General features: G+C 41.7%; 17 protein-coding genes and 2 long non-coding RNA genes across 45 annotated transcripts; 11 read left to right on the top strand and 8 right to left on the bottom strand.

Annotated features, from left to right (window-relative positions):
* Positions 1-6405: 6405 nt before the first annotated feature.
* LOC112556145 lies at positions 6406-109212 on the top strand. The gene is given in 13 exon segments (XM_025224859.1): positions 6406-7642; positions 86193-86270; positions 95373-95426; positions 98344-98406; positions 98631-98769; positions 101173-101336; positions 102018-102062; positions 104057-104258; positions 104261-104285; positions 105380-105449; positions 105946-106053; positions 107255-107366; positions 108478-109212. Coding segments are annotated over 12 exon segments (1056 nt in total). The 5' UTR covers positions 6406-7603; the 3' UTR covers positions 107324-107366; positions 108478-109212.
* Positions 109213-118002: 8790 nt separating this feature from the next.
* LOC112557357 lies at positions 118003-133405 on the bottom strand. 7 transcript variants are annotated; one of them, XM_025227159.1, is made up of 16 exons: positions 133069-133404; positions 132396-132597; positions 130740-130896; positions 130006-130163; positions 128556-129302; positions 128076-128281; positions 127308-127775; positions 126662-127016; positions 125930-126366; positions 125247-125428; positions 124153-124601; positions 122062-122289; positions 121112-121225; positions 120766-120929; positions 118922-119657; positions 118003-118165 (listed from the first exon to the last, which is right to left on the bottom strand). In XM_025227159.1, the coding sequence occupies exons 2-8, from the start codon at positions 132453-132455 to the stop codon at positions 126728-126730; spliced, it is 2085 nt and encodes a 694-aa protein (XP_025082944.1). In that variant the 5' UTR covers positions 132456-132597; positions 133069-133404; the 3' UTR covers positions 118003-118165; positions 118922-119657; positions 120766-120929; positions 121112-121225; positions 122062-122289; positions 124153-124601; positions 125247-125428; positions 125930-126366; positions 126662-126727. The 7 variants fall into 7 exon arrangements, with proteins under 7 accessions (XP_025082944.1, XP_025082947.1, XP_025082942.1 ...); XM_025227162.1 differs by having other exon boundaries at positions 124153-125428; positions 130740-130893; positions 133069-133405; XM_025227157.1 differs by having other exon boundaries at positions 124153-125428.
* Positions 133406-133875: 470 nt separating this feature from the next.
* LOC112558104 lies at positions 133876-138158 on the bottom strand. Its single transcript, XR_003098070.1, has 4 exons — positions 138038-138158; positions 137335-137517; positions 135343-135480; positions 133876-134631 (listed from the first exon to the last, which is right to left on the bottom strand). It is a non-coding gene; the product is annotated as an uncharacterized LOC112558104 (long non-coding RNA).
* A 3961-nt stretch (positions 138159-142119) lies between these two features.
* Positions 142120-153610, bottom strand: LOC112555422 (galactocerebrosidase-like). The gene is made up of 19 exons (XM_025223816.1): positions 153596-153610; positions 152508-152591; positions 152074-152142; positions 151729-151792; positions 151437-151525; positions 150462-150626; positions 150121-150159; positions 149507-149637; positions 148800-148917; positions 148217-148254; positions 146994-147118; positions 146371-146510; positions 145920-146009; positions 145638-145727; positions 144789-144930; positions 144167-144344; positions 143755-143930; positions 143006-143082; positions 142120-142852 (listed from the first exon to the last, which is right to left on the bottom strand). The coding sequence occupies exons 1-19, from the start codon at positions 153608-153610 to the stop codon at positions 142646-142648; spliced, it is 2037 nt and encodes a 678-aa protein (XP_025079601.1). The 3' UTR covers positions 142120-142645.
* A 194-nt stretch (positions 153611-153804) lies between these two features.
* On the bottom strand, positions 153805-155457 carry LOC112557334. The gene has a single exon (XM_025227130.1). The coding sequence runs from the start codon at positions 155041-155043 to the stop codon at positions 154174-154176; it is 870 nt and encodes a 289-aa protein (XP_025082915.1). The 5' UTR covers positions 155044-155457; the 3' UTR covers positions 153805-154173.
* A 3599-nt stretch (positions 155458-159056) lies between these two features.
* On the top strand, positions 159057-163900 carry LOC112554269 (G patch domain-containing protein 4-like). 2 transcript variants are annotated; one of them, XM_025221979.1, is made up of 7 exons: positions 159058-159215; positions 159516-159589; positions 159710-159802; positions 161169-161255; positions 161855-161949; positions 162390-162443; positions 162794-163900. In XM_025221979.1, exons 1-7 carry the CDS (start codon positions 159083-159085, stop codon positions 163026-163028), a joined length of 771 nt encoding a protein of 256 aa, XP_025077764.1. In that variant the 5' UTR covers positions 159058-159082; the 3' UTR covers positions 163029-163900. The 2 variants fall into 2 exon arrangements, with proteins under 2 accessions (XP_025077773.1, XP_025077764.1); XM_025221988.1 differs by lacking the exon at positions 159710-159802 and having other exon boundaries at positions 159057-159215.
* A 296-nt stretch (positions 163901-164196) lies between these two features.
* Positions 164197-166595, bottom strand: LOC112554302 (histidine triad nucleotide-binding protein 1-like). Its single transcript, XM_025222034.1, has 4 exons — positions 166531-166595; positions 166262-166389; positions 165883-165987; positions 164197-165303 (listed from the first exon to the last, which is right to left on the bottom strand). Exons 2-4 carry the CDS (start codon positions 166370-166372, stop codon positions 165139-165141), a joined length of 381 nt encoding a protein of 126 aa, XP_025077819.1. The 5' UTR covers positions 166373-166389; positions 166531-166595; the 3' UTR covers positions 164197-165138.
* A 28-nt stretch (positions 166596-166623) lies between these two features.
* Positions 166624-179800, top strand: LOC112554282 (ras-related protein Rab-31-like). Of its 4 annotated transcripts, none has more exons than XR_003097229.1 (8): positions 166624-166781; positions 172426-172522; positions 173930-173999; positions 174263-174356; positions 174648-174677; positions 175019-175144; positions 175267-175513; positions 177169-179800. XR_003097229.1 is itself a non-coding variant. In XM_025222013.1 (8 exons), the coding sequence occupies exons 1-7, from the start codon at positions 166655-166657 to the stop codon at positions 175458-175460; spliced, it is 738 nt and encodes a 245-aa protein (XP_025077798.1). In that variant the 5' UTR covers positions 166624-166654; the 3' UTR covers positions 175461-175509; positions 177169-179800. The 4 variants fall into 4 exon arrangements, 3 of the variants coding, with proteins under 3 accessions (XP_025077798.1, XP_025077785.1, XP_025077806.1); XM_025222013.1 differs by having other exon boundaries at positions 175267-175509; XM_025222000.1 differs by having other exon boundaries at positions 175267-179800.
* Positions 179801-180435: 635 nt separating this feature from the next.
* LOC112554253 (CBP80/20-dependent translation initiation factor-like) lies at positions 180436-188367 on the bottom strand. 3 transcript variants are annotated; one of them, XR_003097226.1, is made up of 6 exons: positions 185466-185579; positions 184693-185017; positions 184248-184444; positions 183332-183423; positions 182231-183191; positions 180436-182036 (listed from the first exon to the last, which is right to left on the bottom strand). XR_003097226.1 is itself a non-coding variant. In XM_025221957.1 (6 exons), exons 2-6 carry the CDS (start codon positions 185550-185552, stop codon positions 183056-183058), a joined length of 837 nt encoding a protein of 278 aa, XP_025077742.1. In that variant the 5' UTR covers positions 185553-185581; positions 188245-188367; the 3' UTR covers positions 180436-183055. The 3 variants fall into 3 exon arrangements, 2 of the variants coding, with proteins under 2 accessions (XP_025077742.1, XP_025077752.1); XM_025221957.1 differs by adding an exon at positions 188245-188367 and having other exon boundaries at positions 180436-183191; positions 185466-185581; XM_025221967.1 differs by lacking the exon at positions 185466-185579 and adding an exon at positions 188245-188367 and having other exon boundaries at positions 180436-183191.
* Positions 185635-193637, top strand: LOC112554218 (tripartite motif-containing protein 2-like). Of its 7 annotated transcripts, XM_025221928.1 has the most exons (4): positions 185721-185767; positions 186193-186279; positions 190249-190812; positions 191662-193637. In XM_025221928.1, exons 3-4 carry the CDS (start codon positions 190282-190284, stop codon positions 192841-192843), a joined length of 1713 nt encoding a protein of 570 aa, XP_025077713.1. In that variant the 5' UTR covers positions 185721-185767; positions 186193-186279; positions 190249-190281; the 3' UTR covers positions 192844-193637. The 7 variants fall into 7 exon arrangements, with proteins under 7 accessions (XP_025077703.1, XP_025077713.1, XP_025077686.1 ...); XM_025221918.1 differs by lacking the exon at positions 186193-186279 and having other exon boundaries at positions 185635-185767; XM_025221901.1 differs by lacking the exons at positions 185721-185767; positions 186193-186279 and adding an exon at positions 187217-187778.
* Positions 193638-199727: 6090 nt separating this feature from the next.
* Positions 199728-205615, bottom strand: LOC112556183 (E3 ubiquitin-protein ligase TRIM39-like). 2 transcript variants are annotated; one of them, XM_025224951.1, is made up of 3 exons: positions 205590-205615; positions 201730-202291; positions 199728-201312 (listed from the first exon to the last, which is right to left on the bottom strand). In XM_025224951.1, exons 2-3 carry the CDS (start codon positions 202240-202242, stop codon positions 200104-200106), a joined length of 1722 nt encoding a protein of 573 aa, XP_025080736.1. In that variant the 5' UTR covers positions 202243-202291; positions 205590-205615; the 3' UTR covers positions 199728-200103. The 2 variants fall into 2 exon arrangements, with proteins under 2 accessions (XP_025080736.1, XP_025080735.1); XM_025224950.1 differs by lacking the exon at positions 205590-205615 and adding an exon at positions 204239-204428.
* A 222-nt stretch (positions 205616-205837) lies between these two features.
* LOC112555415 (tripartite motif-containing protein 2-like) lies at positions 205838-208918 on the top strand. The gene is made up of 4 exons (XM_025223803.1): positions 205838-205967; positions 206565-207168; positions 207735-208496; positions 208787-208918. The coding sequence occupies exons 2-4, from the start codon at positions 206653-206655 to the stop codon at positions 208916-208918; spliced, it is 1410 nt and encodes a 469-aa protein (XP_025079588.1). The 5' UTR covers positions 205838-205967; positions 206565-206652.
* A 1821-nt stretch (positions 208919-210739) lies between these two features.
* Positions 210740-216372, top strand: LOC112556186. Its single transcript, XR_003097635.1, has 2 exons — positions 210740-212751; positions 213011-216372. It is a non-coding gene; the product is annotated as an uncharacterized LOC112556186 (long non-coding RNA).
* A 288-nt stretch (positions 216373-216660) lies between these two features.
* On the top strand, positions 216661-223628 carry LOC112556182. Its single transcript, XM_025224949.1, has 3 exons — positions 216661-216753; positions 219952-220537; positions 221070-223628. Exons 2-3 carry the CDS (start codon positions 220022-220024, stop codon positions 222273-222275), a joined length of 1722 nt encoding a protein of 573 aa, XP_025080734.1. The 5' UTR covers positions 216661-216753; positions 219952-220021; the 3' UTR covers positions 222276-223628.
* A 7627-nt stretch (positions 223629-231255) lies between these two features.
* Positions 231256-240241, top strand: LOC112556178 (E3 ubiquitin/ISG15 ligase TRIM25-like). Of its 5 annotated transcripts, XM_025224941.1 has the most exons (5): positions 231256-231325; positions 231476-231549; positions 231972-232032; positions 233683-234270; positions 234829-240241. In XM_025224941.1, the coding sequence occupies exons 4-5, from the start codon at positions 233755-233757 to the stop codon at positions 236053-236055; spliced, it is 1743 nt and encodes a 580-aa protein (XP_025080726.1). In that variant the 5' UTR covers positions 231256-231325; positions 231476-231549; positions 231972-232032; positions 233683-233754; the 3' UTR covers positions 236056-240241. The 5 variants fall into 5 exon arrangements, with proteins under 5 accessions (XP_025080726.1, XP_025080724.1, XP_025080725.1 ...); XM_025224939.1 differs by lacking the exon at positions 231972-232032; XM_025224940.1 differs by lacking the exon at positions 231972-232032 and having other exon boundaries at positions 231276-231370.
* A 1067-nt stretch (positions 240242-241308) lies between these two features.
* Positions 241309-250200, top strand: LOC112556179. The gene is made up of 3 exons (XM_025224944.1): positions 241309-241434; positions 246878-247461; positions 248007-250200. The coding sequence occupies exons 2-3, from the start codon at positions 246946-246948 to the stop codon at positions 249228-249230; spliced, it is 1740 nt and encodes a 579-aa protein (XP_025080729.1). The 5' UTR covers positions 241309-241434; positions 246878-246945; the 3' UTR covers positions 249231-250200.
* A 1462-nt stretch (positions 250201-251662) lies between these two features.
* LOC112556180 (RING finger protein nhl-1-like) lies at positions 251663-266597 on the top strand. 2 transcript variants are annotated; one of them, XM_025224947.1, is made up of 3 exons: positions 251663-252001; positions 254261-254844; positions 255386-256941. In XM_025224947.1, exons 2-3 carry the CDS (start codon positions 254329-254331, stop codon positions 256391-256393), a joined length of 1524 nt encoding a protein of 507 aa, XP_025080732.1. In that variant the 5' UTR covers positions 251663-252001; positions 254261-254328; the 3' UTR covers positions 256394-256941. The 2 variants fall into 2 exon arrangements, with proteins under 2 accessions (XP_025080732.1, XP_025080731.1); XM_025224946.1 differs by lacking the exons at positions 251663-252001; positions 254261-254844; positions 255386-256941 and adding exons at positions 258560-258772; positions 260883-261466; positions 262025-266597.
* A 3411-nt stretch (positions 266598-270008) lies between these two features.
* Positions 270009-271617, bottom strand: LOC112556185. 3 transcript variants are annotated; one of them, XM_025224957.1, is made up of 2 exons: positions 271242-271617; positions 270009-270556 (listed from the first exon to the last, which is right to left on the bottom strand). In XM_025224957.1, the coding sequence occupies exons 1-2, from the start codon at positions 271335-271337 to the stop codon at positions 270134-270136; spliced, it is 519 nt and encodes a 172-aa protein (XP_025080742.1). In that variant the 5' UTR covers positions 271338-271617; the 3' UTR covers positions 270009-270133. The 3 variants fall into 3 exon arrangements, with proteins under 3 accessions (XP_025080742.1, XP_025080740.1, XP_025080741.1); XM_025224955.1 differs by having other exon boundaries at positions 270009-270543; positions 271443-271617; XM_025224956.1 differs by having other exon boundaries at positions 270009-270546; positions 271446-271617.
* Positions 271618-276194: 4577 nt separating this feature from the next.
* Positions 276195-284519, top strand: LOC112556181. The gene is made up of 3 exons (XM_025224948.1): positions 276195-276486; positions 278573-279158; positions 279727-284519. The coding sequence occupies exons 2-3, from the start codon at positions 278643-278645 to the stop codon at positions 280930-280932; spliced, it is 1722 nt and encodes a 573-aa protein (XP_025080733.1). The 5' UTR covers positions 276195-276486; positions 278573-278642; the 3' UTR covers positions 280933-284519.
* Positions 284520-287271: the final 2752 nt, after the last annotated feature.

The following is a 287271-nucleotide window of genomic DNA, read 5'->3' as shown; positions in this document are numbered from 1 at the left end:
CAGAACCGGGTTTGCTTTGAAAAGAACACGAAAATGAAACACGAGTACTCCGACAGGGCTATAACTGATGGCAATCCAGAATTTGTGGATATTGTTCCTGTTTATGTCCGAAGAATGGACTGCATCACCAGACCCAGTCAGCTCGACATGTTGCTGCTGCGCTCGCACCCCACATGTAATCTGTTTGTGCTTCCTGCCGGAATTTATTTCTTCCTGGTTTTAAAATTTAAAAAAAAAGTTTGCATAGACGAACGTTTTGTCCTGCGGAACTACCATCTCTGTTTATATTGAACATTTTAGAGCAGCACGGCTATCATTAACGAGGTTTAATACGATGTTGAGATGTAGATGTTCTTCTTTATACTTTTGTATCTATTAATACTGCAGGTTTTGTATGTTTCATGTGTAGTTTTGATACTTTATATGTGGTATGACGTACATACCTTATGTAACTGTTTTATTTTAGAGATTTTACTTTCAAAAGCGCCATGTTGGTGTCCAAATAAATTCTGTCTCGTCTGTCGAGGGTAGGGCTGTGGTCCTGCTGTGTGGTCATATAATTAGTCTGCACACGACTAGCGGTTTGTCCCTCATTAGCACAAACGCCCAGTTTATCAGCGTCTGTCATCTGCAGCACGAGCCGCTGGCGTAGTCCACCGTATTGTGCTGCCCTCTAGAGGCCGCCCTGTGAACTTCCCGACACCCATCCACCCCAGCACGCGCAGAAACACAGGCATGCAAGCAAGCGCGCGCACACACACACACACGCCGATACCATACACTCCCTTCTGTCAACTGAAAACTGTGGAGGAGAATTTGGCGGCCACCCGGCCCTGGAGAGTGTGAACAGCGGGAGGGGCTGAGTACCCCGCTGAAGAAGGAACTTTTAGGTTAAGATCTGTGTTCGACCCAAAGTGTATGTACTTTCACAACCACACAATTTATTATCTTCGGGTCTGGTGGTACTGTTAGGAGGCCAGAGAACAGGTAGATTAGTAGGGTAAGGGGTGAGTATACCCTTTGACTCAGGGTACTGACAGGCCCTCGGTATCATCGCTATGGTCTCGAGAGTAAGCCAATAGTAATGTACATGATAACAGCGGACAAGGGTTAAGTGCTCTCATCCCTCCTGCCTTGTTAAAAAAAAAAAGTTCGTGGTTTTATTTCAAGCAGCAGTGAATGGAGAGTTATTGTAGAAGCGAAGACGACGATGACGATGATGAATCGTTAAGGTACAAAAGCTTTTCGATGAGGATACGGGAAATAGCTTGACAACTTATCAAGAGAGAAATAATTCACAAAAATCCACTTCTCAACATGTACCCGGGTTATGCAGTATGAATACATTAAGCCTGTGTCTTTATATATATATATGAAATTTAAACATCATCATCTGCATCATCCTGTCTGCAGGAGAGTACACTACTGTTTTATACGGATCTCCATATCTACCCTTATCGTCCTTATCATGTTTTGCTTATCTGATATGTCTCACCTACTTACTGTCAGGTGCTTTTGTTTTCTTCCTCTGGCTTCAATGCGTTACACATTTTAATATTTCTATATTTTCGTGTAATAACAATTTTTATACGTGTTTTCAAAACTCCGAAGGTTGAGCTCACGAAGGATTACACAACAAAAATATTACACATTCTCTCTCTCCTTCCTCCTCTCCCACCTTCCGCAGCACACACACACACATCGAAGTGCTCGTGCACTTCTCCACACAACAGGTGGCCTTTATTCTCGTATGTCAGCAAAAGTTCGCAGAATATTTATTTGCTCTAAATGTACCTTGACACGGAGGAAAATATAAACTTCACACACAGCACCTCCTCCCTCATCCCCACCCGTGCCCATGGCAGCAGCTGGGAAGTGATCAAAGCAGACTCAACCGGTCATAGGAAGGAACAAATGGCAGACATTATTACTTGCACAAATTAATAACTGGTGTTAAATAACTTTTTCTATGCATGACTGTGAATGAATAATTACAGATACAGTAAGTATGGTGAGGTAGAAAATACACACTTTGTAAAACACTCGTTTGAATAAACAAACAAGAAAGTGTACAGTTGTATGATTTTTCACATACAGAGTCCAGTGTAGACAATTCAGAAAATAAAACACACTAAATATGTTTGGGAAGGGGTGTAATACCACTGAAACTCCTGACTACCCCCACCATTAGGGTCTGGTGGTGGCCACGTGTTTGTTTCCTCTCATCGGCGGACTGTATTGAACTAATTAACTCTTGCTATTCTCTGCACAACAGTCGGACAAGTCAGAACAATTGTTTTTTGTATTTTTTTTTTTTTTTTGAAGCTGGTGGAGCCTCGCGCCAGGCAGACATCCTGGGCTGTGGCGTATTGAGTTTCCGACAATTAATTTGATAGAAGACGCCCTGCAGACTGAAAGAAGCAGAGGTTCCACGAATGTTGAGGAAGGAGGGGGGGTTGGGTAGGGCACGTGGTCCTATCTAAATTAGTGTTAATTATAGATAGGGGTCGTTACTTTGTTTTCTCGCCATCTGTTGCACACAGGGACGAGTCCGTGTTCGTAGACTTGTACGCCGGCGTCTGTCCTGGAATCCAAGATGAGAGCATAGTTCCCAGGCCCTCGCCAGACCGGCTGAGCCTCGTTTTCAACACAAGCTTCAAAGCGCGTTTACGATCGTATAACATTAACACTCTTGTATCCTGCGTAAACAGGTGTTTATCTTGGTTAAACACAGGTAAACATGATTATACTTGAAAAGTATGTTTGTCATAGGTAAATCACTGCAAAATTTATCTTGAAATTTCTTCCAGTCATTGGAGCGGTTTTTTAAAATGCTGTTTGGATTATCTAGGTTTGTGGACAACAGTACATTTTTTATTGTAATGTATCTGGATCTGCTTTGTGATACTGATACACCATTGTTGCACATTGTTATTTTAAACTGGGATAGATGCGCAGAAAAGACCGATAGGGGTTGAAAAGGCTGGGGGCCAGTCCATGCTCTGTGAACTCTCTCATTTAGATTGCAACAAGATGTCGGCTGAGTCAACGTGCTGTGGGCACAAAGATGGCCGACACATGACAGACAAGAGCACAAAAGTGTGAAAAAAAGTGAATGGGGTAGAGACAGTCCTATTGCCCTCTCCGTCTTTCAAGCGATCTTGGCAGCACACTTTTCAATTTACTGGCCAAACATCGATCTCACGAACTATCGCTCCTTCCAACGTAAGCTCAACCTGATCTTGTCAGTCTCTAGACATAATATCGCTTTTTTCAGCAACCTGTAGTTTCCCTTTCGGGTTTGCATTGAGATGATAGATTAACTTTGATGGGAGTTTCTTTTTTTAGCAGTTGGTTTTGGCCAAGGGTTCTTTATTCGACAGACGTCATCGCCGTTGGATGTGGTTCTCTTCCCGTGCGCACTGCTAATTTCAGCCACGATCGCAGTTTTATCAACACATACACAAACCAGAATAGCAAGCTTTTAACCATTGCTCCTTTTGAACCCCTTAGCCGTTAAACAGACGGATTTTTATGCTCTGTCTTGTTTACTTGCTGATGAACTTCACTTGGCACGAGGATCTTACCTTGTTCATGTCCAAAGGTAATCTGCTGAGATACATTTTGCTCAGTGCCTTCTACATGATTTCCGTTTTATTCGTTACGTCCCATTGCATTGCTAACCTTACACTGCATTTATGAAGATAACCACCTCACTGTTGCCAGGACCACTGCAGGAAATCGTTTAAAAGACTCACATGGCAAGGAGTTCGTGGGCAGTGGACCAACACCATTTCAAGCCTGTGGGCACCGTACCAACAACTCTTCACAAAACACGATGCTTGGGTTTCAGAATGACAAATCTTCGAGATACACATTTTGTAGAAATTGTAAAGTATTAATATGCGAATTACATAGTAATAATATGGATTTAGTATAAGTAATTCTAATAATTTGGTGGAAAGATAAAAGCATCTACAATAAAAGTAATAATATTGGTCTGTCATTAGAAATAATAATCTTGATATGAGTCATAATACGCCTACGACTAGGTCCTACTTAGGTAAAAAGGTAATAGTCTTTTTATACTTTCTTTTTCAAAGGGCAAAAGTAACTTATTTTCTTTCTAATCTGCAAGTCTCTCTGGCCATGTCCGCCATTTCGTGGAAGGTCTAATGCTGGTTGATTTACTTTCCCCTACCTGATCGATCGTGGAGATAAATGATGGCAGAGTATGCGGAAAAACTAGCCTTGTAGTCTGTCTTGCCTTCTGCTTCTTCAAACTGCAGTTACTCTTTATAGTTTACATTAAAATGGATCCCTCAAAAGGCGGTGCCGTGAAAAGAAGGAAAGCAGGCTGATCTTGGCGCGTGGGTTTGACGAGGGCTGACTATTGTGTGTATACAGTCATGTTCCAGTGCATTGGGAGCAGGACCAAAGGACTTGTTTAGCACAGGTGTCTTTGTAAGGAACTGTTGTGGCTTGTCACACTCGTACACAGTCTGCCAGTCCTTGAAATCCGGCTGTTCCTTACTTCGTTCCCCCCATGAGCTGCTTGAAGTATTTACGTGTGTTTAAGATGTATTTTATAGAGAACTGTCACAAAAAATACTGGAATACTAATCTCGATGACTAGAACTCATACAAATGTACAATTTTTTTTGGCACGGTATCTTTTCCCGTAAACGCAAATAAAGAGACTAGTGAAGTCTGCCCTGTTAAAAATTAAGCTGGAACTTCCCTTTCTTTTCACTTGTCTGTCACTTTTTTGGTCGTTTAGTGACTTGGGATATGCATTAGGCTGTACGATTCCAGCTGGCACTCGTTCTGACAGACAGACCACGAGACAGTAACCTGCTGTCTGCAGTGTATGCCAAGTTATTGAGGGCTGCACTTGTTTATTCATGGCGCCGCATAGAACAGTTCGACTACTAGATAAAGTACTAGAAAATAAAAGACAACCAACCAACAGGTGTTATTGTGTTATTGTGTTAACCAAATGTGTTATTGTGAGTCACGTGCACCTGGTGCTGAAGGAAATGCGATTTTCAGGGTCGACATTGCCAGGCTGCTCGAGTGAGCGCATATTGAATCTCATTGTGTGCGCACGCGAGGTTGAGCGCACGTGCGTGCGTGCTTGTGTGCGAGCATACTCATGTGCGGGACTTGGAGTGGTTCATCAGCATTTGCCCATGCAGTGATCATAAGCAGGATGTGTCCTGCCCATAGGATGTACTGTGTCTAACCTGACCTGTGTAAGTGCGGCTTTCCTCGGCTTTCAGGCGCAAAGCCGATCAGACGGGCCCCGGAAATGTGAGATCGCGCCTGACTTGTGACAGGGAATATGGGGACAGAAGGGGAATTAATCTGCGGGAAGTATCACGACGTTCACTTACACTGTCGCTCTCTGAGTCTCCCTTGAGCAACATACAAGTCTGTATCACAGGGCTAACAAATGAGAGCAGTCACAAACGATGCCTAAGACTGTTCTTCATTCATTTCCTTCGAACTGGATGCCCAGTCTTATAATCGTTCCCACCCTCTCTCACTCCTTTCTACCTCTCATTCCACCACCTCCCCTCCATTGTGAATCACGTTTCTCTCTCAATCAATCAATAAAAAAGAATCAATCTCCACACCCCGCTGCCCTCCCCAGTGGTTCCCCATGTAAACAAACAGACTGCTTGTCGTGACACTGGACAGTAAGGACGGTGAAACAGTTTGCACAAACTGCATGAGCTGAAAGTGTTGGAAATCGGACCCCGGCTAACCCGTGCGGTGGTTGTTGTGCAAGCTCTAGCAATCCCCCCACAGTGCACCTAGTGACTCGTCTTGGCACAGTTCGCTCCGTGCGACACTCGGTCCTACACCTCACCTGTCATCTTTGATCTCCCCGCCAGCACGGCCTCGTGTAAACTGATCGTCATGAAGCTCCCCTGACTGCATACAGTTCAAACTTTATTAGGTACTACCTTTATTGTTCTGTTGAAACTAAAAAGTTAATATACTCAGGTTTTGGCAAGCATGCATCCTGCTTCAGAAGCTAGGGTACTTTCACGCGTTCTTGTCGAAAATATAAAACCCAGTCCCACCGGCGAAGCATAAGGGATTTTTTTTTCTCTTTCTCACACTCGTACGGGGATATTGTCACGCGGCTTGGCAAGAAGGCGTGTAATCCAGAAAATGGATAACTGCGTCACCTTGCTGTTCAGAAGAACTTTGAGTTATTAATGAAATTCCCAAGTTGCTTTAGAGTGTCCTTTCTTGTTGTTAGACAAAATGCTAGTGTCTGGACCTACGCCGCACACGCACGCGAAGCAGACTCTGGAACACAATTTTTTTTTCCAGTTGAAGACTGCCCACCCCGCACCACTCAAAATAAAGAAACCCTAGGTGTTGGAATAACAAAAAAATGAAAAGAAAAATGAAGCTACGGGCAATTGTGACAGTTTAAGAATTTTGACAGAAAAGAAACAAAAGATAGTACAGAATACTCAAAGGAGGAACAACAGCAGCAGTCACAGAAGAAGAAGGATGAGTTGAGTGCCGCAGTAACCTGCTAATGACTTGGGCACTAAAGGATGTCGATACAGGGGTAAATGCACTTATTACGAGCGGAAAATGCCAAGGGACATAACTCGAGCATATAACGACAGATCGCGTGCAGTTTTACGAGCTGAGCTGAGATAATGCACTGGATTGAAGTCGACTCCAGATATTAAAAGTTGACTAAACTGCTGAAACAAAAAAGCACATCGATCGAAAAAAAAATTTTCATTTAAGTGAGAATGTTTTGTGTGTCAAAACTGATGTTTGTGTTTCGATGGTATCACTGCAACCCGCAGCAAAACATGTTACATGCAAATGCACGGAGCAACACAAGAAAATAAACCGAGCCTGAAACAGCCAGCAGTTCGTGGCCATAATAATTTCGCTTTCTTGAGAGGACTCAGCTGTTCCGCTCGGTAATGATCAGTACAAAAGCTCAGATAATGTCTGTGTAACGTAGCTTTAGCTGCTTCCGTTCCATTTCCGGATGTGACAAAATTATCAGCTCTTCAGTCAGAATCAGCCTCAGAAGGGTACTTTCTCATCGAAACTCAGCACCGGAACGGAAGAGACACAGCCAGATTGAAACAGCTTTAAACACAAGCCAGAAGTTTGCACAGAGTTGTTAATTTGTCCTTGAATAGAACTGGAAATTTTTCGCAGTTGAGCCTCCGTGTCGACTGTTGTGGGCTCTTAGGTCGTCGTTGCTGTAGCAAGTTTAGCGGATGCTCCAGTCAGGTCTGTAAGGACGAGACAACAGGAAGACACTTAATAAGCAAGAGTGGGGAGATGCAAGTTTGCTGTCCTTAATTCCGAGGTCGGCAAGGTTTAAACAGCAACAGGCTTACTAGACAGTTGTTCGTCAGTGTCATGTGTGTTAGTCTTCTCCAACCGTACCAGGTAGTAGGACAAAAGAGGAAACCACATCGCCGACATCGCTCAACTCTCGAAAAATCTCACAAAAAGCGAGAATACCTCAAGAATAAAGCGGTTCCACCTAATGTCAGTTAGCCCTCACCTTTCATTTGTGTCATCGAATTAGAGACTTTCCAACATGGATGCCGATCAGACTCACGCCTTTGTCAAATTGCAGGTAAGTTTTCTCGTTAATGTACAAGTGCTCGGAACCCACAACTGTTAGTCAAAAGTTACTCCAACGATCGGTATGTCAGTGTTGAATTTTGTCTTCTTCTTTGTGGTTCTAGCAGTGGATCAATTCTTGTTCAAAATTAAGATATTGTTACGAATATTTGGAAAATTTCAAAAGATATTTCACTATGATTGCCTCCTCACAATGGTATCCTTTGATGCTACAACATTTTGTTAGTGTCTTCGAAGAGGACGTTAGTTCGTTTGTCAGCCCCAACGGTATATGTCTCTCTGGCTTTATTTATCTTCTCTCTCCTCTAAATTCCATTGTAATGCTTATCGACCAGTTTTCCATAATTTAACCAACACCTCCAGCCCCACAGATCATAAAGCGATTGAAAATAATTGTGGGTTTAAAATGCAGTTGTAGAAAGCTTTTTCCAAAACCACCAACTTCTCCAAACAAATCTTCGACATGGACCTCTTGAGGATACAAGAATATAAAAAGAACATGTGACATTTTTGAGTGAATTGTAAACAGATATCAACAAGTGTTTAGCTATTCGCTAGTTAATGTATTCGGTCACATGATACATATAGTTTCCGTCTTGAGTAAGCGGCACTCCGCTCCGGAGTCTGGTGCTCTCATAAATCTCTCGAATGACCTTTGATCTATCTTTTGCTCGAAGCCGATAACGGACTTTGACACTTAATAGTCTTTCACGAAGAAAATTCTTGTAAATTGTAGAACCTTTACTACAAGAAAGCTTAAAGGAAACGAATGTGATTGCCATCTTGTTTCAAGACGCTCTTGACAGGAAAGAGGTTGGAGCCATGACCGAGAGACAGCGTAGTCGCCCAGTCGCCCGGATGACGTCACAGCTGACATGCGCAATGCACGATGTTGTTGCCGTTGTCGTTTTCGCCCCTCCAACACACACACTCAGAGACGAGGTCTAGACAACACTTTCTGCTCACAGCTGTCTGCACTGCACCCTTATCTGCCCGTTGATTATGCTCGTGCGCGTCCCAACATGTGGAGGACGTTCGTGAGCGGACGTAACATCGGCCTACGTGGTGTGCACACGTGACACGTAGTGCGGCCTAGAACTCGTGAACAAGCTTGGGCCATCATCTCTCTTCTGGGCTTATCACTTGAACAGATAGGCCACAGTGGGGGGGGGGGGTGTGTGACCATCTTGTGACCCAAGGATGGCTTGGCAAGTCAATATCTACCACAACAATACCTTTTGTTTCAGTATCGCTCGTAGCTGAATCGCGAGTGGTAAGTTTGCGATGCCTGCGCATGGCCAGGGAGCACAGCCCTCGTTAAAATCGTGTCTTGAGGGAGTTTTGTCACGAACTCACGGTGGATAGCTACCCTACATTTGTCACTGCTGCAGACCCTGTTCCCTTTTTTTTTTTGTACATTGTATATCTTAAGACATCCTATAGCAGATCATCCGTTGCCCGTATGGCAGCTTGTAGTACTCCCAGATCTCATTTTCTCTCCCTACAAGGGTGCACAGCGCAACTGGGCGCTTGAAGCAGCCTTGACATCTCCTGTATTATGCAACGAATTTACCGTTTATAAACACATTACACAAGGGTGATGACTGTCAGTTGAAGCCGCTGTCACACTTACAAGAACAATGTTGGTCGTCATTGTCATCAAAGGTATCGGAGATGTGGGTTGAGCAGCTGATGGCGTCAGGTCCGTTTGAGATATTTTTAACCCTTTTGTTCCTAAGTCCAACAAAGCACAAAGAAGTCTGTAGTGTACAGGTTTGACGAGACTGCTTTTCACAAAGCGACTGATAGCATCTCGCAGCGAAAAGTTCATTTCAATCATCTGATACTATTGCAGTTAATTGTCTTCCTTCTTGTTCTGCTTTGTTACTCCCTGTCGGAATTTAAACCATCACTGGGCGAATAAAATACAGAATAAAAGAGCAAGACAACACAGTACAGTTAAACGAAAGTAAATTGCATCGACAATGGTCTGTCTGATGTGCCTTAAATTCGTAATTTAAAGTAGCAATAAGAACTTCGGTTAATTTACTTGTAACTCGGGTATCTAAACTGTGTCTCTTTATTAGGGCTTGTATGAGTTGGTCCAGTAGGTGGTTGAACTTTATTGTGATGAGGTCACTGGGATGCACGACAATAAAAGGACAGACAACTCATAAACGACGCCAAAGACAAGCAATCTTTATGTTTAATACATGCCACAGTTTGGACTTCTGGGTGAGCCCTGTTCAGCCCCTACACTGGTCGAAAAAGTTTCGGGAAGTGATCTGTTTTATGAACCTTCTTACGTAAGAGGAATGGTGGTAACGGGTGGAGTGTATTTCTTTTTGCACATTGCAAACTTGTCTCTTGATGTTTATACCTACCAAGGCAAGACTGGGCAGTCATACGAAAGAAGTCAATCCGAAAAACCTTCCAGAGACCCTTTTGATGTGAATTAAGGTGTCAAGTGCCAAGTATGCCTTCTGTCTAAGCCATTGTAGTGCATGAATGAGTGACAAGATGAATAGATGAATATAGAGCTAGGAGGGGCGGACACGTTGACTAATAATACTAGATGGCTTGCGAGAGAAATGAGATTGCAGAAAGGGAAGAAATAAAAGGTATATTTTAGTTCCAACGGCCTTGTCGTTGCCGGATCCCAAACGTTTGGTGACTTTTATTAATCGAAAAAAAAAAAACAGATTCAAAAACATTTGACAGGATTCCCTCCTTACCCACCTGTGTTAAAACACTTTTTAACGTTTCTTCTCCTCTAGTTCTTATTCTTGGGTGCAACTTCGTGGTTATATATAAAAAAAATCAGTTTGGTCGAAGGTTTTCAAAGAAGCATTCACATTCACCATTCCTTTAGATGGACAAAGAAACTCTTCTGCCATGATGTAAGGCTGTGAACAGCGAGGACTATCATCACGTGACGCACCCTACAACGTCAGAGGTACCCCGACCTCGCGATGAGAGGGAAAGATGATCGGGTGGTGTAGAACAGACCAGACATTGTGTCGAGCGCCCATGGAACAGTATCATGACAATCTAGCTCTAGCGGAAGCTGAATCTCAGTGCTGCTTGCTTGCCCTAATGTGTCTGTTGATTTATGCATTTTTTTTTTAATCCCACCAACAACAAAACCTTGAAGTGACGGAAGAGGCATAGAGAGGCCTTGTATTTGATATCCACCCCGCTACTGCATAAGTGAAGACACGATGGAGGAGGCGATCTGACGTTCGGAGGAAACTAACATGTTGGGGTGAGAAAGAGAGAAAGAAAAGGGGGAAGGATGGAGAAATGGGAAAAGAATCTGGAGTACTGTTTTGTGGAGAGCAGCATGTGCATGTGAAGAGGTGAATTTGATAGAGGAAGCCATTGCGGGAGATCGTGGAGGGGTGGACAGAAAGGTAATCTCGTGTTGGTACATAAGTTGTGGTGGTGGCAGTTCTAAATGATGACGAATTTACTGCTATCCTAGACAAGCAGAATCTGGGATGGTGGGTGGCTCATCTGCACAACCCACTTGACTTTCTAACTCACGCTGTTCTTTCTGGGATGTGGCACCTGTTTATAGGGCTGGTTGTTTTCATCTAAGTTCATGACTCAGCAAAAAATATTTATTTTAAAAAAATTAGATAGTTACACTGCAAGACCCATCTGGATGTTGACTTTCTCAACAAACGTGTCCTTTCAAAACACTTTAACCTCCACCCTACCCTACCCCACACTCTACCCCCTACCCGAAGCGTCACAGCCACGCGAGCAAACTGCAAACTGCAGAGAGAAATGTAGAAACAGAAAATGGCGGTACACTGGGTATATTGGGAGATGTGCAGTGGGCGCCGAGCGTGCAGGGCCAAACCTCGGGAGGTCGAGACACGCCAGGCAGTGACGCAGGGAGGTAAAAAGTCGCTGGTGTGGGAACGACCAAGCATCAGCGCTCGCACCATGCAGGCTTGAGAAACGCGAGAGCGACCTGTTCGCCCAAGTTGGCCTCACCTTGAGAGCATTCAAGCAGTATACCATTCTTCATAGTTCGTGGTGGTTTCGTGTCTAGTGCAGTGTACCTGGATGGGGTGGAGAGGTGCGCGACAGGTGTCAAGATGAACCCTAGTTCGAACTATGGAGGCTTGGGTACTGTTTTGTGGACGACGCGGGGGGAAACTTCCTCGAGGCGGTGGTTGACATAGTGCAGCTGTCTCGACCGAGCAGCTTGTAGGCGTGGCTGGCACCCTTTTAAAGTGAATACAAGAAGTATAATAGGGGGACAAAAAGGTAGGTCTTGCAAGATATGACTTGAAGGTTCAGCAAGCTGAGCGACAAATCTACAACATAGACTGCTAAGTAATACGGGAATACACGCGTGCAGACACATAAACACGCGGAGGGAGAGATAGAGATCGAGGTTATTCGCTTAAGCGGTTCTTGTCGGGGTCTTTGATAGACAAAATCCGTCTGCGGCCTCTCCCACGTCAACAGTTCGCACAAGGGTACTATGTCCGCCATTTTTAAAAATCTTGCTCAATGCTTGCACTGTCCTCTCTCTCTCGGTCTCGGTGTGTCTCGCCGATTATGATCCCTACTGTACACTGGGGTGAGACGAGGAGGCAAAGTTTGCGTGCAGGAGCCTGATCTCGCGCCGCGAGGGCAGATAAGTAAAGCTAACACTGCGCGTCCTAACTAAAGCCATCAAGCGGCAAGGGAGGCCACCGCAAACTGTACTCCGCCTGCTTGCCCTTTCACACCGTGTCTCTAACATAAAACATGGTTTTGTGTGCGTGTGCGCGCCTGTGTGCGTGTGGGCAGTAGAGAACGATGACAATCACCTGCAGGGAGCCTCTCTACGATATGTTTCCAAGAATTGCAGCAGTTTTCTGCCCTTAGTAACAAGACTGGCATCAACTTCGCCGTGTGAGCAATTCCGGGTTGGGTGCAGGTGAAGGAAGTAAACAATCATTTTTAGCTATGTGGATAATAATGTTTGTGTTCAGTTTTGCTCTTAGCATGAAATGATTTTATGTTCTCACGGGATCGTACATTTTAGGTCCCGGCGATTCACGGTCATGGCTAAAGAAGTCAGGTAGTTGTTTTCCGTTTATGTCCCGACGATTCCCGGTCATGGCTGATGGCGTCTGATGGTTGTAGATCGTTTTCCGATTGGTGGAGATTCTCCCAGCCGCATCATGTTTAAATACCCGTTCTCAAAAAACGTCTCGCCTATAAATAGCCCTTATCAACTGCTGGCTTTTATTTTACGAGTGATATCATGCCATTATCAGTCTGTAACGGTAATTGTTGTTTATTGTTTGTAAAAGGATGAAGTGTCCTTTATGTAATTTATTCCTTCCGGATTTGCATCGACACCACCTTTGTCACCAACCCCGATCTTTTCCTCTTAGCTTATGTCTACATGCTGCAAAAAAAAAAAAAGAGCATTTTTTCACTATAAACTTAAGCCGCATAGTTGCCTCAAAAAAGTTGGTTAACGCCCAGTCCATTAGTGTGACATCCCGAGCGAGCCAGGTGGAGCCAGCCGTGGACTGGACGGAAGCTGGGGACTTGTAGGTTGTATGCCTACCGTCTAGGTCTGCTCTTATGTGTCCTTGGAGGATCTGTTGTTTACCTTGGACCTACAGCTGCCTCCAAGAAAACAGTTTCCCTGGTCCCATAGCCACATATCAGAACTGTCCCAGCTGATTAACTCTGTTGACGCGGCAGTAAGCGAGAGAAAGCCTATATTCCCCTATATTCCCCACTTTTGGAAACATTTGAGACATTATCGATCACTCCCGACGCAGCTTTTTTTTCTCTCATTTCTTTCCCTCACATTTTCTCTCACTCGCTTTTTAAAAATGTTGTGTCAATTAGCTGAATCTTTGAATCTTGTCGCAGTCATGCTATCTGCAAGAGGGTGCAGACCAAGACGAGTGTAGCACGGTAGTACATCATGTGTCGATGTTGACAATCTTGGCCACTAGGACACATCACGTGGGCCTGGCCACAGATAAACGCAAACTGTTGTCTCGGCGAACCCAGACAAGCAGGGCGGTGACCGACAGAATTGTCCAGTCTCAGCGAAAGACATTCTTCACCAGTCTTCCCGCTGTTCTGTCAAGGTATTTGTCGTCGGTCCTCCCTCACGGACCCCACCTTGGGCCGCACGGGGTCCCCTCGTCTTCCGGTCTCACGTGTTCGCCGATGATCGACTGTTGCGCCGCGCGCGGCAGGTGGCGGAAAAGCGTGAAGACTTGTAGTGAACTCACTCGCAGCTCGCTCTTCGGTCCTGAGTCGTGGGAAGCTCAATCAATAACAAAATGAGCAAGTCGTGCGAGTTTAAAACATCTTCCAAATCTCTCATTATTTCTCATTATAATCTCCTTTGAAATTACAAGTCGCAGGCGCTTGTTCGCTGCTGTAATTTTGTACCAATAAAAACACAAACTTTTTCTTTTTGAAGTGTGATTGGGCAGGTTCAAAATGCTAAAACTTATTTGGGTGTTTTAAAATTTTTTTGAAGACTGCAGGTATCCCCGACCCTACCACGTTCCCATCAAAAACACAGAGAGGATCATGAACACATTCACAGCACTACAAGCATCCGTGAAACGATAAATATGAGCAATGCACTTCACAAGGCTGTGCGGTTGTTTTCTCGCAGTGACCGCCCTGTACAAACACAGACATAACCCAGCAGGCAACGGGCATTGTCAAACAAGGGAACAAAGGCTTTCTGTCCTACTCCTCCCTCCCCCAGGTCGCTTGCAGCTGCAGCTTGAATGTACATAGTCTTCGATCTCAAATATACCTTTTATCCTAGCAACTATCTTCATACACATTCTGTTTTTAGTCCTGTTCAACAGCTTTGTCGGTGTAAATTCATTTATTCACTCTTTTTTCCCCGTTGCACTGCTTGCTGCTTTGTCTTCTGGTTATTTACTTCACCTGTGCACACAGACAAAAGAACATATATTTGCCTGACCAAATCAACTGATGCCCCAGATAAACAAAATACCTTACCAGACTAGCAAAACGCAGCTGCATTCACTGATGATAAATTGTTTTATTTATTTTATTCGTTTATTCCTTGAATTTAACCAGTTGGCGAACGGTTATGCCGGTCTGATGATACTGGTGTTGGTGGAATCAACTAGATAGACACGGTGGTTAACAAGGTTTGCCGGTTGGTCTGATCGTGAGCGGTGGTGAGCATGTCTTGCATTGAACGACTAGTCCACTCATTTATGTTTGCAACTAGTCTTTCCTCTGTCCATGTAGGGTTTGACCTCCTTTCAATACCCATGTAGGATGGTCTGAGAGTGTCATGCCGGGTCATGTGGTCGAACCAGGCCTCCTTGCGCCGCTTCACAGTTGCAACAAAGGGTTTCTGGTGTCCCCTAGGGTAGCGACCGTGATCAGTAAGCCATTGGTTTTGTGTTCCTTGCAGGAGATGCCGAGCTGCCTCCTCTGGCACTTCGTCTCAAATGACTATATTCACCTTTCTAAGTCAGCAAGCACTGTATTGAGGACTTGTCCAGTCCTTATATACTGATGTGAGACATGGCGGTTGGAAAACCTGATAGTGATGCTACACAAACCTGATAGTGCGGCTACACAATGTTCTGGCCGCTGCTGTTGTCGCTGTTGCAGACGTCTGCCGTAGAGCTGTCGTCTTTGGACAGGTTGGATATTTAGCACAACAGCCTTGCTACTGTTTTGTGTGACAGCAGTTGATATCAGTCGCACGAGCCTGTCTAGCGACAGTAAAGCTGCTGACATTTTTATTTTTCATCCAAAAATTAAGATATCCTGTCATCGGCTCAATTTATTTTTCTGTCTGAATGTTGCTTCTGTCGCGACTTAATGGCATCAACTCTGATATGTGGCATCCGTCTCACCTTCCATTATTGAGTTATGAAATCCCTAATAAATATTCAGTTTCTCTTTTCATATGTGTTGTCAACAACGACTAAATAAAACGATATAATTTTTATTTTATCTTTTACTCTTTCCAGTGGTGTGGCATTTAATACCGAGGGAAGAGAATCATGAAATGAACCATTTTCAGTCGCGAGTGAGGACCGACGAAGTGGTGGTTCAGGGTTCCATGTTCAGGGTTCTTTGATGAACCACTTACCTCTGTGTTGGACGTGGATCGATGTTGGCGGTGTAGTCGGCTGCAGACGTCACGAGGACTTTGTGTAGGAGTGCGGTAGACATCACCAAACTCTCTACTGGAGTGCGGTAGACATCCAGTCTTGTCTTCTTCTGTTTATGTGCTTCTAACAGAGGCAAACGGGAGAGCACCAGCTTCTTCCAATTCTTTCTGCTTCCCCTTCCCTGTCGTCTTCAGTTCCACTCTTGCCATTGGGCTATTGTGAACACCATGATGCTGGTCCCGCAGCGATTCTCTGACATAGTGTAACACTGCTGGTCAGTCTCAGGGTGGGAGCGTGTCCAACCGTCTGTCATCTCGGTCTGCTTATTCTGAGGAGTAGAGAGTATGTGAAGGAAAGACTTGAGGTACTAACAAGACTGTTCTTGGAGCTCGTACGAGGAAAGTAAAAGAAGAAGTAAGGAGAAATTGAAAAAAGAACATATTTAAGTATCCCTTAATGTCAGATATTAGCAAGGTGTGAAAAGAACTCCTTTCATTAGGCCCCACTACTGCTACAGTATTTCCCAAGTCCATGAACAGATAACTAGGTAACAGAGTGTCGCATTGACACGAATTGAAAGTATGTAGGTTTAAACCCATTGGTCTTTTGTAAAAATCACTGTCGGCTGTTCGTTAATTTTTTTTTTTAGCAATGCAGGAAGCGAAGAATGAGGTAGTGAACTCAACAAACGCGGAAAAGGCTGATTGCCTGCAGATGCAGTTCTTACAAAGTGTTTTAGTGACCTTTTTTCTCGTATTTTCGGACTTAGTAAACGTTTCGCACGTGGTTACGCCCTCTGGTGTTTGAAGTGTGTGACTTGACAGGAAACACGAGGACATCCTGCTTGGTGCAATGAGTGCAAGAACATGTGCAGTCCGCTTCGAAGCACGCGCCGCAATGTGTTATTCTGTTTCCTCAATATTTATCTACAGATAGAGTTGTCTGATGGAGTTGTCCGCCGTTCCCCTTTTATAGTTTGTCTAGACTGTTAAATGTAGTGCAAGCATTAACTCCGACCTGAAGGGACAAAGTCAAAACGAGGCGAAAAGAATCTCCGTCTTCATCGTTTTGACCGCTGTAACCTCAACATTGTCATCGTCTTTGTATGCACGTGTATATATAAATGTGCGTGTGTTCGCTTTGTGAGAGATCGACTGGTAAAGAAACTGTCAGGAGCGGGAGACAAGCTTTTCAGAAGCAATCTTTTCAGAGCGAGCCCCTAAGCTTCTTCCATTTCTTCAGGCGATCTCCCCGACAGACGAGAAAGCCCAGCACTGTTATTGCTACACCTACGATGGGAGGCATCTTCTGGCCACAATCCCCATCTGTCTTCAGGCTTACCTCTAACGACCTGCACTAATACAGTGTCTCAGTTCGCTTCTGCTTGCGGCATGACGATGGGTTGGCTCTGTTGATTGTTTACTGGTGTGGTCTTGTGAGTTCCACTCCCTCTCCCATCCGACTCCACTTTGTGGTGGCATTGATGGGGGTTGTACAGGTTTCAGTTTGCGCAGACATTAAATGAACAAGTATGAAAAGGTAATGCTTGGACTTCCAGGTTCCTGCGTTTGGCTTAGCATCTTCTAGTTCCTCTGCCCCAACTGGTCTCAGAGAAGTCTCACTCTCGTGTGTGTGTGTGTTCATGCGCACATGCATGCGTTAGCCCCAGTTCCTAGATATTCAGGGCTCGCATGACACATTTCTATAAGCGACTTCTGGCGGGAATAGGTTAGGGCCGGTAACTAGAGCTCTGTAGGATCAGCTTTATGGAACCTTTCTGAGGGTAAATGTCTCTGTCAAATCTTATAAATTCCGATTTATTTATCTTCCGTGAAGAAAATGACAAATACAGCTTGCTGAATTCCGAGTGCTGCCTATAGGATTGTCCGACCTAGTAGTGTAAAACCTCCACAGCATGACATAAACCCATCTATAAAACGAACTTGATCTATCACTTCCATTATCTTCAGGGCAGTGAAGGCCTAAACAAATTTCCCCTTGTGATATCTCCTACACACTGGTCTGTCGAGTGCGATGCAGCCGAAGTTTTACAAAGTGGCCATTATCAAGCATTACTGTCATTTTATTGAAAAAATCAGATACCAACGATGTCTGTCAGTATAGGTTGTTTTTTTAATTTCCTAATCTTTTATACTTGTGATGGTTTTATTTCTGTGCCTTACTAGTCTGCGTATTATCAGCTTGTATTGTGTAATATGGCAATAACTGGCATAGAAGACTAGCAGTGAAGGAAGGCTTTGTTTCTCCACCACCCGGCCTGTATGATTTGTGTTGTGTAAATTTGTGTGAGGGAGCGAGGTGGTGAGAGAGCAGATGGAATGGGAACTGATTGCTAAAGCGGTCACGCCCACTTGCCTGCTGATTGTCTTACCGTGTTGGCCACCAAACATCGGGCTATGCTGCTTAATTTCTCATTTCACACACTTCCCACCCTCGGGGCGGTAGTCATGAAGCTAGGGTAAGTCGTTTCCTCAGGGCGAAATGGGAAATTCAAGGTTAAGCATATTGTTTTCGTAGTTACAATGCGATGTTAAGATCCTGTGGACACTACTACTTCATGTTTTTTCACCACAGGGAATCTTTGCAACTACGACTACAAGAGTGTGGACACCGCCCTATATCTTCCGAAACAAACCACTTGTCCCCAGTCGCCCATGTTACCTCCGAGCAATGACTTACCCTTCCTTCGTCACTACGGCCCTGATCATTTTCGATTCAGTCCCGATCTTTGCACCACCCTTTCTTGCTTGTACAATCTCCATAATTTCGGACACACCCACTTGCCTGTTTTAAGAGAATTGTGACCTCGAAAGATCTTGTTCGCCAATTTCGTGGGCTTTTTTCTCTATTTTTGTGTGGGGTGGATCCTGTATATTTCCATACTTGATTATTTTCTCGTGTACAATATTTGATGATTTGGAAAGGCTACCATCTGAATATTTTATAAGCATATTTAGAGCTACTTCTATCTTACTTTACCAATTAGATATGGAGAACAATTTGTGTTCAGGCATTTACTTGAATTTAATTTCCGTCCTAAAAGGAAAAAAAACAGAGAATATCAAGCTGTCGGGAATCGATAATAATCGTAAATTGAGACAAATGTTTCTTACGATGAGATGTCATGGCCAAAGCTGTACAATATAAAGTATACTGTACATTTGTTCAGAAGGAAGTAAAAGAGATCAGCAATAACTTTTAGGACATGTCACTGTTTGGTTTTAACATTAGATACTCCATCCCTTAACAATAATAACTTAGTAGAGGTTGGAAAAGTGTGTATGGTAGTTATTTTACAGTACTAGTTTTTTGCAAAGGTAACGATTTTGAGATAACTAGATGAATTGTTTTCACTGAACTTCCACTTTAAAAAAAACAAATTTGACCGAGCGTGTACATTTATGCAGTGTTGTCTTTGGAGATAACATGAAACAGATAGTTTGGGGGCTAACGGCAGGATATTGGAACTTTGGACCCTTTCTCGGCTGTCCACATTTGTTTGCCATGCATTTTTAATGTATTTATTTATTCTGGGGGTGGTGGTGGCACTGTTCCGGATGCGCGCTATTCCGGAATACAACAGGGAATTAACTAAAGCTAGGCTAGGGATAAAGCTTAATCCTCGAAGTCAACATCGCGCCTCATTTAACTTGCGATATTCTGTCCACCATCACCCCACCCACACCCCACCCTCACTCAACCCCCCCACACACATATTACCTTCCCTCCACATCCCTACCCCTCTCTCTTTGCCCTCGCTCTACCTTCAAGCACAGCCTATAACCTCAAGATGAACTTTAACGGCATGGCTGTCACCCAGACTGACCAGCTCGCAATCGAAAGTTTTATCTACACTTGCATATCTTGAATTGGAGCGAGAGTGCTGCCCCCTCTCGGTGGCAAGAGAGAGGCGGACTGAGGGCAAGCCTGTGTCTTTATTCTTCATGTGGCAGGCAAATGTGTGCTAAGCGTACATGTCCGGGACATAGCGACCAGTCGATAGTCTGGTATGACGATGCCTGCTTAGGGATTGGGGCCAAAGTCTGCTTTTATATGAGGGCTGAGCTGCTGACTTCTGGCATCACGTGAACACATGCACGAATGCACAACACACACATTCACACTCGGGTACGCAGGCTGACAGACAAAGAAATCGAGAGTAACGATTCAGTAAAACTTTTTCTTTGTCAATCCCCAGCGTCCACTCCCTTTTCATCAGTCTGGATAGGTAAAGGCACATCATCTTAAACACACTACGCAAACACTACCGTCTATTTTATTACCAACATGGAGTTGTAATCTGAAAACTTTATGACCTATCTTTTGATATCAGCTTATATTGAAGTTCCACTGTTGTCAAACAGGTTCTCCCGAGCTTTCCAAGCCTACGACCACTGCGATGTCGTATCCCAGAATGCAATGGGTGTGGGGATGAAAGTGAGTGTCGCCTTTGATTTACTATTATAGAACAAAAGACAGAGAAAGTAAATCACAGGGACACACCGCCTCCCAGTCTGCATTTCGGTTCATCAGAGGTTCATACCTATCAACACCTGCCGCTTCGATCCTAGTCATCGGCCGTCAAACCGCACGCGCTTGCACGCGAACTGTCACCGGCAGGGGGTGTTATTTTCCATGTGTTTACCTGGCCAGGAACCAGTCGATAAGGGGGGCCTTAGGTGAGCATGGAGTAAAACTCGCTCTTCTAGTCCCACCCCCACTCTGGAACACGGTAAATATTGACTGTAAAAAGCCAGCTTAAGAGGTTATAGCAAGGCCGTCATGCTGAATCCACCCTGACACTTTCTCGTGTTCTCTCTCTCTCTGCCACGCATATCATAGCAGGTCTATTTTGGGAATATAAAGTCAACGAAGGCATCAGGGTGAAGTTCAAAATTCCCGAGGCACTCCAGACTGCAGAGTGGTTCACTTTATTATTAACCCGTTTGATTCCACGTGGTATGCCACTACACACATCGCATATTCTTCTTCTACGATCTTCCTCTAATTTACACGAATGTCTGGGATAGGTTTCATCTACACTCTGTCTCCTCATTTCCCTTCGTAATGCGCTTCCTTTGTCTTGCTTCGAGGGTTATCCTCCACCATCGTTTCTCTACTCACGGGCGAAGAAATTCCCTTCTTCCGAGACACCCTTCTTTTTTTTCCCGCTCCGTCTCTCAAGCCGCGATGTCCATCGGCAAGCCCCGCTGTAGTAGAGATAGTTTATCGCACGATATATTCTATCGGCAGAGAGACAGTTTATCGTGCGGGACAGTTTATCTAGGCAACAACAGACTGCAGCCGCCATTGATTAGACAGCGGGAACTGGGCCATCACTCCCGAGCCCGTGCACCGAGGGGGCGCGCTGTCCTGCGGTGATGGATCCGCATTATGTTGAGGGATCGGGTGTCACTGGTAAAAAGCGTCCTTGGTTTCAAGCTGAATGATACTAATTGTTTTCCTGTTTTGCTATGGTTTCTTTTATTTCAGGTCTGTTTTATCGCGGCGTCAGAGGAGAGAGAGATACAAAAACAGCCGAAAGAGATGTTCACGAGCAAGGGAGACAATATCGACTTTTCGAGTGTCCCTGAGACGGCCCTTGATTTTTGGGCAGAGAGAAAAGGGGCGGAGGAGTAGTAGTTCGGTACAAGCACTTGTAGAGCTGATTTGGTCATGGAACGTTACGTGACATAAGGAAGCTTGTCTCCCCCTCCCCATCCGCACTGTGCTGTCCTCCAGACAACGCCCGCAAACACGCGAACGAGAGAGAGAGGACGAGGGCAGAAATCAATATGCACCACATCGTCCTACGCTTACCCCGAGTTGTGTGCATGTGGTTCAGTCGAGGACATCGGGTCGTGAAGGGACAGTACATGTGGTTTTTGCCCCTATCTGTGTTAATAGTAGAATAGTTAATATTCAAGAGCCAGACCTGTCTGATTGTTGCGTTTTGGCTCCCCTCCAGGAGCCTCCGTAACTGCGGAGTACACGCGCCATGTTCTTTGGACGGGCCGCCGTTGCCAGAGGAGACTTGGGAGATGCGCCAGGAGTGGGGCGGAGCGAGGGGAGGGGAGGTAATGAGGAGAGCTGGAGGTGTTGCGGGCGTCAACAATTATATGCCGCGGAATACATTCACCGCTTTCTTGTTCTTCTTGTTGTTTTCTTTTTCCCCACAGCTAGATTTCAGACATTGCTATCAGCAGGACGGAAATTATAGTTTTATGGATAACAAAGATAATCATAGAAAAACACAATCGTGATCACACACAGGGATGCATGTTAATGGCGGAGGGAGTCTGCATCTCGTAATCTCATCTTTCATACACAGACACCCACCTGGACACAAATTCTCCTCCCTTGTCCGATGATTTCCGTTCGTTGTTATCGCGATAAACTTCACATAAATAGGCTGAAATCCTCCTTTGTAGAGGTCAGAGCAGACGACAAGGACCACACGCTAACCCATCGCCGGCGTTTTGTCCCTTGACAAACTCCAGTCGGCTTCTCAGCTTAGATATTCTCTCTCTCTCTCGACGAGCCTCTTTTTAGCCCTGCAATTTTCTGAAGGCGCTGTCATCGAAAACTTTACCTCGAGGCCTTCCCCATAGACAACTCCCCAATGTCGCCTCCCTCCAGACACTTCCAGGCACTTCCGCTCGCCCATCGTCGCCCAAGTTGCACGAGCTGCGCGTGCTGCTGAAAGAGCTTGTCGGTGCCGCCATTTGTCTGCGATCCCCTTGACGAACTACGACGTCTGACTGACTCCCACCTTAATTGACACAGGCGAGACTTGCTTGAACTTCACATCGTCATTTCCATCCAACAAAGTGTCCGCACGACACCTTCATTCACTGGACCTGCCAACTAGGTACATCTGGACTGATGGCTGGGTACTAGAGACGAAGAACTGGGTACCTTGTAGGTCATCATAGACGAGGGATGAGACACTTTGTACTTGCAAATAAAACTTTCAACAGCCGCTGACATACATGTGGACGAATCCAATAGTCTGGTTTGCGTATGATATATAGCTAGATTTCATGGACCGTAATCATGAACTGGAGGTATCCTCATTGGTCTATATATATATACAGGCAGGCCTACATCCTCATCGGTCGAGAGATAGCCAAGAGATTCACTTCTTCCTCCTTTCCATTACAAAGGATTTCACGGATCTCTCTGTCGACCTGTAGTCTTGGGTTCTGAAAAAAAATATCTCTTTACTTCGAGATCGTCCATTGACAATGACTGCTCAGGACTGACAGTCAATGTGTTACTCCTCCCCCACCCAGTTTCCACCCGACTACTAATTGTATGTGGGTTTTCTGCAGCCCAAGCGATTTTGGTCCGAGTTTTTGTCTCATAAATTTACTCTGCCTTCGTGCCGTTTTATCATCTCCACCATTTTTTATCTCTGTTTTTCTTTTCCTTCCTTAGATCATCCCCTCTCGTTTTTTGTCTCCTTTTTCTTCCTTGCTTCCTGCTTAACATACACCTCTTGAGATCACAAATTTCCGAAGAAAGCGCTTCAGTAAACTAATCAACGCTTGCACACAATCTTTCTTGGTGGTTTTACCCTCACAGAGTACTTGGCTCTTCCGTTCATTTTGTTTTTTGTTGTGTTTTTGGCAAAACTACACTATCAATCTTTGTAGCTCTCGTGTTCTTTGAACCTCTGATGTTCTTTTAGTGCTGCCACACGACTTTCCTGCTGTCGGCCCAGTCTGTGGGCTACGGTAAAACAGAAGCAGGCCAACCAGCTTAGACACATGCAGCGCAAAACGTTAATTGCCACCCCACCCACCCCTTTCTTGTCCTGCTCGCTCGCATTCTCTCTCTCCCCCTCCACCCGCCATCTCGCGGCAGAAAGTAATTGAGCGCTAAACATCAGGCGCTAGCTCGTGCACCTCCAGTGTCGACGCTCACGACCATGACGAGGTGCGAAACGGGGCTCACAACGGGACGTGGACAAATTGCGGGTATTTCTTGTTTTACACCCGACGTCAGAAGTAAGTGGATTCCGGGGATATATATATATAGCCGTTAGGGGAGTGTGTGTGCGCGGCGTGTGGGTTCGGGAAGGGGGAATATCGCCTTTCACTTTTTCTACATGTGCGCTTGCCGCATAGAGGGACAGTTGCCTGATAATAACATTGCTTAAAGTAATCCATCATCCGGAAAGAACGATTCTGAGCAGCCATGTTAATAATCACAAAAACTGGGAAGTAGTCATTGATAATTCTCGCTGTCATGACTGACGGAAGAGAATTATTGTCTCTAGTTAGAACCAGTTGTCAGGTCCTGTTTCTTATATTACTGATGACATGACTATAGGAGGAAGACAAAGAAACAGGTAAAAACGTTTTAAAACATGGACACACCTCGCTGAACAAAAAATGAGATTCTCATGATGCTGCAGTGTCTCGATGTATCGAGGGCCAGCCAGGCCAAGGTGCGGAGTGGGGAAGTGAGCATGTGGGAGGTGAGCATGGCATGAGAGTAGAGCGGGTGTGTCGTTTGGCAAACCGCACAGGGATTTCCTGGGGATCGCAGCCAAGGCAAAGACTGACTAGCTAATTCATCAAGGATGGTCCCACTCATCAAGGGATGGGGGACGATAGGGAATGATGTCAAGCGTATTAGAGAGAGTGTTTTTGTATGAGAGAGAGTGAGAGAACATGTTAAGTTTTGAACACAGTATAACATATTGTTTCCAACTACTTGATAAGATGACGAAACCAACTAATCTGATGTTTCTACTTGCTCGTGCTTGTTAACATCTCTGTTATCGAGCTTTATTTCCTTTATTGCTTATATGTTGCTATGTGAAAAAAAGTCATAGTGTTGGTCCGGTCCCCTTTCGGTAAGGGAGGTAATCCCTAAGCGAGCGCCCATGAGGGAGATAGATAAGGAGGAGAATAAGGATGAGGAAGGTGGAAGTTCTCTACTGTCATTTTTTTTTCTATGTGCGGTAAAACAATGTAGTAATTATCTCCCTTGGTAGGGAGTTCCACGGCTTGCTCGTCATTGCCCTCCTCCAGTCTCTCTCCTGCACCTCGGCCTTCCTTCTCCCTGTGCGCTTTCCCTCCCTTTCTAATCTTTCTATCTCTCACGCACAGGCATTCGCACACTTGGCACTCGGATTATAGTGATGTTCATGCTTATTTTTATTCTTACTGATTGTTATTGTGGCAATTCTAAAATGTTGCTGTGGGCAACATTCTCTGTGCGTTTTTCTTTCCATCGCCGTATCTTACTCTGCGACGCTCAAAAATGTATTATCGTTAATAATTATAAGGCGTTTATGAAGATTGTAAAATTATTCGGCTAAAGATTTCCAGAACATTGCTTTCATGCAGAGCCCGGTTCACCTGCAGGTCAGGAAAGGTTTTATTGTTGCCTTCGACAGCGAATAACTTTGATTAGCTGTGTTTATTCTCATTTCTTTTGTAGAAAAGGAGCCAAGGAACTGTTATGGAATGGAGCAACAATAATGAAATGAGAACGGGGGAATGTGATGTGAGCTTTGCCATTGAGTTCATGGCCCACAGTATAGTGACATTAGCATAGAACTATACTTTGTGTTTGTTGACAGTGCGGTGTCCTCCTGTTCCCCACATACACGCCCTCGCACTCCCATACACATTTGTCTCACGAGGAGAAAAATTAATATAGCTTTGGCCTGCTTTAGTAAGCATTTGGTAAGAAGCCTTAGAGGGTTAGTGCGACTAGTCCAGGCTTAGCTAAAATAAAACTGCATAAGCCAAGAAGGTAGGAAAGGATACAAAATGAAGAGTTTGTAAAAACATTGTTTGAGCTTTTCTTAAGATCTTGAAGAACTTCATTTAACTTTTTTTTTCCTTTGAAGTTTTAGCTGGTGCGAACAGGAAATCTCCCACTGATGCATTAATAAGAAACAGAGAAAGTTTAGGGTCTTAATTGCTGACAATATCGTCTTCACCGACGCTAACGGTTTAACGGAGAGCTCATTTTTTTCATCATGTTTGCGCATGAACACACGTGTATATCAGAAGAAGCTGGGAGGGGGTGTGTTCAGAGGGATGGGGAAGGGGCTTTGGAAAGAATCTTAGAGGAGTTCATTTTTAAACTTGCATTCATCTCGCAAAGCCACGTGTTGGTAGGAGGCTGGAGTTTTTTGAGTGTAGAGGAACATGGTCTGCCACTCGTCACCACCAGGCATGAAGGACAGCAAGATGTTCCTCGGCGTCTCTCCTCCCATGGGTGTTATAAATGTATGGAACGGAACTGGAGTCTTGTGCACAGTTCGATTCGTGGTTTTCTGTTTGTTTTCAGCAGCGTTCAGCTAGCTCGCCCTGTGTTATGGCCTGCTCTGTTGACCATGTTTACAGTGTTCAAAGAGGGATAATCATTCTTTGAATTAAAGTAATACTGGGCGAAAAACAAATGATGCAGTGGAGAAAATGTACGAAGAAGAGAGAGAGAAAAAGAAAATAAAAACAGACAAAATAAGACAGTTAAAGGGGTATAGAAAGGATGACACCCATCGTTATATTTTAATCAGGCTAAAATAGAGTGGCACAAGCAGAGCGGAAGAGACCTGAGACAAAAGTCAAGAAAAGAAATAAGAAAAGTTCAAATGTGAACCGATATATATACACTGTACACTCTTTTACTCTTCAATTGTGGGGTTGACATTTAGCTTAACAGTAGAAAAGTAAGATAGTATGAAATGAAATTATTGATTCCTCTTAAAATGAGATTTTAATACTTTTTTTTCTGACACATGGTAATGGAAAGTCTTTCAATACCCAGCGCCTTTTGACCACGTGTCCATGGTTCTCTTTTATAAAATATTTGCTGCAATACCAAGTAAATGTTTATTTACATCACTTTTTATACCTTTCACATTTTATTTCTGATTTTGGCACTAAACTCGTTGTTAGTCACATAGTATGTCACGATCTGCACTGCACAGAGTACACGTGCAAGGTACGAACATTGATTAAGCCGCACCCCTCAAGGTTTGCCTGTCGAGTGTGTTCAGCCTCCTCCCTTGTCCCAACAGATTTGTGTTCCGATCTGTGAACTAGCAAAGAGAAAATTGTCAGCGCAGACTACGCTAAGCTAGGGAAATATTTTTATAGTCTTGTGTGTGACACGCAGACCTCGCTATCTTATTCCTGCTCACACTCGGTCCTTTCTTTCTACCAGCTCTTGTTTCCAAAGGACGTTCGTGTCTTAAAAAAAAAATTAAAGTATTAAACTGGCAGACTTGTGAATTTGAAGTATGCTTCAAATGTTAGAGAGATAGTGATCACTTTTAAAGATTGTTTATTAATGAGCTTAATGAATATTTTTGTTTATTGTCATCTTGTAGACGTAGAACACACAGACCAAAAGGCGAAAAGACAGCATAACATCGAAAATACGAAAATTTCAACTGACAAACAATTTTTCTTGCATATTTTTCCTGCTTCGTTGTGAATTAGACGAGTTTGTTTTCTTGTTTTTAAATGGTACACACCACACTAGAAAGCCTCTTTGTTTCCTTCCTTAAGGGAAATGGCTTAAGAAACACCCAAGATCTTTTTCCCTCCCCCCTCACTAACCTTCCGGCGCCATCGCCCTTCTTCCCTCCCTTGCAGTGGCGCTAGTAGTCCCTCCTTTCAGTTTTCATTTTTCTTGTTTTCTTCTGCAATTCTGTCGTCAAGAAAAATGATTTCTCAGTAATTTAGAGATTGTAATGAATACTGCACGGAGCCGTCTCCCGGGAGATGCCACACTTCTGACAATACCGAAAGATGATTGGCGCTTACTTTGATGGCGCGAGATTGCAGGCTGCAGCGCAATACCGCGGTAAGTGATGGGAATCTTGTTTGGTTCACTTTCGTGTAAAAGTTCACTTAACAAGAGGGGAACCGTTTGAAAGCGGCTGCTCATTCTGAATGTGGAGGAGGTGGGGAGGGGATGAGGGGTGTGCTAGAGTTCGATGATACGTGAGGAGGAGATATAAAACAGACTGTGGAACCGGGGAGGGAAGGGAGACAATCGCTGTTCTTCTCGACGACTTGCTTTCATTCTTCAGAAAACCCAGTTGTACTGATCAATAAATAAATAATAAATAAGTATTTTTTTTTCTTTTTAAACATCTCCTACGATTGTTCAAAGAAGTTTAGCAGCGGGGAAAGGTACAAAGGGCGATGTCGGGCTCTTGTAGAAATGGTAGTCTGATGCACTGTACTGCAGACATGAAACAATTCCCTCATTGCAGAAATAATTAGGTCTCGAAAGGAGGGTTGGATGCAGTGTGTGTCTGCGCCACCCGGGTGCGTGTTTGTCTAATAGATCTGTGGTCACGGCCCTCAGGTGGCCTCGGCTGTTGACACAGTGTGGCTGCTGGTCTTAGAACCTCTCCTGCTCTCTAGTCCTTGGTCGCCCGTCTTCTGATTGGATGTTGCTATATGCAAATATCTTTGAGACCGGCGATTATTCGATACGGCGTGCAAATATGGCTAGGGTTGTGTTGTGGAGGGCAGCGCGTGCCACAACATACGCACGCACCCACAGGGAGTAAGCTGCACAAACAGTTATCACTTTCACACCATCCACCGACCTTTTGCTTGCAAGCGTCTGCCGATAAACTTACTGCCTTAAACAAATAATGAGCGGGAGAACTGTCTGTGGAACTATTATAAATATATATATAGTTACACAAAATGACACAAAAACTTGTCTGAAGTATCCATTTCTTCAAATAGAATTTGTGATTATTTTTAATGTTATGAGTAGTACTTACAAAATTTTTATGATCATTTAAATTAGAATAATTGATCATGTACCACTGATATTGCTTAAATAAGGTGTTGAAATAACAAAGTTATGGTTGGTTGTCATGACGACGTTTCTCTTATTTGTACTGGAAGTTCGACATTTGTCTCTGTGGTATCACGTGATATGAATAGTGTTTAGTGCATTTCCTTGTCGCGGAACGGTATTGAAGACAACAAAGTAGTTTTTTTTAATATAGAATGCTCGAAAATGTGTCAATAAGCCTGGCTATTGTTAAAGATTTTCACACCGCTGGCTCACGGACAATAAAGACACTTGTCTCTCATGTCTCTCCCTACTGAATCAGGACACTAGCTAGACAATGGCTATCCTCATTGTAGTCAGTGTCCTTTTGTTGAGTGAGATGATTTTTGTTGAAGCTGAAAGGTGTTATGCCTTCAAACTAAAAACTGTGACACAGTACCGCATGACTTGCCACCACAAAATCTGTTTTTGCTTATTTTTGTAATCACGTGTGTAAAATAGCGTGGACCTGAGGAATGTTGTCAAAATAAATATCTGATGTTGGAGATGAAAGAGAAAAATGAGTTCGGCTGACAGGTCATCAGGTGCTCGTACGGTCCCGACTGCGAAATGCTGGTTGACATTTATGTCAGCCAGACACTCGAAACCTAATCTTCTAACGGCTGCAGCGGCAATCACGTCAAGGAGGACACTTTGGTGAAGAACTTATACGACAGCGACGACACACGAACCCGGTAATACTAATTGTCTTCTGTGAGATGAAGAAACGCAAGCTGATGGTACTATTTATGTCTGTGCGTGTATGTATACGTGTGTACGCACACGTACACACGCACACACAGGTAGCGCTCAGACACAAACACGGACACATAGATAAACTGATTACCTACTCTGACACTTCACGGTTTGGAAATGATCACAGACGACCCCACGCCATGTTCTTAGAAGTCCGAGCTGGCCTGTAGGGGGTTAATGTGACTGTAAGCAAGTGGATGCCAGAAGACCGTTCTATCACGATGTCCATTTAAGGAAAAGCTGGCCCTGACAGGTTGATCCAGGCTGCTGTATTGTGCCCTCATCAAGGAGGTCAGTTCCTGTCGGCCTCCCTGTCTGAGAAAGCAGGAGACCACAAGAACCTTTAGGGAAGAGCCACGTCCGGCAATTCATCATGATAAGATTAACCCTCTCCGTGTCAAGAAAGCAGCAAGTTCCCTGTTGAAGGTGCCGGCCTGGCCAAATGGGAGTATCAACTCACACAAAGGGTTTTACCTCAGCTTAACTCTACTCCTTGTATTTTCAAGTTTTTATATAAACCAAAGAAAGAATGCAGTGCACTTAATATATGGCAATTCATAGATGCCAGATGTATTCACACATTTCTGTGGCATTTGATTGCTTTTTACCAGGTATATCCAGAATTATTATTAATGCCTCATATTTAAGTGCTGTCGTCAGCAAGACGTGTTCCTCCTGTAATGTCAACTGGCAAATAAATAAGTTTGTTACTTTTTCTTCTGCTTCTTTTCCAAGTTCAAAAGAGCCTATTGCCTTTAAGGTGCCAGGTTTCCAAGGATTTCAAGTCCCGTACACTTCCGGTTTATGAGAGTTTGGTATCCACTGCATTCTAAAGCCAGATCATTTGTGAACAGCTCTTGTCCTCCATATGGTGAACAACTTCTTTCAGTTTTTTGGATATTGCATTATAATCCTCAGACACTCATCCCCATTGCCCACACACAGCTTAACATCTGAAAGTTAGAAGCAAGTTTCACCTATCAGCAGCTGTCCTGCAGGTTAGATACAAGATAGAACATTGAAGAAAAATACTACTTATCGGTAATAAGCTGCTTCGTGCATGAGTGTCATGTCGAACCTTAGAGCGAGGAGGGGCAGAGTCAACCAGACTTTTAACGAGCGGGTATTTGGGTAACTACTGTATAGCAACACACTTTTGTTATGTCCATATTGTCCCACGATGAGCAGTCGGTACGACAGTTTAAGTCCATGACCAAATCATCATCGCCTTTTGAGGTACAGTCTTGTATGGTAGAGAACTCAGCAAGTCTGCTTGCTCTCTTTCTCCCTTTTTTTCCATCGTTCGCTTCTCGCTCCCATTCTTAATTTGACACGAGTGCCTCCAGGCGAAATCATGGCTGTTTAAGTGGAACACGTTTTTGGTGAAAAAAAAATTGGTCGACACCATAATAATTCATATACAAGGATATATATATATGGGGTAAAAATATTATAAAGTAGACACACACACATATATCACACAAATTTGCTGACATACACACACATATGCGTATTGTAGATATCAGTACACAACAATATCCACTCTTATATTTTCAGTGCATTCATACATGTATACAGAAATCCTCAACGCCCACTTTTCACTCTGTACAACTCCTTCCTATTCTTGTTGCAGTTGTTTCTTCTGCATTCTATCGATCTGCTGTTGTAATTGCGTCTCCTCCCTCCAATTTACCAATTTCGTTTTTTTAATTCAATCCAAAGAATATTTCGGCAACTTCAGTATTTGGGAGGGGGAAAGATGAGGCAAAAGAATGAGGAGAGATAACGAAGGAGAGGGAAAGACGAGGGTAGGAAAGGAGGTTTTGGGGTGGGTGGGAGCTAGAGTACGACAGTAAGGGTATGAGTGAACTCGGTAAGTTGAACTTAAGCAGCTTTCACTCGACACAAGCGGATTAAGATAAAGTCGATGTGCATGCGGACATGTTGAGATTTCAGGGTCTCTGTACACAGAGAACCCATCCACCCCGAGCAGCGCAGTGCAGCGCTGTGCAGCGTCCCGCACCTGTGTGCCAACAGAACATTCATCCTGTTGGCGTCAGCTCTGACCCGTCTAACCGGCATTTGACCTGCATAACATTGTCACATAAACGACCTGCTTCTATTTTTTGGCAAAAATTTTTTTGTATCTCCTTGGTTTAACCAGCGGTGATCTGCTTTTAAAAAAGTCGCCCCACCCACCCGCATAAAGCACATTAACACTGAGCTCACATGTTTGGATACGAGGTTAAGAGGTGCGAGCTTTTCATGGAGAAGTAGAGGTTGGTGAGCGATCGTCTGCTTCTCTTGTCGAATTACATTGCGAACACCTTTATGGACACAGAGACGGACATTTCCTGGAGTTTTTCAACCGAATACTTATCAATCTTATCATCTTGAGCCGGGAAGAAACTTTAGAACAGTTCAAAGCTTTGAAATTGTTATTGCTTTAAAAATGACGAATGTTTATTTTACTGCAAATAATACAGTTCAAAGAAAGTGTCGACTGACAGTGAATGCATCTTGTATGGGTAAACCAGGAAGATCTTAGTGAAAGATTACATTCAAACCAGGTGGGTGTGGAATACATTGGCATCAAAAGACCGGGCAACGACACTAGACATGACTGTGCACGACGATGAAACCACAAGGACTTAAAAGACGACGAAAATGCGAAAGTATGATGGGGGAAAAAAAAGGACACATGGGCCCGTCCAAGCTGCACGTGCACGATAGCGAGGCAGTCGCAGACAGCAGGGACAGGCTGGCAGCACGGACACAGAGAGCAACAAGGAGGCCGGCACAGCCCATTAAGGGGACAATGCGGCCGGTGGCGCTGAATCTTGCTGGAGTCTGCGAGATGGGGGCAACTTGAAGCTTCTTGAAACCGTAAGCGGTAATGTCGTGTCGCGCACGCCATTCAAGACAGTTCGACCCTCTACCTTTGATGTCTTTTTTTCCGGAAGCGGCATGTTTGAAGAGAGAATTGCAGCAGCGCGGGTCCTAGGAGAGGCCTTATCATTGGGAGCGCTGTACAACGGAGACACTCTGTCTTCAAGGTTTGCGTGTGTGTGCGCGTGCGTGCGTCTGTGCGTGTGTGTGTGTGTTTTTGGTCATTCACTGGGAGAACCGTTCGGACGGTTTGGGGTTAGTCCAGACGGCGGCAACAAGCACTCGGCATTATAGACGAGTATCCAAACTTGCGTGCGTTGACGCGCGTGCATACACGTTAGAGCATCGGATATGCGCGTGAGCGCGTGGAGACATTCACGTGTTTGTCCGTCCGTGCGTGCCTGAATGGAAAAGAAAAGTGAGAAGTGGGGGATGGAAGGGTTGAGAGAAGCAGTCCGGTATTTTTTTCTCTCGGTGCTTCATCGTGCACATTTTCCATTTAATCATCCCTAATTCCCTTAACTCAAAGACATAAAACCCTCATCCTCTGGCACCAAAGTAGCGGAGATATCGATCCTGCGTTTGCAAGAGAGAGAATTCACCCAAGTGGGACTGCCTCGTTGATGACCTGTCCGTAAGACTATGACGCTGTTGGGGGGACAGCGGTGTCACGAGGTGCACGCTACGGTGCGCACGTGCGTGACGACAGACTCCCTGTCACTATCCATTTGCCTTCACTGGGGAGCTATGGACTTCAGTCACGATGAGAGGCCAAGCAAGGACCAGATGTCACGTGGTGTTGGCTTTAGATTAGACGTAGACAACTGTGGCTGGGTGTGTGTTAAAGTATGGAGAATGTGACATCACATGGAAGCGTATGTTTATAAGCACAAAGGTACCGTCAAAGAAATTCACCAGCCGTCTCCATTTTCTGTTTGTTGTTGGTCTCTTGGGGAACGCCAGCGATACAAACGACTCCGGGTGGATAGCTGGGTGTGGGGGAATAGCATACCTACCCTCATCTTCCCCCTTCCTCTCGAAACCCTTCTATCAGACTCAGAGAGGCCGCGGCATCTGTAAGATCGGTGATGACTAAGTGGGGTTCACCCAACATTCCAGCGTGTAACCGTGATATGAAAATTCCGATGTGGTGTGTGTCGCTGAGTGGTTACCCCCGTCTTGCCTACTGTGGCTGACACAAAGAAATCCCACAAAGGCAGGTCAAGGTTGTGATGTACCCGTGTGAGGAGCTGGTCCCACCCAGTCTGTTGCTTGCTCAGCACTGCGCCTGAAGTCACTCAGCAAGATGTGTGCCTCTCCTCCTGCCCTACAAATGTCAGTTTGATTTGGCATGATGGTGTGGTGATGGTTGAACTGTCTCGGGCCTCTTCCGCTGTGTTTTGTATTTGCCTTTTCTGTCCTCACAGAAACCTATTTCTTTTGCAAGTCTGTCTGTCGCACGATGGTGTACAATACGCCAAATGAAGCGCTGCCGACCTGAAGGCTCCCTCCGAGAGTCCTTTGACCCCGTTATTCAGGTCCAGGAGCCCTGTACAGGAACACTCTTTGAAATGCCGAAACGATTGTCATAGATGTTCATCGATCCTTTTTTACTATCTCTTCTTATATATTGCTCTCATTGACACATGGAAGTCGCCGACATTGATGACTTCCGGATATGCGCAAACGGCTGAGGAGAGACAAGTCACATGACCACCAGCAGATTAACGACTGTTGTTCTTGTCATTAAACAATCACAAGTTTGCATTAGATCGTTTGTTCGTTTGGGTAGTCTGTATAAAACTACTAGAAAGATTCAGTGGGCGCTTTAATGAAAGTTGATGAAGCCAGCAGTCAACCATCTTCCTACTGATAGTGTCACTACATTCCGCAGAGATCAACAGATCGACCTTCTGAAATTTGAAATTATAAAACTAAGCAGTTCATGAAAACAAGGAAAAGATGCAATGTTGCCAGATCACAAAAAATTCGGAAAGACATAGTAGAGCATTTCAAACACTGAGAAGATAACATTACGAGTAGCAACATGGCGCTGTCGGCTTCAAGCAGTCACAGGGTTAATCTATTAGCTTCGGATAATTGTTCCATCCCAACATAAATACTAGGGAAGCACTTAGGACAGCTGCACCACATACAGCACGAAACAGGACAACTACAATACGACTTAAAAGCAGCATTGACAAGTAGAGTAAGGGCGCTGCACTCTCCGAACTCAGAAACACAGAAAGGAAGGATGAAATGAAGAAACAGCAACACGGCATCGTGCAGCGCTGAAAACATAACATGCTTTGTATTTCGCAAAGAACAGCAAGGAAAACATCAGCCAGTGAGAAGAAAAGTTGTGGCATCTGCAGTAATGTTTAGAAAGACGACCTTTGAAAACATCACCACAGAGCGGAATGATGGTCAGGCGTACACCCGCATCGGTGGACAAAGAATAACAGCAACATTATGCGTTAAAACAAGAACATGTGTGAAGGGAAAGTAGGCTTCACTAGGAAAAATATCTTTAATGAGTATGATGATTAGCTGCATTGTCTTTCAAAGGAAGCGGCTAGGAAAACAGCTGCAGTTGCTTTGGAAAATACAAAGTGGTTTGGCGGTTTTAGAACTAACAGAATAGTTTCACAAGAAATTCCAGCGCTACATCGTTGTAAAATAAACATGAATGCCATCTGCGCTATGTTTTGAAAAGAAAAAAAGAAATAAAATTACAAGTTGAGCACTGAAATGAGGGAACAGAGAGGAACGACAAATTTAGACGAAGGATGTTTTCCTGAATTCTGGTTTGCAGATATAGTACAAAAAACATGAACAAACATTTTCACGGGACATCACTTACGCATGCGCACACTCACCAACGCATATACGGTTCTTCAGTCTTTCATTTTCTCTCTCTCATACTTTCTGTAAAAGCTGCAAAAGAATGCTCGAGAATTGTAATCTGTGGGAATCACTTTCATACCCGCTAAGAGATGGCCTCGATCTCCCAGGAAGAGCAGTCTTCGGGAAACTGAGACTCGAATGGCCCTCTTTAAGCCCCACGAAGGCCGATTTTTCACTCGATAAATACCGCGTGTGTTGGTGTAGATAAATCACGTATATCAGATCTGATCACTTGAAAACGAGGCTCATTTCCGGCTGGTACAGTATCCTGCTTCACTTACAATATCTTAATGATGGTAATGCCCTCGTCACAGGGCGATAAAAAGCAGACATCGAATTGTGCAGCGCACGTGCTGAAGTCAAAGCACTTGAGAGCATCTGAGGCTGGATGGGTGGATGGGTGTGAGTCGGGATGGTGTGTGGGAAATTGATGCCTGCAGCAACCAAGTATTTTCTTGACCGTGAAAAACTCCATGCGGAAGTTGCTGGAAACCACTGTGTTGTGCAGAGGAAACAGAGACTGACTTGAACTGAAGTGATGGGCTGAGAATTCCTAGACAGGGAAGCTTAGTGTGTTCAGTATGCACAGCCACGATGACCGTGTCCAAAACCTTCTTCCCAAAGGGGATACTTTGACATCTTTTATCGGAAACAAAAATAAAAACATCTTTCATGTCATTCCTAAGCAATTCGCTGGAGGTTCTCACTCGTGTCATGTGGGATTGAAGAAAGTAGGAATACAGCTAAAAAAATTACTTATTTCCGTAAGCGAACCTTAACCGAATAATTCTAAGATTATATATTTTTTTAATTTCTCCTCTCGTTTTCTTTCTCCACCACCCGGCTACCAAACCTCTTCATATTGATATGCATGTATCGGTGTGTTTGTGTTTAATACACGTACGAGTCCATCTCACACATACTTTATAAAGCCTCGTCAGTTTTTTTGTCAACTTATAATTTAGATAAACTGTTACTTTTGCGTATGTTAAATTTTAGATAGTTCAAAAATTTGATATTTGATGAAGAAGAGGAGCAAGCCTGGACTGGTGATGTCATTCGAAGAACTCGCTCCGATTGGTTCGACAAAAAATTATTTCTCGTTCAAATGTTACTACGAGCTCCACGAGCTGCATTTTTCCGGGCTCGTGGCCATCATCACATCTTTCTTTAACTCCTGCAACAGTAGCCTTTCTCCTCCTGACCTTTCCTATCGGTTTCCGGTGTATACGATCCAGCAGATTGGTTCCTAACGACTGCTAATACACAGCATCATTATAGATGGGCATCCATCGAAACGGCGGATGCCATTCATCTTCTTACCTGGCGAGGAGACGGGAGACGATGGGGTGGCGGGGTGTTAGGAGGGGTGGAGAAGACGTTTGATAACGATGCTGTGATAGACGGCCGGGTGAGGGTCGAGTAGCTTTCTCGTGCCGAGCTACTTTCGCTGGAGGTCAGCCCTCGAGCTGATAATTCGCTCAACAGCTGTTGGCGGTGTTGTGCTCCAGGGGCGCTTACTCTGCAGGTGCTGACGTGTGAGCACTTGTAAGCTTTTCTTCTGCAACATTTGTCTGCAATGTAAATGTTTTATTTGTTTTGAGAAATTCTTTCTTCCCCTTCTCGCTAACCTCTTCCGCTTCATTCTGAATTGCTCTCAAATAAATACTAATGCGAATTAACACCAGAGGCTAGTTGCACCAAATGTTTCTAAAACCTCAAACTGTTCTGTAGGAGAAATTTATCAACCATTTTTTTCAAAAATCGATTTTATGCCATTTGGATGCGTTGCACAAGCGCATAGGAAAAAATGTGCTGACGAGACCGAAAGTCTGGCTGAAGCAGTTTTATCTTATTTAAAACAATTTTAGGGTTAAAAAATTTTTAAATTATGTTGTGCACTGTGTTTCTCTAAAACTGATTATCTCAATATATTTAAGGCCTAAAATTAGAAGTGTGCAGGAAAGTAGCTGGCCCTATAAATATGTGATCGCCTGAAAAATGTTACTCTTGGTGCTAACATCAAACTGATTTTTTAAAGTTGTCGACCTACGGTTTAGTAGCAGCACTTTTAAACGCATTAAGTCGAGACTGAATTAAGTTCTTGGTGATACTCATTGTCCAAATCGTAGCAAACTTTCCCTTGTATTCGAGAGATCAAAGCCTTGGAACATCGCGATTCCCACGTGTGTAGGAAGAGGTCGTGGTCAGATGCAGGACGGATATGTTAAATTAACCTGATTAAAGTTGTCCATGCACCATCAGCATATCACAGAACCAAACTTTTATGTTTAAATTTTGTTTATAGTAACGAAAAGTATTATTTGCTGATATTGTAAGAAACTGTATTTTGTTATCAGCTTAAACCAGTCACAGAAAAGTGTACTTGGGTAGGCCTTTAAGTATTACTGACAGCCAGGTGTCACGTGGTATCACTCGGTCGGTCTTCTTTTGTGTGTCTCACTACTTTTCCACAACCCGGAACACGACAAGGTTTGAATGGATGTACATTTCGCTTGTTTGGTTGGCTCGGAGTTAAACTCCAATTTCTCTCTCCGCTCACTCTATCCACACACACGCACACACACTCACACGCACACACAATCGCTTGTTTGAAGCGGCTTCTATCATTGTTTTATTTTTGTCCAGCTTTTTGTATTGTATTTGAACAAAACAGAAGGACAAAGCCATCACGAGTGGAAGCATAAATTTATCACAGGACACTCGTCCTTTCTTGTACCATGTGTGAACAAACAGAAAAATAAAACCTGACAAAACACACATTGATCACACCACTCTAGTGCTTGGCACCACGTGTCAACCTTTGTTACGTTACCGAGCGCACATCAGCCAGCGTACGTCACCGCTCGCACATGGGGACATTGTCTGCTTTAATGCACACTTGCTTTAAAATTCGATCTCGGAGAAACTTTATGTTGGAAGGTGCATATGGGAGAGCTAGAATGCATTAGTCGGGACCATTCTAGGCACTTCTTAACCCAGTGAGTGTCTTGAACATTTGAGCGACTTTGGCAGAGCTGTGTGTGAAAGTCACAGGAAACCGTTGGTTTGGGGCGAACGTTTGGGGTTTGAAACATTAATGAATATTTCAAGTTCCCACTTGTTTGATAATACATTGCCAATACATTTGCCAACTCAAAGGGACTTTTAGGTCAGTTTGGAACTTAGACACTTCGACACTTTTACAAGTCTGGTTCAGTTCTATTTCCAATGGACCTGTATGTCCTTCCCAGCAAAAACCTGAAAAAATATCATCTACAGTCACACACGCTTTCTATTATTAATCTTTATTACTATTATTAATCTTTTCCCCAGACAATGTACCCTCCAATGTTGTAGATTACTAACCGACAAATCCTATGAAGTTATCAAACTACAGACTGCAAGAACTTGTCAGATTTATTTTGTCTGATACTATTATCAAGTAAAGACATATTTACATGCCTGTCACGAGCCTCTGTCGATTTGTCATACTTGACCTGACAGCTGTATGTGCCTGACCATCCGACTTTTGACGATGTCTAAAATAAAGCGATCAACCGGAGTTTATCCATTAAGGTTCATTGAATAGCTTGAGGACTTCTTAAACATGATCTGCTTTACCGTCAGTGAATCGTTAACCTCGCCCTCCCCGACCCCCCCTTTCATTAGGGCTGGCTTGGTAATCCACTTGTCAGGGCAGCAACTGGTCATTGACAGCCAGAATCACTTCAATTTCGTTTGCAGCATATGGAATGGACGGCTTTTATGCTTTTCTTTCTTGTGGTGTCTTATTTATGTTGTTGCGAGGGGAAAATAACCAGCCTGCTGGTCTCCAAGAGTTGAATTAAAGCTAAATACCAGTGTGAAAACATTCATATTCATATTAAAATTTATATCTCTTCAACTAGGATATATATATTTCATAGTCAAGTCAACTGTTTATGTTATGCAATGCTAATTTTCGTTTTTTTCTTTTTTTGTTGCAGGTAAGTGATCTGTTCTTGAACCTGATCTGTAACAGTGAGTAGACTGTCAAGCCTTTTCCTGGATGTTTGTATAGTCCTCATTATTGTTTGTACCTTTATGTCACTCTGCAATCTGTCCTACCACAGAAAGTATGTCGCTGTACACTGTCGTTTAATTTCGATCCTCTTCAGCCTGTATCTTGCCCATGGGTGTGTTTCATGGGTGTTCGTTCCGGTTTTCCAGAAAAGAGAGCCAGGTCCTTGCACTTCTGACATTTAAGGGCACATTTGTGTTGGAAAGGCGATACAATGTTCATGCTGCCTACTAGAGGGACTTGTGCATCCGTATTGAATTTCGTCCCTTGGCCGAGATCATTGTGTAATAAACTGATATTGAAGAATATTGCACAGCCTTACACAAACAACCTTTGTTTACGTTACTTGAACTTAATACGTTACACATACATCTGTACACATGCACAGATACACACACATACATATGTACACAATGACATGTACAGATACGCGCGCGTGGACACACGCACACGCTTTCTCTTTTCTCAGTCTTTCGAGAGCATTTTACGATTTCTCGATCATCGTCGTAAATTTCAAGCACTTGGCAGGTCGATTCACATGGATATGACCGGGTACAGAACTGGTCTGTTTAGTAGCTGCCTGCTGACTTCCGTCGGAAGTGCACTGATCACGTGTCTGGTAATTCCCAGCGCCAGGCCCTCCGGACTGGGTAAGAGGACAGAGGACATCAGGCCGCGACTAAAGCCCGCACCGAAGATTATCCACGACGGGCGGGGACCGTCCCCAGGGAGATGAGAGCCAATGGCCGACAGAGGACTACTTAGTAGACGCCTGCTCATTTTCGTGCCCAGCAGGGGCGCGTAATTCACCCACGACTGTGGCAATCAACTCCCCTTAATGCTTAGGCCTCAGAGGCAGGTTTTTGCACACAGCAGACGGTTTGCGGTCTGTGCGGCCAGCCACACAGCAGAGCGGCCAAGAAAAAAACAGAACGGGTTGCAGTTGCAGTTTTACGCCCGTAGCCTCCAACATTAGGCTAGTTACATATCAGGGAGAGAATCCACACTTACTTTCAAGGGAGACCATAAAAGACTTGGTCCACTGAAATGAAAGTTTACTCAAAAAAAAAATTAAAAAATAAAAAAAACAGCACTTTTCAACAGAAATGCTGTCAAGATTTTATTTGATTAACCGACCATACTTTTCTTCTTGTAATCGTTCTTCATTTAAACAAAGGACCAGCAGAAGATCATTGAATACATTGTAAGTTTAGAGAATGATAGGCACGGATGGTGTAAGAGGCAAAATATATCCTCATGTACACACATCCACATGTTCACATATCCACATGTAGTGGTATAGACTATCTCTCCCAAAAAACACACACAGCTCATCATCCTCGTCAAACTGTCTCTTACGATTATTTCCCCTGTGACGTCCCCAGGCAAGGTAATGACTGTGCAACACGCCAGTCTTTCCCCCCAGTGAGGCCAGCCAGCCGCCTGGTCAGACATACACGCCGCTTAATGCTTCAAAGCCCCTCAAGCAAGTTATCCGCCCTGCTTCTACATGTGCATAGGCTTTCTCTCTCACAAAAAACACACAAACAGCTCTAAACACACACACACACATACACACTTTCGCATATTCTCTGGTATACACAAAAGCAAGCATTCGCACGCGCAGACACGAAACGCTTGTACTGGCTCTTACACATCACGTGTTCCAACTCCTCACTTTTTTTTTTAGCCTGGCAGTCTTCTTCCACCACTACTTTCTTCATGACAGCTTAATCAGGGAACAGAGAAGGGCAGATCCCACAGAGGCACTGCCACAGTTAGGTCTGGAGCATGTCAAGAGCCCATACCGGCAAAGAACATGAGTCTTGTAGGGAAAAATACATTGATGGTATTACTCTGTCAGCCATTGAACATTTTGTTCTGAGGACCTTTTTTTCCTCTGTTTGGCGAGACAAGCCCAGACATTTCCTCTCACTCGAAACATTAGCTACTTTTGCGCTAATGACCTTATCTCTTGTGTAGACCATCCTTCCCATGGATCCAGCAAGAGTTTTTGTCTCTTTTTCTAAAACATTACAGGCTCTGGTCATTAGTTTTAACTTTCTCCGGTTTGAACTTTGAGTGTACTTGTTATAATTCCTGTGTGATTAAGGTAATCTTATCACCACCCCTCTCTCCTCTCTCTTTGTCTGTGTGAATGAAAGCGTGCTTGTCTGTCTTTAATGATGAATATCTGTCCGTCACTTTGACTGCTTGTCTGCCCTTTTATGTCACTTCCTTTGACCGTCTACAGGGAAAGTTATGAGTGTGCAGCACGCCATCTCCACAAAAACATACATTTATGTGTATTATCCTTCTGTCTAGCTGTTTCTTTTTTTTCGGCAAAGCTGTAGTTAAGAAATTTCATTGTCTTCGTATAAAGCAGAATAACGAGTGTGTTGATTCCGGCCTTTGCTACATCCGGCAATATGAACACATACACATATACACACTTATGTATTTATATGAGACAATGCACGAGGGTAGCATCCCTCTTCTAAAAGATGGGGATTCCTCCAGCCTCTAAATAGAAACTGGAATATCATCAATCGATGTAATTGTCGAGATGCTTGTTCCAGACAATAGACGGAGCATCAGTGTTTGATGTATGGCAGATTCGTGGCCATTCTGGTGACTGGCGATTATTTAAACGAGGAGTGTTTGACACTTACTGGCAATTTTAGAAAGAAGAAGAAAACATTACTAAATAATCATCGTTTCAGTACTGAAAATCCTTAGTGATTTGTTTCACACGAGTTCAGATGCGGTAAAGTATCTAGTAATTTAAATTAAGATGATGACTTCAGTTCTCATCTTTGATGATACCAAATATATTATTGCAAAAAAGAGGAAGCATACCTAATAAATCCCATCTGTCAATCTCATTAATATGCTATCTGATCACTTTTCGGAAGGTGTTTGATGGCATAATTAACAATAAAACAATTTTAATACTTTAAGAAAGGGTTTAAATGCTCGGTTTTATAGCAGATTAACAGAAATGTGAGTGAACACATTGTTTTGTTGAGTGAACTGCCCGACATATTTCCGTCATTACAAAGGCTTCCTGCCTGATTTAAAATGATTAATAACAGACTTTTTGCAGCTGTGATTCACACGATTCATGAGCAGTCATGGAGAAGTTAAAGGTCGGTGTAGGATGAGATGTTAGAAACGACGCTTTTATCGGATCCAGATTTGTTTGAGGGCGGGGTCCATTTCCTCTCTCTCTTGCTTCTCTCCCTTTACACACCCCTCCTATGGTGTCAAGTACCCCTTCTCGACAACCGAGTGACTCGGGGAAGTTCACTGCACCACTCGGGTATTAAACCAGTCATCTCCACACATTCGTCTGTGTGTTTCAGAACATTTATGTACCTGTCCTTACATCATTGGTCTCGTAAAACAATAAAAGCAAAAACGCAGACTATGTCTGCAGCTCTTTAGAGTTTGCACCCTCGGCCACTGCCCAGCTCCCCGAGCGGTAACACCAGACCTGCTGATGGGAGGAACGCGAAAGGAGCCTTGAAGTTAATGAGAGGAGGGAGACTAGAGGCCTCCAGTAGGAGCATCGCTCGTGTCCGGGTACCCGGTGTACTCACTCTGGAGAGTTGCTCTTCGTCTTATCAAGTGTTTCAAGCTGATTGCCTGTAGATCATAAGACTTGTAACAACTGCGTTACGAGCCCGTCGCCATGGCCGCATGCTGTGTTTGCACTTCAACCATGTATTCTCCAGAGTATATTTGTAATCTTTACCTACAAATCGTTCAGTGGTAAAAAATCCTAGTCTACATCACGCCCCGCTTGCGAGAAGTGGGAGATGGGAGGGGCGGAAGGGGAGAGAACCGGATGAGACCGTGCGCTCCGGAAGATGAAATGCTCGTATCGTGTCAACTGAACACAGCCAGTCAACCATATGCCTCCCGCTTACCTCCCTGGGGTCGACTACATCAAAGGTACTATTCATTTCCCCCACAGAGCATGGCTTTAGCAGCAAAAGCAGAGACGTGACGATGGTTGAGCAAAGTCGGTCTGGTCTGCTAGAGGTCGCTTTTAACCCATCCTCACCTGGCCTACAGCTCCACTCGCCATCTTCCTAGACTTCCGAACACTCCATGAAGACTATTTACAAAGAGGATTGTATATGTTTATTTAACGTTAAAATAAAAATAGTAATATATTTTACTTTTATCCTTTTTGCTCATAGTTGCTTCGCTCTGCTTTAGTTTGATTGTAGCAGCAGTCCAGCTTCTTTCCCTGGGAGACCACATACAGGCGCTCACTTCAATCACACAGGGAAGGTAAAGTGAGGGAAGGAGGAACAATCACTCCCTCCAACACTTGGTATTTACTGTGCTTTCGACAAGACAGCCCTTTAATGAAAAAGAAAAAAAAAAGCTGGAGATAGTAAAGTCTTGTTTAAACTTTGACGAACAGATTGATGCTTGTTCGTGCGCATATATTTTTGGCTTGCGCTGCTTTTTGAGTTTTAGAACGCGTTTACACTAACTGCGTTTAGGCTGAAAAGAAAAAAAAAAGCAGAATGCAACGTGGCAGGGAAGACAATTCATGTTAATTTCGGCTGACGACTGACGAGATATAACCTCTAATGTTTTGAAGTGGGTGAACATGCCACGAAGCAGTAGAAAGTTATGACGTGTGAGGGGAGAAGGCACCAAGGGTCGGAGGTCCCCTGTGGCCCTCGTCAGTGTATGGACGTGCAGTCGCTGAGCATGCGCAATGAGAAGGGAGATGGCGGAAGTGTAAACACGTTTAGACCATTGCTAGGGTAACGTAACTTCTTTTTGTGCGTATATTCGACAAGTGCTCTCCCCTGTGTGTGTTTGAGAGAGAGAGAGAGCACTGTGTTTAGACCATTTCACCAGGATTGAGTTTAGAATCATACAAGATGCGCGCGCAGTGAATACTTGTAAACAAATTTCATGAGCATTCAAGTGTGCTTACAATATTATCGATTAAGTGTAATTTGTATTAAATGTTTATAAGTATCTGACACAGTTTTACAAACAGCGGTATCATTAAAGGTTTAGTGTTTGGAGCACTGAATAGTTAAATTCGGGTGGGCGTCTACACAACTCGATGGGTACAAATACGAGACTCGGAGGTAAAGGGAGAGGGTAGTGTTTGCAAGGTAGGGAGAGGCGCACCACTTGGTTGTGGGATTTAGTTTGCAACACGATCTTTTCAATCTCTTTCAATCGCACATCAGACATGCGCAGTAGCTTTGAATCAAAATTTAAAAAAAAATGTGTCGCGCTTTGAAAGCCAACCTTTTCAGCTGGGAAGTCTTTTGAGTTTTTCACGATGTTTCCAATTTAAACGTGCACTAACAGACCCTTGAGATGGCGTGAGCACTGCAAGTACATACATGCACAGCACTGCCACAAATTTTAAACCATACAAAACAACCGCTGCTGCTGAGATATTTCATAATAAATCTGATACATTTTCACACAATTACACACATATATTAAAATTTTAACAAGTTGCCGTTGTTGGACATTTGTCAACAGCCTAAACCACTACTGTCATGTAAAAGAGTATACCATTTCGTTCACAGAGAAGTGTGCAGGAGTGGAACACGAGATTTAAAGTGTATCTCTCCGGATTTGTTTGCTCGACTACACCCTCGATTTTAGACAATATCTTTTCATCCTCTGAGCTACTATTGCTTGAGTGCGTGGACCCTAGTTTCCACAAGTGTGCAGGTCATGTGTGGATGTGTGGGTGGTGTAGAGATTGGAGGCGTGGGGCGGTGGGGGACTACTAAAGAAAGAACCCGGGAACAAGCGGCCCCCTTCGTCTTTGACTACCAGTTGGAAACACGAATGAGGAAACGCCCAGGGCGGGGATGGCTTGCGATGAAATCAGGTGAAACACATTGCGCTCTCTCATGTCTCTACCAGATCACTAAAACCGCTTTACATCGTCTGGTGAAAAGTGTTCATTTTTTTTTTTATAAGCGCCTGCACGTGATCTTGAGGGAGAGAACAGAGAAATAAGAGCCAGAGAGAAGAAGAGGGACGATCTGGGTGTTTACTCTTATGTCAATGTTAACACTTACCGGTACTACTACGAAAAAATGTGGAGCTTAAGGGGGTCAACGGGGCTCTTCAAGCTCTTAAAGGGGAGCCTATCCTACCTGCACTACTTGGGTGAGGAGTTGTGGGTACACGGTACCATCAGGAAGAAACATGGAAGGGAGAAGGAACTCTCTCGCGGAACACACACTTCAGAGAGTCGGTACACACTGAGAAGTAGACAGTAACTGCTTAGTACTTGGGATGATGAACAAGCTGGTATCAGACGAAGAAGCAGATATCGAAAGAAAGCCTATAGAACATTTCAAAATGTCAACTGTTCAGTTGGATGCTTCAACTGTTTCTCATGGGGACCAGCCATCAAGATCCAATCACCGTCTTTCAGCCATTAAGGTCCCAGAGCATTTGCAGTATTTTAGACCATTTCCTCCCAAACCACCCCATCCACATCCTGGTAGAACTGAGGGATTTAAAAGAGCAAGCATGCCCCAGCCTTTTAACCTTGTTAACTTTCCCATCTTTTGATGACATCAGGCTTTCTCTCTTTCTCTGCTTTTATCTTTCATTTTTTGTATGGATCTTACTAATTATATTTGGTATTCGTGTCATTTAGTCTTTTTTTCACAACCGTGGATGCACACGCACGCCCACAAACACACACACGCGTTCTCGCAACGGTGATATTTCAATAAAGTCGTTATTTATCTTTGCCCTCCTTTCGTTTCTGCCACCCTGCCTTTCTGCCTACCCGTCTTGCTGCGCCTGTGTATGCAAACAGTCATTAATGCGTGTGATAAAACCTGCGTACATTCATACCTAAGTGGCACAGTTTGCTTTCCAAACAGCGCACCTGATGCCAGCGGACCCGTGTTTGTCATCTTTATTAACATCTCTTTTCCCGGGAGATGATCACAAAAGAGTGCGGACGTGGTAGAAGAGAGAAGTCGCAGTGGAGAATGAGAGGTAGTTTGGTAGGGGATATTGAGGCCGAGCCCGCGGTCTCCAAGCTGGCACACAAAGGATGTCAATATTTAGAAAATACCTCTCGCTCCTCTCTCTGTTTCTGCCGCCCCCTCTCCTTTCTGAACATCCATCCCCTCCTCTCATTTCGCCATGAAAGTATTATAGCTTTTAGTTGCTGGCATGGCATACAACTCAACCCACCCTCGTCACTCATGGGTTGACCTACCCTACTTCTGCTACCTACATCCGGGCTCTCCGCACCACTGGCATGCGCCTCCTCCTGGTGTCCCTCTCATTGTGTCATATATTATTATATCCTCTCTCTCTCTGCCTTCATCATCTGTCACTCGGACACTCAACAGTGCTGCATCACACGGAATAATGTGTAAATAAATAAGTGCCACACAATATGAGGGTCACCCCAAGCACGTGACTTACTCTCGTCGATCGCGAGGCGAGAACTAGGTGCTAGGCCAAGGTCGCTACGGACATTGAGCCTGTAAACAGGTTATAGGGCGATCGAACGGACACGGTCGGTTATGACTTATTTATGGAGTGCTTCACAACAATGGATTTTATTTTGTCTTTCACCCTCTACACTATGGAGAAATCAACTTACAATGGGACAAACAAATAAACGCTTACTGGCGGGTTTCGAGTCGTGCAGATTTTTGTATAGCCCGGAATTACTGTCAACATAAACATCATTACCATTGACTACCCCATTCTTATCTGGTCTTTATTTATTTTTTTTTTTAAGTAGAGATCTTTACCTGCGCATTCTTCAACATTTGGTGACAAGATTCAAGATTCAAGATTCTTTTCACGAGGGTGACCTCATGGTGTCTGTACCTAACGCCAGTATGAACGTGTGCTACCTTTGACCCTGGTACAGCGCGTGTAAACACCGCCCACAGCGAGTCGCCACTAGTGCACAACTTACTTCACCCAACCAATGGGATTTATGGGCTTTTTATGATTGAAGTGCTTTTGAAAACGAGTTGCATTTAGCATGTTGTGTGAGGTGGAACAAAGGGGGAATAGAAGCGTTGGGTTCACAGAGTTGGGGGGCTTTATGATCTCCTCCCTAGAGGAACAAATGGTATCTTTGTTCGCCTGTGGCTCCCGCAAAGGTCGCTAAAATTCACCTCTGACATTTGACCCATGCATATAGAAAGGCAGTAGGGAAGATGGTCTCTCTCTCTCACACACAACCAAGCATCGCCACCACCTCTCAGTGCTCACGGACTGTCGGGAGGTAAGCGTGGATATTGAAAGTGAAATACCTGAAGCTTTTGCCTGGGTGGATACAAGACACCTCCATAACCTTTTCTAAAATCCTGGTTCAAATCTCTGCCTACATAACAAGCTCCATTTGAAAGTCCCAGAAAGCAGTTTTCTTTGTCTTGCGATGTCTGGGCCATTGCATTTGCCACAAAAGTGAAGTTCGCAAACTTTTTGTGACCCCCGAAAGTCCCTTTCCCCCGAAGTGTCTGATTAGCAGTAACTTGTTTTCTCTGCATTTCATTGGTTTTTCACTTTTCGAAAGCTGAAAAATTCATTGATCTTATGTTTGAGAAAAAAGAGATGAGGATTGCTGCACAGCAAAAATTATTCCGATGGATTTTTTTCTGTTTAAGCTGGTAAAAGCAAAAAAACGCGTTTGACAATTGGAATGAGAATTACGCTTGGCAGAATTTTTTAAATCTCACAGGATGCTCTTAAAGGACTAGTGCATTTTTTCTAATGATTGGATAAAGCTCACTGTAATATACTATTTCCCCAAATTAGGGTGAATCAGTCATTCATCCTTGATGGTTGGGGGAGGGGAGCACAGGGATAGACGCGGCAACTGACAAGGCCCGCCACCCACGGTTGCTCTGGGAGATAATGAGAAGGTCAGGACGACCAGTCCGCTCCTTCATGTTCGGAAACCAGTTCTTCCATCTTCGTTCTTTCAATCCAGAGCCAGCATGAGGACCAGCATCGCTTGTGTTTAGTGTCTAGTGAACAGTGTACACATTTGATACCAGATATAATGGGACTGCGCTGACAGGGTAGCTAGCCTCGGTTTGACACCACGAAGACGATGTCCATGTCTTCTTCCAACAACTATGGTTACACCTGCTGGTGCCAACCTGGCTCGTATAAACTAAACCTTAATCGCTTTTATCACACGGTACCCAAGCACACCCGCTCTTACCAAACACGATGCTTACATCTTACGTACCAAAAGCCGTGCCCTACCTTGCATGCCACAATCTACAAAAGGCCCGACACACAGGTGTGAAGCAGCTTTTTCACATGAGTCGGTGCCTTGCCTTTGTCTCTTTTTTTCACCTGCCAGGTTGACTTTTGCTTTTTTGGCGATGCGGTGTACGCTGCGGCTTCCTCGTGCCTGCTGGAATGCAGCACCCTGGTGCCGCCTGCATCAGACTTTGGCCAGATGCAAGAATTCTCCATCATCGCTTTCCTCACTTTGGACATTTCATTTGTGGCGACGAAAGGAGGATGCTGGGTGTCTCGCCGTGAAAGCCGCATAACGACTGTCAGCGAGACAAAGAGTTTGAATTTAATGAGGGCTAACGAGGGGCCGTTTACATCAGACTAAAGAGGATCTGTATAGAGAAAGATCTAACTCTAGTGTTCAGGTGAACGACGAACAGATGTAGATTATATGACGGCAGAGAAATATTCAGAAGTAAACATTCTGGTGCGAGAAAGGAACTGATATTTAAAAGGAACAGTGTACGAAGAGGAAGAGTTCACAGGTCAAAAAGCAGATTGTTTTGTAGTAAGTCCGGGTTCCTTCTTCCTTTCCTGCCATTTTCTTCCGCTTCCTGCTGCACGTGCACGCAGTCTCTGATGTTTATGGACTTGGCACATACAGCATGCAGATATGGTTAATGTGCAAATAATCGCGAATAAAGGATCAGGCTATTTATGTGCAAAGACAAAGGATCGTTAGAGATTATGAAAATTAGCAGGCCCACATAGATTGTTAGAACAAACAAATTATGAGACCTAATAAATTATTAGAAGTATATTAGTAGCTTAAAACACCTTGCCAGTGAACTGTCAGCAATTTTTCTGGACGTTTTGAGAACACCTGTTATATTCACTCACACTCCATTACAACAGAATAAAACCCTCAGGCTGGTTCTCAACACAATGGCGATGCTCTGCACCATAAAGACACTCGGACTTGGTCATTCTGATTTGTACAGTTAACCGATTTTTCTCTTTCTTCCTCTCCCATCTTCCTGTCTTATAAAAACACGCGCGCGAGCAGTGCCATCGAGTCGAAGCTGGTGGGAGGCCTGGGAGAACATAAAGAGCTCGACAAGCCCATCTACAGCCCACTTGACGATATTGTTAGCATCAACAACCCTCCCCTTGCTGACACCATATGGGTGATATGCTTCCATCTGTAATTTAACGACATGATGTCACAGAAGCTGGGGCAGTATAAGTGATATAACATCTTCACATCGCCGGCCATTAAGTCGGTCAAACGGGAGCCGAGAATATGTAGCGGGTGGAGGCTGGCGTGTCGCCTTCATTATCTCGCAACTTGCCATTTGCACGGCTCGGCTATTGTTTAAGCAGCGAAAGCACTTAGGCCTGAGTTGTTCTCAGCTTAGTGGCAGCCTGCTGCAGTATTAAAACGAAATCGATACCAGCCATTGCCTGCAGAAAGCGCCGGACCTAGGGAGTAGGCTCTTTGCACAATCACAAAGGAAGGAAAGAATTTTTTTTTGAAAAAAAAAAGAAGAGAAAGTGGATAAGGGAATGAGAATTGACAACGGTGAGTGACTGCAGGTTGCGGTTGAGAACAGAAGGGGCACGTGAATGGGTAGATAACATGTGTATGGGAGATTGTTTATGTGTGTGGGTGGAGTGGGGGGATTGTGCCCTGGGGAACGAAAAGCCATTAGCTGTTTGTTAGTGGTGAGTTGGTGTGCTTTCAAGCATTTTGGGAAAAAAATTAGTTGTGGTGATTAGCATTTTAAGGACATAAATCCTTTTAGAAAATACATATGTAACATGAGGTTTGGAACAGGGTCTAGGACAAGACATGATGCCAATAAATATCTTATTTTATGCACAAGGCATAAAAATGGAATATCCCAGCGTTCTTGTGTGTGTGAGAGAGAGAAGAGCAGCTTTCTTCTGTTCCATCTAAAAATAGCTCATTCTCTTGCAGACGTCCCTCTTGCTTCATTTCACAGGAAAAAAAATGTAATAAATCCTCAGATCTTGACGAGTCGAACTGTTGAACTTTGCCCTAGCAGAGTTGAAAAGCAACAGCAGGAGAGTTACAGACCTTTTGAGTTTGGCAGCGCCTCCTATTCTGGGATGGCGTTACTTCCTCTTGGCCTTGTAATGAAGGGTCATAGGGCATGGTCGCCTTGTGCATGCCACCGCTGTTTGTGCTCGCGGAATGCTGTTTTACTTTGCCTGCCATCGATCATCATACATCTGACAAGAGGATGTAGAGTCGGAATAGAAACGAGGGTGAGGTCCGAGAGGACAGAATGATGGACAAGATACGTCTGAAACGAAGAAGAATGGCGGGTATAGTTAGGCATGGAGCCATAGGCTAACTGGTTATAGATGTATGGGCAATGAAACAGGACAGTTTCTTTCTTTTATCTGCCTTCCCCTGCACTTGCAGCTGTGGATATTTTTATTCTTCCTCTTTCTCTCTTTTTCTTCAGCTTTGACTGCTACAGACTCCTATAGCTGATGAACCCGCCATAGACAACTATGACAAAGATGAGAAGTGAAAGTGTGACATCTTGTGACACAAGCTGGTGTTTCGGAGTCGTGACTCACTGATATAAAAGGGACCTAACTTGTATGTTGTGATCATTGTGTCACTCCATCATCTGTATTTGTGGACTCGATAATAGTGTCACCTAATGGTACACTCTAGCGGTTTTTTCAGTTTAACGTTAATAACTGCTTTTCTTGTTGTGTTTTTATGTGATCGTCGCAGGGGCAAACAAATAATAACTCAGCTCATCAGTTGGAGGATGGGAAATTGAAAAATTCTTAACGACTTTGTGGTTCAGGATCTTCAGCCATCTTTATAGCGACACGACTTTATGCACCCGCTTTGTCTCTGCTCTCGCTAAACCCTTGTCAAAGCAAAGCTCGGCATAAAATATCGCTGTAGTTGCTTGATGCGGATAAGAGAAGACCAACGAGCCGGAAAATTTATCGAGACCGGAGAAAAGCTTTTTGAACCCTAGAAACAAACCAGAGATTAATACTTGTGTGGAACTTGAGCACACAAACGAACTACTTTCGGCTCGTGGCCACGGGAGGGTTGCGAGGGCGCAGGCTGCTGCAGCTGATTAGGACTAGTCTACTCTATCCACAGTCCATCGCCAGCTCGAGTTTTCTTAGTATACCGCTGGGAGTCTCTCTCCGCCTAAAAACAAAACTAAACCAAATAAAATAAAACTAGAGCACAGACGGTGGCCTTTTGTGGCGAGAGACAGAAGGCAAGATAGATTGCAGGGAGAAGTTCACAGCTATTCAACTTCTGTCGCGACCTGAAGTGGAGCCGAGGAGGTGTTTAGTGGAAAGTGTATATCTTAGTGGGCAGACACTGGCCTCACTATGGATTAAATGTCAAAATGAGGCAAATCGACATGGTCGTGTGTGATTTTTGATAAGACAGGCACTGTCACCGTCTTTCCTGTCCTTCTAACCGTCAGTACAACTCTCACATTCAGTCCTACCACAACAACCAACACCGCTCGTGCAGTGTCAGGGATCTTCTCCACCGGTTTTATTCAGAAACGAGGGAAAAAACAAAAGAAAAACAAGAAAATACGGGTTTACGGGAAGTGTGGCAATTGTCCTGGTCCCGTCCCTTCTGGGGCTACTGCAGCTGCTGCTGCTGCTTCGCTGTCTTGTGAAGTAAAGTTAACGTATGTGAATGCATGCACGTGTTCTCACACGCACGCGCGCAGTGGGTCCGGCCAGCTGTCAGCGGCCATGCACATGCAAGCGAGAAGAGTTTCACGAAATCGAATTGGGCCGCCCGATGACAGCTTCCTAAGCGATCTGCTTAAGGCAAACCAAATTACCGGCCAATGTCGTTGTGGTAGTTGTAGCTTTCGCAAAGATCGCCGCGCAACGTCCGGGAACGGCCGCGTGGTGGTCGTGGCGCCGCTCATGGTGACGTCGTCAATAATTTCCACCGAGTGGGTGGACGGGCCGTTTGAAAGTGGGTAAAAGGAGCTGGGTGGTTGCTGGGAGAGACGGCTGGGTGGGAGGATCGGGGGTGGGGAGAGGACTGGCGTCACAAGCAGGGGATCCTCGTGTCGTCAGGACGAGGCAGAAGGGTATTGTCTGTGGAGGGTAACATTCTCATGAAAGCGCCCTGCTCGTGGATTGAATTGCTTGTTGGTTTTTTTTAAGGTGTTATGGGGGCAAATAGTTGTTTCTGCCTATAGCAAAAGCAGATGTTTTCTTGATTTTCCCAATAATCATGATACTCTCTGGCTTTAATATGCTCTTTCCTATGTATTTCGAGAGAGAAGAACGTGTCTCCTTACTACAAATGTAACTGATTTGCTCTAGGGTTATTTTATAAGGGTATGTTAAGGTTTCACGTTGTGTGAAGGTTAGTTGTTTTTTGTTTTTTTTTTAAGCATGGCCAAGGTATAGACGGTATAGTCTTTCACACCTGATGAAATTTCATGATTAAAAATTAATTTTTTGGCATTTACGTTTGTAGCTTTTTTATCGTGCCAGCACTTGGCGACGGCCTCAAGCACTAACATGTCTGGGAACGAAAGAAGAGGCGGGTGGAGGAGGAGAGCATGAGGCGGTCCAGACCTCGAGTAGTCTCCCTTGCTGGAGTCTGGCTGATTGAAAAACTCGGGCACAGAGAGAGAGAGGGAGGGTGGGTGGCGCGCCTCTCACAGGGCGGGGGAGGAGTGGTGCAGCCTGCATATCGACACATTGGCAAGAAAACGGCCCCCGACGCCCAACGGACCCAACGAGCGATCTGCTTTGCAGGTCACAGAGGTCTGCCGGAATGGCTGTGGGATTATAAGGTTCCTGTAGTGCACAGGTACGACTCCACGACCAAAAGTCCACGAGATGGGTTACAAGTCGAGTTATGAGATGACTGTAACCTGCAACATGAACCTTATGGATATGGAGATGTTTGAAGATAAAAACCTTTGTTACTGTTGCCGAGTGTTGAGGGCTTTATTTCAGTTTCCTTGGAGACGACATCACGCAGTTTTCATCCCCTACTTATAATAAACGCCTTTGACGGCTGTTGATCTGTCTCCTTTCTTAAGGATGTACATACATACAACCACATACATAAATTGATGAAGCGCGTAGGCGTGCACACTAAAATTGAGTGTAATGGTGAGTGGGGGGGAATTCACCAGAAGCTGGCGAGCCGCCATACTAGCATACACGCCTATGTGGAGGGAGGGGTTACTCTCTGTATGTGGTGTGTGTGTGAAGGAGTGCGTGCAAGGAGCCATGGATGTTTGTGGCCCACTCAAAGTGTGGTCTTCCCTGCTCATTTCTCCTCTTACACTTCTGGAACGAGTTGTGACCAGCACGAGGGCATAGCAACCTCCCATCGTGAGTACACAGCGAGACAACGAGGGCTTTGTGGGTGGAGACGGCTGCAGAGACCTTTGCTCAGTGAGGACGGATTTCTTTGCTGATAGAAGCGAAGCAGGAGTTGGGGAATGGGGGTGGGGTGTATCTTTACAAGGACACACACGTGTGATTGCTCTTCACATGCCACCAGACGCCGAGTGTTTGCCCACGAAACATTTGATACCTGCCATCCTCTTCCTTTCAATGTTTCTTTCTTGGGTTTTTTAATTTCTTTTCTTACTTACCTTCTTTCTTTCAGAAAATGTCTGACACTTGATATATTGTTGTTGAATAGATTCTGAATGCTTTTTGTAATATATCTGTTTTGATTACACCTTTCACCTAAATGCACAGCTGTAAGCAATTCATTCTCGCCTGTAAGTGCCAATCGTTTTGTCTTATCAAAGAAGACGCTGTTGACTGAAAAACAAGCAAAACACGGAGTACCTGCTACCTCCGAGACTACAGATTAGCCATTATGTACCCGTTGCCCACCGATCTCGCACATTTTCTCTCTCTCACCTCTCACACAGCAGATTCTCGTGAACACATGTCAAGATATGGGGCACATGCACACTCAACTCAGCAGTTTTTGTCCACCCGTTCATCATGGACCCTCCATTAATCGTAACCACTTCCCCAACGAAACAAAACATTTTCAGACAAGATGGTGCCATTTATGCGCCACACAACGATTCCCTGAGCGCACACAGACAGCTGTGGGTACCAGGAGTACAGCATAGTGATGTATGTACACATGGGATGCTGAAGATGGCCGCACGTGACCTTATTGATTTGCATACTGTGACCGGCTCGGCAACGTTGGACTTGGTGGCACTGAAAGGAGACAAATCGCCATGTCTCGGCAGCTCCTGACTTGTTTATTAGGGCGCCTGCCTGCTGTCGATAGCCTTATTTTCACCTTAAAACGAATGGAACCGCGCGCCGGTAATGGATGTCAAAAGTTGTTTAAGTTATCTCCCTTTCGACGTGTTTGACAAGTAAGGAAGCGAGGAGCGGGATCATGTTAGGTTTCCCTTACACACCCTGCGGCAAGGCAAGGACCTGAGGAGTGCAGAGGTCAAGAGGATTTTTGCGACAAAACCTAATTAAGGAATTGAGGATAGCAGCAAAAGCATTATTGATCGGGAATGTAGACGGAAGAGGTTCGTCGTGAGACATTTGTAATGCTCTTTGGATTTTTGTTGTGTAACAGTAACTTGATACTATGTTCGTTTTATCATTCCGTTCGTCCATCCTACTGCCTGTTCTTCCTATATGAGCATCTGAAAAAGGAGAAGAAATAAATGCCTAAAATTCCTCTAGATGAAAATGAGTAACGTGTTTGGTAACTGTTAGCAGGTGGTCAAAAGAAAAAGCAATAGTACCACACCCACTAAGCCCCGAGGTGTAAAATTTTGTTTGCTTGTTGAACGCAAGTTCCGACAACTCACCTAACCTCGACATTCTACACCATCTTAGTTTTGCTGCGGGCATTTTTCTTTGTCTTCCTCGCTATCTGCTTCTTCTTACTCCCTCCTGACCGTATATCGTTAATCTTTCTGTATGTTTTTATTATTTTGTTTTTTGTGGAATTTCCTCTTTTTCTCATTAGTATATTGCAGTGTCGTCTAATGCAGATTGTACTGCATTTAAATTATTGTCCGAGTTATCACTTTAACCACGCTTGAGTGTCCTGAATGTAGCAAAAACTCTTTTTCTGTACCTCCCGTCACGCATGATTTCCTCAGCTGTATTGGTAAGTGGTGCGGATCAGTGGCCCCCGGAAGGAGGACACAAACGGAGGACTTAAATGGATTGCGAACAAACTTTTCACAAAGACAGGGGAGATGGGAGTGGAAGAAGGAAGAGTTGGCAAAAATGAAAGGGGAGAGAGAGAGAAAAAACAAGTGAGCAAAGGAGAGAGGTGCCATGTCTGATTATAGGGTGGAGCATATAAAACCGATACGTGCTGTCCGTTTCATTCCACTTCCGATCACGTGGTGACGTACCCGGTTTTATGTGGCCCTGTATTTTCATACTGTACACGGGTGGTGTTTGTTCAAGGCTCAGTTTCAAGAAGGAAGAACGCACTTTCAGCATTTAAAAATATTTTCTACATCAGGATTTGCAAACTTTACATTTTATGTTGTCCACGATACAGACTTCACTTCAAGCATGTGACGTCACTTCCTTGACAACCTGCCAGATGAGAGTATGAGCTTCAGTTCCCGCGCTTTGTCATTCCACCCTTTCCTGTGTACTTTTTAAATATACTTTTTAGCCCCTGTACTCGCTAGTCGAGGTCCATGATTATAAATTAGTCATAAAGTTGTCTCAGGACTTCTCGGCACGAGCACTTTAGTTCATCTCGCTGCTGTTACTAACGTGTCAAGGCCTGGTGTAGCTATGGTAGCTGGAGAAGACAGGAGTTTTAATCAGACATGTCTCTCACAATCCCTTGGGTGTGATAAACTACAAGCGAGCAAAGAAAGCCTTCATGTTCAAAGATTAATGTCGACTTGGTGTCCACGGTTTGATGTTTAAAAAAAAAGCATTAGCGCACGTAACGACAGGACTTCCAAAATGAGGCCGGGGTGGGCTGGGGTATGAAACATTTAGCACGTGTCATTAGATTCTTCCTTCGCCAATTTTTATGTTGCTAAGTTGGGTTAGTCGTGGTGGTGGTGTGGGAGGAGGTTAGAGATCAGGTAGATGTCACTGTGAATCACAGAGTTTCCTTTGTTTTCGCCCTCCGACATGTTATTATCCCAGTGTCTTGGAAACGTAATAGCATCTGTTGTTTTCCGTCCTCACATTTTTTGAACAGGGATATTATCTAGAGGAGTTGCCAAGAAACAAAATGAATAAAACTGAGCCAAAAAAAAAAAAAAAAAAGTAGAAACATAAACGCGTGCATAAATACATAAATAGGCAATTAGGCTGTGGCCAGTTAAATGTGCACTGAGGAAATATTCGACTAAATACGATTTGGAAAAGCGAAGCTAGCAGTGCTTTCTCTCCTCAGCTACCTCTCTCGCCAAAAAATACAAAACTTGCCTCAGCCAAAATCGCAGAATACAGTGTCTTGCACGCATGAAGATCACATCTTATCCCTCTCCCTCCTTAAACACTACAGATGACATTGTATTCCTCTAATATTTCTCCTATTTTTCTTTCGTATTGTTCTCAGTCTTCACTTAGCCCTCACGAGTGTTGGGATTTCTTGCCAGTAGCCGCACATCCATTGTGGTTTCTTATCAATAGTTAGCACATAAACAGTGTGTTGTCCACTTACATTGTGTTTTCTAGTCAGCCATTTTAGTTGTCAGAACTACTTGTCTGCTAAACAGGCCTGGAGCTGCATTTTAGTTTTTTAAAATGCTGGATATTTTATCCTTTCGCATGGTTACAACTATCTAGAAAATGCCCCACACACCTTTATTTCCTTAAATTGAATCGGTCCGTGAAGCCATTACAAGAATGTATTTCGCTGGACTCAGTCGAGCACGCTCAAACTCGACATACTGTAGCTCATACTCTACAGTTGCTGACACGGGCGTCCATGATGGTGTTATCCAGTCGATCAGTGCTGGGAGGCCTCAGTTCACCTGCCCGCACCCTAGCTCTTGCACACGTGGCGACATGTCACGCCACGCCACGAAATCGGTGAAACACATTTTCCTCGGCGCCCCCGGCTAGTGAATATCGAATACTTCTTCTTTTTGTTTTTTAGTGGGCTGCGATCAGACCAAATATTTCCAGGTGTTGGGATCCCGCAAAGTTCTGCACGATCTCATCTCTACTCAACTTTGGAGGTCGACTTCACTCACATGGCTTCCCATCTGTGCATAGGTTTCCCAGTGTTGCTGCGCTAAGCCGGAGTGTTAGCACCATAGTGACGTCATTGCCACGTGACAAGGTCTAACGGCGGCGAGGGTTTCTTTTCGCATGTTTAATATAACTAACTTTTCAACTGATTGGTCTGTTTGTCTGCGGCTTGTAATCGTACGAATAGCAATGAAGTAGGAGAATTTACTGCCGCTCTTTGCTGAGTTTATTTCCGAATATAAATCTGTCTTGCTTGCAAGGGGATAGCAACAGGGGAGCACTCATGCGAATTTTATTATGTGCAGCTGATTTTGGATGTGTTGTATTGTTTCGTCATTGTATTGTTTTGTAGCTTAACAGCCGTTAGGGAACAGTTTGACATCTTGCAACTTGTGGTCAACACACTTCTGTCATTGTAGCATACATGCACTTCAACACTTAAACTTTGTGCACCGTGCTGAATAAAGAAATAAGTCTACATAACCGAGGTTAAGGGGAATCGGTGAGATGTTAAAAAAAATGAAAATAAAAACTCTTGAATAATTTCTGATGGCCAAGTGTCGCGACTTTCTTTTTCCTTTCCAAATAATATGTCATGGGAGACGAAGTCCAATTTTTTAAAGTAGAAATTTTATTGATTATGTTGTAAATTGAAGCGGCTGTGTGCTTTTTGATCGGTAGCTGTAGCAGTTCTGGCCACAGCTGGGTTGGAGATATTGAATGAAGGCGAGCGCTGTAAGTTTTCAGTTCGGTGCGTGCGTCTGTGTGCGCGCGTGCGGGAGTGACATAAACTGACATAGATTCATACATCCCTCCCATATATAAATTTATTGTTAAAGCACGTGGAAACATGCATAAAATTGTACAATCACATGCGAACACAAAGACGAGAGTTACGAGATTAAGACGAGAGCCAGGTAACAATGTAATGAAAGTGTACGCGTCCCTCAGTCTTGTCTCTAGTGGGAGGAGCTGCAACAAACTTTCCGGTGGCTCACCTAACTGCCCGATCAATGTGCACAAAGGTGGGAACTGTCGTCGAGGCCGGACAGTCTTTACATTTGACATGTGCCTTACCGGCGCAAGGGCAGCAGGTATCCCCTCTCTGCCAGTCGCTACGTGGACGTGTTGTGTGCAGGTGAGACATGACGCAGGACAGGTGAGAGTGCTGTTGGAAGGATTATCTCGTAGACGTTTGAAGATCCTGTGGCCAGGTGAGGCTGGACAACGGTTAGACAATTTCCTGGACCTTATGCGCAGGTGGGACAAGTGGCTATGTGGTCTTGCCAGGTCACCGATTAAAAAAAAAAACCGCCAAAAGAATTAGAAAAAAAAACAACTTTGGACTTTTTCACCTTCAGGATAAATCACCTGGACAAAATGAAGAATGAACACTTTGATCGCAGTTTTGATGTCTGAGACAGTGGCGTTGCTAGAGGCCTGAAATATTTTGTGGTCGTAGCTAGTCAGCCGTGTCGACCACACGGAATAGAAGGCAATAGTGCTTAGCTATTCATCTTACAGTGAAGTTTACGGCACTTCCAGGTGTTAGCCAAGGTGCTTCAGATGAAGGTCGAGCTGGTCTAGAGCAAAGAAGGAAACATTAAAATAAAATAAATATCGTTTTCTAAAAGCGTGGGCAAAATTATAAATAGCCGTGAGGACAGACGTGCACGTGTTGTCCAGGTGTGTCGTGCAAGGTGAAATTCGATGCTTTGGTGTCGCGAGCACAGACCTGCAAAAGAAATCATAGAAGTGTTCTCTTTTGCGTATATTCGATTCACATAAAGAACAGATGCGTTGAGTTCATTTCATGACGCATAGGCGACTGCTGTTACTCCAAAAGCAACACGTTTGCCGTTTTTTAAATAAACTTTCTAAGCTGTAACACGTCGGCATTTCTCGTTCGATACAACATTTTTTCCCCTCGTTTTGTATGAAGCATTTATCGTGAACGGATTCCTTCGTAGTTTTGTCCATCGGCATCGGGAAGGCGGATGTGGTTAATTTTTTTGATCGTGTGCAAAGATCTTCAGCATATTGGGTTAGCCTTCAGTCTCATGATCGACAGAGATAACAGGAAGGAACGTTTGAGGGAGGACGCTGGGATACCGGCTGTGATTTTAATAAAGAGATAAAAAGAACAAGAAAAGGTTGGTGTGAAGTAAGGTCGAAAGTGGGAAGCGACAGCGGCCTCACCGGCTTGCAGTACCAAGAGGTGTGGCTGGCTGTGTCACACTGTACCAGCAGGCAGAGCCTTCAGACACACCGCCACAGGCTGCGAGATGGATATAATAGAGGCCGACTACAAAGGCGCCGACATGACCTACCTGTGGGCGTGCCAGGATGAGGTAAGAATCCTGACAAAAGTACATCCTGCCTAACCAACTAATGTATGTGTGATGTAAGTAGAATGACAGTGACACTCGTCAGGGGTGTGAACAACAGACACGTTAAATAAGATGACAGACTACATCGATGACATCAAGTCTCTTTATCTACCTGTGCAGGTAGACCTGGTGCAGTTTAAGGCACTTGAAAAAGTTACAACACTCTCTCGGCGATGTTTGATATCGCGTGTGTGTGTCTACAAGCCCCCTGGTCAAACATGGTTGTTTGCTTCCCTGGTGTCATGTGACTCAGGAATGAATGGAGTCTTTCTGTGGTGGTCACAGTAGCTAGTGCACCGGGACACGTCACCACAGCTAGTAAGGCTGCTATCTCCGTCTCCACGTCCACTGCAACCCCACCCCCAAACTCTCCACTTCCTCCACTACCCCTATCCGTACCTGTGGTGACCTCGAGGGCATACCGCGCATGTGCATGTGAGACTTCCAGGTAGGTTGTGGCCAACAGCAATCTGTCGGGCGAGGAGCACGCAGGTAACTGTGCTTCGATCGTTAAGACGCGTGTCAGCAGGTATCGCCTACAATACACGGGCTTACAAAGATCATACCTTCCCTCTCCTCCACACTCTGCCACCCGAGCCACGCTCCCCCCCGCCATTCCGCTGCAGGCTATTCCGCTTGGCAGCCAGTGGATGCGTCGTCCGCGCATGCTCACTAATGGTAGACGGCCATTGTCACCAGCGACCCCGCTTTCCCTGTCCACCACCACCTCCCCACCCTGTCATCACCAGATCAAGGGATGAATAATAATGGTCGAGAAGGAATGTACATGTCGCAGATGACTGCTGATAATGATGTTGTTAAGAGTAGTCATTAGGAGAGGGAATGAGACAAAATAATGTCCACACACTGGAGGACTCCTGGGATCAGCATCAGGCAAAGACAGAACTAGCTTTTCTTCTTTGTTCTGTGTCTCTGACAACCGTTTTGATATCGTATCTGTGTCTATTTTAAACGTACATCGTTTGGGAAACGTATGTATCAGCGGGCGGTAGTTGATTTGCCTGGTGTCTTTTTTTTTTCCTCGATTGCTTAATTTTCTCTGAACAAGAATTTCCGACATTAAAAAATTCCAGACTTTCGTGCCGAAAATAGATAAATAGCAATCAAACAATCAGCCCTATACTCCACTGGGGGTGATTAGGGACAAAAAGAATCAAGCAATCAGCATTTGCCAACTGGACATACCAGACTTGCTTAGGCTGCTTGAGAGGCTTGTGGCAAAGGTTCAAAGGTGAAGATAGATTAGACTTACAGGACCTGATAGGTAGACGTTGGCCTGCATTTGCGAGGGCTTCTAGAGGCAGATGTCAGTCGGTTTCTGTGGGTGTACTTTGATTTACAGAATCGATGGAGTCTCGTGGACTGGTTTTGACCCTGCAGTCTACAGAAACTGTGTACATCAATGTTGCTTTTGCCAAACAGGTGGGCTGCTGCCCGAGTATCGATGTGCAGTCGGCGTTGGCGAGACGGGATGGGCCAACGTCTGAGATCGTTCTTCGACCAGCACGAGCTAAACTGCGCTGTGCACGTGCATGAACTTTAGGAGGCTACTCTTGAAAGACAGGAACAGGTTTAATCCTGTTGTTGATACATGCTTGAAAGTAAATGGGTTCGGCTCACAGTGAACTTCAGACTGTAACAGGCAGACATTTTGGAAATTGATGCGGGGAGTTTCATTCCCTAAGGTTGTCGATTCAGGACCTAAAGATGGAGGCTGCCCTTCGTTGTTTCGGATGATCGTATTATATTTTCTATCAAAATTATGTCACTGTGGTAGAGCGGATATGAATGTGTTATAGTGCTGTTGAATGTTGTGGGTTCTAACCACTGCTTTCCTAAACTTCTCTTCTGCGATGAAGAAAGTCGTATCTTGAACTCGACAGTTGAGTACTTCCCACCCGAACCCTTTAAACTCAACTAACCCTGGGAATATAATCCCCTAATCTTATCTCTCTCACACAATCACACACAAGACAGGTGGCTAGGCGAGTTTCGGTGTGGACACGCGGCTTGTTTAAAATTTGGTTTATCAGTTCTGGGAGAATTCCCCAAATACCGTAGTAAGGTCGATGTGGTGGGCCCGAGACCCAAACTGTAAACTTCTCCATTTACTCGCTCACCGACACGAGTACATACCACCTCCAAGGACGAGCGGTAAGCTATGTCTTGACGAGGATTAGCTTCGTCTCGTGCGGTTGGTGGTCGTGCACCACGCATGCCCAGTCATCGTCATGTTTGAAGTTGTCGTCGACTCACCAAGGAAACGCTTGCAGAGCGCGGGCGGGGCTGAAGGTCAGCTGAGCCGGTGACGCAAGAGCAGGGTCACGTGCTGCACGAGGTCGCTGCTGGGAGGAACATGCGCGTGTTTCCCCACAGGCAGGTGTTTGCGGAAGCCAGTGTATCGAGGTCTGGGTTTCTTCCAACTATTTGCTTGAGGTCAATTCCTTGAATTTTGTTTATGCCCGTGCGTGCGTGAGTTCAGATGTTTTGAAGGACGGTTTTTGCTGCGAGCTCGGTGCTCTCACAATCTTTGAAACAGTTTTATGAGAGAAAGCTAAAACCGATGTTCGACATTAAAAGAGCCCGTAGGTGTGGTTTGTCTTTGTGATTACAACCAGAAGCAGGGATTTCGGTTCGCATGCAGCAGGGTTTGGGGACAAACCAACAGAAGTTTTCTGCAAGTGATCCATCCATGAGGGGTCAAGGTTCAGCAGCTGGCAACGCAACATGAAGTGCAGTTAGTTCCATGTAGCCTTCTGCGACATGCAAGAAGAGAGAAAGAGGAGGAATAGTTGGACTGAGCCTTACTAGGGGTTAGAGATGTTCAAGCCGGAAGAACATGAGAATGCGGGCCGGGGCTTCGTGTAGCTCGCTAGAAAGTAGTCAAGGAGATGAGAGGCGAAGAGCACATCAGTGACCTATGTTAGACCGAAGACCTTTTAAGTGGCTGATTTTATTTAGTCAGTGGGTTACAAGATATTGAATTCAATTATAGAAGAGAGTCCTGCATTGTCTGACCACCCTCTTAACCTCTTTGTTACGTGGATCAATCAAAGTGTTTCACAGAGAGGACCACTGTCTTTGGATGCACCATAGCTGTCTGCTCGTTAGAGGAGTTGAGGATCATTTTACGGTTACAAGTAAATTTAGACTGCTACCAGATGCTTTGTTTATGCAAGACTGACAATGATGAGTCAAATATTACCTGCATGCCACTTAGTGGAAAAGATGTTACTTTTTTAATCGGTACCACCGTCCTGCTTCAGCAGACAGAAGGCAGTTTTTACACCGAGGCTCACCGGCATGCTGTCCTGTAGGACTGGGTAATTATGTGCAGTAGCCTTGCTTGAAGAGGAAGATAGGCACGGAGTGAATTAATGGTGCTTGCCAGGCCTTTTGAAAGCCAAATCTTCCTGTCACACACAAAGGAGGATTTTGCGGAAAGAGCCTGGAACTTTCGGATGGACGGCAATAAAGGCAACCATAAGTGTTTAGGTGGATAAGTCGCAAGTGAAAGAAGGAAAGAAAGAGAACGCTTGGGAACTGCAGACGCTCCTTGTAGTCACACAGCCACAAATAACAGTCACACAGGCAGACAGCCATGCAGCCACAAATAACAGTTACACAGCCACAGTAACAGTCACACAGTTTACTTTGAGTCATGTGATTGCAGCCATGTATTATCGATAAACATATTTTTTTAAGACACATAAATTTATTGTCAGTGTCCTTACAGCTGTTATGGCAGACAATGTCATTGTTCATTATCTTCACAGCTCTTATTGACATCTATCTACACATCTCTGTCTTTATCGCACTCTCCAGCCCCATCGTCCTTCTGGTCATAAAATTGCTTTTGCTTAGGCAGAAGTTTTTTTTTCTTCTAAATAATGATTTCAAATTTTTCAATTTTTGTCTCAGGACGAACATTTTTATATTTATGTTTTTCGGAAGCGAAATATTTCTGTCCCTGTGTACCGACCTCTTGTTGCCAGTGCAAGATCTTTCGTCCCATGAAGGATTGATAAAGCGCACAGGATGAAAAAGAAATGTGGGGTCGGTTTGTTTCGGAGAATCAATAGCAAACGGAGGGCAGGAGAGGCGTGTGAACAGTCTGCAAGGGACTCATGTGATGTGACCGGGCTTACATGTGTGTGTCAGTGAGGTCTGTTTTTAATTAAACTATGTCGGCGAAAACATTTTTCCGAGGTCACTTTGACAGGGTTGCAGGTATGCGACTCACATACTAAGACAACCTTTGGTGAATTCCTCATTTCTTATTTGTTTATTTTAATTTAGCCTCTATCCTATACATTTACTCATTCTGCCGGTTCAATTGAATGCAACCTCCTGATGCCATGGGTGAAAGCTCTATCTCTCAGCTATAATGAGTTTTTGTTTTGTTTGTGTTTTTCCATTACAATTCACACAAGAAATGCTTCAGCAGTGCTTGCTGATGTTCACAAACATTTGTTTATTACCTGACCACCTGTGTCGACCGTTACAATGGTATGTCGTCCCTCGTGATTGTATCTTACTTTATTAAAATACATTTCAACATTTCCACATAAATATCCTGGTGGGAACTGATTTACAAGATCTCTTCGATGGCAGTAACAGTATTACTTTGCTACCAAATTATCTAGTTATGCCCTGCATCTCAACAGTGCACTTCTTTCTCTGTTGGCATTGAGAAAGGGTAGGAAGTTGAAAGGAAAGCACAAATTTAATTCCCGTCTGGTGTAATTTGTATACGACAGATCACGCCGAGAGCCCGCCTGCGAGTAAATGTTATCAACAGAGAAGACGAGCTGCAAGAGAGGGAATCGTGTTCACATTTGTCTGCCCATGTTTACATTATGCCAGAGTTTTCTTTGGAAGATTTGTTGATTTTTGTAGGCCTCGTCACAAGTCATATTTGAAAAGATACAGCCACTATATATATCAGTTTATTTATTCATTTTTCAAGTGATGCATAGCAGACCGGGTTTTTTTGTTTCAGTCGGTCCGCTCAATCGCTTTCTTTCATCCCACCTTTTATAGTGTTCTTATAATCGAGACCGAACAGAACTTCAATGCATCCCAGTGACTAGAGGCTGACTAGTTGATAGTGATGGTGTCCTTTGTGCTTCTGTTAGTTGCTCTGTTCTCTGAATCGCATGCCCTCCGTTCTTTGCACTCAGAAGCTGTAAGGTAGCTTCACATTAACACCATGAAGGATAAAGAGTGTCTTTAAGCCAGATTTCGCAAGACTTATTGGTGCAGGACGGACTGGAAGTAGCAGTAAGGTGGATGAACACATAAGGACATGGCAAATGGGAAAATTCAATCCTCCCGCTTCGGGAAAATTGAAAACCCACAAAATAACTGATATGCGCTACCCATCCCCCAATAGACAGACACACCCGTCTTGCTTTGGTGCTGATGGAAATAATCTTGCAGCACTCTTCTCCCTGGATGGCAGTTGCATGTTGTAACTCGCATTCCATCCTCACCCTCACCACCCTTGCCTGCCCCACCCCGCCTCCTCCTCATCTCCTGCTCCTGTTCGCGATCTTTGGCCGACAGTGCATGTACACCGCGCTCTTTGTTCGTGCTAATCGTTCTGTCGCAGCTATTTGCTGTGCAGCCAAAAGCACCTGCAGAGAACTGTTTGCAAGGCTGTGCAAAAACAGCACAAACATCATAAGAGCATAAAAGCCGTGGGCTACGCGAGTCCTCGCGAGAGGGCGCCTGCCGCTAGGGGCCAGCACCCTCGTCTCATCACAGGTAGGAAGCGCGTTGTCGTGTTACATGATGCGCGCGCATCGTCAGGGGAGGATGTGCTGGAGGTCAACAAGCCGCCGCCACTGCGCGAGCATGGTAAATGGTGTCGGTAGATTCCTACCTCCCTGATCCATCTTTGCAGCTTGAAGATCAAAACAACATAATTATAACTTTTCAAAAGTGTTTCCATACTATCAGGGTAGATATTAAACACGGGTAGATTTGAAACAAACGGATGGTGCGTCAGGCGATCGGTCTGCCAACATTCAAGAGTCTGTCACACCGACCTTTTCCACTTCTTTCTTCCCCCCGCCACTTGCCCTCCTTACCCCCACAACCACACCTCTTCCCGCACTTTGTTCTCGAATTTTCTGGGCATGCGCATGCCTGTGATCTCGCTGGCAGAGAGATCTCGTGGCCGTGGCTGCCATGATGCGAGCTGTTTGTTTACGTCATGCCTTTCTTTGGGTGCCTCTCCGGAGAGACGGGGAGCTTCTCACACAACCTCTCTCCTCCGTGTTCTGAACAAACTGTCAGACCGCACAACCGCCGTGCATTCCTCTCGCTCTGTCTTTACAATTACGCGGGAGCTGTCAGGGACCAACGAGCTACACTTGCGAAAACACGCGCGCACACACACACACACGCACAAGACACAAGTTGTTAAGCATTGCACTGGAATCCTGAAAGTGTTTGCGGAGGTGTTCGCCATCCTCGGGGGACCTCACACTTACGTCACACTTGCTGATTTGTCACGTGTCAGCGGGGAAAGAAATATGGCAGAGGGAGGGTAGAATGAGAAGCGAACGCACAGGGAAAGAGGGAAAGAGACAAAAATTTTCAAGTATCCCCTCCCTCACTACTAACATACATTTCTCAATTTATTATAAATTTCGGCGCAAGTAGTTGTGGGGAATCGTTTAAGAAGGAACTATGGCGCTACATGGAGGAAGGGAAGAGTTAATTAATGTCTTGGTTATATTAAAACTCAGAAATTATTGTATTGCCACGGAAACGACCACTGTTGCCTCGACCTTTCCTGCGATAGAAAGCATCGTCTGGGAGGTCTGGTGTAGGAATGAGGTCTGGGGTGGGAATGAAGCCTACATGTGCATACAAAGATAAAGTTGGCAGATAATGTGAGGCTGCGGAGGGAAATGAGAGGGAGCGACAGTGTGCAGGGAGGGGCAGGAAAGCGACATTTGTCTGGAATTCTCGCTTGTCAAATGTTTACAGGCCGAGCAAATAATCTCCTTTCTGAGCTCGTTGTCTTGTTCCTTGCACGCATCTTCTGTTGTGCCGTGCCTGGCGGCTTGCAGAGTCGGAGAACACACGTTGATCGCTGTTTTCTTCTCTTTTTCTTTGCTTTTGGTTGGATTGTTGTTTGAAATCCTATCACGTGACCGAACAGCAGGAACTACAGGCTTCCGACACCTGGGCTCCCTGACCCCACGTCTACCTGCTGGTCGTTCAGTACTAACCCTTCCTCATCCAGGTGTTAGAACGAGCTCCCTCACACCTCGAGGGTTTGATGACCATCTCCACGCCATCTACCGAAAAAATATAATAGAAAATCGTTGCAGACTTGCAGACGATTGTTTAATAAGTATGCGGAACTCATTAAAGTATTTTATAGTCCGACAATAAGGAGCCGGCTTCATGGTGTGCTCGTGGAAGGGAACAGTTCAGACGAGTCCTACTGACGGTGCACTCGCACGCTCAGTTCCTGATTCAATTGTATTTTTCAAATAAAATTAGTATGCTTCATTGTGACATTAGGATGTACATGAACTGTTCCCAGTCAACAGCGTGGACATAAGGAAGTGTTCTAGCAAGGCTTTTAGTGGAGCTACACCAGATGTTTTTCTCCTTCGTGACCGACGATCCGTGCTCCTTAAGCTGATAACTGAAACCTCTGGAACGGAAATGATGGAGTCAAACGTATTTGTAGAAACGCATCTGACAGCGCCCAGCTGACTTGAAAGCATGACAAGAACAGTGGAGAACACCGAGGTGATTCATTGGTCGGGCTAACTTCTCTTGCTCGGAAGAATGAAGTGTCAAGGCGGGGAGGTTGGTGGGAAGGGTGGGTCGGCTGGGTGGGTGGGTGGTCGGGAGAAAGGCGTGTCCTCTGGGCAGTCGCTGTCGAGTGTTCTGGCACAAAAGAGTGCCCCGCAGAAACTCAACATTCTACCGGAAGCACGGAACAGGGACTTGAACATTGAGCGCCAACGACGAAGCATATTTGAGGGCAATTTGACGGGAAGAGCGGCCATGGAACACGACGAGGACGATGTCAACCAGCGATTGCCTGGTCCATTATTGCCGCGTGCAGTCCAGCGGTCACGGGGTCAGGGAGGGCTATATCAGGAGCAGCAGAAGTTGAGGGGAAAAAAAAGAAGATTAAATCAGAACTCTCTAATCTGTTAGGAAGGAAAAGAAGAAGTGGCTTCGTAATTTGTAGTTTTGCCGAGACTAAGGCTTCTTTTTTATGGCTATGCTATTAGCAAGCATCGAACAAGGAATTTTTGCTCCAACATTTTATGCCGCTCTTTCATTTCCTCACGCTTAAATTATTGATTTATAATCGAGAAAACCTGAGCTTTCCTCTCAGCTCTCTTTCCCCTCCCCTTCCCCAATGTTTCCCTCCCCACTCCTCCCACCTCCCGATTGCCCCTAATATCGTGGTCCTCCGCTGTCGTGTGATAAAGTCCTGCTCGTAATATCTATTGATGGCGCGTTCCCAAGTTTTTGTCTTGGTCCTGCTTTCCGCTAGTTTCTTCACTCACTCTTTTATTGTGTTTGTGTTACTTTGGTCCACGTCAGCTTTTGTCGCATGTGACTTAGCCCATGCTACAATATTACCAAGTTCCGTTCACTGATTTATTAGTCTTTAAACTTTGTTAATGTACCTTTAGTCATTATAGCTCATTAGAGTATCATCAGTCGTTACAGCTTGCTGAAGTATCTTTAGTCATTATAGAACGATGAAGTACCTGTAATATTTCACGTACACTTAAATAGGTTTATTACTCTTTGTCTTCGTTGGACCTCTCTTCATTTGATATCATTATGTCTGTTACTGTTTCACTGCTGCAGTCTACTACAGCTTCATTTCTTCTTCTTTAATTTCTTCTTGTTTTTGGTATTTTTTTCTTTTTTGTTTCTTCTGCTCCCTTCTCCTGTCCCTTTTCTCTGCTTCTTAAAATACACTATTGTGTACCTGTAAAATACTAATGTTGTTTCTCTTTTTGTTTCAGGTAAGAAAAATATTCGTCTGTTGGATGTGGATGTACGTGGTTTAAAATGGTGACAGAATTTTCCGAGGTTCAATAAATACCTGTAAGTAGTTTAATGTGCATGTCACAAGAGACGAGCCAGTATTACGTAAGTGTCTGCTATCATCATCATCATCATCCATCCATTCATCATCATCATCCATCCATTCATCATCCCTCCATCAATCATCCATCCATCCATCATCATCAATCATCCATCATCAATCATCATCATCTTCATCTTCATCATCATCATCATCTTCTTTTTCTTTTATTGTTGTGGAGCACAGTCAGTGGCCGTTATTATATTTGGTGAGCTTGTTTGTCTAACTTTTATTTTTATATTATGGGCTTGTTAGACGAAAGGACAAGCTGCTACCGCCCCTCACATTTCCTGTACACTCCTGACGTGTTTCATTGTCTCCACGCCTTAATTTCATATCTCGCGCTCGAGTGCGCGAGTTGTGGACATGCAAACATTCCCCTCCCAGGAATTAAGAAAATATTATCCTGCTGGGGAAGGTCTGTCTGCGGACAGGGTGCCGGATGTTGATAGACAACAGAGCGCACCGTGTATCCTCATGGGGGGGACGGGCTTTCGCTTCCTTGAAAGGCAGAACGCCTGCAGCGGAATATGAAAGAATTGTCTATCCCCCACATCCTCACAGCCTTGTCAGAGATAATAGTCGTGTAATGGAAGACAAAGACAGACATTGGTGGGCGTTTGTCACGTGACCTGATCTCGTGCGCTGGGAGAGTTTCTTGGTGCATTACCGCCAGTGACAATGTTGATTCTCTTCGACTCTTCTGTTTGACTGGATGGTCGCATTGGACCGAGAAGGAAATATTATGGCTGCCTTTTAATCGGATTTTCTTTTTTATAAAAAGCCAAGAGTGTTTGATTTGAATCTAAAGGACATGGTGTGTATCTGTGTGTGTGTGTGTGAGAGAGAGAAGGAGAGAGAAAGAGATTTTTTCCACACTGTCGGAGTAACCATAAACCAAAACTCGCAGCTTAGCAAACCCTAATGGTGATTATAGTTACACTATGAGTACCAACAATCATATCCACATCTTGCTTTAGGACTAGGGTAACTTTTGCTTTCATCTGTGCTTTTATAGAAAATTTTAATTAAATATGCGTGTAGCCTCATATTATTACTTCCAGTAGTACGAGAGTGCTTCCCTCTCTTTTTGCAATTAGCAAAACCAAGGTGCTCTAGTTCCTTAGATGAAAAACTAAACGAAGGAGGGAAAGATTTATCGCGAGGTTAGTAAAGTTTTATCGAGATGCTTGAAAAAGGAAACTTTAACGACAGAACAGAAGATGAAAGCTTAATGGGTAGGTTAGAGAAAAAAAAATTATCGAGAAGCTAAAGGAAAAAAAAGTTGTATTTAGAGGCTAGAGAAGGTAAGATTTATGTAGAAGCTACAGAAAAAAACTTTATTGAGAGGCAGTAATGTAAATATAACATAATGCAATCGTCCATTCAAAGTTCTTCCCAGGAGTATCTTATTTTAGTCGTTTTTTTTCTTTTATTTTATATTTATTACTTTGTTTTGCTTAGCATTCTCCTTTCAACAGTAACGGTTGTATAACGCCCCACACCTTGCCTTCATGTTTTTTTTTAAAGTGCACGATAGCTCGCTGTCAAATAAAACTAGAGAAAAAGAGGAATAGAAAGAACATTAGCATGTACATTGATACAGTGTTATCTTAGTTTATTTTTGCTTATCTTTCGCATATCTTTATTTTAAAAAATATTGGAACGATTTTACATAATGCGTGGTCTTTCATAAAAACGAGTTATAACACATTATAACAGATTGCGAGAAAAGGGATCCAGTCGGGATAGTCTGTGCATTACATTAACTACAACTGGAAATATCGGGAGAGAATGGGGAGAAAGTGCATGGGAATGAAGGACGTGTGAGATAAAGCTAGCCGTCACGTGATCGAGTCCATGCTGTAAGTCCCTTAAATGTCATTAAACATGGAAATGAATTCCCCTGTGCAGTGTCTCCCTTGAATGCCTGCTTGTTTCGTTCATCCTTTTTGTTCGTTCATTGCAGACAGATTATCTCTTTCCTCTGCACTTGTTTGCTCCTCAGAGCACTGCCGAGTGCAGTCTGTCCGCTACAAATCACCCAGCAAAGTCAACACCCTGGTTATCTCGTTATTTTACACTTTTCTTTTACTGCCCTCCGATATGAGAACCCCCCGCAGCTTCCTGTAGCAACTGTTATCTTCGCGGTTTGTCCAGCACTTGCACAGTCGATGTAAATGAGAGTCCCAAACTACCCGGAGCTGTGAACAAACTCAGAAACGTGTGGCGAGACAGACATTGGGCAGAGAGACAGAGAGGGGGAGACAGAGAGATCGAAGAGGGTGGGAGACGGACGGAGATTGGGATAATAGTAACAAGACTTGTTAACTGGAGTCGCTGGCTGGTCGTCCACGCCGTACGTTAGAGAGCTTTTAGGCAGCTTGATGTTAGTCGCGCCTTCCTCCGCTTTCTTGTTACCTCTTGTTTTGTTTTCTCAACTCCCAGTAGGGTGGTAAATTCAACTTGAGGCTTTCCCGGCTAGACAGTATCCATTAAAGAGAGAAAAGCTTAGAAACAGCGCTGGTTTTTTCGCCATTGGACATTTTGCCCCAATTCAGGGGTGATCACCTAGATTACGGTCTGATGGAAATTGTCGAACCTGGAACACTTTCTCCCGAGACCCGCCCTTCCTACTCCTCTCGCCATACTCCCATTCTACTCTAATACCCCTTCCATGTATAGCATCTCTCTATCTGAATATCACACACACCTTTAAATTTAGCCAAAAGTTTGAATTGTTCGAATGTGAACCCCTTGGCCGAGTGGTCAGTCTCTAGTTGTGATCGTCACTACATGACACCAGACTCAAATATTAACTTGGACAGTTGCGAACAGTTTCCGTTGATGGATCATTTGTGATGCAGTAAGTGAAAGCTCAGGACCACTCCAGAGGATAGAATAAGCTTTGTAAAGAGTGTGAGTCAGTAAGTGTAAAAAGTCGGGTGCACAGTGAGGGAAATATGAAATGCACGCCATCTTTTTTATGATCATGATGATCTGGGAATGAACTCCCATAATGATGTCCAGAAGTAACACAAGGATGGAACAGAAGACAGAGAAAGTGCGTAAAGAACCGTGGGTGAGGAGAAATAGCTCGGGTTCATTGTTTCTCTCCAGATCATGTCTGACTCGCACGGTGGCGCTGAACGCTTGCTGTTCTGGGTGATCCCCGGGCCGATAGTTACTGCCCCTTCGCTGCTCCTTAAGCAGAAATGTTTATGAGGGTTGACTGAGTGCTCTCCACGTTGCGAAGAGCTCTTAAACACGGGAGGTATTTAAGAAGGCAGGCCTAATGGGAAATTAATCTCCGAGTAATGTCTGGAGATTGTTATGTTTTTTTGTTCTCCGTGGAAGCTGCGCCAGGAGCACAATGTTTGCACCTTTGGTGCGCGGTGTGCTCTCCCTTGTCGTGTCGTTATTTTGACACACCGGCATTGCTTTCACAGCCGTATCCGCCGGGGGCAGGGGTGGGGGACAAACCAATCTGCGATGTTGTCTTGGTATTAGTTGGGCCACGGTTCTTTCTCCGGCGTTTGAGCCTCTCGCAACAGACACTACCGTCTGAAAACGAAGCAAGAGTACATTCCGCCATCTTGCGGTAAACGCCGCATTGGCTGTTGGGATCGTGGCCAAAGCCTCGTGCTTACGCAAAGAGCAAAGACCAACATCGCTCGTTGATTGGTGGAGTTTTGGCACTGACGCATGCTAAGCATGTTTCCTGTATGTTTAGAAAGCGCGTTACCAGGTGGAGGACGAGGCCGACCTTCTCTGTCTACTCTTTTTTAGTCCTCCTCGTCCCTTTTCACATTTTCCATCGTCATCTTACATTTGTGATCACCTTTAATTTTTTCCCCCTCTGTGGCCAACATACTCTCTGTTGCTCACTAATGGCGAACAGGATGAACGAGAGATGAACTTGTTTGAGTTACTCTTGCTGGTCTCATCTTCATTCTTCTCTCTGCCTCTCTCAACAGGCTTTTTAACCGGAGACATGTTGACAAATTTATGAAAATATAGCCGACAATTATTGTAAACTATCCCGGGACCTGCTTTCTGCCGGTGACTCTTCCGGCTGTGACTTTTTTCTCACCTTTTGATCTATCACGTGGGTCAAGCTTATTGATGGCCGCCGTCAGTGCAGAGAATTAGTGAAACACTTGTACCCTTGATGTCCCCTAAAGTGTCAGACTGACAGCTCGTGTTTGGCAACGGGGGAATAATGCTTTGAGTGAAGGGGGAGATAAAATCAGCGGTGTTGTCATCGCTTCTCTCAGTTCCCCATCTCTCTCTATTTGCAACCTGGTAGCTTGCTCGTTTTCTCTCCTCCATCCCATTTTCTATCTCCCTTCCCCTCTCTATCACTCTTTGTATGCGTGTGTGTGACCGGTACCCGCTCAGATTGTCCACTTTCCTCCTGAGTAGTACGTGTATATCATAATGTCCTCTGCTCAATATTGCTTCATCTGTATTCAGAGCTAACATCTTAGAACTCAGAAAATAAGAATAAAAATAAACTTCAAAGCAACAAACACCTGCCTGACCGATCACACGATCCGAGCCGCAATCGAAACGAATATTCCCGAGCACACGTGCGTACATGACAGAACTTCCCCAGTTTCATTTCCTTATGATGGAGATTGCTAATAGTGTCAAACCAGATTATTGGAGGGACTGTAACCAGGAGAAGAGAGTGTGTGGGAATAGAAATGGGGGTAGGGTGGTGCTGAAGAGATGCTGCTACCCGGCATCGGCTACAGCACGTAAGCAATATCTTCCGCGGAGACCGCACGTGACCATCCCCATCATTCAGCGGCCAACATGGCGGCCAAAGCCCATCAAAGGTAGAAAGCTCGCGCAGAGGGAGGATACTGGACCCTGTCTGTCCCTTTGGTGATATTGTGTGTTGCAGAAGCCCCATCAAAAACTATCATTTCCTTAAGCCTGGGTTTCTTGTGCATGTGCATCTGCCCGAGCTCTTCCGGTTCACATTGCTCGCGTCACGTACGGTTTCTTGTGGCTGTTTGCTCGCGACTGAGTGACGTGGGATGCAAAAACCCTCGCCAGGAATGTAAAGCGCCAGTGCAGCAGGAATCTCAACTGGGGTTGGTGTGGGAAGGGGGAGGCGTCAGTTATGCAGACGAACCGTCGAGCAAAAGATTGATGATGATCTGATTAGTGAAGTGTTCCTTTAGAAAAACATGATTAAAGTTGTTTACAAAGTTGTATATAGGGTTGATTCTCCGAGTAGCACAGCGCGGAATTCTGGGTGAAATTTCATTTAATTTGAACCTTAGTCTTCAGTTTTATACCACAGCCTCTTGAAATAGGAACCATAGAAGTGTTTTTATTTCTAAGCCACTTCCTCTGTCTCTAAAAACATATGTTCAAAGAAATCTTTATTGAAGAAAACTTTTTTTCTGTTGTTCAATCTAGTCTTTGTAATGATTATTTAAGTAGAACTCAGCTTTAGGCTTTTTTCATTACCTGCCCTATAGAATATGTTGTTGAAGAGTTCAACGTGTGAGCAATATTAAATTTAATTTTGATTTATTTTCGTTTTCATTTTTGAATTTTTATAAGAAGAAAATTCTTGTTCCTATCGAGTTTCGGGTTATCTTTTTCTGATATGTCAACACGAATTTCGCATCTGCTGTTGCTGGTCGGCTGGAGATTTAAAGGACGAGCTCAGCTTCCAGTCAGGGTGGAGAATTGGCAGCAGTCACGCATGTCGGAAGTAGGTTACTGTGCTTTCTACTTGAGTACCAATAAACGTGTGGCGCCCCCCTTCGGGCGCGAGGCGATCGCACTGCTGTAATCCAGGCGGGACTGGCGAGGTCTGGTCCTAGAACTCCTGGAGACTGGAGAAGAGCCCAGTGATTGTATGGAAGAAAATTCCGCTTTTATCTTCCTCTCCTTCAGCTTCCCCTCTCTCTCTCTCTTGTACCCATCCCGATCAGTTCATCCGCTTTCTCTCCTGTTCCTCCCTCACTCTGGGACGATATCATTTCGGCATTCAGAATGTCAGAAGCACGCCTATAATCGATAAATACAACATGTGCATTCTTTTCTTTTTTCACTAGCTCCCCACCACCATCATCACCACCCCATCTGTCTAGTTGACACGAAGATAAATATGTGGTCTGCTATTGAATAGCTGTGTGAAAACCAATGTGGTCTTTCCCATATGTCCCCCTGCCCTCTGCTGCTTATTTGTACAGCCCGGTACTTCCACTGTTTTGCCCTATTTGCACTGTCCGACACACTGCTGTACTTCTATCATCCTGTCCTGTTGGCACTGTGCAGTACATCCACTATCATATTTGTAGAGCCCGGTACATCCACATCATGCCCTGTCTGGATAGTGTGGACTTCCTGTATCATGCCATCCACTCCCACTGTGTCATGACTTATGTCTGTCTGGCAGCTGACTACACAGTAAAGAATTAGTTAACAATATTTTTGGCTGTCATTAAAATCCAAAACCAAGCTGGAGAAGGACCATAGGAGGTAAAAAGGACGCCGGAGTTGCATGCAAATGTCCCGTTACAGACAAGGAATCGATGCGGAGAATAAGTCAGAGATGTCAGGTCTGTCTGCAGGTCCTCGGTATGCCTGCTGGCAGGTAAGAGTATGGTCGTCAGATAGAGACCCTAAAAACTACGCAGTGTGGAGCAAGTCATCTGCACCCGCCTCCATGCTCTTCTGGGGATCAAGGGGTTTGATGCTCCCTTGTGGCGTGTGCCGGCCGGCCAGCGTGCCGTGCCGCAAACAGGTCCCAACGATTCGGCGTCACGTGCCTGTCTCCAAACTTGACGCGCATGAAGAGCGAGGAACTGTCGGGTGAGGACTTGTGGGTAGGCCGAGCGCCCCTAGAGATTCGCATCCATCACCTTCTTGCACTCATGGACGTGTGCGTGTGAGCAGAAAATTTCAGCAGCTACAAAACTTTTCTCGGTGTCCAACTTTGTCTCGCTGCTGACTGGAGTTTCTTCCCCTAGTCTCCACAGAGTTATAGATCGCTATACTGGGGATCATAGTGTCCAAGCGGGGCGGCCGCTGGTCAGTTCCGCTGTGGTGGCCACGTCCTCCGTCTCGCTTTTCTCCTTCTGACATCTGATGGTTGTTGTCTTGTCCTCGACTGGCGCTCTATTTCCGTTTTGTAATTAAGGCCGTGAGGTAGGTAGGGCAAGAAGAAGATGCAGAGAACACATACGACCTTTGACTTATGCTCTGTTAACATTATTACCAACAGCGATAGCCTCGTTCTGAGCATTAGCTCGACAACGAGTCTCTTATGTCAAGAGGAGACATCTTTATCACTAGGTGTGTTGTTGGTATTACGCGCGACAAAACGTATTTATCACGTGATGTATCACGTGCTTGAAGCATTGAATGCAGACACATCCCATGTTGTAGGATATTATAACGCTTGTTAAACTCTTAACGTGTATCTCTATATCTCTCTTATTTCCCTCCTCCACATCCATATTTTTCAGTATCAGGTAGGAAATCATGTTGGCAAGAGTACTTAAGGCGTCACAACCAATCACAGGTTGTGGGAGGAGCTAAACAAGCAAAAGTATCCAGTTGTTCCTCCTCCTCCCTACCTCCGCCTCGACTTTTAAAATTGCTGTCAATTTATATATTGTGAATGAATTGGTTTGGATGTATTTGCTCAGCTTTGTCCCCACAGGATTTAGAGATCATTGATCCGGAAGCTGCTCAGACCTTAAGACATCCTCGTTAATGTAATTTTGTTTGACTTGAAGGACAGCGACGGTTCCCATATCATTTTTGCATCCTGAATGAAACTGTTTAGAGTTACTTTCCAAGTGCTCGATCGTTACTCCGAGAGCCATTGATCCCGTAACTGCCAAGACTTCAATACTTTCTGGAGAATGTCATTTTGTGTGATTTATTGTCAGAATCTTTGCTTGTGCTTAAGAGCTGCATTTCACCCGACTCCTTTGTTTGTCTAGACTTGAAGAAAGCAAGATGTGTGCAGGCTTCGGCATGCACTCGGTTGGAGTCCATAATTCAGCTGCATGACATCTTTAATTAGCATGTATACAGGCAACTGCTCTTCTGTAGACATAGGGGGCCTGTCCAAACAAAATTCCGATTCCCATCCAAGGTTTTCAGACATTATCATTGTAGTGTCGACCCGAAAATGACATTAATTTTTTTCGCGTTTGGTCCGAGGCAGGCTTCCCGTAGACATATAAGCAAGCAACTCTGTATTTGCCCGGTCATGTGAAAGAGATGTCGATAGAGATGGTTGCCATGGATATGTGGGTTTGCGGATGGAACGCCTAGTTTACTTTGTCATCGAGGTCCTTTTTCTCGCCACCAAAAGGGAGTGGAGTGGGGGAAGACACACCCAGGCTCATTTTGTGATAGACAAAATCCTGCGCGAGGCGACCTTTCGTTCTCGCCATGCGAGAGGTCTCGCTTGTAATAATGCTTCCTAAAGCGAACATATCCGCCTCGGCTCCCGGCTGTCTCGCTTTGCACGCTTGTCGTCTTCATCACGTGCTTTGGGCTGCTGGGAAAAAAACTGTAGCCTGGCCCGGCAAGTACGTCTGTGACTGGCGTCACGAGCTTTGACGTGCACAAATACACTTTGCTTCACGCGCGCGCAGACGAGACCTACGTGCGGTGGGTAGAGGTACAAACTGAGGGGCTTGTAGGAGGGGAGGCACTCTGTAGTGTTAGTCAGGTGTCACTATTGCTGTATGAAAGTCTTAACTAGCGACAATTAAGGTTTACACACCAGGTAGTCTTCCATCACCCACACACCCACCAAGGTCTTTTCTATTAAAATCCCTTAAAATTCTATAACTAATCCAGAAACTCGTTTCCGTGTTTTAAGTATTATAATATTATCCTATTCTTGCACAGATTGTTTCCAGTCCTGTTAATGTCATGTGCATGTAACTTTGTTATATGGGTCTTCGCTTGGCATCGTTCCATTACAAATCTTGCTTCGCCATATTTTGTTTCATTTTAATCGTTAAAATGTCGAATTAACAGCGAAAAATCTTTTATCGCTTCTTTCAAAAATTGTTATTGCTTTTTTCTGCTCACAAACACACAAAAAATATTTTCTCTGCGACTCGCAAACATTGATGAATGCAAGAACGCGCATTGATGCGAGGAAAAAGCACGCGCACGCGCACTCTCACACACACACCAGTCCGTGGTGCGCATGCTTTGAACTCTGCTCTTTGTCGCGGAATGTCGCGCCGCACGTGCGCGCGCTCAGCAGTAAATTCGATTCTTGGAGTAGCGGCACGGAGAACGCCGCGCCTCGATGACGCACGGAGGATGGCCGAAATAAAGAAGAATCAATGGAAGATTGTTCACTTACTGGCGTGTACCGCGCGCTTCAGACATTCGGATAAACAGCAGTGTATAGGTAGGCGGGCAAAATCGAGATGGTCAAGTCGATCTGACGGAGGGGTCGGAAGCCTTGAGGGGAGGGGGATGAAGAAAAAGGGGAAAGGAAGACCGGCATCCCTGTTCAAAGGGGTACAGGTTTACGTGGGGAGGGATTAGGTTTATGTCAAGAGACATTTCGTGTATGGGGACATGTTTGTAGTTAGCTCCTGATGTCGCTTGGTCTGCCGATGCTTGTCGCGATGTTGACGATGTTGTGATTTGACGATACGATATTCATAGTGAAACACCATGGAAATAAAAACGAATTACGAATCATTCACTTCTAAGTCGGCTGCCACTACGAGCTTTTTATTTCTGATGACTTTTTTTTCTCGTCGCTAAGTAACTGTAGCCAACTGTTGCGTCCATTAATTACTTTTGAGATATCCTTAGAACATTTCTACAGCACAATTCTTGTCTTCATCTATAAACTTCAGTGTCATTCTGTAACCAATAATTACTTCAATGATAATAATAATGTGAACTTTTATGAACAAATAAGGGCACTACATATAATGCAGAAAACTGTCGCTAGGAACCACGTGGTTATTTCGCATTGTCTCATCATTGCAAGAAAGGGGAGGAAACTGAAGCAAAAGCTTTCTAGCTACTAGATGCTTCTGCTACATGTCACCAGTGACAATAATAGTGAGAACAGTGGAAAAACAATAAACTGGAAAATTGTGTCGTGTGTCTTGAAGATCACGATAGATGGCGTGTTATCTATCTTCCGCAACCTCCTCCCAAATAAAACTCTACAGTTGATTTTTTTTTCTACTTGAAGCCTGTTTTGTGCAAAGAACTCCGCCATTAAAGGAAGAGAGGATCTTATAGTAGTGCAACTGTTATTACCTTTTGGTGCCAAAGTGATGCTGGTGATACAACAACATTCTGTCATTTTACTTATAAATTACTCCCTCCTTATGAGCTTCTAGCCGAGCGCTTAGACAAGATCGTATTTTCAGAAATACTTAGGCTTCATTCTCCGAACTCCCTCAGTCCACCCCTACCCCCTGCAGCTCCTCGGACTCATCACCCTTTGAATCACTGCAGGGTAGGACGTCTGATCTTCCTGCCTGCTTGGCCAGCCTAATTACACAGAGTTAATCGCTCCGCGACTGAAAGAAGTCCTTAAATGCCGAAGGTCAACATCGGTTAAGTAGCCAGTTTCAATACGTTATTGGACCAGCTACATTCCCATTTTTTTCATCTACTTGCAAAGAATCTGGACCAGGCTGCTACTGCGCAATGTTTCTTTTTCTTGTCGAGGCCTTTTCAAGATCAGGTTAGACGCCTGAGTCGAGTGTATTTAATCCTTTCAGCTCTCGCCAAGCAAGAAAAAAGGAGAAAGATAAGGTTTGATGTCATAAAAACGTCAGCCGCCTAATGACAATTTATTTTTGGACTTTGCTCTTGGGTTACACCGCATTATCCCGGTAGATGAAGTTTATATGTAATCAGGTCTTGACAGACAGGCAGGCGAGGTCTCGTAGGATACTATTGCGCTTATTTAGAGATGTTGCCGGGAATACTTGCGCTTGTCGATGTTGATGCAGCTGCTGTGGCCTTTGATGATTGACAGTAGTAGTGGAAGTGGCGGTGGAGATGCAAGCGCGTGCGACACAAACCAACTTTAAAGGTGAGGTTATTTTCAGTCAACTCAACCCAGTCTAAACCACAGAAATGACACACATCAACACAAAAGTAAAATCTGTTTCAATAACCATGAAGAAATTTGAATATGCTACAGAATGGAAAAAAAATAAAACTGGCAACTTTAAGGGTTTTTTTCTCGTGGCTTTTCAAAACTTTAGAAAGAATAAGAGACCGTTAAAATATTACTTTCAACTGGAAAAGTCTTTACTACATAGATGATCTCGAGAAGGAGGAAGAGGAGACGAAAAAGGGTAGAAAAAAAGGAAAAGGAGAAGGCGAAGAAAGACAGGTCTGCGAGCATTCCACACTGGCTGGAGTATTCAGAAACACTTTTACAGGAAGCTGAAAGTTATCTGTGACAGTTACGTGGCCACCAAGTAGGCGCAATAAACCTAAGTGGCCTCACCCTGGACCCGGCTCCTTCCCCGGCACGACCAGCAGTCAGATTACAGCCTCGGCCACGAGCACCGTCTGTCTATCGACCTCGGTCCCCCAGTACCAGAGCCAAATTGGTGAGCGAATGAGCTTTTCAGACGTCCATTAGCTGCCTCCGCCATATAGTTTACAACAACACCAACGCTCCAGCCCACTAGTCATGGGGCATCCGCCTGCTTCCGGCAAGGCCACGTGGTCCAGCCAGCGTGGAGTGCACGTCTGACGGTCCCCGAGCTTGGTCATGGACAGGATGTTTGTTGGTGCTTTCCTTAGTCACTCTCGTGGACAGGGCACTTGTCACGGTTTGTTTTGTGGGTATCGGGGTGGTGGACACAGTTCTTCACGGTTTAACAATTTCAAAGACATTACTGTGGGTTAGGGTTCACTTCCTTCTTGAAAGGTGTGTTATATAGGGGTTTTTTTTTTTTGGTAGGGGATAGAGCTAATCTTCATGCGCGAGAATTGGACATCAGGACATTTGGATGTCTCAGCACTGTTACAATGCGATAGTTCGCAGCTTTCGTGCGTACGATTGGTTTAATACAGAAGAATATGTTATTTATGTACGAGGACTACTAAGTGTCCACTTCTTCTTCCATTGATTTCAATATATAGCTCAGTAAATTTCACTTATTTCCTTTTTGGACCATTCCTACCTTGGCTCTGGCTGTCATGTGATTCGAACCTGGAGATTCTCCTGTAAGTTGTTAACCTAACTAACCTCAGCATTCTAGAGAGAGAAAGAAAACAGAACTAATCTTAGACTTTAATTTCTGGAACATTCTCCAAGTTAAAAAATATAGACGAAGACGTAGAAAAGGATTGTAAAAGTCTTTGATGCCTCTGAAAGTCGGCTACTTTTTTTTTTAAAAAGAGATAAAGGAGTGGACTGGTTCCACTGATTATGGAACTTGCGGAGGAAGGCTGCCGTAGCGGGTCGGCCTGCCCTTGACAGTAAACTGTCACATGTAATCGCAGATCGTTAAGAGTGCGGATCGAGAGGTGGAAAGGGGGAAGGAAACAGAGGGTCGACAGAAGAGAATGACTGAAAGGAGGACTTGACTGGCGAGCTGGGGTGACAGGACGTGCACAGCTGTGACGTGTAAACTGTATCGAGAAACCTGTCACTTCCGCGAGCTTTAATGAGGGCGTTCGATAGACACGCTGGATTGGTGCCGGACAGCCGAAAGATATTGCTGCCTCGCTTTTCTCAAAGTGTTTTTACTTAAGTACTTGGCCGACCTAGCATGGGAGGGGGCAGGCGCACTTCTAATCTAACACTTATTACAAACACCGTTCAGTTTACTTTGGCATGCCAGGTCGTTGGTTAATTCATTACTCACTCTCTTCCTCTCCCTCCTCTCTCGATGTTAAACTCTCGCTCATCCCCGTTGACTTTTTCATGCCTTTTTTTATTCCCCCTTCCAACTCCCCTTTTCTGTCTCTCCAAGACGTAGCGAAAGGCCTTTAAAGATCCCGATATTGTCACTTCTCTGCGAAGAAGGGAAGAAGGGAGGGAGGACAAAGGGTGGGGAAGGGAGAGACCTGGGAGGTGTGCAGTTGCGATCACGTGTACCTAAACTGGGCAGCCAGCCAGGGTTTGCGGACCCCGATATCGACAAGACGGAGATGGCCAGCGCTGTTCTCATTCCACGTCACGAGTCCAGCTTTTTCCCCGAGCATGCGCCGGTCAGGCCTGGCCGCCACGGGTAACCTCCCTTTATTCTGCGTGGCGGACGGGACATAATCTCATTTTACTGATGCAATTTTGCGCGCATCGGGAGGCGTTTAAAGACTCCCGATATTATGACATTTCTAGTTCCCCCACTCGCAGTCTTGCAGCACACAAGTGGGATACCCTACCCCCTCGTCTTGCTGTAGACACCCGATACAGCGCCTGCTCGCCAATCTCGTTAGCAGCAGTCATGGGTCTATTTTTTATCTCGCAGATTTTCAAAAGCCTTTTAAAGGTCTTTAAAATATGGTGTCGAGTTGTGTCTTTTCTCCACTGTTTCTTGTGTTGAATGAAGCAAGCTTTTTGTGCACGATGAAATACAGTGTTGAGTTGTTGATTACTTTTCATCTTTACCACAAGTAGGTCACACACAAACACATTTATACACTAAAAGAGGTCCCACCCATCATTGGTATGTTTGCTACAAACCTGTACTCATCTCTACACATGGACGTTGCGTGTGCGCACGTGTGTGTGTTTCGCGTGTTCCATTAGCAAGCTGCTCTTCATTTTTTTTTTGAATGTACAGTAAAGTCCTCATTTAACGTCGGTCGGTTAGAGCCGTTGATTAGAGAAGAAAAAAATCGATTACCGTCTGAGACCACTGTTTGTGTGGAGTTGGCACGTGCTCCTCGTTTCTGCATGCTGTTTCCGGTTTCTCCGCACATCTTTTGGCTCAGTATGTAGACGACTGGCGATGTTTTGTAACCAGGAGTATACTCCAGGGACTGAACTCTTGCTTACACGTTTATCTTACCCTTTGGTAAAACTGATTTCATGTCGTATCAAGTTCAAAGTTTTAACAAACCTACGAATGACTTTTTTTAAATGAAGACTAACATTTTTGTATATTTTGCACATTTGTTTTCTTAAAGTATGGAGAACAAAGGGGAGTAAATCCTGAAGACATCTACTTTGGTCACGTGTTAGAAATTGTACACACTATCTCTCACAAGCGTTATCTCACTTAAAGAACAGATGACTTGTTACAGCGCCCCTCATGTCAGGAACCTGTGGCAAGAGATGCTGTGTAAAAGCTCCTGCCCTGCCCTCTGGCGTTGTTAGTAGCAACAGGCAGTTGGTGCTCATTACACCTATTCATCGCGAGGCCTGATCTATAAATAGGTCCATCAGTCATCCTTGACTGTTAGCAGATCACGGCCCTCACTCATTCCCATACCCAGTCCTCGCAGCTCATACACGGAGGAAGTGAGTACCCGCCTGCGCTGCCGCTGATTCGGGTCGCTACCCTTGTTTTTCGCCCACACAATATGGCGGAGCACAATCCGATTAGGGCCGAATGAAATTACACATGAGGAGATTACAGTGGTCTGCTTTATTCTCCCCATGACCCCCCGGCCCTCTTTAGGACTGAAGCCACGGGACATTTGACAAGAGAGTAGATTATTCGAGAGAAATGGCTTACAGAGCTTCTGACAATGTACTTAGTAACCCCCAAGGTATCCCTACCACCGTGGTATTCATATTGTAGCCGGAACTGGCAGTGGCCAAGGTTACGCTGATGTTGAGATTATATTTATTATTTTTCTATTATCCCATTTGGGAAAAATTAATAACGGGATCAACATCGAAATAAAAATGATCATGTTGAGAAAAAGGAAGAAGATTAGTGTTGCAATCCTTGCTATCAAATTATGTAATCATAATGTTTGTGTGCGTGGGTATGTGTGTGTATGTGTGTGTGTGTGTGTCCGTTAATAGATTAAGCAACTTCCACTGTGTGAATAATCTCCTTGTAAACACTGCAATATCATAAATTATTAATTTTTCCATCTCTGTCAGATTAATTTTTTCGTTATTTTTGTTGTTTTCCAGCTTTACAAAATGGCTCGCTTTCATTTGATTGATTTGTGTGTCTTCTTGAGCATCTTTATTTATTGATGGTGCATTTGCACTTTAGGTGTGAGGTGCAGCAGAGCAGCATTTAGAGAGCTTTGAAATCCTCTCTCTTACACTCAAAGAGATCATGAGGAGCTGGTAACTGACAGTAGGGGTAGGACGGGTAAGGGCGAGAATTTATCATCTAGAGTTACTGCCCTTTCGTGAAGTAATTTCATTCTACACACACCAGTCAGCTGTCCCTTTGGTCAGTTTATGCAGTAGTGTGTTGTCTTGGTTACGGGTCGTTCAGTAAGACAGATTTACTCTTCATTCGAATGTTTTGCACGACTAACAAACATGAATTCATAACCCGAGTTAGCTTTCTTGTGTTTCTAAGGGGGAATAATTCTTATGAACTGTGCTGACATCACGACTGACTTGGCGCATCTTCGTGCGAGTAAATTTGTTTTGATATTTGTCACCTGTCTCTCGAAGCCCTTAGAACCTGACAATCATTTAAGAGCCGCCACTCACAGGTGCTTATTATTAACGCGTTCAGGTGTAAGTTTGCGCAAACAGGTACGGCTCGCACGTGCTCTTTGCCGTGACATTTCGCTTCCGCAAACGCGCATGCGCCGAGCAGGTACACGGGCGTCGGTAACGCAGTACAGGTGTGATATTCTCTGACCTCGGTCCTGTCGGGTGGGTTCGATGTATACCGTGATGACCTCACAACATCTCACGAGCTCCACCTGGGGCAGAGGGTTCCTAAAAGCGCATCGATCTCGTTTTCAGTAAAGGGATGATAACAAAGCGGATGATGTTGACAGCAGTGGGAGTGATGATGATGATAATAAGGATGATGAAGATGACAGCAGGGAGAGCCCCTATGATGACAGCAATGAAGACGATTATGATGATGAGCCTGCGCCCGTACTCACGCAAGAAATTTCAAGCCCTACCTGAGAAAACGACTGTCACCTGCCACTAACAGGCTCACCTAATACACAAGTCCTCCAACTGTGCTGACGACGGCCTAAAGTAGAGGAATTCTTGTGTGCTGCCCTCTAGCCCTATTTTTTACTGATTAAGAGGTTATCCTGCCCGGTGGGCGAGTTGGCGCTATGGTGGTCAGGTCACCTATTGACATGAGCTCATCTGCGTGCCGGAAATGCAGTTACGAGTGGTTGGGGATGGGCCATTACCATCTTTCAATGGTTCCTGTCGATCAATAAATTACTTCCCTTCCCACATTTGTGCCTTTTGCTAACTTGTAGTCTATGGCCCCATCATAAAACTCCGGTGGCAAACGTTTTACCCTTTGGAGGCCACAGCAGGGTTATCAATCAAAATTTGTTATTAAGCCTGAGTGTTGTGATACGCATATGGATTGAATGAAATTTGGTTGTTTGACGGACTCACATGTGTGTGTGTGTGTTTTCTAAGCGACTTAAAATCGAAGAAGAGAAAAAAAAGCAAATGCACATTCCTGGCATATTACTGACTTTGCGCATCATCCTTCTAACACCTTCCTGTCCCTTTGTTTGCAGCAGTAGTCAAAGCTTGAATGACATGGACTAAGTGCTTTATGGTCATGGAAGGCCACCTTTTATTCATATGAGAAATTTGTTTTAACGAGTCATGTTAAAATACAGATTAAAATGATTATTTTCAATGAATGTTTTTTCCCCACCAATGAGTATCTCATTATGTGTACTGCCTTTTTCAGGTTCGAACCTTGTTCGTTAGCGGTCTGCCCATGGACGCCAAGCCTCGGGAGCTGTATCTTCTCTTCCGAGCATACAAAGTAAGTTGTAGTCCTATGCTGTGTACATTTGGTATATCTGTTTATTGAAAATATGTGACAGTACCCAGACCTTCATAGGCATGACAAATTATTCATCGTCATCATCATCGTCTTCATCTTCGTCACCATTATCACCACTACCAGCACCATCGTCACCTCCACCATCATCATCACCATTGCAGTTATTGTCGGCGTCAGACAGGTCGCTCTTCCCTTTCTTTTTGATTTTGCTTTCCCAAGCACATCAAACGGTATCAAAAAAGGAGGATTTGAGGTCCTTGTACACATCAACGCGCATGTAGTTAGTGTAAAGACATAACCCGGGTGGGAAGTAAAGTATTCAACACGGTGGAAGGGAGGATATCAGAGGTTTAGAACTGTGTATACATTTCAGGTATTATCTAGTAAAGTCTTATTTGCCGTCAGTCTGCATGCAGTCATCTGCCACATTATCCAAGTATAGACAGACGCAGGGACACACCCTGGAGACCCACAGGAAGCCAGACCGCGCACTGGCTACATAACGATTTCACGAGGAAGGCGAACATGAAGAGAGTGCTGACAGTGAGCCTCCCCCACAAATCGCTAGTAATGACAAGGCTGAGCTCTGGTGCCGAGCACTGCTGAGCACCGGGATGCCAGCGCCCCCTTTCTTCTCCTCCGTGAAAATCAAGTCCGCATTGAGAGGCAGTGTATCCCGCCTAAGACGAGGCTGATGAGGCTGCTCACACCTAATCCCTCGCAAGCGCCCTGCCTACTGTTTGTAGATTTGTAACGAAGTATTCAGAGTGCCATAGGCTGGCAGTAAGTGACTGCACGTGGACGACACGCTTTTCCTCTGCCGGCCCGGGTATAGGGTGCCGGCGGACACCAACCTGCCAAGCAAAACATGGCATTATGTAATTAAACCCAGGTGCTGACCTTTTGTGTCACCTCTGCCAGTCACAGTACACTTTTTAAATTACAGAGTCCGTAGTCAACTCTTTTGATGTCTGGTTCTGTTTAGGCTGCTTACCACACTGCATGAGGCTCGCATATATTTGAGACTGATAGAGAAAGAGCAATTTAGCTTGTAACAAATGGAACATTGGCACGGTTAATAGTTGTCGGGACTGGCACTAACGGTGTATTAGTCACGGAAGTTCACCATGTTGTTATATCAACCATCAGGCTGTTCACCATAGGCCAAAGATTAATGTCTTCATGTTTGTCTTATGCTGCGACACAAAGATTGACACTCAAGACAACCTCTGAAAGAAGGAACAATGGAAGAGTTTTCTATCTTGTTTATCCGCTGCATGCGGAATCACCCCAACCTTTTGTTATTCATTACTGGAATTCCGAAGACGCACTTTGTTTGTTATCGATTGAATAAATAAAAATCTGTAAGCAGTAATTCTGGGTTTGGACAAAGGGCTTTTTCTGAGTGGTACGTTCTTCATCAGATGAATTCTGCAACTTCACACATAAAAACGGAAAAACAACGATAACAAAGACACAAGAGAGGATACTAGTATGGGGAAGGGACTGAGGAGTGGAGTCTAAACATTGTGTTGTACTAAGAAACCTTTTAAAATACTCGGCATACAATCCAGCCTTGCTCAACTTTCGAACCCCTGAACACAACAGAGTTTAAGAGAACCAAGACAAACTTTTTGTTTTGTATTATTGTCTCGCGGTAAGCAGCTGGCTAGGGCTGTCGGTATTACCAATGTTTGTCAAGTGTGCATATGAATCCTGCTGCTGATCAATTAACTGACTTAGCTGCCAGGACGTGAGAGAGGCAGGAGGTGAGGAGTAAGAAGGGGACTGGAAGAAAACGCTGAAGTCCAAGAAGCAGACGAGCAAGTTACCCTACCAGGGGAGACTATCCAAGCTTGGAGTTGTCGTCCCGGATTCATTATTGATGAGTCCGTTGGCTTAGAACGCAGGCTTTGCGGTGATGACGTCACGGCACTGTTTTCCGCAAGTTCTCGCCGATAACCTCCCTTTCACTACAGCCTACCCCCTCCCCTGCCTACTCTCATCTTCCCTTTTTTTTTTTTTAAACCCCTCCTTCGTCCAACCGATTTCCTTCCCTTTATCCTTTCTCCGACTTCCCGAGCCTCCCACTGTGTTTAATAATTTAGCAAAGCTTCTCCATCCCTTGAAGTGTTTTGCTTGAAACGTACGTCTCTACATGTTCTACCAGACTTTGGGAACTGAGGAATTCCAGGCTGAAATCGTTGGAAAACTATTGTAGAGTTTGTCTGTCTGCTTGTTCTTGATGTCTAGTCAGTCACTAGATTGCTCGACATTCTCTTTTTATCTCTCGTGCACGGACACGCGAACAGATAAGTGATTACAAAATTTAGTGATGCCGAACTTCAAAGGCGTGAAATGTTCCTGTAAAAGCATGATATGTTCCTATACAATATTAATACATTCCATTGTTAGAACTTGGAGCGTATGATATTCCCTGCTGATAGTTTCGCAGGACTTTGCAACGATGGAGAAACAGGACACACTAGGACAATGTATAGCAACATGTTAAAAAAATATCACAAGATGAAAAATGCAGAAGTCGAGGCAGACAGCACGCGGTGTCGGGCCCCCCTGTCTGCCACACCCGTGTCTGTCAACAGGATGCATGTTTTAGTGCGGGTATTTTTGTTACGGGTATTGTCCTCTGCTTCAAGAAACCTAAAGTAACTTCTTGAGAGCCCTACTGCGTGCAAGAACTTTAAAATTCATACTTTTGTAATTGTGTTACGAAAAGGAAAAAGCTGTATTGCAAGACAGATGAGTTGAAAACATCATCAGATACAACCAACAACCGTGTCAAAATTCATGCTTCATCCCTCGTGCAAAACCGTTCTGTATAATAAAATAGGTCTGTATAACAAACGAGAACAAGATAACAAAAGAAAGCTCCAGCCAGTGTTGGATATCGAAAGTGGTAAATTAAATTTAAAGGAGTTGTTTTTGTAGTTGTTGTTGATGATGCGTGCGCCTGTCATCATTTCTCTGCTTTCACGAGATTCTTGAAGTCTTTTTGTCCCATTCATTATTTTTCAATGAAGAGCATTGTGTGGCCCAAAATTGAAACCAGGAGATAAAGTGAGACAACGGTCATAAAGAATTCTAATCTAATCTAATTTTCCGTTTGTTCCTTCATCAACTCGCCACAATATTAAAGAAGCAAAAATGTGGCGAACCTTAGCTGCCTTCCAATCGTCTTCACCAACATTTCTTTCATCAGTTGTTTCCGTCGGAATCGAATGCACTTCAGCTTTCGTAATTAAAGAACTCTCACGTGAACCTGTCTTCTTGAACACCTTGGCTTTATGTGTTTTATTGTCTCCCTACTAGGCAAACTACTTTTAAACAACACACCACAAAAATAATTAAAAAGCTTTTTTCACAGAAGCAACCGAAATAGCATTTAGCTATTTCAAACCAACTGTGCCCATGGTTGATAAACAGCCAATTTGCTGGATTGTGCCCGTGTTCCATAAAAACATTCATCTTACCGAAGTTTGTTAGCTCATGCATGAGTTTGGGGCATGTAGAAGAACACATCGCCATAAAGAGGTTTGTAATCAGCATTTTACCTCGGATACCAACTGTTAGAAGCAGATTTCACAAGCTGCTGTCGGGTCACGGGTCCCGCTTTTAGGGCTATTAGTCTTGTCAGGAGGGAGCTTTAAGCAATCCGAGGGTACAGAGGGAGTAACTCTGTTTATCATGCGGCGGTCGCCATTGCTGTTTATTTATCTTTTTCTCTTTTTGTCACGCGCGATCTTGGTCATCAGAGAGTCCGGACCCGGACCCGTCGCGGATTCAAGTTACCTCCCTTTGATGTTTGCCTGCGTGCACTCCATAAAGACCGTTAGAAGGACTGTCATGGCGCGGAGAAGGCTTTGAGGGCTGTCCACCGGTTACACGAAAATAGCCGCCATGCTGGCGGGCAAAAACTGAAAAACAAACGACAAACCAAAGACGGAAAAGAATATGTTTGCCGTGGTTTCAGAAGTACACGGGTTACCAAGGTTACGGAAGCACTTTACGGTAGGCTATAAATACCGCGCGCCAAGCCGGAAAAGCTATTGGGCCCAGTAAATGGCGCTGGTACTCTTCAAACAGAAGAAGCGAGAGCAGAAAAGTCTGCTGCAATGTGATTGGCTGGCAATGTGTGCCGGCATGGCTGACGGTAGCTTTGTGTTGCCGCCACTCACCATTCCAAACCTTGACAAACAACAGCAACAGGAAGTCGTTTGGTCACTTCCGTTTTAAGTTTGAACACAGACCATAGATTGATCTCACAGCAAGATATGATTTAAAATTTAAAGCAAAGCGTTGTTGTCATCGATCATCACGTGACAAATATAATGATTAGAAATACTGGAGAAACATGATACAAGGGGGTAATTTATTCACTCAAAGTTGGACAAACTAAGACCCATACTGGACGTGAGTAACTGTCAAAAATACATGTAGTTGATTGTCTAATAATGTTTCCGTTTTTAAAAGAACTGTAGTAAAAACATCTTCATTTGTTTAAAAAAAAAACTTTAAAGCCATGCTTTACGAGCTCTGTATTCTGTTTTCATTTTTGTAGTTTATCAATATTCATTGATCTGCATATAATTTACTTTTCCAGTTAATCGGATTTAGGGATCCATATTACAGATGCTGACATGACCTGTTGTTCGAGTGTTTATGCATTCACACTAGCAGATACATCTAACAACATATGCACACAGACACAAACGCAAACATACGTGCGCACGCGAATGAAAAGAATTGAGAGCGAGATAAAGAACACGAAAAACATATTATGTCGGTGGAGAGGGAGAACAGAAGAAGTCTTGACAAAAGAATCTCAACCTTCCTTCTTGAAGAGTTCACGCCGCGTGCAAGCAAGAGTTGCCGTACTTGTCGGGCTATTATTTCTTGCCAGCCAAACACAATCGATGTCATTAATGCTCGCTTAGTTTTCTTATCTTTTCCTGTCCTTCTATTTCATTTTACCCGCCTCGGAGCCGAGAGAGAGTCTGTACATGAAGTGGCCGGGGCTTGCGGCTGCGGTCCTGCGGTAATAGACTGACCTGCCAGTTGCTGGCACTACACCCTCGTAAGCTTGCCTCGAGTGCTTGTTGTGCTCTGCTTCTCGTGCAGTGAATGACACTGGGAGCAAATACACGAAGAAAAACAAGCTGGTCTTAGGAAAATAAAAGATACGAGGTTCCCAGGGCAACAGCAAGCTGTGCATTGTCTTACGTCACCGGCCAAGATGGATTGTGAACGAGCGACCAGCTCGTGGCGCGTGGTGCCTCCAACCTTAATGTCCCACCGGCACGTGCGCCTGTCCTCCCGATCCCCACCACCACCACCCATCTTCTCCAGGGATCGGGAGTGGGCGAAGTGAATGAGGGCGGGGGGAACTGCTTTCCAGGCCGATTAGCTCGGTCTTTGTAGATTTGTTATAATTGAAGATTTGAAGAGAGATGGGAGAAGCGAGAAAGGGGAGAGAAGAAAGTAGAGGCAGACGAGGGAAGGGGTGAGAAGGACAAGACATTTTTTCCCTCTCTCTCTGGTCCAGAGCAGGGTTGTCGACGATTGGCGCATGGCGTGTTAGTGGAGCTCTCCACACGAGGGGAGAGAAATGAGAGATGACCTGCAGCAGATGAAGGCAGATGAAGGGCCGGGCATGGAGCCATGATGGACGGTCGCAATGCGGCAGGCAGCGGGGCCGTAACCTGTGTCTTCGCCTGCATGTCTAGTGAACATGCGCGTGCACGCACACACACAGCGCATGACAACTAATCATCCACCCACCCACACTCGCACACACATAGACAGAGAGTCTTGTCATCACACACATACACAAAAATAACAAGACAGTAAAATATATAAACGATAACTCCCCTCCTTCCCAAAGTTATTTCTCACTCGCTGTTCCAAAGACAGAAGACAAAGAAACATAGACTAGCATAGACAGACAGACAAGCAGACAGCCAAGAGGGAAAGAGGCAGACGTGAAGAGTGTGAGGCCAAAGGGGAGCATAGAGAGGGAGGGAGCTAGAGGGCAGACTCTTTATTGGCTGCAAGACTTCCTCTGGAAGGCAGCGAAGCGTGCGGCAGGATCAATATTGTGACAGAAGTGAAACGCTCCGCTGCATGGTGCTTGCCAACCGACCGTGAAAAAAATGGATTTCGCTATGACGCGCGATTCTATTTCACTGCTATTTTTTTCTAGGCGGTTGGACTCAGAAAAAGTTCAAGAGTATTTCAGCCGTATATCTTCCCTCATTCCTCGGTCTTTTAAAGCAACATACATTTGTGCTGCTTTGTTCTCATTTCTTTTTCCGTCCTGCTCGTTGCTGTTGTTAGTATCCAGCTTCCTTCGTCGGCAAGCTGACGAGTATCCCAAACCGCAGAATGTATGACTGTGTACTCTGGCGGTTTGACAGAAGTTATAGGAAGCATACCCTGCTACCTGTCTGACACCGTTGTGTTAAAGAGCTTCATCATCATCATCATCATCATCATCATCATCATCATCATCATCATCATCATCATCATCATTGCCACCATCAACTCATCTGTTTGTGGAAGTTTGTAATATTACTGACATTGATAAGCTTTACACTTTCTATTGCCAAAACAAAAGTATGTGTAAGGAGATTTCTCACATTGGATGGATCGAGAACTCATGACAAACATTAAATATAAAAATTGGTGAAGAAAATAAAGAGGCGGAGAAAGAAAGAGACTAGAAAGTAGCATCTTTTTTGTCAACTAGAACAGACACAGGGGAAACGACAAAAGGCAAACAACATCAGATGAAATAAGCTGAAAGGTAGTGAATGGACAAAAATATTGAGAAGGACATGCATGAACGAATAAAAACAAGCAGTACGGAAAGAATGAATATGTAAAGACTGGAGTGAAAAAAATGTATGAACGAACGAGTGAACATATAATTGAGATAGTAGCAAATGAAGGAGCAGGATGGAAAAAAATGTGCATAATATATGTATGAGAGAAACAAACGCAGCAGCATTTAACACCAGACCACTTTATTGCTGGAGGATGGTGCTGCTGCCATGTTGGACTCGCGTGTGTCGCCGCCTGGCGGGAAATCATTCAGTCTGCTCTTGGGCTCTATTTCAGGGTTTTGAGAATGGTCTTTTAAAATCTATGGGTAAGCTTACCGCAAAGCACAACTGTGTAAGTATGCTAGGCTTTTCTCTCTTCTTCCGCCTGCCATGTAACCATCTCCAGGCCTTGGGACACAGCTGTGCACACAACTCAACCGTCACACACCACCACACGTCATGTTTACCTTCTGTCACGCCTGTTTTCATTTGTCAAGCACATACTGTTTACATACAGGGATGTGAGATATCATTGTGTGTGCATTATTTCGAGCTGTTTGCTAATAACTTATTTTATCACTGCAGAGGTGCCGTGACGTCACAGCCTTTTTAAAAGCACAGGCACCCATATATTCTCCTTTCTCTTCTGTTCACGTGTAATCCATTATATTCCATTATATTTTATATATACTTGTCTATTCAGTGCTCCTTTTTACTAATGTTTACCAAAGCACGACAACCAGACAGTTTCTGAGAAGAGTTGCAGAAGGGTTTCTACCCCATCCACCCTTTTAAATTTAGCTGAAAACTTTGTCAGTGAGAAATTACCATTGTCTAGATATCTAGTCGAGACATCTAGATTCTGATTATTGTATAAATATGAGTCGAATGAAAAATATAGGAAATATTAAATAAACAGATTTGTAAAGTAACCACATGTGTTTTAACGATGTAGCTAAAAATTATTCCAGAATCAAAACATAATGCAGGGGTACCCGACCCTCCCACACACCCCTCCCCCTCTTGAGGACTGTTGTATATGGTAGAGAAAATTTCTCTTTTCTTTTAGTGCAGTATTTGCTCTTTTAGTGCTGCAAAGTAGAATGGGTTTCACTTTGATTTATTTTCGAGAATATAAAATATTCAAATTTGGAATTTCTTTGCTGAGAACAAGCAGTAGGAGGAGAGGGAGCCCCGCTGTGTATATTTACAAGCTAAAAGTCACACTAACCCTCACTCCATCTCCATTTCCCACCTGTTTCGGAGCATACACAATATTCCCACACTTTCTCGCCATTTACATCACATTCCCTGCCATGAAGGCATGTTATAATCTTGGACACATATTATTGAAGTCTGCTAACAGGAATAATCACTCTGGAAATACAACTGTTTTGGAAACTATTTACTCAGTTGTTTACTCACACCAGCCACACTATCTTTTTATCCCCCTCTCGGGTCCCTTTTAGTTTCTTTTTATCTATCTCTTTGTTTTGTTATGCGTTTATCGCAGTCTGTCGTTTCCAGATAAAAGACCTACAAGTTCTGTTCCCCTATTCTATTTCTACAACACTTAGTGTTAATCATTGTAATTTTCCTGAGCCCATGTAACAAACTTGGTAAAACTAAAACATTTCTGCCTTTTTGCAAATGCTTAGACATTTGTAGGAAATATTGTAGGCGAGAAGATTGATAAGGAAGCACTATCCTGCTTTGTTCATCTTGTTTGTTCTACCTTCTTTTTCTGGACCCTCAGTTGACAGCACAGTTAGATAGATAGATGGATAGATAGATAAAAAATCTTTTGCATGAGAGTTTGACTGCTTAGAGTGGTTTTGGTCACAGATTTACTCTTCTTTGTAGCCTATTTATGTGTTTCATAAGAAGTTTTATTCTCCGACCTAACTATTAGTTGTACAATGCAGTTCCCCATAAAACTGAAATTTGTACGAGCTAGGGAACAGGAAAACATGGGACAAGCGTTGGTCAAAAGCCTTTTTAATATCCTAAAATAACTAATAGGTCGACTATACCGATTAACCTTTTTTAGGAAACCTTTTCGAAAATCTTCAGCGAAAATACTCTCGGAAGAAACTCTCCCCGAACATCAGTACCATTTGAGGTTTTGTTAGGTTTTTTATTTGTTTGTTTGTTTGTTTTTGTTTTCGATCTTCTTTGCCTTTTTGAGGTTGCCGCCGTCACGACGTGGTTTGCACACACTTTTGTTTACGTCTTGCAGGGATACGAAGGGTCACTATTAAAGATAACAAACAAAAATGGCAAAAACACTTCTGTGAGTATCACGACTTTTTGTTGATGAGATATTATTTTCTATTGCTGTCATGTGATGGAGAAACACAAGAAAAACAGCCATCGGGTACTTTAGGCATCTGACCGTAGGATTTTATACATTTGGGACACATGCATTTAATTTTTTTTAAAAAGCGATTGAATCATAAACGATCAGAAGAAGCACAATCCACCAACATCTGCTGCGATGTTGGAGTCAGAGATGTAGAACAGATAGTTCTTCTGTAGCGACTTCATTTTAATTAGCGGTCACATGACACCTATCATGCCCGATGGATGTTGTTTTTGTTTGGTTTCCTCGTTTTTACTAAATGGTGATGTAGTCTAATGGCTAGGTGATATATGAAAGTAAGCAAGAAGCTGAAGATAGATACTGTATTTGATGCGACTATCAAACCATGACTGAGGACAGGTCTAGGTCATTAATCTCCATTTCTGTCGCCATTAAAAAAAAATTTGTTTTCATGATTTAGAGGTAGATGATATCTTTTCCGGAGATTTGAAAAAAAAAACAGACAAAAAGCTCGCGGTTCTAAGTACATATCTTCTCAACAACAACAAAAAAAAAGAAAAAAGAAAGAACAGATTGTAAAAATAGCTGTGTGACATGGGAATGCCCTGTAGGTCAGTACCAGTAGGAAGTACACATCACCTTGGTGTGGCATACAGGCAAGAGTGCGGCCGGGGCCAGCAGCGGTTAAGATGGCAGACATACATGAATCATTCAGCAGTTATTGACCAAACTAATGGCAGAATGAAGTCGGGGCGACCCGAGCTCCCGGCATTGTAGCTTTTATGTGAAAAGTACAGGAAAACTACTTTGGCTAAAGGAAATATAAAAAGACTACATTCCTGATAGATATTAGTTTCGTGTTAGCACAGCACACAGGTGTAGAATGCATGTGTAGCCAGTAACCTCTGCATGACAGGATGACGTCACGGTGGGTGTGTAGTGGCCGGCAGGTGCGATGTGGTCACGTGCCCCACATCTCAGCCTCAACTGCATGTGGAATGCATGCCTGCACGTGGGCTTTGTTTGAAGCTTTGGCATTGAGAATGTTCTCTCTTGTATTTTTGCTTGTTGCTTGCTTGCGGTCCTTTAAACTCCGAGTAATGCATGGACCTTTCATCCAGACGCATGTCGCTTCTATGTTTATGAATGCCAAACATTTTATTAACTTCTTGTACCCGCATTTTGCGGATGCTGAATGCCTTGCTGACGCAGGGCCAATGAAATGGAACTTGGGGAGAATACTTGTGATACTGGGATGGCTCTGTTCGAGAAGTGCAACCGGAGATGTCTATTTAGTTTCGGTGACGATATTATCAGAGACTTTGTGAGGACAACAAGATGTGTCTAACTTGTGGTTCTTGCATGCTTTTCGTACCTGGACATCAGTACAGATATTAAAAATGTTGGACCTTACTACGAGGTCTTGCTGCCAAAGTTGTCTATGCTTGGTTCTTGTCTGACCTGGAGCATGACTTCAACTCGTTCTTTCCCAGTTGCTGCGATCAGAAAGATGAAAGAGAAAGAATCTGTAGGTTTTGCTCTTATGTCTCGTTGCTCACCGACCCCGTGTAAAAGCAAAACAAGTTAAAGTTTGCATGCGACTCATGTTGCATACGATCTTTATTAGGTCCGATGATCCATGCATGTTGGAGTGTCTGGAATCACTTTGTTGGAGCTAAGCCCCCGCATGAATAGTCTCCTCTGTCTGTGATAGGCTTTGGCTCACAGTAGTGAGATAATTTAGTCATTCGTAAACGGTCAGTTGTTAGGGTAACATCCCTTGCACGATTAAACGCCCTTGTGTATTTGTGGGTAGGGAATAAACTTTGCAAGGGACACCCAGACGACCACGTGTGATTACTCGCCCTCGGTCTTGTCAGAGGACACAGTAGGAGCTAGATGTCTGAACTAGTCAGCTAAAATAGCAGGAGCTTAGTGGACCACTTTTCAAGCATCTAGTAACGGGTCGTACACTGACCCTAGCCTGCGGTGTGCGGTCACAATACATTTTGCATGTGCTGTGGAGGCGGTCAATGGTTCCAGACTTTACAGCGATTCTGGCCACAAGAAAAGCTTCCACAGGTATTCTGTGCAGGTGTCACGTGACAGTGTCTTGCACTTGTTCTCTCTTACTCTCTATTTTCTTGCATCTGAGCCCAAGATGTTCCCTTGCCATGAACTGCTCGACAGTCGGCAGTGGTGGTGGAGAGGACGGCGGGCAATGTTTCCTGTTTGGTGTCACCAGCATGTTGTAGTGGATGTCATTCTTGTTGCTAATCGGCATGGTGTTGTTGGTATGAGTGGTGACACCCTGGTCACATGGCAAGCAGCAGCACAATGGTCTGTGGTCATTGCCATCATAGTACAGCTCTGTGTTGTGTTCATATCTGTGGGGACACCCACACCCTAGTCATTGTCACACCACAAGCAGCACTATGGTCTGTTACTGTTTGTATCGTACTGCTGCACGATTCCATGTCTCCTTGGTGACAGTGTTGGCTCGTATGACAAGATTCTCTTAGCAGCTCTTGCCATGTGAATATCGCTTAATCATGGAGAATATATTTTAGGTGCTTGAATAGTCCTTTATTGAAACATTAATAACCTCTGAGACAAACGGTTGCTGTTTGTATGTATAAGCTGTGTATATGTGAGAGTGAATGTGTGAGGTTCTTTGTGTCTGTGCGTGCGTCTGCGTGCTTGTGAGTGTGTGTATGTGTGTGTGCACATATGTGTGTGCACGCGTAAACCTTTGTATTTACGAGGCAGAAAGAAATGTCTTATGAGGCGACACACTAAGTGATCATGTTTGTATATTTGTTTAAATATTATCACAAACGCTCGCTTCATTACGCTTTCTCTTTATTTACATGCTTCCGGGCCACAGCCGGTGGGCTTTGTCACCTTTTCCTCCAGGTGTGCTGCCGAGTCTGCCAAGCAAGATTTACAGGTAAGGATGATGAATGCCTTTAATTCCTGCATAAAACCACAAGCAGCAGAGAACAGACCTACAGACATAGGATAGAATACAATGATTGTTTCTGTGCTCAAAAAAAAAACCGATTTTTGCAGAACAAATGATTGAATATAGATGCAGTTCTTAATAAATAGCATGTCCATGGACTAATCGAAATATTATTAGAAGTACAATGTAATCGCGCGGATTTTTTTCAGGGTGTCCGGTTTGACCCTGATCTCCCCCAGACGTTGCGACTGGAGTTCGCCAAGAGCAACACAAAAGTAACAAAACCTAAGCAGCAGTCCCCGCAGCCTTCTGCCCCACACCCCACCATCATCCACCCGCTTACGGGCCGTGAGTACATACTTGAGTAGATTTACCTGTCTCTTACCGCCAGAATTGTTTATCTATCTGGCACCACATTCTCTAGCACCTGAATCAGAAAACTCTCATACATCCCATACTCTCTCCCGCCCTCTCGATTTCTTGCTCTTTCTCTCTCCTCTTTCTCTTTCTTTCTCTCTCTCTCTATCTCTGCTCTCACCTTTACTTTCTTTGTGTGTTGCGTTGTTTGTGTGTTGTGCGATTGACTGATGACAGCTCACTCATTATGTTCTGTACCTGACTGTATCATGATGACGGCAGTGACTGCTGCTGCCTCTTATCTACCTACACTGTGCGTCAGTTTATTTGTGGACTTTGTGCTTGTGTTCCTCGAAGGCTGATCTGTTTTTAACTCTGACTACATCTCCATCACTGCCACCATCACCACCACTACCACCATTTCCACCACCACCTCCACCACCGCCCACTGCGATTTCCACTTCAGCAGTGGTCACTACCACTTTCTTGCCAAAAGCGTATATTTCTCTCATCAAAGTAATTTTCAAAGGAAAACCAAAGTTTGTTTGTAGATGAGGGAGGGATTTCGAGAGGGCTGCTTCTGCTCTCTCTCAGAAACAGGAAGCGACAGATCTTGAAAAAAATATGATGAGAAATTCTTCCTGGAAATAGACAATAATAAACTAAAAAAAAAAAAAAATTGTGTTACCGAAGTCAAAGATGCGGAGTCTGGAAAAAAATGCAAAGAATTATTAGAAAGCTGTAATTCCTTTGGTTTCTAAAGCTCTGACAGGCAAAATAAATGAGCAAACGATGAGAGCACTATACGCCACATAGCCTTACATTATGTTTTCACCTACAGTTTTATGCGGACTGTCAGTAAGTCTAATTTACCTGTGCACCAATTTTTTTTTTCACTTGACCTCTTCAGAACACCGAGTAGAATAGATGTACTTTTAGGCATGTGTGTGTGTTTGTCATATTTGTTTGTTCGGTTGGTTGATTGGTCGATATGTTTGTTTGGTTGGTTTTATTAGACCATTGTACATCCACAAGCTGTATGATCGTTAAATTCAGAGCTAGGACATCTTTAGAGAGAAATGAGAATTAGATGATGAGCACATGCTGTGAGCTTGTGTCGATAGAGAACAATTTAGCGAAGCTCTATGGCGAATTTTTATATTGTTATTAAAGCCTCACATCAAAACTTATGAAACTTCGAAAATTGTTTTGGCGACTAAAGAGTAAGAGACCTTAGGGCGTTGTGTTCTGAAGAGGTCATAGTTATATGCAAATGGCTGGATGGAAAGCGGGGCTTAAAGTTTTACTCTTGCAAGGGTCAAAGGTTAAAGGTCACAATATGCACTGTTTCTGCCTCTTGCTGCCTGCCGCCTGCCCTACACTCCTTGCTTGCCTCGTGTCTCCAATGACAACCACCTGGCTACGACGACGACAACCTTGGCACTGCCGGATGATGATGATGATGATGATGGTGGGGACTTGCGGATGATGTGCACCTGGGCTGATTGACAATGGCCGCCCTTACCTCTTCTCACTCACACACGCACTCATGCACTTTAAAAAAAAACACACACCTACACACACACTGTTTATTCTGCTCCGATACCCGACGAATTATCTACCCTCTCTGTCATGATCTCATTAATAACACTAACTCTTGCCACTTTCAAATAATCTCTTACTGAATTTCCACTACAAATGCACGAAACGTGTTCTAACTATGCCATTCGTTCCATATTTCCATATCTTTTTTCGACTCATTAATATGCTTAATGTACTCACAAAATCACAAAATGCACCACCTTTTTTTCGGAAACACGTCGGTATGTGAACAACTCTTTTTTCTATTTTCGCTTCATAAAATACACTCTCTGATTTTAAATCACAATGGTCCTCTGGCGTGACATTCGGTTTTCGTCCCCACCGACTACATTAACTCATGTTCTATTGTTTCTTTGGAATTCCTTACGAATATAACACTTTCGAAAATCTAACTCATAATTTTCCCACTGTCCTGAAAATTGTAACATTCATGTCAAAAATTCTCCCCTATTTATTATTTGATTGACTTGTAACGCACACTCCAACTGTTTCGTGGTCGCTACATCTTTGTCATATCCGCGCTGACACACACCCACCATGCTCTACACGTCCATCTGTTCCTTGTCATAATGTCACCTCGCCACACGACCGTCTGGTAACTGCCCCTACACACCTACACACCTTCCCTCCTGCCATCAACACACGCGCACATGCACACACCGCTGCACTTTCTTCTACTCTCTCACGCAACACTCACTATGCGACATGGCCATTGCCGCCATCTCTCTGACCACCAACACCTCCACAACCACCTCACTGTCACCACAAACACCACAATCACCTCCGCAATAGAAGAGCTAGGTGCGGCCATTTTGCCTAGCGGCCCGGAAGCTTGGGCTGCGGCCGGCCACCCTGCCTTGGCACCATACCCGGAACTGACCCCCACAGCCGCCGCCACCCTGCATCACCACACTACCTTGCTGCAGCACCCGGCCTTGACGCAACTTCCGGTGAGGGTCAGTTATCCGCCCCTTGTTCTCCGAGCACAGCGTGCTGTGGGGTTGTCGCCCTTGTAGTTTATCTCAGTCACCCGAGTGCTAAGTGAAAAGTAACACTTTGTGTGGTATAGGAAGTCACTGATCTGAGATCATCTTTGCCAGTTTTCTGTCTGATAATTGAAGAAACAGCCATAGTTTATATTTCTTTATAATTTACAAAGCTTCGTGCATCTTAAATCTTGACAATGTGGATTGACCAGCTTGCCTCACACCTCGTGTTGATGGCAGTATCCACTCAACATCTTTAATTGCTTCTTCATTGGGAAAAACTTAACGACAGGAAATTTTTTGATGATGGGATGATTGGAAGAAATTTAGACTGGACATGACAGTCTGGCTTGAGGTGATCTCAGAACTTCTGTATGACAGTGTTTATTCTTTGTTTGCTAATTATATATCATGTCAGTACTAGACCTAAACAAATTAATTGATGTTATTGACTGTGCAGACGGCACGCTTTCAGGAGAAAAAAAAAAAGAAACTCACTGTTTTGCTTCATTTCTTTAAACTAATCAGATTTTTTTGTTCGCACGTTGTTCTGAAACTTGTAATTGCTTAAAGATGTTTATTTAGCGAGGACTGATAAACAACGAAAGGATGGTCACGTGCATGCTTTCTCTTTTTCTATCTGTATTGAAGATGAGGATGGTGTTTAACGTATTTGATGGCGCATGGAAGGAGACAGTGAGCTTATATTCACCCACCTTGAGTTATCTTCAGACTACATTAGACCATGTGTGCCACACCCCGTGACCACTTTGATGACGACGACGACGACGACGACTACGACGACAACGACAATGATGATCTAAAGGCATTGTAATCGAGATTATCCCTTTTTACGGTTGTGATGCTATGGAAAGTGTTAGTTGATAGTCATCAGGCTTGTGCCGCCATTTCCTTCCCTCTACCTGCCCATCCCACATAGTCGCTATTATCGTTAACATGGTTAGAAACAACTACAGCACTAATCATTGTAGTGGGGATGATACTGATAGCACCAACACTTAATAAGAATTCTTATGAGACCCGATTTCTCTGGTTCAAAAAGGTCATGTTCTTTCTTTATTCTTGGCAATGGATGACAGTGTGGTCAGTGTGCCATGTCTGGTTATCATGTTTGTAAGGCTTTAGTCGGGATTGTTTCTACAGACCATCGTAGGGGAAGCTGCAGTAAGTGTAGAATTTACTTTTTCACTCTAGTACTTTGCAGTTTTTCTGTGATGGGGTATATATTTCGCTACTGTCTGAAAATGCATGATGGTGGTTAAAATAGCTTAAAATTACACCCTTTCGACTTTAAAACAGTCTCCACCTGGCAGAATATCATTCTTTGCTGGTTGACTCAACCTGAAAACCATTCAACATTTTCCTGGAATAGTTTTATGTGAGAGATGACAATCGCCATCGTCTTCTTAAAACTAATCATGTCGAAGTGTTATTGAAGAGTTTCGTATTTCTGAATTTCTCTGCTGTCTGAGATACACACAAAACCACATCTGTCAGTTCGTAAATGTCATCCTTTCATCTTCGCAGTCCTGTCTTGCTCTTGCCAGACTTTCTCCTGCGGGTTAATCGACATCTTGAGTCTGTCCTGATCCCGCATTTCGCTAACTTTCGTTTGGCTAACGAGCTGGGGTCAGAAGGTCCTCCAAAGGTCCAGTGATTTTCTTGACACCATCACGCACGTCTTCAGCAGTGACCCCATCTTGTCTGAGATGTGTGTTCATTCAGTGAATGCTAGTTACAGTGTCAGGTGTGTGTTTGTTCACTTTGATATTTCTTGGATGGCTTTGGATATGTCTTCAGTGCCGTCCTCTTAGCTGACCTCCACTCGTCAGCGTTAGAACAAAATCTATGGGAAGTAAGAATAAGTTCCTGGGAAACGTAACACAATAGGGGTTACTTCCCTTTTATATCTCAACTTGTTTCTGCCCCCTCCATCACCCACCCAAAACCTAAGTCCCACAACACCACTTGCCTTAGTTCATTTTTTTATGTTTCTTGTCATTTCTCTTTACATCAACGGTTGTATTCTTTAAACATTTTTCACAAGACAACTACTACTACAACAACAACAACAACGAAAATGTTTAGAACGAAGAACGGAGCGTGACTTACAACAGCACTGTGCGATGTGTTGATGATGATGATGAGCTAGTTTTTCCTTTAATAGAATTGCATGATGACTTCTATCACTGGAGAATTTCACAGTCTGTATCACAGATTCACTGTATAGATGGTTTAATTGTGTAGTTTGTGTTAACATGTCTTTGCTTATCTACCTTTTCAATGTTGCAATCTTGCATTCCAAAGTTAGACTTTACTGTCTTCTGGAAGACAGGAGAACCGTCAGTGGACCAGATAGTGGCAGGTGTCAGATAAAAGCGAAAACAAGTAGTTCTTTCTTTCTGTCCTTGCCTGTAGTTGTCAAACTAAAAGGCGATATATCCCAAAGACGTGGTGACATCCGTGGCCAGTTGAGTAGCAGACTGTAAGAAAAATTTGCTGTTAGGTGAGACAGTTACAGAGGACGGTTCTACATTTCCAGTCACGTGACAAACGACTGCTGCGACCTTTCACGCACCTGGTGAACGTAGTTGCTGTCTGTAGTCTGTGTGGTGCTGGGGAACAGTGATGTCCTAATGCCACTCCATCTTTTTTATATTCTTTTGCAGCTTCAGCCGGGCACCATCCTGGGCCCTCCCGTGTCCGTCACGGCTGTTGGCCACCCTCCGCTCGCCCCCACTCCCATCCTGGCTAGCCCTGTATCCAGCCTTACCTCGTCCTCCACGGCAGCCGCCGCGGCCGCAGCAGCCGCTTCCTACAACACGCCCTGCTCCACGCTGTTCGTGGCCAACCTCGGCCAGTTCAGCTCCGAGCAGAGCTCAAGGACCTCTTCAGCAGGTGTGTGCAGCTTCTCTCATGTGGAGTCTGGGTTGAAATGGGTGACCTGTCGGTTGGTTGCATGTTTTATCGACCTGTAGGTAAGCGGGTGAGTGGATGAGTGATGGACTAGATGAGCGGACGAGGGGCTTGTGTACGTCTTCTGCATGAGCAGATGAAGAAACGGATAGCCTGTTGGTCAGAGCGATGATATCCGTTCCAGAAGTCAGGAACACTAGCCTGTGTGAGACAGTGATGCTTTTCCAATCCCACCACAGTTGACCTAACAAAGAAGTGGTACGTGACCTTTTAGAGGAAGGGAAGGCAATGACCGAGGGGAGATGGGCACTTCCCTTAAAAAAAAAGAACCGACATTAGTTCGGGGGAAGAGGGTCTACGAGTGTCATCCTCCAGCTTTTACCTTGTGTGCGTGTTTGCATGGGACTAAGGAAGAAAACTTAAAGTGAGCTGTGACGAATATGAAGAAAGAAAAAAAAGGAGATTTCACCGAAACCGTGTATCCGTCATTTTTTTAATTATCGTTATTTCACTTTTGTCATCGTGTAGCCATCTACCAGCAACCACCGTCAACTTCCACAGCTCTATGTCACTATCTACCACACTAGCTTTCACAAACCACACAGCTCTTCATTACCAGCTGCCATCGTTCGTTCACACAGCTGTACATCGATCAGATACCAAGCTACGTTTGATCACTTTTCGTACAAAGCTGAGGAAATAGCATGCGCAGATTCCACTTCCTCCCTTGGCGCCATCATTTCCAGAGTAATTGAGTCACAATCCTGTCTGACCGAGAGACCTTATCTATGTTCCAGATAGGTATTCCGTTTACTTGGTCTGGGCAGGTAACTTGCTGTCCCAGTTTTCAAACAGAAGACATAACTTCTGGAAGCAAGGGATCTAGACAGTCAATCCCCTTTCTTTCTGTTCTTAATGAAAATCACGCGCTGTCCTATTTATTTAAATAAACAGGTCAGACAGCAGTTAAGGGATAGACGAAGAAATCGACCTTGCTGTTAAAAGTAGATGTCCCTGTTGTAGGTCTGTGCAAATAAAAGGATCTCCGTCTTAATGTTTCTTTCTTCCTTCTGCAGTTTCCATGGGTTTTGTCGTTTGCGGATGCACAACAAAGGGGGATCACCCGTCGCCTTCGTAGAATTCCAGGTAAACTAGAGAAGTCGAAAGGGAGACAATGTTGTAAGCTGAACCTGTAGGAATGACTACACTCTCATTCTCTCAGTAACAATCATCAACTGTACTTACACTTAAGACAGGAAGTGAGATGGGTAATGCAACCTACTTTCAACAGATCGTATGTAAAGGGGACATCATCTTCATCTAAGCAATTACTTTACATTATATTGATCAATTCTATTGCAAAAATAAAACTTATAACTCTTATGAAGAGTGAGGATGGCGTTGTATTTCAATAATTAATATCACGTGTGTAGTAAAGGTTCGTCATTTTATAACCGAGTCCTTTTAAACACAGTCGATTAATTGTAAACATGACATATTGAAAATGTTATTTCCAATCCAAGTTATTTTTCCCGAAACTTAATACGATTGACCTTTGGCAGTTTGTTCAAATGACATTTGCTACATTCTACTGTCTGACAACCTGTGTGCCTGTGTCCATGGTGTGGTGCGTGTGTTGCAGGACGTCCGCCAGGCCACGGAAGCCATGAGCCGCCTGCAGGGCTTTGTCCTCTTGTCGTCGGACCGAGGGGGCATCCGCATCGAATACGCCCGCAACAAGATGGGAGAGGTGGTCGGTGGGGCACGAGATGCTTTGCACATGCGGTGTCTGACCCGCGTGACGTCAGCTGGCCTCGTGCCACGTGTAGACAGCGCTTACTTTGGTGTGGTGGTAATTACATAGATGGCGCGCGAGCTTGAGGCACTCGCCAAAGTAAGCGCCGAGCCGTCTGCTACTCTGACGCGCATATTAGAACCGCACGTGCAAACAGTCTTGTGTTTCTGTCTTGTTTGTAGTGTGTCTTGACTGCTCCTACATGTCCGTTGTCCGCCGCATGTTCCTGTTTCATTCCAGGTCTGTAGCGGAGCGAAACAGTTTATTGTAAACTAACAAATAGTTAAAGTAGATAATTGAAGAATAAGTTGGGTTTTTGTTTTTTGGTTTTTTTGTCCTTGGTTTGGGGAGTGGGGTGGTGGTGGGGAAGGTCTAGTGCACCAGGAAATATAGTAGCAGTTTTTCTGTGTAAATTTAGATTGTTGGACTAAATTCGTTGAAAACTGTTTTCTTCTAAATAATCAACGAGGTTAATTCATGTCTGATCCGAAGGAAAAGTTGAGATAAGTATCATAATTTAAAAATATAAACAGGAACAATATTGGCAGACAGTTGTGCATTGAATTTTCTTGATTACTTTGTTAATAGTGAAAGGGATTTAACTCTATTAAAAAAATAGGATAAATAGTCTAGAATCAAAACTGGAAGGTCCTATATACTTTTAATGTGGTCACTGCTCCCTTGCAGTCCATCTTTTACCATCTGTTTCTCTCTATCACTATTTCTGCGAACCTACTAAGCTCTCGCAAGACAAAGTATTGAAGAAATTGTTTTTTTAAAAAATGCTGTCATACACTTTTAAAAGTCAATCAGTCGCTTAACCTGTGTCTCAGATACCCACATGTATTCGAGCGCGTACGAACACGCACACACACAGACCCCACATAGCATACATGCACACGTGTGTCACTTGTTATCATATAACAGCGGTGACCAAGTTTCTCTTTTGTTGTTCTTACCTCAAAAGTCTTTAATCTTTGAAGGGAAGAAAGTAACCTATTTCAATAATTTTCCTCCTGTGTATGTGTTATCTCCCCATCACTGCTATAGCTTGCCTGCACGTGCGCGTGGGCGTGCGTGTGTCTGGACAGTATTGTCATAAACGGCACAGTTAGTTTCCCACCTGTTTCTTACTCATCTTCTGTTTTGCTCACAGCTTCTTCCGCAAGGTTTGTGGCAGGCAAGTCCTAATCTACCTATCAGTCACATATATGAATATGTATAACAGTCCGCCGGCGTGTTCCTCAACAAAGCTGCGTTATCCAAATGTAATTAGTTCTTGCCTCTTTCCACCACTTTTTTTTGCCACAGCTTTGCCTGACACTAGACTTAAAATGTTATTTATTTTAAATTTTTTATTCATTCATTTATTGCTGTATGCATTAAAACTACGCACTGTTAGCACGTTTCCAACATAGCTTTCTCACTCTTTGCACTATATATTAAATGAGATATTCTGTTCACCATATTATATCAGTTATGATGTTCACCTATATGCTTTATCATTATTCTGTTCACATGTAATCTTGTTAAACTAGTTTGCACAATGTACACTTATCAGACGAACAAAATAATTTATGCCTAAAATGTGTAGATGATATAGTTGGATGAAAATGAACTGCAAGGTAATAAAGAGGCAAGAGGTCCATTTTCAGAAGCCACAATGCAATATGACTGATATAAATCACAAAACATTTTAGAATACAGGAACACACATTGCAGATAGACAGAGAGGAAATAAGGAAAGAAATGAATGTAGTATTCTTGCAGTATAGTCTCTCATTGTCCTCCGTCTTTTCAAGAGAAGCAGTTCTTCCTTCTCCTCAGCAGCCAGTCTATAATCTCTTGACCAGGACAGTCGTGCCAAAAGAATTGGATTGGGAGTAGCAGACAAATAAAAGCCAAGTAGTTTTCAACTTCCACTTTAGTTATATTTTCCCCAGCAACTGTTGAGTAGGCAATACATCTTTAGAACTCAAGTAGAGGTATTCATCGAGATTTTGGGAACAAGAATCTTGCTCTAATCCTTTAACGAATCATTAGAAACACATCTTCCTGACTAACCCTAGTCCTAGTCCTCACGGACAATGAAATCAGTTGATGTCCGTTGCATCATCATTGCATTTCCTGGTGGAAAGACGTTTGTTCATACTTTCCCAACATTCTACTTAAAACACACAGCTAAGATTCTTCTGGATGCATGTGCCTACCTTTACATGTACGACAATCAGCTGACATCTTAGTGTAAAATGTCACGTGATTTTCATATCATGATTATGCTTTATTATAACGAAATATTGCGTCTGTTGCAGTATGTACACCGACTTATTGCTTCGTGGCATACTTGTATTTAAGTATTTTTCTTACATTTCGTTTCAGGGAACAAAACTAGAATTCCCTTTAATCCAGTCTCCTATTTCCATGGCGACCGTTTTTTGATACCTCCATAATAAGCTTCACCGGAAATGAGATCCGCATGCGCAGCAAGAAGGGAGATAAATTACCAGAACCAGGGAGACGAGCAAATCTTTCAACTTGTGTGCAACTTTTTTTCTGGATATATATGTATGTGATATGAACAAATAAGTTGAGCTATCTTTAATATCATTGTATTCAAATGTTACCAGATATGATTATTATGTGTTTGGACAGTTTTATGACTACAGTACAGTCGGTGGAGATTGTTTGTCTTTCTTCTTCAACGTATCTAGACACGTGTTGCTTTGGGACTGTAAGGTTCGAGACGATGTTAAATCTTGTCTTCTGTTTCTGGTGTGAATCGTCTATACTTGTTTTCGTGGTCAAGAGAGCATTGAAGCTGCTTTCTCTACTGACTTTGGTGAAAGACAGGAAATATTTTGTTTATGTGTGTGCTTGTGTGATTTTTTTTTAAACATTGTTCCATGAAAGCCGCTGTTGTGGACGTTATCAGTGACTGTACAAATATACGATAAAGCCACTCAGTTTGGACAGAAAATCATATGTAAGTTTGTATTGTTAGAAAAAATTGTAAAATAGTGTAAACTATGTAAAAGTTAACAAAGTATGTGTCTAGTCTATGTACTTCACTTACAGTTCACAAAGAGATTGAAAAATGAAACGCGGGTCTTGTAAGCCGTTTCTTTTTTCATTCCATCTTTGAACGGGTTTCTAGGCTACGAAAACAGACTCACAAATTGCCTCAGAAATTTGCACTAAGAAATCCAGTCACCACGGAAGAATGCACCAAATCAGAAGTTCATCTCTGGAAAAAGCAACTTACAAAATAACCAAGCTGTTTATCATGAAATCTATGCAGGTCATTTCAGTTGAATGTTTTATATCATTTTTACGGTCATTGAAAACCTCAGTCTTGTCTACTAATGTGTAGTTCCGTGTCCGTCGACAGGGCAGGGGGGACAGAAACTTTTGCATCGAATTCATTTTATACTCGACCAACACGTGATGCAGGCGCGAGCTGCTTGCCCTTTGTGCTCTACACTCAAACACTTTCTGTTCTGCTTCTTGTCGAAGCTGTTTTCTCTAGCCCCCAACATCCCAGGGCAACAATTATTTATCCACGGTTTCCATCCAGATTCCTTGTCGTTGAGCGATATTAGGGATCAGTGAAACATGTTGCTGGCTCCATCGCTCAAAGAGGAAATGGCCGTTTAACAGGTGTAAAGTGTAAACAGCTTTTTTCTCACCTTTTTTGTGGGGATGAGGGCGGTGGTTTTAGCTCATTTTGCTGCAGGTGCTGAACATTTTCAAAGACCTTGTATCGACAATCGTCACGATGACTTTCACTAAGAATTCCCGCAATACATATCACTGTGCATACAAGCGTTGAAAGAAACGAGTTTTTTTTCCATTTGATTATTATCTACTCTCTTTCGGCATATTCGCGACTGACTGCACCTTTGTTTGTACCAACTGCCATCTTCGTCAAGCCTGGTTATATCATAGGTTATACCATAGGTAGATAGCTATCAACATGAAGTTGAGAGCAGGCCAAAGCTTTTGGTCAGTGATCATGTCATCAGATTTGTTGAATATGTTTTATTACTGAATTGAATCTTCGTGAACTTTACTCGGAGATATTGTTGAGAAAGGATATTTACTTATTAGCTGTCGGTGGTCACATGAAGGGTTTGGGTGAACAGAAACCAACGTCGTAGTTTTGACTATGTTAATTAAATATAATGAAGTAGCTATGTTTTTAAAAAAAATCGCCATTAATTTCAGTAAGGGGTCATTAAAAATAATATTGTAGTTTTTTTATTTAGAAACTAGCCAGGCTGTCATGAACAATAAAGGCATATTATCTTATTTATTGTGCTTCTATTCGCTAAGCATGCGAAAAGCTTTAGATCATATGCCTAATTGAACAGAACTGCCAGAACCAGACTATGGTAAGATACAAGAAAGTCCTAGAAGACGAAAAACAAATCGAATGAGAAAGGAATCGTCGACTGACTGATAGTTGTAGCTGAATTTAACTGCACAAGACTGTGCACAATCCGATGTATTTGAGGAAAAAAAACTCCATTTAAGACGATAATTTTATTTTCTTTTATTAGCCCCTCACACCACTCACTTTGCATCGAATCGTAGCTGGGTTCTTCACTTCAAGTGACAGACTGGACAGTACTGTCCCACCCCATTGAAACAAATCTGATGTGAACTGATCAGAAGAGGTTTATATTTTGATATGCATTCAAAAAAGAACTAGCGAAATCTGTTTTCTTGCGAACAGAAACTGTTTATATCTTTTTTGGTAGATGATCAATATTTGTTGTTTTGTGTTTTCGTCGTGTTTTTGATACATTGCATTCTTTGTCTCGGCGCAAACGATGATGTCTCTTCGAAATGCATTGTGGGAAGACAAAGGAGGAGTAGTATGCAATCTGCCTCAGCCCTGTTTTTAGACTAAGACATTCTTTGTAACATTGTATGATGTGTGTGACTGTAGAAAAATCTAGAAAAAATTTTGTCCTTGCTGTGCTTTTAAGTATATCGCGATTTTCTTCTGCTAGACAGTAGAAGAGCATAGCGCTCACTTTTGTAATAGACATTGAAATTCTTTTTACTCCAAGCGAACCAGAGGTAAAAAAAAATTCCTCTACAATTTGCCTTTTGCGAAATGATCTGTATTTTTACCTGTTGCAGATTTCTGTATTGTTAGCTCCAAGGTTGTGATTGCAACGAAAAGTTCCTTCACTATTTACTGCGTTTTTATCGCAACAAACACTTGTTGAGCCTTTGACGTGGATTACACTATTGCAGAGGTTTCTTTGAACTTTTGTGCTTTTAACTAGTGTCATTCTTTAAATTCTCATCCCACTTTTTCATCAAATGGAGACTCATTCCCTTGTGCAGCGCACACTCTATTTTCTCTCGTGCGTCTGTCGAGGGCTGAAGGCGGTGAGCAGGTGTTTTGTATAATTACATGCACGGTACTCAGAGCCATGAAGTTATTAGCCGAGGTGACATTTGAGAACCACTTTAACTGAACGACTTGAGGAAAAAATATAAAGCGAATGTCGGAATCATCCCTGAAGGTTTTCCTATTAGGGGTTAATCCATTGTGATTTCTTTTTTTTTTATGAACGCATCAAACATACAAAGACATGTATAGATATAGCAGGGTATGGTCTGCACAGGGTATTGTTACTCAAGTCCTCGACAGTAAACAGATAAACAACATCGCCCATTAAAGACCGCATTTACGGCAATGATGAAGCACAGTAAGCAGTTACTGGTGTTTATCAGCATCACTGGTGTCGACAAAGGTGCCTGACAATCTCACAGGCTACAGGTCACGTGTTCAGTGAACATCTACAGAGGCATGATGAAGACATCGGAGTCTCGTGTGCCTCTCATCACCTCCCATTGGCATTGGTCGTGCTGTCACTTTGACTTTCTGACAAGTAGCCCTATAGACAGCAGTTAAAATCCACCCTCGACAGGGCTAGATACGAACTAACCATCATTGAAGAAAGGTGTTAGCTGTTTTCAAGCTAAAGAGCCTAGATATTATTTTGAAAGATAAACTAAAATCGGGAAGTCTTGAAGCTGTCCTCAAATTGCTGTCTGGGACTCGGAATGAAGTCCCTGTGGTTTTCACGCCACATTGTCCTTTGAGATTGCAGGCAGCTTTCTGTTTGCATTCCTGGCCTCATGAGCTCTGTGAGGACATGTGATGTAGATAGGGGCGACAGGCAGCCTTTTAGTTAGTGTAACAAGGCGCACCCAAGAGGGCACTGTGCACGACTATTGCCTTGACAGGATGAAGGTTGCTGGCAACACAGCTGGTTGTGGACAGGCGGCTGAAGCCATCCACTTGGCAACTTTATTTGGGGAATTCTTCAGAAGAGTCGGCCTGAGTATTTCAGATTCCTGCGACTGTCACCTTTACACCAGCTTGTTCTGATAACTAGGTTTTGACCGCCATTTCCCCTTCAAATGCTCTAACAACTTTGCTCATACACTTATTCCAACAATCTGGCCACTCCAGACTAAAGACATTTTTGTTTGTTTTGTTTGCCGAACAGTAACTTGTACAACTGCGGGATGTTAGTGATCTTTTGATGTTTAAGGGAATGTTGGAGACTTACCTACTGTTACTCAGATGCAATTTATACCTGTTCGTGAAGTGTGCATGCATGTATGTGTGAACGGAGATGTTGTTTATTGTTTGTTTTGCAATATTCTTGTTTCCATACGAGGTATGTTATGGTGTGTGAAACAATCATGTAAAATAACAAACCTTCTCTCTCTCTGCGTGCAATCAAGATTATGCGTTTTTTGCTCAATCCCAGTTGAAGATTAGCGACAGGACTACTATTGCCAAAGTTTATTTATTTGTTGTCATTGGCGACAGAAGCCAGCCCATCTCGACCCTGGCCTGTGAAAACATCCGCGACATGCAGTTGGTAGTGTAGGCTGGCCTCATAATCACCAGAGTTTCCGTGTGGTGCTTCTGGTTTCCTTAGCTCAGCTTGGTGTTGCTACTCTCTGTCTCTCCGAGATAAGAGCCTGAGTTGATATCAACTGGATAACACCAACAACTAGCCATCATTAGTTCACCAGGTGGCGCTACCCACTGTCCATGCATAATACAGTTTTTTGTGAATTCAGTCTTGACCACAAATGACCGCACCAAGACATTTTGGGTGTGTGGAGTTCAGGGTGTGGGATACCCCGTTTTCCACCCGCTGTCAGGATCAGTGTTGGGTGGGAGGGTGTAGCCAGACAGTTGCTGTTTGTGGTAAAAGGTAATTTAAAGCTAACCACTCACATCAGCATATCATCATTCTCAGACCTCTGGGCATTTTATCTGATTATATCAGTTGTTTAATTATATCAGTGTTAATATCTAATTATATCAGTGCTAATATCAGTCTAGGTGTGTTCAGAAGTAAAATATTCAATGAGCACATTAGTTATAGGAGGCAATTGCACTTTTTATTTTTATTTGTGGAATCCTGAAACAAATAGAAATTATTTCGTCTAATATTAGTAATTATTTCATTGTGTGCGCATCAACAGATGGTGACACCAAAAGTAGTCCCAGTGTTAAATTTTTTTTTTTTTTTGTTGATTGTTATTTTTATAGTCCCGGCATTGTCTATTAAATATTTTATCTAAGCGACGCCCCAAAATTAATCATCAGCAACATCAGTTTTTTTTTCTTGGAGCCGTCCCCTGTGATTGTGTTAGCTCCCTTCACACTGCTTGTGTTTTCAAGAGCAGATAACTTACGATCGTCTTCTCTCGATTCATTGTGGCGCATTAATTAAGATATGTGTATATAATTATAACTTACTACAGTGAAGATCGGTTCATCACAGAATGCAGAGGTCAAGAGGTCGCCACGGAAGTGGGTCCGTATGCTGGGTGCGAGGTAGTTGCACGGGCTAGGGTGGTGGGCGGTTGGGGGGATGTGTGTCAACTGATGTCTGCGAGAAGTCTGTGTCCACATTCCACTTCCTTTGCTCGTAGGTGTGTGAATGTGCATGTGTGTGTGTAAGAGAAGCTTGTATGTTATCTGTTCGTCGTCGGCCTACGCTTTGCAATATCTATGCTACATTCGATGGAGGTTGGAAGAGGGTGCCAAGATTTCTACCCCCCAAACTTTTTTTTTAATCTATGCTTTTGTAGAAAGCAGTCCTCGGTTTCTTTTTAACCAAATTGGGAAACATTTTTGGTGTGTTGATATGACCCAGTATACGATATATAGTCTAGTTGGCTTTTTTTTTTTTGAGTTCAAAATGTGAGTGCGTGAGTATATTGTTCTATCTTGTGATACATGTATAAAATACGAACAATCATTGTGTTAATCGAATACCTATCTTTCCCAACGAGCTGTGTAACGAACTGCATGCGTATCTTTCAACTCTGTGGTCGGCCCAAAGTCCAACGGTATTCCTATGCTTCGTATGTAAGTAATCTTCGTATTTTTCTTCTGGTCCCACAGCAGGCTCTGATCAGGCACACTTAGAAATACTCAGCGAAATCCACGGATTGGTGCTTAGAAATGACATTTGTCAACGGCTTTGGGAATAAAAAAGAATCGAAGATAAACATCCTCTGATATGGTTAGTGTGATCGGAAATGAACTTCAGGCCTTTGGTGTATGGTCAAGCAAAGTAGGAGGGGGGCCATTTTATTTTGAAGCCATTCTACAACTGCCGTGTTGCCCAGTTACGGTGGTTCTTTGACCGTATTGAAATTCCCCCACTTGGGGAAGAAAAAAAAAAAAACAAATGCAACGAAAAAGTGGCTTTTGAATTTCTTGTAATTGTGCCGTTAACCCTTTTTACCACTAGAAGAATTCCATTTATTATTGATACTATGTTGTACGGTATTAATTTGAAGTGTGCTGGTTGGCAACTTTTGGGTCATAATCATCTTCCTTCATTATGTCATGAGTTTGTAACTTTTTGAAAATAGTTTTGAGTCATCCAAGAGCAGAGCTGATCGTGGGTCCTCTCCATTATCGAAGCGTTCGCGGCGAGAAGAAAGAAGAACGAAGAGGAGAGAACCGAGATCAGCCGACCGTTGCTCTGACGTCTTGTTGGCCGCCAGGTGATGGGCGTCAGCTTGTGTGTTAATCAGCTCGTCATGTTTTGTAGATTGTAGATTGCGAAGCTATTTTTATCTTAATGTTATGGTTCTTTACATAAAATAAATGATTATTCAAATGTATGGACTTGTGTTATATCTTTGTCTCGTATATCTCTCTCTACCTCTCCCTTTTCTATACACTTTCTTTCTTCATACCTTCAGTAATGTTTCAACGCAATATCGTTATTCTTACTATCTACTGATCTAGTATAACATTTTTCTAAACAAACAAAGACCAAAGACATTGATAACAAAGAGTGTGGTCTGTTATAAAATACTGTTATTGTAATATTTAACTTGCCTGAGACTTACACAACATTAGTAGTTCATCACGTGACGGGTAACCATGGTACACGAGCTAATTTTGCTAATACTGTCTGTACACACATAATAACACTTATCAATATAGAAATAACAGTATCAGGAAGCATACATAAAAGCAGGCACTAATAGATACATAATACGCAATAATATTGCTCATGATTTAACCAATGTAAAAACAAGGGAGATAACACATATAAAGGATTGGTAATATCTTTGTAAAAGACACTGTACTACGATAAACAGTTTAACTCAAAAATATTATTTCTCGAGCATATTGTAAAGAACTTTTATAATCTTTGGAATATTCTTTGACTAACCATATACACAGTTCTGTATTCACCGTGTCAGTCCATCCATCCATCTTCAGACTTGTCAGACGTTCTAGACACGTGAGATATGTCCGACTACTGGAGGTCAGAAGGTCAGCACCAGTTTTAGGACACTAGTCACTCTGTAAAAACCTACAGTCGAGCGCGCAAGAAGGTCAGGTCGGGTCAGCATCATCTGGGTCACCCATGGAATTGTTGCACGAGGTCACAGATGGGGGTGTGATACTCCCTTCCGGTGGCTTCCAAGAAATGAGCACGAGCTGCGACGTGCACCTGGACATGAAGTGTAGACGGACGTAGTAGTCCCGTAGTCCGAACTCCTCCTCCAGACACACGACGACCTTGCGCTCCAGTCCACACACCCGGTCACCGCGGGCCGCCCACACCACGTCACTGCGGCCCGTCGCCACGTCCGCTGCGTCCATGTCCGTCATCACCCGCACCGGGATGTCCGCCTCCTGCAGACCCACTAGCATCCGCGAGGTGTCGCTGGCATCCACCCACAGCGGGATCAACACGTCTTTGTACTGCAGGCTGGGTGGCAGGGTCTCCAAAGGGTCGTCTGTTGAGAAATCACACTAAGGGTTAGGGGCAACAGACATCAGACTTTACCCTGAATATACACGTACACACCTACCCTGAACATCAATACGCCAGTACATCTACCCTGAATGTTATTCAAACACACCTTACCCTGAACACCGATACGGAGGCTGTGGAGGAAGCTGGCCACCTCCCGACCACACTCGATGCAGTCGATGATGCTTCCATGAAAGTGCCCCTGACGACGGTGGTACAGAATCTTGACTGGCGGGCCGTCTCGATGGTCGGGTACCCCCTGCTGGTTGTACGTCTTGACCACGCGAAACCTCGTGATCTCGTTGGCCATGGCCACTTCTCGCGCCACACGGATGGGAAGCGTAGGGGGCGTGTAAAGTACTCGAGCTGCCAGCCCTCGGGTGCGTTGTCCGTGTAGCAGCTTGCCGCCCACAGGTGGAGGCCGGGTACTCTGGCCAGCAGCTTCTCGCAGAACGTCTGGAAGGGCTCAGACTGGGGCCTGTCCACAACATTGAAATATGTGTTACGTCACTTAGTCATGTGGGCGAGAATAGCGATCATCGCGCATGCGCAGTGTAGATGTGTTAGTGACTTAATTTGTTGTCTGTGTATGTTGATTAGTTTGTGTGAATTAGTGCATAATTCTGAACGCTTGAACTGTGTGTGAGAGAGAGATTTCGCACAAGCATTTTAGCCTCAAGATAATTAACCGCCATAAACAGCATGAAGAAAGCTAATCTGCTGCTTAAAAATGAACATCAAAAGACGAGAGTTGGCGAGTTAGAGAATTCGTTGATTTGGCAACCAGCAGTATGTTTACGTCTCGACTACGTGCTACATTCCAGCCTCACATGTCGTCAGGTCCCGCTTCATCAGCGATGACGTAGAGGGACCCGTCCTTGGCCAACTTCTCCAGCTCCTCCACGGCCTTCTCCACCTGCTTCTCCTCGTAGAAGTCGTACTGCAGCAAGTGCACCTGCCCGTGCTTGACCACAGCTGCAGCCAGCTGCGTGTTGATGGTCTGCTGCAGCAGGTAGCGCGCCATGTTGCAGGCCACTTGGCTGCTGGTCCAGCTGCTGACAACGTAGACGTCGCTGCCGAAGCGAAGCCACTCTGCAGCCTCCAGCAGCAGCACTACCGTCTTGCCCGTGCCCGGGGGACCGGCGATGAACACCCGGGGTGGGGCCGCGTTCACGAGGTACGCTTGTTCAGGGTAGAGAGTGACCTGAATAGAGTATTCCCCGGTCAGCGACACGGCCTGGTCTAAGGTCTTGAAGCCCAGGATAGGCGAGGTCGTGCGGGGGACAGTCACTGTTATGGCCGGACCACAGAACCTTGAAACAACGAACAGACTCTTCATCAGAATATCATCGTAATAAACCTTAGTTGACCCTTGCTTAAAATCGACAAATAAACTCTGGAACTCTGTAAAAGTTAATTTTGATTTGTCAAACAAAGTGATTGATGATGGGAATGTTGGCTGAGCTTCTCTATATTCTCGTAACTGTACTCCTATATTATATCGCTACATTTCATCCTCACCTCGCTACAAGAGTTTTGTACATGTCAAAGGTCATCTGAATTTCTGGTCTGGACCGCACCACACGGCGCTGCCACCAACCCCGGAGTCCCGTCAGCTCGTCTTCACCGATGTCCCGCGGTGTCTTGGGGTCAATCAACTGCTCATAGCAGAGACACAGTCCAGGGATGTCTTTGGGTTCATCTGTTCCCAGGCAGTGGCACAAGTCCTGTAAACCCACCGCACACATTGGAAAAAGGAATGAAGGAATGAAAAATAACTGTCAAACAGCAGATGTTTAATGTACACAAAGTTAATCCCACGAGATCGCAGTATTTATAGGGCAGAATAATATATTTTTAATCTTAATGACTAGCATGTGCATTCATCAGCTGATTATGGAGAACGGGTTTCCAGAATAAAAAGACAAAAGCTGAGAGAACTCTGACGAGAGAGAACAACACGACCTCGGGGCACGCTCACAACAGTATTTACCTCATCGATCTGGTGAAAACAATTCACTCGGCTTTTCACCAGCATCAAAATCAATTTGCACGTTAAAAGAGGGGAGACAATTAAAAGGGCAAACAGATGGATAGAAGACAAAGAAATACATCAGATTGGAGAGTTTCGGCCGTCACTCATTCTCTGGCCCCAGTATTTGGAGTCCCCAGCCTTTCTCTCTCTCTTTCAGTCTAGGTAGGACTCTTAATGCTTTTCGCCCTGAACTTAAAACCCTTTTTAGAAACATGTGTATCCTGAATTCTTTCTCCACCTATTCCTTTGGAAGTTCCTTCCTGTTCATTGCCTGACTGTCCTACAGCATCACTACCTTACAAAGGGCATTGACCTCGCCTCCACTATATAAATCTCATTATTATTACATATTCACCCATGAAATAATTAATTTAACTAATAATAATAATAATCAATATTTAATAGCACTAAATGCAGTAGAAAGGAAATAATAAGTACAAGTTCTCACCTGTGTCAGCTGAGGTGCCCCAGCGAGGGCCTGTTCCACCTGACCAACCGTCAAGTTCGGCACCGCGATGGCTTTACTGATGCGCAGCCCTGGAACCGTCTCAGACAGGATGTGCGACAAAATGGCGGCTGCTTTGTTCAACTGGATGGCAGCTTCTCGAAGGATCTGTCTAATGTCTGTGATTTGGCTTGTGTCGTTCTGCAAATTGTTGGATTTCTTGAGGTCCTCCCCGAAAGCTCTCACCTTCCAGAAGGACGATCCCGTAGTGGCGATGAATAAGCAGCATCAAAGTTGCCCTTCCTCCACTTTTTCGGCAAGGTAGGCCTGCAGGTTGAGGCAGGTGGGTCGCTGCAGCCAGGTAACAAGGCTTGCCCATGTATTGGCCAAACCTGAGAGTGTTGAGACCAAACAGCACCTCCCGCTTGTCTTCGGACAGTCTCTGTAAAGAGTAGAGCACTCGCTGGAGCGCTAAGTCGTCTCTAACCTCGCCATTCTTCTCGTCCCTGATAGGAGGAGCAGCAGTTTCATTCTGATAGTTCATTGAGGGACTACAGGTCTTTGTGACATGGACCAGCCCATTGGTCTTGCCGTCCTGTTCAAATATCTCTTGTGTCTTTCTCGTCTGCGGTCGGTTGAAGGAGACAGGAGGCATGAAGTAGGCGCGAGATGCCAGGTCAGGAAAGGCGCTCTCAATCCATTCCACCCAGAATGCCTGGCTTTGAGCTGAAATACTTCCCTGTAACACCATAGTATGTGGGACACGAATAAGGAAACAGTATTTGCTGTTAAAGAAATGTTAATATAATATTACTTACATTTATGTTTTTTTATGTATTTATAAGGAATGAGGGGAATCTCTGCAAAGCATTGCCTCACCTCTTCCCTTTCGCTGCTCCTTCCTTTCTTTTCATGCCTTCTATCTTACTATTTTTTCTGTTGTTGTTCTTTCCTTTCTCTAATCTTTCTGCCTTTTTTTATGTTCTCATTATTTCTGTGTTAGCATGAGTATTTAATTCTGAACATTTTACTCTCAAGTTGATTGAGACTGTCACCGACACCTTGTACAGGAATAGTTTCGAGATTAGGTCGTCGTCAAGACCAAATTAAACAGACCGAAGGGTACTAACTAGTTAACCAACGGGCTGCTTCTCTACAACAGCAATAAAATAAAAAGCAGATGTAATTATGGTCAACAACCTTAGCGGCAAACAATTGACGAGATAAGAATTGTCAACATTTGATGTTGTACACACAAAATATTAAAAGGTTCGTACTAATGTTACAGCTGAGAACAATCAGAACAGTAACAACACTGGGACAGGATAGACAAGCTCAGATCGAACAAGATAGTTTCAAGGGACATAATTTCTAGACAATCACACACTGTTCAACGAGACAGGATGTCACAAATCAACCAAGGAACACACAGGTAAATAAGTGTCCCCCGAGGAGTGGTGAGATGATAAGACACTGCCTGGGGTGCGGGTGGCATTGCGAACTGGCGCACCTGTACCTGAGACACAATGACACGCACGCACCCGGACGGTGCAGCTCGCACACCCTACCCCTCCCACTCCCTCTTGCCTAGTGTCTGACCCACAAACATTCCTAGAGGGCCGCCAGGTAGTGTAGTGGGTAAAACACTCGTTTGTCATCACTGCAGTGATTCAATTCTCGTCTCGAGACACTTTGTATGTCACACCTGTCCAGGGCTTGGACGTCTGGGGTTTTCTCCGGATATTCAGTTTCATTCCCCACTCTCTCTCTCTCCGCCATAGCTTGAAATCATCTAAGGTGAAAACACTTTCCTACTAAATAAACCAACCAACCAGCCAACCAACCACCTTGCTGCCTGTCTTCCTACAGACAAGTCTCACTGCCGTCCGGATCTGGCGCCTGTAGCCCCGGATGATCAGAATATTCCAACCTCGGAGGCCTGACGGGGTAGAGGCAAACTGTATCTCCGCGCCTGACTTTCTCTGGATCTCTTGGAATATACACGGGTTTCCTAGAGACCACACACACATTTGCATAGAATTGCATTGACATAGAATGAATCAGTAGTTTCGGTGTCATGCTTGCTACTGTTCTATTTCATGTTTTGAAGGCCTCATTAATTAGTCATCAATACAGCTACATCTTGAGTCTCAGATGGACTGACAGAATCTCTCTGATAGATAAATACTATACCTTTGAGATAATCAGCCTCTGTCTCAGGAACGGCGTATAAATCAACTTCGATTCCTCTGGTTTTGGAAGGTCCAGCTTCTTTCTCATGTCTCTGGGCTCGACATGGCCGTTCACCTAGTTGGACAGGTATGGCAAGAGTTAGCGACCAGTTCAGTAGCACCTCTCTGTATTGGCGAAAAGCCCCTAAGCTTGCCTCCAATCCTTTGGTTTCCAATTTAAATACAAACTCCAAAGTAAAAGCATTAAGGAAAAGAAAATACATCCACACAAAGGGAATCGTACCCAAGTGTTCAGGACACAAGGTTTAGCAATGCAAGATGCATCGCAGTTTTGATCATGCAAGTCTTTATTAACCTGTAAACATGAGCCATAGTCGTCAACTGGCAAATATTAACTCTTGTGACAAGAGTCGTATTTCTTTCATCTGATACTAGCAACTCCGACACAAAGAAGAATGTTTGAAACGTATCAAAAGCAGACATACACCCTTCTGACCTGACAATAAAAGGACAAAAAAAAAAGGTAGGAGACTAGTCCCCTTACCACTAACTCGTCAAGTAAGGACCAGCAAAATTTTCTATGGACGTCACGTGATAGCGGCAAAGAAAGAAAAACAGTTTCAGTCAACACTCAGAAAAATATATTTAAAAAACCGAAGTCCCTGAACGCTCCAGTGACTTCTCAGGGTAGTTTTATACTATGGAGTATAGACTATACCCTTCTACCTCTTACTTCTCTCATCAGTCACACTCACTCGCTCACTCATGCACTCATTTATTCATTCTTCACATACACATTAGACAAGATTAGCAGCCTGAGGCCAGATGCACGGTGGTAAATGCTTAGCGGCCAAACTACTTAAGGCAGAGAAGTAATCCAGATAATGGAACTAAAGTGCTGGCCCTATGTACACTGCGCTCCACCTAGTGACAATTTAAATATTTTCTCACCTGATGGCCGTCAGGTGGCCCTAACCTGGCCGAGAGGCGGGGCGAGAGCAGGACTGGAGGAGGACTACTGTCTTTGCTGATGAGCGGAACCCAGGTTGGCCTGGATGGTGAGTCATAACCGTTGGTAGACCGCAGTGTTTGAGCCATTGACTGCTTTGTCGCCGACTGACAAGTAGTGTAACGACATGCAGACGACAGTGTGATGTCAGTCCTGATGGCGGCTTGTACCTGAAACACGTGGTCATGTGGGCCAAACTAACATTAGTTCGTCTGTTCGTCAGCCATGTGCAAAATAAGTGTGATTACAATTGCTCGTCAGGGTCGTGTCCCCTGACACTTGTGATCCCAAGTGATATTTAGTATCACTTCCCAGACAGATGTGATTACAATAATACTACGTGCTCCTAATGTCATTTACCGAAATACCTGCAATCACACCTGTTCTTTGAACACAAATGTCATTTACCAAAGATAATTGTAAGCAACATTATTTCACTCATAGAATGGTGACCCGAAAACAGAATAACTATATAACTTTCTACTCTACAATGGTTACCAAACTGTCATCTCATATGTCATTGTATAGACAACAACTTTGTATGTTTGTGTGTTTGTGTTATCTGCAAATCACCATTAACTTCCCCTTAGGGCCAGGATATGTTCACTTTTTAAACTATTATTAATGTCACGTGCTTTCCCCACCTCAAAAAAAAAAAAAAAAGACCATTGACGATGTCGTTTCTTGAGCACGGAGGTTGAAGGGCTGCCATTAAAATGTTTGAACTCCGAGCTGTCAACCTGACAGGTGCTGAGTGTCCCCGGCACTCTGATTCCAAAACAGAAATAATGGCACACAGGGAGAAACAACCCACTATTATAGCTGACCTCGTCCCTGACCCTTGTCACGACGAGACATCAGGTCAAGTGGCAGATTAGCCAAAAATTTTTTCAAAAAAACAACTTTCGCCTCGTTTGCATCTTCCAGCACTCAGAGTGGGTCTCAAAGACCGACAGTTCTGATGGGAAGACGCCGGAGACTGAGAGAGTTTCTGCGAATAAGTACAACAGGACGACAGGTGCAGCCTCTGGTGAGAAGCAGGGTGGTTGAATGGATTCCTTAGGGGCCACGCCCTGGGCCCGCGATTTACCGAGATAAGACAGCGAGCAGAGCCACCCCAGTATCACCGGCAACTGTGCTCACAGTAAAGCTCGTCATAGCCACCCGTCCGTAACCTAATCTTCCGTGTACGGCCACAGTCTTGTGATGTAGTTAGCCTGCAATCCCTCAGGGACTGGATAGTGTGCAGACAGTGGTTAGTGCCTCGTAAGCGCGGTATTACCGGCAGGACGGGGCACAGGCTGATTTATGGCCCCCTGGGCATATTACCAGCTCATCTGCAAAACTCGAGCCGCCCTCCAACAGGTCACGAGAGTCTGGCTGGGACAGGGACAAGATCCTATAGGGGGAGGGGTGACCAGGGTTCGGGAGGAAGAATAAGCAAGACGCTTGCTGGGGTGACCATGGTTGGGTGGGGGAGGAGGGAAGAATAAGCAAGACGCTGGAGGGTGTGTGCTAGTGTTTGTGAAATGTAGTCCATGCTTACACAATGAGCGCCGTGTAACATCGCTCAGTTGTAACTGGAGTCAAAGCACACACACCTACTGTCTACCATCTCTCTTTGCGGTTACAGTAAGCTAACTACAAAGTATTGCCGTGTGTCACGTGAGTAGCTGGCTAATATTAGGATGGTCGACCGACCCTTGTTGTTTTGTATCTTGAAAGGCATTGCCTTGAGCGGGGTTTAAATACCAGCACGACTCACTTTATGACAGTCAAGTACCTATATATACTGTGTGTCCTGCTTTGACATCTCGAGTATAATTGTTGTTCCTGTTCTAATGTCGACGATTTTTTTTAAAATTTACATTCTTGAACACACTATGTCCGTGTATGATTGGGTAAAGGATCCACATAACACTGAATTGTATTCAACTTGTTTAGATCATCACAAGGAAATAATGTGGTTTAAACACAAACATCAAAGGTTTCATTTTGTCTCCTTTGCTGACCATATAAATAACATCACTGACCTTTGGCTGCCTGATTGTTCAGGTGAGTTGAGGTTCCAGGTGGCTCACGAATCGGCGGCTTGTCAGAACAAGCACTTGGCGAGCCCCACATGTTCTGGTTGTCTGGGCGATCAAGGGAGGTTGTTTCATCAGCTCCATCCCCATTCCAAGACCGCCCGTCCTCTACTGTCCTCACCTGGGTCGTCAGCCCCTCGGTCCGTTACCTCGACTGGAGACGACGGGTGTTGGTCCGTTGACACTGGCAGACAGGCGGGTACGTGTGCGCCTCACAGCCAGGGTCCCACTGTCACCTCACATTCCGGAGGTTGGGCCAGGCGTGGAGCTATTGTAATGGGGTCAGGTACCTGTTACGTGCCCATAGAACAGTCTCGACTCGCGGACGTACACAGGCGACTGTTTATCTTTTTAGATGCCCCACCCTATACCCCTTCCGATGTGTAGTATAGCGCCTGTCATCAACACAGTGAGTATTGGTTACTGCGGATTCAGATCTCGTCTCGGGCATGCTATTCTTTCTCTGCATGTGGCGCATGTTTACAGGGCCGTGATAATTATAGTCTTTATATAGCTGCTGGCTGACACGGAGTTAAATGACAAATATATCTCCCACCCATTGTTGCGACTGAAGTTAATTATATGGCAGTCAGAAATACGGTTGATGCCAGTAGCTTGGTGACAGAGGGAACTGAAGGTGTGTGTGTGTGCACGTGCATGTACACAACAGGCTCAGAAAATAAATGCAATTCAGGGGACAAGTCATACTGATTTGTATGAACCCATACACCTACTATATATATATCCATTGACCACAAAGACTAATTGCCGTGCACCACATTGTGGAATACCTAGTCTTTGCAAAAATTAATTTCAGGCTTTCATGTCCAAGCAGCTCGACCACAACCAGCTGGCATTGAGCTTGTTTCACGATTGCAGGTGTGTGTAATTATATACAACTCAGAGTGAAGACAGGATAAGAAAGGTAAGCAAAACATTGTATCATTAGGAATGATGACACCTATCACTATATGATACTATTTCGATAAGGATGTCATTATCTATAATGTATTTAAGGTATTTATTATGTATTTATTTACAGTGGCATAGGAAGATGCTCAGCTTGGGGATGGGGCTGAGGTCGTAAACTTGATCCATGCTGAATGAACGACATTCACATTCTTGCCTCCTCAGTATCTTTTCTGAGGGGACGGCTGCCCCGCTTGAGTTTCATGTCTCCGTCCGTCGTCACCCCCAACTGAGTTTTATGTTTACTGTGACACTAACAAGTTGAATGTACATCATGAAAATGTCCCAAAAGACATATTTTAACACAGAAGAGGAAAGGCAGAAAATGGTAGCTGGGGTAAAGACACATCAGCTGACACAAGGAGAGATCGCAGAGGTGCGTTGCTGTGTACGAGATATGTAAGAGATCCCGTGTTGTAACGTCTGTGACGTAAATGTATTTATGAGGAAGTGTATGTAACACGAGAGAACATTCCACGAGCCTGACATCGCGTGGGGTGTGTGGCTGGCAGGATTGATGTCAGGTCTCAGTGTCTCACAATAAACAATGAAACAATTGGACTGCTGACAATAAGGGGCATTAACTCTGTCGTAATTATATGTGACCTCCCCTTGTCGGTGCTGCAAGGAAAGACGAAATCCATCTCTACCCACAAAATATCAAAGCTGCTGTAAACTTCTTTCATTTCAAAAAGTTAGCTCTTTATATATATATACATTGTACATAACAGTAAGCAAAATTTTATTGCTATACCTTTGGAGTGACAACTCTTCTTTCTTTCCTCTCGTGACGTGCGCTGTATTCATGTCACCACACATCGGAGTCTGGTTCCAGGTTCGGAGGAAAGCGGGAGAGGACAACCAGCTGTGACGTGCACCGTGACATGCACTGCAGGCGCAGGTAGACGACGTCACGGCCAAACATGTCCTCCACGCAGATCACCACCTTTCTCTCCAGACCGCGCACCTGATCGCCGTCCGCCACCCATATGACGTCACTGCAGGCTTTGGCGACGTCCTCAATGTCTTCATCAGTCGCCACCCTCACCGGAACGCCCCCTTCCTTCACTCCTCTCACCAAACCTGACTGCTCTGTGATGCCACCCCACCCCAACACCAACACGTCACGGAACTGCAGAAGGGGAGGGGCCGTAACTCCATTGGATGAATAAGCTGTCGTGCTTACCTCCCCTGTCAAGAGGGAAAGTAAATCTAATTTAGTAAATGTTAATTCTTAGGCAAGACAAAATAAGTAAAGTTAAAGTTATTGGGGCATAAAGGTAATAATACTTTAACCTTTTCTATTTTTTTAATGATAGGATATCATTCGCTGCAGGTTATTTATTGTTTGTACTACATTTTCAACTTCATCTTTTATTTTTCTCGCCGTTGCTCAAGCCAAAGACTTTATTCACTCTAAAATTTGCAATATTCCATCTCCAAAACCTGATTGGAATCTACCCTCCACGTCTCTGCTGCTACATACCCGGGGTACCGACATGAAGATGGCGTAAAAAGTCGGTCAGCTCCTTTCCACACCTGACGCAGTCTTCTACCCACTCAACGGTGTGATCCGGGTAGTGGTAAATGTAATTAACCGGAGGACCATCTGACAGGTCGGGTACTTCACGCTGGATGTAACCCTGCACTTCCCGGGTGACGTGAATCTCTCCGCCTTTCCAACCTCCCTCGCAACGACGGGTGGAGAGCGTAACGGTCGGGTAAAGGCCTTTACCTCCAAACCCTCGGGTGCTATCCCGTGACGACAGCTGGCCGCCCACAGATGAAGACCAGACACGCGTGTCTGCAGCTTCTCGCAGAATGTCTGGAAGCGAGCTGACCTGTAACAAGTATCGCTGTTACGGTCTGGCACTGGGATACCCCATTAATTGGAGAGATGCCAAAACAAAAAGGTTGTAAAGAATATTTACAGTTAATATTTTTCCTTTGCGTTCACGAGACAGAAGACATTAATTAAATGACTCAGATATATATTTTGTATCTTGGGAAGGCCATCTGGCCATATCAACATCACATGTGATCCCACCTCACACACACTATCTTTCATCAATCAATCTTTTTTTATATCTTCTTTGTTTTATTATCTCTTTCTCTCTTTCTACTCGAAATACCTCTCGTCAGGTCCCGCTTCATCAGCGATGACATAAAGAGACGTTGACCTCTCCGACAGGTCATCCACGGCCCTCCTCACGTTCTCCTCTGTATCGAGGTCGTACAGCAGGAGATGAACCTGACCCCTGATGGTCGAGGGCTGTGCCTCGAGGGTTTGCTGCAGCAGGTGGTGCAGCATGATGCACGCCGCACGGCTCCTGCGCCACGTGCTCACCACGTACACGTCGTTGCCGCATTGCAGCCACTGTGTCGCCATCAGCTGCAGCACCACCGTCTTACCTGTGCCAGGTGGGCCGGTGAGGAAGACCCTTGGAGGCGCCGCGTTGAGCAGGTGAGCTTGTTCTGGAAACAGTGTCAGACACGCGTGACACTCGCCCGTCCACGACACTGCCTGGTGCAGCGTTTTGACACACAGACGTGCAGGAAAGATGGATGGCACGGTCACGGTTGTCGGAGGACCACAAAACCTGCAACATTTTGTATTAAAAAATAGCTTTACTTGTCGACAAAGAAAACGAAATTTAAACAACTCATTTCTGCAATTTTTTTTAATATTTTGAATTTCAGGATGCTTTTATTTTTATATTGTATTTTTAATATATTTTTTTTTTGTTGTTGCAAGTGTGTTGTTGCATTTGTTTCAATTTTTCCCACTCAGAATAAATTTCTCATTATCCCCCTTTCGTCTCTGTGATTCTGGTTACTAACCTCTTCCTATCATCAGTCATCAATGCTGGAGTACAATACCTGTACAATGTTTCTCTCACCTGGCTACCAGTGTCTTGTACACGTCACTGGTCATGTGACTGTCCTCGCCCTCGTGAGTCACACAGCGCTGCCACCACTTGCCGAGCTCTGTGAGAGTCTCAGAACGCACGTCCCAGGGGGCACTGGGGTCAGACAAGCGGTCTGCACACAGGCACAGGTCGACGATGTCGGTCGGATCTGATGCCTTGAGACATCTAGATAACTCCTGTGTGATAACCAAACGTTAGTTGAAGGTTAGTGTGTAACAACCGGCCGGTCAGCCCGACTGAGAGCGAGGCTGTTACATTCATGAAAAAGTAACTATGAAGATATTTTATGTGATGTTGATGAGAACATTTGTTTGGGGTTATACCAGGAAAAATATCGATGATGCGTGTAATATAAGTGTTAATGAGTGATGGTAATTAATGTTAATGAGTATAATTTTGTCTGTCTAAAACTGTCCGAATTTCATGTAATGGAGGTAAAGACGTTCTTGCCTGGGTCAACTCGGTATCGCTGCTGATGACCTTTGACATCTGACATGCGCTGATGTTTGGAAGAGCAATCGTCTTGCTGACTCGCAGCCCCAGAGCGATGTCGGACACTAGGTAAGACAACATGGCTTCCGCTTTGTCTAGCTGGGATACGGCTCGCAAAAGTCTCTCTTTGAGGTGTCTTTCAAACTCCTGTTGACACATCTCTAACTCTTGGACATTGTCGCCAAGAGCCTTGACTTCACAGACGACCAGCCCGTAGTGGCGGTGGATCAGGAGAACATCAAAGTCGCCCCGACTTCTGACATTCGGCAGGATTTCTGAAGCTCTGGATGGGACGGGTAGCTCAGCAGCCGCCAGGGTGTACCAAGGATCGCTCAGGTACTGTTCGAATTGGAGGTTAGTCAGTCCCACCAGCACCTCATTGTTGGTCGTGTACAGAGTCTTGAGACAGAAGAAGACACGCTGTGTCGCAGAGTCATCTCTTGTTTGACAGTCTGACACCAGGGTGGGCTGGTGGGTCGGACCCCTGACAAACTCGGGGTGAGACGAACCCGGGTGTCCTGCTCTACCGGCCTGTCCGAACGGTTGACAGAAGACACGGATGTTCTGACCAGCGACCTGTGAGCTGGATGTTGGCACACGGTTGAAGTAGACAGGGGGCAGGAAGTGTGGCCCGGAGTCGAGATCTGGCCAAGCATCTTCAACCCACTCTCTCCAGAACATCTGGGCGTGTTCTGAGATCGCTCCCTATGATACCAATATTTTTTAAAAAGAAACAAGAACGAAACATGGACATCATACGAGAGACCGTCAAAAGTTAAAAGACGACGACTTCTTTCAAAACAATTAGTCTAGTCCAGTGATGCACAACCTTTTTCGGCCTGCGGGCCATATCCATTTCGGACAGCCGTGTCACGGGCCATATCCATTTCGGACAGCCGTGTCGCGGGCCACTTCACCGCAAAAATACATAAAGGAAAAAAAAATAGAGCAGATACCATTTTTATTAGAAACAAGTTGTACTTACCATTAATTATGTAGTAATTAGTGGGATATTTGAAGTTGTTTTCCCGAAATCATCTTCTGAATGTCCGGCCTCATCGTAGAGACACCAAGTCGGAGCACTGAATCGAAATGTTCGTCCATCGAAAAAAAGATTGAGAGACGCCCCTACGTGGGGATTTTTTTTTAGGTCTTCTTTTATTACTAACATGCCGATTTCCTGCACTGTGGGCAGACGTTTCGCGGGCCGGATGGCACCGCGTCGCGGGCCGGATATGGCCCGCGGGCCGTAGGTTGTGCATCCCTGGTCTAGTCAATTAACAATTATCCTAGTCTGGTAGTCTTCAACATTGTCCTTTCTCAATAGGGCAAGTCCTTCAATTTTTATTTTTATTTTTTTTGTGTTGGGGGGGGATACTTATAAGAAATTGCTTTTAAAGAAACCTACCTGTGAACCTGTTCTCTGGCGAATACACCTCACTGCTGCCTCCATCTGGTCAGCGACACCAGTGATGGTCACAAGTGTTCCACCCGCCATTGGAGACGCACTGGCATCCAGCATTATCCTCGCACCAGACTCAGCTCTGATCTCTTCAACTACTTCTTCTGATACAAATAACCAAACAGAATATTTATAGAGAAAATGAGCAAACATGCTTGGGGATATTGTCCTGAGTGAAAGGGAAAAAACGGACACTACATTCCTACATAAGGATCCCCTGCAACCAAGGTAGCCCAATCAATTATTTGATAATTTCTTAGCGGAATGAACAACTTTGAAAAGCTGTTCTAGCTTTCAGTTACTCTAAAGAAGGAGATAGATATCAAAAGTATACAAGAAAACAACGAACTAAAAGAAAAGAAAATCGAAACACGTGCGAGCGCGCACACACACACACACACAGGGGGGGGGAATTGGTGTTTTACGCCGTGTCAGCAACTGAGGCTATATCACGGCAAGCAGCCAGCCCTGTAAACAGATGCCACGTGCAGAGAAAGAACAGCGTGCCCGAGACGAGAAATGAACTCTGGGCAGCCAACCTTCACTGTATTGGTGACAGGCGCTAACCGTTGCGCCACCGGACCGCTCATACACACAGGCACACGAAAGAAGGAAAGACAGGAAGCAAGCTGTGAAGCACAAGGACAGGAAGCAGCAAAGACAGGAACAGCAGGTTGTACCTGTGAGGACACCAGCGTGTGCCTGTGGCACGGCATGATGACAGACTACTTTACTCTGTCTCTGTTTACGTCCGGACTTCCTCACTTCACTTCCCTCACTACGTCGTCCTGCACGTGTTCCACGCTGTCCCTGACCTGCACCTTCACACTTGGGCTGCTAGGTAGACATTCAATCAGAGAATGAGAAGAAATGACTGAACTGTCCCGGTCTACTTGACATAAGGAAGCAGTGGGACCGTACAGGAAGCACAGTACATTTGTCTTGTGTGTGTTCTAACCTCGGCAACTCCACATTGTTTGTCCGGTCCTCACCAAAAGTTCACGGAAGAATATTTGTGTCAATCATGACCCGGCTACAGATATTTGTATTTACACTGAGTTGTTGGAGAGTATTTGCGTTATTGTGACCTGAACAAAACCAGCTTAAAAAAAGATAAAAGAACAGAAAAGTAGACTGCGGGCACTTCAGTAAAAGATAAGAAGCCTATGGACAGGTTGTTGTTTTGTGTTGAAAGAACGAGCGTGGACATCGTGTGTGCTGCTCTTGTGGTAGCGTCCGAACATACACTTCACAAATCACACAGAGGTAGGAGCAAGTAAGCGACATGGTCAGAGAGATGAAAAGATGAATTGTGAGGCTGATGGGACAACAGAAGTTTTTTTCTCTTCCTTCACTCGAACCGGCGTGTCCCCGTTGCTGAACCTGAAATGTCAACCTGTCAAGTTAACGAAGGGACATCAAGAGTACAGGTGGTTCACTATTTCTCTACACCGAGGTCGCACGCGAATAAGCTTGACTCAAATGATGTGGCAGATTGAAAAGTTGACATTAAAATCACAGCTTGAAACGCTCGCTGAAACGAAACGATAAATAGCCATTGCGAGCAGGCTTCCCTGGCTAGTAATAAATATTTCACTTCGACACTTCCAACCATCGAGCATACATTCATCGCCTCACCATTGATTTTACTTGGAAACCTCTTCGGTATTTTGGAGAAAGGATGTACATAACACACACACACATACACACACAAACAAACACAGGGAAAGCACGCACGTGTGGACGAATGTTGACTTAGCCACACAGTTATCAAATGCAGTATAGTGTCAGCTGTGTAAGAAAAAGTATTCATAATTTCAGAGAAAAAAACAACAGCTTTGGAGGTATTCAAATTGTGCAATAAACTGCGACCATGCGGAACTCAAGCTGCAGTCTTGCAAGGACAGAAACACGTGAAAAGGTTGCGGAGAGTTTACACAAAGAATTATCAAAAATGAACTTTGACGTCGTTTGCGTGTGAGTGTCGGGTGGAGGTAGGAGGTCAGAGGGTGGCTGTGGGTTTGTCAGGGTGCATTTACTCAGCGCTTCTATAGCATAATAGCGTGTGCTGTCAAGGCTCACACTTTGCTAAATACTTCTCGCCTTCTACAGCAGACTATCCTTGCCCTTGTATATCCGACAAGCCACCCGACTACAACGGGCTTCACAACAGTCGCCAAACGTGTGAGTGATCCGCCGACACAGGTGACTGGTCCTCCACACACTCATGACGACAGACAAGGATCCGACATACACTCTGCAACACACTCACAGTTAGTGGTCTGGACACAGGGTTGAGTCAAGGAGGGTGAAGAAGAGGCTGAGAACTGGCTTACGTGTTGTGAAGATGATGCCGACGACACGCAGTCAGGTACAGCCATCGGATGATCAGACATGATGGTAGATGGAGGATGAAAAGCTGGTCTAGCTTCATCGTCCCTCCAGCCTCGGCTCCACGATCACAGGCCTCTGTGTACATGTAGACATGATGTACAGACCTTGGTACCATTCCAAGACTTGTTGAAAATTGTAGATAATCTAGTTAAATAGGGAAAAAAATTGGTGATAACATTTATTTCCTAGCAGCACAGCATCCTGAAACAGAGGCTCCATGATGAGGTCGTGGGTGCTGTATATGTTGTGATTATGTTAATGCTTTGAGTTACTTTCACATATTCTCATTATGGTGTAAAGATAGACGACGATACACTAGTCCATGACTGTTTTCAGAAATTGGTTGACTGTTTACGACTGTACAATTCCGGATTCGTTATCGGAAAGCTGCAGATTGTTTTAAAAGTTAAATCACATTAGTTATCTACAAACCAGGCCTCGAACCCATGTTCATTCCACACAGTGGCCCGGAGGTAAACATTTAGTGCACATCTGTCGTAAACAAAGTATTTTAAAGATGACATACTCAAAACAGAAAGTGTCTATCGTACAGTGCTGTATAAATAATATCACTGCCTACCACTAATGTGGAAAGTTAAATGTCACACCACTGACCTGAATGGTATTTGCTTGATTCCCCGTCATGGTGAGAACTCCACAGCAAAGATTAATAAACCATGGAGAAATCGTAGCCTCCCCTCGTTAATTCGACACTGGCGTCTGGTCAGTTTCTCAGGTAGACATTTCTTTGATTTATCTACATCATCCATAAACGACGACGACGACCATGAAGGTACTGAATGACAAAAGTTTTCACAAGACACATGTTATAGAGTGAACAACAACACCTCGTGTAGTCTCTTCCTCGTATACCCGTCACCTTGGTGTTGTGGTACAACGACCTCGACCCAACATAATTGTTCATGTTTACACTGACACCCGAGTCAGATAATGGCGTTGTCTACCTTTGGGAGCGGCTTGATCCCGTGACACGAGATATTTATAGAAATGACAGAGTGTTTTTGAACGGATGTGAACAAACATTCACGATTTTCATAATGTCTTGGTGTCACGAAGTCTGTGAAATGACGAATTGTGGGAAAGTAATTTGCGCCGAACTTCGTCAAGAATACTTATCTCTTTAACAAGGAGGGTGAGGAAAAGAGGAATAAGAGAAAGATGAATAAATATTTGCACGAAAGCGCCACATTTAACACATTAAAATTAAACGGTTAAGAAAAGATTAAATAGTTCCAAACGGTGACCAGGGATAATTAAACTTAACAAATAGCGATATTATTAAATATTATTTGATTATCATACAAACACACATACACACGCAGATACGATAACACAAACACACACACACCCACGCACGTATCCACATACACGCACGCACACACATATCAAATAACAGAAGGCTGGCACTCAAATAAATTTATTAAAATCCATTAGTTGATCAGCTTTCAATCAAGATGACTCAATATTCTCCTGGAAGCTAAAGTCTATTTATAGGCACCATGTTAGTATATTTTGGAAGTTTTGCAGCATTATCAGTAGAGAAATCTCTTAATCCTAACAAGGTGAGCACGACAGTAGGCTCAGTGTATGACTACCTGACATTGAAAAAAATATAAGCAATACCACGTTAACAACAATAGTCGTGTTAATTAGTTCTCCCGATAAGTTTTGTCTATTTAAGATAAGTTGCGCATACCGGTAGCAAAATTGGACTCCATAATAATTCAATATTTAAAATGTGGGTTTATTGCTTAAGATCTCTGATTAAATGTTTAACATGTCGGGTTAAGATTTAAGATTTATATTCTCAATATTATGTCCACGTGTAAGATTTGGGTCATATTAACATAAGGGATACAACTGCAGCTCCACGAAAGATGCTTCTTTAAAATGATGGACATGTTTCAGCAGGAAAGTAATAGTTATTTTTTTTTAAATTGCTTTTTGCAAACACAAACAAAAGAAGTTTAATTCACCAATAACAGGGAGACTACTTGTATATGACTGTCTCCGCATTTAAATCAACTTCTTTCTCGTCGGCAAAAAAAAAAAAAAAGAACAGAAAAAAGCAGCTTGGCCATTGCATTTAGAGTAAGCAGCTGATTGCAGAATAAGACTTTGGTAACGATGTCCAGGAACTTTAACGGCCTGAATATTCTGAAACAAAGTGAGAAATGAGTATATGTTTACGGAATGATGCACGACGTGTGTATACATTTGAATCAGATCGAAGCAGCCGAATAATCTAGAAGGGTTCTTCAGAAACGATGACAACACCAATCACGCACTCTCATACAGACATGCACGTATTATTATTCAAAAGATGAGGGACAGCAAGCGGTTTTGTTGTTGTTGTTGATGTGTGTATACGTCGTGCTGTGTAAAGGCAACCTATAGACAGACGTGGGAAACTACTAGTCGTTTCATGTCATAGTAAGGATACACGCCGACAAACATCACCATTGCAGAAAGATGTCAAATCATGACGTCAGGCTTGTACACAAATACACCTCATTAACATAATTCTTCCACAGCTGAGGTCCTCACAGCGGACACGTAGCAAGTACAACCGTGACTTCTGTGCTGTTGACCTCTTGTTATGATAGTGATGTTTGTAGACGAGTACCTCGAGAAGTGGGAGAATCCACCCAAGAATCTTGCGTCAAGCTTCACCCTCAATCAGTAAAAAAAAGTGTAGCTCACAAGTCAGTTTGAAAAGATTGTCCCGCCTGTCCTCTGCCCTCACTAAGCGGTCCTTCACTCTTGACATCATAATTGGTTTTAGACACAAGCGGAAGCTGGTGTCCATACAGTGTCTAAACCCTAGCCCTAGTGCTCAGTGAATGTTTAGAGAACAGCAACACTTACTATCGCACATGGTGGTACAAGTGATTTTGCACGACGACTTCTTGCACAAGATGCAGCAAGGAGACCGTGTCCTGTGCGCTTCACGTCTTGAATGATGAAGCTCGTGGTCAGCACGGTGGTGGGACGTGTCGACCTCGACTGCAGTGACAAACAGAGTTCAACGCGCATGTCAGTGGAAACAACGATGAATTACACATCCTGCCTCAACAAAGAGGATGCGGACTACATTCTCGCAAGGAAGAAATATGTTCATTAAAACAGAAGCAGTGGGTAGGAACCAGGGGAGGATAAGGACAGCCGCTTCCTCAAAAAAAAAAAAAAAAGAGAGAGAGAGATGCTTAGTGGAGGGAGGGTGCAAAAATAGCATGTTGCCCGTCCTGGCTCAATGCTTGAGATTTAATTTTTCACAAAGTGCAAAAAAGGGTAAGGAAGCTGAGAGAGACCACTACCAAATCTTTACGAGTGTAACAAAATAAGAAAGAGTTATTTTTTTTTTTTTTACATCTAGCCCTCAATCTGAAGAAAGAAAAATGTAACACTACTACAAAACAAAGGCGCTAAAGAAGGGAAAATTAAAAAGAGAAAGGTTGGTTGGTTGTATTTTACACTGTGCTAGCAACTACGGCTATATCATGTCGATAAAGATGGAAAACAATATATTGAGACTGATACAGAGATTGATATTTGATTTGACAGGGATTGTACAATGAATAAGTAATATTTGGTGTAAGATTTTTTTTTCATTGTTTATAATGGGTACTTACATTGGGTTGGAGGCCTCTGCTTGGTCTGTAATGTGCGAGTGTAAATGCCGTTCACTGTCAGCATGGAGTTTGCCCAACCCCCACCCCACACACACACCCCACACACACCCACCCAAAGGTCTGATATCTTCCTACGCCACTGAGAAGGTACTGCATATAATTATTACATACAACAATTCAGCCTCTTTGTCCAGTCACTTCCTTGTCTTTTCTTTCCTGCTCCAGTTTTTCTCATTCATTTCCTATCATTTTTCCCTCTATTTTAAAATCAAATTATTTCTAGGTATCTTGGAGATTTTTTGTCTCATTATCTTACCTATTCCTAACTCCTACTCCTCTTTTCATCCTTTTTTTCTTAATTATCGTCATATTTCGCAGTTTATTCTGTTTTCAGTGATTTAGTGGTAACAGGTTGTCAACGTAATTATTGTAAAGCTACACACACACGATCAATAATTGCTGTACAATATAAGTAAACTTATAATTATGCTTCCTTTCCACACAACTGGCGGAATGTGTTTATGGATATAGAATAGAGAGAGAGAGCGCAAGACAAACAGCTCGAGCGCTTAGAAACGAAACCCGACGAACAATTAATCAAGATAGCAGTTGCAAGTAATAAAACAACAGTAAATCCTCATCCACTGTGGGAACGATTGCGCCGTCTGGAGTTTATAGGAGAGAACTTTGTTTTTGCAGGTGTCCTGACAGAGCTGTGACAGTCATAGTGTGATCACGTGACCTCAGCCTCTCGTTCAAAGGAGTTCGGTTTGGATGCTTTGCATTCTCAGCCTGTCAACTCTGTGTTTTTCACAGTCCTGTGTCAGTTTTTTCTCCGGTCTGAATGACATTTATGATGTTTTCCCTCCCCAGTCATCCAACACCCATGTTCTACCCCATCTTGCACGCTCCTTGCTGCCTTGTTTTCAATGTGCGCATGCGTTATGTTGTTGATTGAAATGTCGTCAGTCAACACTACTCACTCTTCTCTAATACTCACATGCACACTACACCTGTTTACACCTTCACACCATCCATCACTTTTTGCTCCAGTTTTTGTTTTGTTTTTGTAGCAGTGAAAAAAGATAATATGTTCGCAAAACATAAAATGTCCATGGGACATAAAATGGGACTTGGAGCTGGTGCTTAGTGTGCAAAGTGTGTGTGGGTTGAGAGAGATGAAGGGTTGGGGTGGTGAAGGAAGGTGGTTTGTGCTCTGGGTGCTCACCTGCCGATGGCCTCGCGCATACCAGGCTGTTCAGCAAGCAAGGCAACAGCACAAGCAACCAGACTCCACTTGTCATCTTGACCATCTTCTCTTATTTCTTGGCTGTTTTCTCAACTGCTAGTGATTACCATCCACTCGGTGACTGCACTGGTCGCTTCTGTTTCAGTCACGTGTCGATTCTTACTATAGATACAAATAATTGTTTATGAGCTGATAGAACAGAAAGTTTTTTTTAATATAAACTTTTATTATCTCTCACAGATACATAACAAATATAAATAAACATACCAAAAAAGCAATATTTTACAATATAACAAGATAAAAACAAACATATGCCCATAGATTAACGATGGAACAGAACTTTATCTCGTGTGTGTGTATTTTGTTTGTTTGTTTGTTTGTTTGTTTGTTTGTTTGTTTGTTTGTTTGTTTGTTTATTTTTGGTTTTAGACTTTGTTAGTATTTATCAGATTTTATCTTCGCTTCCACACAACATAAATAACAACAGCCAAGCTAGGTGGTGAGGTTAGCAGTAACTGCGTACGAAGTATGAAACAATAAGCAGTAATAAAGAATACTAATATCCTCCACTATTATCCTCAATGTAAAAGTTGGAAAAGCAAGCGTTACAAAATGTAACATGGGCTCGCATCAAATGACAAAGCATGCAAAAAATAAAAAAAAAAAGAGCTTAGTGTATTACCGTCAGCACTTCTGTTTCTTGACCTCCCGTGGTCTGCTCACCCAGTCATCTGATAGGTTAGCGGGCTGCCGGCTTTCTTTTATTTCTTTATTCACGCATGCGCAGTTCACAAGAAAAATTTCGAGTCCTTCACTTATTCCTGGAAGCAGACATGCGCAGTTGACTACTTGAGCCCCATTGCCACATACTCGCTAAGCTTGATGTATATCTCTTGGATTATTTTTTTCTATTGAAATGCTGATGTGGCTCTGAGCTCTCTTCTTATTGTTTTTCTGCCTCATGACATATATCGACAGTTCAGAAACCCCATTTTTATTTTTTTCTAATCATTAAGAAAGCTTAGAACAAGAACCAGGCAACAGGTAGTTGTCTGTCGGAACTAATATACGGGTTAGTGTCAACCCAAGCTTTGCCTTTGCGATGTAGCATGCGCGGCGGGAGATTAAAGACTAATGAAAACAAAACAATACAAAAATAACAACAATATCGTCTTTCTGCCAATATTTTCAGTGGAGGCGACACCACAAACATTCACCACAATGAACTAATGACAAAATCGCAAGTAAAATTAAAATGACAATGGGGATGATGCGACTGATGGTGGCCGTTAATGAAAGCCGACTCGCGAATATTGCAAAATCAGGTGACACTGCCATTTGGCTGGGTAACAGCTTTTCTGAGGAGCTGCTCAAAAGCAGGCTGACATTACAATGTCACGTGTCTGCCACCTTGCACGTGTATTTATAGCTTTGTGACGATTACACCATGCTTGATGACATCGCCCTAACATTCCCACTTTATGGGGAGGATGAAGTTTCTTGATGTCTCTCAAACTTGGAACAGACTGAATGTTTGAGGCGAGAATGACAAAGCGCTCTGTAGTCTGGGTACAGAGTCAGAGAAGGATCGTGCACCAAGCGTTTGGTGCCAACTGCTGGCAGCTGTAATACAGCGTGGTCTGCAGCTGTAATGCAGTGGTCTGCAGCTGTAATGCAGTGTGAGTATGCAGCTGTAATGCAGTGTGGTCTATAGAGGAACGAATGTGTCTCGAAGGAGAGTAGTGAGCGTATCAGATGATATGGACAGTATCATAGATAAGAAGAGAGAGGAAAAGCACGGATGAAACTATGACATTTCAAAGCCAGCTTGCAATCAAGTCTGACAGAACTAGTGTACAAACCTGTGCCGTTTTTACTTGGACATCAAGGTACAGTCTGATGGCACTGATCTGACGAATAACAAGAAGCCGAACAATAAATGTCAGTTATGTGGTGGTCAAGAGGCGTCATTAGAAATATTGTTATTATGTGCTGATATTGGCTGAAGTATTACTACAAGAAGCAATAGCAACAGAAATACTAGTAGGACCAGTAATAACAAGCAGCAATGGTTGTTACTCGTGTTCATACAACAACTGTCATGCATCGTTGCATAAGAGCGCGCACCGACTGCCGACACGGTAGACTTATATGAAAAAACGGATGCAGCAGAGCTGTTGTTTGTCTCTCCTCAACATGTGATTCACACAGTATCCCCAGCAATAATATTTGTGTCCAATAATCCTCGTTTTGAGGCAGCTGACATTCTTGCTCAATAGAGACAAGGCTGGGCGTACACGGAAGTGATGTTGGACTCCATCCATTGCCCAGCAGGAAAGTTATGTTATGCTACCCCTCCCTCTAAATAAACAAAGATGTTTACAATCATGTCCTGCACTATCCAGTCTCATCGACGATATAGGTTTTCATTTCACAAGTTTCAGCTAAACACTTAACCGGGAACTCATACAAGTTATATAAGAAATGAATTTCATGATACATAACTCTTTAAAGAATTTATTACAGATGTGACAGTAGAAATTCCTTCTCTAGAATAGAAGATAGTTCGTGAGCAAAAATTTGTGATATCTGCAAGTCCAGTTGTTGGTCATCAGCCACACCTACACCCCACTGAAACTGGCATTTCAATAGGTCAAGAATAAGATACAGTCCTGAACGTCCCATAGAAGCACGTGACTGATAAATATTAAGTACATTAAACATTTTGGAGGCTTGCTAATGGTAAAGAAATGAGGAACTCAAAACTATGGCAGAGTCCAAGGACCACAGAGGGTTGGCAGGACCGAACTAAAGGGGACAGAGATCAGAAAGGTGAATTATTAGTGAAGAGAGGAGCGAATTATAAGAGGTCACACGAATGAATTGCTGGTTCGTCTCATGGGACGGGAGGATGTCTATAGTTGCACGTTTGTCTGAAAGAACAAAAAGGTCGGAGCGTACGTGACTCAAAGAAATTCAGTGCTAAATGGCTGCCTTATTGGATGTGTTTCTGTTGCCGGATGGAGAGAAGTCTGCAAAATACAATAATATTGTGTGTGTGCTTTGAGAGAGCACGCATGTCCAAGTGCGAAGTAAAGAAAGGGTGTGTCCCCCCGTGAGTGTTTTACAGGTGCGTGCGCTTGAATGTGTTCGTGTGTGAGCCGTGCTCAAGCACATGGCCAGTCTTCAAATTCAAACATATCTAAACTTCATTGTTACAAATATGTCTACACCTGATTGTTAAAAATATTATGCACAAAATACAGAATATTTTGTAATTTTGTTTAATTATACATCCACTCTAACAGCAATATTATCGGATCTTACTCAAGGCAGTAGCAGTATCCTGTTACCACATCCGTGATGAACTTATCCTTCGTTGTTCTCTGTGGTGGGCGTCAACGCCACGATACACACACACACACGGACAAACACGGACGAGCGCGCAAGACAACACTAACGTTGAAGTGAGTCATAAGTCAGAAAATATTGTTAACGAGATAAAACATACATTATCCTTCACACATGCAGGTACATCACAAATGAAAGTTATTATTCCTAAAAGGATGGTTAGCGAAGGAGTTTTAATATGATGAAGAGAAAAATGAGGCTTGATTGCAGGAAGGATAAACAGATGTATCTCGGACAAGACTCGGTAGCTATCAGCCACACAGTGTGTAGTCTAGTTAAAAAGGATGTGTAGCCTACTGTGGCAGGTGTATCCCATCTGCCGTTGTCACAAACGTTTTCAATGTTTTCATATGCATACAACATAGTTCATGGGAAGCAACAAGGTTTGATGTTGAGGTAAGAATCAATATAGCAAGAAATATAAAACAAACACAAAAAGATTCCACAAAGTTCATATCCAGTGTACAAAAATGGTAGATAGCCGCAAAATGCGTTTAATATCACAAAATGTATTTGTAAGGAGGACTGAACATTTAGCCGTAATAATTGTATAGCCAGGAAATCACCATGTGCCCGTGGGCAGGCTCCACCATAGAGACTATAGAAGTCTGTGCTCTCCACACTTTACTAGGGTAAGCATAAGAAAGAGAAAACCATACAGAGTGTGGATCGGTCATCTTTTGTGAGCTCGTCCATCATCAGGCGAGAGCACCCAGCGATCAGACACCCCTCGACTACTCCACTCCCATCCCAACACCCAACAAAGTGCTCATGTACTTGAGGCCGAGGGCAGCTTTCGTCTCATAATTTCTATAACCGATGCAGAAACAACTTATCTTCTCATTACCGTTAGAAATGGTGAGGCTGTGGGCGCGATTTTGTGCACGGCCGACCAAAAGTTACATTATTTTACGAAACATAACAAATAGTTTGTTTCCACCAGCACGTCTGTTTGTTTTTTAATTCCCGTGAACTGTTCAACAACAGAATTCACGAATTAGTATATTATGTCTTTTTTTTTTTTTTGTTACTCACACGCAATGAGCAATGTTTGTGTGGATAACCAGTCTTTCGCCTCATACCCGGAGGCAGACATCATGCACACTATAGTGCTTTTCTGATCAGGCTTGATGAGCTGGCAACACCTGTGAATGATGCATACTTTGTTTTCACCTGTGCTCGGGCTATTGTCTCTCTCTCTCACTCAGGCAAAAATGTCCAGGTGGGTCGAATAATTTCCTCTTCAGGTAAATATGCAATCAAATATATTTTCGGAGGCTTATGCACCGTCCTGTCATTAAATTTCTGCAACCATGCAGTCAGATCTGACAAGCTCAAGACATTCGTCAAAACTCATATCAATAATTCTTTAATACATCAGTCAAAGATTAAATGAATCAACAGTTTCATTAACAACAGTAAAAATTATATTTGTTTCATCCCATCCATTTCAAAGATAAGTTAGAACAAGGTTTGATCAAAAATAATCATTGGACATTCATTAAATGTTACTGTGTGCAGTTTTTCACAAACTGCCAAATGATATTTTCAGAAAAGCTAGGGCAAGCAGGATTTATGGTTTACAGCTGCTCAGTTGAGCACCTTCTTAAGTCATAAAGAATCACAAAGAACTCAAATTCAATAAAGAATCATTTTTTTCCTAAAGCCACTCACAGATGTGAAAGACATGCATGCAGTCTTTACAAATTCACTACAATCCCTACACTTAAAACATGACTGTACAGAATTAACAGTGTAATAAACCACTTCACTTTATGATTGTCAGGTTTCAGTCACAAAAGAAGCAACAATAATATACACACTAGTTATGGGACATAAATCCTTATCAGAACTTTGACAATATATGAATAAACATTTCTCAATCATGTACCATGCTTTGAAATCTTAGAGTTTTGTCTTCTTTCCTAATTAATGCATTTGAAGCATTGCGTGTAATGAAATATCCAAAATCTGCATAACCAAAGGAATCTGTGCCGACGCCCACAAAACCACTTGGTGATGCATCATGGGGTATGGACACATTGAACAAATCCACATTGTTCACCATTCCGAAAACAAAGCCATTCTGGAGATAGTAAACATAGAATGTTATGAGTAAGCTCTTAAGCTGCTACAATACTGATGATAATTTTTGTTTAATACAGTTGCAGACATAAAGAAAGACTGTAAAAACATTATTCACAAAGAAAACAGTTACACTAATACAATGTGTACTTACAAGTACCAGTAGTTCCAAAACATTGTGTACACCATCAATGGCCGGACTTTGTCCACCCGTAATAACGGAACTGCCAGCTGCCAATGAATAAGACACACTTTATTACAAGTCTACAAAGACTGACTGATTTATTAACCAAGTCAAAGTAGACACGGCTATGGCTAGGACTTCTTATTCCTCTTTGCCCTCAGTGGAGCATAGGGCCGCAATTAATATGCGGTTTCTGTAGTAGGATTGTTTTACAGGGTGGGGTTGCTAGCCCCACACCCAAACCTCCTTCATCTGGGCTTGGGACCATCAGGTTGCCAGGGGCTTTCCAGGCAGAACTAATGGCTAGGACTACAACTACACAAAAGTATAATTACATCTGTTTGCTATGAGTAGTTTTACAGATAAATCTAGCTTTGATACATTTTTGTCTGCATTTGTATATGTATTTTGTTCATGTGCTTTTTGCATGTGTGCATGCATCTAATAGAAGAGAAAAGTGATTGAAATGACAAACTAAAACAATTCTATACACAGTAGTGACCATCTTAAAATTGCCTTTGACTACACATAGTCTCATCACACAGAGTTCTATCAAAAGAAGACACAAGAATGTACAAGTTAAAGCTCCTCAAGATGCTTTAAGAAATTTTTCATGCATTACTCTTACCATTTGCATTATTTTACAAAGAGCACTGCAATATGCATAATTGAGATTCATCACTCTCAGAACACTGACATTTTAGGTAAAAATATCTTACCGAGATCTTTGGCCAGAAAATAGCGCTGGTCCAGAGGAATGACAAAGAAAAAGAGTCCCGTGGCACTGATTGTGTCACAACCTGTCTTTGAGCTGTCGATGCGAGCTGCAATGTAGACTGCCTTGCTTCCATTTATAGCCACCATAAATGTTTCTGCTTTGACGTAGATATCTGTCCTGATAATAACAGAAATTTTATTTATATGCTGACATTTTTCTGCTTGTCATTTGCACTAGTGGATTTCCCTTTGCATATGATGAGTGTGCTTATATTGTGTATGCTAAGAAAAAAATAAGACAGATAAAAGAAAATAAGTGGCTCCAATAATCCCATGCATCCCAGAGATAGGGCGAAGGAAAAATACCTGTGATATCAAGCAAATGAAATCAGTGTTGTTTGTAATCATGCTTACCACTTGTCGCTACCCAGCACACTCATTGTGGCATTGATCTTGCCACTTACACCACACCACACTATTGGTGGCTCCAATACCATCTGCCGCATATGCTTCTCATAATCTGAAACGCTCACTATTTCAAACACTCCTTGCTGTGCTGAGAAGTATGGTGCCTCTGAGCTATCATTCAGTTCTGTAAATTAAACGAGTCATAAACCGTCAAGCTTGCTGTTAAAACAAGTGGTCAGCCTATGGTCTCTGTAATAAGTATTTAAACAACATATGCAACCATAAGCACAAAAAAACTGCACTAAAAAAATCATGAAACAGTCTGTACCCATCATGAAAAAAAAAAAAATCTGTTTAATCCTGTCAACATGTATGCACTTTCTTTTAACAAGTTATAATAAAGTGTACTTCTGGCTTTAATTTATAATGCAGATTAATGCTGATTTTACTCACCTCCCTACTTTCAAAACTTAAAGATCCATTGCAACAGATTTCATGTAACCATACATGGATTACTACACTGATTAAAGACAATGCACAACAAAGTATTTTACACAATTTATACAGATTTTACTCCCATGTGTGAATGGCGTTATAGCACACTGTTTTCGTACATGGAGCTGCTTACCATAAAAGAAGTTATAATAATCAATGGGGAAAGGCTTAGAAGCTGGAGGGTCAGGGTACTGTCCCCTCTTGCCTGTGGTTAGTGTGGTGAGAGTGTAGATTTCATTCACTCCCAGAGACAGCGTCACCAAACCATTCTGGACCTAACATCAAACTACCCTGTGTGACATGCTCTTGCCTTTTTCTTTAAGATAATTTTAATTTAACTGAGTCATCATAATTATGCATTATATTATGTTAGTTATTATTCTCAATCCTCTGCCTATTGATAACATCATCCGTGAAATATTATTAACATGCTAACATTTTTTTCCAAAATAAAATCCTCAAAACAAATCCTGACATAATACTAAATAACCTCTGCAAAAGTGATGTTTTCTTTGTTTGTTTGCTTGCCAAAATAAATGCTAAATACTTTACACATTTACACCTCAATGCATGTGCATGCAAATAATTATAGGCACTCTAAAATCCAGATCTCCTATAATTCATTAACAAAAATTAATCAAAAAAAAAAAGAAGCTTAAATGAGTGACTGTTTTACTCTTGTAGCTGTAAAAATGTGAGTCGAAAAAAAAAAACATTCACTGTCTCTATAAATATACAACATAACCCAATGTAATCAGTGTTTCAGAAAAATACCCACAACTTGGTCAGTCATCAAATTGTTTCTGAATTTCTGTTCCTCCCTATAATATATGTTTTAAGGCTGACTATTCAGCAGCACAGGTTTATAGACTTAAATATTCTATTTTTATTTTAGAAGCAGAAAGTGTTGAGCTGAAGATTTCAAGCTTAATCACAGAAATGTTAGTGGAATCCAAAATCAAGAAAGGTATCATAAACATACCGGCACTGTGCCACGGTAAGAAAAGTACACAGATGAGGAAGTATTTCCACCTAGTTTAGTGTACCACACTTGTAGCTCTTTTATATCAACCTATAAAAAGATAAAATTAATAATTTACAATGCAATAAAGGCAACTAATCACTGTTTTGATGGTACATAACTGCCATTATGAAGATGATATAATTAATGTTTGTTTTCATTGAAAGAAGTATTTTATAATCTTTAGATTTTGGAAAAAAAGTCATATTACTCTATAAAAGCTATGGAATAATGTATACTTACATAATCACCCATAAGAATTAGGCTGATATTCTGTGGCTCAACTTCATATCCTGGCAGATTAGGTCTAATGCACACAGACTGGTCATGACTCTGTCACAAAAAAACACTTTGCTTTTTATTCAAGATGAGAATGAACACAATTAAAAAGTGACATGAAAAAAATCTTGATGCATGTATTAAGAACATGAACTATTGATGGTTTATAACTAAAGAGTAACATTTCTTTATGATGTTGATTTTTTTTTCACACAACATGAAAATGCTATAAGAAATGTACATGTATATCTTTCCCCAGTCAGTACACTCCCCCACCCACACGGACACAGAGAGATAGAAATTATCTATTGCCATGCTGTTAAAAATAGCTGATGGAGAGTTTTATAAATTCAGAAAAAATGTACTTTTCTGCTCTAATGAAATGTTTTCTACATAATTTGTTCCTTCTACTTACCATGGTCTCTATGACAACTGTGAGATCAGTCTTGTCTGGACTTGTAAGAGAGACAATGCTACCACCTTTTTCAAGATGATCCACGCCATGGCCATGGCGTAAGTAACTCCAGCCTGGCGAACTAAACTGAGTGGTGTGGGCTAGAAGCATGCAAGTAGGTATATGTATATGTGTATGTATATAAAAGGAGACTTTTCCAGCATTAAAATACACAAAAGATTTACACTAATACAACACACAAAATACATCTAAATTTTGCAGAAATTATCAAAAATGAACTTGTAAATTATGACATAATAGTTACAAGATATAAGAATTATCTTCTTTAAGTTATCTGCTACACTTTTAATCAAATACCTGTTTTAGCTACAGCTTGCAAGTACAAGAATGAAACAAAGTGAGCAGATCAAAAACAGATCAATACAAAAACATGAAGAAAACAAACTAGGAAAGAATTTTATTCCCAACAATTCAGTGTCAAGAAATTGATAAAGCTGAGACAATATAAGGTGCAAATGTAGATTATTGGAATCTGTTTTTTATATCAGAAGCATTCTTCTATTCATGTTCAAGAAACAACATTAAAAAAACACAAAATAAAAGGCTCTTCTTGTGTAAAGTACCTGTGACCCAGATGGGACTTTCCACAATGTAGAAGCCGCTCCAAGGTTCCCTAGCAGTCATCAAAGAGTCCCTGTCCCAAGACAAGCCTTCCAAGTAGCTGTCAATTAGGTTCCAAGCAATTGTGCTGATAACATATGACCACACGGGAACAGGTCAACAGGATCATTGAAAAACAGTGTCAGTACAATACAACTTGTCACTGCCAGCAACCCAAAATATCAATGAGATAGGAGTTAAGACTGTCTACAGCAAGAGATTACAAAACATTTGGAGAAACTAACAGCAAGGGATATTAATGTACAAGTAACACAGAATACCTGACACAGGACCATTTGCTGCTGTGTACAAACATTCAGACATTGAAATATGACCCCTATGCTTTTCCAGGTAAAATATCAGAACAGCATCAGTTGTCCCTGTATAAACAGATGCAGCTCATACCTGAAGTGCAGTCTACAATGTTTAAAATGACTCAGTGTAAACGTTCTAAAAATTAATCACACTTTCTCTGTGTATCTGTCTCAAACAAGTTCAACAGATTTTTTTTTAAATGATATGTGTGCAAGCATGTATAGGCACATGCTTGGGTGACTACATGATGATTTTATAGACTGATGTAGCACTCATGCAGGCATGATTAATAAAAACAACACAAATTAGGATGAATATCAATGAACACTATGCTGAAGGAAAGTTTGAGTAAACAAGACTAAGTTATTTATGCAGTAGATATGACAGCATTTAATTATCTACTATGTCAGCAGAAGTAACAATTAGTTGCAGTTTAAAATAAAGAGAAACAATGAAATATTTGTAATAAAACCATTGCATAAGCAAAGATGAATATGCATATATATGAATTAGCATGCGATGAGATATTATAGGTAGTAACAAGTACTAATTTATCTGTTTATATTTCCATGAAACTGGATATGTAGTTCTACTAAGATTGCTAATGTTCAAAACATACAAGAGTTATGTGACATCGTCAAAATCATCTTTCTTGATTTTAATCTATTTTGCCCTAGTAAATTGGTGATCTTGTGCATGCCTGTCTGCATTTGCTTGTCTGCATGTATATTAATGGCATATTTTTTGTTGTTGTTTTTATTCAACTGTATCTATGTACACACATGAATAATTGAATTACATTATTAAGAAAAGAAGCAAAACTTTTTTATACAAAGCAAAACCAATTAGTAAGACGAAATTTTTGCTTTACCTTGTCATGTATCCATTAACATAGTTCTGGTTTAAAATCTGAAAACAAATGAATCAGCTTTTCCTTCTTTATAATGATGTTATTTAAAAGCATAGACAATAGTATTACTTACTATTAAAGCAACTTTTGAAATCTTTTGAAAAAGCTATAATTTTTTCCCAAGTATGTTTGTAGCAAGTGAATAGCTGATTATATTTTGGCCCATAAACAAAAAGCACATGCGAACATGCTTCTGCATTCTGATGGCTTAAATTAATCCCAATGCCATGTAAGAAATAAATTTCAAGGAAACTAACTCCATGAAGATTTTTCCACTTTTGAATGAAGTAGTTCCTTGCCTAAAACACTATAGATAACTCTTTAGCATATGTGCTTCAAAATAGTCCTGCTTTTAATCAGCTGCAAACACTCAGGATTTAGTTAATTTACACAGATATTCTATACTAGAGGAAAAAGACAAACATCATTAAAACTTGACATCTGAACTGGTTTACTTGTGAAATGATGTAAACATACAAAAGCAAGCATGCAAGCATGCACACTACAGTACAGCATGCTCATAATAAAACATTCTAGAACTCACTCTGGCCCAGCATCCTCCTCCAATAGTGTTGTCAATTGTGCTGTAATCCTCTGATGACCATAGCGTTTTCCCCAGCTGAATAGCATTCTGGGGGCTGTAAGTTCCAGGATAATGGACACTAGAAGTAAAAACAAAATAATTTCTAAATCATTTACAACAGTCCTGCAAAGCCCTCATCAGTATGAAGATGATGGTATCCTAAATCAATTTACACAACTATCTACATTATATGCAAGAGAATCCATATTAGAAACTGAACCTGCAAAATACGGTTTATAAATACTGAACTTATCAAAAAGAGTCACACAACTTATTGTCTCATCATCATCAGTCCAGCACAGATGTTTGATGGGAGGAAATGAACACAAGAGAGCATATAATCTACAACTAGCGGTATCTTTGAGGAAAATATATTCTTCCACAAAGTGTGACAAAAAGTGGGGTTGGAAAGATGACAGGTGACAAGATAACAAGTGCAGACTGTATTTTACAAAAATCATAAATAACACAAGCAAAAAAGTGCCTTTTCTAAATGCCTCAGTCACATAATAGAATCCCTTTATAAATAACTTATACACAAAATTCCTTAATAAATATTTTAGAAAACAAAATGTTTCCAGCAAATACCCTGCTGATTAAACTAGTGAATTCTGTTAGCATCAACTGGCTTTTCATTTGTTCAAAACAGAATGCTAAAGTGTGCTCACCCAATAATATCAATTGCAGCAGTCAGCTCTGCATCCTTATACATGTCCTCCACAATGTATTGAAAGCCATCATCTGATGCAACTATGCGAGTGTTTTCAAATCCAAGCTGATCCAACATCAGTCTCAGTGTCTGCAAAGGTCAGGCACTCAAAAGTCTTATTTAAAGCATGCACCTTACTGTTTTCAAGTTTGGAATTTTCAGCTTTTAAATCGACTGTGTTTGCTCATCTCTGTAACCAAAATAGTCACAGATGGAAAAAATATTGCATATTTGTGAAGATTCGCAATATTTTAATCTGATTATCAAACATCTGTATACAGTTATAATTTAATAAAGAAATTCTCTACTAAAACAACAGTTACTAAATATTTAAGATATAGCTGTTCTGCTAGGATTTTTATCAAATGAAAAATGTTTAAAACATACATACACATCCAAACATGTACACACATTATCCAATCAGTTCATACACACGTATATTCGCAATTGCCGATGCAGTAAGTTTACAAAATACATAATACATAACTGGTAAATAATTCTACCAAGGTTTTGAGGCAAATAGATTTACTGTTTTAATGACAGCAGGATTTTTTTAAACCCAGAAACAGTTACCTTTATATATGCTATATCATATGATCTCTCATTCCAGATCTGAAAATTGAACAATAAAGTTCTGAATTAAAACTAATAAACTGTGAAAGACACTAATACAAAATGCAGGAAAGACTCTCAGTAGCCCTAATGTGAAATCAATTTTACAAGAAATATATTTATAAAAATTGATATTAATAGTACACCACGATCAAAAATACTGAAGCATTACCCATCCAAACTATTGCCAAGTATTTTTGGCCCATTCAGTTAAAACAAAAATTGTGTTAAGCCTATAAGCCAGTCTGGACACTTATCACTTATGGAAATAAGTGAAGCCTCTGTGAATTATCCAGTCTTACCCCAATATAGTCAATGTCCAGATTATGATACACTTTTGCACCCTGAATCCACTTTGTGATGTACGTGGCCAAACGAACAACGTCCTGGTAAGGATTCTGAGTTCCATTTCCAATCCAGCCAGGAAAGTCCCATGGAAGTCCATACAGCTTTATGTTTGGATTTCTCTGTATAAAACATGTGACACAAGGTGTCCTGTGTTGTTCCCAGATATTGCAATTTGAACAGGATGGTACAGAATCCAAAAAAACTGTTATCTATATACATCAAATTATAAACAACAATAAACATGTACACATACACAGTTGGTGGCACAGGGGTTAAAGCACCTGTCACCATGACAATGAGAATCAGGTGTCATAAGTTGAATCTTGGCTCCAATATAATAACTCTATCTGGATGACACCTGTTTTGATGGTTGCTGAAAGCGGTTAGTTTCCAGATACTCTAGTTTCCTCAAGCCTGTGTTTTTCCATCTGGATGAGTGTAAGATGCACTTGTTGCTTACTGATGGTGTGTGCCTTCATGCTTGTGTGTGTGTGAAAATTGCCTTAAGCCCATCTTCCATAGGGTATAAATCATTACCATCATCATCTCTATAATTGTAAATGTACAGTATTAAGAATGCTTTAAGTAAAACTTCAGCCTAAAAGCCTAAACACAGTTTTTTCAGACAACAGCATTTTACAACTACATCTTTCACATAGTGCAGATGCAGATGGATAGAGAACACTATCCTTGTAGATCATAATGTAATGGTTGTCGCCCATTAAATCATGGCTTTCCACTAATAATTAAAACTAAGCCAAAAAACAAAACAAAAAAAAAGAGCCAAAATGGGAAAAATTTTCTCTCATCATGAAGTTGCATGAAAGAGATAATTTTAACTCCATCTGCATCATTAGCACACAAAAGCTTAAGTATACGTATTCATAAATGAGTATGGAACATGATGACTACAAATTTGTACTCAGTACCTTTTTGGCTTCTTTCATCAGCCACCACTCATAACCACGTTGGTAGTTTTCTTCCCAGCTGTTGTGCATATGTGATGCCTCTGTAGCATCTGTAAAAAGTAATGTACCATGCTTAGGTAGTACACAAAATTCCCCACTTTATTACTAAATATAAGACATAACTTTAAAAGTTTATGTTTTCTCAGTTCTTGGTTAAGAAACAATAATAAAAAGTAATTTCACATCTCATATTAGTATATTTTCAGTAATATACATAAACATAGAGAAAAAATGTTTACAAATGTTTTATTACCTGATGCAATGGCATCTCCTCCAATCTCTACTTTTAGAATCTGCAGAGATGCTGCAAAGTTGGGCTGTCAAACCAAAACCAACCTCTTGAAAGAGCACATATTTAATTATTATAAAACATATGCCAATGTCATTTCACACTGTAAATATCAGTAAAGATATGGTCATAAGTATACCCACCACACCTGTGTACAGTATAGTACTGAGAAAAAGAGCCAGAAACTGAAAAGAGTTTGAGAGCTTTCTCCCACTTAATCAGTCTTTAAAATGTTCTATTAATATTATAATGTATTGTTTCAGTGTATGAAGACAAAATATTGATAAATCTTAAGAGTAGCATACTTACCTTAAACAAATAATCTAATATTTCTGTTCTCTGAGGTTCCTTATAATCTGCCAGTAGCTTTGAGGTTGCCTGCAATTAAACATTTAAATCAATCCATTCATAAGAGTGTATGCCATCATCGACTGCAGTTAAGACTATTTAAATATCCCACTTTCACAAATTTATATCTTCATATGCTCTTAACAGATTTTCTTTGCTTTCAAAAAGCTCTGATACTTGCCATTCCTTAGCAATTTATCTGAAATTTTATTTTTCTCATATTCTGTAGTATGTCAACAGATCACACTCTAACAGATGTTTGTAAAAAGAAAAACTAAAGCTATGTTATTCAATACAACAATAGCCTTTATACGGTGTTTACAACAAGAAGTAAATTATTGACCATGAATCACAAAGTCTATTATAATTATACCTAATATTATAAGTTTACTAACCGAACCTCCACTTAGGCCACCAATTCCATCAAATGTACGACCTACACCAGCAGCGTCATCCAGCAAAAAAAGATTTATAGCTTTCTGACTTCAGCAGCATAAGGAAAATGAAAATGCTGCGATTTTTAACCATCTTGTTTTTAACTCTGCAGAAATACAACAATAATAAAGCAATTTTATAAAGCTGATCGCGTTTTACAATCGCTATAAACATATATATATACACCCTAAATTGTAAACTGTGCACTGCTAAAATAAATCTTATACCATGATTTAAACGCTGTCTTTTTAAAGAAAAAATTATGAAAACAATGTCTTCACCTTCTGTTTGTAAAAGGGTGAGGTGACCGAAAAAGGGCGTGTTTTGTTCAATCTTTCTCTAAAGTTTTTTTTTTAGAATTTATTTCTTACCACCGTCAACATCACAGAAGCAATCACCAGATTTGCAGCTGTGGATCTCTAAAGATTGTGCATTGAATGGTCTAAATTCAGGAAGAAATAGTGTTAAGAAAAATGACTGATCAAAACTTTTACACTCTATCTCGAGGATACCTCTACTCAATGTGTTTCCCCTTGAACCGATGTCCCTATGTACGTCCAGGGTGTTTCTAAATGTGGAATTCGGATCATGTGATGCATCAGCTGACATTTAAATAGAATTTCGCCTTAGCCTATTTTTATTTTACGAACAAGGAATTGCTTTTATTTATTATGAGATAATAAAGCATTAGCGGGGAAAAAGGTATACTAAAGAAACATAAGCTTAATCAGGACTCAAAGCAAGCCCCACTTCCCAACGAGCGTCTCTAGTGATTTGAACCATATAGAGATGAACCATTTGCAGACCATAGACAGACGGCTAGACACTGTAATTGCTGCGTGTAGCTAACGTACTATTAATACTATTAATACGTTAACTTTAAAAAGTTACTCATATTGTTCTGGTAAAAGTCACATTAAACTGCATGTTTTCTTATTTCCTCTTTATTAATGAAAGTTTTTGTGGGAGTATTCTTACACCTTCAGGCAATCAACTTTCAATTCCTGGCAGATGCCACTTCAAGTCTTCAGAGTAATTTTTTTCTTACCGTGTTATCAGCCATGCGGAATACTTAAATTGAGACTGAACAGAACTTTTTAAAATATTATTGTGAGCATTAGATCAATGAATTATATATCATGCAGTCAGAAACTGTCTCAAGTACTTTGAGAAGTTTGATTTGCAGACGAATTAAGCGGCTATAGCATATATATATATACCGGCACATCCAAGAAATAATAAAATGAATAACAAAAACACGGGTTAATTAATGAATCGACCTCGATATTTATTTCCTGTTAATTGTTTATTTATGCGTGATAATGAATTAACTCGAAGACCATCTGTCGGGGTACCATTTAGGGAGACTGACGCAGAGGTGGTCAGAAAAAAAAAAACTGGCTGGCAAACATAAAGAAATGATCGACTGATCAAGCCGTGCAACTTTATACTGCCTTGAAGGAGTTAAAAGCCTATCTAATTAAGTCAGTCCAGTCAGTCCGATCGATTATAGGGGCTGGCCACCAGAGGTCAGTCAGTCAAGGCCAAGAAAAATGAATGAATGTTAACTGTTTCTGTGCCGTTAACAAGTCATCCGGTTTTGTGGCGAAGCACGCACACAAACTCTCATCGTCTGATGACTTGTACGTGACACGTAGTGGAGACGTGCACGCACATCTGCAGGAGATCGTCCCACACCAGGTTAGAGGGGCATGGCCGGTTGTCCCACAGAAAGCCGTTAGAGCACGTAATATAAAAATGGCAAGAGAAGCAGGACTGGTAGTCACCGTCAGGCACTCCTTTGCACGACGCCAAACACTTCCCACGCTCGATAAAGTGGGTGGTGGTGGTGGAAGGGGTGGTGGTGGTGACGATGCTGGGGGCAGTTGCGGCGATAGTGGTGGGAGTAGCGATGGTGACGGAGGCAGTTGTGGTGAGGGTGGAGATGGGACTGGGGGCAACAGCGATTGGGTCGTTCGTTCTTGAGTGTGTTGCTTTCGTTGAATGTGGGATGTCGGTATTGCTATTAAGGCTCACGAGGTTAGAAAGGCTAACTGGACTTTTGTCAGGATAATTATTAACGAAATAGTCGTTAAACGTCTCCTCGCTGTCTTTTGCAATCTTGCCTTGACCATATTTATGCCTGTAATTTAGACTGTCGTCGTTTGGGGTAGTATCATTGCTTTCCTTGTCAAATCTGTCTTTAAGATAATTTTCGTAGCGAGCATTGTTTGTTTTATCTCCAGGACCACTTACGTCGACGCCACTAACTTTTGAATTTCTAACTGAATAGTCTCGACCAGCAATCTCTGGACTTGTTGCAAATGTCGGATAAGTTGATGTGTCTACACCTGAGGGGTCTGTCGGTGTCATTGAAAAGGTTGTTTTTTCTGGACTTCTCAAAGGATTTATCAGGCCCGTTGGATTCGCTGAAATGCTTTTTCTTAAAAGACTTGTCGCATATTTTGCATTCGCTGAGTATAGTGGTCTTTCCATGATATTCGTGGTCTTTTGGGAGCCCACTCCTTCGTCTGAATCTTGACTTGGCAGACTGCTGGTGCTCGACTGATATGTTGCTCTTTCTTGACTTGCTGGTCTCCGTGCAGCGGGCGGTCTGGATGCGCTGTTTAGTGCTGGTGCACTTTAGGGCTCAGTAATCTTCCCTGATTACTGGATCTGCAAAAAAGCATAACAAACATTTCACTGTTTCCATGGACTCATACTCTACATCCTTTACTTACACATTTTATTTGCTAGGTGACTTAATTTTACTTTGGAATTCGATTTTTATGGTTTCCTTTCCCCTTCATCTTTCTGCTTCAAGTTGATAATTCTCTCTGTCCTGTTCCCGTCTAATTTAAAGGTTGTTTTTTTTTTTAGTTGCTCATCTTTTTTAGAACTTTATTATTTAAGGTTATTGTTATAAATGGACTTGTTAATCCTTCTCCTTACTCACCCGCATATGGCAAGCTCTGGCAGGACACAGCTTCCGGTTCTTATGTCATAAAACAAATAGATAGGGCAGTTAATCTTGATGATGCCAAGGCGTGTGTTGGGGTCGCAGAGAGCAAACTGAGTGCAGTCTGAGCATACCGGGTACATCCCAAATAATTTATTCAGACAGTCTTGTCTCTCACTGACACAAGTGGAATAATCTGCACAAAACAAAATAGGCAAAGAATAAAGACGAATCGGATGATAAACACGTCCCTTCCCTTTTCTCGCGATGTTTCGTCATTATTTTAATACTGAGACTACAGTAGAGAGCATAGATTTTCACACACTTAATCTACTTGATTCTGCATTTTTATCTATTTATCCAGAAAAAAATCTTGACGCCTAAACCTATGAACAGTCGTCACATTAAGAGAAAAGTACAAGTTGCCTGAGACGAGAACTGAACAGGAGAGTGTCCGATCATCACAGACACATACCCTCGTTAAAGACAAGCTCTTCACGGCGCCGAGACGCTTCTGACGTTTGTAAAACGTTCGTGAGTAGCTATTCACGCTTAGTATTATGCTGGCGGTAAAAAAACAAAATAAAAGACACGCACTTTATTTGTTGTCCGTTTCTAAAGTCCGACTGGCTAAACAGGCACTGTATGGACATAGGGAGGAAGGATAGACAGGCAACAGATGCGACTGAATGTTGGAATGAGTGACACAACAAACAGTCGGCAGCATATAGGGAAGCAGGGGTACGATGGAAATCAGTAGTATACGTACACGCCATGATGTTCGGACCAAAACACTCAGCTGACTTCAAAATGCACCAGAATAAGATGATGCACCAGTTCGTCGTGTGTGGGTTGCCTGTTTGAGCGCCCTGTAATCACACATTCAGTTAGAGTTCTAAAGTAAATCAACACAGTGCAAGATAATACAACGTAGACACGTATACACATCGCAAGATCATCAGAACTTGTAACGACGATCGGGCAGGAAATAGCACTGGGAAGAGAAAGAAGAGACAGGCAAAACAACAACAAAAACGGTCAGACAGCATCCAAGAACGAAGTGGCCTTTCATCGACTGGCGCATTCTCGAAAAAGATTTAAAAAAAAACAAAATAAAAAAAAAACAAAAAACAAACGAACAAATTGTAGAGAATTGATGGTACATCGTCAAGCATCACTATATCCAATCAGAGCCAAGGGACATGATGATGATCATCATCGTCATCATGAAACATATTTTATGAACTTGTCATAAAGTGTACATTATTTAAAATCAGCAAAGCCATATTCATATTATGAGCTATTGAAAGTCTCTCTGTCTTTGTGTAAGAAATTATCGTTCGCGACAACTATGAAAGATATTTTAGATGATATAAAGTTTACCTCATGGTCAATTCAATCCCCACAGATTCGGTAAAGTGTAGATGACAGCTGAAACAGTACAATTACGCATCCACGCTGGACAATACCCAGTCTTCCTCGCACACTGTTTTGCATGTAAGTTTCTCACAAAATTGTGTCTACTGAGTTCAACCGGTTTTTAAACTTGAAATGGTCTCAGCTGATATAAACCATTGGCCTATCCCTTGAAAGATTGCATCTGTAAGTCTGCGAGACAGACATGCTTGTCAGAAGCAAGCCCTGGAGCTATAGCGTTTGGTCATCTCATCATCGTGGATGTCAACATCACCGGACCCTTTCTTCAGCAACAGCTGCTTAAATTTTAATGGATGTTAGCCATGGGGAAAGTTGGCGTGGGAAAAGAACACTTTGGGAGAAGCATGTATGGGTAATATACTGTTATGAAAAAGGGTCGATAGCATTTCCAACCGACTGTTTCAACAAAGTAAAGCATCTCAATCTTCACTATTTAGGAAGATTCGATGATTCTTGTACTTTTTTTACTTCCGACCACAGATGCAGCCGCATATGAAAGTTAACATAAAAATTAAAGGTTTTATCATGTTTAATGAAAGGTCATTTTATCAGAATATAGAACTTAACGTACATGACCTTTGTCCTCTGGCTTCATACTAATCTGTTCGACGCATCTGATAAAGCCCCATGACCTGATATGCTGCAGGCAGTTTGAATAGACATTGAATTGTATCCGGTGCGTATCTGGTCTAGGTTTCGGGTGATGTCCGAGCGATCCATCAAGACGTCTAATCACCCGTAGGCTCTTCTTTGCCAATTTCCGGCCAACAAAACTTAGGGCATATATCATATTTTCGCGCATCATGAAGTACCGTAAAAAAGGTGAATGCGAAAGATGTGTAAATCGGTAATGGCATGATATATAATTAAGTATGAGTACTATGAATTAAATTTATTTGCAGATAAGCAAATTTAAAGTAGATCTTTGAGGGCAAACAGAACTACCCTGTTATATGTGAGTATTTGTCTTGACTATGACAGCAACAACAGCGCTGGAAGACTTGGACTTTGCTGATGACATTGCCCTGCTGTCACACCGCCACCAAGACATGCAGGAAAAAACAAAGGCCTTCTCAGAAACAGCTGGAAACCTTGGCTTGAAGGTCAGCACAAAAAAAACGAAAAGTATGAGAGTGAACGCCAGAGTCCAAGACAGCATCAAACTAAATGGAGAAGAGATTGAGGAAGTTGACAGTTTCTCCTATCTTGGGTCCAAAATGTCAAACACCGGGGATGCGGAGGTGGAGATTCGAGCCCGACTGGCGAAAGCCAGCCAGGCCTTTGCCTCACTCAGGAGCACATGGAAGGCAAAAAACATCAGCCAGAAGATCAAGCTGAGAATCTTCAAGTCAAATGTGATCAGCACCCTCCTTTACGGATCAGAATCCTGGAAGATGACCAAAACCATCAGTAACAAGCTTGACGTCTTCCAAAACAGATGCCTCAGGCGCATACTTAACATCTTTTGGCCAAACACCATCACCAACGAAGAACTCCACCGAAGAAGTGAAACCGAGTCCATCACCACGCAGGTTCAACGAAGGCGTTGGCGATGGATTGGACATGTGCTCCGCCAGCAGACAGCAGACCTCTCCAGAGTCGCCCTACGATGGACTCCAGACGGCCGAAGAAAACGAGGCCGCCCAAAGGAAACTTGGAGAAGAACAGTGGAAAGGGAGATGAAGGGAAAGGGCTGGACATGGGGTCACCTAGAGCGGGTTTCAGCCGATCGACATCGGTGGCGGACTCTGGTTGAGGCCTTATGTGCAACCTGATGCACGAAGAGGAATAGATAGATTGTCTTGACAAGCTCGACGTATAGGTTACAATTGTATTTGGTATTTGGACTGCCATAAAAATGGGGGAAAAATAAGAAATAAGTAACAGTAAAAATAAATGTGGCGGCAGACGGTTAAATCCCGTCAAAGGGCTCATCAGCAATAGCAGTCAGCTCTTCTGGAGCCAACCCGTCGACCAGATCTAAGTGTTGTCGGTGTCCAAAATTACTTTTAAAATCAGCATAATGTACATGTGTGTACAAAGTTTCTACGTGCTTTATATAATCAATAGCCGAGGGTAACCGATCTCACCATAGCGATTACTCTGTCGATAATACGAACGGGGACGTAACTCTATGATATGATTGAGAGTTATCTAAGCGATTCCACCCTCGTGTTGTTACCAATTGTGTTTGTGTGTTATTACTACATAATGTGGTCATCAAAAGGATCGTTCGCTCGTAAGCAACTTGAGAAACATGGGTGGACTGATGGTAATTATTATAGACTTGAAATTTTTTTTCTAAAAGCACGTATTTGCGAGGTTCGTGTTGCAGATGAAATTATTATAAAAGTTAAACACAGTAGAGTTTTTAATTAGTTTAAAATTAAATGCTGCTTTCTGTCATATATTGTATAACGATTTTTAGACTGCTGTATCAAATATTTAGAATAATTTATTAGCAGCAACTGTGAAATCGCAGTACAGACTAGTTTAACAATAAAAATTTTTATACACTATTTTGTAAGCTTGCCAAAATATATAGTATTGACAGTAACAATTTTGTTTTCAGGTGTGGGGCTTGGAGCAAAAGAACATGGGATCACTCAAGCTATCAAAGTTAAACTTAAAATGGATTCAGCTGGGGTGAGTATTCTTACTGAAAAAAATATGTGATAACTCTTCATATACAGAGTACAACATACCGGTATACATTGATGTTAAAAATATTTAAATGTTGATTTGAATATTGATTCATCACTTCAGGTTGGTCATGATCCAGCACAAGAATTTACACATCACTGGTGGGATCACGCATTCAATAAAGCAGTTTCTAATATCACAGTGGAAGCAAAGGAGGTATTGATTAGCAGCTCTGTTTGTATGTGTGTGAATCTTTATTAGTCCTTATTTTTGGTTTTGCTCATTCCTAAGGGCTAAAAACATTTTATAGCTGATAAGCCAGAAGAAAAAAAAAATTAAGTAAAATTTGGTTGTTCTTATGATAAATTTGAAAGAAATTTAGACAACTTAAAACGTACATGAGAAGGACTGTCTTCTGGAGGCTGATGATCGACTATGGTATTCCGCCTAAGCTCATAAACATTCTCCAGGGGTTGTATAAAGACTCGTCCTGCCAAGTTATCCACAACAGCAAACTTACTAAACCTTTCGTATTGTAGACTGGTGCAAGACAGAGATGCAAAATATCACCAACAATCTTTCTGATGGTCATAGACTGTATTATGCACAAGACGACCCAAGACACAACACCGGTATCCAGTGGACCTTCACCAAACAGCTAGAAGATCTGGACTCTGCAGATGACATTAGTCTCCTATCTCATTGGCAGCAGCATGCACAGACGAAACTGAGTAAGCTAGCAGAGGAAGCGGAGACTGGCTTAAAGGTCTACAGAAAAAAGACTTAAGTGATGAGAATCAACAACAAGCAGGAACTCCCAGTCCAACTTCAGGGAGAGAACATCCTGAAAACAGATCACTTCATGTATTTGGGGAGCATTGTCAACAAGGATGGGGGAGTGGACAGTGACATCAAAAGCCGCATCAACAAGGCCAGGCATGCTTGCAACAGCCTATGGCCCATATGGAACTCCCAAGCATTATCCTTCTGCAGTAAGACCCACATCTTCAGCACCAGTGTGAAAGCTGTCCTACTGTATGGTTCTGAAACGTGAATAAGATGGCCTGAAAAGATCTCCAGCAGCAGCCTGTGGAAAAGAATCAGCCAGAGTGCCACTAGCCAAGACATCACAAAGTGCAAATGGGATGGATAGGACACACCTTGCGCAAACCAGCTGACACCATTGCCAGGCAAGCACTTGACTGGAACCCTCAGGGGAAGAGGAGAGTTTTGAGACCAAAGCAGATTTAGAAAAGAAACAGTAGAGAGCAAGGCAAAGGACATCGGAACCACATGGACCCATCTAAAGGGGGCTACCTGAAACCGGGTCTGCTGGCGAGGTGTAGTCGGGGTCCTATGCTCCTCAAGGGGTAATAAGGAATAAACTAACAAAAAACATACATGGGCTCTACAATTTTATGTCATCTTTATTTTATAAAAAGTGTTTCAAAGTATTTAAAAACTTCATTTTTGAAGTGATGAATTTCCTTTCTTAAGATTCAACTGTGTGGAAATAAATGAAGCATAATTTTAAAATTGCTGAACTTAAGTTTTAGTTATATGGCTGTACTTGCTATGACAGGATGGCGTCATAGTCAGGTCCTCCAAAAAGTCAAAGAAGGAAGAAGTAGCTGTTCAGAAGAAGGCTGCATACGGAAACTTTGTAAAGGCAAGAAATGTTAAATTAACACTGTTAACAAGAAATTATTAACCCTTTATAATCTAGTTAATAAATCTAGTTGATTCTGATGCTTAAAAATTAATGTGCTGCAAACCATCACAAACTGATTCCTTGCCTAACATTGTTGTAGTTGACAGATGTTTTGGATCACTGTGTTTTAGTATGGTTGATGGAGGTAGAATGAAATATGTAAGAAGTGTTAAACAATAACAAAGTAGATGCAATTCTAATAATACCACAGCAGACCATACTCCAAGTCAAGATTATTGTTTATGTAGTAGTACTGCCTTGGTTTGTATAGCAGATGTCATTCAAGAACTAGTCACAAATATATTTTTCTGTTTAAAATTCGAGGGTAAAGAGCTGTGTCAGATAAAGAAATTTTTAAACTTTTGCTAATAAATAAATGTTAGCGATAGTTTTCATGAGATGTTGCTGTTAGAAAGTTGCTCATTGCAATATAGTCTTGTGTTACCTCATTGTTTCATCAATAATCAGATGTCTGTAATTGTGTGAGCAAATAAAACCTAGTGTTCTGTTAGTTTTTACACTGCTATAAGTTAATCAGGGGATAATTTCTTAAACAGGTTTCTTTACTGTCCAATGGAATCGAAGAAGAAATGACTGCAGGTGTTAAACATGATGATGAGGAAGAGGATTCCTCTAGAAAAACACAGACACTGTAAGCATCTACAGTGTTGTATTTTGTGTGCTTCTCTCTTTCGTCTTTAAAAAGGCATGATGTTCACCTGGCATAATTATTATAAAAATACAACCCCTAACCCAGTTATTAATATATTTGGATTTCTTTTTAATAATCCTTTTAGTTATTTCAAAATGGGATAGTAAATGTAAATATTGGAGCATTATAAAAGTGAGCATCAGTATTATTTGCTGTTGCTTAATAGAGATAACTTTTTTGTGGCATATACTGTTTTTCACGATGCTTCATACATTGTCATACCATGGACGTAGTCATACAGATACTGTGTTGAGCATACCACTCAGTCTTGGATAATGCTATGCTCCCAACTTTTATGCATATATCTGTACAGCGAATAAAGCTGCTTCTCGCTTTATAAATTATCTCATTATTAATTTGTGACCAACTTTTTTCTCCAGATTGCTTCCTGAAGATGAACTTTTTAAAAGATGTGGAGGTCGCACAGCACACAAGTCAGTGTCTCTTTACTTTATAAGCCTATAGTTTATTTTAATATTTGGTTTTGTGGTTAAAATTTACTTCTGATCAGTTTAGCAAAGTTGAGGAAAAATTCAGAGGAATAGGTAATGTTGAATGTTTAGATACAGGAGAGCATATGAAGAGAATATTAAAAATAGAAAGTTTGGGAGAGGTTATAAAGAGAAAATAAAGCAAACTAGACTAGCAAATATAGTCAACTCATAGAACTTACCAAGACATTTAGTTCTAGGTGATTTCTGTGACAAGGACTATCCGTATAGCTGTTTGATGTTTGTTAGTATGCTTCTGATTTAAGTCTCATCAACAATTTATGTTTATTTAGAGCTGCTCGTCATGGACTGAAGCTTAATGGAAAACTTCAGCGCATTGAAGAGCAAGAAAGACTTCTTCTGGAAAAGTACCAACCCCAAAGTTTATTATCAACAGACCAGGAAAAATCTGCTATGAAAATGAGCATTCAGAGTGAACCTAAGCTTGTTAATCACAAATTATCTTCCGAGTTAAGGCAAAGTGACATGCATGCCTCTTCTCAATATGATTTGCCGACCCACAAATAAGCAACACCTTAAATGATAAGCGAAAAAAGAAAAGCAAGAAAAGAAAACGAAACGAGGTCTCTGAAGATGATGTTAAGCATATATCAACATACCAAGAAAACAAGACCAAGTATTTATGTAACAGTGAAAATGATATTGGCTTTTCAAGGCCTGAAAAGGTCTGTAACAAAAGAAAACATAGATTGGAAAAGGGCAAAGACGGAACCTTAAATGTTACAAGTGATACATTTTCCAGCAGCTGCGCTGTTGAAAACAAAACAAAAAAAGATTTAAAAGATGGCATAGCATGTAGTGATTATTCAGAAGCCATGGTTTTAGAGACTGATAGTGCAAATGGGAAGAAGACAAAATCTAAGAAAAAAAACTTGGAGGCATGTGATGATTTGCCTGAGGAAAACAGAGCTAAGGAACTTAATAATGACTGTAAACAGAAAAAAAAGAAATCAAAGAGGGAGTAAACAGATTGTCTTTTTGTTGGAAGCCATCGCTTGGTTTTTCACCAAATGCTAAAAAAGAGTTTTGACTTCTTTTACATCTTCAAGCTTGTCACTTGGATTTAGACTTCTTTACCAGCTACAAGAAGTCCATCTCTGTTGACCTAATGAAGCAGTAGTTAAATATAAATGCAATTTCTTTGGCTTTTCAGTTGTATTAACTACCATTGCATTTTCACTGTGAGGCCCTGGGCTTATTAAATGTCTTATAAATTGATCTTGATGAATAAATGTTTCATAGTAAAAACTGCATGCTCTACTATGTATATGAATGCACATTAGATGGGAGTTAAAAAAAACTACTATGAGCTGGGTTTTCTCCTTTCGGCACTGCAGTGGTTAATAAAAAAAAAGGATGCATCTAACTGCAAAGCCGAAGAAATATGCAGTTGTAAAATTTCAAGTGCAGTGGACAAGAATTTATCTGAAAGGGGAGCGAGGATTGGGAAAGAATGTATGCAAGTGGTAAGAACTATCAAGCACAGAAGTGTCCTGCATGTTAACAATGTGTCTGACTAATGACTAGCTACGTGACTGTTAATGTAATACCATTCAATTACCCTGGTGCTGATCATTTGTGCATGGAGAGCAAGATGGACATTTCATACTATGAACATGCAAACTATGCATAATATCAAAATGAAATACACATTTCATATAACAAAGTCCACCAATGAGTCAAATCCAACATTTATTACCAAAAATCGTTCAGACGAAATTTTACAGCAAACAGTTTTTATGTTTAACATAATAATTGTGGTGAATACTTAAGTTATGTTTTAACAGTTATTACTAAAAATGTGTACAAAAGTCTGTGTAAACATAAGTTCTGGTTTGTATGTGAAACAGTCCAACATATGATGAAAATGCAAATACTGAAACTTCTATTAAAGACTGTGTTTCTTTGTTTTCAAGATAATCTTTTTAGGGGTGACCTCTGGTCAAATGATCTGGTATTTAATGAGACGTGCACTATGTTGAATGTCAGGTTTGGTCATGCACTGATGTTAGAAGATTGATAACATAATCCAACTACTAGGGTGATCTCTTGCAACCATCCAACTAAACAGCAGTTAACTGCAGGTACAATCATGATGTTGGCCAAAATATGGTTACATAAAGCTTGTCCAGTCTACTTAGGACTGAGCATATACTAGTCACAAAATAGTAAATGCAAGAATCTTATCACAAACTATTATGCTATAAAGAAATGTTTTCTAGTTAAGCTGTACCCTTAATGCTTTTAAAAAATTTTGGCAGTTAAGAAAGCCAGATTTCCATCAAAATTTTAAAAAGTTTAAATGCAGTTATCCTTTTTCATCATGCAGGTAGTAATGTGAAGAAAATAGAGAATCTATGAAGATAATTAACAAAAATTAATAAGCTAAGAATTCAACATGAGACTGAAAGTTGTAACTATAAAGGAGAAATGCACTTGAAAATAAGATGGACGAAAGGAAAAAATCCTTAAAAAAGGACCATCAAAGCTAATCAACTATTGAATTAATTTAATTCTTTTAAAAGGCTGATAACAGAACCATCAATGGATAAAATTAGTAGTGAAATTCTTGAAATGTTCTGAGAGTACAGGCTGATGCATTGAGCTGCAGCACAACTTAGCCAGGTGGCCAACCTAGTTGGCGTTGGCCCAGGACATGCATGTGAATATGGTACACAGACTGCCCTCCATCAGGACCATCGTTGATAACCACACGATAGCCATTAATCAGCCCAAGCATCTTGGCCACCTTCTTCACAACAACCAGCATGTGCCCAAGCACCTGAGACAACAATGTCAATAGTTGTCATTTCCTATGTGTATTAACAGTCTATACCAAAGTTTCTCAAATAAAAGTGAACATTTTAGCATGCTTACCTGTGACAACATCCATAAAACAGGCATATGACTACACTCTTTGTTGCTGTTTGGGTACTTAGTTACAGAATTATTGCAGAAAGACAATCATTTTTAAAAAAAAAATTTCATAGTCAATCTTTTTACATTTGTAAAACTGTTAACTTTATCTTTTGGAAAAAAATCTTTATCTGTTTTCAACATAAATGTATCAGGAGAATAGTAATAATGTAACAACATTGTGTGTTCTGTGAAAACAACATGTTATAAACATCACCGGTAATAACTAATATAAGCCGCTTTTCAGGAACAGCAGACTTATAAAAGAATCATGTGTCATAGTTAAAACTAATCCAGTATGAATTGTTAATTCATTTTTATAGAGAAGAGATACAACTTATTGTAGCAACAGTTGAATGCAGCTTGTAAGACTATTTGAGATCACAAAACAGCACATTTCAACACAGGTTTTAACTACATCATACTGCTTAGTCACAAAACTTACTCCCTCATCTGGTTCTTCAACAGACGCTAAACGGATAATCGGTTTCCTTGGAACCACCAGGAAATGAACTGGGGCCTGTGGCGCTACATCATGAAATGCTACACACTTTAAAAAAAAAAAAAAAAAAAATTAAAAGACGAACGTGTAGGTACGAATATATGAAACTGTTACAAAACACAAAAATGAGGAAATATATAACTTAAATATTCATTTATTATCACTGAGCCATATCATATGCAATACAACTTGTGCAGCTTCGCTTAAATAAAAGACGTTAATGCTGACGGTTGCACTTTCTGTTTAGTTAACGTGTTTAATTCTTGGATGACTATCCCCATGCTTTTTTTCAAAGTCGTTTATAGTTTAATACAAAACACACCTGGTCATCTTCGTAAATGAAATTTGCAGGTATCTCTTTTCTGATAATTTTACCAAAGATCGTGTCACCACCTGGTTTAGCAAACTGTGCTTTTTCGACTTCGGACGCCATGTTGTTTCTAGTAACACCTGCAGCACAAATAATAGTAATAAAAGATATATAGAGAAATATAGAAATAGAAAACTAACAATTAACGGATATGATAAAATACACATATAGTTTCATATGCTGTATCTTTATTTTAAATTGCATATGGGGATTTACTTAACCGCTCGCTAGTCAACTAAAGTGACTATCTCGGCTTGCGGTCTCTACGGGGGATAACTCTAGACAGCTACTACTCTAACTAGACTCTTGTTTACTTTCAAACGTCTGTCAAGGTCTTTAGATCGGATGCAACATATTTCCAAACAATTTGCAGGTGAACAAGGAAGGTCAACTTTGTATAGGCCGGATATGACGACCTCGGAAGAAAGTATGCGATCGATAGAAGCAAAAGTCGTGGTTTTGGGATCTCAAGGTATTTTCAAATAATTTTTATCGCTCCTAGTTACTGACAAGTATATACACTGACTAAATTGAGGTCAGCAAAGATGTATTTTTATCTGTCTTTAGTTACTTTACTTCCTTATTTGTTAACTGTTTTATTTGTGATGCACATCACGTGGGCGAAATATCGTGTTGTGTTCGCTAGTAACGGATCGGGCACAGTTACGTAGCTTGTGTTTTTCGCGTTGACAGATGATGATGTAGATGTGTTACGACAGTGTGTATGACAAACGTTTTAAGAAAAACTCGTGGCTACAATAGCTTTAAACTAGCTGGAAAAGAGCTGACAGAAAAAGGGAAGATCGTTATGGTGCGTCCGTAAACCATTAACACTGTTTCTTATATTTAAAGAGCCAAACGCAGTAACGTAATTAATATCAGAAAAATATTTTAAGAACTCCAAAGTGAACACATAACAACATTAAACAGTTTGTGCATAAGAAGATTTGGGGACAAAAAAGGAGTGTCTGTAAACAATGGATTATTTAATAATGTATCAAAGTGGGCAGTGATAGCGATCACAGTAATAGAGATAATAGTACTTGAGCATTATTTCCAGAACATTGCATATTGTGTAACATAAAACTGATCTTAGAAAACATAATGATTTTGATTTTAAAAATTATGCTAAGTAATTAATATTAAACCTGCAGTAGGTTATATGAAGTTTCATCTTACCTTGTTTTAGAAGGATAAAATCAGATGGAAGAGCTTCTAATGATATCAGTATTATGATTGTTATAGAACATATATTAACCTATAGGTTGCATAGGAAAGATTCTTTACTGTCCCTGCAGCATAAATCTAATGCAACTTTAAGTTCATTTATATACTGGTTCTTCAGCATACCATGCAGTGATCTGACTGTTTCCCAGGATTGTTTCCCACGATCGTCTCCCTCTCTTTTTTCTGTCTCTCTCGTCTCTCTCGTCACTTTGTCTCGATGTGTGTGCAAGAGAGAGATAGGAGTGGTTTGTTTGGAGAAGGTGGGTAAAAGTGAGCATTCAATTTGTGGGAAAGTCAAACAAGTGGAGTTGAAACAAAAGCACCAGTGAATGCGGTTTCTTTCAAGTTGTATCATAATTGTAATGGGAGTGGGAGAAAACTAAGCTATTTTTAAGTTCATATATGGAATGGATTTAGACCACAAATCATCAATGTTGAGAAGACATTAAGAAGTGGTCATGATAATAATGCCCAAAACAGTGATTTTGGTGAGTGGTAGGACATAGGATGAATGGAAATATTTTATCATTGCCCATTAAGTACTTGGCTACACGCAAAAATAGTTTGAACTTGAAGGAAAGGAGATAATTGAGGAAAGTGAATATTTTGCATGTGTGATTATATTGGGAATAGGAGAAGAGGAAGAATGGTATATGATAGCAAACAAAGGATTTAAAAACATTAGTTATAATTTGCAAACACCAACACACACACACACACGCACAAATAATGAAAGAGAAGAAGATTAATGTATGTTAGTCATCCAAAGACAATAAAGGAGACTGCGTCAAAATTTGTGTGGTGGAGATTCATAACTAAAGTTTATTAAGTGGGTTTATTAAGTATCTGTCTTCTACAAAAATGCATCAAGAATGAAAATAGCAATAGTTAGTCAGCAGTATAATTTGTGGGCCAGGAAGCTTTTATGATTTTAATCTAGACAACAACAGCATATGGTCACAGGATCTTTAGTTACTGTGCAGCAAAACAATCCCCTGTGGGACCCCGGGGTATGCTTGCCTAGCAAGCATTGCAAGAATAGGGTCCCTGCCATCCAGCCAGGCATGTCGTAAGAGGCGACTAAGGTGGACACCTCACCTAGAGGTAAAATAGGGTTGTGGTAGGGCTAACAACCCACCATGTAAAAAAAATCCTGTTACAGAAACTAAAACCAGAGAACTCGTCACAGATGGCGAAGTAATGAAGCACACCAGGAGACTGGACTAATGACGGACGACAGCCAAACCCGAAAGGGAGCTGGCGCCCCGACAGCGGATTTACTGAAGCCGAGGCAGAAGTTGAGGGTGGGGTGCTGGAACGTCCAGACCTTGTACCAGACTGGCAGGATGCTCCAATTAGTCAAGGAGTTGACAACTACAACTTGGACATCCTGGGAGTCAGTGAGGTCAGATGGACCGGCACGGGAAAGAGGAGACTAGCGTCAGGACATACATCTTTGTTCTCAGGAGATCAGACGCTCAGCACTCTGAAGGAGTAGCTCTACTCCTCAACAAGAAAACGGAAAGGCACTGCTGGAATGGAAGCTTATGGACCAGGCTTTTGAGAGCAAGATTCCATTCCAAGTACACCAAGCTGACAGTGCTAGCCTGCTATGCACCAACAAATGACTCTGAGGCAGAAGACAAGGATGCTTTTTACGATCAGCTCCAGGCAGCCTCAGAAAGCGTTCCAGCCCACGACATGTTGCTCATCATCGGCGATCTCAATGCCAAGGTGGGAAGTGACAACACCTGCAGGGAGCATGTCATGGGCAAACATGGAATCGGGAAGCATCAATGACAACGGAGAGAGACTGGCAGACTTTTGTGAAGAAAACAACCTACTGATTGGAGGCACACTCTTCCCACACAAAGACATCCACAAGGCAACATGACATCACCAGATGGGATCACAAAGAACCAGATAGACCATGTCATCATCAACCGAAAATGGAGGAGCTCACTTCAAGATGTTAGAGCCTACAGAGGAGCAGACATTGCCAGTGACCACACTCTTGTGATAGCCACAGTTTCTCTGAAGCTGCGTCGATCACGAGGAAAACAGGCACGTCAGCAGAGAGTGGACTCCGGCAAAACTGAAAAATCCAGCCACCGAAAGGGCCTTTGCTATGGAAGTAAAGAAACAGGTTCCAGGCACTAGGAGACCAACAAGAGATGACCTTAGACGACTTCAATCGAGTTCTTACAGGAATCAGGAGAGAAAATACTGGGCTTCAACGGAAAAAGAAAGAACAGTGGATCAGAGAAGAGACATGGAAGAGATAGAAGAGAGAAAGTCAGCCAAACAAAGAATCAACAGCACCAGATCTGAACGCCTGAAGGAACAACACAGACAAAGATATGCAAAACTGAACAAAGAGGTAAAGAGGATGACAAGAACCGACAAAAGATATCACATAGAGAAACTGGCAGATGAAGCAGAAAATGCAGCAAGTAAAAATGACCTGAAGACACTGTACAAGATAACAAACAGCTAAACAACGGGTTTAAGAACAGTTGATGTGCCAGTGAAAGACGGTGAACGTAATTCGTCGAGGGAGAGGCAGGAAAACTACAGCGCTGGAGGGAGCATTTTGAGTCAGTTCTGAACAGACCAGATCCCCCTCAGCTTGCAGACATCCAGCCAGCAGCCATAGACCTTGACATCTGCACAGACCCACCAAGCCTGGAAGAAGTGACAGCAGCAGTCAAGACAATGAAGAGCGGCAAAGCACCAGGGGCAGATGGAATAACAGCAGAGATGTTGAAAGCAGACGTGAATGTGACAGCTCCCAAGCTGACTGAAATCTTCAGGCAATTTGGGAATCAGGGCAGGTCCCTGTTGCGTGGAAGACAGGGCTCATCTTCAAGTTACCCAAGAAAGGAGATCTTGGAGACTGCAATAATTGGAGGGGCATAACACTTCTTTCCCTCACCAGCAAGGTCTTCAGCAAGATTGTTTTGTCAAGACTGACGGCAACTCTTGAGAAAGACCTCCGACCACAGCAAGCAGGATTTCGCCCTGGGCGATCCTGCTCCGAACACATCTTCATTCTGCGACAGATTCTGGAGCAGAGCAACGAATGGAACACACCGCTGTACATCAATTTCATCGACCTGGAGAAGGCTTTTGACAGCATCCACCGCGAGTCCTTATGGAAGATCCTGAGGCATTACGGAGTCCCTGCAAAACTTGTTCAGGTCATTGCAATGCTGTACAGCGATTTCAAATCCAGTTGTCTGTGACACGGAGCTCACAGACCCCTTCAACGTCAGTACCGGGTGAAGCAGGGCTGCATTCTGTCGCTGTTCTCTTCATCCTGGCCATGGACTGGATCATGAAGACTTCCACCGACAGCGAGAGGAGAGGGCTCAGATGGACCATGACTATGACAGCAACAACAGCACTGGAAGACTTGGACTTTGCTGATGACATTGCCCTGCTGTCACACCGCCACCAAGACATGCAGGAAAAAACAAAGGCCTTCTCAGAAAACAGCTGAAAACCTTGGCTTGAAGGTCAGCACAAAAAAGACTAACAGTATGAGAGTGAACGCCAGAGTCCAAGACAGCATCAAACTAAATGGAGAAGAGATTGAGGAAGTTGACAGTTTCACCTATCTTGGGTCCAAAATGTCAAACACTGGGGATGCGGAGGTGGAGATTCGAGCCCGACTGGCGAAAGCCAGTCAGGCCTTTGCCTCACTCAGGAGCACATGGAAGGCTAAAAAACATCAGCCAGAAGATCAAGCTGAGAATCTTCAAGTCAAATGTGATCAGCACCCTCCTTTACGGATCAGAATCTTGGAAGATGACCAAAAACCATCAGTAACAAGCTTGACGTCTTCCAAAACAGATGCCTCAGGCGCATACTTAACATCTTTTTGGCCAAACACCCATCACCAACGAAGAACTCCACCGAAGAAGTGAAACCGAGTCCATCACTACGCAGGTCAACGAAGGCGTTGGCGACTGGATTGGACATGTGCTCCGCCAGCAGACAGCAGACCTTTCCAGAGTCGCCCTACGATGGACTCAGACGCCGAAAGAAAACGAGCCGCCCAAAGGAAAACTTGGAGAAGAACAGTGGAAAGGGAGATGAAAGGAAAGGCTGGACATGGGGTCACCTAGAGCGTGTTTCAGCCGATCGACATCGGTGGCGGACTCTGGTTGAGGCCTTATGTGCAACCTGATGCACAAAGAGGAATAGATAGATAGATAGCAGCAAAACAATGCAACTCTCTTCCCTTCCATATCCGCCACTTACCCACCATTGCATTGAATCCTTTAAATGTGCTCTCAAGGCAATCTTCTTCCTTGAACATTATTTCAAACAATAGTCCACACAATGGTAGCCATTAACCTTCCCTACTTGCCTTCCACTACAGAACCACAATAGTTCTTGTTACTCTATTCTTCTTACCGTTTTCTATATTTCTCTTTTATCGGTCATCTGTACTGTTCTTTATCCTTCTGTCCTTTGTATGTTGTCCATGTCTTGTTATCTCGAGCACTAAGAGCTTATGAGTATGATTATGTGTAAGATAAATCATGTGTTTATTGTTATTTTTATTAATTTGATTTATTTTGTTGAGCTGGGTCTTACAAAATCTTTGTGCAAGGTAGCCTGCATGCACAGACTTAAAATAATTACAAGAAATGAATGTCATTCCAAACACTGGTACATATTTTAAAAATATTATTGGTTGAGGGTGAGGCAAAGAGGTGTAAGCTTTGAAACACAGATATAAATTTGTCAAATGTATTTCCTATATTTTAATCTACTTATTATAGAAATTTTATTTTGTGAGAAAATTTGTTCATGAACAAATCTATGTATTAAGCAGGTATATTAGCAGTTTTCTGATATCTTGCAATTTTCTGTGTCAGGGGTCGGCAAAACCAGTGTTGTTATCCGCTATGTTGGGGGTATGTTCAGCAAAGCTGTCAGCCCCACCATCGGGGCATCCTTCTTCACCTACAAGATGTCAGTAACAGTTGTCTCATGGATAGTGTTGAAGTTTATTTCTTAATAAATTTTATAGTCAACTGTTTGTTATAAATTTTTAAGCTTGAGATCAAATCTGTAGCAACAGTGTAAAGTATTTTTGTAGACAGACTTCCTTTCTCATTTAGCAGGAGTTTGTATTGGCTTACACAGCTCTAGCTTTGTTTTCTTTCCATAACTCTTTCTTTCAGAGTTTCAATCTGAGCCACAGAATGAACATTCCATTTTTATTTCAGCTAGGTCTCGTGAGAATGATATCCTTGATTATAGTTTATATTTACTTTTGACATCAGTGCAAGGAAAGAGAAAATGAGTGAGTGGGAACAATTTTTTTTTTATAATTTTTTTAAGGCCCTTTCGCCCCTCCTGGGGCATAGGCCATCGACTACAGTCTTAACTGTTGTCGATGTTTCGGTAGCAAGGATTTGTTTTACGGGGTGGGGGTGCTGGCCCCACGCCCAACCCTCCTCCTTTTTCAGCCGGGCTTGGGACCGTCCTTGGCGGAGGGCGGCCAGCCCTGTAAACAGATGCCACGTGCAGAGAAAGAACAGCATGCCCGAGACGAGAAATGAACTCAGGGCAGCCAACCTTCACTGTATTGGTGACAGGCGCTAACAGCGCTAACCGTTGCGCCACCGGGCCGCGTGGGAACAATTACCTGCATGTTTTACAGACAGTTAACTCCATTTCTGCTTGTTACATTTATTCTAAAATGAACAAACTATCTAAAGTATATTAGTTTATTTAAAATAAAACAAACAACAACGCCCTTAGAATTAAGCTTGATGTTAAAATAATAATACAAAAAAACATGCCAGCACAATTTACTGTCTATGAAGCCTCAAGAGCAGGGTCACATGCCATTAGATTTTTTTCTCATCAAAGTGCACCTGAAGTAAATGAGTGACGGAAAATACAGAGAAAGGTTGACTTGAATTCAAGCCAAGGGGGAAGTCGGGCTAAGAGATAGGACATAGGATGAGTGGACATGTTTTATCATTACTGTTTGCCCATTAAGTACTTGGCAGCATGTAAGAGGAGCTTAGGACTAAGAAAAAAAAAAAAGAGATAATGGGGGAAGGACTGAGTATTTTGCATGCTTGCATGCACATGAGAAAAGGAGAAGAGGAAAGATGTTTACTCTGTGTGTGTAAGAGTGTGTATGAATGAGTTTGAGTGTGAGTGTGTTTGTTTGTTAGAAACAATATCCAAAACCATAGTTGCCTGTAGAAAAACAATGGTTCATTAAAATTTTTTACTGAACAAGTTCATATAAATTCTTCTGTAAGCAGTGTAAAAGTATGAGTATAAATTCTTATGCGACATTAAAAGATTCAAGATACTAAGCAGAACTTTTTTTGAATAAACAGTGATTTCTGTGCATAGGACCTTAGACAGCTATAGAGTGAAGTTACAAGTATGGGACACAGCAGGACAGGAGCGCTTTCGTTCAATGGTGAGTACTGTTTTTGGTCATGGTGGGATTTCTACTCTTTATTGAGCAGACATTATGCCTTGGTTTGGTCACTTATGATAAAGTTAGAAAAATTAAAATTTCTAGGGGAACTACAAGAAAGGTGTAAAATACCACCTGTAAAGTGTATTTTTCTGTAAGTAATGTGTATTTACTATTTCTTACATAATTACTTCTAAGTTGTAAAGTATTTTACCAAACATAAAAAGTCATAATGATGATTGTGATATTTCTGCCTGTAACAGGCACCAATGTATTATCGAAAAGCCAATGCAGCTATGCTTGTCTATGACATCACCTCACTGGAAAGTTTCTATGACATTAAAGACTGGGTCAAAGGTATGTTATTATCTTTCTAATTCTTTTTTTAACATATTTTATTAGTGCTGTGAGTTCATTGATTCATTGCAGAATAGAGAAGTAAATCTATGGTTTCTTGTATCGATGTGCATAGCACAATTTTTATAAATATTCATCAAGATAAAATACAGAATGTAAAATTTGGATATGTGGAAGACATTTAACTTTATTTTGTGGTATAATGCTCAAGTGTAATTACATTTTGTACTTTGGATAGTAATTTTCTGAAATCATATTTTCCAGTTTCATAGAAATTTTTTTTTATTTCAGAACTGAAAAAGAATGTGGATACTCCCATAGGTATGAAAAACAAATACTCAGATTTTCATATGGGCTTTTATTTTAGAATGATAAACTATACAAACCAAACATACCAGAAATAACATTGCTTCTTAAAGCATAAAAAAGTACCCCAGTCACTTTGATTATAGCTGATGAAGGCATATAGATGCATGTTGAATGCTCCAAGTGAGTGTTTAGTTATCTTTTCTTTGGTTATCTTCTTCTGATAGAAGTCATGACATCTCCATGAGTTTGACTTGACTTCTCACTTGTGCCTACTTAGTGTTTAGAACTTATAGCATTCTGTTTGTTGTTGAATTTAAAATCAAAAAGAAAATAATTGTGTGATGGTATTTCAGTGATGTGCCTTCTAGGCAACAAAAGTGACCTTGAGAGTGGTCGAAAAGTTAGCACAGCAGATGCTGCTGAATATGCCAATTCTATCGATGCCTTATTTTTTGAGACATCAGCTTTAAAGAACACAGGTGAGCACATATTATAGAAGGGAGATGCTTATACATGTCCACATTTAGTACAAAAAGGAAGGCAGAAAGGACTGCCAGAAGCAGTTGCTAAAAATTTACCTTTCTCTGATTTCTGTTTACAGGTATAGAAGACGCCTTCTTACAAGTTTCTCGACAGCTAATTAAATTTTATGAAACATATCCTAACTCAGGACTTGGGATCCTCAGTCCTCAGCAAGATGTTACGGACATTTTTTCATCAAGTTCTGAAAATGTGAGGCTGCCTACACGGGAGAACCAGCAGAAAACACCAGAGGCTGAAGGCTGTGGCTGCTGATGTGTAGAAAACTCCAGAAAAGTGGATCATGTTCTTCTACCAACATTTTGTAGGTCAGGTTTGCATCTGGCTTTGAATTAATGGTGTAACCAGCGTGGAACAGAAAATCTTGCAAAAACACCATGGACTATAACACCTACTACTCCCAAACTATTTTTTAAGCCAGACCACAGAAACTGGTGTTTTAATCTGCAAATGTGTGATCGGTGACACTTGTTAATTATGAGAGTTTTGTGTGGAAGAAGTTTATCATGTCTTTTCATGATTTGTCTGCTTAGAATTTTCTTCACATCACGTCATCGCTTTGTCTGCTGCCTTCTGTGATAGCAAAACGTAGCAACCAGGGCTCAAGGGTAATGTAAGGGTGATGTCTCATTTTTTTCCTGTATTTGCCACAGATGCTCATTTGTGACAATTCATAACATGTCAATGCAGGTCATCGAAGGATTGAAAAGGACAATCTTTTGTGTTACACATGAGGCTGATAATGCACCTTCCACTGATTGCTGACAGATGCAAAAATATTCAGAAATTTGCTAAATTATAATTAATTCCAACAGGGGTGACACATTAAGAGAATGCTAGTTAGATTTCCTGAGCAGGAAAAGTCTGGATATCTTGATGTGGTATGACTTCTGCTCAAGTGAAGTTAGAAATAATTTCTACCACTGTGTAAAGAGCATTGAAAGTGGTGTATACATTTGTTCTCTTATCACTCTACAACTGTGCTGAGCTGAGTATAAGACTGAGATTTCAAAACTTGAATGAGTATCTCCCACTCTCACAATCTGCTGTTCTTGATATGCTAGCTATGACGATTTCTGTGCCCAGAAAAAACGTGTATGGATATGCTTACTTTGATAATACTTATGTGCAACTATAGTGGTCACTCCGCATAAAGAACAGCAGTCAGAATTATGCTGTTAATTAACATTGTCCAGTGAGGTAAGTCAGTAAGGGAGAACTGGGACCATGTGGCAGTAATACATATCCCTAGACATCTGTCATAGTTTTGAGGAGTTTTTGTGTGTGGTGATTTTTTGGTTCTATGGTTGCATCTCAAGAATGTAGGTTCTTTTTTTTTTCATAATAACTTTTATGATAAACAGCACTTAAATAGTGCTTGCAAGCTAAGAGATTACTAAAATAGTGCCTATTTTTAAACATTGTACTTTTTAGTTTCTTTTATATTTTCTGACTTTATTTGATTCATGATTCTTAATAAGTTTTAGGATAATATCTAAATATTTACTTTAAGGCTATGTGTATTACTTAACAGTTGCAAAATATTTTAAATCTCTTTTAATGTTTTTCTTTGATATATAATTTTACCAAGGTTATACTGTCTACACACGGGTTAGCAACATAAACTCTTTGCTAAAATATAACCACTGCGAAAAGCAGTGAGCACATATGACAGATAATAATGCCTCAAAAACCAGTGTTGCTTGCAACACATAATAAGTGCCAGCAGCCTGTAGGTATTGGCTTATAAGAACAAGTTTGGATTTAATAACCTGAGCCCAGAACTTTTATCTGTGATTGATATTAAGGACTTGTAGTTATTTTCTAAATTTGTCAGAATGATGCATGCTTTTATGTGTACAAGTCTCTACTTTCTTACTCACATAGTGTTCAAATAGAAATTCAGAATGAGACAATTGTGATATCCTTGAACATTCTTGCGTGTTTGTATGTTTATATATAGATCTCCCATAAAGTCCATTGGACAAGACAAAGAAAGCAGTGCAAACACTTAAATGGTTTGGAACACACTGCCAGAGAAAACTTGGCACATGCAGAAAATATATATGCAGTCTGGATTTTATCGTTCTCCCTCATTTCTTGATGGGTTGCATAATTATCACCACATATCATACCATTGCCTCATCTTGCTTGCTGTACAGTTGATCAAATTTTTAAAATCAGCAATATTCATTCAAAATGCAGCCAGTCAAATATTATTCAGTAAATTTTACAGTGATTCTGTTTCATATGGATTTGATTGTTAGCGAAGTGAGCTCTACATTCTTCTTTCTAAACCTATAACTGGAAATAGCCTTCCTTAATTGTTGGCAAAACATACACAAGATAAGTTTTTTTTTCATGATGCTGGAATGAGTTCTAGTTTTCTGTCATAATAACCACTTATTTTGATATTATGTAAAGTGTATATACTAATTATAGTGATGTTTTAGAGTGAATGAATGGGATTTTTCTTAAACAGGGACACCACTCCTTCATTTCATCCAGCAATTTAAAATGAACTAAAAAATAAGAAAATTTAACAGATGACAGTTTTCATTGCTAAAGCTCCATTTAATTATTATGCATTCACGCAGTTTTTAAAAAAAGTATTTAACTGGTATGGATCCACATTATAAACGATTCACCTTCGCATGGAATGTACTTACAAATCCAGATAAGTTTCCCTCATTCTATCACTCTAAAAAAATGAAATATATGTTACAACATAAGAAAATGCTTTTAGGTAACTTGATGTAGAAATTCCTAGTACCTCTACTTATTTTCTTGTATTTTGTGCCCATCAGGTCTAGTCAATTACAAAAATTTAAAGATATGTTTGTTGTAAATTTATGTAGTTGTAAACTGAATTTCAGTTTTGTTATTATTTTTTAGTGCTTGGAAGTTCTGTTTATTGGTTTATTTTCTTGTATTGCTTATATTTGCAAAGTATGATTTTGTTGTATGCCTGTATGTTATGCAGGTTTTTTTCCCTTGCACCAAGCATTTTAGTCATCTCAAACTTCTTGTCTGCCAGTTGTGTCCTGTCTTTTTTTTCTTCTTTAAATCAGATGGATCAATATATGATACCTTGATCTATATTTGTATGTGCGGGAGTAGTATTGTGGTGCTGGTTAGTTTGTAAATAATGAGGGTTGCGCTGAATATTTCCTGGAAAATGCAATATTTTCTTTTAAGCTTTTTTTTTTTAAAAAATAAAGTTTCTGCAAGCTACTAGGGATCTATTGCCAACAGATGTAAGTAAAATTTTTGAAGCTGAAGCTTGTGTGCATGCCAGGTATCTCATCTGAAAGGGCATGAGTCACAACAAGTTCCCATTTTTAAGGCCAGCAAAAAACAAAAACAAACAGAAACAGGAATAACCAATGTTTTTGTGAACTTATTTTAGTCCTCTTTTTTTTTCTGCAGGCATCTAGCTTTTAAGTTTTACAGACTATGTGAACTGTACAACTGAAAGAAGAAAAGCAGGTTTGCATTTTGAGGTAGATTGGACAGAAAACAGCATTAGTTTCGCTTTTTGCTAATTTGGCAAATGATAAAATCTTTCGTCTTGAGCAGTTGCACTGAGATATTGGTGTAATCCTTAGTCATGTGGCCTTAAAAAAATAATTGGAGAAAGCAATGGAGAACCAATGTAATATATTTGTGCTGTAATATATATTAATAAAAGATAGAGGTGATAAGATATCTTCAAAGACATGGGAGTATGGTAGACACTGTTCATTCTCTATACATGTCAAAGATGTCTTTTAACACAATTGTCCATTTTAAGGAAGAAAAGAAACTTTAGAAATCTGTTGTTGGAGCTGGAAAAATGAAGCATGTTAAGCCAAGTTACTAATTATATGTTATGTAAAATAATTTTAATGTGTTTATAAAACTTAAGCTGACAGTTTTAACAGGTGTTTGTTGATTGCGCTTATTTCAAAATCTTGACCTGGGTTGGAACAAGTTTGAATGTTTTACTGAGTGCAACTTATTTCATGACAGTTTTGATTTGGGGCTGGGAGTTTTTTTTTCCAGAAAAGATTAGGCCGGTATATTTTACAATATTTTTTTCTGTTGTTTTTTGCTTAATATTGACAACTTTTGTCAGAAGTAAAAACGGAGTGGAGTGAAGATGAATAAAAATTTTAAAAATTTGTTGCTGGAGTCTTGTGCTGTGGATTGTTGAGGAGGTACTATTTTGCTGTTTGCTAGCTAAAATACATGCTTACCTTTTTTCTAAACATTGTATTGCATCATAAGCAGAGTAATTCTTTGCAAAAGCTGAACATTTTCTTTACTTTGTTGTGAAAATTAAAAAGCTAAGTAGTTATTAAAAACAAGTACAATCACTACAAGAAAGCCATGTATTTTCATGGCATCTTTTATGTGGAGGGGCTCAGTGAATTTCTACCAGTAAAATGCCTTACAATTCTTTGTATTGATCAGCTTTTTTTTTTTGTAATCCTATTTTAGTTCCTTATATTAAATTTATGCTGTGTCCATTCTCATTCCAGACATCTCTCAAAGCTGTCAGCTTGGTCAAGCATGCTGATGGAGACGTAATTATACAAATAGGGAGCTAATAGCAAAATAGAGATAGCATGACTTTGATGTCAATGCATATGCTATCAAGTTCTAGCTGTGAAAGTGGCTTTGCTTTCTTTAATATAACCTTTTATACAATATATACTGACACAGAAATGATTATTGCACAAATGTAATTTTTGAATAAAGATGACCAACCAATAAATGCAGTGGAGTATCACCACTTTCATCTCATCTGTCAAATTCATCATTACTGCAGACAACCCTTGATAGACAAGTTACAGCTGTCTATGAGCTATGTAAGATCAGTTTCATCCACAACCTTCTCTCTATATGCACTGCCAATATTCTTTGTCTCCTGTGTTTATTCTATCTTGGCTTGATTACTTTAACTTCTTGCTTGGCTTGCAGGCTGCCCTGCATATCTTATTCACAAACTCCAGAAAGTACAGAACTCTGCTGCACAGTCACACCCCGCCCCCTTTAATGAACAGAGAATATTTAGAGGAGAAATTGTTACTTTTTAATTAGTTCTACCATCAGCTCAAGGGTAAGTTAACTGTTCAATACTAAACCTGAGTGACAGCAGCATACAGGGAAAACAAACGGCAGTGTTAAGCACACTCACGTGTGCATACACACACATTCCCTTCCCAAACAGAACAATGAAGAAATATTAACTAAAACTTGCTTTAATAGCCACTGTAAAGTGTGTGAAGATAAATTCTGATCAGTAAAACCAAGATGTGCAGGATAAAATATATTCTTTGACTTTTGACAATAAACAGATTCACAGGATACAAATGTTTCTGGAACAACAACAGAAACTGTTCTGACCTGAGAAATAGCAGCTGGTTAGCCATGTGGTTTTGTTTTTTTAAAGCATGGCAACCCAGTCTCAATTTTATTTTATAAAAACAAACTAGAATGAACAGCACATAAGAAACATAATTGAATGTGAACACGGAAAGGTACGGTCTTACCTGAGCCGATTAAAAAAAAAGTTGGGAGTGAAACTAAAGACCTACCCATTAAACTTTTACATTTTAAAGCTGTTTAAAGCAATTTTTATGTGATTAAAAGTGTACTAAATGGATTGGATCTTTGCTTTTTAAAAATAAGCAGTTCAGTTTATCTGAGTTTAATGCCATGCAGTTTTCTATTTGACACAGAAATTTCAGTTGTTTTAGCATGTATAGTAAATATTAAAAATTTATTAAATATACAATGCTCTTCTTCTTCCTATTCACCCCCCGTGGGGCATAGGGCTGCAACTACACCATGTCGTTGGATCAGGTTCTGGATGTCCCTCTCCAGTTGGGACCATGTCATGCCTCTGCATCGCTGTGGACCGATCTCCATGTCTGTCTGGGTCTCCCAACCCTGCGCCTGCCCTGTGGGTTCCAGCCTAAAGCCTATCTCGTTAAAATTGTCTGCCGGCTTTCACAAAGTGTGACCGATCCAGCCCCACTTACAGACAATGCTCTATGGTCATAAAATTTTATAATGCTGATGCATGCTGAACCAATAATCATGGAGAGTAACACTATGAAGATTTAAAAAAATTGCTGATTAAGTCAGCATGATGTCAACTCCGTTGACAATGATGAATTTCTAAGGTGAATTCCATTTTGAACTTTCTTGTATGTGAGGCTGCCAGAGAAGGAATGGCAACAAGCTACCAATGAGCATAAAGAAAAAGATTTTGCACATGGGATACCTCTAAACAGCATAAATCTATCATTAAAGCAAATATAAAGTATTTTACATACTTCATTGATGTTTTAAACTTTACAGCCATGAAAAAAATGTGTATTAAGCATACATTTCCTGCACAAAACGCTTTTATAAGGCATGTTCATTAGTTAAAACCAAAAACATGTGGAGACTGTAAACAAAATGGAATGCCACATTGCTGTAAGCTGTTACTCTTGAAATGATGATTTCAATTTTTCAACCTGACAAGATCATGAAGGTGCACTCTATTAAAAAAAACAAGAAATCGAGCACAACTCAAGATTGAAGGAAAAAAAAAATGTTAATAGAAATTATGGCAGGAAGCAAATTAGGATGAGTGGAGCACAACCCTTCTCCCATTTCAGCATGGAACAGAAACACATCTATGACATGTACACACAAAACACGGTCTTTTCAAGCAAATCAGAATCAAATGATGAAATGACTGCATCATGCTTTGCTCAGACTGGCACAAAATACACATTCGAAATTATTTCAGTCTGCATTAATTTGATCAACTTTCTGTTACAATATTTTCCACTCAATTTGATGTATTTTATAAAGGTCACTATTATCTAAGAAAGCTAAGTCCTTTCCTAAGATATATTTTCAAAATTAAATTTGTCTAAAATTACTCACGCACATTTGTAATTTTTTCAATTATCTTTCATAAATAAATAAAAATTTCAGTATTTTTTGCTTCATGTACACCAGACTAACAGAACACCCCGCACACTCCCAGACAAAAAAGAAAAAAACCCAAACTCAATAAATAATGTGAACGTGTTTTTTTCATGACTAGAAAGCTCCATGAAAAAGGTATCTTATTTCTGTGAGTGGACTAAGAAAAAAGTTATTTGTTTTCTACATTGTCATGATGTACATGTTTGTAGGTAGACTTATGGCTCGGTGACAAAAACCTGGTGTAAACTGCAAAGTTCGTCAAAATGTTTGAAGTAATGTTTACTGCACAACACCAAAGTAATCAATACTAAGATTTATTGAAAAAATTTACTTTTTACAAACTCCGACAACTAATTATCCCTTCCCAGATTTATACTGTTCTTTTAACTTAAGCAGGTTGTCCTTGAACCAAATGCATTCCTTCCTCTCAATGAGTGTGAGAGTGTGTTGGGGTAAGATTTCTGTTGTGATATGTTAGGAGAATAGTCTCAGAAATACTTAGCAAAAGTTAAATTACACATATTTATATGTACTAACAGCATACTAAAGCCTCCTTCAAACAGAGTTATATGCAGTATGAATGACAATGCCATATTTTTAAATGTTTGCATATTTACAAATATAAGCAGAAAACAAATCTAACATAAATAAATAATGTGCCAATCTGAATTTGTCAAAACTTAGTTCCAAGAATTTTTTTTAGAAATGCAAGATGCTCATCTTTGACATGACTGACATGCACTCCATGAAAAACAAGAAGTGATGCATGGGGGGAAAAAAACACGCCAGTATGCACAAACATTTGCCACCCACTTTGCAGCCAGTCCACTACGATTTTCAGAAAAAAAAATCAAAACAAAAAAACCTGGAAGAAGTTAAATAACCATGCCCGCCAAAATGTCTGCCATTGAATCACAGTAAAATCGGGTAACATCATTTGGAGCATTTTGCCACCTACGCACATAGCATTCCAAGACTTCCATCAGGACACAGCGAATGTTTGCTTTTGTTCTGAAAAATAAAAGACCAACATCTAAATTAATAGGTAAATGTACAAAAACTATTGTTAATTTAATGAACATCAGCAAGTAAATCTCAAGATGAAGAAGAAAGAAGAAGATATGATTATAAGGGACAATGTGTTGACATACTTTTCTTGAATAATCTTAGAACGGATATTATCCATCAGGGCTTGCATCTGGTCTTCACCACTGTCTTGAAGTTCTCGCCCAATACTTTGTAACTGCCAACAAAGATTAACTTGACATAAGACACAAAACTCTACAAAACCATCAAAGAGGACAAGTTTATGTCATGCACTAATGTTTTGGCCTTTACAATGTAGTTAACTGAAAGCAGAACATTTGAAAAAAAAAAAAAGCCAAGTGCTATGGTGGGCTTTATCATTTTCTATTGACAATTTTCATTTTCCACATGATTTCAACAATATATTAAAAAATTAACTGCTCTTTATTTTAAGATGAAATTTCTCAGCATATTATTTCTGCATCATTTGTTGATAATGGCAAGAAGAAATTCTAACATTCTCATGATGTAATTTCAGAATCAGATGTCTAGTCACTAAAGTCGCTGTCATATATGCTCTAACATGAGCTATATAAAGATCACTCTGGAAAAAATACCACTACATAATTGCTGTACTTGGTACAAACTTAAGAAGTTACTGATTTTTATTTTCAAAAATAAAAAAAATAAAACCCAAGCACCTTTAAAATAAAGAACAATTTTAATACGGATCAAATTTGTTTCGTTTCAACTATATCAGTTTCCTCTTAAGCCATCAACTGACCATCCTACCAAATATTGTTTTACACTTGACATCAAAGTCCTGCATAGTCATATGTAGACCTCGTTTCTTTACCAACCTGATTCTTTCAGGGAACACAAATCACTACCCCTGTGCATTGTAACAGTTTATAAGGATGATGTACCTAAGCAGTACTTCCTTAAGTTTTACGCAGGCTGATAAACTAGTCAGAAAAAAATGGCATACTTTCTCTGTGCCACAGACAAAAAATAAGAAAATGATAAGAGATATGTACTGACCTGAAGTGATAAACATTCACATTCATCTGCATCCATCTCATCTTGACTTAAAATGAGATCAAAACAATCATAGATAGGTTGAACTAAAGGCTGCATAACTTCTCCATTAGCCAATCGCATTGTGGTGAGTAGCTGGGACAGGAACGATACCAGAGCCATAAACTGACTGCTAGATTCTCTCCTGAGAGCTTCCCTACCTGTTAAGCAATCATGCAGTGACTGATTAATACATCTATATTTTAAATTTTTTAATTTTTTTGTTAAATCTATCAAATTTGTTGATCATAGTCATGCTACAATTAGTTTTTTTTAATATATAATAAATTACTGAAAAAGGCAAAGCTCTGTATGTGCATGTTTTTGTTTTGTACATATACATGTAAAAAAAGGAAAAAAAAAATTCCATTCATACAAGATGACTGAAGATCTTAAGATTTTTAATTACCTCTATAGTCAGTTTGCACCAGGGAAAGAATGCAGTTTCGGAATCTCATTCCCTCTCGTTCTATGTTAGCCAGTCTATCACAAATGATAGCCCCAACTTTAGCAAACTCTCTATTTTTTTGACACTGAATGTAGATGAATTTTGCAATAGTATGCAGGTCCTCCGATGATGCTGCTGCATTTGAAAGTCTCTCAATATGCTGAAGATCATCATCACTAATGTCGTACAAGATCTGGGATATAAGAGTCTCCAGTTCTGCCAGGGCTGCTGTTGAACGCATGTCTTTGGGATGTGGTGCTGGTGGTGATACTTCAGCTACAGAAACCTAGTTGACCAAAAGATGATGAAAAGCTATAGGCAGCACTCAGCTAATGAAACAATATTTATTTACAATAGCAAGAAGAATTTAAAAAAAAATAATTTTGTGTATTTTCAGCTTATTCCTCCTCTAAGGAGAGAGGGAAAAGGAGAGAAAGATTTGTCAAGCTTTCATCCTTATCAGGTCTGAGAGATGGAAGCATTAACAGGCTAGACAGGGTAACGATATAGATTTAAAAAAGTGCACCAATCAGTTCGGATCGCTGAGTAAATCGAATTATTTTCTCAATCCTAGTTTTGCATGTGTAATGTCGAGTGATGATTTCGTCTGAATAACAAAAAGCCTCAGATCTTAGTAGACTGAATGTTCAATTGTTTTCCGTTATAAAAACATAATTTCGTGTTACCCAACACTAAGCACTAAGGTAAGTTAACCTATTTATAACATCATATACCTTCTTGTCTTCATCTTCGGTCATACCGGGTGATATCGCTTTACTTAGTAGCAGACCTCTACCACGACCACGGCCTCTTCCCGCCATGATGATTGACAAGGCTAAGTCCACAGTTTCTTGAGAAAGTTTCGTATTCGGTACCAAAGAAAATATAGAGAGATAGAAACTCTGATTAATGTCAGTAGATTATTTGTAACATATCAGCGTTCAATAATTTGAAGTTATGCTGACTTAAGTTGGTCTTTAGCTGCTGAGTTCGAGACGAGGAGGCCATTGGCATCAGACGAAGGCTGCAAAGCTCTGTGAGTTTTCTAACAAATGACGTTGAACTGTATTTGTAAAATTTTATTCTCTTAATTTTAATTGTTGCCTTCAGTATTCCGGTAATGTTTTTAATACTCTATAGTTTATTATTGCTTTGATACGATTATGGTAATATTGATTATTTCCATTATAGTCCTGTATGCTTTTACATGTTGTTATGGAGACGTGAGCCATTTCAGGAAATGTACGCGTGTCATGTAAACAACAAATTGAACAGTTTTATAACTTCTCAATATCATCTATAGTCCTGTGTGATACGCAGATTACTAGGGAAGTGTACAGCGAGACTTTAGCCTTTTACTTGAAAAAAAAAATCATAGCTTTTGTGTGAGGAACTATAACAAGAACAGTATTTATCACGAACTAATATCGATGGACTGCTGGCAAACGTTTTTTTTTTCAGTTAACTACTAAAACGAGATATGAGACAAGAAAGCTTCCGGTTTATTCACATTTCAGATTAACTACATGTACTAAAAGGAGGCATGAGGCAAGAAAGCTTCCGGTTTATTCACATTGGGTTTTTTTACGGCTCGCCGAGACTAACAGCAGAGAACTTCGCAAGAGGCTAAGTGTTGGTCTTAGCAGACAGACAGCAATCCTCCAATACACGTCCTAATGGTTATACCCAGCCTGCAAGAACTCATGGGACCCCTATTGCGGGAAGAGAGAATCACTGGAAGAAGTGGATGACCGGCAGAAACGACGGGCATAAATTAAAGGACTGAAAGCAGTGTACGGCGCAAGAAAAAGGCAGAAGGAGACACCAAAGTCGACGTAGATCCAGGAAAGAAAGACACAGGTCCACAGATATCATATAGAATATAGATCGAAGTCTGTGGGCAGGCCCCCGTTAGCCGAAGGGACATATATCGCTCTCTTCTCTAGGATTACCTGCTTGCATACATGTCTCAGTTCATTCGTGACCTTGTTCCGATCTTTGCACAAGAAACTTTACCTGGATGTATGAGATGACCACGGAGCAAAGCAATCCGAAACATTAATATAATTCATTAGGCCTTTAATTATTTTGATGTTAAAATTAATAAATACAGTCAACATGTATCCCTTCTACTGTAAAACTGTCTGGTTGTGAGATCATTTTTGTCGATTTTCATTTCCGTAAGATTCAAGCTCCGTATGACATCGCTGTAGCTATGGCACGCAGAGTAAACGACCTATCGACAGTGTTGTCCATAGGAATGGGAATCCCATGGGAATCCCATGGGAAACGTCCCATGGGATGGGATGGGACAGCACACATTTGTATTTCCCATGGTAGTCGATACTTGATATTGCAAAATAAATTTACTCTTATTTCATTCATCAAGGATTTAAATCTTTCCTCTGAATCATCTATTGTATGTGAAGTAGCAGGAATTATAGAACAAAAGCCGAAAAGTGGTTTTCAGTGTTGTCCATAGGATTGTTATTACCATGGGAATTCCATGGGAAACGTCCCGTGGGATGGGAATGGATGGGACAGGCATAAATTGCCATGGGATGGGCTGGGCTGAGATAGAAAAATATGTCCCATGGACAACCCTGCCTATCGAGTATTGCGAGAACTGCAGAAAGACATGAATGGCCGCCGATACATAATCAGTATAGATGAGCTTAATCTCTTGTCGTGTCTCTAAGTTCGGCCTGTGACAAAGAGGTCGTGCAGCTGGAGAAAGGGGACACCAGGGGGAGGAGGAGCGAATGCCAAAAGTCTTAGTTGGACAAAACATTTTAACACAAAACTCGCCAGACACGAGACTTTGTAGTAATGTCAACAACGACACTGAGGTCGACGTTTATCAGGCTACAAAAAATAACCTTGTTTCGAGGATGATAGTATCTAGTCAGAACTATTGAACCGATTTGTGGTATCTGAGGAGTTAAGACCGGACGAAGATAATGTTGTGCTGTTACTGTTTGATTCGCACAAAGCCCGAAGAATGTGGTCAGTGTAACCGACAGGGACTGCAAACTTACTAATCACGCGTAAGTGACAAAGCCACTTCATTTTCAAATGTAGTCAACATTTTTAAGTTCTAAATGACTTTTTAGGCGAAACATTTTTCTTTGCGTATAGAAAAAAAAATGCAGAAATGAATCGAAGTTCTGACGCAGATAGGGGACTTTGTTCCTTCTGCTTGGAAAAAAAACCTTTAAAATTGATATTCAGTCTCTTTTGATAGAGTATAATAATTTTGTTTTTTATATTTGCTGCTTTTAGAAAATTCATTTGTTACTCTCATATAAGTAGTTGCTTTTTCGTTAAATTACGATTCTACAGATGCAAAATTTGCAAGATTTCATGAGGCCAAGTAGATTTCACGGATCAAGTAGATTGAGGACAAGATTGAAAATCGGACTTGAACTCACTCTTAAGTATATAAATAATTTTTTTAAAAACATTTCAGTAACAAGATTACACGTTAAAGTTTCAGTGATAACAAACAATTACCTTGGAGCAAAATGATGAATAAATATGTTCTAATAGTACTCCCTGGATCAGTGGACACGATTTTATGGAGGTACGGGTGATCTTAAAAACATCGGAGGACTGATCAGATCAGGAAATACATTTTCCTAACGACTATAGAAACGAAAGTACAAACGGAACAGAAAGTCGACTTTGCAGACGAAACGAAAGTACATTTTGCAATGGATAAGAAAGTAGCTTTCCCAGCTAAAACTAGGTTAAAACATTTGATGACTCAGTATTGTCAGTGCTGCCTTAAAGGGGAAAATGTTCTCAGAATCATCAAGTCTAAAATTCGTAGTGTCGCGCAAAGATGAAAAATAGTTTGGGATCATCTGAGCTAGTGAGAAGAACATAGGAGGAATCATCAGTCAGGGTAACTGCACTTGCATCACCTATGTAAGCATACACAGGTTTAGTAGTTTTCCATGAAAGCTGTATATGTTGCATCACCATAGGCATAGAGGGTAAAAAAAATTTGTTTACTGTGGTATAAAAAAGAGCATAATAAATAAAGGAGGAATTTTTGAATGTACTTTACAGTGCAGCAGGTATTTGTCACAGTTACCGACTAAGAAGTGATTGACATTATGACAAGATGTTGACAGGGTCTTTTTGTGGGGGAGGGGAGGGAATGAACAGGACTTTAAATACATCAAAGTAGGCGGAGTATGGGGTGATTTGAACAAGAAGCTAACAGTACTGTACCCCATGATCTTTGTGTGCTTTATTACATAATGCTTAGGGCTAAAAGACAGTCATGTTGGCATCTAATGCGGTGTCAGAATTGTTTCTTGTCCAGAACTGTCTTCAGTATTGGCGTGCACATCTTATCTGAATATAGCTGTTCATTTGCATTATTTTGGCAATTTCTTATAGACTTCAATGTTGTTATTATTATGAAACAGTGTGTAGTGTTTATCATTGTAAATTGTCAACAGCAGCAAACAGTACAAGTCACATGCTTTTGCATGTAATACTTAAGTCAGTGGGAAAAAACCGAAAAAAATTGTGGTAGTAGTTTGCATGCCTTTGTGAACTCACCGTGTGCCTGCAGCACCTGTACAGATCTGCACACCTGTATCAGATATTGATCACAGGTGAACTATCGCTTGTCACTGGATTGCTCTAGTTTCTTACGATTCGCCGAATAGCGAATAAAGGCATTCAAGTGACAATCAAAAGGAAAGTAGTCACAATTATTCCGTTTAACACACTGTAGAATGGACGAGAATAGCCACGTATAATAAAATGTGGAGGGAAATATTGAGCGTGCCAGCGACTGGTACCATTTTAGATTACTTCGCGGAATTTTTTTTTTTTTTTTTTTTTTGGGGGGGGGCAACAGAAGCATCTGTGAGGGAATCTAGTCATGTGGAACAGCAAAGCTAGGTTTATGGATTGCTTGTACATGTTACCGGTGGCACTGGGCTATGTCAACAAAAGCTTTAAAGAGGTTTCTTTCTTACGACACCACGTATCTCCAACAGAATGTCAGCGTTTAACGACCCCTCTAAACTGTCCCGTCATACCTTTCTCCCTTCCCAAAAGCCCCATCATATTTCTGAGCTGGGTTTTACCTGCAGGGCAGGGCTTGTGTGGGCTGGGTTGGAGACCTCCACTGCACTAGCACGAAAACAGGTAAAGAGGATTGTGAAATCATTAAATGATCTAACACGGCTTTTCATGAAAGTGACAATGAAATTTTATATATGTATAGGTGTGTATAACAAATTGTGTCCATATTATATGCAGTACTGTTCTTTATATTAATATGTTCATTTATGTTCGGTTTATTCTTTTGTAGAGTTTGTAGGTGTGTCGCAAATGCTGGCAAGAGATACTTTTTCATGCTTTTGGGTGTTATGATTCTAAGCTTTTAATGGAGTGTTTAAACAGAAAAAAACAAACACACACAGACGCATATGTAACACACGTATGTATATATATACTGTGCCTGTCTATATCGAGTTCTTTTCATTTCAGGACTAACGCACAAAGGCATTATAGTACACAAACATGGAAGCCTCGTCTTCAGCGGCTGAGAAACATAATATATACTGCACAGTGTGCACAGAGGTCTTCAGGTCACCGAGATTTCTCCCTTGTCATCATTCTTTCTGTCTGTCTTGTCTGGAGAAGCTGGCAAATAAACATGGAAACGTTATCACTTGTCCCAACTGTAGAAAACCTGCTAATCTACCTCCTGGTGGAGTGAAAAATCTACAACGCAACTTTTACCTCTCGGAGGAGGAGTTGGAGTTTGCGCGCAGTGCCGGAAGTGACGCAATGTGTCCTGTCCACCCCGAACTGGGCGTTACCTTACACTGTAGCCAGTGCGACCTAAACCTCTGCAGCATGTGCAAAACAGCGTACCATGAAGGGCACGTTGTGGAAGAGCTTTCCCAGCTGGCCACTCGCAGTAAGGAAGCCATAGGGAGAGAGCTTCGGCGTCTGGAGGACTACATCAGAAGCCTGACAGAGAAGACACAAATGTTTCAAGGCAACGAGAAGAGGGCCCGACAGGCGAGAGCTAAAGTACACGAGCAGGTACGAATATATCCCAACATTTTACTCAACAGCAACTTTTGAGATAACACCATTTTCTCTGAGTTGCTTGTGCATTATTTAATGTTGTATATATATATATGTCTCGATATATTTTTCTCGAAAAATTCTTGTCTTTCTTCTCTGTATGCCTTCCTATCCACAAAAGTAAATTCTAAGCTGAGCAATCTTTTGATTTAAGTTATAGATCGACGTAATTGATCTTTTAGCATTTTCAAGTAAAATAGCATTAGAATTTACTCTAGGCTCGCGACAGATATAAAAAAAAAGACTCCATCATTTGCTTTACAGTTGAGCTGTCAACTGTACCTACAGTTGAAAAGACGTCTATAGACAAGAGAACTAAGTGTAAGAATAAGAGTTTGTTTATTGTCTAAATGACACTGCACTGCATATGACCTGATGATGAAAAAGACAAAAAAGAAAGAATAATCAGGCCTATCCTAGACACATGCACTACCCCTCTTCTTTGCTTGCTCTTTTCTACATTCCCTTTCTACCACAGACACAGCCTCAGACTGCAAAAGAATATATTCAACTAGTACTGGTCCTGACAAGAGCTACTGTGGAATTCAGAAAGGCTATCTCTTCAGAAAATAAGCTATATTCAGCGAAATAAGCAAAGAATTTTATATATGACACTCCAGAATAAGCGGGGTATCCTTGAATGTGGCAGCCAGCCATTAATTAATCTTTGTCTTTGATCGTTTCCTGTCTGATTACAGTGTTACAACATTTCAGTGTTTTCAAGAATTTTCTCATTAAGTAATAATAAAAATGTACAGACAAATCTGAGAGCGGAGCTAATTTTATTTCGTTCGTTTCCATCAGATCGAAGCCCGCCACGAGGAGGTAGTGACCATGGCAGGTAAACATCGCGACCAGGCGCTGAAAGAACTGCAGGAAATGTCTGACGGTCTGGAGAAAGATTTAGGTACCGTTACCAAGCGAGTACAAGAAGAGCTGAACTCTCTGCAACAGCTCCAAGCCCGCGCTCAACGGGCGCTGAGTTCTTCGGCCTGTAACACGGAGGTCCTGCAGGTGGAGAGAGAGATGACACGGGGTGGACGCATCAAGCGGGTGAGAGACCTTGAAGCTGGGCTGCCTGACACGAGTTACTGCCCTGTACTCAGCAGCAATGTCAATGACCCTCAGGAAAACATCAAGAGATTCATCGGGTCACCAGTCAGACAGAAGGTCGTCAACGTTAGCCGCATCGGTCGGTGTGGTGATGGAGAATGTCACGAAGTGCACGCTGTGCGGGAGAAGGAGAACGGCATAGTCGAGGTGTTTTATGGGGTAAGTGGAGACGACTTCTCCAAGGAGAAGGGAGTTTGGTTTTTGCCCAACGGCTCTAAAGGTCAGGAAACTGAATACAAAAGGCGTGTATCATGTGTTGGACATAAGAGTCACATATACAGATGGACAGACTCATCGGCAAGAACGTTTGGGTCCAAGGGTGACCGGATGTTTAGAATATACCAGTTTCCAGCTGGTCACTGTGTTATACAGTCTATGGAGCTGAGACAGGAAAGAGGAACGGAGAAGTGCTGCGCTAGGGAAACTTTGATGCGCCCGAAAGTACGTAGGATACACAACTTTGATTCAAGTGAGTCTGGGCTATTTTTCGCTGTGGTGGATGAAGATGCAGCATGTGGTGGTCATTCGTCAGTGAGAGAGGAGGAAATGGACATCGGGGGGTCCCGTATTGTAAGTCTTTATTCCAAGGGAAGTAACGACTCCATAGCGACCTACATGTCACCGAAACAACCCTTCTTCCCAAGTGATGTTTGCTTTTACGACAACGAGTTCCTGCTGATCGCTGACCAGGTCAACAACTGCGTGCATGTGGCCAAAGCAACTGCCACTAATCTGACATTTGTTGATTATCTCGCTGATACTGGTGCCATTGTTAGGCCGACAGCTTTGAACCTTGACCGCAACAGATATTTGCTTATTGGATGTGGTGATGGCTCTGTCTTAAGATGTCTTGTCAAAGTCTTTGACATGTAGTAAGGTGAGACAACCTCAGGGTCTGACCCGAAATTAAAGAAGGTCTTCTTGGACATATTTTGTCAGTCATCCCATGTACGACATGTACAAGAGCTTGTTTGACACGAGCTGCAGATGAGTTTTTGCGTAACATGTACAATGCTACATGAAAATACTTGGGCAGCTCTAATTTAAAAATAGCTACTTTTTGTGGTAGGTAGGCCAATTATATCACTTTTATTCTTTTGAAGGATGTTTGAAGCGGCATTGCAGTTAGGCGAAGAACATAACTTGGAATTTTTTCAGCTGGGATAATGCAGTGCAATATTGTATTTATTATCTAAAAGAAACATTGACATTAGAACTTAATTTATGTTGACATTTTGTAATTATTTGGATCTTACAGAAGTGCAGTTACTAATAGTTTCTATTTTCAAAGGAACGTTCTTGATATGTGACAAGTGGTATGTATATGAACGAATTAATTTTTTTAGTTACTTAACTATTTATTTATAAAGGCTTTCAAGAATGATATTGTAATGAATGGGTTAAATATTGTACGCGAGTGCCCCAGATCAATAACCCCCTGAATTCTAAAGATACAGGATTACAAAACATGCACAAAAGAGGTTAGAAGTAATCTCAAATTAACTCAACAAAACTCAGAATTTAGGGGAGAACGTCATCCCTTTACATTTTCAATGCACATGTAATGAAGAAGGTAGGATAACTGTCCGTCATACATCATGTTCATAGGTCATTGTGGCATAATTTTCATGAACATTTGTGATTTCATATAAACATTCGCTACCTCATGGTTTTCTGTTGTTTCTGTGCATGATGATGTGTGTGTCTTTGTTTCGGCACAGTGGCCAACTTCTGCACACAGTTTCACACGTGTTGCATACTCGAGTATGCCACTAGTAATGTTAATTAACTGCAGAAAATTAAATCTTTAATGTATAAGTGGGATATCTTGCCGGTCGTCACCTTCGTGAAGTTCTCGTAACACAAAGGGAACAAATATAATAAATAATAACTAGCTAGAAGAGGAAAGGTAGTGCAAGCGATCTTTAAGATGCCCCTTAGCTTCTTTCTCAATTTCCACGTTTATCGAATTAACAAAAAGCGCGCACGCACACACACACACACACAGAGGATTCTACAGGTAGCAAGTGACCATAATGTCACGATTAGAACAATATGGTCAGTCTTAGTCAGGGGTGGGCAATTAATTTTCCCAAAGGGCCGCATGAGAAATTGGGATGGTTTTAGAGGGCCGGACTAATATAGTTAACTCATTTTTACCCAATACTGTATATATAGTATATATACTGGCGGGCGGGCCAGCGGGCGGGCCGGTCAGAGACAGGAGGCGGGCCGGATCCGGCCCGCGGGCCGGCCTTTGCCCAGGTCTGGTCTTAGTGATAGAGCCCTCTCCCACCTATAGCGGCGTGACTCTTAGCAAGGATAAATGAAATAAACAAATCTGAGAGATAATATTTTCTGTGTCGAGTGCTACAACGTGAGACTGGGATAATCCTCTTGAGACAGCTTGTGGGAAGTCTCAGATCAGAGAGAATAAAGAAGATATGAACTCTTCATTTTTATTCACACAATGCAGAAAAATACAAGTAGTATATAAACATATAAAAACAGAGATAAAGGTCAGCAAGAAACAAATTCAAAATAGTTGTTATTCTAATTTGACATACATGGCGCTCTATGAACATCAGGAAGTCCTTAAAAAAACTGTCATCAAATTTCCACTCGTATACATATCTCTTGTTCTGTCAAAGTGATAAACCGAAATTTGCGAGGCACAGAGGAGCTGGTGATACGTAGACAGCATTAATGATATTACGATAATAAACAATGGTAAAAAAAAAAAATTCAGTGTTTCAAGCGTTTTTGTAATTTTCAACTGAAACCAACTTTAGCTACAAAGCTCTCCGTCAGATTCAAGCCCGGTATGACGTCCCTGTGGCCACGGTGTCCCTCCACTTGCCGTGTCTCCTTGGGAAGGGAAGCAGTGGTTGGCGACAGTTAATTATATTGTCTTCCCCTTTTCTCGTCCAAAAATAAAAAAAACCTATTACTCATTCAACAGTGTGGTTCACTCACCCGAGCTGTGCTAGCTATTTTACATATGTCACCCTTCTGTGACAGCCATAACATCAGGTTTATTATGAAGCACAATCCATATGTCTCTCGTGCTACCGACTTTGCTAATGTAAGGATGTAAAACGTGGACTCCGCTTGCGGATGCAGAAAGTAGTATACAGGCATTCAAGAACATGTGCTTCAGAAGGCTTCTCCAAATCTTGTACAGGGAACCGAATACCGAAGACTTTGTACGAATCATGGTCATCTCGCTCATAGGACATCAGGAGCCACTACAGGTGACAGTCAAGCGACATATGCTGGTCGGGTTTAGTCATGTGACCCGAGACGACACTGTCCTTCTAGATTCCTTGGCAGGAGGTCGATGCCGTGGTGTCCATAGAAAGAACTTGCTGACCAACGTGAATGAGTGGACTGGTCGTCCTGTACAGGACAGGCCTGAGTGGTGGTCTTGTCAGCTACTGCGTCTATCCATGTTCCCTCCCACAACGACCGGCACCAATCGAAGAGCGAACGAATGAATGAAAGTGTATAAACGGATAGATTATGCAAAACAGTAACAAAAAATTATTAACAACGCAATTTTCAAACTTTTTCACTTAACTTGATTTACATGGACATGATATTTATTATAAAATGTTACAGAAATAAATAAGGAAACCATTGCGTAAATATTATACAATACACTGGTTATAAAATAAATTTTCAATCTTTTTTCTTAAATGAAATTATATTAAACAAAATTACATGAATTGGAGATATAATGATAAGCTTTCATGCTAACTAAATTAATTTGAAGTGGCTGACTCCGCTGAAAACAAACATCGCTGTTCAGAACGACAACTGTCATTTCGACTGACCCCCCTCCCCTCATTCCGCCCAATATCCGACCAAAGATCTTCAGCCTGATGAAGTTGGACAAGGACAGAAGATAAGTAATCAACCTATAAAACCTTGGTTGTCATTTCTACCTGTTCCCGTCACTGTCCACATGATCTGGGACTTGGTTTGTTTTTTGTGTGTGATTACTGGAAGGTGAGATGGAAAGCCCCTGTGGGACCCCGGGGTATGCTTGCCTAGCAAGCATTGTAAGAATAGGGTCCCTGCCATCCAGCCAGGCATGTCGTAAGAGGCGACTAAGGTGGACACCTCACCTAGAGGTAAATTAGGTTGTGGTAGGGCTAACAACCCCACCATGTAAAAAAAAGTATGTTACAGAAACTAAAACCAGAGAACTCGTCACAGATGGCGGAGGTAATGAAGCACACCAGGTGACTGGACTAATGACGGACGACAGCCAAACCCGAAAGGGAGCTGGCGCCCCGACAGTGGATTTACTGAAGCCGAGGCAAAAGTTGAGGGTGGGTGCTGGAACGTCCAGACCTTGTACCAGACTGGCAGGATGCTCCAACTAGTCAAGGAGTTTGACAACTACAACTTGGACATCCTGGGAGTCAGTGAGGTCAGATGGACCGGCACGGGAAAGAGGAGACTAGCGTCAGGACATACCATCTTGTTCTCAGGAAGATCAGACGCTCAGCACTCTGAAGGAGTAGCTCTACTCCTCAACAAGAAAACGGAAAAGGCACTGCTGGAATGGAAGCCTTATGGACCTAGGCTTTTGAGAGCAAGATTCCATTCAAAGTACACCAAGCTGACAGTGCTAGCTTGCTATGCACCAACAAATGACTCTGAGGCAGAAGACAAGGATGCTTTTTACGATCAGCTCCAAGCAGCCTCAGAGAGCGTTCCAGCCCATGACATGTTGCTCATCATCGGCGATCTCAATGCCAAGGTGGGAAGTGACAACACCTGCAGGGAGCATGTCATGGGCAAACATGGAATCGGAACCATCAATGACAACGGAGGGAGACTGGCAGACTTTTGTGAAGAAAACAACCTACTGATTGGTGGCACACTCTTCCCACACAAAGACATCCACAAGGCAACATGGACATCACCAGATGGGATCACAAAGAACCAGATAGACCATGTCATCATCAACCGAAAATGGAGGAGCTCACTTCAAGATGTTAGAGCCTACAGAGGAGCAGACGTTGCCAGTGACCACACTCTTGTGATAGCCACAGTTTCCCTGAAGCTACGTCGATCACGAGGAAAACAGGCACGTAAGCAGAGAGTGGACTCCGGCAAACTAAAAAATCCAGTCATCGAAAGGGCCTTTGCTATGGAAGTAAAGAACAGGTTCCAAGCACTAGGAGACCAACAAGAGATGACCTTAGACGACTTCAATCGAGTCTTACAGGAATCAGGAGAGAAAATACTGGGCTTCCAACGGAAAAAGAAAGAACAGTGGATCAGAGAAGAGACATGGAAGAAGATAGAAGAGAGAAAGTCAGCCAAACAAAGAATCAACAGCACCAGATCAGAACGCCTGAAAGAACAACTCAGACAAAGATATGCAAAACTAAACAAAGAGGTAAAGAGGATGACAAGAACCGACAAAAGATATCACATAGAGAAACTGGCAGATGAAGCAGAAAATGCAGCAAGTAAAAATGACCTGAAGACACTGTACAAGATAAACAAACAGCTAAACAACGGGTTTAAGAACAGTGATGTGCCAGTGAAAGATGTGAACGGTAATGTCATCGAGGGAGAGGCAGAAAAACTACAGCGCTGGAAGGAACATTTTGAGTCGGTTCTGAACAGACCAGATCCCCCTCAGCTTGCAGTCATCCAGCCAGCAGCTATAGACCTTGACATCTGCACAGACCCACCAAGCCTGGAAGAAGTGACAGCAGCAGTCAAGACAATGAAGAGCGGCAAAGCACCAGGGGCAGATGGAATAACAGCAGAGATGTTGAAAGCAGATATAAATGTGACAGCTCCCAAGCTGACTGAAATCTTCAAGCAAGTTTGGGAATCAGGGCAGCTCCCTGTTGCTTGGAAGACAGGGCTCATCTTCAAGTTACCCAAGAAAGGAGATCTTGGAGACTGCAATAATTGGAGGGGCATAACACTTCTTTCCCTCACCAGCAAGGTCTTCAGCAAGATTGTTTTGTCAAGACTGACGGCAACTCTTGAGAAAGACCTCCGACCACAGCAAGCAGGATTTCGTCCTGGGCGATCCTGCTCCGAACACATCTTCATTCTGCGACAGATTCTGGAGCAGAGCAACGAATGGAACACACCGCTGTACATCAATTTCATCGACCTGGAGAAGGCTTTTGACAGCATCCACCGCGAGTCCTTATGGAAGATCCTGAGGCATTACGGAGTCCCTGCAAAACTTGTTCAGGTCATTGCAATGCTGTACAGCGATTTCAAATCCCAGGTTGTCTGTGACACGGAGCTCACAGACCCTTTAACGTCAGTACCGGGGTGAAGCAGGGCTGCATTCTATCGCCGTTCCTCTTCATCCTGGCCATGGACTGGATCATGAAGACTTCCACCGACAGTGAGAGGAGAGGGATCAGATGGACCATGACTATGACAGCAACAACAACGCTGGAAGACTTGGACTTTGCTGATGACATTGCCCTGCTGTCACACCGCCACCAAGACATGCATGAAAAAACAAAGGCCTTCTCAGAAACAGCTGGAAACCTTGGCTTTGAAGGTCAGCACAAAGAAATCGAAAAGTATGAGAGTGAAACGCCAGAGTCCAAGACAGCATCAAACTAAATGGAGAAGAGATTGAGGAAGTTGACAGTTTCACCTATCTTGGGTCCAAAATGTCAAACACCGGGATGCGGAGGTGGAGATTCGAGCCCGACTGGGCGAAAGCCAGCCAGGCCTTCGCCTCACTCAGGAGCACATGGAAGGCAAAAAAACATCAGCCAGAAGATCAAACTGAGAATCTTCAAGTCAAATGTGATCAGCACCCTCCTTTACGGATCAGAATCCTGGAAGATGACCAAAACCATCAGTAACAAGCTTGACGTCTTCCAAAACAGATGCCTCAGGCGCATACTTAACATCTTTTGGCCAAATACCATCAGCAACGAAGAACTCCACCGAAGAACTGAAACCGAGTCCATCACCACGCAGGTTCAACGAAGGCGTTGGCGATGGATTGGACATGTGCTCCGCCAGCAGACAGCAGACCTTTCCAGAGTCGCCCTACGATGGACTCCAGACGGCCGAAGAAAACCGAGGCCGCCCAAAGGAAACTTGGAGAAGAACAGTGGAAAGGGAGATGAAAGGAAAGGTCTGGACATGGGGTCACCTAGAGCGGGTTTCAGCCGATCGACATCGGTGGCGGACTCTGGTTGAGGCCTTATGTGCAACCTGATGCACGAAGAGGAATAGATAGATAGATAGAGATGGAAAGATTTGGTGGAGTAATCGAGTTGATCCCTTCCGCTGGTGCAGCGACTCAAGCAATCACTCTTGCAATGGTTACCTAGGCAACTGCTTGTTTTACTGCCTCTTTCGTTTGTGTTCTTCAAAGTCTATAACGCTTAATCTCCATGAAATCTCTAGATATCCAGAATTTTGCAGCTGCACATATCATGAAACGATAGAAAATTTGAGTGCGTTAGGGATAAACAGGGTTGTCCATGGGACATATTTTTCTATCCCATCCCATCCCATGGCAATTTATGCCTGTTCCATCCCATCCAATCCCATGGGACGTTTCCCATGGTACAAACATTCCTATGGACAACACTGCGCATTGCACACATGTTAACAAAGTCATGGCATAATGAAACTGGAATAAAAAAGTATTTTTCCTGTGCTTAAAAAGTCTGACAATGCAAATTTCAGCGTAAATTTATTTTACAATATCTTTAATATCGACTACCATGGGAAATACAAATGTGTGCTGTCCCATCCCATCCCATCCTATGGGACGTTTCCCATGGGATTCCCATGGGATTCCCATTCCTATGGACAACACTGGGGATAAAGCATATGTCAATACATGTTTTCCGGCACTGTCACCTGGAAAGATTTGAGTCACAGTTCGAAAGCGAAGAAACAGGTTTGTATGTAAAAATTAATACTGACAACATCCCACAGTACTCGCAATGTCAAAAGATTTTGATGTTGATGATAACATGGACAAAGCTCTGATAGAAAACTGAATATGCTTCAGAGGATTTGATGAAGACCATATCCTTAAGCGAAGTTCTTTAGGAGATCTTTTCATGGGAAAACTCCGTAACGTTAGTGCACTTCTTTGTCGAATTAGAAAAATCTTGTGGTATACATTCTATATATATTGACATCATATTTAAGAACCCAACCATTGCCACATCCTATAAGCAAACATCCGTTAAGGTCAAGGTTTAGAGCTGTAGGCTGAACGATATTACCACATCCAGGCAGGTAGTCAATGAATGTGAGGGTCTTGGAAGCTACCTTTGTCACATGTATGCAGTTGTTGATAAAATCAGCGATCAGCAGCAAATGTTCTCCACAAAAGCAGACGTCTGTTGGGAGGAAGGGTTGTTTCGGTGGTGTGTAGGTCGCTATGGGGTCGCTGTTTTCCCGATCATACAAACGTACTACACGAGAGTAGCTACTATCATTTTGCCTTACATTTCTCTCTTCTGATGCTGCGTTTACATTATCAGTCTTGTTTTCATCTATGACAGCAAAGAGCGTGCCAGATGTGTTTGAGTCAAAGTTCTGGACTGTGTGCACATTTGGCCGACATAAATTAATACCGAGGTTAGTAATTGTTTTATTTTTTTCAAAGTTCAGTGACCATACAAAACAGCTTGCATTGTTGCGGTTCTGCATCAACAAAAACGAGCAGTCACGCTTGGACAAAAATCTTCTTTGCTTTTGGTCTATATATGCTGGCAGCTGATAATCTATTCGTAAAGCAGACATTGGTTTATGCACGTGGGGCAGGATTTTAGTACCAGAAGGACTAAACCACATTTCTTTCTCTTGGGAGAAGTCGTTTCCAGGACAGCCAAAAAATGCCAAAATTGTTTTGTCTTCCATTTCCCGCACACCGTGAACTTCGCGATATTTCTCATCTTCACATCGAACAATGCGAACAATGTGTGTGCTAGTATCAAATGGAGAAAACACTTCGACTGGTGACCCGATAAATCTCTTGATGTTCTCGACATTGGTGATTAAGTCACAATCAAGTATATAGCTATAACTGCTGTCAGGCAGTACAGCTTCAAATGCTTTCCGCTTCTCGTCGCATTGCATCATTTCTTTCTTCACCTGCAAGACCTCAAGATGACTGGTCGACCTCAAAACATTTTCAACTCGTGTTTGGAAGTCAATCATAGTAGTTATCTCAGATTGTATTTTCTTCTCTTTGGTGTCTAGATCTTTCTGCCGATTGCCTGAAATCTTATCAAGTTGTTGAAGCGCTTGATCACGGTGTTTATTTGCCCAGGTCACAATAAGGTCACACCGTCCTCGAATCTGAAAGAAATTTAAAATGAGATAAACTAAAGGTAATAGGATTCTACATCAGACATTATAGCAGTAAAAACCACAAAAATCAATAAATTAATTCAGTAAAAGCTCTGACTTTATTAGTAATTGTACTCTTAAAATATTATTCATGTGTGTGTATATATATCAGGGCTTCTGCTAAGACTAAATTCTTTGGGGTCCCAGGGACCCCTTCTTCAGATTTTTAAGGGGTCCCTGTTCTTCGCCCAATTTTGAAGGGGACCCCATAGACGAAAATTGAAGGGGTCCTCTGAACTTTTAATGCGTACTGTACGCAATTTTTTGCGTAAGCAGAAGCCCTGTTATATATATGAGCTATATTCAAGACACACGTAGACTTTCAAACAGACGAAAATTAAAATTAATTAGAGATTATTAACCGACCTGTTTAGCTAAAGAATCTCTCGCTTTTGTATCTTCTTCTTTTTTCAGAAAAAGAGTTTGTCCAGTATCCATTAGGAATTGCAGGTAATCATGCAGGTGAAGTGTGTTTCCTTCAATAATATTTTTAGTGCGAGCGGCGGCCAGGGACAGGTCTTCGGTGTTGTGCCCCTCATGTTCAGTAACTTTGCATCTTATACAGATGGCTTGATCACACAGGCAACAATATAGCGTGATACGTTCATCACTATGAACAGAACACATGGAACTATTTTTCTCTCTGCGTGCCTTCTCCAGAACTTCTTCCGGAAAGTAGAAGTTGACTTGTAGAGCACGCACACCGCCTGCAGGTATCGGAGCAGGAGCTCTACACAGAGGACATGGGATAGCATTTCTATGTCTTTGTTCCAGGTTTTCAAGGCACTCTAAGCAGAAAGTGTGATAACAGGGCAGAAATCTCGGGGATCTGAAAACTTCTTTGCAGACTGAACATACTGGATCATTCACATCGGACATGTTGAATGCTTCAGACTTAGAAAGTTTACATTGCGCGTCGAATCTCTCCCTGAAATGGAATCATTACAGCATAAGTAAATGGAAATACAAAAATCAAGTAGATGATATAGTGGAGTGAGTGAGAAGCTCACAACTCCAAATCTTTAAGACGAAACCATGAAAGATAAGACCTCTGGTGGACCATTTGAACAATGTAAGTATTTATTATAAAATATTTTTGTTTTGTCAGATATATATATATATACCATACTTTGATAATGCTAATTTTACACAATGCATAATTATCTTTCAAAATTACTACTTCATGAATATAAAATGACTAATAATTGTCTGAATTTAAACTGCAACAGTGCTACACCCCTTTTGAATCAGTAGTCATGACAGCAATAAAATGTGAGAATGATCACTATACATCTACCCAAAAGTAGCCTACTGGTACGTTTTGCATACTTTGATAATGTAAATGCATAGAGCTGTTGTATGCGGTAGAAGAGCAGAGGTGTAATAAGTGGGAGACAGCCCTAAGTGGTTACAGTAAGCCAAGCGCGACCAGCCGGTTGGTAGAGGTGTCAATGACGTCTAGGTAGAGAGTGACACTTCAGGGGCTCACACACCTGTCCGCCAGGTTGACGGGGAGTAGGGAAGAATTATTAGTATTAGTCACCTGCCCACAACGCCTCTGCAGGCGGAGCGGAGTGTCAGAAAGGTGGTCGTTCTCTTGTCGAAGCTGGTTGATTAATTGGTGAGTGTGTGACCCATGTCATCCGTCGATGTATGTGAGGTTGCAAATGTGCAAAGTAAACTAGGGAACAGAGAACCAGAAGGACATGTCTCGGCAAGACGTCAGAGTGGACAAAGCAACTGGTCAGCAGTCGAAGTGACTTCAGCATCTTTAACGCCGACTTCACTTGTACCTCGTGACCGGGTCTTAAGCCAAGACAACGGTCGATTTCACTGGAAATTTTCGATTTTTATAAACATCGGTAACTGAAATAGGGTTAATAAGTGGTGATAAGGTGAGAAACGAATAATTTATTTCTTCCGCATTGCTCTTGTGCACTGCAATCGTAACTAAATATAATTTCAAAACGTTTTGACCGTCACCACAGCCCTATCACAGCCTTGAATACACAGACATAACCCGCACGCCACCCACTGGCTTGGCGGCCGGCCTGCTAACAGGTCAGATAGAAGTTTAGCGTAAGTTGCCTGCGCGATAAGATCTCGGCCCCCTGGCTTCCAAACAAACAACCTAGACGTCCTAGAGTCTGAAATTTTAAATGGGATTTTTCGGTGCTATCACTTCCCGGTTTCTTTTTATCGAATCATTTCGTTACGTTTTGTAGTTCAACCATACTTAGTATTAAGGTCAGCGAGCTACTTCTTGCCATGAACTTTATACCTAGTCCAGAATCAACCCTTAAATTTCTCTGTTTCCTTTTCTTCCTATTTCTCTTAATTAAATTTGGTTAAGCAAGTTTCCCAAAGAAGATATCTAGTATAACTACTGCAAACGTATGAATAATTAACCTTCCGGACATTATTATGAAATATAAAACTATAAACTATAGAAGTGTCAAAGTAAGGGATATGTGTTACAGCATGATCTGTGCGTACTAAAAGATGTTATTGGATGTAATCATGTAACAGCTGGCTGAAGGCCATTAATAACTGTAAGCCCTACAACTGATATGATGTATCTAGAACAGAGACTGAATACAAGAAATGTCTAACCTGTAGAATAATAAGCACTCGTAGGATTGTGTAAGAAATATGAGTCTTGGAAGTTTCGTAACAAAGTACAATGTGTCATTGTAATTCACTTCCTAGTACTCTTACATCCACGACGACAAACGCATCAACAAAACAAGCTAAAATTATTGACTAATGCAGATTGTTATCACTCAACTCCGAGTGCCCAGCATCCCAAATAACAATACAATGCAATTTAGTGTATCACAAGTAATAAAAAAAGCATTCGATTTTAGATACTTACAGGAAAAATACCACTGATGAAAAATACCTGGAGTCCCGTTTATATTCTTGTTACCTCTAATAGAAGTAACACGTAGGTCAAACAATACTTATTTTTAGCTACCTCCCTACACAACAGACTCCCACGAATTCTTACACCATAAAGGGCCTTTCAGTGATTTTTCGATAGGTTCACTGAGGCTCTGATAACAGCCTCTCTCCCACCAATCGAGCGTAAATGATAAGACGTGTGTCGCCAGCTTATGCAGTGGCGTCACGTGAGGCCACAGCAACTGAAGGAGTGTCAACAGTGTACACAGTGTCAACAGAGTACACATACAGTGCTCTACATCTAACGTCAGGCCTGATCAGGGGCTAGAACTATGACAGGACTGTGCCGCAGTGTATTTCTTCAATTTTATATATTTTTTCTCATTTTTATCTACTTAAAGTTCTTATTTCTGCCGTTCATTTCATGCTTGTTGTGATCTACGTTTATCAAAGGATCGCTAGGTACGTCGTGTCCTGCCTCTGGCTGAGCGAGTGGGTGTGTGTTGATGTGGCTGTGTGAGCAGCTGTGAGTGTGCATCCGGCGATGCGACAATCACGACGAAACATCATCCTACTACCGAAGACTGGTGACGAACTGGAAACGTGGGAGCAAAGTGAAAGGTTTGTGGCCTGCCAATTTACTTACCTAACCACTTGTGACTTTTACTACGTGTAAGCGAGAGTTACGCAGATAAACCACAAATACTAGATGACCTGAAGAACAACACTCGCAGTATCTCAGCGACGGTCACAAACATGTATTGACACAGCCGGGCATCACTTTCAGCATCTCTTGTACAAGGTCAGTAGAGAAGGAAGTAGACATTAAACTCTTCGACTCACACTTCCCTACATTGCCATGGAGGCTGGCCACTTTTTCACCATCACCTTGTATGATGGCCTTTGATAGGTTTCTTTATCCGGTAAACATTCTATGGCACAATGTGAATTGCACAAAACCTCAAATATGCATCAAAATCGCTGACCTCACTACTGTACATATCACAATAATTGAATGATTTCCTGTGTCTCCACGAATTAATGGGTTGGGGGCAAAGATGATGTAATACTGGACTTTGTTTATTAGTAGAGCAACAAAAATAATTGACAGACAAAGTAAGAAACGGAATGAACAGACATGAGTCACATTGTCAGGAATACAGAGGAATGCTGTGTTACGAGGCAAACGTTTTCACATTTTTTCGGATGTGCGCCATTTTTTTCCTTTTTGTGATTTCATTCTGGACTGCGAGTATTTTGTTAGTATTTGTCCTCGTGGTGAGGGTTATAAACCAGTGAATAGAAATAATGAAGTTGCATACCGCAAGCAGTGCTTCGAGAGGTTCGTCTTTCACACGATCCCAAGATTAAACAAATAAAAATTTCTAGGAAAGGTCTTAGTGAAAGTAGCGCAAGACAATTGGGAATATCCGGAGGGAAAACTCTACGAATATGAGTAGACTGCTTAGTTTTGCTGTCTAGTGGTGTTAGCAACAGAGCAGGTATTAGCTTTTAAAAGCTTTAAAGGTTGATTAATGTGTTGATTAATGTGTTCATTAATGATAAAATTATCGTGATGTGTCATTTTCACGCTTAATGTCGAGTCTGTTGTATATAATGTTATGTAAAAGTATTATTTATAGATTTTTGGAACAGTTCGTGGACCCTCTACACCAGAGATTTTCAACCAAAGTGTGAAGGTATGTTCATAATGGCGTGTTCTTATTTATGTCACTTGCGTAGCTTTAAGGGTTCACGATATTTTAGTTTTCTTCTGACACGCTCTCACCAAGAATCTACAGTAACGAGCTTTACCTGTCGCTCCGCCATTCCTGTTCTCACACCTGTGTCCTACTTCTGCTGTCTATGTTTTAAGCGAGTGTTTATTTAACCTCACTTCCACCTTCTCCTCATCATTATTTCAAAAGTAATTGTATAATTAATTGCTAAGACGATGGTTGTCTGTTAATAATTGCTCGTTTAACATTGACGTGGTTTTTATTCGTTCACTTCATTGAGTACACAGACATTGATATAATGCAGAGAGTAGTTCATCCAAACAATTCCCTCATATAAAGCTTAAATGATCGCACAACAAAATAAATATCAGTGTTATAGAAAACATAATAAAACTAATGGTAAGTATAACAAATATGCTTGTCTAGTCATGTGATCATGGGCACGCTTGCACAAAAATGTATATTAGATTAACTCCCCTGTCACTTCATTTCTTGTTGTCCACTTACTTCGATGTCTAAATTATCTACAACACTCCTATGGTAATGATTTTATTTCAGGGATTGTTTGAGAGTGAATTAAAAGCTTATAACTTGGTGAACATCGAAACATCAAAAAAAAAAAAAAAACAACAACTCCGCATCAAAGATGGCTGCCACACAGGATATCATGACGTGTGCAGTTTGCACAGAAGTTTACACCTCGCCCAGATTCCTGCCCTGTTATCACACCTTCTGTCTAGAGTGTCTAGAGGAGCTGGCGAAGAGACATGGAGACACCATCCCGTGTCCTACCTGTAGAGCTCCTGCTACTGTACCGCCAGGTGGTGTGTGTGATCTACAAGTCAACTTCTACTTCACGGAAGAAGCTCTGGAGCAGGCACGTAGTGAAGAAAGTCAGTCCATGTGTTCTGTTCACACTAAGGAATGTGTTGTACTTTTTTGTACACAGTGTCACCAAGCCATATGCACCAGGTGTAAGCTGACCAAACACGAGGGACATGTTACTGAAGATCTGTCAGATGCTGTCGCTCGTTGTAAAAAAACGATTGAACATGAACTGGCTCGTCTTGACGCTTCATTTGCTGATGAAAAAAAACCCACAGTTAATTTTAAAAAAATCGAGAAGCATTTAGAAGAAAACCAAATAGCATTAACGAAGCAGGTAGGTGAGATATAAGACATATAATGCAAAGTATTCTTGTGTATTATTCTTCTGTCTTGTATCTCCTACGTCAGTGTCTGCCTGTCTTTTCTCAAAGATCTCAACATGCATGTGTGCACAAAATCTGCAATATGTAACAATAAGAACCTTTCATAGCATGCTTTTGCTGTTATGTATTTTAAGGATAAAGTAATAAATCGGTGCACAATGCTTATCCCAGTTTTTTTCGTAAATTTCGAAGAAGCGAGTAGCCGATTGTTTACAGCAGTGGTGTTTGGACCTGGGGTGGTAGTTGTTCAATTACTGTGTAGCGCTAACTTCTCTCAGTCGCTCCAGGTGGCGAAAATATGTACCCGACCTCACCAAAGAATTGGAAAGGTAAAGCAGTACGAGGAAAGGTAGATGGGAACCGCCCTCATAAAACGCTAGCTCCACAAAAGGGAATCACTAAGCCCTCACCATCAACCTCCCGAAACAAGTTTAGGATAATAATACTTTTGTCCTTTAGGGAGGAGGAGAAAGTTCAAATAACGAGAAAGTTTAACAATGAAGTTGTTTTCTATCAGATTCAAGTCCGGCATGACGCCATTGTGGCTATGGCAGGAAGATATCGTGACCAGGCGATGAGAAATCTTCAGGAATTGTCAGAGAGTCTGAGGAGAGAGTTTACCGCCATGACACAGCCAGTAACAGACGAGGTGAGCTCCCTTTTCAAATTTAAGGAACGAGCTCGACGGGCGGTGAGTTCGGCCTGTGACATGGAGGTACTGGAGGTGGAGAGAGAGATGACACGGGGAGAAGGAAGCGCGGAGTGGTTCACAGAACTAAGGGCTGGGTTGCCTACTATGAGTTATCTACCTGGACTCCATGGCGATTTCACTAACGACATTGAAAACTGTGTCAAGATGTACATAGGATCGCCAGTGAAGCTGACAAATCAGATTGAGAATAGTTACAGATTGATTACCGATATTAGATGCGGAGATGGAGAATGTGAAGTGCACGCTTTGCGGCAAAAGGAGGATGAAAGTATCGAGGTATTTTATGGAGGAATAGGGGGTGACTTCTCTAAAGAGAGGTCAGTGATTTTTAGGCATTACGTTCGAAGTGGTGTTGCTGAGTATGGAAAAAGGGTATCACCCATCACACGAAAAGATGACATAGTGGAATGGGAAGGGCAACAGAAGAGAATTCTTGCTTCAAAGGATGCTGGCATGTATTGTATAAATCAGAACTGTACGACAGGTGAGTGTTTTATAAGTTCAGTTCAGTTAGAACAAACAGACGAGAAGGAAAACAGTGGTTTCGGTTCTCTTAATCACCCAGAAGTAAACAGGATACACAACTTTGGATGCTGACAAACCGAGACGGGATGTGTTTGCTGTGGTACGAGAAAGATAAAGATGAAACTTCAAATGATGAATCATGTGGGAAAGATGAAGAGAAGACGTGCAAAGAAAAGTCCCGTCGTGTTGTACGTGTTTATTCCAATCAATCTAACAAACCTGTAGCCACCTACACGCCACCAGTACAACCGTTTTTCCCAACTGACGTCTGCTTTTGGGGCGAACAGTTGATGATTTCTGATTGGATGAATGACTGCGTACACATTACACAGGTAGATGACGATGGGATCACATTTGACAGCTACCTGCCAGTCAGCGGTGACATGGTGCGGCCAACAGCTTTAAATGTTGATGTTTACGGCTACCTGCTTATTGGGTGTGGCGATGGTTGCATTTTACGATAATCCTTGTTGAGCATCTATTAAAATAGCATATGGAGCAATAAATAAATAGTTTTCAATAAAGCAAATAACAGGGAGCATCTCCTGCCAAAGTTGCGGCCCTATACTCCACTGGGGACGATAAGGAACAAGAAAAAGATCTCTTGATATAAATTAAAGCGGTTCCAACAGAGCATTTCCAAAACTTCTGCTGATGATGTAAATAATGCTTGCCAGATGAATGGTGCTTGGGAGTCTTCTTTTTTATTCCTTGCTTTCTTTTTCTAATACAAATAAGGGTAAACAGTATTTTTGATAGGCATTTCTTTTTTCTCCCACAAAAGCCAGCATCATTCATGCACCTGCTTTAGTTCGTGTAGTCGAATCACTGACTAGTCTTAGGCTGCTTTTTCCGTTTTATAAAACAATAAATAGTGTAAATATCCCTTAATGTTAACATTCATTAGGGTATAAATATAAGTGTACAAGTTTTAGAAGAATTGTTCTGTTGTCAACTGTTTGTTCTTATTTTTAATAAAAAGAAGGTTTGAAGTAGTTTCTGTGTCACTTAAAAATTGCACTGGAATAATATCTTTCGGTTTTTTTGTCAGAAAAAAAAATTTATTTTGAAATTGAAATTTGTACTGATATCTATCGTGCTGTATATATCGAACAACCTGCAGTGAAATTTATTTTATTAAACAGAAAGACAAGGGCAGTAATAAAGTGACACGATAGTTTTAAGTGGGTTCTGCTCAGTACTTTGGCTTCCAGAAGAATTTTTTACTTACAGTCGAGCCTACACCACAGGTGTGTACCGCGGAAAATATTTCCATACTCTTTTGCAAAGGAATATTTCAAGGAATTTTCGACGGCAATCAATTAATCATGACTAAATCAACCTATAACTATATTTTGAAGACATGTGTAGCTCAAAGTCGAAATAGTTTGGTAAACGAATTTCTGAAATATCTAAAAAATTGCTGCCACAGAAAATAAAGATGGCGATCTTATGATAACATAGAAAAATGACGAACAATTGACAACATATGTCAAAGACTGAAGTAAATAAAAATTAGGTAACTTCACATAGTAGTAGTGTGAGGACTTAGTCTCGAGTGTGCTGTCTGTATAACTAAGAGAAGTCGGACCACACGATCTTTGTTTACATAGAAATAATAACGTCTTGTTAAAGACAAAAAAACGTCTTTTTTGACTATGAAACACTTGATAAAATAAAGATTCTTTCTTATTAAAAATTGTTTAATGTAGATATATGGAGGAATTTATAAGCATAACGAAAAATATGCACACCGAGACGAATTCTTGCTATAGGGTAACCCAATACTGTTCAGGTTATTTTACGGCAAGGTGAACTCTATGGCCGTTGGTTTAGCTTGGTTTTTAAATGATTTAAAGTTCTATTTGCTCAGGAACATTATTAGTCTGCAACCTTTTTGTGAATAGCAATTGCTGTCAAAATATATAATATGATGTAGAAAGTCTGTACCAGATGTTCCTAGTTTTGTAAGCTGATGACACTAATATGTTCTGAATCTGAAAAAAAACAAAACTACAGAACGCTCTGAGTGTAGTGTCAGGACATTGTGCCAGGTGGCATTGCTATGTTAGTGTGAAAACTAAAGTTTTTGTCTTTTGCAAGAGGGAAAATATGTAAACTGCTTGTTTAATAGGCAAATGTCAAAGTAATAATTAACTTATTATTTGTAGGTGTTAAACTCAGTCATAACCATCAATTATCACTGGCTTGGAAAGCGTACAACTGTACATGAAAGATCGAGCACGATCAGTCAATCTCTCACCTTAATGAACAGTTGCACTTTTACTTCCTGCAGACGTAGAGTGGGACTATTGTATAAGAACATTGCCCTATATTATTCATGTCGTTGTAAGTGTGAGGTTTTTATTGTTGTAATCATCGTATAACATTATATTTGTGCTACTATGAGTATTTTGTATTTTTACCAAGAACAACAAAATCCGGGTAAACGGTACTTTAGGAGCTTAGTAGGTTTCTTTAGATGTTATTGAAACTACGAAGCTGTCTTCTGTATAAATTAGTTAATCTTTCGAATGTACCCACATTTTCTAGTATTGGTTATCGGTTCACTTACAACTTGTTTGTCATTATTAGAACTAATTCAGATAATGTTATTGCAATTAAAAATTTATTGAACAGTTCAAGACTGTCGTGGTTTTTAGACCAACAGGATGATGTAAAGATTTTCACACACTGGCTTAAATAAGTTTAAGAAAATGTTTATTGGACATGTATATCCAAATAATAGTGCTATAGATCGTATTAAAAGAATGTCTATTCGAATGACATATTATAAAGCCTCTTTCTCTTGTGAAAACTATATCCCTCTATTATGATTTAAGAATCTCAAATAACAATTCTTTGAGTTGATTGTAGTATACTGAGATCCTTACTGCACCATGTTAACTAAAGCTTGTGATATTGAACAGAAGTCTCACAACATTCTAGTTTGTGATTACTTTAGAAAAGAAACAGAAAGATTAATACCGGAATATTATTTTAATATTATTATTTTAATATCTGAATGCAGTTAAAGCTAACAGTCAAATAGCTGTTGCTACTGTTGTTTGTTTGAAGGCTACTGTGTTCTGTGTTCTGTGTGTCTTGTCTATGGTTATATGGTTTTATATTGTTATGCACAGTGACGCATATTTTGCATCAGATATTCCTTCTTTTTTGTACTAGGAGTACAATTTTGTAATGGAAATATTATTATTAATTTTGACTTTTTGTATTGTTTGTGTATAATTTATTTGCTATTACAGTAAAACCTCTCTATGAAGATCTTCCCGATTACGAACCTCTCTTAGTTACGACTCATACATTTCTCCTGGAAATATATATAAGCGTCATCTCCATTCCGACCATCTCCTTAACTCACCTTACGACCGACAGTTTGAGCTCTATGGCGACTTTGGACAGAAATTTGTGTTTAAAAAAATTAGTATATTTTAAGAAAGACTACTTCTGGTCAACTGTTTACACTATTGATATCATTTTCCACCTCAGTACACGTAATGATCTGTTCAGGCCTTTCTTAGCCCCCACGGGGATTAATTAGGAGCCTAATTAGCATATTAATGAAAAGCGCTAGGTCGTGGTTCGCGAAATAAAAGCAGACTGGTTTATCTATCTGTTATGGGAAAAAAAGGTGATTTTGATGGATTATACCAAATCTTAATAGACATGTTTTACTGTACTACCCGCCAGGACGGTTTTACTTGATGATCTTCCATAGAATAGCTTTCTTTTGACAGTTATAATAAACGTTAAAACGGAAGTGTTTGTCAGGATTCACGCGTGCTTGTGTATGTGTATGTTTGAGAGAGAGAGAGAGGGAACTACTAGAGAAAAGTGCCAAAAAAGTTGACTTCTTCGGTAGTGGTATGTAAATTACTGGAAAAAACGACATACATCTAAAAATCATTGTAAAAACTATTATAAAATGATTTTGCAAAGTTTTAGATATAGCTAAGTACAAGTCCAAGACACTAAACTGATTATGAGAAGAAAGAACAAACTATACCACTTAACATGAAGGCTAGAGAAGTTCTTTCGGTGCAGAAAACGCATATTAAATTACAAAAATTAACTGTTTTCTCCCGCTTTATACCATGATTTTTATCATGGATAGCTTGCGATTGAACCAGTTGATAACCTGCTTAGCAACGAGATATCCACACATCAAAGATGGCTGCTACGCAGGATAACATGACCTGTGCAGTCTGTTCAGAAGTTTACAGGTCAACAAGATTTCTGCCAAGTCCAAGAAAAGCGAGCGGCAATAATGGAACAGGTAAGTCAACGATCTTCTCAAATAGTAATGTTCATTCAACTTGTCTTGCTAAAGGTATAAATGTCCATCTTCTGTATTTAATCCAAATATAGTGAATACATTGAAGAGTGTAATTTGTTACAGACTATGTATTGTAAAATTAAGTAATAAATAGGTAAACGTTTTAAAGTATTATATGATTTCTAAAATCTTTCCCAGTAAGACCTGCAGGATATAAGTAGTTTAGCAATCAAGCCATGTTGAATTTAACGTCCGACAGATTCAAGTCCGGTATGACGTCATTGTGGCCATGGCAGCAAAATATCGCCACCAAGCACTTATGGAACTCAAGAAAGCTTCCGATGATTTGGAGAAAGATCTGGCCGCTGACACATAGCGAGTACAGGATGAGCTCAACTCTCTTCTCCAGCTCCAATCCCGCACTCAACACGCGCTGAGTTCCACCTGTGACACGGAGGTCCTGCAGGTGGAGAGAGAGATGACACGGGGAGAAGGAAGTTCAAAGCAACTGAGAGAACGAGAAGATGGACTGCCTGTCACGACTTACCGCCATGTACTCCACGGTGACTTCTATAACTACATTGAGGATCACTACATGAAGACATTTATCGGGTCACCAGTCCAGTTGAGTTTTCCAAGTAAGAAAGCCGTAGAAATTGTTAGAGTGGGTCGATGTGGCGATAGAGGATGTCGGGAAGTGCATGCTTTGGGGCAGCGAAAGGACTGACGCATCGAAGTGTATTATGGGGGAGCAGGAGGCGACTATACTAAAGAGAAAGGTGTGTGTTTTGACTCTAATGGTCGTAGAGGACCTGAGACAGACTACGGTACGCGGATATCATACATCTCACGTGAGAATATTATTTTCCGATGGGATGAGTTCTCATTTTGTGCTCTTCCTTCTAAGAACAAATGTCTGCATTCTTTAGTTCAGGACTTTGAATCAGGTGTACTTCATATAGTTTCAATCAATTGGAAAAAAAAGAGATAAAAAGGAAAGGATCTCTTTTTTATTGACCCCAAAGATACACAGGGTACATAACTTTGATTCAAACGAGCAAGGGACGTTTTTTGCTTTAGTAGATGAAGATGAAGGTGAGAACACAAATGATGAACTAGTAAAGATAAACAAGAGTGAAGCGGGTAGCCGGTCATCCCGTGTAGTACGTCTGTATTCCAACAAATCCAACGACCCCATAGCGACCTTCACGCAAAAGAACTTCTTCCCAACAGACGTCTGCTTTTGTGGCAAAGATGTGCTGCTGATCGCTGATTGGATGAACGACTGTGTGCACGTGACAAGAGTATCACACAGTGGCATCGAGTTTGTCTGCTTCCTTCCTGGCAGTGGTGACATGGTGCGGCCCACAGCTCTGAACCTTGACCTTAACGGTCAGCTGCTGATTGGATGTGGTGATGGCTGGGTCCTTAGAGTACCTGTCAACTACTAGGAAATACTTCATTATAAAATTTTCTCTCGCGTGTGGCATTATACTAGGCAGTACATGACAATGACACCCACAGAACATAACAAAAAAGGAGGAAATACATTTAAATGCTAATGCGTGGAAGTTATGTCAACAATAAAACTTTAATGAATTAAAATAATTGCTCAAGACAGCAGCACAGCAAAGATTCTCTGAACTGTATGCCGTCTTTTTGTGCAAAGGCTAAAAAGCAAATGCTTATTATCCTTTTTATGATGTGCCTAAACACTAGAACAATTATGTCTCACCATCTTTAAAGGTTTATATTCTTATAAGATTCTCAAAGCGATTAACAAGATTCAAGTTTATACTACATATGCGCACAATACAGGCTTTTACAAAGAATGTTGAACAGTAATGCAGAATCTTGTCTTAATAGTATGTTGTGTTTTTATTTTGGCAACATAAGCCAAGCTGCAAAAACATCAGTGTTCTGTGGTTATACACCACCTGTTGGGTTACCATGTAAAGCATGACAAGCTAACGAATGGATGCAAAGTCTCCCTATTTGACTTTTTCTTTATCAACTCTGCCTAGAAATTATTTGTTTCTGATGCAACTACCATAAGTTATACACAACAAAAATGTGGTGAATGTCAACAAACGATAATGTAAACGACAGGTACAAGAGACCTTTCATACAGTAAAACAAATGATGTTGCGACTAGAAGTCCCAAAAACTGAGCCGTTGACTGTTGTGGAGGAACTGCAAACTGTGTTCAATAGGTCTGAACAGTTGCTGCACATGGATACAGAAGAACTCAATTTCTTGAATGTTTTCAAAGACAAAACGATTTCACTCATGTTCTTATTTAGCAGGTGCAGACCAGTGAGTTGAGTGCTGCAGTTGTTTTGAATTATACTCTTGGATTCTGAAGGAAACAACAGACACTTTTGTGCTGCATCTGCGAATAACAAAATTTATACTGTTACTTCTTTAAATTTGTTACCAATTCACTATTTTTGCAAAGATATTACCTGTATAGAAGTATTTACATGTATACAAACTATATTCTTTGATCTTTCGTAGATGTAAAAATAATCATTAATTTGAATTACTAGCAAAGTTGTTGCTATAATCAGATCTGAGAAAGTTTACTTTCATTTGAGAAAAACTTTGCCAAAGTGTATCATATTCGCTAGTTTTGTTCCCGACATAGACAAGCGTTTGCTCGTGCTAGTGTCACTTTGTGTTTGTGTGTGCGTCCGCTCTTTTTTGTAGGTAGTTTATTGTAAACCCGTGTTGCCAGTACACGAACGGTAAAACAATATGGATGGCACCTGGCGTCAAGATTTCTGAAAATAATATTTCTTGATGAAACTCTTTGAGGGCTTATTCTCTTCGGTATGACTACAAATGTACCAAAAGATACAGTTTTGTGAGAAGACTATCTAGGAAAAACCTCATGTAGTCAAGAACTTTCTGCACTACTTCAAAGATAAATTTTTGATTTAAAGTTTACTTTCGAAAAGTTTAACAGAGAAATATAAAATTTTCTTCAACACTGGCTTTTATATCAACATCTTATTTGAACTCAAGTGTTACACCTGTGTTACAAAACATGCACAGAGAGAGAGAAGAGAAATTTAAAAGTGTGAAAGAAAAAATTGTTAGCTTGCTTCCTACTGCATCAACTAATATATTTGGGTTGTGTTTATTTACGCTTTGCAGTATGTTATCTTCGATCAGCAATACATGGTTGTAAGCAAGCGATTATGTCACAATTCACTCGTCTAATCGCCCTCGGCTTAGTGCAATCAAAATTAGCGTTGTGATTGTAGCCTTGTGTACTGTAATTGAAGTTGATTCTCAAGAGTAGAATGTTCTATTACATAACAGTGCAGCTTATACTGCGTATATCTGTGTCTCCTACATTATGCCTAGCCACAGGGACAAACGGTCAACAAATATAATGCCATTTTGTTTTTGTAGATTGTATTCATCATTATTATAATTACATATTTTACTTCCAACACAGAAATTCTTTGAAGGTAATTAGAGGCTCACGATATCTAGACTAGGGATAGAGGAATAACGGGACGCCTATAGACAGCGGCCATATTTGAGATTGTTTCATTTTGTAAATTGTTTGAAATACTCTCGATTATTAACAACTTTCCTAATCACACTAAATTGCCTTGTGTTGTTTATTGGAGAGATACGCTGGGGGCTCAAGAGTCAATTAAATTATAATTAGCAATTTAGTGTAAGTGTGCGCGTACGTAAATCCCGACGTGAGTTGGTAGAGGTGTCGAGAGTGTGATCAGCCCGTCTCACCTTTTGTGCGGCTCGTGTAGCCACAACCCGTGACGACCTGACAATAAAATGGAAATGATTGGAGGGAAAAGCCGGAAGAAACAAAGGCAGAGCCTAGCAACGACCTGAGTACAAGTCTGCCCAGACTTTATTTACTTAGCTACGCCTGACTAGGTCCTCGAATCTTCATGGAGGTAGTCAACTAGCCACCAAGGCAAGGGGGAAGAACATTAGAAACTCTCTTCACATTTGATAGAGGTAAGTTCAAGCAATAAACATTTTATTGTTAGTATGCGTACTAAATATGAGAATATTATTTTTGTAAGATTTTACACAAAATTTGTATTCCTGCCATTTTTTAAATTCGCATGTGATATGACACGTGTAGACTAACACTTACAGAGAGAAAGTAAACGAGAGTCAACAAGATGAAATAAGTAGCGCTCGCTTGCTTGACTAGATGTGTACATGTCTAAGTCAACATAGCGATAAATACTTTTGCCTAATACTGCTCTAGCAGCATGTCTTTCATTGGTATAGCGACAAGATGTACAACAAGATATCATTATAGCTTGTCGTTTTGTTACTTTACACTATGCAATGTAAGAACACACTGAAAGTATGGGAAAGGTGCCTCTCAAAATCATCGCTCGGAATGTGTTTACTAACGTTGCGAATTTCCAGGGGAGGGATCTACTAATCTGCGTGGACTCATAAGACAGGTATTGCACCACAATCTTAGTTATTTAGTGCAACAAACTTTACCCAGTCGACCACCTGTTGCTAGTGGGTACCTTACCCCATAGACGGCATAGAGGGTTGAGGAAGTTTAGGGAGAGGAGATGGACACCACCCTCACATCAAGCTGGCCCCGAGAAAAATGAGGTTTCTAACACCTCGCAACCCCCGCCCCCGTTAGCGACCTAAAAGATAAAATCGGGAATATCCGGAGTAAGAAGTCTACACATCTACGTAGATTTAATTTTGTCACACTGTTAGGCCTTGATATCGACTCTAAAGAAGATGAAATTCTTGAGATCTTGTTCATGAAACAATCACCCAAAAGCAAGCGGTAGCTGGGAAGAAGGGAAGACAGTGGGCAGTGGTGTTGGAGGAGGTATTGTTCTCACAAATAAAAACTTGCCCCGAGAAAGTGCGGTCACTTATAACTCAAGTTCCACAAGATGCCAGAACGGATGGGAAGCCAGTGTATAAAACAAAGGAGGGGTGGTGTGGTTCCGTTTCCTGCTCTGAGCACCAGATGCGCAGCAGACTTCTGTACTTTCTGGAGTTTGTGAAGAAGGTATTCAGGGCAGCCAGCAAGCAAGGAGTTACAGTAATCAGGTCTGGATAAAACAAACACACAGACAAGATGTTGGTAGCGCGTAGACAGAATGTGACTGATGGCGCTGATCTTGCATAGTTCATAATAGCCAAACTGGCAGCTGTAGCTTGTTTATTATAATAGGCAGACTGACAGACAGCTGTGACTTGTTTTCTAAAATAGGCAGACTGATAGACAGATGTAAGTTGTTTATCAAGGGTCAGGTTAGCAGCGATTCCTGACTAATGACATAAATGACCTTGACGAGCTTGGACGGACTAACGAGCGATGATTGATGTCTTCATCTCGAGTATAGACACACTGAACAACACAAAGATGAGGTACAAGATAACAGCAGTGGACAGCGAGGTACATATAGACACACTGAACAACATAAAGATGAGGTACAAGAGTAGAACGCACAGCAATGGATGAAGGTATGAAGGGATGAAGATACTGTAAACAGTGTAAGATGAAATCGTCACGTGATGGTTAACATGACAGACAGTATTGCCAGGGAGTTAAGAACAGAAGTTCAGGGACAGGGACAAATGTGATGTAGAAGAGAGTTCCACTGTTTAGCAGCACAGAGGGAGGACGTCTGGTGTCCGTATGTGACTGTCTGTAGATGGGAGGATAGAATGCGGGAGTCTGATGAGAACCGAAGGTTTCAGGCAAGAGTGTCCACAAGATTTCAGTAAAGTAGGGGGGGAAGGAGCCCTCAAAGAATCCATAGCATAGAGTTGGGAGCTTGTAGTCTATTCTAGCTTTCACTGGTAGTCAATGAAGAGAGTGAAGAAGTGATGTGACATGTTCATATTTTCGAGTCTGGAAAGCGAGACAAGCAGCTGAGTTCTAGACTTTCTGAAGTTTGTGGATGAGGTAGTGTGGACAGCCAGCAAGAATACAGCTGCAGTAATCTAGATTAGACAGAACAAATGAGCAGATGAGAACTTTGGTGGTTGAGATGGACAGGGTGTTGATCAAGTTTAGCCTGGATGTCAAGAATCTTGTGGACAAAAACTCTCTGAAGGCCACAGGCAGTAAAGCAGGTGCAATGACTGCAACCAGTAGTTGCAGGTCCTCAATAGGCCTCTCCTCGACCAACAAGTACTGATATGAGCAGGGAGGAATTAAGCTTAGGCCGAATAACAAGGTGAATGACTGCACTCTTGGGAGTATTTAGCATCTAGCATTTAGCAAGTCATCTCACACGTGCATCACAACCTCTCAGGTTGTCCAAGCTCCGCCTTAGCTCTCCACAGCTCAACAGGAATGTTAGGTACCATGGCGCGACTAGCACTAGGGGAATGTCCGTATACTGTAGTTACCTGGGGTCACATCAACACAGATACGCTCATCACCACCATCTCTGAGCCACGTTTCAGACAAAAACATAATTATCGTCATCGATGAACTCAGGTGGGACCGAGTGCAGAGCTTTGGACAATCCCACAAGAAAGAGGAGCAGGCGAAATGCTAGACCGTCGACGAACAAAGTTTTGGACCTATCAGTGAGATAGGAGTTGAACCACGTTAGTGAGGGTCCAGAAATCCGTAGAGGGTGTGTAGTCTATGAAGGAACAGAGAGTGGTCCACGGTGTCAAACACAGCAGACAGGTGCACTAGAGTTCAGGCAGAAACATCACCATTGTCGAGGCCAGATAAAATGTTTGTGGTTTATTTGATCAGACTAAAATGCGTATTTAGTCTGTTCCCCCTTTTTCTTTCTTTTTCCTCCTCATCACTATGATCATCCTTGCAAAAATAATCTTGTAATTAGTTAATTAAACGGTAAATTATCTGTTTCATAATTGTTCATTTAGCACTGGCATTTTTATTTGTTCGCCTGTTTGAGGATTATAGAGAACATAACAAAAAACATTTCATCATAAAAAGTTTGAATGATTGTACAACAAAATGAACATAAAACTGTTACACAAGAGCAATAACTACTACTACTGCTGCTACTACTACTAATGGTAACAGTATAATAAAAAGTTACTTTGATCACAGATACGCTTGAAAAAAAGTCAAATTAGATTAACTCTCAAACTATTTCTTTGAGTCAATTCCTCAAATTTCCCGTATAACATTTTTACAACACTTCTATTGCAATGATTTTATTTCAGGGACTGTTTGAGAATGAAGTAGGAGGTTTTACCTTATTAAACATTGAAAAATAAAAATTACTCATCAAACATGGCTGCTACGCAAGATAACATGACGTGTGCAGTCTGCACAGAAATTTACACATCACCGAGATTTCTGCCCTGTCATCACACCTTCTGTCTACCGTGTCTTGAGCAGTTGGCAAATATTCATGGAGACACCATCCCGTGTCCTACCTGTAGAGCTCCTGCTAGGATACCGCGAGGTGGTGTGCGTGCTCTACAAGTCAACTTCTACTTCACGGAGGAAGCTCTGGAGGAGGCACGTAGTGAGAAAAGACAATCCATGTGTTCTGTCCACACAAAGAAGCGTCTTGTATTGTATTGTACACAGTGTCACCAAGCCATATGTACCAGGTGTAAGCTGACCAAACACGAGGGACACGTTACTGAAGATCTGGCAGACGCCGCCGCTCGCTGTAAACAAACGATTGAACATGAAGTGGTTCATCTTGACACTTCAATTGGTAATTTTAAACGGCAAAAACGCTTTTATGAAAAACACAAGAAGTACTTAGAAGAAAAAAAAGTTGCACTATCCAATCAGGTAAGTCACAGATATATGACAAAATACGAAATCTTTTTGTGTATCTCGATGTGTGCATGACCATCTGTTGTTTGTGTTGTTTAAATCAGTGTTTGCATGTCTTTTCTCTAAGGTCTCAATATATAACATTAAGACCCTTCGTTATTTATTTTATGGATAAAATAATAAATCCGTGCACAGTGCTTTTCACAGTTTTTCGAGGATTTCAAAAAAGAAAATAGTCAAGTGTTTAGAACAGTCGTGTACGGACCCGGAGGTGCGTTGGTTCGATACCTGTGTAGGGCAGACTTCTCCCAGTCGAGGGAATGTATATCTAACCTCACAAAAGGTTTGGAAAGATAAAGCAACATAAGAAAGAGTAGATGGGACCTTCCCCCTCCATCAAAACGCTGTCTCCACAGAAGTAGAAGCAGTAAATCCTCACCATCCAACCACAGAAATACATTTAGTATACAAACATATTGACCGTTTAGGGTAGAGGAAACATTTCAAACACCAAAACAAGTTTAACGATGAAGTTGTTTTCTGTCAGATTCAAGTCCGGCATGACGCCATTGTGGCTATGGCAGCAAGATATCGTGACCAGGCGATGAGAAATCTTCAGGAAATGTCAGAGAGTCTGAGGAGAGAGTTTACCGCCATGACACAGCCAGTCACAGACGAGACGAACTTCCTTCTCAAACTTAAGGAACGAGCTGTAAACGCGCTAAGGTCAGCCTGTGACATGGAGGTCCTGGAGGTGGAGAAAGAGATAACACGGGGAGAAGGAAGCGCCGAGCGGTTGACAGAACTAAGGGCTGGTTGGCCTACTGTATATTATCTTCCTGGACTCCATGGCGATTTCACTAACGACATTGAAAACTGCGTCAAGATGTACATAGGATTGCCAGTGAAGCTGACAAAACAGATTGAGAATAGTTACAGTTTTATTCCACATGTTAGATGCGGAGATAAAGAATGTTGTGAGGTGCACGCTTTGCGGCAAAAGAGGGATGAAAGTATCGAGGTATTTTATGGGGGAACGGGAGGTGACTTCTCTAAAGAGAGGTCAGTGATTTTCAGGTCTTTCAGTCGAAGTGGTGTTGTTGAGTACGGAAAAAGAGTATCACCCATCACACGTATAGATCACATATTGGAATGGGAAGGACAAGAAAAGAGAACTCTTGCTTCAAAGGATGCCGGCATGTATTGTATAAATCAGAACTGTACGACAGGTGAGTGTTTTATAAGTTCAGTTCAGTTAGAACAAACAGACGAGAAGGAGACATGGTGTTTCGGTTCTCCTTTAATCCAACCACAAGTAAACAAGATACATAACTTTGATGCTCACAAAGACGGGATGTTGTTTGCTGTGGTGGACGAAGATAAAGATGAAACTTCAAATGATGAATCATGTAGGAAAGATGAGGAAAACACGTGCAAAGAAAGGTCCCGTCGTGTTGTACGTGTTTATTCCAATAAATCTAACAAACCTGTAGCCACCTACACACCACCAGTACAACCGTTTTTCCCAACAGACGTCTGCTTTTGGGGCAAAAAGTTGTTGATTTCTGATTGGTTGAACGACTGTGTACACGTTACAAAGGTAGATGACAATGAGATCACATTTGTCACGTACCTGCCAGGCAACATAGTGCGGCCAACAGCTTTAAATGTTGATGTTTACAATGACCTGCTCATTGGGTGTGGCGATGGCTTGTTTCTACAATGTTCCTTTCCCGCTTCTTATTATGAATAGTAGAAGGTGTATCACAGTTACAAATTTAATTTCAAATCAGCTTCTGCTGTGGGAAAAGATTTGTTTTACACATTTTCTTAAACAGTTGTGTTTAACCAGTTGCTGTTTTTTCCTTCATCTACACTAGTAAGAGGTTGTACATTCTGGTTGCTAGTGTACTCAAGAGAAGGTTGCTAGCATTGATGACAGGAGCCACATGATGAACGGAACTGGAGTTTGCGTTCTGCCCTCTTTGTTCTAAACACGGCAAAACACCATCGTCGACATTAGGCTGTGCTACATTCACTTGCCTTCCATGTTATCTGTCTATAACGAACTTTGTACCTGTCAATGTTTAACACGTGAATAAAATAATCTCAGAGATAGTTTTTAGATTGTTAGAAAACTCAGTGTCACCAGGTCACATCATGTCAGCGTTGCGTTGCAGGTCTCAGCTTAGCTTTTGTTTATTTTAACCAGCAGTGAAAGAATGAAAGTCTTATAAGATTGTTGGATTTGTGATGTATGAAACTAGTGATAGATGAAGTTATCGTATTAATTACATTAATGATTTTTTGGAAAAGAAATCTTTTACAGCAACCTGTATCTCGTCGTCCAATCGTGTGATCGTCAGCGAACTGTCAGCTGGAATTTCGCTTCTTTTTGTGATCAAACAGTTAGAAAAGCTTCACGCATTTTGTGTATACCTGAACATGTACTAACGAGATAATTTGTATTATTAAGCTCAGGTAAACGTTATTCCATGCCAATATGTAAAAGTAACAGACACATGAATCGTTTGTGCCATCTGCGGTCCAGTTGCTCAACCTTAGATGAAGTGTCAATGGTTGTGTGTGTTTGTGATGTTGTAGATACTTACATGATTATTCTTGATGCAAGTTGTTTGTTTTACAGTATACAGATATATATAATTTGCCTCTTTTTCACGTGCTAATGTACATCTTGCACCTTGCAGTGAACTTGTTCTACTTTTACTTTTACCTTTATTTTTAACTTTACTGCAACTAGAACACCTTCCCTTGTTTAAATTTGTCCACTGGGACCAATAAAGTTGATCATTGTCATTGTCATTGTCATTGTCATTGTCATTGTTGCTGAGAGCTAAATCGCAAGTCGTCGCGAGGACGGACTGCTCTTCCGCCAGACTGCTGTGGGCTGCTGACCATGCGAATATACCGAGTGATTCGTTTTGTTTTTATTTTGTGGGGATATTTGTTTGCATATTAGTCAATGCTATTCATTGGCGCTTTTTTTTCGTATCTTTTTCGTTTTCTTTAATTTCTCTTTCTTTCCTCTTTTACAGTTGGTCGGTCGCATCTAGTGACCGCTAATAAACATATATTTTGTACAGCCCCTACGTGTGTGTGTTTATCTGTTCACTGAGGAGCTATTGGCTTCGCTGCTCACATCGGACAAGTGAGTGCTGGTCGTGTGTGACTGTGAGTGTGTGACTGTGAGTGTGTGACTGTGAGTGTGTGACTGTGAGTGTGTGATTGTGAGTGTGTGACTGTCAATGTGTGACTGTGAGTGTGTGACTGTGAGTGTGTGACTGTGAGTGTGTGATTGTGAGTGTGTGACTGTGAGTGTGTGACTGTGAGTGTGTGATTGTGAGTGTGTGACTGTAAGTGTGTCTGTGAGAGAAAGTTCCACCAGAGAGCTTAGATATATATCTAAGCTCTCTGGTTCCACAACCCACGATCGCGTTACGCGTCAGGTACAGTTTATTAAAGTTTATTTTGTTGGCTCACTGCGCCTACTTAATTAATGCACAGAAAATATACACCACAACATTTTTTGTTTCGTTCATCATTATTTGTCTGCGCAGAAAGTGTGATCTATCTCGTGGTGCTGCGCGTTATAAGTTCACATTATTATTACTACTATTACCACTACTGCCTTCGTTTCCTCCAAATACAGCAACACAGCAAAGTCATCTGCTGGGACCAGGTGTATGTCAGGTGTAAGATACCTGCCCTGATGTCAACATAGGTTGGACACTAACAGAAAATGTTCTTCATCGTCCGTTCTGTATTGGCAAAAATAATTGTTTTTGTTGGATGTGTTTGAATATCTATTGATGTTTACTTCACTAATTCCTAGTCTAAAGAGTATAAGACTATTTCTGAACATTTTACAGTTATTACTCAGAGGTGTTTTTCTTGTTCGAACTTTTTCAAGTGTCTGTAAGTTAAGTACCTATCGCTCGACCGTATTTTGTCTTTCCACTTTTGTACCAAGCTAGCTTTCAGTCTTTGTATGAGCAGCAAGATAAAAGACCACAAAGCTTCCGATGATTTGGACAAAGACCTGGCCGCTGATACACAGCGAGTACAGGATGAGCTCAACTCACTTCTCCAGCTGCAAGCCCGCGCTCAACATGGCAGGAAAAGGTCGGCACGAAGAGCTGCAAGAACTCAAGAAACTTCATCCACACTAATAAGAGGTTGTATATTCTGGTTGCTAGTGTACACAAGAGAAGGTTAGTGGTTTTATGCTAGCATTGATGACATTGATGAGATGGTAAGCAGACATACTTGTAGTCTGTGTTGTAGCGGCTTTGTGCTAAACACGGCAAAACACCATCGTCGACATTAGGTTATGTTTATTCACTTGCCTTTCATGTTATTTGTCTATAACGAGCTTTGTACCCTGTCAATGTTTAAAATGTGAATAAAATAATCCCAGAGATATATTTTAGATTGTGGCAAATGCACTGTCACCAGGTCACATTATATCTGCAGGTGTCTACTTTGCTTTTGTCTTTTTAACCAGCAGTGAAAGAATGAAAGTCTTATCAGATTCTTGGATTTGTGATGAATGAAACTAGTGATAGATGATGTTATCGTAGTAATTACATTAATATTTGGGGGATTAAAAAATATTTTTACAGTATCTCTTATTACTGGCACTGGCAGAATTTGCCGCCTCTTCGGGCTCTCATGCCCGAAACCGCGCGTAGTCCACTTCCGCTGGACGGGCGTACAGGACCGAAGGGTTTTTTAAATTTTTTTGGCGTTTACAGCGCTTTTTTTGGTAAAGAAATCGCTTAGTTACGATAGCTTGTGCATTTCTGAACGCAGTTATTTCCCTTGTAAAGGGAGGGTACTCTGTCTTGACTTAACTATCGTCAATTTTCCAGAGTAACCTTTCTTTTCCCCTTGAAAAAAAAATGGCGAGACGATGTACGATAAATATGCGGCTAGTTCCTCGGATTTTCAAAAATCTGGCATCATTTGTGACTTTCTATGGACAAGAACAATGTGTGTGCATTTCTTTTTGGTTTTCAAAGATCAAAATGTGTTCCTATAAGTCATCTTCTTGTTGGACTTCGTGTACGGTGACAACTTGTGTAAGCACGTGTAGAAAAAAAATTTCTACTTCATCTACCCGATTCTGTATGGATTACAATAATAAAAGTGAGCTCTCAAGCAAGTTTCAGGTAGGATTGTAAAAATTTTACACATTTTGATCTATCATTATCAATTTGAATTATTCTTCTAGCTCTTTTAGTTATTTTTTTATAAATTTTTGAAAATCCTTAAAATTCGTGCGTACCGGTGTGTAAAACTGCCTCTAGCTCTTCCGTCATGAAAGAGTTTATTTGGGGGATTAAAAAATATTTTTACAGTATCTCTTATTACTGGCACTGGCAGACTGATACACATGTTCTGTACCTGCATCAGAACTCACATTTTGAGTTAGTGTGTATTTGATTAGACAGTCGAGCTGTATTGTCAACATTGACAAATAAATGAGTGAATGTATTTTGTCACAGAATATGTCATTTTGTACTGGCAGATTGCATTGGTTATAAGTACTTTTTACACTAATATGTTAGTCTCATAACCGATGATTAGATGGAGTGGTGTGATGCTCATCTCTTTCAAAATATTGTGCAAAGTTTTACGAAGACTGTAAAATAGTGATTAGTGAGTGAAATGAACTGGACTGTTTATTTGATGGGTCAACGACCCGTTGAAAGTGTGGTGAAATATTGTTACATGATCATCAATCGAAAAACACATAAACATGCATAAACAATGAGATGGGTTTTGTCACGTGTCGCTTGCTGCAGGGGTGGTGGAGGTGCGAGGGCCAGGAGGTTAGTGTTATCTGTTCTATGTGGGGGAGAGGGCTGGGTGTCGGGGGAGACTAGTAAGTAAGTAAAAGATCCGCTTTGTAGTGAGATGTAGGACTGTGGGAGATTGGATGGTTGCACACCTGGCAGGGTCAGTATTGCTGGTCTTGCAGAGTAATAAGGATGAGGAATCTAGAAGTGTGGGAGAGATGGAAGTTTTTATTCACTCGAAAGTTATACCGTGAGTAGATATTGTAGGGATTTGACATTAAGAAGAGCTGAGGTACGGAGAGATACTGGAGTGCTGAGGATGTTACTTGGTGTGGTCCCTAGCTTGGTGCATGTGACGGATCCTATCAACCTGTATCTCGTCGTCCACTCGTGGGATCGTCAGCGAACTGTCAGCTGAGGACAGACTATACTTACACCAGACTGCTGTGAGCTGCTGACCATTCTGAAGTTGGGGAAAGGGGAGGATGGACGGCGGTGGTTTTGTCTAGCACCGTGTTGCTCTTGGCAGTGGTCTGAGATGAGGCTATCTTTTGTTGTGTGTAGTCGAGTCTTTGTGTGGTAGTACCGGATGATTCGGTTTGTTTATTTTATAAGGATATTTGTTTGTATGTTTGTCAATGCTGTTCATTGGCGCTTTTTTTCTTTTCTTTTTCGTTTTAATTTCTTTGTGACTTTCTAATAAACATATATTTTGTACAGCCCCTATGTGTGTGTTTATCTGTTCACTGAGGAGCGGTTGGCTTCGTTGCTCACGTCGGGCGAGTGAGTGCTTGTGTGTGACTGTGAGTGTGTGACTGTGTGTGTGTGTCTGTGAGAGCAAGTTCTGCAAAGCCCATCACGTTACGCGACATGTATACGTTCGTAGCATTTCTACCTCCCCCTCCACACACACACACGACGCCGCGTGCGTACACACATACATCCTCACACACTCACACATACACACACTCGCATTCACATACACAGTGTATACGAGTTGACCATCAGGTCTAATGTAAGTAATCACAACGTATAGAGTCATGCATGCTATGGTCAAGCACTCTACTAAAATTGTGTGCCGGAGGCGAATATAATGTGACATAATATTACAAATCGTCTGCACTCATCCAAACCATTCTTCGGTCGCCCTCTCTTTTTTCTTTCATATCAGAAATTTATAAATTGAGAGAAAAAGAAATAAATGGAATGAAGAAACAAGAAACCTTTAATGTGAGCTTTTCCTTACAAGTGCAGGAATCAGTGTCACGAGCCTCCTTTTTTTTAATTTTTTTTAGAGATGCGATGATTAATGATGAATGTAAACCTTTCGGATCGCCAGTTACCTTTAGTGTGTTCATGTTTGGGAAAAACTATAATGATGCAGAATAAATATCAAGTAGGTCACGGGTGTCGAACACAGATCCTATGACATCGATACTTGGTAGAGTCATTTTGTGGAGTTTCTTAATTAAAAATTTGGGTACTCCAGGGAAAATAATGACATTAAGTGACTCAAATCAACAAGTTAATTAAGAGTATAATCAAAGGTGTTCTTTATGAAAGTAGAACAATTTTAGAGGTCAAAGTTGATACCACAGGGAGGGACAAGAAAATTGGTTTTTATACTAATTTCTCGTAGAAGCAGTAACTAAAGCTATGCAGAGAAAGAACAGTATCTGAACTTGCGATAGTTCCAACCTCTTGATTTACTCTAATGAATATTCCAGAAACTTTTAAAAAAGTGTCAGTTATGACTATACGAGTGTGAAGGTGTTGAAGACTGTGACCTTATCTCACCTGTCCTACATGTCAGCGACCTCAAGCCTTTCACCAGATACACGCTGCTATTGGTACTGTGGCTATAACCATGGCAACGAAAGCAACTCTTTTCTTTTTTAGACATCAACATCGCTAAAGGATATCCCATGAAACCCTTTATCAACCATCTGGCCCAGAGACTGTTGCTGCTGCTGGAATCGCTGCTGGTTATGTGCAAGCGGTGCAGCGATCCGTAAATTGTTATTTTACATCCCTTTCTTAAATGGATTGTAAAGCTCCTTGAGTCTCGTAGATGTTGGAGAAGCACGCTATACAAATGTACTTGTTGTTGTTGTTGTTGTTGTTGTTGTTGTTGTTGTTGTTCTTCTTCTTCTTCTTCTTCTTCTTCTTATTATTATTATTATTATTATTATTATTACGCTGATGCTGTTGTTGGAAAAAAATTTACATTTACAAGGGATCCCGAGAGGTCGTCTGCCCCAGGGCCCGTCCTGGCTCTCGGCGGCCCTGCGAGACCATGCATTACCAAAGTGTGCATAGTGAGAACGCTTGAGTATTCTCTCTCATTCATTTTTATTTTGATCATGTTAATTATACGATAATTTTAAAACAAAAAATAGAAACGAAAAAAAACCCTAACATTTACACTTTTTAAAAAGTTCTTGGGAGGACAAGGATCACAGTTCTGACCGAATTAACCAGATCGCATTACATCTACCTGCAATGCATTATCAACGCACGCTGCTGATCAAAATACAAATGTTTAAAATATTTTACAGTACGAGCATCATTCTACATTTGATTGTTATTTTGGGAAGATTAAAAAAAAGTCGAGCAATTAAAAAAAACTGTAGGAATAAATATGAAATGTGAATAAAATTGTAATTGCTTGACAGTTTGCTGTGTTTCCAAATTGTGTTTAAAAGTAGTGAGCTTTTTCACATTAACAGACACAGTTCTTAGCTTTTGAAGGTGATTGTAGGCTCTTACTGTAGCATTGTAAAATCAGATATGTTACGAAGAATGTTGTCGTGCAGACTGATTGATAGATGTTTTTTATTCTTATTTGTATCAATAAAGACTTGCTGCACGAAAACCAATCAAGTCTGCTTCTCGTTTATAATTGAGCATGAAAAGTCTTCTCTTTATCTGTGGCTGCATTAGTAGTAGTAGTAGTTGTTGTTGTTGTTATTATTAATGGAGACACAATATGTTATACTCGCCTTAAGATTGCGTTGGCCTTTCATTCATCATCTTCAACGTTGACAGACCTCTCCAACCTGTCGACTGCGGTAACATTCTTAGTCGGATGTGAGTTGGTCTTCTACTCAAAGCATTCTGTTTGTCATGGCGTGACACTGAGATGGTAACTGCTTGACACTATCTCCTCATTGCCTCATTTCTGTCAATATTTTTCTTCACTAACAGCGCAGTGTCACCAGAAAGACGAGTTGTCCTTCAGTCAGGAACTTGAGCGAGTAATAACAAATATCACTTGACAAAAATATTTTGAGGATTATGTACTGTCTGTAAAGGTGTGACACTGTGACTGAGATAGTAACTGCTTTACACTATTTCCCTGTCCCTTCCCTTCTGTCAATAATTTGTATTCGCTAAGAGCGCAGCACCACTTGAAAGACGAGATGTCATTAAGTCATTGACATGAACCAAGTGAGTAATAAAAAAATACCACGTGACAAAAACACGTTGAGGACAAATGATATGGAAAAGTTTTAACTTAATGAAACAACAATATCGAAACTTCTACTATATATCTTAATTTGTATATTTCCTTGTGCATGTGTGTTAATTTTTTTTTAAATAACAAAGAAAATGGATAAAGATCAAAAGAAAGGGTGATAACCGAGTACTTTGGATATTTCTGGGTCAGATAAGTTTTTAAAGGACAAAACGAGCGCTCAGCGAGAATCGTTCGCTGGAAAAAGTTCACATTATTATTATTACTTTGCCGTATTTTTCAGAAGCTAGGTTTGCGACATTTATTGAACAGAATAGCTGAAGGACAGCTAGAAGACAGATCAGAGTACATGTATTTACCTGTGCTATAACTTGGGCTGCAATAACATTATTGATATCTATACACAGACTCGCTCCACGGCTTACTTGAAAAGGTTTTCATTCGAGGTCCTGCGGTCATCAATGCAATGATTATAAAGAGTGATCTGGGCTATAATGGCCTCTGACAGGTTGCTTTATCCTGTAGGAACACTGTAGCATGCTTATTTGTATGCTTGGCAAGAGAGCACATTTTATAAATAGCGTTTTCGCTGCACTGGCTGTACCCGGGTTTGTTTCTTACCTTTCCCAGACAAGAAGGAACAAAAGTTACGACTTGAAAGATTAGTTTTCAGATCAGTGAATGATAAAGCAAGAGGACTACTTGAATACAATGATGTCGTTTCTCATCCAATGGAGAAGATAAGATTACAGGCAACGGAAACTTGGAAAAAACTAATTCCAACTTGCTAAAAAGACAGTATGTAAAAAAATCTATCTCGAATTTTAGTTGCTAAATTGTAAATGTGCTTGTGGAACGTTGCGTCTGAACTGGGATGCACCAGCACATACATTGATTTTAATCTCGATGTTATTATCTACGATGTATCGTTGTCTCATAAATCTCATCTAAACAAAGCCTTAATATCCATTTTCCTTCAGCTTAGTAGGATCAGCTACATTCACCTTATCTGGCACCAAAAAGCTCATTTGTGTTGGTTTAGTGCCAGTCTTTACTCGTCACTGTGCCTAATGGAAAACTTCAAAGAAAGAATAATGTCACTCTACCATAGGTGTAAAGCAGATCATGTGACACCCCTCCACCACGAGCTTCAGCGCTGAAAGCTCATGCATTGATCACAAATCGTCAGAGTGTGCTGTCAATGTCTTTCTGGTCTTGCTCCAGTACTCTTGTCTCACACACCCTGTGATGCATAACATACCCCACCCTATACAAGCTTATCTTTCTTTGTGTGTCGTGTAGTCACAACCCGTGACTACTAGAAAATCGAATGGAAATGATTGGAGGGAAAAGCAGGAAGTAACAAGTGCAGAGTCTAGTCACGACCCGTATAAAAGTCTCGCCCAGACTTTATTTACTTAGTAACCCATACATATGGCGTCGGTATTTCTTGAAAATGGGATTGACAACTCTGCTTGTGTAGTACACTGAATCTTCTAGGAGGTAATGAACTATTGACCAAGGCTAGGGAAAAAATACTAGTTAGAGGTAAGGTCAAGCACTAAGGATGATATTGTTAGTATGCGTAGTTGATATGTGGAAAGTTTGTAAGATTTATCACGATTTGGATTCGTGCCAAATTTCTGCTCACAGGATATGACTTGTGTAGACTATGATGGTCGAACTCCCTTTGCCATGACAGTGGCTGCTTTTAATTCCTTAGGAAGGTAAGTGTTCAGCAGTGCTTTTAAAAACCATGTGTTTCTTTGAAAATACATTTTCTTCTTCTCTTTCTTGTTCCTAATCGCCCCCAGTGGAGCATAGAGCGGCAACTACACCACGCCATCGGACCCGGTTCTAGGCGTCCTTCCCAGTTGGGACCATGGAGGTGCAGATGAAGATGCATTTGTATAGCGTGATTCTCCAGCATCTGTCAGACACGAGGCGCTTTAGTGCTTTACAATCCATTTAAGAAAAGGCTGTAAAATGACAGGCGTTTATATGTTGTTGCACCGCTTGCACAAAACTAGAGGAGATTCCAGCAGGAACAGTCTTTGGGACAGATGGTTGATAAAGGGTCATGGGATATCCTGTAGGGCTGTTGCTATCTAAAGAGTAAAAGAGTTGCTTTCGTTTGCCATTGTTATAGCCACAGTACCAAGGGAGCCATACCAGCGTGTATCTGGTGAAAGGCGTGAGGTCGCTGTCAGGTAAGACAGGTGAGGTAAAGTCATAGTCTTCATCGCATTCACACTCGTCAGTAGACATTTGGTTGTCTCTCACATTTGGCGAGCAGTGACAGATCTTCCTTCTCGCCAGCTCCAGCCTTTCCTATGAAGTTACCCCAAATTCAGTCCAGTCAAATGTTTTAAGGTGACACATTTGAAAAGAGCACAATCCTGACACTGGCAAAGCGAAGACCACAACAGACCAGAAATACGGATGGAGCAAGACGAAGGATGATAGGAAACGCATCTTATGACCAGACGACATCGCTAAAGCGCAGAGATTAAAGATGTAAACTTCACAGGTAGCAACCGTCATGGTTCGTCAATCAAAAAATGAAAAGCAACATCATTTACGACATCGGAAAATTTTAGATGACTAACAGAACTATTTCTCCAATATTACTCAAGAGTGTTGTGCTGCGTGAAGCAATTCTAAGTTTTAACTTCAGCTTTCTTTCTTCCAAAGGTTTCTTTTAGTAATTTAATTAAAGACTGCCAGTATATTTGTTTTGTTAGTATTTGTTCGAATAGTGGCAGTTTTAGATCAGTGAACAGAAATAATGAACTGTAGTTCGGAAGCACTGCTTTGAACGGTGCGTCCACCTGTCGTGATAATGCCTTAGCTGCTGGGTCGGCGAAAAACACTAATTCTCCCTCCCCCTATCTCTTAACGATGACTACAAGATCAAATGAATAACATTTGCAGGAAAAGTATTCGTGAAAAATACGTACAACACAATCGGAAATATCCGGAGGTTGAAGTCTACTCATCTGCGTAGATTTTTTTTTCTACTTTCGTCTAGTGCTAAAAGCAACGCTTTTAGTTTGATAGATTTTCATCAATAATAAAAGTATAGCAAGATATCATTTTCACGATGAATGTCCAGTTTGTTGTATTTAATGCTATATGAAAATGCTATTTATTAGAAATTTGGAACTGTGAACATTAGACTTTAGATTTTTTGTGTAAAAAGAGACTGGGAATGCGAGTTATTCCTTGCCTAGACAAGGTATTGGATGTTTAATTTTTTATTTACTACTGTAGTTATCTTTGTAAGTGTCAGTTAAAAAATCATGTGAAACATTTGGTCAGAAATATTGTTATTAAAAAAGAAAAGAATTTTTATAACAAAGAGTAGATGTACGTTCGATTTGCGTGTTCATTGAGTCGTAATCATTTCAGAAATTATTATCATGCGTTTATAGCCTGTTCTCTTCTATATTTTTTTCCTTTTCATCACCATCATTATGATCATCATTTCAAAAGTAATCGTGTCATTAATTAATCACACGATAATTACCTGTTATGATAACTGTTCATTTCTTTCACATTATTTTTATTTGTTCGCCTAATTGAGGAGTATGGTGACATACCATAAACCATTTTTTCCTATAAACCCTGACGTATTTTGCAGCATAAACACAAAAAAGTTACACCATTGTTGTAAAAATAATAACACTAATGATAATTACAACAAAGAGACTTGAGCAAGTTTTTTTTATCACTGGTGGACTTGAAGAAAGACCATATTAGATTCCCTATTTTCTGTAACTTTATTTCTTTTTGTTCATTTATTTAATTTCCACTTCAACTGTTTTTACAACACACATTTTGTAATGATTTAATTTCAGGGATCATTTAAGAATGAAGTAGGAGATTAAACCTTGCTGAACATCGAAATATATCAAAATTCCGCATCAAACATGGCTGGTCTGCAGGATAACATGACGTGTGCAGTCTGCACAGAAGTTTACAGGTCACCAAAGTTTTTACCCTGTCATCACACCTTCTGTCTAGAGTGTCTAGAGGAGTTGGCAAAGAGACATGGAGACACCATCCCGTGTCCTACCTGTAGAGCTCCTGCTACTGTACCGCCAGGTGGTGTGTGTGATCTACAAGTCAACTTCTACTTCACGGAGGAAGCTCTGGAGCAGGCACGTAGTGATGAAAGTCAATCCATGTGTCCTGTACACACAAAGAAACGTCTTGTATTTTACTGTACACAGTGTCACCAAGCCATATGCACCAGGTGTAAGCCGACCAAACACGAGGGACATGTTACTGAAGATCTGGCAGACGCAGTCGCTCGTTGTAAACAAACGATTGAACATGAACTGGATCGTCTTAAATTTTCAACTCCTTATCTAGAAAAGCAAAAATGCCGTTTTGTAGAACACAAGATGCATTTAGAAGAAAAACAAGTTGCGTTATCAAATCAGGTAAGTCACAGAAATGTGACATAAAATCCGATATCTTCTTCTATCTCCATGTATGCATGACCCTCTATTGTTTCTATTGTCTTCTTTTGCGTTAGTGTTTGCTTGTCTTTTCTCTAAGGTCTCAATATATAACATTAATAGCCTTTCATAACATGTTTTAGTTGTTATGTATCTTATGGATAAAATAATAAATCAGTGCACAGTGCTTTTCACAGTTTTTTCGGAGATTTGGAGAAAGCAAATACTCACATGTTAAGAACATTCGTCTTCGGACCCGTAGACTGGTGGTTAGATACCTGTGTATGGCAGACTTCTCCGAGTCGAGAGAACGGGTACCAGGTACCTGATCCCACAAAAGGTTTGGAAACATAATGCAGCACGAATAAGAGTAGATAGGACTTCCCCCCTCAAAACGATGGCTCCACAAAAGTAGAAGCAGTAAAACCTCACCATCCAACCCCCGAAATAAGTTTAGTATACAAATATATTTACTTTTTAGGGGAGAGGAGAAAGTTCAAATACCGAAAACAGTTTAACCATGAAATTGTTTTCTGTCAGATTCAAGTCCGGCATGACGCCATTGTGGCTATGGCAGGAAGATATCGTGACCAGGCGATGAGAGATCTTCAGGAATTGTCAGAGAGTCTGAGGAACGAGTTTACCGCCATGACACAGCCAGTCATAGAGAAGGTGAACTCCCTCCTCAAACTTAAGGAACACGCAATACACGCGTTAAGGTCAGTCTGTGACATGGAGATCCTGGAGGTGGAGAGAGAGATAGCACGGGGAGAAGGAAGCGCCGAGCGGATAAAAGAACTAAATGCTGGGTGGCCTTCTATGACTTATGTTCCTGGACTCCATGGCGATTTCACTAACGACATTGAAAACTGCGTCAAGATGTACATAGGATTGCCAGTGAAGCTGACAAAACAGATTGAGAACACTTACACGCTTATTACCGATATTAGACCTGGAGATAAAGAATGTTGTGAGGTGCACGCTTTGCGGCAAAAGGAGGATAAAAGTATCGAGGTATTTTATGGGGGAACGGGAGGTGACTTCTCTAAAGAGAGGTCAGTGATTTTCATGGATTATTATTCTGAAAAAACTATTGCTGAGCATGAGTACGGAAAAAGAGTATCACCCATCACGAGAAAAGATCACATAGTGGAATGGGAAGGACAAGAGAAGAGAATTCTTGCTTCAAAGGATGCCGGCATGTATTGTATAAATCAGAACTGTACGACAGGTGAGTGTTTTATAAGTTCAGTTAAGTTAGAACAAAGTGGCGAGAAGGATACGTGGTGTTTCGGTTCTCCTTTAATCCATCCAGAAGTAAACAGGATACATAACTTTGATGCTACTAAAAAAGGGATGTTGTTTGTTGTGGTAGACGAAGATAAAGATGAAACTTCAAATGACGAATTATGTAGGAAAGACGAAGAGAAGACGTGCAAAGAAAGGTCCCGTCGTGTTGTACGTGTTTATTCTAATCAATTTAACAAACCTATAGCCACCTACACACCACCAGTACAACCGTTTTTCCCAACAGACGTCTGCTTTTGGGGCGAACAGTCGTTGTTTATTTCTGATTGGATGAACGACTTCGTACACTTCACAGAGATACGTGACAATCAGATCACATTTGTCAAGTACATGTCAGTCAGTGGTAACATTGTGCGGCCAACAGCTTTAAACCTTGATGTTGACGGCAAACTGCTTATTGGGTGTGGCGATGGCTGGATTTACCGATATAACCTTCGTTCTTTTTCAATGACTTTATGAGCATCTATCAAAGAAGCATAGGCAGCAATAAATCAGTTTCAATAAAGTAAATAACAGGAGCATCTCCTGATAAAGTTGCGGTTCAATCTTCCATTGGGGGTGATTAGGAGCAAGAAAAAGATCTCTTGATTAAAAATTAGCACAGCGCTGAAGCCGTTCCCACATAGCATTTCCAAAAGTTATGCCGATGATGTAAATAATGCTTGTCAGATGAATGGTACTTAAGAGTCTACTTTTTTTTATTCCTTCCATTCTTTTTCTTCTCCAAATAATGGTAAACAGTATATTTTCTAGGCATTTCATTTTTCTCTCACAATAGCCAGCATCATTCGTGCCCCTGCATCAGTCCACGTAGTCGAATCACTGAGACTAGTCTTCGGCTCTCTTTTCCGTTTTATTTAAGAATAAACAATGTAAATATACCTTATTCATTAGGATATAAATATAAGTAAAAAAGTTTTATAAGAATTGCTGTTGCCAACTGAGGTTATTTTTTCATAAAATAAATGTTTAAAGTAGTGTCTGTGTTCTTAAAAATTACATTGGAGTAACACCTGTCGTTTTTTTTTTTTTTTTTTTTTTGTTTTGTTTTTTTGTCAGAAAAACCGTTTATTTAAAAATTGAAATTTGTGCTGATAACTATCGTGCTGTATGTATCGAACAACATGCATTAATTGTATTTTGTTAAACAGAGAGACATGGGCAGTAACAAAATGACATGGTAGTTTTAAGCGTATTCCGCTCAGAACTTTGGTCTCCTCAAGAATATTTTTACTTACAGTCGAGCCTACACCACAGGTCTGCATCGCGGAAAATGTTTCCATACTGTTTTGAAAATGAATATTTCAAGGAATTTTCGACGGCAAATAATTAATCATAACTGTCACGTGTCGCATGCTGGCTCAGCTCGAGCTTTAGTTCTAGAGGGGAGGAGGGGGTTGCTGCTTCACTGTAATCTGACGCAATTTTGTTTTGTGACATTTTTTGGCGGGGAAAAAGGAAAAGAAAGAAACAGAAGGAGAGCGGTCACCAGGGAGAAAGGATGGGCGGGGAAAGGAATTCCGTTGTGAGAACGGAGCCTTCCTGAACTGTGAGAATCCGTTGATAGAACGGAGCAACGTTTATCTGTGAGGCATATGTTTGTGAACATTCGAGTGATATTTCAGGGTACGAATGGAGAAGGGAGGGAGTAGTGCGTGGTAGATGTAGGTGTCCCCTTCTGTCCTCGACCCATCGGTTTTTTTTTTTTTGTTTTTTTTTTTTGTTTTTTGTTTTTGTTTTTTTTTTGTTTCCTCTCTTGTTCCTTTTATATCATTTGTTGTTGTTGTTTTTGTTTTGTTTTGTTTCTTTTTTTATTATTATTAAACGTGTATTTGTAGTGATCTCACGTGTGTATGTCGTTTGTTTTGTACTGAAGAGTGATTGGATCGGTTGCTACATGCGACAATAACTATAAATCAAGATATGACTTTACTTTGAAGACTTGTGTCGCTCAAAGTCGAAATAGTCTGGCAAACGAATTTCTGAAATATCTCACAAAATTGATGTCACAGCAAATAAAGATGGCGATCTGATCGTAACATAGAAGAATGACGATCAATTGGCAATACGTGTCAAAGACTGATGTAAATACAAATTAGGTAACTTCACATAGTAATAGTGTGAGGGAGTTTAGTGCTAGATGTGTTGTTCTTTTTAACTAGAAAGTCGGACCACACTTGATCATTTGTTTACATAGTATAACAAACATCTTGTTAAAGAGAAAGAAACGTCTTTTTGTGCATTTATTGACTATGAAAGATTTTATAAGAACATTTCTTATTAAACATTGTTTAACGTAGATATTAGAGGATATTTTTTCAAGCCACAAAAAATATGCACATCAAGGCCAAATCTTGCTTTAGGGTAACCCAATACTGTTCAGGTTATTGTACGGCAAGGTGAACTCAATGGCCATTGGTTTAGCTTTGTTTTTAAATGATTTAAAGTCCTATTTGTTCAGGAACATTATTGATCTGCAATCTTTTTCATGAATAGCAATTGGTGTCAAAATATATAATAATGATGTAGAAAGTCTGTATCAGATGTTCCTAGTTTTGTAAGCTGATGACACTAATATGTTCTGAATCTGAAAATATTTACAGGACGCTCTCACTGTTGTGCCAGGACATTGTGCCAAGTGGAATTGTATGTTAGTGTGCCCAGAGGGAAAATATGTAAAACGCTTGTTTAATAGGAAAATATCAAAGTAATAATTGACTTATTATTTGTAGGTGTTAAACTCAGTCATAACCATCAGTTATCACTGGCTTGAACAACGTACAATTGTACATGGTCGAGCACATCAGGCAATGTTCTCACTCCTATGATCATGTCTAAACTTTTACTTACTGCAGACGTACAGGTGGGATTATTTTCTAAGAACATTGCGCCTATATTATCATATCTTTGTAAAGTGTGAGTTTTGGTAATTGTAATCATCATATAACATTATACTTATGCTGCTATGAGTATTTTCTATTTTTACCAAGAACAACAAAATTCCTTGTAAACGGTACTTTAGGAGTTTAGTAGGTTTTAGTTTTATGTTATTGCACAAATTACGAGGCTGTTGTCGATATGAATTAGTTAATTTTTCGAATGTACCGAAATTTTCTAATATTGGTTATCGGGTTACTTACAACTTGTTTTCCACTATTACAACCAATTCAGATCATGTTATTGCAATTGAAAAAAAATTATTGAATAGTTCAAGGCTGTCGTGGATTTTAGACCAACAGGGCGATATAAACATTTATACACACTGGCTTAAATAAGTTAAGTAAATGTTTATTAGACATGTATACCCAAATAATAGTGCTTTGAATTGTATGAAAGGAATGTCTATTCGACTGAAATATTATTAAGCCTCTTTCTCATGTGAAAACAATATCATCCTATTACGAATTAAGAATTTCAAATAACAATTCTTTGAGTTCACACAGTGATTGTGTAGTTTACTGAGATCCTAACTGCACCATGCTAACTAAAGCTTGTGATATTGAACAACATTCTAGTTTGTGATTACTTTAGAAATGAAAGAGAAACATTAATACCTGAGTATTATTTTAATATCTTAATATCTTACATTTCATAAAAGATTACTTGTCAACTGTTTACAGTACAGATATGATTTTCTACCTCAGTACACGTAATGATCTGTTCAGGCCTCTCTTAGCCCCCACGGGGATTAATTAGGAGCCTAATTAGCATATTAATTAAAAGCGCTGGCTCCTACGCAGATTCCTCTCTGCCTGCCCCAGAGCACTGACCTGAATCTGTTGGTCCATAGGTATGTACATCTACAAACCTCTGATTGCTCTAACCCAGGGTTACTTACCGTACAACATGGCGGAATCGAGAGGCGGTACTAATCGAGTGAGAGAAAGACAAAGAAAAGTGACTGGAGAACTCATGCAGAAAAAAGCTTTGTGTCTGGCAGCGGCTGGAGGATCGAATGATTTCCAAGACACAAACGGCTCGAAAAATGAATGAAACGTCACAACGGTCACCTGTGATGGCTAAACACAATGTATGGATAAACAAATAGATACTGTGTGTGTATTATGATCCATTGTAGTGTTATCAGGTCAGTCAGATGATGGATAAGCTAACGGTTTTGACAAAGATAGTTGATAAAACTATCAAGGGCAAAAATCTTACTAAAGATTTGCTTTCCAAAAAATATAATACTGGTTCCCACACACTCTCACACACACACACACAAATCTTGTGTACGTCTTGCAGACATGAAGGTTAAACCGGTAACTCCGATTACATGTATTTTTTTTTCTTTTCCTGTTGATAACAAGCCTAACTCTAAATTCTTAACTCTAAAACTCTAAAAAAAGCTCTAAAAGTCTCTTAAAACTCTAAATTGCTAATTTTTTTCTTTATATTATTGATATTTACTCGTTCATTGATGCTCAAAACCTAAACTTCTGTCTGAACTGCACAGGTGTTTGAAGCCATGGCTTGAGGAATAAAAGCAGACTGGTTTATCTGCCTGTTAGGAGTAAGAAAAGGTGATTTCGATGGATTATACCTAATCTTAATACAGAGGTTTTACTGTACTACCCGCCAGGAGGGCTTTACTTAATGATCTTCCATAGAATAGCTTTCTTTTGACAGTTATAATAAACGTTAAAACAGAAATGTTTTTCAGTATTCACGCTTGATTGTGTATGTGTGTGTGTGAGAGAGAGGAGGGGGGGACTACTAGAGAAAAGTGCCAAAAATGTTGACTTCTTCGGTAGTGGTATGTAAATTACTGGAGAAACAGACATACATCTAAAAATCACGGTAAAAACTATTATAAAATGATTTTGGAAAGCTTGAGATACAGATAAGTACAAGTACAAGACACTAAACTGATTATGAGAAGAAAGAAAAAACTATACCACTTAACATAAAGGCTAGAGAAGTTCTTTTGCAGGCAGAAAACGCATATTAAATTTCAAAAATTAACTGTTTTCTACCACTTTATTCCATGATTTTTATCATGGATAGCTTGCGAATAAACCAGTTGATAACCTGCTTAGCAGCGAGATATCCACACATCAAACATGGCTGCTACACAGGATAACATGACGTGTGCAGTCTGCACAGAAGTTTACAGGTCACCGAGGTTTCTGCCCTGTCATCACACCTTCTGTCTAGAGTGTCTAGAGGAGGTGAGGACGAGACACGTGGTGACACACGTCGATGCCAGAGTCTCAGCGCTCGTGACGAAGGCCGCTACGATCTACGGAGGATACGACGTCTGCAATATCGGAGGGCCCTCCACGTGGCAAGAGACTTTTGTGTGGAAAGATGAGTGGCGAATATATGTTACACGAGTGTAGTGTGCTGTGTGTAGTAGTTAAGGCAATGAGGGATAGAGAAATAACGGGACGCCTATAGAGAACGGTCATATCTGACATTGTTTCATTTTCTAAATTTTTTGAAATACTCTCGATTATTAACAACTTTCTTCATCAATTTAGTGTAAGTGTGCGCGTACGTAAATCCCGGTGTGAGTTGGTAGAGGTGTCGAGAGTGTGATCAGCCCGTCTCACCTTTTGTGCGCCACGTATAACAACTCGTGACTACCTGATAACAAAATGGAAATGATTGGAGGGGAAAGACGGAAGTAACAAGGGCAGCAACGACCTGTGTACAAGTCTGGCCAAACTTTATTTACTTAGCTACCACTGACTAGGGCCTCGGTATTTCTTGAAAACAGGATTGACAGCTGTGCTTTTGCAGTACACCGAATCTTCATGGAGGTAATCAACTAGTGAACTAGTGACCAAGGCAAAGGGGAAGAACATTAGAAACGAGTCTTCACATTTGATAGAGGTAAGTTCAAGCAGTAAAGATTATAATTATTGTTAGTATGTGTACTAAATATGAGAATATTTTGTAAGATTTTGTACACGACTTGCATTCCTGCCATTTTTAAAAATTCGAGCTTGATATGAGACGTGTAGACTAACCATCACAGAGTGAAAGTAAACGAGAGTCAACAAGATGAAATAAGTAGCGCTCACTTGCTTGACTAGGTGTGTCTAAGTCAACATAGCCATAAATACTTTGACTTATACTGCTCTAGCAGCATGTCTTTCATTGGTATAGCGACAAGATGTACATTAAGGTATCATTATAGCTTGTCGTTTTGCTACTTTACACTGTGGGATGTAATAAGAACACACTGAAAATGTGGTAAAGGTGCCCCTCAAAATCTTCGCTCGGAATGCGTTTACTAACATTGCGAATTTCCAGGGGAGGGATCTACTAATCGGCGTGGAGTCATAAGACAGGTATTGCACCACAATCTTCGCCCAGTCGACCACCTGTTGCTAGTGGGTACCTCACTCCATAGGGTTCATGAAGTTAAGGCAATAGGGAGAGGAGATGGACACCGCCCTCGCATGAAGCTGGTCCCGAGAAAAGTGAGGTTTCTAACACTTCACATCCCCCGCCCCCGTCAGCGGTCCGGTGGCGCAACGGTTAGCGCCTGTCACCAATGCAGTGAAGGTTTGCTGCCCAGAGTTCATTTCTCGTCTCGGGCACGCTGTTCTTTCACTGCACGTGGCATCTGTTTACAGGGCTGGCTGCTTGCCTTAGTTGCTGACACGGCGTAAAACACCAATTCCCCCCCCCCGCCCCCGTCAACGACCTAAAAGATAAAATCGGGAATATCCGAAGTAAGAAGTCTACACATCTACGTAGATTTATTTTTGTCAAGTACCATAAGCACCAGAGAAGGCATTAGCCTTAAGTTTGATATGGTTTCATCAATAACAAAAATATACCAAGATGGGATTTTCTCGCTGAATATATGATGTATATATGCATGTGTTACTTATTAGAGTTTGGGAACTGTTAATGTCCATTCCTATTCACCATTTGGAGTTAATGAAAAATTCCACAAAACACGTTAAGTGAGCAGTACTCATGGAAGAAGGTTCCATGTTGCAAACATCTAGTTTTTGTCACTAATTGCAAAAGTAGTTCTGGTCAGGTCAGGTCAGTCCCAAGCCCGGTCCGGGCGTAGGGGGGACCGTCCGGCAGCAGCAACAGACAGAATTTTCCACCCGCTCCTGTCTTGAGCAGATGAGAGCAGGTCTGGCATCTCGCGTTCGGTCCATTCTTTGATGTTGGTGACCCAGCTTTTCCTCGGACGACCACGACGACGGCTCCCTTCGAGGGTTCCTTGTAGGATCGTCTTGGACAGGGTGTTGTGGCGGGTGACGTGACCGAACCAGGCGAGCTTGCGCTTCACTGTTGCCAGAAGGGGCTCATGTGGGCCCACGAGGGAGGTTACGGTGCAAAAGTAGTTATAAGTCATTTATGTTGTGGATGGAGGAAACATGCCAGTCAGTACTTTGTTGTTTCATGCTTGTTGCGGATGTTTCACGGTGGTGTTTGTTCACTTCATGTGCAGACCCGCAAAGGTCAAGCAACGCACCGTTAGAATACTGTGACTGAATGGTCTGACACTCTTTCATCTTGACTTTCACCATCGCTACTTTATTTCTACAGTCTGATGATATTGAGCTCTGGGCCACCCAAGACAACTAAAACAAACAATAAATCATATTATTACAGAGTAATAAGTAATACCAGTGTTGCTAAAGGAAGTGTTGTCAGTCCTTCTCCAGACAAGACAAACTAAAATAATAATGGACCTGAACTTCGCAAGCCTCTAAACAGGAGTCCACTTCAAAAGATGTGGTAAGTTTATTTTAAAAGAGTTGAAATCCAAAATGAACCCCAAGATTGACAAAATAAACGAAAATGTAAACCCTATGAGCGTTTGGATTGCCTCCCTTGAAGATAAGGATATGGTGATCAGAATGAAATCTCTCAAAAAAGAAAACAATGAACCGAGAAAATATAACATGGAGCTCAAAATGAGACTAGAAGACGATTTAGAAGGAAGGTCACGACGAAACAATATCATCATATAGGGACCACCGAAGACTGGTGACAAACTGGAAACGTGGGAACACAGTGAAAAGTTTGTGGCCTCCGAGTTCACTGGACCTAACCACCTGTGACTTTTACCTGTGGGGCAACGTGAAAGCAGATAATCCACAAATACTAGATGACCTGAAGAACAACACTCGCAGTATCTCAGCGACGGTCACAAAGGTGTATTGACACAGCCGGGCATCACTTTCAACATCTCTTGTACAAGGTCAGTAGAGACTAAACTCAGTAGAGACTAAACAGGTCTGTGCACCACCCAATCCAGGACATGATTTTTTATGTGCTTGGTCTCAGTCACAGACTGGGTGAAATGGAAGATATCGAGCAGGTCCGTGATCCTTTTTCGTAGAGAGATTGTCACAGACAGATGACAAGATGAATGAAAGATATGAAGGATGCACGGAATTGTAGTGAGCTGTATTGTGCCGGCAAAACGGGTTGCACGGGCCGGTTGAATGTGAGCTAGTTTTTGCGAGAGAATGTTCTAGAGGAGTTAGGAATACGAATTTATAGCGAGCAGTCGCCAACCTTCGGGGCCTTCATTGCAAAGAGAGACTGGAAGTGCCGGGACACTCTAACTGAAAGAAAGGCGGGACTGGACTACACAGCGAGTCGGCCATTATCAAGATAGCAGAAACGAGAGCTCTGTTCAAGAGGAAGCGTCTACGCTAGCTGCAGCGTCGTCGACCCTAGAGCTGATGTGAGAACCTTGGATGCCTGTCCCCCAGAAGAGGCACCTGACTGAGAGACTTCGACGGGGAGCCACGAGAGTTGCACTGCTTCCCCCAGGGGGGTGTCATGCGGCCCGGTGGCGCAACGGTTAGCGCCTGTCACCAATACAGTGAAGGTTGGCTGCCCTGAGTTCATTTCTCATCTCAGGCACGCTGTTCTTTCTCTGCACGTGGCATCTGTTTACAGGGCTGGCTGCTTGCCGTAATATAGTCTTAGTTGCTGACACGGCGTAAAACACCAATTCCCCCCCCCCCCAAGGGTGGTGTCCGTCTCCCGTTGACATAACTGAATACTGACCCGAGAGTCAGTGCTCAGCCACGACTTGCGAAAGTTTGCATCGTACCGACCTTTTCAGGACGACTTCAGCGAAAGATTCAATTTATTTGGAAGCAACAAGAAAACTGTTGTCTCTGGATTTACCTTCGAGGAACGTCAAATCTCAGACTGTGAGTAAAAAGGTTTATGGCGACTGCCGCTGACTTTAAATGGGAAGAAATTGACAATTTTTTTAGATTCAGTTACAGATAGTATGTGCAGTGGAGGGTGAATGTGGGGACGTGAAATTTTCTTTAAGAAGAACGTTTAGTGTGTTGGATAATAGTTTTATTAAATTTTGACAGGGCCTGTGTAGAGACAGATTTAGTGTTGTCTTTGTTTAAGAATGCGCAAATGTCACAGCTGAATGAGTGAGTGCGTGTAGAAGTGTACAAGTTCAGCTTGTGTGTGACAGAGATATTTTCATCAAAATGGACATTAACTCATTCAATACGGAGCTGCGGTAGCCCGTTCGACCCCGGTATACGCAGCAGAGAATGACCGCGAATGAAATCTCGACTGGTATTTTCAAAAAAATTATATTTAATATCCTACATTAACAACAACTATGTGTGATACTACGTTTTAAAGATCATTTAAAATAGATTTACGTGGTGTACATTTTAACAAATATACGTTTTGTTGTCTTGTAGTAAAATCAACTGAAAGACTGTAACTGTATCGGACCGAGAACTCACAAAATGGGGCCGTAGGTCAAAAGTTCGACAATCAGAAAAAATATTTATAAAATATATACACACACAAAAGCTCAAAACAGGCATATATTTAATGAGAATATACCTTTGAATTTTAATATTACTTACTGTTTTCTTCTCATTTTCGGTTGTTTGAGTACAAATCCACGTCGAATTGAGTAACCTGCTACGAATGTCAAAATGGCGCTGAAGTAAACAAACCTTCGCGTGGTTTTAACATGGAGAAAATACCTGATTGGTTGATTTTTTCAGACTTTAAAGGGAAGTAATCGAAAGAGGAACAATTCCTTAAGGTTCCCGTATTTTCTCCCCTTATGTATTCGTTCATTTACGCACAGAACTAAACACTCGAAAGACTCTACTGTGGTACAACAGTGCGTAGTACAGATTCAGGCTACGCGTGGGCTGCGACGCTTAGCGCCGTAGTACAACCGCGTACTACGCGTGGCGAATGATTTAAAGTGACCTACGACCACCCGTATTCCACTGAGGGTGTTGCAGTGGTCAAGCAGATCATGAAATTCTAATACAAACATATTGTCAGTCAATTGGTTCGTGCTACTGGGTGGTAGTCTATATAAACACATAAGAGGAACTTCTCTTTTTGGCAACGAAAGTCTTGCATTAACAAATTCAAAAGACGAGTGAACAAAAGGGAGATCAGTGCACAAAGCAAGGTGACTCACGAGAGATGTTTTAAAGATCACAGCGATCCCACCTCCGCGACAGGCACTAGAGGAATGTCCGTATACTGTAGTTACCTGAGGTCACATCAACACAGACACTCTCATCACCACGATATTTGAGACACGTTTCAGCTAATAACATAATGTTCAGATCATTGTCACTTATGAACTCAGATGGGACTGAGTTGTGAGCCTTAGACAACCCCACAAGAATGACGAGCAGGGCGAGATGTTTGACCATCAACAAACACAGTCTGCGTCCTGTCAGTGAGACAGGAGTTGAACCACGTTAGTGTTGGTTCATAAATCCCGTAGAGGGTGTGTAGTCTATGAAGGAGCAGAGAGTGGTCCATCATGTCCAATGCAGCAGACAGGTGCTGAAACATCACCACTGTCAAGGGCAGATAAAATGTTTGTGGTTAATTTGATCAGACTAAAATGCGTATTTACCTGTCCTCCTTTCTGATCCATTTCCTCCTCATCATTATCGTCATCCTTGAAAAAATAATCTTGTAATTAGTTAATCATACGCTAATTGTCTGCTTGATAATTGTTCATTTGGCATTGACATTTTTATTTGTTTGCTTGCTTGAGGAGTACAGCGAACACAACACAAACCATTTCATCATAGAAAGTTTGAATGATTGTACAACAACATAAGACTGTTACACAAGAGCAGTAATTCCTACTATTACTAATGGTATAAGTATAACAAAAAAGGTTCTTTGATCACAGATACGCTTGAGGAGAATTCAAATAAGATTAACTCTCTCCTGTCAGTTTATTTCTTTTTCTCCATTCATACAATTTCCAGTATAACATTTTTACAACGCTCCTATTGTAATGATTTTATTTCAGGGATTGTTTGAGATTGAAGTAGAAGTTTATACTTTCCTAAACATCGAAACAAAAATTCCACATCAAACATGGCTGCTACGCAGGATAACATGACGTGTGCAGTCTGCACAAAAGTTTACACATCACCGAGGTTTCTTCCCTGTCATCACACCTTCTGTCTAGAGTGTCTAGAGGAGCTGGCAAAGAGAAATGGAGACACCATCCCGTGTCCTACCTGTAGAGCTCCTGCTACTGTACCGCCAGGTGGTGTGTGTGATCTACAAGTCAACTTCTACTTCACGGAGGAAGCTCTGGAGGAGGCGCGTAGTGAGGGAAGTCTGTCCGTGTGTCCTGTTCACACTAAGAAGTGTCTTGTATTGTATTGTACACAGTGTCACCAAGCCATATGCACCAGATGTAAGCTCACCAAACACGAGGGACACGTTACTGAAGATCTGGCAGACGCCGCCGCTCGCTGTAAACAAACGATTGAACATGAACTGAGTCGTCTTGATGTTTCAATTGGTATTCTAGAATGGAAAACACAATGTTTTAGAGAAAACAAGAAGTATTTAGAAGAAAAACAAGTTGCATTAACGAAGCAGGTAGGTCACTGATATATGACAGAAAATCCGTAATCTGTTTGTGTATCGCAATGTGTGCATGACCATTGTTTCTGTTGTCTTCTTTTGCCTCAGTGTTTGCATTTCTTTTCTCTAAGGTCTTAATATATAACATTAAGAGCCTCTTATAAAAGATTTTGTTTGTGATGAATAAAATAAAAAATCAGTGCACAGTGCATTTTACAGTTTTTCGAGGATTTCGAGAAAGCAAATAGTCAAGTGTTTAGCTAAAACAGTCAACGCCGGACCTAGATGGGCGTTGGTTCGATACCTGTGTAGGCAGACTTCTCACAGTCGGGGGTATGGGTACCTGACCCCACAAAAGATTTGGAATGATAAAGATAAAGCAGCGCGAGTTGGAGCAGATAGGACCCTCCCACCACCACCACCCCGTGAAAACGCTGGCTACAGAAAAGATGAAGCAGTAAAACCTCCACATCCAACCCCTAAAGTAACATATTTACGGCTTAGGGAGAGTAAATTTCAAATACCGAAAAAAGATTAACCATGAAGTTGTTTTCTGTCAGATTCAAGTCCGGCATGACGCCATTGTGGCTATGGCAGGAAGATATCGTGACCAGGCGATGAGAAATCTTCAGGAATTGTCAGAGAGTGCTAGGAAGGAGTTCACCGCCATGACACAGCCAATAATAGACGAGAAGAACACCCTTCTCAAACTTAAGGAACGAGCTGTACACGCGCTAAGGTCAGCCTGTGACATGGAGGTCGTGGAGGTGGAGAGAGAGATGACACGGGGAGAAGGAAACGCCGAGCGGTTGAGAGAACAAAGTGCTGGGTGGCCTTCTATGACTGATCTACCTGGACTCCATGGCGATTTCACTAACGACATTGAAAACTGTGTCAAGATGTACATAGGATCGCCAGTGAAGCTGACAAAACAGATTGAGAATAGTTCATGGTTTTTTACCCGTATTAGACCTGGAGATAATGAATGTTGTGAGGTGCACGCTTTGAGGCAAAAGGAGGATAAAAGTATCGAGGTATTTTATGGAGGAACGGGAGGAGACTTTTCTAAAGAGAGGTCAGCGATTTTCATGGCTTGTGATCGTCAAAGAGCTGTTGCTGAGCATGAGTACGGCAAAAGAGTATCACCCATCACACGAAAAGATCACATAATGGAATGGGAAGGACAAGAGAAGAGAATTCTCGCTTCAAAGGATGCCGCCATGTATTGTATAAATCAGAACTGTACGACAGGTGAGTGTTTTATAAGTTCAGTTAAGTTAGAACAAACAGACGAGAAGGAAACATGGTGTTTCGGTTTTCCTTTAATCCATCCAGAAGTAAACAGGATACATAACTTTGATGCTGACAAAGACGGGATGTTGTTTGCTGTGGTAGACGAAGATAAAGATGAAACTTCAAATGATGAATTATGTAGGAAAGATGAAGAGAACACGTGCAAAGAAAGGTCCCATCGTGTTGTACGTGTTTATTCTAATCAATCTAACAAACCTGTAGCCACCTACACACCACCAGTACAACCGTTTTTCCCAACAGACGTCTGCTTTTGGGGCAAAAAGTTGTTGATTTCTGATTGGATGAACGACTGCGTACACGTTACAAAGGTAGATGACAATGAGATCACATTTGTCGACTACCTGCCAGTCAGTGGTAACATAGTGCGGCCAACAGCTTTAAATGTTGATGTTTACGGCTACCTGCTCATTGGGTGTGGCGATGGCTTGTTTCTACGAGATTACTTTTCCGCTTCTTATTTTGGAAAGTAGAAGGTGTATCACAATTACACATTTTATTTGAAATCAGCTTCTGCTGTGGGCAAAGATTTGTTTTATACATTTTCTTAAACAGTTGTGTTTAACCAGTTGCTGTTTTTTCTTTATCCACACTAAAAAGAGGTTGTATATTCTGGTTACTAGTGCACTCAAGAGAAGGTTGGTGGTTTTATGATTGTTAGAGTTGATGACAAGAAGCACATGATGATAACCATACTTGGAGTCTGTGTTCTACCCGCTTTGCGATAAACAAGCAAAACACCATCGTCGACATTAGGTTATGCTACATTCACTTGCCTTTCATGTTATTTGTCTATAAAGAACTTTGTCAATGTTTAATGAATGAAAAAAATAATCCGATAGATAGTTTTTAGATTGTGAGAAAATCCAGTGTCACCAGGTCACATCATGTCAGAGTTGCGTTGCAGGTCTCAGCTTAGCTTTTGTTTATTTAACCAGCAGTGAAAGAATGAAAGTCTGATAAGATTCTTGGATTTGTGATGAATGAAAACAGGGATAGATGAAGTTATCGTATTAATTACATTAATGATTTTTTGGAAAAAGAAATCTTTTACATGATTTCTTATTACTGGCTTTGGCAGACTGATACACATGTTCTGTACCTGTACCAGAACTCACATTTTGAGTTAGTGTGGATTTGATTAAACAGTCGAGCTGTCTTGTCAGCATTAACAAATAAATGAGTGAATGTATTTTGTCATACAATATGTCATTTTGTACTGGCAGATTGCATTGGTTATAAGTACTTTTTACACTAATATGTCAGTTTCTATACAAATGAATAGATGGAGTGGTGTGATGCTCATCTCTTTCAAAATATTTTGCTAATTTTCACGAAGACTGTGTAAAATAGTGATCAGTGAGTGAAATGAACTGGACTGTTTATTTGATGGGTCAACGACCCGTTCAAAGTGGGGTGAAATATTGTTACATGATCATCAATTGAAAAAAACCATACATAAAAAATGAGATGGTTTTTTTTTTTCGCGTGTCTTGCTGCAGAGGTGGTGGAGGTGCAAGGGTCAGGAGGGATGCCCGGCGGGTAGTGTAGCTGGTTGTATCTTTTGTGTGGGTGCCGCGCATCTTTGGGTGGAGACTATTTAGAAGGCAAGAGACCCGGTATGTAGTGAGATGTAGATTATGGGCTCTGGGAGACTGGATGGTTGCACACCTGGCAGGGTCAGTATTGCTGGTCTTAAATAGTAATAAGGATGAGAATATAGAAGTGTGGGAAAAGTAGAAGTTTTTTTTTTTTTTCTCTCGAACGTTAGACCGTGAGTATATATTGTAGGGATTCGAAATTAGCCACGAGAAGAAGTTAGGTACGGAGAGATACTGAAGTGCTGAGGATTTTACTTGGTGTGGTCCCTCGCTTGGTGCATGGAGCGGATCCTAGCAACCAGTATCTCGTCGTCAGAGAAATGTCAGCTGAGGACGGACTGCTGTGGGCTGCTGACCATAGGAGTGTTGTGGGGAGGGGACGATGGAGGGCAGTGGTTATGTGTTGCCCTAGTCAGTGGTCTAGGAGAGGCTATCTTTTATTTTGTGTAGTTGAGCCTTTGTGCGGTGCTGGGCTGTGCAGGTACCGGGTGATTCGTTTTGTTTTTATTTTGTGGGGATATTTGTTTGCAAGTTAGTCAATGCTATTCACTGGAGCTTTTTTTCATCTCTTTCGTTTTCTTTTCTTTTGTCTTTCTTTCCTCTTTTTGAGTTGGTCGGTCGCATCTAGTGGCCACTAATAAACATGTATTTTGTACAGACCCTACGTTTGTGTGTTTATCTGTTCACTGAGGAGCGATTGGCTTCGTTGCTCACGTCGGGCGCGTGAGTGCTGGTCGTGTGTGACTGTGAATGTGTGACTGTGAATGTGTGACTGTGAGTGTGTGACTGTGAGTGTGTGACTGTGAGTGTGTGACTGTGAATGTGTGACTGTGAATGTGTGACTGTGAGTGTGTGTCTGTGAGAGCAAGTCCCGCAGAGAATGATCGCGCTACGCGACAGGTATACATGCGTATCACTCTACCATTTATTTTTGTACTTCCCCCTCCACACACACACCAGAGCGCGTGCGTACACCTACACATATACATCCTCACACACACTCACATACACACTGTGTACAAGTTGACCATCAGGTCTAATCTAATTGATGACAACGTATGGAGTTATGCAGGCTATGGTCATGGACTCTACTAACATGGTGTGCGGGAGGCGAATATAATGTGTATTAGACATCGCCTGCACTCATCCAAACTATTCTTCGTTTTTACTGTTTTTTCTTTCATATTCAACGCACACACACATATGCCCACATACATCCATGCACCACACTAGTATTAGGCCATCGGCCCCAGTCTGACAATATTTGAAAGGCCAAACCTGTGAATCTAACCACATGAGGTCACATTATTCATGAAGTATTTCCAGTTTCACACAAAAAAACACGGGGAAGGTGTCTGTCGAAATACCTAACATTGGGAATCTCCGGAGGAGAGGTCTAGTCATCTGAGTAGACTGAGACGGGGGGTCTCCCAGCACAATTTTAGTCACACAGAACACAGCATAGAGGTAGGAAGGTTGACCACTGGAGGTTTTCTGTCAACACTTGCTGTTTGACTGAAATGCCATTACAGTTTTATTAGCTCCAATCAATCCTGTTGTTTTCGTCTTTCCAGCCATCAGGTGTGTCAGCTAGCGAGCTTTCTGACAGACAAAAATGTGTTTTCTTCAGTAACCACGAAGAGGTATGTAAGATTTGTACATTTGTTTGTAATAGAGTGACAAAATTGAGAGAAAAAGAGATGGAATGAAGAGACAAGCAAACCTTTAACGTGAGCTTTCCCTCACAAGTACAGGAATCAGGGTCAAGCCAAAAGGTCGCGAGCCTTATTTATTTTGAGAGATGCGATGATTTCAGTATGAATGTAAACCTTTAGGACCACCAGTTACCTTTAGTGTGTTCATATTTGAAAAAAATAACTATAACAATGCAGAACAAATTCAAGTACGTGACGGGTGTCTTTAGTGCACGTTTAAAGGATTCAATAGTGGGCAGGTGGCGGATATGGAAAGGGACAGAGTTTCACTGTTTTGGTGCACAGTAACTAAAAATCATGTGGCCACATGTTCTGGTGACAGGAATAGCTATGATACGGTGGTCATGCAGAGAACTAAGTGGTCTTGCTGGGTTATAGCGGAAGAGAAGTTCAGAGAAATAATCAGGGCAGGTTCCAGCAAAGAAATTAAAACAGTATGGACAGCTTGATTGCCAGAACAGAAAGGGAAACCAGTGCAGAAAACGAAGGAGAGTATAGGCACACTGAATCACATCTCGAGTATAGGCACACTGAACAACATAAAGATAAGTTACAAGATAACAGCAGTGGACAGCGAGGTACATATAGACACACTCAACAACATAAAGATGAGGTGCAAGAGTAGACCATAAAGCAATGGATGAAGGTATAAAGGGATGTAGATGCTGTAAGCAGTGTAAGATGGAATCGTTACATGATGGTTAACATGACAGACAGTATTGCCAGAGAGTTAGCAGGTCATAAACAGGCCCCTACTCGACCAACAAGTACTGAAGTGAGCACGGAGGAATTCAGTTTTGGCCGAATAAACAAGGTGGATGACTTCACGCTTGGGAGCATTTAGTATCTAGCATTTAGACAGTCATCCCACACCTGCATCCATACCTCTCAGGTCGTCCACGCTCCGTCTTACCTCTCCGCAGCTCAACAGGAATACTGGGTACCATGGCGGGTGTTTGTTGGGGTGAACTTGGGTAGATACAGCAGGAACGTAAGCTTTCAGCACGGAGCGGAGGTCTGTTGCAAGCCTGTCAGCAAAGATTGATGGTCGGAGGGATAGTTCGGTTCCTAAGTGATTACGAAACATAGGCATGTCCATGTCACGGCTGACAGATCAAACCACACACAATAATGATGTGAATAGAGGGCATTTGATACAGTAACTACGAGTATGACATGATTAACAGGTCTGTGCACCACCCAATCCTGGATATGATTTTTACGTGAGGGGTCTTTTTAAACACATAAGATGAACTTCTTTGTGTGGCAACGAAAGTCTTGCATTAACAAATTCAAACGACGAGTTTACAAAAGGGAATCATCACACACATCAGTGCACAAAGCAATGACTCACGAGAGATGTTTTAAAGATCACAGCGATCCCACCTCCGCGACAGGCACTAGGGGAATGTCCGTATGCTGTAGTTACCTGGGGTCACATCAACACAGACACTCTCATCACCACGATATTTGAGCCATGTTCAGATCATTGTTACTGATGAACTAAGATGGGACTGAGTGCTGAGGCTTCGACAACCCCACAAGAATGACGAGCAGGGCGAGATGTTTGACCATCAACAAACACAGTCTGCATCCTATCAGTGAGACAGGAGTTGAACCACGTTAATGCCGGTCCAGAAATCCAGTAGAGGGTGTGTAGTCTATGAAGGAGCAGAGAGTCCATCATGTCCAATGCAGCAGACAGGTGCAGAAACATCACCACTGTCGAGGGCAGATAAAATCTTTGTGGTTAATTTGATCAGACTAAAATCCGTATTTAGCCTGTCCTCCTTTCTGATCCATTTCCTCCTCATCATTATCGTCATCCTTGAAAAAATAATCTTGTAATTAGTTAATCATACACTAATTGTCTGTTTGATAATTGTTCATTTGGCATTGACATTTTTATTTGTTCGCCTGTTTGAGGAGTACAGAGAACACAACACAAACCATTTCATCATAAAAAGTTTGAATGATTGTACAATAACAAAACTTTTATACAAGAGCTGTAACTCTTACTATTACTAATGGTATAAGTATAACAAAAAGGTTCTTTGATCGCAGATACGCTTGAGGAGAATTCAAATAAGATTAACTCTCTCCTGTCAGTTTATTTCTTTTTCTCCATTCATACAATTTCCAGTATAACATTTTTACAACACTCCTATTGTAATGATTTTATTTCAGGGACTGTTTGAGAATGAAGTAGAACTTTATACTTTCCTAAATATCGAAACAAAAATTCCACATCAAATATGGCTGCTACGCAGGATAACATGACATGTGCAGTCTGCAGAGAAGTTTACAGGTCACCGAGGTTTCTGCCCTGTTATCACACCTTCTGTCTAGAGTGTCTAGAGGAGCTGGCAAAGAGACATGGAGACACCATCCCGTGTCCTACCTGTAGAGCTCCTGCTACTGTACCGCCAGGTGGTGTGTGTGATCTACAAGTCAACTTCTACTTCACGGAGGAAGCTCTGGAGCAGGCGCGTAGTGAGAAAAGTCTGTCCATGTGTCCTGTACACACACAGAAGCGTCTTGTATTGTATTGTACACAGTGTCACCAAGCCATCTGTATCAGATGTAAGCTCACCAAACACGAGGGGCACGTTACTGAAGATCTGGCAGACGTCGTCGCTCGCTGTAAACAAACGATTGAACATGAACTGGATCGTCTTGGTAATTTCATTGGTATTCTAGAATGGAAAACACAATGTTTTAGAGAAAACAAGAAGTATTTAGAAGAAAAACAAGTTGCATTAACGAAGCAGGTAGGTCACTGATATATGACATAAAATCTGTTTGTGTATCGCAATGTGTGCATGACCATTGTTTCTGTTGTCTTCTTTTGCGTCAGTGTTTGCATTTCTTTTCTCTAAGGTCTTAATAATAACATTAAGAGCTCTTATAAAAGGTTTTGGTTGTGATGAATAAATAAAAAATCAGTGCACAGTGCTTTTTACAGTTTTCGGGGATTTCGAGAAAGCAAATAGTCAAGTGTTTAGCTAAAACAGTCAACGCCGGACCTAGATGGGCGTTGGTTCGATACCTGTGTAGGCAGACTTCTCACAGTCGGGGTTATGGGTACCTGACCCCACAAAGGATTTGGAATGATAAAGATAAAGCAGCGCGAGTTGGAGCAGATAGGAACCTCCCCCCCCCACCACCACAACCCCGTGAAAAACGCTGGCTACAGAGAAGATGAAGCAGTAAAACCTCCACATCCAACCCCTAAAGTAACATATTTACGGCTTAGGGAGAGTAAATTTCAAATACCGAAAAAGGATTCACCATGAAGTTGTTTTCTGTCAGATTCAAGTCCGGCATGACGCCATTGTGGCTATGGCAGGAAGATATCGTGACCAAGCGATGAGAAATCTTCAGGAAATGTCAGAGAGTCTGAGGAGAGAGTTTACCGCCATGACACAGCCAGTAACAGACGAGGTGAACTCCATTTCCAAACTTCAGGAACGAGCTGTACGGGCGGTGCGTTCAGCCTGTGACACGGAGGTCCTGGAGATGGAGAGAGAGATGACACGGGGAGAAGGAATCGCCGAGCGGATTACAGAAGTAATTGATAGGTGGCCTTCTATGACTCATCTTCCTGGACTCCATGGCGATTTCACTAACGACATTGAAAACTGCGTCATGATGTACATAGGATCGCCAGTGAAGCTGACAAAACAGATTGGAGATAGTTACAGATTGATTACCGATATTAGATGCGGAGATGGAGAATGTCGTGAGGTGCACGCTTTGCGGCAAAAGGAGGATAGAAGTATCGAGGTATTTTATGGGGGAACAGGAGGTGACTTCTCCAAAGAGAGGTCAGGGATTTTCATGGGCTTTTATCATGAAAGAGCTGTTGCTGAGCATAAGTACGGAAAAAGAGTATCACCCATTACCCGAAAAGATCTCATATTGGAATGCGAAGGACAAGAGAAGAGAATTCTCGCTTCAAAGGATGCCGGCATGTATTGTATAAATCAGAACTGTACGACAGGTGAGTGTTTTATAAGTTTAATTAAGTTGAAACAAACAGACGAGAAGGAGACATGGTGTTTCGGTTCTCCTTTAATCCATCCAGAAGTAAACAGGATACAGAACTTTGATGCTGACAAAGACGGGATGTTGTTTGCTGTGGTAGACGAAGATAAAGATGAAACTTCAAATGATGAATCATGTGGGAGAGATGAAGAGAACACGTGCAAAGAAAGGTCCGGTCGTGTTGTACGTGTTTATTCCAATCAATTTAACAAACCTATAGCCATCTACACACCACCAGTACAACCGTTTTTCCCAACAGACGTCGATAGATAGTTTTTAGATTGTGAGAAAATCCAGTGTCACCAGGTCACATCATGTCAGAGTTGCGTTGCAGGTCTCAGCTTAGCTTTTGTTTATTTAACCAGCAGTGAAAGAATGAAAGTCTGATAAGATTCTTGGATTTGTGATGAATGAAAACAGGGATAGATGAAGTTATCGTATTAATTACATTAATGATTTTTTGGAAAAAGAAATCTTTTACATGATTTCTTATTACTGGCTTTGGCAGACTGATACACATGTTCTGTACCTGCACCAGAACTCACATTTTGAGTTAGTGTGGATTTGATTAAACAGTCGAGCTGTCTTGTCAGCATTAACAAATAAATGAGTGTATGTATTTTGTCATAGAATATGTCATTTTGTACTGGCAGATTGCATTGGTTATAAGTACTTTTTACACTAATATGTCAGTTTCTATACAAATGAATAGATGGAGTGGTGTGATGCTCATCTCTTTCAAAATATTTTGCTAATTTTCACGAAGACTGTGTAAAATAGTGATCAGTGAGTGAAATGAACTGGACTGTTTATTTGATGGGTCAACGACCGTTCAAAGTGGGGTGAAATATTGTTACATGATCATCAATTGAAAAAAAACCATACATAAAAAATGAGATGGTTTTTTTTTTTCGCGTGTCTTGCTGCAGAGGTGGTGGAGTGCAAGGGTCAGGAGGATGCCCGGCGGTAGTGTAGCTGGTTGTATCTTTTGTGTGGGTGCCGCGCATCTTGGTGGAGACTATTTAGAAGCAAGAGACCGGTATGTAGTGAGATGTAGATTATGGGCTCTGGAGACTGGATGGTTGCACACCTGGCAGGGTCAGTATTGCTGGTCTTAAATAGTAATAAGGATGAGAATATAGAAGTGTGGGAAAAGTAGAAGTTTTTTTTTTTTTTCTCTCGAACGTTAGACCGTGAGTATATATTGTAGGGATTCGAAATTAGCCACGAGAAGAAGTTAGGTACGGAGAGATACTGAAGTGCTGAGATTTTACTTGGTGTGGTCCCTCGCTTGGTGCATGGAGCGGATCCTAGCAACCAGTATCTCGTCGTCAGAGAAATGTCAGCTGAGGACGGACTGCTGGGCTGCTGACCATAGGAGTGTTGTGGGAGGGGACGATGGAGGGCAGTGGTTATGTGTTGCCCTAGTCAGTGTCTAGGAGAGGCTATCTTTTATTTTGTGTAGTTGAGCCTTTGTGCGGTGCTGGGCTGTGCAGGTACCGGGTGATTCGTTTTGTTTTTATTTTGTGGGGATATTTGTTTGCAAGTTAGTCAATGCTATTCACTGGAGCTTTTTTTCATCTCTTTCGTTTTCTTTTCTTTTGTCTTTCTTTCCTCTTTTTGAGTTGGTCGGTCGCATCTAGTGGCCACTAATAAACATGTATTTTGTACAGACCCTACGTTTGTGTGTTTATCTGTTCACTGAGGAGCGATTGGCTTCGTTGCTCACGTCGGGCGCGTGTGACTGTGAGTGTGTGACTGTGAATGTGTGACTGTGAATGTGTGACTGTGAGTGTGTGACTGTGAGTGTGTGACTGTGAGTGTGTGACTGTGAATGTGTGACTGTGAATGTGTGACTGTGAGTGTGTGTCTGTGAGAGCAAGTCCCGCAGAGAATGATCGCGCTACGCGACAGGTATACATGCGTGTCACTCTACCATTTATTTTTGTACCTCCCCGTCCACACACACACCAGAGCGCGTGAGTACACCTACACATATACATCCTCACACACACTCACATACACACTGTGTACGAGTTGACCATCAGGTCTAATCTAATTGATGACAACGTATGGAGTTATGCAGGCTGTGGTCATGGACTCTACTAACATGGTGTGCGGGAGGCGAATATAATGTGTATTAGACATCGCCTGCACTCATCCAAACTATTCTTCGTTTTTACTGTTTTTTCTTTCATATTCAACGCACACACACATACGCGCAGATACATCCATGCACCACACTAGTATTAGGCCATCCGCCCCAGTCTGACAATATTTGAAAGGCCAAACCTGTGAATCTAACCACATGAGGTCACATTATTCATGAAGTATTTCCAGTTTCACACAATAAAACACGGGAAGGTTCTGTCGAAATACCTAACATTGGAATCTCCGAGGAGAGTCTAGTCATCTGAGTAGACTGAGACGGGGGGTCTCCCAGCACAATTTTAGTCACACAGAACACAGCATAGAGGTAGGAAGGTTGATCACTGGAGGTTTTCTGTCAACACTTGCTGTTTGACTGAAATGCCATTACAGTTTTATTAGCTCCAATCAATCCTGTTGTTTCCGTCTTTCCAGCCATCAGGTGTGTCAGCTAGCGAGCTTTATGACAGACAAAAATGTGTTTTCTTCAGTAACCACGAAGAGGTATGTAAGATTTATACACTTGTTTGTAATAGAGTGACAAAACTGAGAGAAAAAGAGATGGAATGAAAAGACAAGCAAACCTTTAACGCGAGCTTTCCCTCACAAGTACAGGAATCGGGGTCAAACCAAAAGGTCGCGAGCCTTATTTATTTTGAGAGAGGCCATGATTTCAGTATGAATGTAAACCTTTCGGACCACCAGTTACCTTTAGTGTGTTCATATTTGAAAAAAATAACTATAACAATGCAGAACAAGTTCAAGTACGTGACGGGTGTCGAACACAGATCCTATGACATTGATACCTGGTAGTCATTTGTTGGAGTTCTGTGTTTGGGGGGACTAGCATTGTGTAGACTGTTGTTGGGAGTGGTGTTCAAGGAAGAGGTGTGTCCTAAGTGCAAATTAAAAGGATTCAGACAGAGATCTTAGTGGTCTTGCTTGGATGTAGCGGAAAAGAAGTTCAGAGAAATAATCAGGGCAGGTGCCAGCAAAGAAATTAAAACAGCACGGACAGTTTGATTGCGAGAACAGACTGGAAGCCAGTGCAGAAAACGGATGAAGGTATAAAGGGATGTAGATACTATAAACAGTGTAAGATGGAATCGTTACATGATGGTTAACATGACAGACAGTATTGCCAGAGAGTTAGCAGGTCATAAACAGGCCCCTACTCGACCAACAAGTACTGAAGTGAGCACGGAGGAATTCAGTTTTGGCCGAATAAACAAGGTGGATGACTTCACGCTTGGGAGCATTTAGCATCTAGCATTTAGACAGTCATAGCACACCTGCATCCATACCTCTCAGGTCGTCCACGCTCCGCCTTACCTCTCCGCAGCTCAACAGGAATACTGGGTACCATGGCGGGTGTTTGTTGGGGTGAACTTGGGTAGATACAGCAGGAACGTAAGCTTTCAGCACGGAGCGGAGGACGGTTGCAAGCCTGTCAGCAAAGATTGATGGTCGGAGGGATAGTTCGGTTCCTAAGTGATTACGAAACATAGACATGTCCATGTCACGGCTGACAGATCAAACAACACACAATAATGATGTGAATAGAGGGCATTTGAGACAGTAACTACGAGTATGGCATGATCAACAGGTCTGTGCACCTGGATATGATTTTTACGTGAGGGGTCTTTTTAAACACATAAGATGAACTTCTTTGTGTGGCAACGAAAGTCTTGGATTAACAAATTCAAACGACGAGTTTACAAAAGGGAGATCAGCGCACAAAGCAAGGTGACTCACGAGAGATGTTTTAAAGATCACAGCGATCCCACCTGCGTGACAGGCACTAGGGGAATGTCCGTATACTGTAGTTACCTGGGGTCACATCAACACAGACACTCTCATCACCACGATATTTGAGCCACGTTTCAGCTAATAACATAATGTTCAGATCATTGTCACTGATAAACTAAGATGGGACTGAGTGCTGAGCCTTAGACAACCCCACAAGAATGACGAGCAGGGCGAGATGTTTGACCATCAACAAAAACAGTCTGCATCCTGTCAGTGAGACAGGAGTTGAACCACGTTAGTGCTGGTCCAGAAATCCCGTAGAGGGTGTGTAGTCTATGAAGGAGCAGAGAGTGGTCCATCATGTCCAATGCAGCAGACAGGTGCAGAAACATCACCACTGTCGAGGGCAGATAAAATGTTTGTGGTTAATATGATCAGACTATAATGCGTATTTAGCCTGTCCTCCTTTCTGCTCCATTTCCTCCTCATCATTATCGTCATCCTTGAAAAAATAATCTTGTAATTAGTTAATCATACACTAATTGTCTGTTTGATAATTGTTCATTTGGCATTGACATTTTTATTTGTTCGCCTGTTTGAGGAGTACAGCGAACACAACACAAACCATTTCATCATAAAAAGTTTGAATGATTGTACAACAACATAAGACTTTTACACAAGAACAGTAACTCCTACTATTACTAATGGTATAAGTATAACAAAAAAGGTTCTTTGATGACAGATACTCTTGAGGAGAATTCAAATAAGATTAACTCTCTCCTGTCAGTTTATTTCTTTTTCTCCATTCATACAATTTCCAGTATAACATTTTTACAACGCTCTTATTGTAATGATTTTATTTCAGGGATTGTTTGAGAATGAAGTAGAAGTTTATACTTTCCCAAACATCGGAACAAAGATTCCTCATCAAACATGGCTGCTACGCAGGATAACATGACGTGTGCAGTCTGCAGAGAAGTTTACAGGTCACCGAGGTTTCTGCCCTGTTATCACACCTTCTGTCTAGAGTGTCTAGAGGAGCTGGCAAAGAGACATGGAGACACCATCCCGTGTCCTACCTGTAGAGCTCCTGCTACTGTACCGCCAGGTGGTGTGTGTGATCTACAAGTCAACTTCTACTTCACGGAAGAAGCTCTGGAGCAGGCACGTAGTGAGAAAAGTCTGTCCATGTGTCCTGTACACGCACAGAAGTGTCTTGTATTTTACTGTACACAGTGTCACCAAGCCATCTGTATAAGATGTAAGCTGACCAAACATGATGGACACGTTACAGAAGATCTGGCAGACGCCGTCACTCGCTGTAAACAAACGATTGAACATGAACTGGATCGTCTTGGTAATCTCATTGGTATTCTAGAATGGAAAACACAATGTTTTAAAGAAAACAAGAAGTATTTAGAAGAAAAACAAGTTGCATTAACGAAGCAGGTAGGTCACTGATATATGACAGAAAATCCGTAATCTGTTTGTGTATGGCAGTGTGTGCATGACCATTATTTCTGTTGTCTTCCTTTGCCTCAGTGTTTGCATTTCTTTTCTCTAAAGTCTTAATATATAACATTAAGAGCCTCTTATAAAAGGTTTTGTTTGTGATGAATAAAATAAAAAATCAGTGCACAGTGCTTTTTACAGTTTTTATGAGGATTTCGAGAAAGCAAATAGTCAAGTGTTTAGCTAAAACAGTCAACGTCGGACTTAGATGGGCGTTGGTTCGATACCTGTGTAGGCAGACTTCTCACAGTCGGGGATATGGGTACCTGACCCCACAAAGGATTTGGAATGATAAAGATAAAGCAGCGCGAGTTGGAGCAGATAGGAACCTCCCCCCACCACCACCACAACCACCACCCCGTGAAAACGCTGGCTACAGAAAAGATGAAGCAGTAAAACCTCCCCATCCAACCCCTAAAGTAACATATTTACGGCTTAGGGAGAGTAAATTTCAAATACCGAAAAAAGATTAACTATGAAGTTGTTTTCTGTTAGATTCAAGTCCGGCATGACGCCATTGTCGCTATGGCAGGAAGATATCGTGACCAGGCGATGAGAAATCTTCAGGAAATGTCAGAGAGTCTGAGGAGAGAGTTTACCGCCATGACACAGCCAGTCACAGACGAGGTGAACTCCATTTCCAAACTTCAGGAACGAGCTCGACGGGCGGTGCGTTCAGCCTGTGACACGGAGGTCCTGGAGATGGAGAGAGAGATGACACGGGGAGAAGGAATCGCCGAGCGGTTGACAGAAGTAATTGATAGGTGGCCTTCTATGACTTATGTTCCTGGACTCCATGGCGATTTCACTAACGACATTGAAAACTGCGTCATGATGTACATAGGATCGCCAGTGAAGCTGACAAAACAGATTCAGAATAGTTACAAATTGATTACCGATATTAGATGCGGAGATGGAGAATGTCGTGAGGTGCACGCTTTGCGGCAAAAGGAGGATAAACGTATCCAGGTATTTTATGGGGGAACGGGAGGTGACTTCTCCAAAGAGAGGTCAGGGATTTTCATGAGATACAGGCAAAGTGTTGTTGCTGAGCATGAGTACGGAAAAAGAGTATCACCCATCACACGAAAAGATCACATATTGGAATGGGAAGGACAAGAGAAGAGAGTTCTTGCTTCAAAGAATGCCGGCATGTATTGTATAAATCAGAACTGTACCACAGGTGAGTGTTTTATAAGTTCAGTTAAGTTAGAACAAACAGACGAGAAGGAAACATGGTGTTTCGGTTCTCCTTTAATCTATCCAGAAGTAAACAGGATACATAACTTTGATGCTGACAAAGACGGGATGTTGTTTGCTGTGGTAGACGAAGATAAAGATGAAACTTCAAATGATGAATCAATTATAAGAGATGAAGAGAACACGTGCAAAGAAAGGTCCCGTCGTGTTGTACGTGTTTATTCCAATAAATGTAACAAATCTGTAGCCACCTACACACCACCAGTACAACCGTTTTTCCCAACAGACGTGTGCTTTTGGGGCAAAAAGTTGGTGATATCTGATTGGATGAACGACTGTGTACACGTTACACAGGTAGATAACAATGAGATCACATTTGTCGACTACCTGCCAGGTGACATAGTGCGGCCAACAGCTTTAAATGTTGATGTTGACGGCAAACTGCTCATTGGGTGTGGCGATGGCTTGTTTCTACGAGGTCTCCTTACCGCTTCTTGTTATGAAATGTAGAAGGTGTATCCCAATTACATATTTTATTTGAAATCAGCTTCTGCTGTGTGCAAAGATTTGTTTTACACATTTTCTTAAACAGTTGTGTTTAACCAGTTTCTTTTTTCTTCATCCACACTAATAAGAGGTTGTATATTCTGATTGCTAGTGTACTGAAGAGAAGGTTGGTGCCTTTATGCTTGCTACCATTGATGACATTGATGAGATGGTAAGCAGACATACACTCGTAGTCTGTGTTGTAGCGGCTTTGTGCTAAACACGGCAAAACACCATCGTCGACATTAAGTTATGTTTATTCACTTGCCTTATTTGTCTATAACGAGCTTTGTACCCTGTCAATGTTTAAAATGTGAATAAAATAATCCCAGAGATATATTTTAGATTGTGGCAAACGCAATGTTACCAGGTCACATTATATCTGCAGCTGTCAGCTTTGCTTTTGTCTTTTTAACCAGCAGTAAAAGAATGAAAGTCTGATAAGATTATTGGATTTGTGATGTATGAAACCAGTGATAGATGAAGTTATCGTATTAATTACATTAATTTTTGGGGGATAAAAAATATTTTTACATTATTTCTTATTACTAGCACTAGCAGACTGATACACATGTTCTGTACCTGCACCAGAACTCACATTTTGAGTTAGTGTGTATTTGATTAAACAGTCGAGCTGTCTTGTCAACATTGATAAATAAATGAGTGAATGTATTTTGTCACAGAATATGTCATTTCGTACTGGTAGATTGCATTGGTTATGAGTACTTTTTACAGTTATATATGTTAGTTTCATAACCGATGATTATATGGAGTGGTGTGATGCCCATTTCTTTCAAAATATTGTGCAAAGTTTTACGAAGACTGTGTAAAATAGTGATTAGTGAGTGAAATGAACTGGACTGTTTATTTGATGGATCAACGACCCGTTGAAAGTGAGGTGAAATATTGTTACATGATCATCAATCGAAAGAAAACATAAACATGCATAAACAATGAGATGGGTTTTGTCACGTGTCGCTTGCTGCAGGGGTGGTGGAGGTGCGAGGGCCAGGAGGATAGTGTTATCTGTTCTATGTGGGGGAGAGGGCTGGGTGTCGGGGGAGACTAGTAAGTAAGTAAAAGATCCGCTTTGTAGTGAGATGTAGGGCTGTGGGAGATTGGATGGGCGCACACCTGGCAGGGTCAGTATTTCTGGTCTTGCAGAGTTATAAGGATGAGGAATCTAGAAGTGTGGGAGAGATGGAAGTTTTTATTCACTCGAACGTTATACCGTGAGTAGATATTGTAGGGATTCGACATTAACAAGAGCTTAGGTACGGAGAGATACTGGCGTGCCGAGGATGTTACTTGGTGTGGTCCCTCGCTTGGTGCATGGGACGGATCCTATCAACCTGTACCTCGTATTCCATTCGTGGGATCGTCAGTGAACTGTCAGCTGAGGACGGACTATACTTACACCAGACTGCTGTGAGCTGCTGACCATGCTGAAGTTGGGGAAAGGGGAGGATGGACGGCGGTGGTTTTGTTTAGCACCGTGTTGCTCTTGGCAGTGGTCTGAGATGAGGCTATCTTTTGTTGTGTGTAGTCGAATCTTTGTGTGGTAGTACCGGATGATTCGTTCTGTTTATTTTATAAGGATATTTGTTTGTATGTTTGTCAATGCTATTCATTGGCGCTTTTTTCTGTTTCGTTTTAATTTCTTTGTGACTTTCTAATAAACATATATTTTGTGTGTGTTTATCTGTTCACTGAGGAGCGGTTGGCTTCGTTTTAGGTTATATATATAGGATGGATTTTGTGTCGAAAGAAAACAACAGAACCTTTTCTGCTGCGTCTGTGAAAAAATAATTTTAAGTTGTTGTGTCTTTAAAATGACAAATATAAATTTACTACTTTTACAAAGACATTACATGTAAAGAAGTATTTTTAGTGTAGACACAATATTCTTTTAGTATGTCCTAGATGCAAAATTATTCGTAAGGTGGAATTACTTGCAAATTTGTTGCTATAACAGATCTGATGTGTTTTCTTTTATTTGAGAACAAATTTGGCAATGGGAAAAACATTTGTAAGTTTTGTTTTTGACATATCATGCAAACGTTTGCGTGTGCCACTTCTTTGTTTGTGTGTACCTGCGCTCGTTACATTTTTTTTAATGTCGTTCATTGTTAGCTCGTGTTGCCAGTCCATGAACAGTGGAACAAAGTGAATGCCATGTGACTTCGAAAAATCCGTAAATAATGTCATTTCTTGATGAAACTCTTCGATGACTCATTCTCTTCAGTATGACTCCAAACGTACCTACAGACACAATTTGGGAAAGCAGGAATAAGTCCATGTAGTTCACTTTCAAAAATCTAAATAAAGAAATAGAATTTTGTGAACACTGGCTTCTACACCAGCATCTTACTGTATCTTATGTTCATAGTGAAATTTTAAAAATGTGAAAGAAAATTGTTACATTAACTAATAGACTTGGTTTGTGTTTGTTTACACTCTGCACCATGTTATCTTCGATAAACAAGAAATTGTTGTAAGTAAGCGACTGTATCACAATTTACATATGTCTGAAAGTCCTCGTCACACAAGGATGACTATACAGTGTAATCGTAATCAGCGTGGTGGTTTTTTTCCCAGACCAAATAGTGTGTACATATTTTATATATGCTGTTGTGTGCAAACTGTATTTGAAATCAGCTGCTGCTGTGTGCAGATTTTGTTTGCACATTTTTTCAATTGCATTTAACCAGATCTTGTTTGTTCTTTGTCTTGTTGGTATTTTGTTTGTTTGTTTGTTTTTTCATCCATGCCGTTTGCAGTAGTTGATGACATGCTGACGCAGTATGAGAAACTTGGCTGCAATATGTCTCTAAATGTTCACTTCCTTCATTCCTATCTGGATTTCTTTTCTGACAACTGTGGTATGGTTAGTGATGATTTTTTTTAATCAAGATATTGCAGCAATGCAAAAAAGATAGCAGAGAAAATTGTCCACTACCATGCTGGCTGACTACTGCTGGACACTACCCAGAGATGCTCCCGAACATCTGTACAAGAGACAGGCAAAGAAATGTAAGATGTAGGCTATGACGATGTTTTACAGGTGTTAAACAGGTCAGTTACTATAAACATGAATTTCTTGATGTACACAATAATCATTGCAGATTACAAAAAAAAAACTACAGCGAATTTTACATTTTAATTGTCATATTCGTATCGAGCACATAAAAGTTGATAAGAAATGACTAATTTCATTTCAGTTACAAGATTTTTGTAAACAGTTGTTGACCAGTGTTACCTGTCTTTAGCTGGTGTTGTTAATGTATGTGCTTAAGATGTGAATAAAATAATCCCTGTAATCCGTTTTAGATTTTGAAATATTATTTTCTAATCTCTGGTGTGCGTTATGTGTGTGTATGCGTGTGTGAGCCCTTGCTTTGTATATGTGTGTGTGTGTGTGTGCATGAATGTGAAGGAGTTAATGAGCGTTTGAGTGTGTATTAGTGTGAGTTTAGAGATATATACATGTATATATATATTTAAGATAGTTAATGAGCGTTTGTGTGTGCATGAACGAGAGAGGAAGGAAACAGAGAGAACTGACCAAATGTTGACCAGTTCAGTAGTTTGTTGTAAATTGCTAAAGAAACAGTTACACACTTGTCTTAATTGTGTCAGTAGTAACAGCACAAAAAGCGGGATCACAACTGTGACAGAATGATTTGTCCGCAGTTCCTGGTACAGTTAGGAATATGTCCAAAACACTGAACTGATTTTGAAGACGGTGAATGTAATGATCTTAGGAAAATAAAGAATATGAAAGAGAAAACAGAACTTGTGACATGCAGCCAGACTTGGTACGGAATGAGCATACTTGCAGCAATGTAATGGTGTACGTACTTTGAGTCTCGTGTTCTGACCATTCAGAACTGCGTTCTTTATAATAAAAAAAAAGTATAATATACATGTATACACAAGGGAGATAAACTCTCTTGGCAGATACAGCTAAGAGTTATCATTTCGTGATCTTGAAGAGTCTACGCAACGGTCATAAAACTCTGCGACAGTCGCTATTTGTACTTGACGGCAACCGATGGGCAGGATGCAGTGAGGACTGATTGAATTTTGCTGATTTCTTGACAGAATTTTGCGCATGAAACACGGTTAGCACACAATGAAATTAGGCTTCGATTTTGTAAAAAAAAATCTATTCTGGTGGGCTATAATTTCTTTATACTTTCAATGGCATTTCATTGCAGTGATATCCATTTGTATGTAGATACTCGCAGTACAGCCTGCGGCATGTTTTGTGAAGGCGACTGGTAGTATTATTTTGTGCTCAGCGAGGACTGGCCACCTGTCTCCACCTTGCATATTAATTATGAAGAAGCGTGCAGTGTAGTCGAAACACATGCAGTGGGCCCAGAGGTGGGCGAATCCAATGGTCGTAGTGCACACAGACAGGTCAGTCACTAAAGCCATCATCAACAAAGGAAGGTGCAGAAATCCGTGTTAGCGACCTGCTACGCCAGATGTGTTGGCAGACTATCAACTAAAATTGTGATATAAAGGCGATACATGTCCTGTTTTGCTGAACTCTGTACCCGACACTCTCGATTTCACGAACCAGATAACGTAAACAAATTTCAGCAGCAGATGACCTTCTTTCACTACGGCCTCCCCGCCCCCAGCCTCTTTGGGTGTTCATATATGAATCCAGTTGCACCTGTATCTTTGTGCACAGTCGGCAACGAAGCTGGAAAAGGAGGTGGCCATTGAAATGTCGGCTTACTACACCACGACGTTTGTCGACAACACAATACGTACGTACCTTGCTCACTGAAACGAGTACTACCAGTTCTGCAGAGACATGAACATCCCCCAGTACCAGACAACATAACGGTTGTCCTATGTGCAGCCAACCGAGCCCGCAGGTGAAAGCTGCGAAAGACTTTTCTTAGTCACCCTCCCAGTTTATTAACCGTCTCTCTACGATTCTTGTTGTCACAGCTGTGTCCTATTCTATCACGAACTTTTATTACTGGACTGCTGGTAGACGATTTTTTCCAGTTTACTACTAAAACGAGGCAGGTGTGTAGAAAGCTTCCGGTTAAGTCACATTCATTGTTTAGGCTCGCCGAGACTAACAGCGGAGAACTTCGCAAGAGGCTAAGTGTTGGTCTCGGCAGACACACAGCAATCCACATATACACGTCCGTGGTTCTATGTGATATTGTATTAAGTGTGAATGTGTTTTTGACCTGTTCTCCTCTTTTTCTCCTCCGTCTCATTACGATTATCATTTCAAAGATAATCGTGTAATTAGTCGTACAATTGTTGTCTGTTTGAAAGTTGTTTATTTTTAGCACTGGCATTATTTAGATTTATTTGCCAAATTTAGTAGTATGGAGACATTAAAATAATACAAACCATTTCCTCATTTAAAACGAATTGTTTTACAACAAAGTAATCTTAATAAGACTGTTACACAAGAGCGGTAAAAAATAATAATAATAGTGGTAAGTATAACAAACAGGCTTGAGTAGTTCTTTGAGCACAGGTACGCTTAAAGAAAAATCAAATTACTTTAACTCTCTACTTTCACTTCATTTATGCTGTCCATTTATTCAATTTTCAGTCTACCATTTTTACATCATTCATATTGTAATTATTTATTTCAGGAATGGTTTTCAAAATTAACTAGGAGTTTATAACTTGGTTAACATTGGAACATACAAAAATTCATCAAAGATGGCTGCAATACAAGATAACATGACGTGTGCAGTCTGCACAGAAGTTTACAGGTCACCGAGATTCCTTCCCTGTTATCACACCTTCTGTCTAGAGTGTCTAGAGGAACTAGGAAAGAGACATGGAGACATCATCCCGTGTCCTACCTGTAGAGCTCCTGCTACTGTACCGCCAGGTGGTGTGTGTGATCTACAAGTCAACTTCTACTTCACGGAGGAAGCTCTGGAGCAGGCGCGTAGTGAGGGAAGTCGCTCCATGTGTAATGTACACAATAAGGAGTGTGTTATATTTTACTGTACACAGTGTCACCAAGCCATCTGTATAAGATGTAAGCTGACCAAACACGAGGGACACGTTACAGAAGATCTATCAGATGCTGTCGCTCGCTGTAAACAAACGATTGAACATGAGCTGGGTCGTCTTGACGCTTCACTTGTTGATGGAAAAAATGTCCCAGTTAAGTTTAAAAAAATCGAGAAGCATTTAGAAGAAAAACAAGTTGCGTTAACGAAGCAGGTAGGTAACAGATATATGACATATAATACAGAGTATTCTTGCGTATCTCAAAGTCTGTCTGTACCTCTCTTGTGTCTGTTATCTCCTTCAGCCTGTCTTTTCTCAAAGGTCTCTACAAGCATATGTGCACAAAATCTGCAATATGTAACAATAAGAACCTTCCATATCATGCTTTTGCTGTTATGTATTTTAAGGATAAAATAATAAATTGGTACACAATGCTTATCGCAGATTTTTCGTAAATTTCGAGGGAGCGAGTAGCCGAGTGTTTAGAGCAGTGGTGTTAGGACCTGGAGGGGTAGTTGTTCAATACGGGTGCGGACGTTTTGCCGATGGACGTTTCGCCAACAGACTTTTCGACGCCTTATGTCAGAGAGAGAGAGAGAGAGAGAGAGAGAGAGAGACAGACAGACAGAGAGACAGACAGACAGACAGACAGACAGACAGACAGACAGACAGACAGACAGACAGAGACAGACAGAGACAGAGAGAGCTTACTTACTTCTCAAAGAATGAAAGTAACTACTAGATTACACAACAATTCTTTATTTCAAACAAATTTTACACACAGACTTCACAGACAGTTCACTTTGATTGTCACAGATTATGCGCAACAGCTTTGAGAAAATCTCAAACATCCTCCTGTGCGTACATTGCAACAAGCGCTTGCAGTCGTGTGTTGACTTTTTCGTACTGCTTGTTTTTTCGCATCCTGACGCCCATGGCAAGCTGTTCCATCATAAGCTCGGTGCTTACCTGCTCCTTGCGTAACTTGCTGACAAGCCTGCCAAGTGTTGGGTGCGTGACAGACATTCGCTCATCAAAGGCACGGTGCCAGCCTTCGACCGAGTTATTAGTTCTGGGCAGGTTGTCTCCCACACGATTGTAGACGTTCCACATGGCGACGTCGAATTTCGGGCGTCGACGGCGTCCTCGCTGCACAATGCCCAGCCATGTACTTTCAAAGTAGGCGAGGAAGTCTGAAAGCGTCTCGTCAGTGTCGGCATCCAGCGAATCCATGAGCTGTTGAAACGCCTCGATGACGTCGTCAGGAGGCACGAAAGCCAAGGCCTGAATGGTCTTGATGACAAGAGAGTTCTCTGGCTGCAAGTACCAATCTTGTAGTCCAAGCGACTGGAGGTTTCTCCAAAGACATTGGCCAAAGTGAAAAAAATACCCTTGCACGGCTGTGGTTGGGAAGTGTTCACGGATTCTGCTGTTTAATGCGGCTCGTTCAAAATCTATTGTGATGGTCTCTGGGTTGAGACCTCTCTGGCCGTTCAGTTAAGTAAAGATCGCGTCATATGTGGCCCTGTTTTTGTTGTTTGTCAAACAGTAAACAAGAGGCAGAGTGTGAGAATCCTCAACAAGAACATGGATGGTGTAAAGTTGTGTTGCTAACGGAGCGCTGTCCAATGTTCCATCACAAAACCAGTGGGCGTCACGTGCTAAAACGTCACGATTGGATGGAGTGGTTAGAATAACGATATCGTCCGTTTGAAACGCTAACAATTGTTCTCCTCTCGTTGTAAGCTTCAGCTCCTCGCTGATGATGTCGCTGTCTGGAGCTTTCTGTATCCTTCAGATCATCCTTGCCAAAGTCTCCTTTTTTGGAAGAGAACCTGCGGCGGCGAGTGGAAATTCTGCTGTGCAGTTGTTGATTATCGAACTTGTGGCTTCTTCAGACTGCTTTGCGCGCTGTTTTATATCCCCAACCGTTTTCAAAGCCAGGCAACGGGCTACACTTGGCGGATGGGAATGGGTGGATGGACGGCCTTCCAGAACGTCGTTTACTGTCTTTAACCTTCCTTTGCACTCTCCTCGGTTTTCGCATCGCCAGAAAATTGTGACGTTGTCGGCTTTGGTGCGGTCCATGACATAGGCGTAGCCTTCGTGCAACAGCTTTCGCTTATTCCTCTTTGTGAATGTGAATTCCATCTGAAATGCACCAGATGCACTAGATAAGTTCCAAAGTTTAACGTGATGTTACTAATATGCTCCAGCAGACAGACATATACAGACACAGAGGCAGGAGTGTAGAGTTGACATGTGAAAACCAAAGTAGACATTGAGGGAACCTGCGCCCACATACACATATCTATATCATTTTTGGTTTTGTGGTAGAATTGAACAACGAGCTGAGAGAGAGAGACAGAGAGAGAGAGAGACAGAGAGAGATGCTTACTTACTTCTCAGAATCTTGCACATGTGTAACCAAGTGGTGCGTGGTGAGGGGAGTCGAACAGTGACCACAACAGTCCAGCACTTAAATCAGAAAGGCACGGCTGAGTCCCTTGTCTCGAGCTTTCACTTCGCAGTTTTCTCTACTGTCCTTGCGTCTCAGCTCTGCCCTCATATACCTATCGGGCGGGTACTGTTTGCGATCCTTCGCGATCGCATGCATCAGCACTTTTTATTCCATGCATCAGCATCAGCTCTTCCGCCAAAACCTAACAAGCGCTGGACTACCGGCCCTCTACACATGAATGAATGAAGCACTATCTCGAGGGAACGTGAGACAGATGACAAACAGAAATATTGTCCAGGTGGAAGGTGAACGTGAGAACTGGCAGAGACACACATTGATACAATGGCGAGAGAAACGTGTGAGCTAAGGGGCGTCACACACTTGACTTCGGCTAAAGGTCTCGCGTGACATGCCGAAATGTTCGTAGACAAAACGTCCGTCGGCTGAGGGCCCCTCACCGAAACCTCCGTCGACGAAACATACGTTGGCTAAACGTCCGTCGTCGAAAAGTCCGTGTACCGTTCAATAGCTGTGTAGAGCAAGCTTCTCCCAGTCGCTCCAGGTGGCGAAAATAGGTACACGATCTCGCAAAATGATTGGAAAGGTAAAGCAGTACGACGAAGGGTAGATGGGAACTCCCCCCCCCCACCTCCATCAAAACGATGGCTCCACAAAAGTAGAAGGAGTAAAACCTCACCGTCCAACCCCCGAAATAAGTTTAGTATACGAACATATTTACCGTGTAGGGTAGAGGAGAAAGTCAAATACCGAAAACAGTTTAACCATAAAGTTGTTTTCTGTCAGATTCAAGTCCGGCATGACGCCATTGTGGCTATGGCAGGAAGATATCGTGACCAGGCGATGAAAAATCTTCAGGAATTGTCAGAGAGTCTGAGGAAAAAGTTTACCGCCATGACACAACCAGTAGTAGACGAGGTGAACTCCATTTCCAAACTTAAGGAACGAGTTGTACAAACGCTGAATTCAACCTGTGACATAGAGGTCCTGGAGGTGGAGAAAGAGATAACACGGGGAGAAGGAAGCGCCGAGCGACTAACAGAACTAAGTGATGAGGGGTTTTTCAAAATTTATCTTCCTGGACTCCATGGCGATTTCACCAACGACATTGAAAACTGCGTCAAGATGTACATAGGATCGCCAGTGAAGCTGCAAAAATGGAGTTGTGATGTTATCGGAGTCTTTAGCGACGGTAGATGCGGAGATGGGGAATGTTGTGAGGTGCACGCTTTGCGGCAAAAGGAGGATGAAAGTATCGAGGTATTTTATGGGGGAACGGGAGGTGACTTCTCCAAAGAGAGGTCAGCGATTTTCATGGATTATAATCTTCAAAGAGCTGTTGCTGAGGATGAGCACGGAAAAAGAGTATCACCGATGACACGAAAAGATCACATATTGGAATGGGAAGGACAAGAGAAGAGAACTCTTGCTTCAAAGGATGCCGGCATGTATTGTATAAATCAGAACTGTACGACAGGTGAGTGTTTTATAAGTTCAGTTAAGTTAAAACAAAGAAACAAGAAGCAAACAGGGTGTTTCGGTTCTCCTTTAATCCACCCAGAAGTAAACAGGATACATAACTTTGATGCTAACAAAGACGGGATGTTGTTTGCTGTGGTAGACGAAGACAAAGATGAAACTTCAAATGATGAATCATGTTGGAAAGATGAAATGAGCACGTGCAAAGAAAGGTCCCGTCATGTTGTACGTGTTTATTCTAATCAATCTAACAAACCTGTAGCCACCTACACACCACCAGTACAACCGTTTTTCCCAACAGACGTCTGCTTTTGGGGCAAAAAGTTGTTGATTTCTGATTGGATGAACGACTGTGTACACGTTACAAAGGTAGATGACCATGGGATCACATTTGTCGACTACCTGAAAGGTGACATAATGCGGCCAACAGCTTTAAACCTTGATGTTAACGGCAACCTGCTTATTGGGTGTGGGGATGGCTTGTTTCTACGATGTTCCTCTTCCGCTTCTTCTTATGAATGGTAGAAGGTGTATCACAATTACAAATTTTATTTCAAATCAGCTTCTACTGTGGGCAAAGATTTGTTTTACACATTTTCTTAAACAGTTGTGTTTAACCAGTTGCTGTTTTTTTCTTTATCCACACTAATAAGAGGTTGTATATTCTGGTTACTAGTGTACTCAAGAGAAGGTTGGTGGTTTTATGCTTGATAGCATTGATGACAAGAAGCACAAGATGATAACCAGACATACATAGAGTCTGAGTTCTACCCACTTTGCGATAAACAAGCAAAAAACCATCGTCGACATTAGGTTATGTTACATTCACTTGCCTTACATGTTATTTGTCTATAAAGAACTTTGTCAATGTTTAATGAATGAATAAAATAATCCCAGAGATAGTTTTTAGATTGTGAGAAAATCCAGTGTCACCATGTCACATCGTGTCAGCTTTGTGTTGCAGGTCTGCTTTTGTTTATTTAACCAGCAGTGAAAGAACGAAAGTCTGATAAGATTCTTGGATTTGTGATGAATGAAACCAGCAATAGATGAAGTTATCGTATTAACTACATTACTTTTTTTTTGTTGGAAAATGAAATCTTTTACATGATTTCTTATTACTGGCAGACTGATACACATGTTCTGTACCTGCACCAGAACTCACATTTTGAGTTAGTGTGTATTTGATTAAACAGTCGAGATGTATTGTCAACAATGACAAATAAATGAGTGTATGTATTTTGTCAAAGAATATGTCATTTTGTACTGGTAGATTGCATTGTTTATGAGTACTTTTTACACTAATATGTCAGTTTCTATACAGATGAATAGATGGAGTGGTGTGATGCTCATCTCTTTCAAAATATTTTGCTGATTTTCAAGAAGATTGTGTAAAATAGTGATCAGTGAGTGAAATGAACTGGACTGTTTATTTGATGGGTCAACGACCCGTTCAAAGTGGGGTGAAATATTGTTACAATATCATCAATTAAAAAAAAAACATACATAAAAAATGAGATGTTTTTTTTTCGCGTGTCTTGCTACAGGGGTGGTTAAGGTGCAAGGGTCAGGAGGGGGGCCCGGCGGGTAGTGTAGCTATTTATATCTTTTGTGTGGGGGAGAGGGCTGGGTGCCGCGCATCTTTGGGTGGAGACCATTTAGTAGGTAAGAGACCCGCTTAGTAGTGAGATGTAGATTATGGGCTGTGAGAGACTGGATGGTTGCACACCTGGCAGAGTCAGTATTGCTGGTCTTGCATAGTAATAAGGATGAGAATATAGAAGTGTGGGAAAAGTAGAAGTTTTTTTTTTCTCGAACTTTAGACCGTGAGTATATATTGTAGGGATTCGAAATTAGCAATGAGAAGAAGTTAGGTACTGAGAGATACTGGAGTGCTAAGGATTTTACTTTGTGTGGTCCCTCGCTTGGTGCATGGGACGGATCCTAGCAACCAGTATCTCGTCGTTCAATCGTGGAATCGTCAGAGAACTGTCAGCTGAGGACAGACTGTACTTACACCAGACTGCTGTGGGCTGCTGACCATAGGAGTGTTGTGGGGAGGGGACGATGGACGGCGGTGGTTTTTTTTAGCAGCGTGTTGCCCTAGTCAGTGGTCTAGGAGAGGCTATCTTTTATTTTGTGCAGTTGAGCCTTTGTGTGGTACCGGGTGATTCGCTTTGTTTATTTTGTGGGGATATTTGTTTGTATGTTTGGCGCTTTTTTCTTATCTTTTTCGTTTTCTTTTCTTTTCTCTTTCTTTCCTCTTTTTGAGTTGGTCGGTCGCATCTATTGACCGCTAATAAACATATATTTTGTACAGCCCCTGTGTGTGTGTTTATCTGTTCACTGAGGAGCGATTGGCTTCGTTGCTCACGTTGGGCGTGTGTGACTGTGAGTGTGTGACTGTGTGCTTGTCGTGTGTGACTGTGAGTGTGTGACTGTGAGTGTGACTGTGAGAGCAAATCCCACAACGCCCGATCGCATTACGCGACAGGTATACGTTCGTATCATTTCTACCATTTATTTTTGTACCTCCCCCTCCACACACACACCAGAACGCGTGGGTACACGTACACATATACATCCTCACACACACTCACATACACACTGTGTACGAGTTGACCATCAGGTCTAAGTAATCACAACGTATAAAGTCATGCATGCTATGGTCATGGACTCTACTAAAATGATGTGCCGGAGGTGAATATAATGTGACATAATATTACATATCGCCTGCCCTCATCCAAACTATTCTTCGTTCGGCTTCTCTTTTTTCTTTCATATTCAACGCACACACACGCCCACATACATCCGTATACCCACACTAGTATTAGGCCATTGGCCCCAGTCTGCTTAATATTTGAAAGGCCAAGCATGTGAATCTAACCACATGAGGTCACATTATTTATGAAGTATTTTAAAGTTTCACACTGAAAACACGGGGAAGGTGCCTCTCGAAATCCTAATATTGGGAATTTCCGGAGGAGAGGTCTAGTAATCTGAGTAGACTGAGATGATGGGTCTCGTGCCACAAGTATACACATAGAACAACACACAGGGAGGAAGGTTGACCTCTGGAGGTTTTCTGTCAACACTTGCTGTTTGACTAAAGTGCCATAACATACAATTGTAGAAGCTCCAATCAATCTTGTTGTTTTCGTCTGTCCAGTCATCAAGTTTTCCAGCTAAAGTGCTTTCTCACTAACAAAAATGTGTTTTCTTCAGAAACCACAAAGAGGTATGTAAGATGTGTACATTTGTTTGTAATAGAGAGACAAAATTGAGAGAAAAAGAAAGAAATGGAATGAAAAGACAAGCAAACCTTTAACGTGAGCTTTTCTTTACAAGTACAGGAATCAGGGTCAAGCCAAAAGGTCACGAGCCTCTTTTTTTTTTTTGAGAGAGAGATGCGATGATTTCAGTATGAGTGTAAACCTGTCGGATCGCCAGTTACCTTTATTGTGTTCATATTTGAGAAAAACTATAACTTATATATATATATAAGAGTTATGTGTTTGGGAGGGACTAGCATTGTGTAGACTATAGACTGCTGTTGAGAGTGGTGTTCAAGGAAGAAGTGTGTCTTTAGTGCATATTTAAAAGATTCAACAGTGGGCAGGTGGCGGATGTGGAAAGGTGTCACTTGTTTACCACAACAGACAGACTGACAAACAGGTGTCACTTGTTTATCAAGGGTCAGGTTAGCAGCGACAACGAATCACAGATTCCTGACTACTGACGCAAATGACCTTGACGAGCTTGGGCGGACTAACGAGCGATGATTGATGTCTTCATCTCGAGTATAGACACACTGAACAACATAACAATGAGTTACAATATAACAGCAGTGGACAGTGAGGTAGGCACACTGAACAACATAAAGTTGAGGTACCAGAGTAGAACGTAAAGCAATGGATGAAGGTGTGAAGGAATGTAGATACTGTAAACAGTGTCAGATGAAGTCGTTACATGATGAATGTAGCCTTGTAGTCAGAGTGGCGAATGTGATGTGGAAGAGATTTCCACTGCTTAGCAGCACAGACGGAGGGCGTCCGTTGTCCGTATGTGTCTTTGTGGGAGGGAGGATCAAATGTGGGAGTCTGATGAGCAGCGAAGGTTTCAGGCAGGAGCGTGGACAGACAAGATTTCAGTGAAGTAGTGTGGGAAGGAGCCTTAAAAGAATCCATAGCATAGAGTTAAGAGCTTGTAGTCTATTCTAGCTTTAACTGGCAGCCAATGAAGAGAGTGAAGAAGTGGTGCATGTGACATGTTCAGATTTGCGAGTCCGGAAAACGAGACGAGCAGCTGAGTTGTGGACTTCCTGAAGCTTGTGGATGAAGTACTGTGGACAGCCAGCAAGAAGACAGTTGCAATAATCTAGATTAGACAGAACAAATGAGAAGATGAGAAATTTGGTGGTTGAGATGGACAGGCAGTTGATCAAAATTAGCCTGGAGGTCAAGAATCTTGTGAACAAAAAACTCTCTGAAGGCCTCAGGCAGTAAAGCAGGTGCAATGACTGGGCAGTTGTGGCCTGTTTGTGCGGCCCATGAGGTGGCTGCAGGTCATAAATACGCTTCTACTCGACCATCAAGGACTTATGTGAGCAAGGAGGAACTCAGTTTTGGCCGAATAAACATTTAGCATCTAGCATTTAGACAGTCATCCCACACCTCCATCACAACCTCTCACCTCGTCCACGCTCCGCCTTAGCTCTTTGCTATGAATGTAGGGTTACCATGGCGCGTGTTTGTTTGGGTGAACTTGGTCTAAAACGACGTAGAGGGTGTGTAGTCTATGAAGGAACGGAGAGTGGTCCATGGTGTCAAACACAGCAGACCGGTCCAGTAGAGTTCAGCCAGAAACATCATCACTGTCAAAGGCAGATAAAATGTTTGTGGTTTATTTGATCAGATTAAAATGCGTGTTTACCCTGTTCTCCTTTCTTTTCTTTTTCCTCCTCATCATTATAATAATCATTGCAAAAGTTATCTTGTAATTAATTAATCAGATGCTAATCGTCTCTTTGATAATTGTTCATTTTGCGCTGACATTTTTATTTGTTCGTCTAATTGAGGAGTATAGAGAACATAACACAAGCCATTTCATCATAGAAAGTTTGAATGTACACCAAAATAAACATAAAACTGTTATACTAATAATAATGGTAAAGTAAAACAAAAAAGTCCTTTGATCAAAAATAATGCTTGAAGAAAGGTCAAATTAGATTAACTCTATACTGTCACTTTGTTTCTTTTTGTCCATTCCTCCAATTTCCAGTGTAACAGTTTTACAACACTCCTTTTGTAATGATTTTATTTCAGGGATTGTTTGAGATTGAAGCAGGAGTTTATACTTTGCTGAACACTGAAACATAAAGATTCCACATCAAACATGGCTGCTACTCAGGTTGACATGACGTGTGCAGTCTGCACAGAAGTTTACACATCACCGAGGTTTCTGCCCTGTTATCACACCTTCTGTCTTCACTGTCTTGAGCAGCTGGCAAATATACATGGAGACATCATCCCGTGTCCTACCTGTAGAGCTCCTGCTACTGTACCGCCAGGTGGTGTGCGTGCTCTACAAGTCAACTTCTACTTCACGGAGGAAGCTCTGGAGCAGGCGCGTAGTGAGGGAAGTCAGTCTATGTGTTCTGTACACACACAGAAACGTCTTGTATTGTACTGTACACAGTGTCACCAAGCCATATGTACCAGGTGTAAACTGACCAAACACGAGGGACACGTTACAGAAGATCTGTCAGATGCAGTCGCTCGCTGTAAACAAACGATTGAACATGAACTGGGTCGTCTTGACACTTCAATTGGTATTCTAGAAAAGCAAAAATTCTGTTTTGAAGAACACAAGACGCATTTAGAAGAAAAAAAAATTGCATTATTAAATCAGGTAGGTCACAGATATATGACATAAAATTTGAAATCTTTTTGTGCATCTCGATGTTTGCATGACCATCTATTGTTTTTGTTGTCTTCTTTTGCATCAATGTTTTTGTTTCTCTAAGGTCTCAATACATAACCTTAAAACCCTTTAATAACATATTTTGGTTGTTATGTATTTTATGAATAAAATAATAAATCAGTGCACAATGTTTTTCAAAGTTTTTCTGTGATTTCGAGAAAGCAAATAGTCAAGTGTTTAGAACAGTCGTGTCCGGACCCGGAGGCGCGTTTGTTCCATACCTATGTAGGGCATACTTCTCCTAGCTGAGGGAATGTATACCTGACCTCACAAAAGGTTTGGAAAGATGAAGCAGTACGAGTAAGAGTAGATGGGACTACCTTCGCACCCCCCCCCCCCTCCTTACTCAAAATGCTGGCTCCACAAAAGTAGAAGCAGTAAAACCTCACCATCCAGCCCCGAAATAAGTTTAGTATACGAACATATTTACCGTTTAGGGGAGAGAGGAAAGTTCAAATACCGAAACATGTTTAACCATGAAGTTGTTTTCTGTCAGATTCAAGTCCGGCATGACGCCATTGTGGCTATGGCAGGAAGATATCGTGACCAGGCGATGAGAAATCTTGAGGAAATGTCAGAGAGTCTGAGGAAAGAGTTTACCGCCATGACACAGTTAGTAACAGACGAGGCCAACTTCCTCTTAAAGCTTAAAGAACGAGCTCGACGGGCGGTGAGTTCCTCTTGTGACATGGAGGTCCTGGAGGTGGAGAGAGAGATGACACGGGGAGAAGGAAGCGCCGAGTGGTTGACAGAACTAAGGGCTGGACGGCCTACTGTGACTTACTTTCCTGGACTCCATGGCGATTTCACTAACGACATTGAAAACTGCGTGAAGATGTACATAGGATGGCCAGTGAAGCTGACAAAACAGATTGAGAACAGTTGCAGATTGATTACCAATGTTAGATGCGGGGATGGAGAATGCTGCGAGGTGCACGCTTTGCGGCAGAAGGAGGATAAACGTATGGAGGTATTTTATGGGGGAACAGGAGGTGACTTCTCTAAGGAGAAGTCAGTTATTTTCAGGCGTAACATTCCAAGTGGTGTTGCTGAACCCGGAAAAAGAATATCACCCATGACACGAAAAGATCACATAGTGGAATGGGAAGGACAAGAGAAGAGAATTCTCGCTTCAAAGGATGCTGGCATGTATTGTATAAATCAGAACTGTACGACAGGTGAGTGTTTCATAAGTTCAATTAAGTTGGAACAAAGAGACGAGAAGGAGACATGGTGTTTCGGTTCTCATTTACTCAACCCAGAAGTAAACAAGATACATAACTTTGATGCTGACAAACACGGGATGTTGTTTGCTGTAGTAGACGAAGATAAAGATGAAACTTCAAATGAATCAATTATAAAAGATGAAGAGAACACGTGCAAAGGAAGGTCCCGTCGTGTTGTACGTGTTTATTCTAATAAATCTAACAAACCTGTAGCCACCTACACACCACCACTACAACCGTTTTTCCCAACAGACGTCTGCTTTTGGGGTGAAAAGTTGTTGATTTCTGATTGGATGAACGACTGCGTACACGTTACACATGTAGATGACGATGGGATCACATTTATCAGCTACCTGCCAGTCAATGGTAACATTGTGCGGCCAACAGCTTTAAACGTTGATGTTTACGGCCACCTGCTTATTGGGTGTGGCGATGGCTGGATTTCCCGATACAACTTTTTCTATTTTTATCAATAGTCGTACATCTATCAAAATAACATATGGAGCAATAAATAATTTTCAATAAAATAAATAACAGGGAGCATCTCCTGATAAAGTTGCCGCCCTATCCTCCACTGGGGGCGATTATGAACAAGAAAAAAGATCTCTTAATAAAAATTAACACAGCACTGAAGCCGTTCCCACTTTGCATTTCCAAAACTTATGCTGATGATGTAAATAATGCTTGCAAGAGTATGGTGCTTGAGAGTCTTCTTTTTTCAGTTCTTTCTTTCTTTTTCTCATACAAATAATGGTAAACAATATTTTTGCTAGGAATTTCTTTATTCTCCCACAATAGCCAGCATCATTCGAGTGCGTGAAGCATCCCATGTAGTCGAATCACTGAGACTAGTTTTAGACTTTTTTTTCCGTTTTATAAAGGAATAAAACAATGTAACTATCCCTTAATGTTAACATTCATTAGGGTATAAATGTAAGTGTACAAGTTTTAGAAGAATTGTGCTGTTAACTGTTTTTTTTTTTTGTTTGGTTTTTTTTTTTTTTTGTTTTTTTTTTTTTTTAAATATATGAAAAGGAGATTTAAGGTCGTTTCTATGTCAATTAAAATTACATTGGAATAACATCCTTCGTATTTTTTTGTCAGCCAAACCGTTTTGTCAAAATTGAAATTTGTGCTGATATCTTTCATTCTGTATATATCGAACAACTTGCAGTGAAATGTATTTTGCTAAACAGAAAGACAAGGAAAGAAATAAAGTGACATGATAGTTTGAAGCGGGCTCCGCTCAGAACTTTGGTCTCCAGAAGTTTTTTTTTACTTACAGTCCACCAAGTGTGGGTCACATCGCGGAAAATGTTTCCATAGTCTTTTGCAAAGGAATATTTCAAGGAATTTTCTACGGCAATGAATTAATCATGACTAGAAATCCAACTATGACTTTATTTTGAAGACTTGTGTCGCTCAAAATCGAAATAGTTTGGTAAAGAAATTTCGGAAATATCTCACAAAATTACTGCCACAGAAAATAAAGATGGTGATCTATGGTAACATAGAAGAATGACTAACGATTGGCAACATATGTCAAAGACTGATGTAAATAAAAATTAGGTAACTTCACATAGTAATAGTGTGCGGGAGCTTAGTGCTCGATGTGTTGTTCTGTATAACTAGAAAGTCGGACCACACTTGATCATTTGTTTACTTAGTATAACAAACTTCCTGTTAAAGAGAAGGAAACGTCTTTTTGTGCGTTTATTGACTATGAAAATTTGATAAAATAAAGATTTTTTCTTCTTAAAAATTGTTTAACATAGATATTAGAGGATATTTTTTCAAGCCACGAAGACTATGCACACCGAGGCCAACACTTACTTCAGGGTAATTAAATACCTTTCAGGTTATTTTACGGTAAGAGGAAATCTATGGCCATTGGTCTGATTTTCTTTTTAAACGATTTAAAGTCCTTTTGGCTCAGAAACATTGATGGTCTGCAATCTTTTTCATGAATAGCAACTGGTGTCAAATGATGATGTAAAAATTCTGTACCAGATGTTCCTATGTTTGTAAGCTGATGATATGTTCTGAATATGAAAAAATTACAAGATGCTCTCAGTGTTGTGTCATGACATTGTGCCAGGTAGGATTTGTATGTTAGTGTGAAAACTAAAGTTATTGTCTTTTCAAGAGGGAAAACATGTACACTGCTTGTTTAATAGGAAAGTGTCAAAGTAATGATTGACTTATTATTTGTAGGTGTTAAACTCAGTCCTAACCATCAGTTATCCCTGGCTTGAACAGCGTACAATTGTTCATGATCAAACACATAAGGCAATATTCTCACTTCTATATACATATCGAAAGCTTTTACTTCCTGCAGACGTACAGGTGGGATTATTTCATAAGAATATTGCCCCTATATTATCATATCGTTGTAAAATGTTAACTTTGGTTCTTGTAATCATTATATAATATTATATTTGTGCTATTATGAGTATTTTGCATTTTTACCAAGAACAACAAAAATCCTGGTAAACGGCACTTTAGGAGTTTAGTAGGTTTTCTTTAGATGTTATTGCACAAATTACGACACTGCTGTCTGTATAACTTAGTTAATCTTTCAAATGTACCCAGATTTTCTAGTATTGGTTATCCATTTATTTACAACTTGTTTGTCATTATAAAAACTATTTCTGATCATATTACTGCAATTGAACATTTATTGAATAGTTCAAGGCTGTCGTGGATTTTAGACCAACAGGAGGATATGAACATTTTCACAAACTGGCTTAAATAAGTTAAGAAAATGTTTATTTGACATGTATATCCACATTATAGTGCTATGAATTGTATGAAAGGAATGTCTATTCGAATGATATATTATAAAGCCTTTTTCTCATGTGAAAACTATATGACTCTATTATGAGTTAGGAATCTTAAATAACAATTCTTTGAGTTCACACAGTGATTGTAGCATACTGATATCCTAACTGCACCATGCTAACTAAAACTTGTGATATTGAACAGAAGTCTCACAACATTCTAGTTTGTGATTACTTAAGAAATGAAAGAGAAGGATTAATACCTAAGTACTATTTTAATAACTTAAGGCAGGTAAAGTTAACATTCAAATATCTGTTGCTACTGTTGTTGTGTTAAGGCTACTGTGTTCTTGCTGTTGTCTTTTCTATGGTTATATGTTTTTATATGGTTATGCACAGTGACGCATAGTTTACATCAGATTTTCTTTCTTTATTGTACTAGGAGTAATGGAAATATGATTATTAATTTTGACTTTTTGTACTTTTGTGTCTAATTTGTTTGCTGTTGCAGTAAAACCTCTCCATAAAAATCTTCCCGATTAAGACCCACTCTTAGTTACGACTCAAACATTTTTCTTGGATGTATTTCTCTGTATAAGTAACATCTCTAATCAGATCACCTCCACAACTCACCTTACGACCGACAGTTTAAGCTCTATATCGACTTTGGACAGAAATTTGTATTAAAAAAAATAGTACATTATAAAAAAGACTACTTCTGGTCAACTGTTTACACTACAGATATGCTTTTCCACCTCAGTACACGTAATGATCTGTTCAGGCCTCTCTTAGCCCCCACGGGGATTAATTAGGAGCCTAATTAGCATATTAATTAAAAGCGCTGGCTCCTACACAGATTCCTCGTCTGCCTGCCCCTGAGTATGGACCTGAATCTGTTGGTCCATAGGTATGTACATCTACAAACCTCTGATTGCTCTAACCCAGGGTTACTTACCGTACAACATGGCGGAATCGAGAAGCGGTACCAATCTAGTGCGAGTAAGACAAAGAAAACTCATGCGGAAAAAAACTCTGTGTCTGGCAGCGGCTGGAGGATCGAATGATTTCCAGGCCACGAACGGCTCGAAAAATGGATGAAACGTCACAACGGTCACCTGTGATGGCTAAACACAATGTATGGATAAACAAACAGAGACTGTGTGTGTGTATTATGATCCATTGTAGTGTTATCAGATCAGTCAGATGATGGATAAGCTAACGGTTTTGTCAAAGATAGTTGATAAAACTATCAAGGGCAAAAATCTTACTAAAGATTTGCTTTCCAAAAAATATAATACTGGTTCCCACACACTCTCACACACACACACACAAATCTTGTGTACGTCTTGCGTACATGAAGGTTAAACCGGTAACTCCGATTACATGATTTTTTTCCTTTTCCTATTGATCAAGAAGCCTAACTCTAAATTCTAACTCTAAAGTCCAAAAAAAGCTCTAAAAGTCTCTTAAAACTCTAAATTGTAATTTTTCTTTATATTTGATATTTACTCGTTCATTGATGCTCAAAACCTAAACTTCTGTCTAAACTGCACATGTGTTTGAAGTCATGGCTTGAGGAATAAAAGCAGACTGGTTTATCTATCTGTTAGGAGTAAGAAAAGGTGATTTCGATGGATTATACCTAATCTTAATACAGAGGTTTTACTGTACTACCCGCCAGGACGGCTTTACTTGATGATCTTCCATAGAATAGCTTTCTTTTGACAGTTATAATAAACGTTAAAACGGAAATGTTTTTCAGTATTCACGATTGATTGTGTATGCATGTGTGTGTGTGTGAGAGAGAGAGAGAGAGAGGAGGGGGGGACTACGAGAGAAAAGTGCCAAAAAAGTTTACTTCTTCGGTAGTGGTATGTAAATTACTGGAGAAACAGACATACATCTAAAAATAACGGTAAAAACTATTATAAAATGATTTTGCAAAGCTTGAGATACAGATAAGTTTAAGTACAAGACACTAAACTGATTATGAGAAGAAAGAAAAAACTATACCACTTAACATAAAGGCTAGAGAAGTTCTTTCGGTGCAGAAAACGCATATTAAATTACAAAAATTAACTGTTTTCTCCCGCTTTATACCATGATTTTTATCATGGATAGCTTGCGATTGAACCAGTTGATAACCTGCTTAGCAGCGAGATATCCCTACATATAACATGGCTGCTACGCAGGATAACATGACGTGTGCAGTCTGTTCAGAAGTGTACAGGTCACCGAGGTTTCTGCCAAGTCCAAGAAAAGCGAGCGGCAATAATGGAACAGGTAAGTCAACGATCTTCTCAAATAGTAATGTTCATTCAACTTGTCTTGCTAAAGGTACAAATGTCCATCTTCTGTATTTAATCCAAAATATAGCAGTGGCGTAGGAAGATGTTCGGCGTTGGGGGGGCAAACTCCCTGCTGACAGTGAGCGGCGTTCGCACTCGCACATTACGTAAAAAAGGATGGGGGGGGTACTTGCACGCACGTACACAGTGGTAGCATCCACAACACGGTGCTTTATTGTTAAAAGGCAAAGCAGCATTAAATAAGAAAAAACAAATTAAAGAATGACTCCCCGGCTAACGCATTCACAAGAAATGTGATAAAACGTTATAATCATATAAAATCATATTATCAAGGTTGGCAAGTCAGTGTGCCAAAAAAACTGCGTCTTCTGTGATTTCTATTAATGAACTCCATTGCAGATCAACCCTCTCTTTAAATACATGCATAATGAGAACAGTTATTCAAGCGCGTTGTGTCATGGAACTTCTCAGGTATGTTTTTTGTTTGTTTAAGGAAGAAAAACTGCGTGGAAAAACAAAGGTAAAGGTTAATTAAGCCTACTCACCCAACGGCTCGTGACACGCTTTGTTCTATCTCACAACAAACGCGGGGAAAAATACGCTGGTTGCTGGAACCCTCTTCTAGACACCACGCCAGTTCCAGCGACAGTACACACAGCACGGGCAAACCCCCGACTAACTCCCAGAGACGGGCACAGGTCTCTCCACCACCGCAAAAACTCCGCCGTCCTCCCAGTCCTGTGTGGCAGGTTCTATAGGCTTCGAGAAACCTCCAGAACCTTTCCCTACCCACAGGGCCAGCGTCCGCGAGATAATCCACGTTACAAAGAGACACAGCCCTATACCTGAACTTGGTGTCCGCACACCCTGGGAAAATAGCCCATCCACCCCAAAGAGAATCAAAGAGACCAGAGAGGAAGGACGCAAGGCTACCCTATAATTAAGGGCCATAAACTGGCCAGACCACCGTGGCCAGGGGACGAAACTGAGGGTGGGAATGGCCGGGCCACCCCTTCCTCGCTCAGCTACCCAACGGTGCTGAGCACAGCGATGCGACACGATTCTAATGGCCATCTACCAAAACACGGACACATATATACAAACCAAACAGTATAACACAGATAACTTATGTTGAGTACCAGCCACAGTCGTTGATGATAAAAGAGTGCCCTTGTGTAGTTTTAGAAATGTTACTTATGCACTTCCCCCTGAGTCGTAGATAGCAATAATACCAGTCTCTCTTTCTCTAAAGAAAACTACCAATATAGGGACTCAGAGTCTTTGCCTTACTTAGGTGAAGTCAAAGCCGTCAATTGGCACTAAACCGTTGGTGTCTAGTAAGATGGCAGTCCTCGTGTTTCGCTAGCTTTTCACAAAGTGTAAGGGTTCCTGTCTGATTGGCAATACTGAGGTATTGGTATGCAACTAATTCGTTACTGGCTTTCTGTGTTCCCGATGGCCAGTGCGGCCCCTTTTGGTTGTAAGCGATAGCAAATAATTTTAGGGTGACAGCGAGTGGATGGGGGATGTTTTATGTTGGTCAAAGGAAAACCGCCAAAGAAAAGGCGTCGCATTATGGGGGAGGGGGAGGGAGACCACACTCGATGTACCGATGTACTGTCCGCCTGCTTTCTTCGCTCAGGCTTCAACACAGCCTGCAATTAGCATGGCAAACAATAACGGACTGTCCCCGATCTGATCGTCAGAGGTGTTAGAGCCTCCACTT

The sequence above is a fragment of the Pomacea canaliculata genome, linkage group LG2 (assembly GCF_003073045.1).
Source record: "Pomacea canaliculata isolate SZHN2017 linkage group LG2, ASM307304v1, whole genome shotgun sequence".
In the NCBI taxonomy this organism is placed as follows: Eukaryota; Metazoa; Mollusca; class Gastropoda; order Architaenioglossa; family Ampullariidae; genus Pomacea; species Pomacea canaliculata.
This window is presented reverse-complemented; position numbering and strand designations above follow the sequence as displayed.

Coding starts and splice junctions, on each gene's coding strand:
- LOC112557357 (XM_025227157.1), bottom strand. CDS start 132,455: ATGTCTGATCATCCGATGGCTGTACCTGACTGCGTGTCGTCGGCATCA. Junction 129,303..130,005: donor GCCAGAGAACAGGTTCACAG/GTAGGTTTCTTT, acceptor TTGGTATCATAG/GGAGCGATCTCAGAACACGC. Junction 128,282..128,555: donor GCGATACCGAGTTGACCCAG/GCAAGAACGTCT, acceptor GTTATCACACAG/GAGTTATCTAGATGTCTCAA.
- LOC112555422 (XM_025223816.1), bottom strand. Junction 147,119..148,216: donor GTTAATGGATACATGACAAG/GTAAAGCAAAAA, acceptor ATATGTTATCAG/CACAATTGCTTGGAACCTAA. Junction 144,345..144,788: donor TTATTATAACTTCTTTTATG/GTAAGCAGCTCC, acceptor TTTAATTTACAG/AACTGAATGATAGCTCAGAG.
- LOC112557334 (XM_025227130.1), bottom strand. CDS start 155,043: ATGGAAAGACCACTATACTCAGCGAATGCAAAATATGCGACAAGTCTT.
- LOC112554269 (XM_025221979.1), top strand. CDS start 159,083: ATGATTGAGAGTTATCTAAGCGATTCCACCCTCGTGTTGTTACCAATT. Junction 161,256..161,854: donor CATACGGAAACTTTGTAAAG/GCAAGAAATGTT, acceptor TTTCTTAAACAG/GTTTCTTTACTGTCCAATGG. Junction 162,444..162,793: donor GGAGGTCGCACAGCACACAA/GTCAGTGTCTCT, acceptor ATGTTTATTTAG/AGCTGCTCGTCATGGACTGA.
- LOC112554302 (XM_025222034.1), bottom strand. CDS start 166,372: ATGGCGTCCGAAGTCGAAAAAGCACAGTTTGCTAAACCAGGTGGTGAC. Junction 165,988..166,261: donor TCATTTACGAAGATGACCAG/GTGTGTTTTGTA, acceptor TTTTTTTTAAAG/TGTGTAGCATTTCATGATGT. Junction 165,304..165,882: donor TTGAAGAACCAGATGAGGGA/GTAAGTTTTGTG, acceptor TTGTTGTCTCAG/GTGCTTGGGCACATGCTGGT.
- LOC112554282 (XM_025222013.1), top strand. CDS start 166,655: ATGCAACATATTTCCAAACAATTTGCAGGTGAACAAGGAAGGTCAACT. Junction 174,357..174,647: donor CATTAAAGACTGGGTCAAAG/GTATGTTATTAT, acceptor TTTTTATTTCAG/AACTGAAAAAGAATGTGGAT. Junction 174,678..175,018: donor GAATGTGGATACTCCCATAG/GTATGAAAAACA, acceptor ATGGTATTTCAG/TGATGTGCCTTCTAGGCAAC.
- LOC112554253 (XM_025221957.1), bottom strand. CDS start 185,552: ATGGCGGGAAGAGGCCGTGGTCGTGGTAGAGGTCTGCTACTAAGTAAA. Junction 184,445..184,692: donor GGTGCAAACTGACTATAGAG/GTAATTAAAAAT, acceptor ATTGCTTAACAG/GTAGGGAAGCTCTCAGGAGA. Junction 183,424..184,247: donor GTGAATGTTTATCACTTCAG/GTCAGTACATAT, acceptor CTTTGTTGGCAG/TTACAAAGTATTGGGCGAGA.
- LOC112554218 (XM_025221918.1), top strand. CDS start 190,282: ATGGAAGCCTCGTCTTCAGCGGCTGAGAAACATAATATATACTGCACA. Junction 190,813..191,661: donor GAGCTAAAGTACACGAGCAG/GTACGAATATAT, acceptor CGTTTCCATCAG/ATCGAAGCCCGCCACGAGGA.
- LOC112556183 (XM_025224951.1), bottom strand. CDS start 202,242: ATGTCCGATGTGAATGATCCAGTATGTTCAGTCTGCAAAGAAGTTTTC. Junction 201,313..201,729: donor GAGATTCTTTAGCTAAACAG/GTCGGTTAATAA, acceptor AATTTCTTTCAG/ATTCGAGGACGGTGTGACCT.
- LOC112555415 (XM_025223803.1), top strand. CDS start 206,653: ATGGCTGCCACACAGGATATCATGACGTGTGCAGTTTGCACAGAAGTT. Junction 207,169..207,734: donor AAATAGCATTAACGAAGCAG/GTAGGTGAGATA, acceptor GTTTTCTATCAG/ATTCAAGTCCGGCATGACGC. Junction 208,497..208,786: donor GTTCTCTTAATCACCCAGAA/GTAAACAGGATA, acceptor CACATTACACAG/GTAGATGACGATGGGATCAC.
- LOC112556182 (XM_025224949.1), top strand. CDS start 220,022: ATGGCTGCTACGCAAGATAACATGACGTGTGCAGTCTGCACAGAAATT. Junction 220,538..221,069: donor AAGTTGCACTATCCAATCAG/GTAAGTCACAGA, acceptor GTTTTCTGTCAG/ATTCAAGTCCGGCATGACGC.
- LOC112556178 (XM_025224939.1), top strand. CDS start 233,755: ATGGCTGGTCTGCAGGATAACATGACGTGTGCAGTCTGCACAGAAGTT. Junction 234,271..234,828: donor AAGTTGCGTTATCAAATCAG/GTAAGTCACAGA, acceptor GTTTTCTGTCAG/ATTCAAGTCCGGCATGACGC.
- LOC112556179 (XM_025224944.1), top strand. CDS start 246,946: ATGGCTGCTACGCAGGATAACATGACGTGTGCAGTCTGCACAAAAGTT. Junction 247,462..248,006: donor AAGTTGCATTAACGAAGCAG/GTAGGTCACTGA, acceptor GTTTTCTGTCAG/ATTCAAGTCCGGCATGACGC.
- LOC112556180 (XM_025224946.1), top strand. CDS start 260,951: ATGGCTGCTACGCAGGATAACATGACGTGTGCAGTCTGCAGAGAAGTT. Junction 261,467..262,024: donor AAGTTGCATTAACGAAGCAG/GTAGGTCACTGA, acceptor GTTTTCTGTTAG/ATTCAAGTCCGGCATGACGC.
- LOC112556185 (XM_025224955.1), bottom strand. CDS start 271,599: ATGTGTATGTGGGCGCAGGTTCCCTCAATGTCTACTTTGGTTTTCACA. Junction 270,544..271,442: donor AGTGCATCTGGTGCATTTCA/GATGGAATTCAC, acceptor CTGACGACGTCA/TCGAGGCGTTTCAACAGCTC.
- LOC112556181 (XM_025224948.1), top strand. CDS start 278,643: ATGGCTGCTACTCAGGTTGACATGACGTGTGCAGTCTGCACAGAAGTT. Junction 279,159..279,726: donor AAATTGCATTATTAAATCAG/GTAGGTCACAGA, acceptor GTTTTCTGTCAG/ATTCAAGTCCGGCATGACGC.